Below are 283770 nucleotides of genomic sequence, written 5' to 3' on the forward strand. Positions count from 1 at the left end.
ATTAATTCATTAAAACAGTTATAAGAAACAGGCTGCCCACGGATCACTGGGAGTCTGCAGATTATTTTAAAAGGTTTACAAAATTTTACCAAGGAAAGCAAGATGGTCAAAAGGTTTTAAAGGCGCTGTAAAAGGATGGACCCTTATTTGCAAGTTCAAAATCCAGAGGAATAATTAGCACTACATTAGCACTTTCTATGTAATATAAGATAGGGGGATTCTAATTCCTTCAAACAATAGTGAGCAGTTTCTCCTGATTCCTTTGTTTCTGTGACATTTCAGTGACACGATGGATCTTGGGAGCAGAGGAAGGATCCACTGCAACATGAGACTCACGTGCTCTCTGCTGATCATGGGAGCGTTCTGTGTGGTGGCACCTTCCCTCTGCCAGAGCCACATCGATCCGCTGGCTCTTGGGCGAGCAGACCCTCAGTGCTGGGAATCCTCCTCATCTGTCTTGCTGGAAATGAGGAAGCCTCGCATTTCTGACTCTGTCAGTGGCTTTTGGGACTTCATGATTTTCCTGAAATCCTCAGAGAACTTGAAGCATGGGGCTCTGTTCTGGGACCTGGCTCAGCTCTTCTGGGATATCTATGTGGACTGTGTGCTCTCCAGAACCCACGGCCTGGGCAGAAGGCAGCTGGCAGAAGCTGAACAGAAGATCACTACTCTGCATTCTCAGTTCACACGGAAAAAACAAGGTTACTGCTCCTTTAATACACATCTCTTAGGCAATAACTAGAGGCTAACGGGAAAGAAAAGGGATCCAAGCTTGTTTTGACATGTGTTAATAGCATGGAGGCAATTGACAGGGCTGCATAAAGAAACACCATCTAGTAGAGAACTATGTTTATGTCCAAAATTATTTCAGGAAGAATTTAACCTCCAAATTACGTGACCTCCAGTGATAACTTTTAAGTTCACAAGGCATGGGGAAGTGTAGGGGCAGGGAAAGACAGTGCAGGACAGGAGGATGCAACCAAACAAATGGCAAGTGAGTAACTGAACATAAAGAGATGTTCTGCCAGAGCAGCGTTTTGCCACAGCTGTGCAGGGCTAGGCTAGATGAGCCCTTCTCATTCTGAGGAGCGCACAGCCCCACGAGCCGTCGCGCTGGTGCTGCTGGGGAGGACAGCAGTCTGGCAGCAGAGGGGTAAGAATGAGTTTACTTCTAGTAGTCGACTGCTAGATATTTCTTCCTATTTCCATACTGGTAACTAGGTCCAACGGATAATGGAAACAAGTCTAGGGCTCAGGAGCATGCAGGCTTTCAGATACCACTGTGGGGACAGCCACATGCCTTAACCACAAACCTTGCATTATGGGTTCAGTAGAAACATAAGGTTCAATACAAGGGATAGAGAGGTCCTTATCCCCATAACCTTATAGTGTGTCCTAGCTGGAAGGAGAGTTGTGCATTGGGGTCAGCCCCCTCAAACTCAAGAGGGAGAGCAACTCCCAAACAGGCCCAGTTTCAAACCTGTGAATGAAGCCACAACTACCTGCTTTTTAAAAGCAAGCAGTAGATCCTATTCTGTCCTTCGAAGAGCCTGAGTGAACCACACAGCTCTGAGGAGATCTCTGCTGTATTGAGCCATGCTGAGAGAAGGTAGCTCAGACCCCCTTTTGGGATCCAAAGTGGCCTTGGACATCACAAATTGCTCAGTCCTGGCAAGACTGCTGCACTTTGAAGCACAAGCAGAGCGCAGCTTAAACACCTGCGGCATCAGTAGTACCAAAACCTGACATACCCACCAGGCTAAAGCACCAGATTAATTACTGTTGTCAAGACTGCAGCTTTGAATGTCATTGCCTATCTTCCCTCTAAGCCTTTTGCTTACCTTTGGCTCTTCATACCTATGTCACACTGTGAGGTTTTCTTATATAATCAGCTTTTGGCTAAGACACTGATTAAGTCTGATATTTTCTGAAGAACAAGTTACATGTTTTGGGCAGAGTTGTTTACTCCCATACAGAGGGATGGGAGTAAACCACTACTCAATATGCACAATTTAAGAGCAACAAGGATTTTCCCCACTCTTCCCTATTCTTTTGTGAGCTGTAATCAGTTTATCAGGTTTCTCTGTACAATTGATTAACATTAGTTAGTAGTAGTCAGCTTACAGCAGTGACAGATTAAATTCCATTTTTTTGGACAAGCCATCTAACCTCTCATCCAAGCCTCCCAGTTTCTTAGCAAAACCAGTTGTTCTAATCTTTGTAACTTTGACCCTACTGCCTTGATTAGTCACTGGAAGCTGGCAAATCCATCATTAACAATTGCAGATAGAGATCTCAGGCTAGCAAACAATGAGGAATTGAATTACTGCTTCTACTCTGGGCGTGCTTTCTCAGCCCAAATAGCAGCACTGCTGGCATTGAAATGACCCTATGTACTTCCTCCCATGTCTACATGGGCAGATAAAACAGCCTGCTGAAACTGTTTGTAAAACAGTCAAACAACAATGGTAGTTTCCCTCCCTCCTCGTTCCTTACACTCCCATTTTTGCATCTGTTGAGAACACCTTTGTTGCTCTACACTGAGGTTTGGGGGTTTTATTCCTCCCAAATACTCACATCAATTCAATCTTGCGATACTATGTGCCATTAGGAAAAAAAAAAAAAAAAGAGCATTCTGTAAGTTGTGTTCATAGTAATACCTTAAACAGATCATTGAAAAGAAAAGGCATGACAGAGATCTCAACCTGATGCAGAAACATCCAGGTGTTATTCTTATAAACTCAGATTTCAGAATGAAAGTACTGACCACACAATATATGAAAGCAGTCTCTAGAACTGTGCTTTTCTAGCAAACACAAATAACAAAGAGTCAGGAAAAAAGAAAAAAAAAACACACTAGTGAAGTCCTTGGTGAAGCTTGGAGATGGTGCTAAACACAGCCCCACCATCACATCTAACAGGCACCTTCATGGTTTTTCACTTTATCCACCTGGGAAACGGGATCAAGAGACTGAGTTCACCAAGACAGTGGTAGAAGTAATCCGGATTTACAGCACCAGAAGCTGTTTTCTGAGTCACTCAAGTCCTGCTAGGCTTGAAGTTATGAACAGGTCTGAAGACACTCTTGAAGTTCTATCACAATCCATTAAAAACAAAACAAAACAAAAAAACAGAAGACTGAAGAAATACTGCTGATTTAATTATCTGAAAAAAAGTCTCCCTCCATTGAAGTCTTATTTAACCCAACAGCATTACAACTTGATATCTCCAAATATCTTGCAGAGAAGTGCTAGTCAGCTCCACACTGATTGCAAAGAGGCAGGTGAGGAGAGTCCCTTACAGTTATCTGACCAAGCTGTCTTTTACTCAAAGACAGCTTAACAAAATCCAGCCACTCATGAAAAAACAAATTTCACAAAAGCATTCCTCATATAATACAACACTGAAGCTAAATGTACTAGAACTATTATAACTCTTTACAAAGCCAAGACAAGGACTTGAAAATCACAAGGGAAAAGCAAAGCAAGCAAAAGCAAAAACAGCTTTGGTACTCACCACAAATCCTGAAGAGCAGCCGTACAAGAAGACCCTCCTCAGCCCCCAGTGCAGCACAACCTTGCAGTGAACCTTTAGGAATACAAATGCCTAAGGGTTTCTTGTCTGCCTTCTCCTCCTGGCCCTGCAGGGTGGTCACAGCTGTGCACCCTCCCCTCGCAGGTGCAAATCCCCTAGCAGGTCCTTGGGCTCAGATCAGTCCTCGTACAGGCCCCTCTTGCTGCCCTGACTCTGCAGGGTACCTGGCAGGGCACAGGGACGAAGGCTGCTGCATCGGGCATGTGAGCAGGGACTGGGTTAAACAGCTACTTTTTCAGAAAGCAAATGTGATTGAAAAAAACACAACCAATTAAGTGTTTTTTGGAGATCACTGCATATAAATTATCCTATAATCCTTGAAATATGCCACTGTTTTAAGATATCTGTTTTAAGATAATTCTCATCTGCTGTGGAAGGAGTTTGATGACAAGCCTGTGAGTTGATAAGACCATAACATGGCTCTGGGAGATGAGTGTCCTGGCTCTGCTGCTTACAAATAGAGAATGTTTATATGACAGAAAAGGTCTGTGCTGGGTGGGGAGTCAAAGTAATTCAAAGTAATTTGTCAATGATGGGCAACTTGCAAGTAGAGGGATATGGCTATTGCCAAAATAAAGAGTTTTTTAGACAATAACACTTAGTTACTGCTGATAAAACGAGGAAAGTAGAAGCTAAAAATAGAGAAAATATCACAATGGCAAAGTGAGCACTCAGCTGCTCTTTGTTGTTTGGAAATCGATAACTTATGTATTTTCATGTCACTTTTCAGGGACATTTTCTCATATTCAGCGAATGGCAATTCTGAAGAAGAAAGATGTATTTGAAGATTTAATAAGTATCCATGTGCAAAAGAGTAGATCTACATTACTTGGAAGAGTCACTGGGGATCTAGGCAAAAAGAGGAAATAACACACTTGCTTTAAGGTTTTTATCTGTATTTTTCTTAACTATTTGTTTAGTTTTTGCATTTTAATCCTCATGGATGTTACTTTATATGGTGGAAGAAAGCTTATAACTATGAGCACTGTATCTCTGATTAACTTTGTTTTCTTGGACCCGTGATTTATTTTTTTAACTGCCTATGAATTCAGTCTCTTTAATAAACTGCAAACAACAGCAGTTGGCCACTTTAATGCGTACATATGTGAAGCATTTTTGTAATGCTTACGAATTACTAAAACTCACTGTATTTTGGGTGCTGAAATGGAAACAACTGATTATTCAATAAGATGCAGACAAGCTGAGCAGGAAGTTGCTAAAAACCTTCACTGACTCCAGAATAGGATTAGAGTTGAGGTCAGGATGTGTTATTTTATCTACAGGTGCATGTTTGCACAAAGCAAATGTTGCTGGAAGACATTATCCTACCAAAGAAAGCTGGCACATATTTTTTATATTAAAAATATTTTCAGTCTTCCAGCAAAAATAAGAAAAAAAATCTTAACAAGTGTTATCAGACACTCTGATGTTTGCCTCCACATTCCATTTTTGTAGTAATTTGCAGCAAAGCTAACATTTCCCAAAACTTTTTAGTTTTGAAAAATGTTACAGTGTTACATGTTGTCATTGGAAGTGGTTAATCAAAAGAATCTTCTTGACATCACTTGAATTTCCTCTATTATTGTTTGCAAACTTTCTGTTTTTATTGTTTAAACTTCTATTGATAACTCTAAAAGGGAATTTGCTATTAATTCAGCAACGTACCTTTGGACAATCAATACTTGAGGCTTTGAAATAAAGTATTTCCAACTGCCTGACTGGATGAACACAACTATAAAACCAAACTGTTCAGGGAAAATACGTTTAGTTGCTCATTCCCATTATCCTTCCCTGAGCCCAGGGCAATATTTGGGTGTTCGTATATCCATATTCTTGTGACCTCAACACTAAGTGTTCTCTGGGCTCTTCATCCTTCCATTACTTTGGTTTTTTACTCTCTTCACCTTTCCTTTGCAAATTACTTGTTCACTTCCACTTCCATACAATTGTCTGTTATTTGTAGTTCTTGGATATTTGCATTATGCATAATTAAGGCTTCCTGTGACCAAAAATAGCAGAAAGAACCACGAACGTTCATTATCATCACTACCTGTGTAAGGCCTTTCAAAGAGGTGGATGAAGCGCTAATAGAAAAAAATATGTTTTCTAGTCATTTTAATACACATCAAAGAGTCCATTTATCTCAGTGATTATAATTAATTCTAAAAAAATACCAGGAAATTCTAAGTGGAAAACTGTTTTGCTGAACAGCTTTTCTTAAACACTGCATTTTCATTTGCCTTTTCAATCACATTGGCCTAACCCTGCTTCATTATAGATAAAGCTAAGTTTCAAAATACACAATTTACCTGACTACCGAAATATTTTGCTTTCACACATTTGGTTTTTTTTCTTAGTCGTTACAAACAAAATCATGTTATAAATAAGAGTCCCTTCTCTCTTAATAAACTGCTCTTTTTCGGTGCATTCAACTAAAACACTTAAGAGTATATAAAATGTTCTTGAACCAGGCTTGCTTTTGAGCCCACATCCGCATGCTCATTCACTATTTTTTGTGTACCTCCTCCAGAACAGCAATAGCAAGTAGCTGATCTATATTTTCATCACTGAAGTGGTACTGAATCATTTATATTTCTCAGATCTTTAAAACACTTTTGTGCACTACCAGAATAAATGTCTTGCTTGTTGCTGCCATCAGTAAGGGATACAGCACAATTCCTAGCAAAGATTACATCAAACTTCAGAACTGCTATCGTCAAAACAATGCCCATCCTATGATCCTCTCTATCATGGCATGTTATACCCGTGCATCTCACTGAAATCACTGAAGTGGTGATTGTTGTAAGGAATATGCAGTCAACAGGAAACGATAAAAGGAAATCAATGAGCGCATTATTTTTCTTCTAAGAATGTGCAAAATTCCCTCTAAGGCCTACTGGTATCCATTATCATAAGAAATGAAGCTAGGTTCTAGCAGGGATGGATCGAGGCCATATGTGATGGTGCTTTTGTCTCGTTTCCTTTCTCTTCAAATCTCAGACTAATTCTCTGCTGATGCCTAGTAGAAACTTTGCAGTTGACTTCCGCAAGAGTGTCTGTTAGCTAAAGCCAATCACCTATTTACAAACTTTCACACGGTTTGTGTTTACTTACATATACATACTGTATGTGAGTAAGCATTTTTGATACTCCTAGAGTTTTAGAAAACAGTGCTAGCAAGCAAAGATAAATATTCCAGTGATTTACATGCTGCAAGTAACTTTATATTCTTATCATAAATTCTGTACTTACAAATAGATTTATCGATAATGGAAGAGCCCTTTAAAGCAGTCAAATTCCTTCATCTGTTCAGAGCATATTTTCCTTTAAATATGAATTCAAATGTTTGCAAAAACGTGAACTTTTACATATTGAGAAGACTGACAGCTAAGAATTCATTCCTTCCATTCTGTCGATGAAAAGACATGACAGATGATACATCACTGAAACTAGTTCACTGAAGCGATCTCTTAAGTAAAAAATATATGTTCCTGAAACACCAAGCATTACCGGCTATAAAGCAGTCAGAGTTTAGGGGACAGGAAGTTGTGTAAACCGATGTAGCATTAGTGAAGACACCCTGAAATTTATCAGCTGACCCTACATCTTCTGCAAGTGAGCTGGAAACCACCAGTTAGAAAGGAAAATCCTGCTCTAACATCAGATTATAGTCCCTGGTGAAGTCACTAAAGGCAGAACTCTGCCATTACAGTGCAACATCTGAGAAACTTCAGAATCTGACATCAATTACCTTCAATATTTCTGGGAGACTGCAAGGTGAATGCCAATTTCCATCACTTCCAAACTGGCAAAGTTACTTGGTTGACAAAGTCAGCAAAGGCCTGCAAACATGTTCAGCTGTAGAGAAGAACACCTGCTTCAATGCAGAGTCTTGAGCTAAAGTGGAAAGGAGATTTTAGGACTCTCCTTTGGATTCCCCAGGAGCCTTGAAAACCTCTTTATAAAACTCCGAATTAAGATAGCTATACAGGAACTGCAGCTTTGTCTGTCATCTCATTATATCCTCATTATCAAAAGTGAGGCATCCAGAGTGCTGACCAAAGCTCTGCTGCTGTAAGAACATCGATTACAAACGGGTTTTGGTACTGCTGGGAGTCTGACTGGGACTAGTCATAGCTACAGGCCTTCGTGCGGCCCCCCGGGGCCTCCATGTGCATGGGGCCGGCGGGGCCCTACGGGCCTTTGTGCGACCCCCAGGCCCTCCGTGCACACGGGGCCAAGGGGGCGCCGTGGACCTTCGTGGGGTGCTCCTTGGTCTCTGAGTACACCGGGCTGAGGTGTCCAACGGGCCTTCCTGCGTCCCTCCGGGGCCACCGTGCGTGCATGGCTGTGAGGGCCCCAAGGCCTCTGTGAACACATGGGTTTCCATTTGGAAATCCTGTCTTTAATCTTATCTCATTGAATGATAAATCATAGTAACTTAAGGAAAGATTTCTTGACAGTGAGGGTGACGGAGCTCTGGAACAGGCTGCCCAGAGAGTTTGTGGAGTCTCCTTCTCTGGAGATCTTCAAACCCGCTTGGACGCAGTCCTGTGCCCCGTGCTCTAGGTGACCCTGTGTGTGCAGGGGGGTTGGACTAGATGACCTCTAAAGGTCCATTCCAGCCTTAAGGATTCTATGATTTTCAGAGTCATCTACCAAAGAGAGAGAGGAAATGGTGATAGTATTTTCTCCCTTCAAGGCTCCAAGAGGTTTCATAGCCTCAGTAAAAAAAAAAAATAAATAAACAACCTTTCCCTTTTTCCAACTGTTCTCTCCCAGTTGTTGTCTTTGTCCCTATGTGTGGTGGTGATAACAGCAGCTGCAGAGATTTGAAGCAGAGGAAAGGATCCAAAGCAGTATCCAAAGGGCCAGTTACAGAATGGGGATCATTCCCTGGGCTCTGGTGTTTTGATACTACAGAAGACACTTTAATTTCTAGAACATACCTTAGATGAGATAGCATTTAAACTCTAAAGTTACTGTATCACCCTGATGACTGCGGGCATTCCTTGCTAATTAAAATGTGACTGATGAATGCTGATCGCACACTTATAGAAGTTTCTGGGTTTTTTATGTGTGTTTTTTATTTTTGTGTTTTTTTTTCTAATATTTTTTTTTTTTAAGGAAGAAAGTGACTATGAGTGATCTTTTTGCAAATGGATCTGGACAACACCATTATGCCAGAAGAGGTCTATCTATTTGTATACCACATTTTTGCTGCCAGATCCTGGAATGAGCAGATGCTGGATAAAGCTTGCAGACTCATCCTTGAAGAAATTGCTCTTAGCTTAGCTTGGGGCGAGAAAGCCAACTATAAGAAAACTCTGATAGTCAGTTTCTTTTACAGATTTTTCCTGGAAGCATTTATGTCTTTGAAGATGATGGTAATGATGATGGTAAATGAGTTCTCCATGTTTGTTTTTTTGTGCAACCAAATGGTGCAAGGTTTTTGTTACATGTTGATGGTAGAGATTTGTTGAATGTACTTTGCTGTCTGACAAATGTTATCTTTAGGGTGCAGAAGTACAGAATGTGAGCACCTAACTCACATTCATAGAGGTTCAGATGCCCGTTTAACTTTTAGGTGTTCAAATATCTTTCCCTTTGACATTGATCTGTGTGGGGTTTTTTGTTTGTTTGTGTGTTTCTTTTTTAAAAAAGCTATGTTAATATAGTTATATATCAGTACTGATCTCTGAGGCTCAAGGGAAAACAGCCACGTCTGTCTCTTCAAATCCTAAATAGCCAGGATACAATAATGTTTTTGGTAACTTTGTGTTAAAGCAACCATCCTTCTAGTATGAGATGTTGACTAAGAGGGAAGAACTCAATGCAGTACACTGGTGCAGTATTTTCTGACTGTGACATTTATTTTTTTCCTCAAATCTGTTCTTCTGAGGAATAACATGCCTTTTGCCCTTCTCTCGTGTTTGTATATTAACTCTAGCTTTTTGCTTTGAATTACCATTACCAGGAGTGATTCTGTGTCAGTTTTGATCAGACTGCAGGGCAAAGCTCCTGGGACTCATACTGTTTCATGTTGTTTACTTAAGCATATTAGCTGAATGCAATACATTTTTAAAGATTATTTAGAAAAGTTCATAACTCCATTTTATAAATCTTGTTTTGGAGCCTTTCTGACTAGTAGAAGACCTGAAGGAATTTTCTACGTGAAAAGATCACATTTTGCCATTTTGATTGTTAGCTTTTTTAATTTGAATATGAGTTTTAATAGTAATTCAACTGCTTTTCAGGACCCTTGCCACTGTGCTGGCATGCCTATGGAAGACGGCAGTGTCCTACAAGATTTCCAAACCAAAACACCACAGAACATCCAAATATACCAGGCAAATGATGTTATTGTAAGATGGCTTTATACTTTATAAAACTTTTGGTAAAATTTCAGAATTCAAAGGGACCCTTACTTTGAAGCTCAGATACAAGTTTTTCAAAGGATTGAAGGCAACAGGCCACAATAAAACTATTTAATTCTTGATTTTTATCTGTATCTAAATCATAAAAATCTGTTCTGTAAAAAATACACTCATGGGTATATTAAAAAGTTATTCTAAAAAGTGTGAAAGGGGGAAATAAGCATAACAAATGCCATTTTAGCCTTCTTAAATTTGTTATATCTGAATTTTCAGCCCAACTGGAAAAATTTTACAAGTAAATTTTGAAGACTGAGAAGTCCAGCTCTATAGATATCACTGTAGTATTATTTCAAAAAATACTTTTCCTAGCCCTTAAGAGAGCGCTTAGCTCTTCATAGAGATTTAGGAATCAAGATAGAAGTGTTTGATGGATGCTTGTGCAAATTAACAAGAGTGCTAAGGAGAACTCAGCAGTAGAGGACAGCAGAGACCAAGTCTTGGATTTTCTCTTGGCAGTGCTATACCTTGTGAGTAGCTCTTAGTGGTAAGCATGTCCTGGGAGACTTTTTGATATCCTTAATAAAGACACAAAAATCTCAAGCTTATGAAAACTTGAATAAAATTCAGATGAAATCAAGGAAAATATTTTTTGTTTCAATTTTATTTTTAAAAATAATTTTTTGCTATAAACTATTTCAAATTTAAGTCATTATCCCCAACTTCCTTTAGAGTTACCTTCAAAGAAAAGATGCTGGACACTTGTAAAAGGGGCCAGCATGAAAGGAACTAGTTCTTTGTGACCGTGAACAATTGTTCAGATCAGCTGGCACTGAGCAAGAGAAATTATTAAAAATGCAGAAAATCAGTTTTGTCCCTTATCTTTTTCAAAACTTATTCCTCAATTTTTTACTCAGGCTGTTACTAAGCTTAGTAATCACTGTAAGTAGCTCAAAATGTAACACTGGACACTGTTAAAATACAGAGCTGCTTTGTAGTACTGCTGTATTTTGATGTACACTCTGTCACTCTGTCACTCTGTCATCAGGATAAGGAGGAGGTAAAAGTCTCTTATTTCCCTCTGAACAAAGTGCCATGTCCCACTAACGCAGGCATGAGAAAATCCCAATGGAATGCTGAGGATCCTCAATTCCCAATAGCTTCCATAAAAGTGGGAGCAATCAGCACCCTGCACAGTCTGTCTGCTGAGCGAAAGAGCAAACCTGATAGCTGCCGGGGAGACCTCTGCTCTAAGCAAAAATTGACAAACTCTGACATAGCTCTAGCCATGGTGCACAGAACTGACAGCATTTCAGAGCAAAAATCTAGAGGTTTGTGTTCAAAGCCTGTTGTTCAGTTCTTCTGTCATTTCCATTACTTTTACCACCGATAGCTGGGAAGCATGAAGAATTTTGTCTTTAAGAAAATGGTGAATAATGGAAATTTGAAACAAGAGCATTCCTGACACATGTAGATTAGATTATTGAAAACCAGATGGTCTTATTTTACTTTAAAAAATAATTAAAAGTAACTTCATGATTTTGTTAATTAATGGAAGTAATGGAAAGTATGTTTTAATACCTTTTACTTTTGTTCACTGCTTCTCACAGTGTTTATTTTTCACTATTGTCTCTGGCCCTTTCACATTCTCCATGGTTCTGATTTTGAAGGCAGACAGCACTGAGTGTTTGTTGTTATCTTTTGTTTTTAAACTTACATGAGGGGAAAAATTCTTTTAAGCTGAAAATCTTGCTAGCATCTATGGAACTCTCTTGCAAAAAGGTTCTTTTTGCAAAACCTAAATGTTACATCTAGTTTGAGCTGAGAAAGGGTCTTGGTAACAAAAAGAAGATAGAAATTGTTTTTACAGGAGATAGTAGCTGCAAGTTTAGGCGTTCCAACCAACAGGATCATGTGTCATGTCAAACGAGTTGGTGGAGGTTTTGGTGGGAAGCTCCTGGAAGGTGGATTACTGGCAACAGTTGCTACAGTGGCCATAAACAAGTAAGTATGTGTTTGGAAGTATTGGGCTACAAGGAGAAAACTGGGTGGCCAAGTTTTGCAGCTAAAATGCTTTCTCCTTTCCCCAAGTCACTAGCAAAATCCAGACTATTCACATTTGGTAAAGTTGTCCACTAGATTTTTTTGTTGTTGTTATTCATTTTATTTTGTTTTGCTACACTGTTTTAAGATGATCTAGACTCAGATTGATGAGACCAGAAGAAATTAAGATTAGTATAAGCCAGAAATAATCTTGAAATGGTTGACCATTATCAAACACCAACCTCTGAGACTGAAGCATTGTGTGTACATTGAAAATATTACTTTATTAATCGAAGGCTATATTTAAGTCTTTCGAATTTAGTCTAAATATATACTTACATGCATTGCTAGACCTGGATTCATGAGCAAACCCATTAATAACTTATCTAATTCTGTCTGAAATTGTCACTTTTGTTGATTTAGAACCAACAGAGCAGTTTGTCTTGTTCTGAGTTGAGGGGGTGATATATTAATCATTGGAGGCTGACATCCTTTTATTGGTAAATACGAAGTTAGTGCTACAAGTATTCACTGCAAAAATACCTGCCCATGGTCTACGAATGAGATTAATACTCATGGTTAATACTTGCTCTATTAGTGAAAATAATTATAATCAATTCAAATCTAAAATGAAACCAGTAGCCAGGAAACCAAGAGATAAAATTGCTGTACAAACTTTCTTTACACTTGTTTCTATCTCTGCACTTTTGGATTCCCCTTAGTGCAAATCCTTTTCCTTCTTTTTTTCTGGGAACTGGAAACCAAATGTTGTTACTAGTTCAAACATCTGCACAGATTTATTTTAAGCCCTCCATATGTTCACGTTCAACCAAAAGAGTTGGTAGCTTTTCTTGGAAACAGTGTCATACAGGAAAACTCATCCTATGGAGGAAGCTAATCTGTTTTCTGCTCATGTGCTGTTATCAGTCTTAACAGTTTATTACAGCAAGCTCTGTCTTTTTTTTCATCTACACTGTGTAGGTAAACAAAGAAGGGTTGTACAAGCTGCCTCCCTAGAGTTGCAAATAAACTGTATCTCTTGATAAATACTCAAGAACTATCATTAGTAGCAACAGGTGAAAAGAGAGATGTGAAATAGAAATAGCATTTCTTCATTTAAAAGAAAGAAATAAAGAAAATGTTATACTCTGTCTGCCAGACATCATTCTTACAGTCAGTGAGGCTTGACTTTGTCTACAGGGAACATTGCTAAGTGACCCCAAATGCTTCTCAGTCATCTGTTAGGCAGCACACAGGGACATGGGGCTTCCCATGGGGCTTCTTCATCTGACATGGGGCTCATGTTGCTTGTTGTACGCTGCACCTATACAGATCATAGATGGCAGATGGGGAAGCCCTTTACTCTCTTGCCTTTCTACAGTTTCAGTGAATTGTACTGGGAAATGAATAGCACAGGATAGCTCTGATTATGTGGCTCACATTCATTTGCAAAAAGTCCAAGCACTGAAAAATGAAGGGATAACAAAATCTAAGAAGGTTGTGTTGATCTGGTGTAGGTTGGCTTCATGAATGATGGTAGGATTGTAGCTGTGGCTGCCCAATTTTACATTAATGGAGGATGCACCCCTGATGAATCTGTCCTGGTAAGGACTTTCTAAACTCACAAATCTTACAATATGAAGGAATCAACTCTGTGCTTTCACTTTTCATCCATCATCTCCATACATTGTACATTTCTCACCAGTCCAATTATTAATTTTCTTTCCTTCTTTCTTTTTCTTTCTCTCTTTCTTTTTTCTTTTTTCTTCCCTTCCCTTCCCTTCCCTTCCCTTCCCTTCCCTTCCCTTCTCTTCTCTTTGCTGCTGCTCTAGTTCATGCTTATACTGATGGGTCTGTGCTTCTAATGCACAGTGGAATTGAAATGAGACAAGTGTATTCATACAAAAATGATACAGGTTCTAGAGAACAAATATTACCTTGTGCTTTATTTATCATGCAGATAAACAATGGGAAGGTTTTATTCTTGGTTACGGTGGCAGCTGAAGCAAAACACACAGAATAACTTCTTTAATCAGCACAGTTACTATTTTTTGCATCTATAGTGTTAGGAAGCAAAGGTGTTTTCATTAAGATTAAGAGACAACAGGAAAAGAAAACAGGTTATTTAACTTTTATTATTAAGCGGTTCATGGAGATGCTTTTTACAAATGAGGTCTTTTGTGTCTGACCCCTCATAACTCATAAAAAAGAGAGCTAATCTCCAGATTAGTATGCAAGCTAAAGAGAGCCCCTCTACTCAGCCCTGGTGAGGCCGCATCTGGAGTACTGTGTCCAGTTCTGGGCTCCACAGTACAAGAGGGATGTGGAGCTGCTGGAGAGAGTCCAGCGCAGGGCCACAAGGATGATCAGGGGCCTGGAACATCTGCCCTATGAGGAGAGGCTGAGGGAGCTGGGCCTGTTCAGCCTGGAGAAGAGAAGGCTGAGAGGGGATCTAATCAGTGTATGTAAGTACCTCAAGGGAGGGAGTGCAGAGGACGGGGATGGTCTCTTTTCAGTGGTGGCCACTGATAGGACTAGAGGAAATGGCCGGAAACTGAAACATCAAAAATTCCATAGGAACTTAAGGAAAAATTTCTTAACAGTGAGGGTGACAGAGCACTGGAACAGGCTGCCCAGAGAGGTTGTGGAGTCTCCTTCTCTGGAGATCTTCAAACCTGCTTGGATGCAGTCCTGTGCCACGTGCTCTAGGTGTCCCTGCGTATGCAGGGGGGTTGGACTAGATGATCTCTAGAGGTCCCTTCCAACCCTAAGCATTCTATGATTCTATGATTCTATGATGAGGTTATCGTCTTGGTTTAATGAATGATTGAGACATAGCTATAAAGAGATTTACCATTTCCATGAGCCCTTTGGATCTGGGCCTGCATGTTTTGCATTAAGTCTTACAAGAAGTTCTTACAGGAAGTCATCAACAAAATCAGGTACTTAACTCTGTACTGACAGACTCAGCAGAATGGTTACAGCTGGAGGTTGGTAAAGTACTTGGAGAAGCTACAGGGGAGCTGTTGGAGTGTTTGGAATATTCCTGGAACACACGAGGATGTTCTTCTTCCTGAAACAGGTTGCTAGCCTGGAGCTGAATATCCTCATGTTATGTATTCACTTTTGAGAAACAAGCACAACAACTATTCCTAATGCCTGTGCCTCAGCGGGATCTGCAGGGACAGATGTCAGTGGAACGGCTATGAAGGTAAAGAGCAGGATTTAGTTTAACACAACTCCTAATATCCTGTGGTAGTTAATGCCTGCCAAAATTTAAGAATTAGAGATCTCACAGAAAACACGTTTGGGATCAAAAATAATACCACTGGAGATTGCCAAGGAGAAACATCATTTTTTGACAGTTTCTCAGTAATGGTACTTGTAAGTGTTCAGATATAATCCAAACCTTCCTCAGAAGGCTTAGATGTTTGACTAAATCCTTGTTTCATCTAACAGAAATGATTAATTTGTCCTCTACTAATCCTATATCTTGTCCCTGTTCTAAATTTACTGATTCAGGCTGATTCCGGTCCTTACAATTTAAGTCTTAATAAGGTTTTTGTTTATGTAGTGAAAATAACACCTCCTACCATGCTCTTTCAAACTCAGAACACAGTGAGACACATATTACATTTTAAATACCACCTAAGACATATCAAATAAGTATTAAATAGTACCAAATATATATTTGTTAATGTTGTATTCTTTTCTTCCAATTTCTCTCCTGATCAGGATGCTTGCTAAACTCTTCTGAAATGCCTACAGCGTACCATCAACCATAACCCAAAGGCACCTGGAATGCCTGGGTAAGAGTTGTGAATCATATGGGATATGGTTGTGACCTGCAGCGACTGTGATATTGGTATTGTAGTCTGTTGCTTTTCTCAGTCTAATAAAACTAAGACCTGCAGGAACAGGCTGATTCAGCATGTAGATGCTTGATCTTGGTATGTGACAAACAACACTCAGGTCACTTCTGTTGGTGGGTTGTGATCTGTAAAATTACGTTTGAAATTGCTGAAGTTTTTATTATACAGAAAATAACTGCTCGTGTGACCCACTCTGGATTACCTGCAGACAAGCTGTTGTAAAATGTATGCCAGGTTTTATCTGTATAGTTAGTCTTCCTATCTGGCTATAGGTTCTTTATTTTTATTACCAAATCCATAATAATAATAAAAAAGCTTTCTCAGCCTTTTTCCTTCTATCTATCTTCTATATGCAGTGTATTATATAACTGCAAGAAGGTATTAGGAATCCTTGTTTCCATGGTTCTGGTCTATAGTTATATAATAATCACCTTTGGAATAGGATAATACAGAAATAGTGCTAAAACTGTTCATAGAAATAGATTTGCCCACTCAAAACTGCAATCGAGTTTTAGGACTAGTAACTGAGTGTTCTTAACTGTAAACTTTCTGCATATATCTGCCATTTTTAGCAACATGTGTTATCAAGGTATGGCATGGAATCCAGCTGTACGCGTTCAGATGTTGGAGAGCCTGTTCCTTATTCTGTTTAGTCAATACTCATTTACAGCTGAATGAAAATGATAATCTCTGCCAGGAGGCATTTACAGATCTAGTACATCCACAGTGGTGGTTCTCACAGTATTAAATACCATAACAACTGTGAAATTTTAAATTTGGAATTATTTATTCTCATCGATACACTTGATATTAGAATATGTGTGGTGTCTTGATAACTGACATCTATATATGCAAAGATACACATAAAATACACATCTACTCTAACAGGTAAAAATTAATTTGGATATTTCAGGCACACTCAAAATATTAGGAGCAATAGCTGACCAAAGAAATAACATTAATCCACATAAGGAGATAATCTTACATCTTGCAAAGTCAGCAAATAGCAATTAACTAAAAGTAATTTTAAAAGATGTCCTGATTTGTAATATAAGCAAATCTGACATGAGAGTCAATCAGGAGGGAATAGATTTGGATCCCCATACTATCATTTATAAGCCGCTGGCATAAGAACACTGCAAAGAGCATTTATCTTGTCAGCTGTGGTGTCTGCACATAAGGTCGTGCAGATCTCTCCCAGTGATTTATCAACCAGATCTGTTCAGCTGAGAGACACCCATTTCTTTTGAACTGAACAGGAAAATCAAGCAAGGCCTTTTCTGACTCCAGCAATAAAGATTTTGCAGGAATAATGTTATTGACAAGTCTATTCATTACTGCATTACCAAAAAGAATCCAGATTGCTCCTCCAAAGGTGGCTTAGTGCCCAAGTATTAGGCCCCATGTGCAGCTAAACATTGTGCCTCAGTTGGTCTACATATCTCTACCAGTTTGTTATGGTTTATTTTTTTTAATAAATACATTTCTACTGTGTAACTTTCTGAATCACTGACCTATTACAAACACTACTGTATTCAACAGATTAAAGAAGCTTTTGAACAGAGTGTGAGACTTTCAGCTACTGGCTACTTTAGGTAACATATTTTTGTCTCTTAAACATGCATGGGCTATAAAGGATAAACTGATTTCTGAAGATATCCCATGCAGTGCATAGGAGATCTTGTCCATTGGGGTGTGTTTTTGTTTTAATTGCTCATCTTATGTTTTATGTAATTGCTTAATATTTGGAGATTTGTAGTGCATAGTGTAGTGCTCATTCAAGTGCTCATTCATGGCTGGCCTGAATGTGTGGATTAAGTTTTTTTTTTTCCCACCAGAGGTTACAATGAAAATAAGAATTGGGAGAAAGAGAAAGGGCAGCCTTTCACATATTTTCTTTATGGAGCTGCCTGTCCAGAGGTTGAAATTAACTGCTTAACAGGAGATCACAAAGTAGAAATTAGTATCTCATAAGTTTTGGCAGTAAAATAAATGCAGTTTCACTGGACTTGCTTGCATTACTGATGCTTCAACAGCCGTAAATTCTGCATTAATAAATTACCTGTGTTCACACGACTGTAAAAATATCAGCAACATGAATGAAAATTGCAGGTAGAGCAGAATGAAAGCTGTGCACAATTAATCAGCTTCTTGTACTTCTGTGTTAATGCTGCATTGGTTCATCTTTCTGGTTATGGCAGACAGTTACAGCAGAGCTTCCTACTCTGTTTCCAGTCTCTTGACCATCTAGATAGCTACATATCATAATCCTCTGACTTTGCACACACCATCTGCTGGACATAGAACTGACTTCTGTGAGAGTTTTCTCTGGCTAAAAATCCGATGGAATTGACACAAGCCCATTTTACTTATAATGGACTATTGGAGATTACTTTAAATTGTGTATCTGGAGGGGCCTCTCTTTGTCAAATATTATCTCAGTGAACACCAGTAGTAGTCCATAGTGTGTTCTAATGCCTCTATTCCATGCATCTCTTCCTGTAATATACACTTGAGTTTTATTGACAGAATGGCAGAACAACCATTCTTACAGACTTGGGATGCAGCATAAATCCAGCTGTGGATATAGGACAGGTATGTGCCAAGAAGTTTGTGCTGTCTTATTTCTGTTAGGCAGATGAGGCTTTTATCTGAAGTGAATATTACTTTATATATTTAGAGAATACTAATTTCCTTACTAGATAATGTTATAGATCATATTATTAAGTCCTTGACTAGTAGTTTGGCCCCTTTTGAGTCAGTTTCAAAGTTCCTATAGATGTCAATGAAGCTTGAATTTTATCCATCTCTCTTGTCAATCTTAATATTTTATATATATATAAGTGTGTGTGTGTGTGTGTGTATATATCTATATCTGTAATTTATGTATGTGCCCATGATCTGCTACATTTAAATATTGCTTTTGATCTACAGTCTCCAATTTCTCCTATTACATGAGCTGCCTTCCCATCTGGAAGGAAACAGGTTCTTTTCATGCAAGTTGGTCTACAGATCTCACCACTTGATCAGGAATGCACTTTTCACTGCCTGGTGTAAGAGAGGAGAGGGAAACTTTTTTGCATCATGTTAGCATGACTAACCAAAAGGTTCAGGAATTCCACTAGTCAAACATGAAAGAAAACGGTCTTCTAATAGTTGATAATATGGATCAGTTCTTGCCTAAATTGTACCTGTTTTACCAAGTATGAGAAAATAAGTTATGTTTCTCCTCTTATAAAGATCAAAGGTGCCTTTGTCCAAGGCGTTGGATTTTACACAATGGAGGAATTAAAGTGCTCTCCAGAAGGAGTCCTCTATACACGGGGTCCAGATCAGCATAAAATCCCTGCTGTTTTTGTGATATTCCAGAACAGTTCAGTGTTTCCCTGCTGTCATCTTCCCAAAATCCTTATGCCATCTGTGCATCCAAGATAAGTAGACCATCACAGGGCAGGTTCTCTAATCTCAGGACAGTTTGGGAAGCTAGTTGAATGGTAATAAGCAGTTACTCTTCTTCTTTTTTTTTTTTTCTTTTAGATGACAAATGATGGATCTGCCTTCTGCAGTCCTTGGGCCATTTCTGTGTGAATGCCAAATGAAAGATTTCACAAAGATCTGAATGGAATACAGTGGAAACTACTGTACACACTGCCTCAATACACAATAATCAACACACAGATAAAATGGCATTTTTCTCATTTCCAGAAATATATGCTTCAGCTACAAAAAGAAAGTATATTTATATCTTCTATCATTTATCCTCATTCTGTCTCCACTGTATTCACTACAGTACTTTAAATGCACTACACTACTGCATTTAATTGCTACAAACATACCTGCACTTGAAGCATATGTACTCTACAAGAAGGATCTGCCAAATAGAATAGCTTTGTTGCACTGCAGCCCAGAAAAGACCAGCTCAAATGCAGCTGCAGGAGAATAAAGTGAAGATGAATTATGAAGGTATGTTAGATACCTGACTGATATTTGCTAAGCTTTAACAACTTGATATGTTTTTTTGTTTTTGTTTCTTTGGAAGATTTCAGCTAATTTACTAATACAGATCTGAGTCTTGCAGTGGAGTGTATGCGAAATCGTTTTGTCTGTTGAAGGATCAGAACCCTGCTCATTGGATTCAGTCCATTTTTCGTTACAAAGGTGACCAATTTGTAGTAAAACTGTTCTTGATTCCTCGCCACAGACATCTTTGTGATAATAACATACAAGAATCAGTTCTAATTATCTTTCCCTGTACCAGGAGTTAGCCCAGAGCCTCTGAACTTTAATGGAAAAATTTACATGGAGTTCAGTGTGCTTTGAATAGGAACCTGGACAAAACTGTCTCTGGAAGGGATTCTTGAGCAATGTTGTTAACAAAGACTACTTCCACTTCATTGTAAGTGTTACCTGATTACCTTGATAAAAATCTGTACATATACTAAACATATACTGTTGGGTTTTTTTAGACTGAGCCTCATTAGGCTGTCTTCTGCCTTTTAGGTACTGCATGGAAGCTAGAATTATCAGCAAATAAACATATATGACACTGTGACTTCATGAGCTATGAAATAAGGTTAGGAGTGACAAGTAGTGAAGACTTTTTGTTACTTTTAAAAATGTTAGAAATTTACCTACTCAAGGAGCTAGATAAACAAGAGGTTTAAGGCTCTATAGGCTCTAGCTATCCAGTGGTAGCTATCGACACATTCATGTTCACCACACAGAAATGCCCACACTTAGATGAACTTTGCCTCCTAGTTTTATTTCCAAGAGAAGTGTTTATGTAACTACTCACCCTCAGCACTTCTGCTCTAAGAGAAACTTAAACTCGTAATGTAAGAAGTATAAGAATCCCAGTGTGTAGATGGGTGCTGCCATGGGGAGCACAGCAGTGTCATGGCTGGTGGGACCTATTACAGTTTTTGCTTACAAAACCTGGTCGCTGAATAGTCCTAACTGCTTGCATTGTGGTAGGGCTCTGATGTGCGTTAGAGGCTAAAGTGCAAAAGAAGCAGCATACCTTTTAAGAATTGCTTCCTTTGATTCTAAGGAGGCACAATAAAAGATGCAGGATTGAATATTTGTCTTGCAAAGCCAGATGGGCTCACTTATTAAATGAAGTAAAAAGAGACATTTGTTGTAATGTATAAAAATGGTAAATGAAACAGACGTACAAAAGTACAAAAGTTTTAAATAACAATAAAGGCTAGCTGTGATAAAGCATTTTGGAACTAATGGCCTTGTTTCCTGGATCCAAATCAAGAATAATTGATAAGAATCTAGAATCCCAACCAGTATTTGAGATTCCAAGCTCTAAATATCTAGCATATCTGTAGTATGGTCATCTCCTGATAGCATCCAGAGCAGACAGGCTGGTAAGGTGGGAGGGCCTAGAGAGAGGCAGTAGGAAATGTTAAATGCGTGTGTAGTAGCAATCTTCATTCTGATAAAGTGTGGTCACTGAGCAGGAAAAAAATCTAGTTAGTTCAGGTTAGTAAAAGGCTAAATGAGAAGCATGGCTCCATACTTTGCCATTTGACACCCCCAAAAAAATGAGCATTGCTGCCCATTCTTGGTTCTAGCTTTAGACATTCTTACATATTCTACATTCATCAGTTACTGGATAACACAAAAATCATTTGAATTATTTGCTACATGAAGGGCACCGGGTGGTGTGGAAAGTTCTCCTGCTTCAATTAGTTCATTGCCTGGTATTTTGGGTACCCTATCAGCATGAAGGTGATTAGGGTTTTAATCCCTCCTCCATGAGGAGATTGAAGTGCCTGTTGGAGTAGGGTGAGGGAGTAGCTAGATTGCAGCGTTACTGCGTGAAAATCTACTAATTGTTCGGTAACTGCATAGCCCATGCTGGCTCCTCCCTACCTTCATTTGATGCTACGTCTGAAAATAAATTCTGCGGGATATTAAGCAACCTCAGCTGCCCTTAATGAGTGTATAGTGTTTCATTAATTTCCTAGTGCTGTGTACTGCTTTATTTCTTCAGATTTTAGTGCCACAGCATGGCTTCCCCCCAAGAATCAGATGAGCTTGTCTTTTTTGTGAATGGCAGGAAGGTAAGTTTTTAAAAGTGCATTTTTGGTAGGAACTGCTTCAGTGGTTTATTTTTATATAAAAAACAGGAAAGCTGTTAATTTGGAGCAGCAGTTCATTCACAGGTAATCAGCTCTTGTCTAGGATCTTCCTTACAGCATCCTTCCTTTCTGCCAAATTGGACTCATGGATTATTCCTAGCTTTGCCTTGTGCCTTTATTGTGAATATGAATACTGGATTGCTTTATAGTTTCAGTTCAAGTTAATTTTAAATTTGTCTTAAGACTTTTTATTGAAATTGAATCACAACTAAAATTTCCTTTGAAAACCTTAGGACTTTCAGTTAAATGAGGAGGAGTAATTTCTCTGAAATTTCAAAATCTTAGCTGTGTAACTTAACATTAAGGGGCTCACACTAGCTCAGTATTTTCTAGGAACAAATAAAGATCAAAAAATGTATGTAGCTTCAGTGACTTTATCATCCTTTATATCACAGAATTATTTTAGATTTATAGTTAGTTTAGCTATTTATTAAAACCTCATACTAACGTGTTTCTAAAATCAGTGTAGTGGGAGTAATTAGATCACCAGTAAAAGAATAAGATGCAAATAAAATTGACTTTTTCTCTGTTCTTGATGTCAAGACCTCATATTTCATTTTCTATGACATTTTGTCACCTTTTGCTTCTTTCCAGTTCAAATGAATAAGAATTCCTATTAAGAAACCAGCCAAATTTAATTAAAAAATCTGAAAAGGAGTTTTATCTCTCTCAAAAAAGCTTGATATGTAGTTTTCTAGAGCTTTTTTGTAGTTGTTCAGTCAATGTTTTTTTTACTATACAGACAGCATACTGCCTTTTTTTTAACATATCTGATTCTAGATGAATTAAGGAAAAAGTGGTTTTGTCTGTTGTATTTTACTTGCTATTACTTGATAAGCTGTGCTTAAAGGCAGAAAAAATAAGATTTTTAAGGCAAATGGTGCTATCTTATTTTTTGTATAGCAGTATTATGTATTATTGTTGTTGTTTAGCTGATAGCCAATATATTTGCTACTTCTTCATTGTAGGTGAAAATGCTCCAAAGACCTGAACTTTGCAATTAACCTTCCTTGTAGTTGCATTCCTTGTAATGCAATTTCCTCTGTTCTGTGGTAAACATTTTACTGCAGTTCTATTAATCCCTCAATGCCACAAAACAACCTGCGGTTATTTCACTTAGCAGTTCCAAACAAATTCCTGGGTTTTTCTCATGTGTTCTTATGTCTCAGTTATATGTCTATAAATAAGTTGGAGCACGCTGCTGGTGTAGCTGAACAGCCTTCCTTCTGCTGTGATGGGTTTTACCTGTTTACAAGCCTGTGGTATCTTGTCTCCAGCGTGTCCAGGCTTACTGATGGCAGAGCAACATTCCTGAGATAAGGTAAGGCTAAGGCAAACTCCACTCAGACACAGAAGAACTCCACTACATTGAAAACATATTTAATTAAACGTGTTCCTTGCTCTTTTCATATACTGCACTAAGATTTTCCTCTGTTTTTATGTTGCTTAGTCTATGCAAAGGAAAGGGTTAACAGGTTAAAGGGGAAAGGATTGAAGGGTTAAAGGGAAAGGGTTAGCTGAACTTCAAGAAAATAAAAATACACAGAGTTTTCTCACAGACAAGTCCATTGCTTTAAAATTAAGGGTCTGATTCTATTTTACAATCCCAAGAATTGCAACTAACACTATTATGAATCAATAAATAATCTAGCCCAATAAGTCTCTTCTTTCTTTCTTACCCTGTTTTTACTTTTTCTACAATGTTTTTACTAGTTTCTTTTTCAGTTCTCTGAATAAACCTTTATTTCTATTACTTTAAAAGGATATATTTGTCGATTACTGCCAAACGTGTTCAGATTGTGATCAAGAAACAGGATCCTGATGCTCTGGATTAAAAAGTGATATGCTTGTACAATCGCAGCATTTCAACACCATAATTAATCCTTGTGGGAAGATGCTAACTCTCTGTGCTGTAATCTCTCTTTTTAAAAGTATTTGTATATTTTTTTCCATACCATAGGTAACAGAGAAGCAGGCAGATCCTGAAGAATTGCTCCTGTTTTATCTAAGAAAGAGGCGTATCCGTTTTTTGAGCTTTGTCTTAGAGTTCTGTAATTCTAGTTAAATGCTATAGTACAATACTATAATTGGGGATTATTTGTTTCACTTTTCTTTGGAAATCAGTGTAAACAGAGCAGTAAGTAGTAGTAAGGCAACTCATCCTGTATTTATCCTTGGAAGAACAATACAGTGCTGTATGTGCATTTTTTGTGCTGCACGAGTGTAACTGTTCTAAGCCCTGCCTGAATGGTCCTTTACAGCTCTCCAAACCCACTTAAAAACTTTTCAGTGCATTTATGAGGACTATAGTATTAAAGAAATCAATATGGAACTACTCCCACGTTAAAACATTTTAGGCCCCCGTCCCTCAAAGAATTCTACATAAGCTTATCTTTATTTTTTGTCACTTGAGGCTGTTCAGGGGGCAGGTTCATAACTGGTGTCATAGCAATATTGACTTCAGTGGCAATTATCTGAGCTAAGAAACAGCCATGCAGGCTATAAAATTAAGCAAGTGGTTTAGCTTTATAGCTGAGAGCCTTCCATAATGGAAGCAAAACAGAATTAAAGGTGAGGATTAATTGAGGAAGTATTGTAATAGAAATACTTTATTAGCTGTAGTAAAAATATTTTATTAGTTGTAGTAATGGTTGCATTGCATTGTCCAAGCGTTCAGTAGAATAAGCAACTCTAATAGTAAAGCACCGGATGGTTAACTTACATATTGACACTAGCGGCAATGCACAAGTGGATAAAAATTTCTTTAACCGTATCCTTTCCAGTCTGTCTCTCAGGAACAAAATATGGCTGTGGAATAGGAGGTTGTGGTGCCTGCACTGTGATGATATCCACATACGACCCAGTTGCCAAGCAGATACGGTATCCTCACACTGATATTTGGAACCAGTAAATTACTCTTTCCAAAATGCTCAGATTCACTGGGAAATATACAGTTTATTTGCATTTAGATGAATTTCTAAGGCATGTAGTACATATTTAAAAGCCCTAACCTGTAGCCTTCCTCCATATAGGAGATTACAAAGCTGGCCTCATTATTATACAGTAACAAATCGTCATTTCCTCTCTTCAATCTTTGCAAAAATAAAACTCTAGAGAGCCAATATTTTAAAATTGGAATGTATGTAATTTGAGATTTCAGCAGCCCTTTTAGCATCTGCCTCTGTTTCTTGAGGAAAGCTGTGCAGTAAAGCTTTGTCAGGTCTGACCATAGGCTTTGAGTTTTAATGAAATACATGATACTATATATATTTTTTCTAATTAGTCCTATGCTTCTTTATTTAGGAAAGCTTTTTGCTTAAAGCCTATTTAAAAAAAAAATACCAGCTGTAGGAGCAGGATGCACACTGTCGCAGACAAAGTGCAGGATTCTGTGTGCCTGCAGCTCCTTTTCCCATTCTCCCTTTGTTCAATGTAAACATTTATAGATTAGATGGAGTATATACCCTCTGTATCCTCCTCCATGACCCCACACATGAATGCTATTTAACAGTACATTTCTCCTTTATACCTCAAAGGCATCATCCTACCAATTCCTGCCTGCGACCCATCTGCTCACTGCACAGGGCTGCTGTCACCACAGCGGAAGGGGTTGGAAGCACTAAAACCAGGATTCATCCAATTCAGGTGAGAGCACACCTGGACTGTGTAGAGCAGAGAGCTAATGGCATTTTTCCAATTTCTGTCTAATGAAGCTGGGATCTGTGAGAACACGCAGGGAGTCTGCACAATGAGGAGTCTCTGAAGGGATTCTAGGGAGTCTGGATTTTGTTTTCTTTTTAGATAAGTGTAGAACAGGTGTTTCTTATAGAGATATAGAAAGGGCAATATGGAATGTGGATGGAGTTTGTTCTAATATACTGCCATGCCGGGGCCATATCACAGTCTGCACAACACAAGAATATCCCTACCTCACCATATGGGATGCCAGCTTTCAGAGAGGGAAGGGAAAAAGCAACAGCATCAGTCTGTTCCATTTAGTGCACCAGAACGACATCTGGTCAGCTCATTAAGAACAGCCTGTTGCATGTGCTGCAGTAAGGGATGAGTGATTTCAGGTGGCAACTAGATTAACAGGTATTAAATTAGACACAAGTATTCCCTATGTGACAGAGATTTCCCTTGAATTAGATCAGCTCTGTATTTCTGCAAATGTAGGCTGTTCTTGAAAGCACAGTCTGACTACATAGATTTAAATATATTTTTTAAACATCCTCTCTTTTCCGAAAACTGTTTTCAAAGAGACTTGACTCTGGAAGTAGTCTCCTCTGAAGCTCTGACTGATGAGATATTCTGGATTTTGACCTTAATGGCTGGAAATATTTACAGTGTGGGTAGATATCTAAACAGAAAATAGGACATTATTCGCACAATAAGGGTTAAAGTTATGAGGGTATTATTATGAGGCAGTGTTGTCTTTCAGATGACAGCACTCATAGTGGTTTTTTCAGGAATGTTCATGATGGAATAGCCAAAATGCTGCTCCTGACCTATAGCCTGTAGGTGACATACCTGAAGATTCAGGCACCCAGTGAAGCTATACACTGGAATCAGGACTTCTTTCTTTTTTTCTTTTTTCCTTTTTTTTCTCCTCTTTCCTTCTAGGAAAGGCTGGCAAAATGCCACAGCTCCTAGTGTGGCTTCTGCACCCCGGGAATGGTGATGTCCATTTATTCTTTACTGAGAAATCATCCAAAACCTTCCATGGAACAGATCATTTCTGCTCTGGATGGTAAGTTTCAGATAGCAAGTTGCAAGAAGTATAATAAAGGGATAAAGCCTGATTGCTGAGGTCATGGTTTGACTCAAAGAACAGTAGATGATATTTCAAAATGGACTCTAAGGACATCTCAAATCCATAAAAAGGCAGTTCAGACTGGAGATTTCAGATGGTGTGCTTGGTAGCAATTAGCACTGGCTAAATATTTCTGAAAATCTCTGCATTTAGGCCAGGTTGCTTTCACATCTATCCTACAGCAGCCTCAATAGAATGCAATATGACATGAACGTTACCAGGAAAAAGTAGGCTCTTTCTACCTGCAGTGTAAGTACTCACCCATCAACAGTGTGAAGTGCCTAATACTGGTTTTAACAGACAGTGGCAGGGGAAATAGATTAGATGACATTTTAGCCCATTTAATTATTTAACTACTCTTCAAGAAAGATTGACCCCAATAAATGAAAGGTTTCAAATCACTTCTAGGCCCAAGTTTCCTATCATGCCAATACCTCCCAAAATAACTGATCCCTCCACCAAGTAATTTTTGACTTCATGGAAAAAAAAATGACAGAACCTCAAGTAGGGACTTTACTACTGCTGTTAACTGTACACAGAAACAAGGTAATGATGAATGGCAGTGGATTTTTGATTGTATTATAAAACCCAAGACTGTAGTACCTAGTGGTGGTCATGGTTTGAGTAGTAGTCACATGTACCCTTAGATGCTTTTCATAATTTTATTTCTGACACACATTCATGACATCATAAAAATAATTCATTATGCTATTAGAAATAGTCTTTTAAAATATATGTATTTTAACCATGCATTACAATCACTATTAAAAGAATGTTTCACGTTTTTACAGGTGTCATTTTGCCTACTGGAGATTTGAGAAATAAATTTCAGCATGTCTCATCTACAGGTTAATTCCAGACCATTTCCAGATTTGCTAGTGCTCTCAAACCTTATCTTTGTCTCTTATGACTCAATATTATGTTGTTTATTTCAGGTAATTTGTGCCGTTGTACAGGATACAGGCCAATTATACACAGCTATGCATCTTTTGCTGTGGTAAGTCAGTGTTTTCAAAATGTTTCTTATTTTGGGACAGTTGGTCATACCTGAAAACGCGGAGCCTCCAGGACATGCCTACCTGAAATCTGGCTTCACCTGAAAACTCTTTTTGGCTGAGGCTTTGGAAAAGCTGGTTCATCACTTCTTTTGGTTTTCACATGTGCTGAGCACTTAGAGCTGCCACTGACTTTAGGTTTACATGTCTTGCAATGCACTTATGAGTCCTTTGCATCAGCTCCAATGGTTTGATCCAGGCACCACTGAAGTCATTTCAAGTTTTTTAATTTTTAACTTTTCACTTTATTGATAAAGGTACAGGGATATACAAAAGGTACTCATTCCTGGGACCCCCATGATTTAACGGGTCTCCTGGACCAGCTGATCCAAAGAACAAATTTGTTCTTTCACTTGAAAAAGGAAAAGGAACAGAAGGCTTGGAAAAGGAAGAATAAAACAAAAGAAAATGTCATAAAGTGGCCCCACTGCTTTTGTAGAATAGTATATGGTTTCTTTAGGAGCCCAAGCCTTGCCAACTCAGAGGAACTGGACAGTGTTGCTTCGATTAGGAAGAACATGTGGAATCATCTTCTACAGGAGGTCAGGTAAGATGCTTTGGAATATTTTTCTTTTTTTCTTTCTTTTTTTTTTTCCATTATAAACTTTGTAGGAGAGGGCCATCTTGAACTATGGCAGAAGCTACTTTTCTCTTCTTGGGCTGTTAGCCCAGAGTGAACTCCATGCTCTTGGTGCTAGAAAAAACTAGCACAAGCATATCTGCCTTGCCATGTAATCAGAAGTAGGTCACATAGTGGCCCATTTAGTGACATTTTCCAGTGAGTGTGTGGACTTCCTTTAAGTCTTCTTTATTTTGAGAGAAAGGAAACTGTTGATCAAATCTACCTTGATGAAAAAGGCCGGTCCTGATCTAAAGCTGAATTCCACTATTAGAAGTTCTGCAGCCATCAGCATGGCTTGTTTTTTTGAGTGCTTGGGACACTAAATCTGAATTTCTAAAGGTGAAGCAAACCTATCAATGTGCACCATCAGTTTGTATTCATAGAGCTTTCCGTATGCTTTGCTGTGTGTTAATGGCTCGAGTATCTTCAGGAAAGAGGTGTCTCTTTTTTGCATTCTGCAATACTTGATATGTTGGCATTGCTTCAAAATAGTAAGAAAAATATACATTGTTTTATCGCATGCTGCATATGAAAGATATTGCACAGACTAAAAATCTCAAGTCACTGATATTTCCTCTTGCCAAGGTCCCCCAATTACTACGTATAAGGGTACAGATGAGGATTTCAGTACATATAAGGTCTTCAGAATCTGAAATGTCTGGCCTTCAGAGCAGTCCTCCAAACGCTATGGGTCTATCAGAACTTGTCTTTGCCCACTTTCAAGAGGCCATAGTGCCCTAAAATGACTCCGTATAGCTACATGATGGGAAGTGGAACTCCCTGAAAGAAAAGCTTTAAGGAGCCTTTAAAGCACACTTCTCGGAACTAGAAGGTCTTCAGTGATGGGAGGAGAACTTGTTTTGACAGCAGAAAAACCTCATAGACCTGAGGAGTGTAACAGGATGCATGTATATGTGTTTGTGCACATATATGTACTGTAATTTCTCATTTAAGAACCAAAAATTGTTGGCCAACTGTTGCCAAAGTTACTGTGAAACATAAATCTGGCAATGCAGCAATTGCTGGAGAATCTCGTCTGTTGACAGAGGCTTGTAAGTTCCTGTGAACATAAGAATTCTTTTTTTTTTTCCCCTATTTATTTGCAGATGTGTTCAGGTCTTTGCAATCCAAAAGAATTCCAGCCCATCGATCCAACACAAGAATTTATATTTCCTCCTGAACTAATGGTGAGTGAACTAAGCACTCTTCTTTCTTATCTTTATTTATCATCCAAGGATGGCTGAGTTGGTACAGATTTAGAAATTTTGTTGGATTTGTGAAATTGAATAATTTATCCGTGGATAACAGAAAGATCAGTTTGAGTAAAACATAATGAGGTATTTTGCTTTTGATAATTTTTATGTCATCATTATTATATTTCTTTTTTTTTAAACTCCACTCCTGTTTCATTGCCTTCTTTTGAAATTCCACATTTGCATGCTTAATGCAAACGTTCTCAGGCGATTCTTGCTGCTATTACACAGTCATTTCAAGGACACAAAAGTTCATTTGGGGCCTAAGAAAACATAAGCTGGTTCTTTGATTTGTTAGAACATTCCATAATGTTCTTTGTGTGAGGTAGCTGACTTTGCGAGCACGCAGAAATAGAGGACAACTTCCTTGTTTAGTGCTGGCCTTCCTGTGCAGAAAGTAAGGCATAAGCTCCTCTGTGAATCCTTGAAGTGGAAGGCAGTTTTGTCTTGACCTGCCTTTGACTGATCTTTGCTTTAAGGCTGTGTGTATTAAATGGGCCTTTTGCAACTGTTATCCTTGGATTAAAGATCTTTGTTAAACTGTTGCTGGCTCAAAAAGCAGCTCTGCCAGAAACAAAATGGTGCTGCCATCTATTCTGAATGTTCAGGAGAAGACGACTGTTTTTCCAGGCTACTAAAGCTCTATAAAAGTGATTTATTTGATTGATTCCATTACTGGAATACTGTGGGAGTTCCAAGCAGTCTGTTAATTTGGACAAGCTGGCCACTAAGTGTTGTGGTTTAGAAATTAAACCTGTATGGAGAATATGCTTTTAAAAAATAAAAAAATAAAAAATAATAATTAAAAAAAAGAATATGGAATGCAGCTGTGCAGGCACCTGTACAGTAATATTTAGTGACAGTAGCAGTAACTTTTGCATGTGCTTCAGGCAACTCCTTTACCTAGAAGTCCAGTCCATAGTGCAACCTTCCTCTGGTTTGTCTGCTGGCCAGTTTGTTCATTGCTTTGTTTGCAGAGACAGGTGTTTCTCAATGTTTATTTTTGCACATTCTGAAGGTCTGATTATATAAGACACCTGTTGAATATGTAAGCATACTGATATCTGATATTTTCAGGGAAAGAAAGGGATAAAGCATTACATAACAGGCTGGGCCTAAGACATCCTTTGATTAAAAAAAAATGTGTATACCCATCAACCAGTTCAGAGAGGCAGTTTTTCTGAACAGATTAGTCCTTACAGACAAATGGGATGGCAACTACAAAATTTTATGTATTGTAGAAATTGTTTGGAGATAGTATTGCAGATAAAAGGCTCTCAGCAAGTGGGGATGCAGTGATCCTGCTTGACTGGCTCCCACTTCATGTATTCTCTCACATATGCAGTGAGATTTTGGGATTCTAGTCTCCTCAGAATTGCTCTCCTGGTTACATTGGTTGCTCCAGTCACATTGCTCTGTTGCTTTTACTGTGTACAGAAGAGTCTTTCTGAGTGATTAGAGCAGGAGAAAGGAAAACATAAGACTAATCTTCCCCGCCTACTAATTTAGTGTTTCTCTTACCAAGTCATTTAGCTGTTTCCTGTCTCAGTTTCTCTAGCAATAATACAGGTATAATAAAAGCTCAGAATTGTGCAGCACAGCAGGAACCTCAGATGAAAAGCCCTATTAATGTCTCACTGTCTATCGTGACACTATTAAATATGGTGCTCCATATGGTGCTTTATATTGACATTAGTCAAAAGTACAAAATCTTTGTCATCTCTACCACAGAGAATGGCTCGAGAGCAGCAAAAAACCCCTCTGATTTTCTGTGGCAAGATAACAACGTGGATTTCTTCCTCTGGCCTGAAGGAGCTTCTGGAACTGAAAGCCAAGCATCCAAAGGCACTTTTGGTTCTGGGGAACACCAGTGTAGGTATAGAAGGACAAAAGACCTCTTGACATAGTAATTATATTATCCAGTGGGTATGTAATTCTGTATTTTATCCTATAGGAGTCCTAAATACACCCTAATGTTTGTGCTTCAGTATGTAGATCATTTCCCCCAATTTTTTTGCATCATGTCAGCAGCTAGACTAGTACCACCACCACCTGAGCCCAGGATATGGGCTGCCAGTCTTCTCCCAGTAGCTTCAGAGAGACTATTTTTGTGAATAAGGAAGGACTCACTGACACAGGTGCAAACCTAAGTTTCACATCCACTTTAGCTTGAGCATAACAGAAGAATGCCTATAAAAGGGCAGGATAATCACATATGTCATGATATCCACGCACTTAGTAGTTTCAGCGTGTTATGGGCAATTTTTTTTGTTTTAAATTATCACTAACCTTTTAGTTTGAGAGAGTAATCAGTTGGAGGTATTTGCTAAGAGCATTTCCTTCACTGCTGGGCAGCAAGGACACAAACCCAAAGAGAACCTTTGGGGGTTTATAGTTTCTGTGCATTGCCCAGCAAAGTATAAAAAGCACTGAGTAATGTCATTTTTCATTAAACAGATTTCTAATGATGTTATCTTACCTTTCAGGACTCAACAAAAATGTCAGTGCTGTCTCCCATCCACTCATTCTTCATCCTGTTAGGATTCCAGAAATGTATGTTGTGAGTAGGACAGATGATGGTAAGTCTCCTTACACTCAGATGGAAAGTTGCCTTTGCAGATGGTACAAACGGTGATAACTGGGTTTTGCTTTTAGACATCAGAAGCAGTAAAAACTGTTGATTATTACTGCAGTGAAATGTTAGTCATTTAACTGAATATGACAGCTCATCTATGGTCTAGAGACAATGGGTGCTGACAGACAAGTTATAAGACTGTTCTGCAAAAATACTTCCATTGAAATCTCAGATTTCTACAAACAGCAAATACAGATAAAAGCCTTAAATCAGCCTTACTATATTATTTTTGCAGGGGTGATATGCCCTTCTATCACAAACATGATTTGAAAAAGTCTGAAGTTCATGTAGAATTTTGATTAGGTTAGGGTTAAATTGTCAACCTAAAATATTTAGACATAAAGTTCAAATCCAAAATATCAAAAGATTTTATTTAGAATAGTTGGGCTGTTTTCTCAGCTAATAGAAATGACCACAGTCATTAGAAGGGATGTACTAATGTACATCAATTGAGAACCCAATCCAACAGGCACATCACTGAGTGAGTGGAGGCGTCTGTAGCAAAATTATGAAATGTAGCATCTCCTTCATGGAAAGTTAAGTTATTAAAATCAGATAAATTAACATTTTGTTATGAATTACTTTCTCTCATTACGTTTTCCTAGCTGTTTGATTTACATTTTAGGTGGCGTCAAATGAATTGTAAACATTTCCTAATTATTATGTATTAGTGCAATGCTGCATTTAAGGACACCTCAATAAAAGATTGCTTTAGGGTATGGCCTTTGTTCAGAAAAAGCTCTTTAGAGGCTTTTCTGCAGGCTTCCTCCAGGGTTCACTGACATGAACTGACATACACGTACGTATACAGACATGCATTTTACTCTCATTTCTCTTTGCTACCCTGCTATCCATCTGCGAAAATCTGTGTTCAAAAGCAAACGTTTAGAAGCCTTGTGAGTTGTATAGCTGTCGCATTTATAGTATGGTATTATGATCTCATTGTCTAAACTAATTTGATTTCAGGGCTAGTAATAGGAGCTGCCTGCAGCCTGGCCCAGCTTAGAGACATCCTGATGGAGACAATCCCAAAAGTACCAGAGGAGAAAACAAAGGTTTTTTAAGCTCTTTTGCAGCAGCTGAGAACTCTAGCTGGAGAACAGATCAGAAGCACAGCTGTATGTATTCAGCAATGACAGTGTATTAGCCAACACTACAGACACAGCTGTATGAATGCTACTTGCGAATCTGTGGCATCAGAGAGAAAAGCTGGGTGTGGCATATAAAAAGAACAAATACAGATCTTAAAAATGAACAAAGCAAAAATATACTTTTCCAGCAGGGCTTTTAAATAATTAACATGGGATTACGATAAAGATTCCTGTTATATGTAAGAAGGACAAACTTAAAAAACAACCTAATTGTTCATTATAGTCTTTAGGAGGACACATTGTAAGCAGGGGATCAGCTTGGGATTTGAACCCAATCTTATCTGTTGGCAAATCAGTCCTCAACTTGGAATCAGCAGGTAAGATGGGGACTCCCTGTCAAATATCCTTTCCAGGTGGGCAGAGCAGTGCAACAAAAATATGATTGTAGGTGACAATTTCCAGTCATATATTTCCATAAATTTTCTATCATAAGTTTCAGTCTTTGCACCCAAAGAATTTTGCAGTCTAAGATCAGCTCTGGAATAGAGCTGGCCATATGCTCAGTAAGACCATTGCACTGCAGAACTTTGGCTTTCCTGGTATTTTTCCACTGAGAATAGCACTCACTGAAAATTTGAGCTCTTCTTCTTGTCCCTTTGTATTCATTTAATTTTAATGATAGTATTTTTGGAGGGTTATTTTCACTCTAAGATTCTAACATCCTCGAATGTCGAGGTCACTTTCATGCTAAGCTTTGGCTTTCTTTTTTCCTTTGAGTATTCAATGGAATTTGAGTTTGCAAAGCATAAGTTTTTTCTTTCTTGCTCTGCATTCAATAATAGATTGCTGTTTTCTCCAACAGATGGCAAACGACAGATTCTTTTAAGTGGTGAGTTTCTTGCTGGCTATGAGCATGCAGACATTAAGCCAAAGGAGGTCATTGTCTCTGTTCTCATCCCATATTCTAAGAAGGTAAGGTCTCTGGTGCTTTTTTTTTTTCCCAGATTATTTTTAGTATTTTAGGTGTATGGAGGTATTGCATAGCCTCATCTCTTAAAGAAAACCCTGAAAAAGATTAAAAGCATTGTACATTTCAGTCTAAATATTGGATGAGAGAAGCATTCAATGCAGCTTTATACTAAGCTAATATTTGAGTGATATTTCACAGATTTCATTCAGGTCCCAGTGTAGTTACTGGGAATGTTTCCATTATCTTAGTGGACTTTGAATTTGGCCCCTAAACATACAGATGACTGCTGCAATGTAAACAGCTCAGAGGCTCTGTCCTCCCGGTGTCACCTCTCAGTTACAGCTCAGCCAGCCAGCCATGATCTTCTACTTCTTTGTGGCCCTCACGCAGAAATTTGGGCTGTCTGAATCCTCGCAAGAAAAAGCCCATGCTGTCATAGGGTGGTCAGAGCAAAAGTTTTTCTGGCCTCTTCTCACTAAATAATTAGTGATTTACGCTCGGAGCCGTCTTGGGACTCTCTCTGGGACTACTCACAATAAATGTGTTATGAGGAAGGGTGGCAGAACCTGGCTTTGAGAGGCAAAGGAGATTGTGTCATTGATAACTGTGTTCTTAGATATCCCTCTAGTGGGTGTGAGGAAAACTACTGGACAAGGAAGGAGTACAAGCAAGTATGTTGGGGATCCTAGTCAATGAGGGAGTGACCATAGGAATCTCTGACAGTCTTTCAATAGGAGAGTGAGCCAAAATAGCTGACCATTGCAATAAAGCAATTTGAACTCCTCTTATGCTGGAGGAGTGCTGTTGCCTCTTAGAGGCTGGCCATAGATTTCCTATGAAAAACTACACGATTCCATGAGCTTAAAGTTCTTAATAGCCTAATCTGTGCTGGTGCCAACAAGGGCGCTTCTGCTGCCAGAAACTCTGAGTCTTAGTGGCGATTTGAGAGACAAACAGGCTGGCAGATAAAATGACAGTAACACTGTAAGTGCTACTGGAATACATGAAAATGGGAGATAAGTGCATTACTCAAAAAGGCACTTCAAAGATGAGAATTAGCTGTCAACAGTCACATGCATAGCATGTGATACTCAGCAGCCTCACTACAGGAAATTAACTCGTCACGATTTCTTGGTAGGCTGTTTCTGTTATTCTCTTTCATTTGAATTGCCTCTTTGATTAGTTTTGCTGATAAATGAAAATGCACATGCACGCTTTCCCACCCCCCCCAAGATTTGTCAACAGTAAGCGAATGAACAGCAAAAAAACTAAAATTTAAATTTTGACATGTTTTGCTTACATATGGATGACCTCAAATACGGTTCAGCATGTATGTCTGTGATCAGCTTGGTACTTCAAAGTGATTAGAACAGTTAACTAGAACACTAATTCTAACAAATGTTCCTTTAAATGTTTAAAAGGAAATATTTGGTCAATGGGAACAAACGAAATATGAAGAGTGGGGTTTTTTGTTTTTAAACAAGGTCAGTTTCTGACATTGATGGAATCTTTCCTTTTTTTTTTTTTTTTTCCCATTAGGATGACTTTATTTCAGCCTTCAGACAGGCTGAATGTCGGAAAAATGCTTTTTCCGTAGTGAATTCTGGAATGCGTGTCCTCTTCAGTCCAGGCACAGACACCATTGAAGATCTGAGTATTTTATATGGAGGCATTAGCTCAACTACAATCAGTGCAAGAAAATCTTGTGAGAAACTTATAGGAAGGTATTGGGTGATTTAATGTATTTAAGCATGCACAAGGCATGCTGTGATGTGTGGGGTCTGTTGGATTCTGTCAGTGGAAGATCCCAGCGTCAGCTTCTCACAACCTCTACTTGTTAAGCCTTCACTAACAATAGGTTATTGCTTGCTATACCTTGTTTTACTTCACTCGCAACTTTCAACATATTTTACATTAGCTTTAGCTGCATGTTTATAGACACTTTATTCATGCTAGTCTATTCTTCTAACAGGCAATAGAATGATGAGTTCCTGAGCGAAGCTTGCAAGCTGGTGCTTGAGGAAATTTCTCCTTCTACATCACCTGTGGGTGGGAAAGTCAAATACAGATGGACTCTGGTTGTCAGCTTCCTTTTCAGATTTTACCTGGAAGTATTAAATGGTTTACATCAGATGGTAAGCACTGCACACCCCAGCAGCATCCAGGCTGCAGAAAATCTCAGTTTTTTTAATGATCTGGGCAAGGAAGGGTAAAAGTGCTAAGCTTTATTTCAATAGATGTGAAGGAAAGAACTTAATTGTAGAAATAAAGGTCTGACATCGCCTTTTTCTCAGTATCCCAGCAAGTATGCTAAACTCTCCGAGAAGCAGAGGAGTGCCTTGGGAGCGCTACAAAGCGATGTTCCTCAGGGGGTCCAAGTCTACCAGGTGAGGTGTGTTTGTAGCTAGGAGTGCCACAGACTCCCTGTCTTCATGACTATTGTCTCCTTTTACTTTTCATTTATAAGTCAGCAATAATCGTAATATGAAGCTGCTTGAACAGTTGACCCTGTGGGATTTTTTTTTAATAAATTTCCAGGTTTCTCAGGATGCAAATGAACTCAAGGGGTTTTGCAGCATCTCGCTGTATCTACCCTGACATAGCTGAAACAGGGCACAGTTTTCAGCCAAGCAAGACTTCAGCAAGATTTAGTAGTGATCTCAGTAAAGCTATCCAGTGGGCCTCAGTGAAAATAAATAAACCAAATGGAGCAACATGCAGTGATAGATCAAGCCTTAATGACTCATTTACAAAGGTACAATATGAAGGTGGAGAACTGACTGGCATGTGAAAAAGTTTCAGTGGAAGATTTCAATAAAAAAGCGGTGGTGATGCTAAACACTCTTTTTGAAGACTGCTATGAGAAGCAGTGTGCTCCCAGCAGACTGATTAGCTAACAGGCCACAGTTCCACTGTGTGGACAAGTCATTTTGTCCCTCATAACCTCTTTTTCTTGCTTTTTCCATTTACATGTCTGGTCTTTCTGGGGAAAAGACTGCCATTAACCACAGATGTGACTAGTATTTAATACAGTAGACTCTTCTGATCTCAGTCAGGCCCCACACATTGGTGCCAGTATGCCACAGTTCCTAAAAAACGAAATTGGCACTTTCAAATGTTGCCCATGAATATTGTCATAAAATCTAGATGTTCTCCACATGCATTTACTAATCGCAAAGGGATCTAAGAAAGTGTTCGTGAGTAAGACTTTGTATAATTATTATTCCAGCTTGAGGGTAACACCTTCCTATATTATGCAGGATGTTGACCCGGGACAGTCGCCACAGGATCCTGTGGGACATCCCGTCATGCACCAGTCTGGCGTTAAGCACGCCACTGGTGAAACACTTTACGTGGACGACATTCGTCACGTTGGTGGAGAACTTGCCCTGGCTGTGGTCACCAGGGCTAAAGCCCATGCAAAGATCACGTAAGTAAGAAAAAATCTCAGAGATATGTTATAATATGAGGTCATTTGCGTGCTTTGCCCCACATTTCCAGCACATTTCCATCGTTCTAATTAACCTCCATTCATTTCATCAAGCTGGGGTTGGAAAAAAGAAGAGGGTCTAGAGAAAATAATTCATAGAAAGGACATAAGGTATTTTTGTTTGCTTGTCTTTAATGCATGGCTTTCCTGAATGAAGCAAGGAAGCATGCATCTATTTGATACACGTCATATACAGGAGCTGCCTATTGTCACACACTCAGCAAACAGTGTCTCACTGCCCAGTTTCCCAGAAGGTCTGGTATCACACAATCTTCCTCATAGCCATCACCATTTGAAGTCAACTGAATTTGCTGGGTAGTTTCATTGTACTTACTGTGTTCTTCAGATGGTGTCAGATATGGACAGGGACTCCGTACTAATGCATTCACTCCTTTCAGTACAAAAAGTGTAGAAAGAAAATATATTCTTAAATCTTGAATGTTCCGGGACAAAAATTTAAGGAGCCATTTTTTGCTATTCATGGGCAGATGCTCATGCTTGCCACTTTTTTTGAATACGCTAATCAACACTTCTCCAATTTCTTCTCTGTGAAAAGATTGTCCTTTGCTCAGAATATTAAATGGAATGTGTTTCTGCCCTGAAGTGCATGAATTGCTGACACCATGTACTGTATTCGTTTATGTGTATGCTCTCCTTTGATGCATCAGAGGCCCTTCAGGTGCCAGGAGTAGTTGATGGGGTGACAGCAAAAGACATTCCAGGGAAAAACGGCAACGATGAGAAGGCATTTGCAGAAGACGAGGTATTTCTTGCTTCTAGTTGCGTGACTGGACAATTTGCTTCAGTTAACAACAACAACAACAACAAAAAATGCAACTACTGTTCTTGTTGCAATGAAAAGAGAATGACTGTAAGAGCTATTAGTGCAGTGCTGGGCAGGTTGGGCTGTAAAGAATTGCCATTTCCCAATGAGAGATACAGGAAAAAATCCTTTAAATTACTTGGGTTTTAAATGAATCATCAGTGATTCTTTAGCAATTACTGTGCCTTCTGAGAAAAGATGAAATAGGTCTGGCATATGAGACTTTTGAGGATGAGAAATGAGGTGAGAATTTTGCCAGATGGATTTGATATGAATTTGGTTGCCAGTTTGTACATGAGAATATGACAATAGGAGGCAACACTCTGACTCTTATTATTGCATATCAGCAGAACTAAGAAATGCAGCCTGCATGACTATACAGCTTGTTCCAGTCCTTATGTCTCCACCAAAAGTGACACTGTAGACTGGAATTGATAAAGGGCCAAGCGTAATTCCTAGTGTATTGCTCTTACCTCTGCTAGCAAACACAAGGAAAGTGGCCTGTGCCGCAGGATGTTTTACTTACTGCACTGCCTGGCTACCCCAGGACAGATACAGGGGAAATGTTCATGACTGCCGATGTCATCAACATTCATAATGCTGGAAAAATTGAAGCAGATGAAGGATGCCAGCAGCCTTTCTTATCCATTGATGATAGATCTGCATTGGGACTGTATTCACAGTGGAGTATAATTGAGTGTAACCTGCTCCCCCAAGACACACTTTTTTTGTACAGGAAAGTAACAACTCCTACACTTTTTCCTTGCGTAATACACTGGTCTCTTGCAGGTGATCTGTGTTGGTCAGATAATCTGTGCTGTGGTTGCAGAGTCACTGACTCAGACAAAGCAAGGTGCTGAAAAGGTGAAGATAGTGTATAAAGACCTGGAGCCAATTCTGTCCATTAAGGTAATTTTGTCCATTAATCTCCTCCTCCTTGCCTGGTATCACGCTTAAGTCATCTCCTCCATTATTTTCCTCCTTGTGCAGATCTCTACCAGGCTTTGGATTATCTTTCTTTGATATGAGATGTAACTTTATTTTTTTTTCATGATGATGACTGAGGAAAAGAGATGATGAGTTGAACTCAAAAACAAACAAACAAACAAAAAGCTCTTTGGAGAGGAAAGAATTGACCTGCATTTTCTAATACCGAACTACCACCATATGTGGTATCTAGTTGTACGGATGATTATTCTTTCTAAATTATAATTGACTTATTTTTCTTTCTGTAGGATGCAGTAGAACATAGTTCATAGATTACTGAAGAAAGAAAACTAGAAAAAGGAAATATTGAGAAAGGATTTAAATCTGCTGATGAAATCATAGAAGGTACATGCAGTGTACGAACATGCAGTGTGTGAGATCAGGGAGGGGAGCAGTTCTGCTAGTTCAGAATCTGACTCCTTCCAGATGGTGATTGAATTTTAATTTCTATTTTTTTCTCAACTAAAGTTACTCAAGATTGTGTATAGCATTAATACTGCAGAAGGAGATTAGGATTGATATGACAGCATTAATTTTTGATATACAGTCAAACTGAACTCCTGTGTAGTTAAACCCAGCTTAAATCTTGTTGCATCCTTTAAAGGCCTTGCAGCCTTTACCATTTTGATATTAATATATAATATCAATGTATACTTTAGTGGTTTGGCTAGCTTTAATTCTTTTCTAACACTTCTAATTCTGTTTTTAACACTTTCATGCAGCTCTAAAGTTTGCTAATGAACATTACAAATGCCTAGATAATGCTTGTGTAATTTTCTGATTGTTCTCTTTTAACATATATTACTGTGTCTACCTTCTGCTGTTATCCTCAAATTTCTGCAGATGAGGTTTTCTCTTACATGTAGAAACACCTACTGGATCATAAAAGGGAACTTAGCAAGCCATCAGTATCAATTCTATCTGTATCATCCTTGAGAGAATGATTAGTTTTATCTAATTATTATGTGGAGAGCTTCAGACATGAATACTCCACAGTATTCCCAGATTATTCCAGTGCTTCAGCATGCCTGTCATTAGAAGTTTTCCTCACAGCTAACTGAACTTTCTGCAAGTTAAATCCTAGTTTGCTTCTTGTTCTGCTTGCTGTGAACATGTGAACACGTAGCACAGATTGTTCTCTTCCTTTTAGCAGCAGTGTTCTATATATTTCAAAATTCGTATCTTCTCTCTCTTCTTATTAGGTTGGGCCACCTCAGTTTGGTCTGTCTCTCCATGTAGGACCATGACCTCTGATGATTTCTTGTTTTTTCTCTGCTATGCTGTGGACTTTTTCTAACTGTTCCTGATTAAAAGTCATGTCAGCCTCTAGTGGCTTCAAATCTGATCCCTACTGCTTCTGCACAATCATGTATTTCAGGAACAACTGCTAGGGAAATATTAGATCCAAGAATAGCATAAAGTTAAGATCATATAGAGAATTGACAGATTTTTTTTCTGAACTGTACTGTGTTAACTGATTTTCCTCAGAACGGTCCAGAAGGAAAGTGTCAAGACTGAGCTGAATAAAGTGCAGCAATAGAAGAGAATACTAGGAAAGAAAGGACAAGAAAAGCTGTGTTTTCACTCATGGAATGATTCAGAAGAGCATGGATTGTAGTTCTGTTATAGTAGATGAGATGTAGCCTTCTTAAGGGGGAAAAAAAAAATCCGATATTGAGGTTATCCAGGGGAGAAAACAAGTTATATAAGCATTAGCTGATATAACAGACTGATTTCCTTCTAATAAACGCATAGTGTCACCAGGCGTAAACGTGACATACAATCAGAAATAAATGAAACTGTCTTTCTTCTCTGTTATACATATATAGGCATATATAAACTCCCTCTCTGTTTATTTGATCATGAAACCCAGCTTAGATTTTCTTGTAACTGTAAATGTGCAGGTGAATTGCATATTGGAGGACAGGAATCTGGAGATGAACGGTGTGCTTGTTATTCCAAGACTGGAGGATAAAGAAATGGATGTGTATGTGGCAACTCAGCATTCAACAGATGTACAGGTAAAGCAAAGCATAAATCAGAGAATCACAGAATTGTTAAGGTTGGAAGGGACCTCTAGAGGCCATCTAGTTCAACCCCCCTGCACACGCAGGGTCACCTAGAGCACGTGGCACAGGACTGCGTCCAAGCAGGTTTGAAGATCTCCAGAGAAGGAGACTCCACAACCTCCCTGGGCAGCCTGTTCCAGTGCTCTGGAACCCTCACTGACAAGAAATTTTTCCTTAAGTTCCTGTGGAACTTTTGGTGCTTCAGGTTGTGACCGTTTCTTTCCTAAGTAATCTTAAAGCTGAACTACATGGCCTTGTGAAGAGTGTTGCTTTCAGGCTTCTGTGCTTCTCCTCAAACTCTCTAGTGGTGCTCCCAATTTAGCTGTATTGATTTGGATCTTGTTATAAAAGTAAGAGACCAAGCTGCACTAATGATGAGACTGAACGCAGAGGTGAGTCCTGTGAGTAGGTTGCTATTTGTGCTATCCAGACCAGTGTGGACATAATGAGCAGTATAACTATTGGATGGACAAAGAACGGATAATAGAGCTCTTTAGAGAGAATGTGAGAGATTTTTTTTTTTATTTTTTTTTAAGGCCTCAGTCTGTCTCTGTTTCAGATATACTGGGCAAAACCTACTAAAATCAGTGAAAATGCTGAATTCCAAGCATGAATCATGAATTGGATGCTCGCTTTTTGCAGGAATGAGCATTTTCAGCTTTAAAAAAAAAAAGAATTGCATTGTTAATATAAGTCGTTCTGTTAATGATGATGGTGTCGTGTGTAAATAATGGTAAAGTAATATATAAATAATGGAAATATATGAATTATATAAAATAATGTTGAAAAAGAAACGTTAACAGATCCTAGATGAAAACAGGATTGAATTCTGGGCCTGCAGAATAAACATTTTTAATGAATATATGTTAATTTCTACATGGTTAGGATTATCTTTTACAGCTGATCACTACATTGCATTTTTAAAGCTTTTCCTGACAGCTGTGCAAGTATAATCCTGAACTCCTTTTTCAGTCAAGCCTCTATTTGCATTTCTGGCATCTCTGTGTGAGGAGATCTTTTCAGAACGCACACTCCTCTGTGCTGTAAATGATCACTCCATTCCATCCAACTCAGTGAATGCTTTATATCTAGGTTGCAATGCAATGTGCAGTTCTAGACTGAGGATCTGATTCCAGATATAAAGTATGTCGTGGAGCTATTGTTCCATATCTACTTTCCATTAGATTGTGCTTTCATTATCTTCACTTGTTTGAAGTATTTTTTGTATCGATAGCAACTTGAATTTTCTGACTATGATTCCTTAGGCTTGTTAGGTTCTGTTATACAGTTAGCCAAGGAAAATACACATTTTTTTAATATACATTGGTAGACAAATGCTGGTCCTCAATAAAATCCTGGGTGTTAATCTCCACAGGAATTAGTGTCTTCAGCTATAAACCTCCAGTCCAACAAGATAATGTGCCACATGAAGCGTGTTGGTGGAGCCTTCGGGGGGAAGGTTACCAAACCTTCTTTCTTTGCTGTAATTGCAGCAGTGGCAGCCAACAAGTAAGTCCTTTTCTATGATTTAGCTAAAACAGATTAAAGCTGACAAGACAATTAAAAGCAATCCTGAAATCTACTGGAGTGCTGGTTTGAATACATTGTCCTTCTACTCTATTTGGCAGCAAATCTGTGATAGAGGTTTCAGAGTCTGGGCTTTTGGCAATCGAATTCACTCACGATGTGATAAGTAAAACAAAGGCCTTCAAGCATTTTCTCTTAAGACTGATGTGTACAAATCCCAACCATTCAGGCCTTTCCCAGACACAATGCTTGATTTTCTTCTAGATATTTAGTGAATGGGCTGTTCATCCTAAAGCGTGCCACTATGGTCATCACTAAGAGGTTAACCATGTAGCATTTTTGTGATGTGCGTGGATAGGTCGTAATAAGAGTGTTTTTGTTTTGTTTTTATGTTCAATTTAGGACTGGGCGTTCAATTCGTTTTGTCCTTGAAAGAGACATGAATATGTTAATCACTGGTGGATGGCACCCCTTCTTTGGAAAATATAAAGTGAGTGAGAGGAGAAGAATCTTTGCTGAATTGCTAGGTTTCATCTGAGGCAAATCATCATTTTATTGACCAGCACAGCAGAGCATAAAACCTATCGCCTCCTGTTATGAAATCCTAATCCTAGTCATAAATCCCTGCAGGTCTCTTTTACAGTTCAGTGCTAAAATCCCCATTCTGTTCTGTAGCCTGAACCTCATGCTGTGCTTGTAAGTGTGTTATCTTATTTACAAAAAAAAAAAAAAAAAAAGTTTGAAATAAATCAGATAAAAGACTACAAGTGTATTGGTTGCTCTCTTACAGGTTGGATTCATGAATGATGGTAGAATCATAGCAGCAGATTTTCAGTGTTATAAAAATGGTGGCTGTACAAAAGATGAATCTGAGTTGGTAAGTCCTCCTTCACTGATACCATTTATACTTAACTGGCCACAAAATGAAAATAGAAGCTCCTTCTCAGAAACTATTTCTATTAAGGATGTGTCTAGTCTTGTTAAGTACCTCTCACCTGTTTGAAGTGGAAATGAATCTGTAATCCAGATGCAGATTACAGAATCTCATTAAGGAGGTATAATATCTACTCTCCAGGAATATTGGAAATAGAAAATCCATATTTATAAATTCAGTGAAACATGCCCAAGACAGAAGTTTTATTAGGTAGCATATTATTATAAAGTTATTCTTTCAGTTCCCTCAGACTGAAGGTCTGATTCTTCCTTCAGTAACGCTTATTCATGCCGTTGTAATTTCACTGTTTTAAATGCAGTTTCTCTGTATTTACATTAGTGTAAACAGACCTTCTTAATACAATTCTGTTCCACCTTAAAGCATCTATGTCTCATTGGTCTCTTGAGTGTTTTGTTACCTTTTTTGGAAGGAAACGGAACCATCTGAACAACTGTAATCTTTTCTCTTATCACAGGTGATTGAGTATATTGTGATGAAAGTGGAAAATGCCTACAATATTGCCAATTTTCGCGTCAGAGGCCATGCCTGTAAGACTGATTTGCCTTCTAACACTGCTTTCCCGGGATTTGGGTTTCCCCAAGCAGGTCTGTTTGTGGAGACGTGCATTGTTGCTGTGGCAACCCAGACTGGCCTACCACATGAGAAGGTAAAAGATCTTAGATTACCAAATAAAACACATCAAAACAGGGAATTTAAGACCTAGACTGTCACAAACTCCTTCTTATATGTGTTCTTACAGAGCCAAATCTATCAATGTTACTTAGGCTGAGCAGACCTTTATTCAGAATTTTTGCCTCCATGGAGTAACACCTCATATAATACCAATGGTAGTAAAAACCTGGCCAAGAATCTATTCCAAGATGTCCGAGTGCCATTGTTGTGACAAACTCTAGTCAAAATAATGTAATCTCTTGTGCTGTGTGTCCAGTTCCATATGTCTCTGTATGTTCAGCTATCACCTGAATATCAGTTTCTCTGGACGTCCCGATTTTTCTTCTGTCCGTGGCTTTCCTCTTTTTTGTCTATGAACAGTTTAGTTAGCTGGCTCCTTCATCTCAGTATCAGCCTGACATTTCAAGTTTCCCCACTGTCTTTAGATCCAGTTTTTCAACAATTTTAATTGTTTCCATTCCTGGCCTGTTACCAAGTTCTATCCTTTCCCTAAACACATATCCGGTCCTTACTTCCTTGCATAGACAGTTCAGGGTAACCTTTTCCTGTTTTGTTTGAACCAATGTATATTTAAGTAATCTATTCTTAAATAATTTTCCCTTCCAAGGATACCAATCATCATTTTATTTCTTTATTTCTTGAATCTTTTCCCTCTCCCATTTACTTCCCTCCTCCTTACCATTTTTCAAGCAAGCTTTCAGTTATACCTCCAAAGCCCCAAAAATGTTTTTAACTTTTGCTCTCACTTACCTTCCTGATCAGACCTTGCTCCATCCCTTTGATAATTTCCTCAGGTCTTGGCCAGGCTTTGCAGCTTCCCTAGAGCTGCTCCAAGGTTTCCTAGACTGTTGGTCTTTTGACTTCCCTGGTTCCTTTGACTGTTGGTCTCCCCACTGTTCAAAGTCACCTTGAGATTTAAGAGTCCATTCTACTATTCTTTCATAACTGTTGAGCTTTTCACCTGGCTCCATGTTTGTGCTCTTTGATTCGTCTTATTGAGAACTGAGTTTACCAATCTTCTCTCCCTTGAGCAGTCCTTCCTCCTGTGAGGAATCCCACTGATAGAGCAATCCTACTGAGACCACCTAAGTTCATGGACATGTGATGGGTGCAAATCAGACCATCTGGGCAGCAATTTCTTTAGAGAAAGGAATATTTCATTATGCTTAATATAATTAAGAGTTAGTTATATTAATATGGCATTATATGATATGTCATTGTATAATATAAAATATGTCATAATAGAAGGCTGTGTTTCTATTCAACACTGTATAGATTTACTTGCTGTTTTAGGTTAGGGAACTAAATATGTACAAAGGAGTTAGCCTAACTACCTTCAAAGAAAAATTTGATGCAACAAATCTGTGGAAATGTTGGAAAGAATGTTTGGAGAAGTCTGAATACTTCATCAGGAAAGAAAAGGCGGAAGAATTTAATGAGAAAAATTATCGGAAAAAGAAAGGGATTGCCATCATTCCCATGAAGTTTTCTGTTGGGTTTAATGCCGCCTATTATCATCAGGTAATTTCTTTGAAAAGGTGCCTTTTCAACATAATATCTCTAATCCTTTCTCCAAAAAGAGAGGACATATATAATCGCCACAGGCAAGAATAAGAACTTGTCAGATTGGACAAACATAAAACATCATACACTAAACTATAGTTCCTTTCAGAAATAGTGGTACCATATCTATCTGATAAATGCTGTCTAAAGCTGTTAATTTGAATTTCTAATTCCCTGCCTTCATCCAGGAAAAAAAAATCGTCGTCAGAATATGGAACCTGGAACTTTCTGTTGTTTGGTCTGTAGTGAGAAAAAATGACCACTCCTATAAATTCACATAAACCCAGATATGTGATAGGTTAACATCTGATAGTAGATATACCTGTGGATGAAGATAGTGGTATCTCTGGGTAAATTTTCCATGTCTCTCTCCCTCTCTCTCTTTTTTTTTTTTTTTTTAATTAGTTTATTTGTGCCTTGAGCCCAAAGTTTGTTTGTTTGTTTTTGTTTGTTTAGTTGGTTATTTTTAATGAGTTTCAGAAAACAAACACAAAGTATAGCTTCTGTTTCAAGGTACAATGCAGAATAAACAAAATAGTTCACATCTTAGTTGTTTTTTCCATCACATTTTTTTTCTGGGCAAGTTTGTAGCTCAAGAAAGAATTCAGACATTCCTCTATGTCACCCAGCAATGTTCTTACGGTAATGAAACATTGAGGTCACAATTCATCTGATACAAATGGACAATTAGAGGTATAAATAGTAGTTACATTTCACCTAAACCTTCAAAATAAAGCTCAGGCAGTGTGTTGACTTTCCAAAAATACAGATCTAGTTCCTTGAGAATAGGTTTATTATTACTATGCTTTCAGTCAGCTGAGATTCTAATCGACATCAACAAAATATTATTCAATTGCAAGCATCACAGTTTGGCACAAAAAGATCATATGGCCGTTATCTCTCAATGTAGAATTAGTAGAATAAAAAGATGTCCTGCATGTGCTGTATTTCATAATACCTCCAGCTCCGTTGCTTACTATGAGTGTTGGGAACTGACTGTGCCCTGCAGAGAAATGTCTCTTCACAGAATTTCTAGTCCTCTTTCACATTTTCCTTTTCCTCTTTATTTGCTCTTGATTTTATCCATGCATGGAGAATCATTACTGACATTCTCATCCTCTTGCATTTTCCCTATTTACAATAGCTGTTTATTGGCAAAGGACTGCACCAAAAAAAGGATAGAGAGTGGATCAGGCTCTCTAAGCCATTCTCCTGGCAGCCTATGAGGAAGAGTGGAAGAGCAGCTGTGTCACTGTTCTGTCACAGTTATGCACTGTGGACATCAGTATGCATTGCTATCCCATATGGATATATGCAAACAGAAAGGAAGTATTTAGTAATTAATAAACCCCTTGATTTCAGAATTACAACTCCGCTATAGTTTGATCTAAAGGAAAAGTTCTACAGGTGTTCATGGGAGGAGATCCTTGAACCTGCTTTTGGATCAGACATCAATGCCTTGCCTGCTGTCCAAACTGCTTTGGAACGAGAATCAAAATCTTCTCTGTATTTCTTATTGTGCATGAGTAGGGAATAGTACATGAGGCTATACATGCATTATAACTAGAGCCAAATGTTCATACACCCAATTTCACAAGATAAAAAATGTGCTGTTCTGTTATTTGAACTAATTACTGCGATTCCTCCTGTCCCATGTCTAGGTCAGTTACAGACTACGTTTTCCCAGAAGAGTGAAATTTATTATTGTCATAATGCTAGAGAATTTCTTAATATACTGAATCCTGTGAATAAAATCAGTCTTTTCCTTGTTCTTTTTCTTAAGTAACTCTGTTTAATGCTGTTTAACTCTGTTTAAAGTTATCACCAAGTATCTGTGACTTTTCTTTAGGCTGGAGCTCTTGTTCATATCTATATAGATGGATCTGTACTAGTGACTCATGGTGGAATTGAACTGGGACAAGGAATTAACACTAAGATGGTACAGGTGAGTCAAATATCATCTGAGCATAAACAAAGCACGCTGAGAAAGGTAATGGAGTTAAAAGGATGAATGATGATAAGTCCAACAAATTCTACAAATATAACAAGATTAAGTTTAATGTTGGCTTGTTGCTTCTGAGTAACTGTTCAAGGAAAGTCTGTGGAAGATAAAAGCTGTAACAAAAGTGATCTCAAACCACGGGTAAGAGCTCACTTTTGTTACAGCTTTTATCTTCACAGGACTTTCACTTGAACAGATACTCAGAAGCAACAAGCAACATTAAACTTACATTCTTGATTATATTCTGTAGAATTAACTCTGTAGTGCATTTAGCACCAATGACGTCAGTCCATCGTTATCCGTTTCTGGTATAAAAAGTGATAAACAAAAGTTTGTGTCACATGGGTCATTTTGCAGCTACAAGGAGCTGAATGAACATTTGAATATCAGAGAAACAAGGAAGTGGAAAAACAAACTAACCAAATTGTTTCAAATGAGGTAGCAAGAAAAAAAAGATGAAATTTGAATCTCCACAAAGGGACAGTTATTTAAAATTCAATTCAAAATTTTACATATACAACTAAAACCTAATTAGAGGAAGCAATTCATTAGAGGCAAAACATATTGTATGATATTGCCTTATATTTATGTATAAAATATTTGTTTTACAGAATAAGGAAGACCAGTGATTTTCCTGGTTATAATGTTACTGTTGAATTTGCTAATATCCTTGTTTGTATAGAGAAAGATTAATGGCAATGCTCTATTTTTCCTGGCTGGAGGCTATTACTTCAAGTGGACTGGAGATTATATATATATTTCACTTATTTCACTTTTGTTGCAGGTTGTCAGTCGTGAACTGAAGATACCATTGTCATATATACACTTCTGTGAAACAAGCACAGCAGCTGTACCTAATAGCAAATACACAGCAGGTTCAATTGGAACGGAAATCAATGCAAGAGCAGTCCAGGTTACATTTATTTGCATTTTTTTCACATGATCATTGGTCCTGTTAAATAATCAGTACCCCTCTGTGGATTCATAACTTCATTTTTCTTTTGAATAGCTTTTATAAAACAAATCAATTATTTGTCTCAGAATGGCTCTTTCTGGTTCATTTTATATGCATAGTTTAAAGCAAATCAAATTAGTTAGCACTGTTCAAAGGGACTGCTTTCTTCTGCTTTTCTGTCTCAGATTTACAAATGTTTTATTTAGATTGCAGCAAGAGGAATGTATGGAGCTCTAGTTTATTCTGAGTATTTGAACACAGTGTAAAGGGGAATTTAGCAGAAGTTATTTCTGGTACATATTTTTATAGTGAATGAAATACCTTTATCCACTTAAATACTTTGCAATCAATTATGGTTTCATTTATTTTGCGGTAAGTCACTCAAGACAGTGATTTTCTAGTCAATCAAAACAGGAGGAGGATCATGTCCTTCGTCTTCTGTTTGTTGGTGATTTCAGTGATAGTCTGATACGGAAGATCTCATACATTAGAGCAGATGCCAGTGCCAGTCTTTACAAAGTACTGCATTTGTAGCTGGCAGGTAGCAGAGGAGAGAGGTTGTAACTAAATGAGCAGAATTACGGCCCTCAGAATGAAATTGCTAACACGGCCTTGCTTTGAGCCCTTACCAATGCTGGGGAACGCTTAGCAAATTAACCTAACCAGGCAAGAGCTTGCCTCTGCTGAACACAGCAGAAAGTTTTTGTTTACGTGTTGGTTAACAGAGCCCAACTCTTTATCCCTAGGATGCCTGTCAAATCCTTTGGAAGCGCCTAGAACCTATCCGAAGCAAAAATCCTAAAGGCAAATGGGAAGACTGGGTAAGTGCCTTTCTATATTTTATACTGTTATGATGAATCAGTGGCTGTAGGGTGAGACTTGCCAATGCAGGAGGAGTGAGAATTCCTCTGGAGGCAGAAGGAGAAGGGGGTGTCCCTGTCTGAAGTAACCTGAAAGAGAGGAAAGGAAGGAACAGTGGAAGAGCGAGTGGTGCAACCCATTGGCCTGGTTGGTATATCTGGCCAGCTTTTGCTATGTGTCCCTTGCTAAAGACCATTGTAGGACACAAGGAAGCATAAAGGTTTTACTTAGGGCTCCCTATTTCACTTTTCCTTAAACATAATAAAGTGTGTGGGTATACATACATATATGTAGTTTTAATTCTCTGTCTTTACTAATGAATATACTTTTTGCAGCTCAGTGAAGCTCACAAACAAAGCATCAATCTTTCAGCTACTGGCTATTTCAAGTAAGGAATGTTGTTAGTCTCTTTGTATATCTTGGCATAAAAAGGTGCAACTTTGTCAGGGTGTTTGCAGGAATGATGAAACTTTCCCATAAAATCTTAGTAAGCCCAAATCAGTCGCAGCACACAAACCACCAAACAGGTGCCTATATCAGACTGCAGGGTTTAAGCAGGAGGAGGCTTTCTTTTCAATGCCTATTGGTTTCAGTATCGCTTTATATCCTTGGTTTGCTAGTTTGCTAATGGAGCTATAATCCCCTCCAGTGCCAACTACAGTAGGACAGGGGGAGAGGAATTTTGCTGCATGACCATCACAGTTTGCCTTCATTCTATCCTCCTAAATCATTCAGTGCTACACATATTTATCTGTGGTGATAGACCTCAAGGCATCTTTGACTGTGGAGATCCTAAGAAAAGGGTTAGATCTGAGTATTTACTTCACGTGCTGTGTGATTCCTCTGACAGTCTCAGTAATGAGGATGATGGGGCAAGGGGTGTCTTGATTAAATTGATCTGTTCTTACTGAGTGTTCTTACTTCCTCCAGGGGTTATGTTACAAACATGAACTGGGTCACAAAGAAAGGCCATGCTTTCCCATATTTTCTTTTTGGAGCTGCTTGTTCTGAAGTAGAAGTCAACTGTTTAACAGGAGACCACAAGGTAATGGCAAAAATTACAATGAACTGAAAGAGAGCTGGGTGGATTTCCCATCATTGCATTCAAGTGACAATTGCTTTCTTCTGCTGCTTTTGGCTGAGAATAGAGACATAGTCTTTATTAAATATACTCCACAAAGTGCCAGCAGAACGGTAAATGACTATAAATGTCCTTTACAATATATTCTCTTAATCCTCTTTTAGAGATAAAATTCTCTAATCAAGTTGTTGATCAGAATAATAAGAGAGTCTGAGAAGAGCAGAAGGTAAATTTGTAATGCTTGTGATGACCACTCTTTAATGTGTGGGACTAATAGAAGGTCTAATAATGTATCTGTCATGTATGACAGCTTTGAAATTCTACCAGAACTCCTGGACATCTGCCTGTGAGCTGGCTCTTCAGCACCACAAGCCCAGACCATTAAAGACTGCTTGGTCACAGGGCTCCATTTAAAACAGAAGAAGCCACTTCGACATAGCACGCCTGCTGCAGAGGGGATTCAGTGCAGGGACGAATCTCAGAAGCAGTGTATGGAGACCAGCCTGGTGTCTTCATAGCCTCCTCGACGGGGGCCTCTGAGCCTCCTGGCCTTCGCTATGGGGGGCCCTGGTGCCTCCCGGTCTCCTCTTCGGGGGCCTCTGAGCCTCCTGGACTCCACTATGGGGAGCTGGGAGCCTCCCGGCCTCCTCTATGGGGGCCTCAGAGCCTCTCCTACGGGGGGCCTCTAAGCCTCCCAGCCTCTGATATGGGGGACTGGGGGCCTCCTGGCCTCTCATACAGGAGCCTATGAGCCTCCTGGCCTCCGCTATGGGGGCCCTGGGGCCTCCCGGCCTCCGCTATGGGGACTTAGAGCCTCTCCTATGGGCGTCTGGGAGCCTCCTGGCTTCCTTTGTGGGCGTTTCTGGGCCTCCTGGACTCCACTCCAGGGGTCTCTGAGCCTCCTGGACTCGGATATGGGGAGCTGGGAGCCCCGCAGCCTCCCCTATAGAGGCCTCTGAGCCTCCTGGCCTTCGCTATGGGGGGCCCTGGCGCCTCCCGGTCTCCTCTATGGGGGTCTCCTAGCCTCTCCTATGGGGGCCTGGAGACTCCTGGTCTCTGCTATGGGGAACTGGGAGCCTCCTGGCGTCTCATAGGGGGGCTTCTGAGCCTCCCAGCCTCTCGTATGGGAGGCCTCTAAGCCTCCCATCCTCTGATAGGGGGAGCTTGGAGCATCCTGGACTCCACTATCGCGAACTGGGAGTTTCCAGGCTTCTCATATGGGGGCCTCTGAGCTGCCTGGACTCCGCTATGGGGAGCTGGGAGCCTCCCGGCCTCCTCTATGGGGACTTCTGAGCCTCCTCTACAGGGGGCCTCTAAGCCTCCCAGCCTCTGATATGGGGGACTTGGAGCCTCCTGGCCTCTCATACAGGAGCCTCTGAGGCTCCTGGCCTCTGCTATGGGGGTCGGGGAGCCTCCAATATGGGGGCCTAGAGCCTCTCAACTTCCTCTGTGGGGGTCTCTGAGCCTCCTGGCCTCCGATATGGGGAGCCTCCCGGCCTCTGCTATGGGGGGCCTCTGCACGTCCCGGTCTCCAATTTCAGCGCCCCCATAGCAGAGGCTAAGAGGCTCCCAGTCCCCCATAGTGGAGTCCAGAAGGCTCAGAGGCCCCCACAGAGGAGGCCGGGAGGTTTCTAGACCCACATAGGAGAGGGTCAGAGGCCTCCATAGGGGAGGCCAGGAGGGTCCCAGCTCCCCCTATCGGAGTCAAGGAGGCTCAGAGGCCCCTATAGTGGAGGCCGGGAGGCTCCCAGCTCCCCATAGAGGAGGCTGGGACAATCAGAGGCCCTTATAGGAGAGGCTAGGAGGCTCAGAGACCCCCATAGCAGAGGCCGGGACACTCCCAGATCCCCTTATAGGAGGCCAGGAGGCTCTGAGCCCCCCATAGCAGAGGTTAGGAAGCTCCCAGCCCCCCATAGGAGAGGCTCTAGGTCCCCATATCGGAGGCCAGGAGGCCCTAGGGCCGCCATAACCGAGTCCAGGAGGCTCCAGGCTCCCCATAGGAGAGCCTCAGAGACCCCCATAGAGGAGGCTGGGAGGCTCCCAGTCCCCCATAGAGGAGGCTGAGAAGCTTAGAGCCCCCCACAGAGGAGGTCGAGAGGCTCTAGGTCCACATATGGGAGGCTCCCAGATGCCCATAGCGGAGGTCAGGAGTCTAAGAGGCTCCTGTATGAGAGGCCAGGAGGCTTCCAGTCCCCTCTATCAGAGGCTGGGAGGCTTAGAGGCCCCCATAGAGAAGGCTGTGAAAATCAGAGGCCCCCATATGAGAGGCCAGGAGGCTCAGAGGCCCCCATAATTGAGTCAAGGAGGCTCAGAGACCGCCATAGCAGACACCGGGACACTCCCAGATTCCCTTATAGGAGGCTGGGGGGCTCCCAGTCCCCCATAGCAGAGGCTAGGAGGCTCCCAGTCCCCCATAGCGGAGTCCAGGAGGCACAGAGACCCCCATAGTGGAGGCCGGGAGGCTCCCAGCTCCCCACAGCGGAGTCCAGGAGGCTCAGAGGCTCTAATATGAGACACCAGGAGGCTCCCAGTTCCCCATAGTGGAAGCAAGGAGGCCCCAGGGCGCCCCATATCGGACAACAGGAAACTCCCAGGCTCCTAGAGAGGAGGCTGCGGGGTTCAGAGGCCACGTAGAGGAGGCTCAGAAGCTCCCAGACCCTCAAAGTGAAGGTTGCGAGGCTCAGAGGACCCCATAGGAGAGTCCAGGAGGCTCAGAGGCCCCCATAGAGGAGGCCAGGACACTCCCCGATCCCCTTATAGGAGCTGAGGAGGCTCCGAGCCCCCCATAGCAGAGGCTAGGAGGCTCCCAGCCCCCCATAGGAGAGGCTCTAGGTCCTCATATCGGAGGCCAGGAGGCCCCAGGGCCCCCATAACCGAGTCCAGGAGGCTCCAGGCTCCCCATAGGAGAGGCTCAGAGACCCCCATAGAGGAGGCTGGGAGGCTCCCAGTCCCCCATAGAGGAGGCTGAGAAGCTTAGAGGCCCCCACAGAGGAGGTCGAGAGGCTCTAGGTCCACTTATGGGAGGCTCCCAGACGCCCATAGCGGAGGCCAGGGGTCTCAGAGGCTCCAGTATGAGAGGCCAGGAGGCTCCCAGTCCCCTCTATCAGAGGCTGGGAGGCTTAGAGGCCCCCATAGAGGAGGCTGTGAAAATCAGAGGCCCCCATATGAGAGGTCAGGAGACTCAGAAACCCCCATAATTGAGTCAAGGAGGCTCAGAGACCGCCATAGCAGACACCGGGACACTCCTAGATACCCTTATAGGAGGCCGGGAGGCTCTGAGTCCCCCATAGCAGAGGCTAGAAGGCTCGCCGGCCCCCATAGTGGAGTCCAGGAGGCCCAGAGACCCCCATAGTGGAGGCCAGGAGGCTCCCAGCTCCCTCTTATCAGAGGCCGGGAGGCTTAGAGGCCCGCATAGTGGAGGCTGGGATTATCAGAGGCCCCCCATATGAGAGGTCAGGAGGCTCAGAAACCCCCATAATTGAGTCCAGGAGGTTCAGAGACCCCCATAGCAGAGGCCGGGACACTCCCAAATCCCCTTATAGGACGCTGGGAGGCACTGAGCCCCCCATAGCAGAGGCTAGGAGGCTCCCAGTCCCCCATAGCGGAGTTCAGGAGGCACTGAGGCCCCCAAAGAGGAGGCCGGGAGGCTCCTAGACCCACATAGGAGAGGGTCAGAGGCCCTCATAGAGGAGGTGGAGAGGCTCACAGGTCCCCATATCGGAGGCCGGGAGGCTCCCAGTCCCCCATAGAGGAGGCCAGGTCACTCCTAGATCCCCTTATAGGAGGCTGGGAGGCTCTGAGCCCCCCATAGCAGAGGCTAGGAGGCTCCCAGCCCCCCATAGGAGAGGCTCTAGGTCCTCATATCGGAGGCCAGGGGGCTCAGAGTTCCCCATAGGAGAGACCACTAGGTTCCCAGCGCCCTATATTCTAGTTCAGGAGACTCAGAGAGCCCCAAAGGGGAGGCCAGGATGCTCCAGGGCTCCCTGTATTGGAGGCCGGGAGTCTCAGAGGCCTCCATATTGGAGGCCGGGAGGCTCCGAGCTCCCCATATCTGAGTCTAGGTAGCTCAGAGGCCCCCATAGAGAAAGCCGGGATACTCAGAGGCCCCTATATGAGACGCCAGGATGCTCAGATATCCCCATAGTGTAGTCCAGGAGGCTCGAAGGTCCGCATAGGATAGGCTCAGAGACCCCCCAGATTGGAGGCCGGGAGGCTCAGAGGCTCCCCATATTGGAGGCCGGGGGGCTCCCAGCCCCCCATTGGAGAGGCTCTAGGTCCCCTTATCAGAGCTTGGGAGGCCCCAGGGCCCCCATAGCAGAGTCCAGGAAGCTCAGAGGCCTCCATAGAGGAAATCCAGAGGCTCCAGGTCCCCATAGAGGAGGCCGGGGGGCTCCCAGCTCCCCATAGAGGAGGCTGGGTCAAACAGAGGCCCCCATATGAGAGGCCAGGAGGCTCAGAGACCCCCATAATTGAGTCCAGGAGGCTCAGAGACCGCCATAGCAGACACCGGGACACTCCCAGATACCCTTATAGGAGGCCGGGAGGCTCTGAGTCCCCCATAGCAGAGGCTAGAAGGCTCGCCGGCCCCCATAGTGGAGTCCAGGAGGCTCAGAGACCCCCATAGTGGAGGCCAGGAGGCTCCCAACTCCCTCCTATCAGAGGCCGGGAGGCTTAGAGGCCCGCATAGTGGAGGCTGGGATTATCAGAGGCCCCCATATGAGAGGTCAGGAGACTCAGAAACCCCCATAATTGAGTCCAGGAGGTTCAGAGACCCCCATAGCAGAGGCCGGGACACTCCCAAATCCCCTTATAGGACGCTGGGAGGCACTGAGCCCCCCATAGCAGAGGCTAGGAGGCTCCCAGTCCCCCATAGCGAAGTCCAGGAGGCACTGAGGCCCCCAAAGAGGAGGCCAGGAGGCTCCTTGACCCACATAGGAGAGGGTCAGAGGCCCTCATAGAGGAGGTGGAGAGGCTCACAGGTCCCCATATCGGAGGCCGGGAGACTCCCAGTCCCCCATAGAGGAGGCCAGGTCACTCCTAGATCCCCTTATAGGAGGCTGGGAGGCTCTGAGCCCCCCATGGCAGAGGCTAGGAGGCTCCCAGCCCCCCATAGGAGAGGCTCTAGGTCCTCATATCAGAGGCCAGGGGGCTCAGAGTTCCCCATAGAAGAGACCACTAGGTTCCCAGCACCCTATATTCTAGTTCAGGAGACTCAGAGAGCCCCAAAGGGGCGGCCAGGATAATCATGGCTACGCAGCACCGCAAGGTGACTGCACGTGCCGCACAGCAACACTGGACTACTGTCATTGCCTGGTTAGGTGTTCCACACACCATCAAGACAGACAACGGCTCTTGCTTCACGGCTCAGTCCACACAGGACTGGGCCGAGAAGTGGGGGATCCGTCTGGTACACGGAATCCCATATAACAGTCAGGGGCAGGCTATTGTTGAGAGAGCGAACCAAACACTCAAAGAGAAGATTAGGGTTCTAGGGGAGGGGGAAGGACATCCCCAAGGAATCCCCGTGGTGAAGCAACCAGAAATTTTAATGCGAGCGTTATACTCGCTAAACCACTTTGTCCGGGGTGACGAGAACAAGACGTCAATAGATAAACATTGGGCAGTCGCGGCTATGGAGGACGGACCTCCAGTTCTGGTCAGATTCCCGGAACAGGGGGTTTGGGAACCCGGCTGGGACCTGGTAACCCAGGGAAGGGGTTATGCAGCTGTGCGACGGCAGGGAATAATCAAATGGGTGCCGGCAAGATGGGTGAGGCCAGACCTTAAGACTAATAGTGGCTGCAAGTCTTCTCTTACAGGACCGAATTGTGGGACATCCTCGCAACCCGTACGCCCGTCTGGAGGAGACGAGGAAGCCAGAGGAGCGAAACCCTCGTAGACGCGATGGGAAAAGGCCACCGCACTTGTGTGTTATTCTGTTATTGTTCAATTGGGATTGGTTATGGAGGTTTGGATTAATAGCTATAATAGTGTTAGTAGGCATCTTTTGCGGCATGCCCGTTTTGTCGTGCCTAATTCGTTCAAAGTAGTGATGTTTAGGTTAACATGGGATGTTTACGTTAACATAGGATTTTTGGGTTAACATGGAACGTTTACGTTGACATAGGATGTCTAGGGGAGGGGGAGATGTAGGGTACGGCGGTCGGAAGATCTCGTGCTATGCGGAAAGAATAGGGGAGATGGGCACGTGCAGGGGAGATGGGCACGTGCCCGTATAAGGCGATGTTAATGCTATTGGCTACGGGAGCGCGCTTCCGCACACAGGCGCCCTATATAAGTTCGGATGTACCTGCAATAAACGCCATTTGCTGCATCCACCATATTGGTGTCTGTGCTCATTTGGCCCGGGTTCCCGGGTGGTGGCGCCTGTGCTCGCTCGAGGTAACGACGAGGCAATTGAAGCCGAAAGGCAGCAGTCCAGGAGGCTCCAGGCCCCCCATAGGAGAGGCTCAGAGACCCCCTTAGAGGAGGCCAGGAGGCTTTCAGTCCCCCATATGGGAGACTGAGAAGCTTACAGGCTCCCACACAGGGGGTCGAGGGGCTTTAGGTCCCCATATGGGAGGCTCCCAGACGCCCATAGCGGAGGCCAGGTGTCTCAGAGGCTCCTGTATGAGAGGCCAAGAGGCTGCCAGTACTCCCTATGAGAGGCTGGGAGGGTTAGAGACCCCCCGTAGGAGAGGCTCTGAGGTCCCCATAGTGGAGGCCAGGAGGCTCAGAGGGCTCCGTAGAGGAGGTCAAGAGGCTCCCGGTACCGATATTGGAGGCCGAGAGGCTCCCAGTCCCTCATAGAGGAGGCTGGGACAATCAGAGGGCCCCATATGAGAGGCCAGGAGGCTCAGAGACCCCCATAGTGGAGGCCGGGACACTCCCAGATCCCCTTATAGGAGGCTCTGAGCCCCCAATAGGAGAGGCCAGGAGGCTCCCAACCCCCCATAGGAGAGGCTCTAGGCCCCCTTATCGGAGGCCCCAGGGCCCCCATAGCAGAGTCCAGGAGGCTCAGAGGCCTCCATGGAGGAGGTCAGGAGGCTCCAGGTTTCTATAGAGGTGGCCGCAGGGCTCCCAGCTCCCCGTAGAGGATGCTGAGGACAATCAGAGACCCCCATAATTGAGACCAGGACGCTCAGAGACCCCCATAGCAGAGGCTGGGACACTCACAAATTCCATTATAGGAGTCCGGGAGGCTTTGAGACCCCCATAGCAGAGACTAGGAGGCTCCCAGCCCGCCATAGGACAGGTTCTAGGTCACCTTATCGGAGCCCAGGAGACCCCAGAGTCCAGGAGGCTCAAAGACCTCCATAGAGGAGGTCAAGACTTTCCAGGTCCCCATAGAGGAGGATCCTCTAGTAACCCTGAGGACTAATTGGTGACCTCAGTTGACCACAAGACCCTGCTTTAGGTCTCCCTTTGACATCTAGTGACCCTAAGGGCTAATTGGTGACCTCAGGTGACCTCAGAGGCCCTGTTTCATGGTTCCTTTTGACCTCTAGTGACCCCAAGGACTAATTGGTGACCTCAGATGACCCCAGAGGCCCTGTTTCATGCCTCCTTTTGACCTCGAGTGACCCTGAGGGCTATTTGGTGACCTTAGGTGACCCCGAGACCCTGTTTCATGGCTCCTTTTGACCTCTAGTGACCCCGAGGGCTGATTGGTGACCTCAGGTGACCCCAGAGGCCCTGTTTAATGCCTCGTTTTGACCTCTAGTGACCCTGAGGCCTAATTGGTGACCTCAGATGACTCCAAAGGCCCTGTATCATGGCTCTTTCTGACCCCTGGTAACCCCGAGGGCTAACTGGTGACCTCAGGTGACCCCAAGATCCTGCTTTAGGTCTCCCTTTGACCTCTAGTAACCCCAAGGGCTAACTGGTGACCTCAGGTGACCCCAGAGGCCCTGTTTCATGGCTTCTTTTGACCTCTAGTCACCCCGAGGGCTAATTCGTGATGTCAGGAAACCTCGAGGGCCCTTCTTTGGGGGCCTCCTTTGACCTCTAGTTACCTGGAGGGCTAATGGGTGAACTCCATGGACTCCCAGACCCTACTTTAGGTCTCCCTTTGACCTCTACGAACCCCGAGAGTCAATTGGTGACCTCAGGTGACCCCAGAGGCCCTGTTTCATGCCTCCTTTTGACCTCTAGTGACCCTGAGGCCTAATTGGTGACCTCGGGTGACCCCAAGACCCTGTTTCATGGCTCCTTTTGACCTCTAGTCACCTCGACGGCTAATTCGTGACGTCAGGAAACCTCGAGGGCCCTTCTTTAGGACCCCCCTTGGCCTCTAGTTACCAGGAGGGCTAATGGGTGAACTCCATGGACTCCAAGACCCTGCTTTAAGTTTCTCTTTGACCTCAAGTAACCCCGAAAGTTAATCGGTGACCTCAGGTGACCCCAAGGCCCTGCTTTAGGTCTCCCTTTGACCTCTACGAACCCTAAGGGCTAATTGGGGACCTCAAGTAACCCCAGAGGCCCTGTATCATGCCTCCTTTTGACCTCTAGTTACCCCGAGGCCTAATTGGTGACCTCAGGCGACTCCAGAGGCCCTCACCCCAGAGGACAGGGGATGGGGCGTTTCCTGGCGTCCGATATGGGGGGCTCTGGAGCCTCCTTGCCTCCACTATGGGGAACTGGAAGCCTCCTGGTCTCTCATATGAGGGCCTCTGAGCCTACTGGCCTCTGCTACAGGGAGCTGGGGCATCCTGGCCTCCGATATTGGGACCTAGAGCCTCTCCTATGGGGGGCTGGGAGCCTCCTAGCCTCTCCTATGGGGGGCTCAGAGCCTCCCGGCCTCCTCTATGGGGACTTCTGAGCCTCCTCTACAGGGGGCCTCTAAGCCTCCCAGCCTCTGATATGGGGGACTGGGAGCCTCCTGGCCTCTCATACAGGAGCCTCTGAGGCTCCTGGCCTCTGCTATGGGGGTCGGGGAGCCTCCAATATGGGGGCCTAGAGCCTCTCGACCTCCTCTGTGGGGGTCTCTGAGCCTCCTGGCCTCCGATATGGGGAGCCTCCCGGCCTCTGCTATGGGGGGCCTCTGCACGTCCCGGTCTCCAATTTCAGCGCCCCCATAGCAGAGGCTAAGAGGCTCCCAGTCCCCCATAGTGGAGTCCAGAAGGCTCAGAGGCCCCCACAGAGGAGGCCAGGAAGTTTCTAGACCCACATAGGAGAGGGTCAGAGGCCTCCATAGGGGAGGCCAGGAGGGTCCCAGCTCCCCCTATCGGAGTCAAGGAGGCTCAGAGGCCCCTATAGTGGAGGCCGGGAGGCTCCCAGCTCCCCATAGAGGAGGCTGGGACAATCAGAGGCCCTTATAGGAGGGGCAAGGAGGCTCAGAGACCCCCATAGCAGAGGCCGGGACACTCCCAGATCCCCTTATAGGAGGCCAGGAGGCTCTGAGCCCCCCATGGCAGAGGCTAGGAAGCTCCCAGCCCCCCATAGGAGAGGCTCTAGGTCCTCATATCGGAGGCCAGGGGGCTCAGAGTTCCCCATAGGAGAGACCACTAGGTTCCCAGCACCCTATATTCTAGTTCAGGAGACTCAGAGAGCCCCAAAGGGGAGGCCAGGAATGCTCCAGGGCTCCCCGTATTGGAGGCCGAGAGTCTCAGAGGCCACCATATTGGAGGCCGGGAGGCTCCCAGCTCCCCATATCTGAGTCTAGGTAGCTCAGAGGCCCCCATAGAGAAAGCCGGGATACTCAGAGGCCCCTATATGAGACGCCAGGATGCTCAGATATCCCCATAGTGTAGTCCAGGGGGCTCGAAGGTCCGCATAGGATAGGCACAGAGGCCCCCCAGATTGGAGGCCGGGAGGCTCAGAGGCTCCCCATATTGGAGGCCGGGGGGCTCCCAGCCCCCCATTGGAGAGGCTCTAGGTCCCCTTATCAGAGCTTGGGAGGCCCCAGGGCCCCCATAGCAGAGTCCAGGAAGCTCAGAGGCCTCCATAGAGGAAATCCAGAGGCTCCAGGTCCCCATAGAGGAGGCCGGGGGGCTCCCAGCTCCCCATAGAGGAGGCTGGGTCAAACAGAGGCCCCCATATGAGAGGCCAGAGAGGCTCAGAGACCCCCATAATTGAGTCCAGGAGGCTCAGAGACCCGTGTAGCACAGGCTGGGACACTCCCAGATCCCCTTATAGGAGGCCGGAAGGCTTTGAGATCCCCATACCAGAAGTTAGGAGGCTCCCAGCCCCCCCATAAGAGAGGCTCTAGGTCCCCATATCGGAGGCCAGGAGGCTCAGAGGCTCTCATAGAAGAGACTGGCAGGCTCCCAGCACCCCATATCGGAGTCCAGGAGACTCAGAGACCCTTGTATAGGAGGCCAGGATGCTCCAGAGCCCCCATATTGGAGGCCGGGAGTCTCAGAGGCCCCCGTATTGGAGACCTGGAGGCTCCCAGCTCCCCATATTCGAGTCCAGGAGGCTCAGAGGCCCCCATATGGGAAGCCGGGAGGCTCAGAGGCCCCCCCATATCGGAGGCCAGGAGGCCCCAGGGCCCCCATAGCAGAGTCCAGGAGGCTCAGACGCCTCCATAGAAGGGGTCAGGAGGCTTCAGGTCCTCATAGAGGAGGCCGGGGGGCTCCCAGCTCCCCCTAGAGGAGGCTGGGACAATCAGAGGTCTCCATTGAGTCCATGAGGCTCAGAGACCCCCATAGCAGAGGCCAGGAGGCTCCCAGCCCGCCATAGGAGAGGCTCTAGGTCCCCATATCGGAGGCCAGGAGGCCCCAGGGCCCCCATAGCGGAGTCCAGGAGGCTCCAGGCCCCCCATAGGAGAGGCTCAGAGACCCCCTTAGAGGAGGCCAGGAGGCTTTCAGTCCCCCATATGGGAGACTGAGAAGCTTAGAGGCCCCCACACAGGGGGTCGAGGGGCTTTAGGTCCCCATATGGGAGGCTCCCAGACGCCCATAGCGGAGGCCAGGTGTCTCAGAGGCTCCTGTATGAGAGGCCAAGAGGCTGCCAGTACTCCCTATGAGAGGCTGGGAGGGTTAGAGACCCCCCGTAGGAGAGGCTCTGAGGTCCCCATAGTGGAGGCCAGGAGGCTCAGAGGGCTCCGTAGAGGAGGTCAAGAGGCTCCCGGTACCGATATTGGAGGCCGAGAGGCTCCCAGTCCCTCATAGAGGAGGCTGGGACAATCAGAGGGCCCCATATGAGAGGCCAGGAGGCTCAGAGACCCCCATAGTGGAGGCCGGGACACTCCCAGATCCCCTTATAGGAGGTTCTGAGCCCCCAATAGGAGAGGCCAGGAGGCTCCCAACCCCCCATAGGAGAGGCTCTAGGCCCCCTTATCGGAGGCCCCAGGGCCCCCATAGCAGAGTCCAGGAGGCTCAGAGGCCTCCATGGAGGAGGTCAGGAGGCTCCAGGTTTCTATAGAGGTGGCCGCAGGGCTCCCAGCTCCCCGTAGAGGATGCTGAGACAATCAGAGACCCCCATAATTGAGACCAGGACGCTCAGAGACCCCCATAGCAGAGGCTGGGACACTCACAAATTCCATTATAGGAGTCTGGGAGGCTTTGAGACCCCCATAGCAGAGACTAGGAGGCTCCCAGCCCGCCATAGGACAGGTTCTAGGTCACCTTATCGGAGCCCAGGAGACCCCAGAGTCCAGGAGGCTCAAAGACCTCCATAGAGGAGGTCAAGACTTTCCAGGTCCCCATAGAGGAGGATCCTCTAGTAACCCTGAGGACTAATTGGTGACCTCAGTTGACCACAAGACCCTGCTTTAGGTCTCCCTTTGACATCTAGTGACCCCAAGGGCTAATTGGTGACCTCAGGTGACCTCAGAGGCCCTGTTTCATGGTTCCTTTTGACCTCTAGTGACCCCAAGGACTAATTGGTGACCTCAGATGACCCCAGAGGCCCTGTTTCATGCCTCCTTTTGACCTCGAGTGACCCTGAGGGCTATTTGGTGACCTTAGGTGACCCCGAGACCCTGTTTCATGGCTCCTTTTGACCTCTAGTGACCCCGAGGGCTGATTGGTGACCTCAGGTGACCCCAGAGGCCCTGTTTAATGCCTCGTTTTGACCTCTAGTGACCCTGAGGCCTAATTGGTGACCTCAGATGACTCCAAAGGCCCTGTATCATGGCTCTTTCTGACCTCTGGTAACCCCGAGGGCTAACTGGTGACCTCAGGTGACCCCAAGATCCTGCTTTAGGTCTCCCTTTGACCTCTAGTAACTCCGAGGGCTAACTGGTGACCTCAGGTGACCCCAGAGGCCCTGTTTCATGGCTTCTTTTGACCTCTAGTCACCCCGAGGGCTAATTCGTGATGTCAGGAAACCTCGAGGGCCCTTCTTTGGGGGCCTCCTTTGACCTCTAGTTACCTGGAGGGCTAATGGGTGAACTCCATGGACTCCCAGACCCTACTTTAGGTCTCCCTTTGACCTCTACGAACCCCGAGAGTCAATTGGTGACCTCAAGTAACCCCAGAGGCCCTGTTTCATGCCTCCTTTTGACCTCTAGTGACCCCGAGGCCTAATTGGTGACCTCAGGTGACCCCGAGACCCTGCTTTGGGCCTCCTTCTGACCTCCAGTAAACCTGAGGGCTAATTGGTGACCTCAGGTGACCCCAGAGGCCCTGTTTCATGCCTCCTTTTGACCTCTAGTGACCCTGAGGCCTAATTGGTGACCTCGGGTGACCCCAAGACCCTGTTTCATGGCTCCTTTTGACCTCTAGTCACCTCGACGGCTAATTCGTGACGTCAGGAAACCTCGAGGGCCCTTCTTTAGGACCCCCCTTGGCCTCTAGTTACCAGGAGGGCTAATGGGTGAACTCCATGGACTCCAAGACCCTGCTTTAAGTTTCTCTTTGACCTCAAGTAACCCCGAGAGTTAATCGGTGACCTCAGGTGACCCCAAGGCCCTGCTTTAGGTCTCCCTTTGACCTCTACGAACCCTAAGGGCTAATTGGGGACCTCAAGTAACCCCAGAGGCCCTGTATCATGCCTCCTTTTGACCTCTAGTTACCCCGAGGCCTAATTGGTGACCTCAGGCGACCCCAGAGGCCCTCACCCCAGAGGACAGGGGATGGGGCGTTTCCTGGCGTCCGATATGGGGGGCCCTGGAGCCTCCTTGCCTCCACTATGGGGAACTGGAAGCCTCCTGGTCTCTCATATGAGGGCCTCTGAGCCTACTGGCCTCTGCTACAGGGAGCTGGGGCATCCTGGCCTCCGATATTGGGAACTAGAGCCTCTCCTATGGGGGGCTGGGAGCCTCCTAGCCTCTGCCATGGGGGGCTCAGAGCCTCCCAGCCTCCTATAAGGGGATCTAGGAGTGACCTGGCCTCCTCTATGGGGGACTGGGAGTCTCCCGGGCTCCGATATGGGGACCTGTGAGCCTCTCCACCTCCTCTATGAGGGCCTCTGACCCTCTCCTATGGGGGTCTATGAGCCTCCCACCCTCCTCTCTGGGGATCTCTGAGCCTCCTGGACTCCGCTATAGGGGACTGGGAGCCTCCTAGCCTCTGCTATGGGGGGCCTTATAGGCTCCTGGCCTCCTCAAAGGGGATCTGGGAGTGTCCCGGCCTGGGCTATGGGGGTCTCTGAGCATTGTGGACTCAATTTTGGGGGCCTCTGATTGCCCCAGCCTCCTCTATGGGGAGCTGAGAGCCCCCCGGCCTCCTCTATGGGGACCTGGAGCCTCCTTACTTCTTCTATGAAGTCTCTGAGCCTCCTGGACTCTGCTTTGAGGGCCCTGGGTCCTCCCGGCTTCCGACAAGGCGACCTAGAGCCTCTCCTTTGGGGGCTGGGAGCCTCCCAGCCTCCAATATGGGGGGCCTCTGAGCCTCCCGGCTTCCCATATGGCGGCCTCTGAGCCTCTCCTGTGGGGGCCTCTGAGCCTCCTGGACTGAGATATGGGGAGCTGGAAGCCTCCCAGCCTCCAATACGGGGATCTCTGAGACTCCCGGCCTCCAATATGGGGGGCCCTGGAGCACCCTGGCCTCCAATACAGGGGGTCTCTGAGTCTCCTGGACGTGGACATGGGGTGCTGGGAGCCTCCCGGTCTCTTCTGTGGGGGCTTCTCAGCCTCCTGGACTCTGCTATGGGGGCTCTGAGCCTCCCAACCTTCACTATGGGGGTCTGGGAGCTTTCTAGCCTCCTCTACGGCAGCCTCTGAGCCCCGTGGCCTCCTCTATAGCGGACTGGGAGTTTACTGGCCTTCAATATGGGGGGCCCTGGAGACTCCTCGCCTCCACTATGGGGAACTGGGAGCCCCCTGGTGTCTCATATGAGGGCCTCTGACCCTCCTGGACTCCGCCATGGGGAGCTGGGGCATCCTGGCCTCTGATATTGGGACCTAGAGCCTCTCCTATGGGGGACTGGGAGCCTCCTAGCCTCTGCTATGGGGAGCTCAGAGCCTCCTTGCCTCCTATATTGGCATTTGGGATTGTCCTGGCCTCCGCGATGGGGGTCTCTGAGCCTCTACTATCGGGGGCCTGGGGCCTCCTGGACTCCAATATGGGGGACCTAGAGCCTCTCCTATGGGGGGCTGGGAGCCTCTCGGCCTCCTGTAAGGGGATCTGGGAGCGGCCTCCTCTGGGGGCTGGCTGTCCCCCAGCCTTTGATACGGGGACCTGGAGCCTCTCGACCTCCTCTATGGGGGCCTATGACCCTCTCCTATGAGGGTCTAGGAGCCTCTTGGCCTCCTCTATGGGGGTCTCTGAGCCTCCTGGACTCTGCTATGGGGGACTGGGAGCCTCCTAGCCTCTGCTATGGGGGACTCAGAGCCACCCAGCCTCCTATAAGGGGATTTGGGAGTGTTCCGGCCGCTGCTATGGGGGTCTCTGAGCCTCCTAGACTCAATTATGGGGGCCTCTGATTGTCCCAGCCTCCTCTATGGGGAGCTGGGAGCCCCCCAGCCTCCTCTATGGGGACCTGGAGCCTCCTGACCTCCTCTATGAAGGCCTCTGAGCCTCCTGGGCTCTGCTATGGAGGACCTGGGGCCTCCGGGCCTCCGACAAGGGGATCTAGAGCCTCTGCTATGGGGGGCTGGGAGCCTCCCGTCCTCCACCATGGGGGCCTCTGAGCCTCCCGGACTCCGATATGGGGATCTGGGAGCCCCCTGGTCTCCTCTATGGGGAACTCTGAGCCTCCTGGACTCCGCTATAGGGGACTGGGAGCCTCCTAGCCTCTGCTATGGGGGGCTCTGAGCCTCCCGGCCTCCTATAAGCACATCTGAGAATGTCCCAGCCTCTGCTATGGGGGTCTCTGAGCATCCTGGACTCAGTTATGGGGGTCTCTGAGCCTCCTAGACTCTCATATTGGGGACTGTGATTGTCCTAGCCTCTTCTATGGGGAGCTGGGAGCCTTCTGGCCTCCACTATGGGGGCCTCGGTGCCTCCTGGACTCCGATATGGGGGCCTCTGAGCCTCCCAGACTCCTCTACGGGGGCCTCTGAGCCTCCTGGCCTCCTCTATGTGGGTCTCTGAGCCTCTCCTATGGGAGGCCTGGGGCCTCCTGGATTCCGCTATGGGGACCTAAAGCCTCTCCTATGGGGGGCTGGGAGCCTCCTAGTCTCTGCTACGGGGGGCTCTGAGCCTCCAGACCTCCTATAAGGGATCTGGGATTGTCCGGGCCTCCTCTATTGGAGACTGGGCGTCTCCCGGCCTCCGATATGGGGACCTGGAGCCTCCTGACCTCCTCTATGGAGGCCTCTGAGCCTCCTGGACTCTGCTATGGGGGACCTGGAGCCTCCTAACCTCTGCTATGGGGGGCTCAGAGCCTCCCAGCCTCCTCTATAAGGAGATCTAGGAGTGTCCCAGCATCTACTATGAGGGTCTCTGAGCCTCCTGGACTCAATTATGGGGGCCTCTGATTGTCCCAGCCTCATCTATGGGGAGCTGGGAGCTCGCCAGCCTCCTCTATGGGGACCTGGAGCCTCCTGACCTCCTCTATGGAGGCCTCTGAGCCTCCTGGACTCTGCTATGGGGGCCCTTGGGCCTCCTGAGCTCCGATAAGGGGACCTAGAGCCTCTCCTATGGGGGGCCGGGAGCCTCCCGGCCTCCAATATGGGGGGCCTCTAAGCCTCTCGGCTTCCGATATGGTGGCCTCTGAGCCTCCTGGCCTCGGATACGGGGAGCTGGTTGCCTCCCGGCCTCCAATACAGGGGCCTCTGAGACTCCCGGCCTCCAATATGGAGACCCTAGAGCATCCTGGCCTCTGATATGGGGGTCTCTGAGAGCCTGTACGTCCCCATATGGGAGGCTCCCAGACACCCATAGGGGAGGCCGGGAGTCTCAGAGGCTCCTGTATGAGAGGCCAGGAGGCTCCCAGTCCCTCCTATCAGAGGCTGGGAGGCTTAGAGGCCCCTATAGAAGAGGCTGAGAAGTTCGGAGGCCCCCATATGAGAAGCCAGGAGGCTCAGAGGCCCCCATAGTGGAGGCCGGGAGGCTCTCGGCTCCCAGTAGAGGAGTCCAGGAGGCTCCAGGGTCCCTCATATCAGATGCCAGGAAACTCCCAGTCCCCTATAGAGGAGGCTGTGAGGCTCAGACGTCCCCGTAGAGGAGGCTAGGAAGCTCCCAGACCCCCATAGCGAAGGGTGGGAGGCTCAGAGGCCCCCATAGAAAAGTCCAGGAGGCTCAGAGGCCCCCACAGAGGAGGCTGGCAGGCAAAGAGATCCCATAGAGGAGGCCGGGAGTCTCCCAGTCCCCCATAGAGGAGGCTGGGAGGCTCAGAGGCTCCCATATGACAGGCCAGGAGGCTGAGAGACCCCAAAGTGGAGTTCAGGAGGCTCAGAGGACCCTCAGAGGAGGCCTGGAGGCTCAGAGACCCTCAAAGAGGAAGGGGAACTGGGAGCCTCCTGGCTTCTCATATGGGGGCCTCTGAGCCTCCTGGCCTCCGATATGGGGACCTAGAGTCTCTCCTATGGGGGGCTGGGATACTCCTAACCTTGCTATGGGGGGCTCTGAGCCTCCCGGCCTCCTATTAGGGGATCTCAGAGTGTTCTGGCAGCCTCTACGGGGGGACTGGGAGTCTCCTGGCATCCGATATGGGGACCTGTGAGCCTCTCGACCTCCTCTATGGGGGCCTCTGACCCTCTCCTATGGGGGTCTAGGATCCTCCTGGCCTCCTCTGTGGGGGCTTCTGAGCCTCCTGGACTCCGCTATGGGGGACTGGGAGCCTCCTAGCCTCTGTTATGGGAGGCTCAGAGCCTCCCAGCCACCTATAAGGGGATCTGGGAGTATCCCAGCCTCTGCTATGGGGGTCTCTGAGCCTCCTGGCCTCTCATATGGGGGCCTCTGATTGACCCAGCCTCCTCTATGGGGAGCTGGGAGCCCGCCGGCCTCCTCTATGAGGACCTGGAGCCTCTCGACCTCCTCTATGGGGGCCTATGACCCTCTCCTATGGGGGTCTAGGAGCCTCACGGCCTCCTCTGTGGGGGCTCCGAGCCTCCTGGACTCCACTATAGGGGACTGGGAGCCTCCTAGCCTCTGCTATGGGGGGCTCTGAGCCTCCTGGACTCAATTAGGGGGGTCTTTGAGCCTCCTGGCCTCTCATATGGGGGTCTCTGATTGTCCCAGGCTCCTCTATGGGGAGCTGGGAGCCTCCCAGCCTCCGATATGGGGGCCTCTGAGCCTCCTGGACTCGGCTATGGGGGCCTCTGACCCTCTCCTATGGGAGGCCTGGGGCCTCCTGGACTCTGCTAGGGGAACCTAGAGCCTCTCCTATGGGGGGCTGAGAGCCTCCCAGCCCCCTATAAGGGGATCTGGGAGTGTCTCGGCCTCTGCTATGGGGGTCTCTGAGCCTCCTGGCCTCTGTTATGAGGGCCTCTGATTGTCCCAGCCTCCTCTATGGGGAGCTGGGTGATCCCGGCCTCCTCTATGGGGACCTGGAGCCTCCTGACCTCCTCTATGGAGGCCTCTCAGCTTCCTGGACTCTGCTATGGGGGCCCTGGGGCCTCCTGCATTCCGATAAGGGGACCTAGAGCCTCTCCTGTGGGGGACTGGGAGCCTCCTAACCTCTGCTATGGGGGGCTCTGAGCCTCCCGGCCTCCTATAAGGGGATCTAGGAGTGTCCTGGCCTCCTCTATGGGGGACTGGGTGTCTCCCAGCATCCGATATGGGGACCTGGAGCCTCTTGACCTCCTCTATGGGGGCCTCTGACCCTCTCCTGTGGGGGTCTAGGAGCCTCCCGGCCTCCTCTGTGGGGGCTTCTGAGCCTCCTGGACTCTGATGTGGGGCACTGGGAGCCTCCTAGCCTCTGCTATGGGGGGTTCAGAGCCTCCCGGCCTCCTATAAGGGGATCTGGCAGTGTCACGGCCTCCTCTATGCGGGTCTCTGAGCCTCTCCTATGGCGGGCCTGGGGCCTCCTGGACTCCTCTATGAGGACCTAGAGCCTCTCCTATGCGGGGCTAGGAGCCTCCTGGCCTCTGCTCCCAGCCCCCTCTATAGGTGACTGGGAGTTTCCTGGCATCCGATATGGGGGGCCCTGGAGCCTCCTTGCCTCTCCTATGGGGAGCTGGGAGCCTCCCGGCCTCCACTATGGGGGCCTATGAGCCACCTGGCTTCTCATATGGGGGCCTCTGAACCTCCCAGCCTCATCTATCGGGGCCTCTGGGCCTCCCATCCTCTGATAGGGGGGACTGGGAGCCTCCTGGCCTCTCATACAGGAGCCTCTGAGACTCCTGGCCTCCGCTATGGGCATCTGGGAGCCTCCCATATGTGGACCTAGAGCCTCTCGACCTCCTCTGTGGGGGCCTCTAAGCTTCTCAGCCTCCTCTATGGGGGACTGGGAGCCTCCTGGCCTGCTCTATAGGGGTCTCTGAGCCTCTCCTATGGGGGGCCTGGAGCCTCCTGGACTCGGTTATGGGGGCCCTGGGGCCTCCTGGCCTCCGATATGGGGACCTACAGCCTCTCCTACGGGGGGCTTGGAGCCTCCTAGCCTCTGCTATGGGGGGCTCTGAGCCTCCCGGTCTCCTATAAGGGGATCTTGGAGTGTCCTGGACTCCTCTATGGGGGACTGGGAGTCTCCCAGCCTCCGATATGGGGACCTGGAGCCTCTCGGCCTCCTCTACGGGGACCTCTGACCCTCTCCTATGGGGGCCTAGGAGCCTCCCAGCATCCTCTGTGGGGGCCTCTGAGCCTCCTGGACTCCACTATTCGGGTCTGGGAGTCTCCCAGGCTCCTCTATGGGAGTCTCCCAGCCTCTCCTATGGGGGCCTGGAGACTCCTGGTCCCCAGGGAAATGCATATTGTGGCAGCAACTGCCATACATCTGTAGCCCATGTGGAGCTATGGTCCGAAGTCACAGGATTCTGTTAACCCCATCAGACTACATCCACTTGGGATTTAGGAGGAGAAGCCATGGGACCTTATATAGTAACAGCATAGTCATTCTTTGCTATTCTGTCCAGGGAATATTACATATGAGGAACTTTGGGTCTTCTGGACTTCAGGTTACTTCTTCCACACTTAGAAGAAACCATAGGAGGTAGCTAAGCATAATATGAAACAATTCAGTTTCCATAAGAAAAAAAGCAATGAAGCCATTCTTGAACTTAAGATCACCCTGTTCCTCCCTCCATGTTCATGTCACATGATCAGACAACCAAAAGGCATCATTAGAATGAAAAATCTGTTTCAAGTTGCTTTCATTTGTCAGAATCAATTTGTAATACATGTGATGACTGATCTTTAATGGGTGGGGCTGCATATTGCTTAGCATCTCTTTGTTGGGTATTTTAAATATAACTTCATAACATCTATTTGTTTAACAGAACATCAGAACAGACACTGTCATGGATGCCTGTTTTAGCATAAATCCAGCTATAGATATAGGACAGGTATGTAACTTCATAGTTGTGCTGTATATTATATGTTAGTGACTGACGGTTCTTTGTGTCTAAATAATTGCTAAATAATTTTCAATTTAATTCCACCAAAGCCTATAAGAGACTATTCAGTAAGGCTGAAGGAAGTTGGACTGGCAGATGGCAAACATTTCTTTATTTGCAGCTACAGAAAATATCAGATTAAGTTTACACTTCTTGATCATCTTTTGAGAAGTGATGAGTAAGAGCAGGTCCAATAGACTGTTTTAGGATTAGCACCCTGAATTTCCTTTGCAGAGTCAAAGGAAATGTCTCTAAAAATATAACCTAAATTAAAAACCCTTTCTTCTCCTATATATTTATCCTGTTACAAGCTCTTCCCCACACACTTGCCCTTTGCCTAGTGGATTATGATCATTACGTATATCCAGGAATTGCCAGGTTTACCCAAGTTATTCCGCCTTAGCACTTTGGTTCAGCCATCTTGTGTCAGTGTTTACACCATCACTGTCACAGCCCAGGGGTCTCCTCAGCAGTTGTTCCTATGTTAGGTTGGCCTGTTATTTTCTCCTCATATCCCATCTCTTAGATATTTGTGCCTGACAGGTTCTTTAGAAGATTTTGCTTGAATCCATAATTCTTTTAAAATAGCTATCAGATTGAGCAGACTATTTGTGTCATAGATTGTGGGCAAATATCTCCTTACTAAGGTTCTTTTGATCAATACCCCTGAATCCAATGGATTTAACTCAGCTCTCAGTTCAGCCAAATCAAATCAGAAGTAACTGACTTATTCCTGGCTAAACTCACTGAAACTAAGGGAGAGTGGAACTTGAGCCAGTGAAAATATTTGTGCAAGTCAGATGAGGACACTTTGGCCCTGTTTTAGTCCATGTTGATTTAACTTTTACTTGTGGAAGGAAAGGTGCCAGTTAATGTGTAATATTAAAAAGTCTAATTTTATGTATGTTTTTATCTTTTAAAATGACCGAATCAAAATTTAAAAATGTACTTTTTTTTTTCTCTCCTTCAGTCAGATTGAAGGGGCCTTTGTTCAGGGAGTTGGTCTTTATACAATGGCAGAAATCTACTTTTCCCCAAAAGGAGAGCAACTCACCCTTGGCCCCGATACATATAGGATCCCTGCCACCTGTGACATTCCTGAGCAGCTCTGCGTGTATTTGCTGCCAAATTCACGCAACTCAATTGCCATCTATTCCTCTAAGGTAAGCTGGCCATGTTTATTGTACACAATATAAGCAAGCACACTGTGTGATTCTATGTTTGTGGTATATAGGAGGTGCGTTTTTTTTTTTTTTCCAAAATAAATTCCAATGCATGTATTTAAACGATGTAGCACTGCTGTTCTGAGGTTTTAGACTCTTGCTTCCTGTGACCTATGGACATTACAGCAGCACTTGGAAGCTCTAACCAAAACTGGAGCCTTTTTGTCCCAGTGGAACCTAGCTGTTGTGTTACAGATAGGAAAGGAAAGAGTCAGCCTTAAGAGCTTAAACTGCCTAACAGGAAAAAGGATGGAAGAAGGAAATACTATGATCCTTTTTAAAGACGGAGAAGTCATGTGGAGAGAGAGAGAGAATTTTCTAGAATCTCACAGGAAGCTGTGAGATAGGTGTGGGAATGTAATCCAGTTCTAAGAGAGGCTGAAGAAGGGCTTTCTTCTCTATTTGATCGTGAAGAATAAAGTCCACTACGATATGGAGGAAAAAAAAAAAAAAAAGGAAATTTATATGAGGAGTCATGAGTTATTTCATGGCTTTATCATGTGACCATTGAAGTCACAGAATAAAACTTTTCTGATAGTGTATCTGTGCTGTAATTTTTAAAATTATCTCCATTAACCAAATCTTGGGCCTTGATGTTTTTCTGAAGATTCTCATAGATCCAAGGAAGTTTGTTGAACCCAAGCTTGCTGCTGTTAGCCAGATATTGAGCTGCTGATTCAGAGCAGTAGATGTGCTGGTTTAGCTCTGCGGTGTGTGTTTGTAACTCATCAGACAGTTCTAAACTCACCAAGCATTTCTGCTGCCCCTTTTCTTGTCAGGGTGTAGGTGAGGCCGGGTTCTTCCTGGGCAGCTCAGTTTTCTTTGCGATAAGAGAGGCAGAAGCTGCTGCGCGGAAGGAAAGGGGATTGTCCCTGGACTTCACGCTGGACAGCCCGTTGACTGTGGAGCGCATTCGCATGGCTTGTGCTGATGACTTCATTAAGATGGTAGGGAATGGTATTTTTATTTTTTCATGAACAAGCCACCTCCTCAATACTCTGTAATCGCTATGGGGTGTCCACACAAATGATCAGTGAACCACATCTCTCTTCTGTAACGTTCTGTGCTTGGCATTTTGTTTAATCAGTGGCACTTCGCTTAGCTATGTTGGCAGAGTGGTATAAACTGACAGCCAGATTATCACCTGTCCAGACCTGAGGAATCTGCCCACTTTCCTCAGTGATAATGGTTTCAACTTGTATATTGCCCTTATTCTCAAAGCCCCTGAAAGCATTTTTGAGTAGTCTGACTTTATCTTAAGTGTTACTTAATTTGCATCTCTATTAGGAATTATTCCTTTTTCTTGACACAAAGTGCAGGTGCTCTATCACTTGGCCTGTGGTCCTGGCCCGTGCTGATTCCACTTTGTCCCATGCACCCGTTTCCTTCCTCTCTTCCTTGAAAACCAGGGAAGTAGATAGCTGCTGCACACGCTGGTCTCAGCACACCAAGGAGAACACAGGCTGTGTGCACAAGAGCACCCGCCAGGCCCACGCTTCACATCTAGCCAGCATGGATGCATGCAAGCATCACCACTCACAGTGGCTTCCATGGAATCTGAGTGCAAATTCAGGATATTCACTGTAAAGACCAAACTGTCTAGGTCCCAGTTACTTCAGTATCGGCTCATTCTCTGTGTGATGAACCAGGCAGAGGTTCAGATGATTATTCCCACTGTACAACCCATTCACAGCTGGGTTTACCAGGACCCTCAACTGTACAGTTTTCCTATCTGAAACAGCAGCACAGGGCCAACTCCAGCTCTTTTGGACCAACCACTGTCTTCCAGTATCTTATATCTTGCACAGATGGAACAGGCACCCACAATTGGTGGAGTTTTACTGAACTTTCCCCCACGTGCACCAAAATTATTTGGATAACTACTTACGTGGTTTGCCTCTGCTTTCTTCAGAATGAGAATGGCAAAAAAAAAAAAAAAAGTGTGTGTATATATGTGTGTGTATATGTACATATATATGCATATATATATATATATACACACCGTTGTCTCTGTAGTGCCCTGTGTCTATCTTTCCAGAGCAATGCCTTCACTCTGCTGCTCTTGCATCTTGCTCTTCCCTCACTAGTAGCTTTTGCTGGGACAGAGCAGTAGCCAGCTGGAGAACACTTACTCTGTGAGTCTGAGGCAGGAGCCAGCTTCCCTTCCCCTGCCTTTGCACGCCAAGGATGATCACACAGAAGTGCTTCTTCAGAAAGGAGGCCAGGAAGGGATATGATGACATTGTTTACTGTAACAAGTTCCTCTAATAAAAGCTTTAACCTTAAATCATTCTGCTGCTGAGAACATATTTACAGTTGTCCTCTTTTGAGCCAGGTTATGTTTGGTGTAGCTGATGAGCCACAAGGCTGTAGCCTCTGCAAAACACCAGCAGCACCTTCCTGGTATAAAGATTTTCACATGGCTGCACAGAAACTCATTTCACGTGTTCTCCGGATACTTGCAGATCTCCTGGTACTGTGAAAAACAGAATATTTCCAATATAATTTTCAAGTTATAAAGAGATAGCACCCAGTAAGAGAATATTTCACTTCTATCAACCAAATAATCACATCCTTTTTGTCATGGCAGCCTAACCAAAAGCTGCACTGAGCAATTGTGCTCTGCCATAGGCTGCAAATTTCTCTATGAATGAGACAAAAAGCTGACTCTGGCAAACCTGCAGCCCTAGTTATTTCAAAGGCAGCCAGCAAGAGACATCCTGACTTCAAACCTTTCTTGAGGTTGGAAGTGTGAGTTCCTCATTCATCCACCTTTGCTTCCTCCCATGCAGAGCAGCGAGTGATTAGGTTTTTCAAAGTGATACAATTTCTCACATTAGCAGGAGTCACAATCAAGATAAAGGACTTTTGTAGGCTAGGTACCTATTAGAGGTATCTTATTTAACTGTTTGATGACAAACATCTTACAGTCCCCTAGAGGCAAGCTGGTTGGCTTCATAAGCCTTTATAGTATGAGAAAGCGGGGCTTAGTGCTCATAGTGACATATAAGTGCTTGAAAAGAAATGTGCATTTGTGAATTATGGTAATTTGTCTTTTCTTTTAGCAAAATTGCCTTGTTTTCTTTATATTTTCTTTCAGGTTCCAAAAGATAAACCCGGAACCCATAAGCCGTGAGCCATCAGCATAGAGTAATAGTGTGTTTTTAAGTATGGCATAACCAGGTAATTCCTTCAGGCACCTACTGACAGCATTCCAGCAAGGAAAAAGTTAAACTATAACACATACACACACATATCCCTATTTCTAGTACACACTGTATGGTCCCACCAAATAAGAAATGTTTCCTTTTAAAACATAAATTTCTTTCTAAACCAGATTTTGCTTCATGTTACACTGGAGCTGATGGTGTTACCTATGGACTCCAAGAAAATCCCTGTGCTGCACACATCAGGCAGACTGTATGAAACAGCTGGTCCCCTGTGAAACCGGAACATCTAACCCCTGCGGAATTAGGATTATGGTCGGGGCTAGCAGCGTTTCTGCCGGTTTCGCTGGAATTTGTTGAAGCAGGGGGCGCCCAGGCCCGCGCTCTACCCGAGGCCGTTTTGTCGGTTGCTTTAACGGCCACGAGCGCCACCGCCTCGCGCACATGCGCAGAGCCGCCTCGGGGGGGGGGGGGGGGGAGCGGTCCCGCCCTCCGCGTAGCCCCTCCCACCTCGGCGGCTGCACCCAACCCCTCTCGCCCTCCCGCCGCCGGACGAGTCCATTGCGCCGCGGCGGGGGGGGCCGCGGAGCCGCTCGCTGCTGCGGGGCGGCGGAGGGCGGGGGCGCCCCGCGTCGGGGCGGGGGAGCAACCGGGCGGCCCCGGGGCCGGCGAGGGGGGTCGCGCCGCGGGCTGGGCCGCGCCGGTGCCGCCGCCGTCCCCTCCGCACCCCCCACGCGCGATGGGCCGGCCGGGCGCGGCGCGCGCCGCCCCCTCTCGCGTCGGTTCCGCCCGCAGGGTGCTCGCTACCGCTGTCGCTCCCGTCGCTGCTCTCCGCTCCGGGTCGCTCGGGCGTTTTCTCTCTGCCTTAAAGTCGGTGAGCGCCGCGCTGCGCTGGGGGGTACGGGGGAGCGGAGCGGCTGCGCTGCCGGGGTCCGCATGGCGCCGGGCGAGGCCGCCCGTAACGGCCGCTGCGGCGGAGGGGGGGAGGGGATTCGCGAGGGCCTCGTCCCTTCGCAGCGCTGCGGGAGCTGCGGGGCGGGGGCGCCGGGCCCGGGGGCGCCGGGGGGACCGTGCGGGGCCGCCCCCCGCGCGGTGGCCGCCATGTGCTGCGCGCGGCGCGGCCGGACCCGCCGCCCGGAAAATGGAGGCCGGGGAGGCGGCGCGGGGCAGGCCGGGAGCGGGCGCGCCGAGCCGGGCCGAGCCGTGCCGGGCCGTGCGGGCGCGTCCTGAGGCGCGTGCCCGTGTGCTGCGCTTCCCCGCAGGGTGTCTTTTATGAATAATCAAAAGCAGCAGAAGCCAACGCTATCGGGACAGCGTTTCAAAACCAGGAAGAGAGGTAAGAGTCCGCGCCCGGGAAGCGCGCGGTCAGGGAAAGGTGACGCTGGGCAGGAAAGCGAAAGGGCTGCTGCCTGCAGCTGCTTTCCACGAATGTTTTAAACTAGGCTGTGCAGAACGCAGTGTCTGCGCTAACTCTGGACACTCCTGAATGTTCATGCCCTCCCCCCCCCCAAAAAAAAAGGGGATATGTAACCATATTTCTAGTGACAATCTTGAACTGCGAGACCCTCTTTCCACAGCTGTACCGAGTGTCTGAAAGCAGAAGTGCCCAGTGCTGTGGCAGTGCAGGGCTCCAGCGGTGTGTTGGACAGATTTTGGTGTTAGCTGCTGAGTAAGGCCTGCATGGTCACTTTAGCGCTCTAAGACTGACTATTTTTAAAATAAAACTATTCTGAGCTCTGGGATGTGCAAGTGTGCATCCTCACTGTACCTGCACGTTCACTGGTGCAGGAATGACCGAAGAGATGCGATAAGGTTAAACGGTTTCCTTCAAGAGGAGAGGTTTTACGTTGCCTCGCTGAAAGGCAAGCAGTGTCCCTACCCAAACAGACAGTGTTAGGGATGCTCTGCGTGCAGATGCAGTAATATACTACTGCAGGGATACACCCTGTCTCGCAACCTATTTTGGCATCAAAGTAAAAATACCGTGAGACATTATAGACCTGAGAGTTGGATCTAGTCTGTCCTGCAGATCCAGGTTTTTGAGGCCATGTGGGTTGATTGGGTATGCGCTTTGGGTTTTCTGTTTTCTGTTTTGGAAGTATTTAACTGTAGATTAGCTTCCAAGCAGCTGTGTGGTTGCCATCAGCTTCATAGATCTTTCCCGGAAAATAACTGACTCAGAATTTCTGGGCTTCTTCCCAGCTGTTATGCGCATGTTAAAACTTGCGTTGATCATGAGGACACTCTCATGCCTCCTGTAAAGGGCTCATGCAGGTGTTAATGGAGCTGGCTAAGCTGTGTTGCAGGTAGCTCTATAGACACTACTGCGGGCGCATGAGAAAAGCCACTAGAGACTCTTAACCTCCCACCAGAGGAGGGGGTTGCCCTTTGTAGCCAAACGAGCCAGTTGGCTCAAACGTAATGTTGCAGTCAGAATATTTCATCCCAAACAGAGAGGCCTACGTGGCTAAAATGGGCCTGCAGTAACTGGGTCAAGTGTACAAAGCTGCAGAGTGCATGTGTGGATCAGCATCCAGCAGGTAGATAAACCTCCAGTTTGAAAGTCTGCGATCTGCCACAGGAGCAGGATGTAAGAAGGGAACCTGGAAGCCAGCTCAGCTTTCTGAGGTCTAACTAAGGACCCTCACAAGCGGTTGCTCTTCTAAGTGCCAGAGCTCTAAGCTTTCTGTTAGAGGTAGCTAAGGAATGTTTTAGCTTATGGCAGTCTCTTCCCCCTTCACTGAGGAGAGAAAGCAGGAAAACGCCTCACTGATGTGATGTAGCAGTGATTTCCTAGCTGAGGAAACTGCTGCAGGGGAAAAAATAATTAATCGGAATTGTTCATGTGGAGCCTATACTTACGAGAAGCTAATTGTCCTGGCAAAAAAATAACTGTCTCACTGATCAGAGTTTGCTATAGTGGCTGTCAATTCATTTTAGGCTGTACTGTTAAGTCCCTATTTGTACTAGAGATCCTAGTTTGGGTTTCTGACTTGACACTGCATAGATTTTGTTTGTTTATTTGCTTTCTTTCCAAGTTCGCTGCTTTAATTAAAAAAAAAAAAAAAAGCCTCAACTGCATGTGACAACTTGAGTTTAATAAATTCTTTATTTTTACAGATGAAAAAGAGAGGTTTGAGCCTGCTCAGTTCCAGGACTGTATCATTCAAGGTTTAAGTGAAACAGGCACTGACTTGGAAGCAGTAGCAAAGTTTCTTGATGCCTCTGGAGCGAAACTTGACTATCGCCGCTATGCAGAAACGCTCTTCGATATCCTGGTGGCCGGTGGTATGCTGGGTAGGTGCCTGTGCTGGGGCTGCTCTTAACTCAAGAGATCATTTTATTTCTGTAAAAATGTGGCTAAGGAGCTGGCTGAACACGTGGAGTGGGGTGTAGTCATCTAGCATAGCGAGTAGCTAAGCAATCAAATTACTGGGGAAATAGTCTATATGCATCACACTTTTGCTTGGGTTGGTCTGCATTCTTCAAAGCTTACATAGCCCCTTGTACAGGCTTGGCTTAAAGGAAAACATATTGGAGACTTTATTTATTCACCAAGTCATGTTGCTTTTGGAAGAACCTGATGTGCTTTTGGTCTATTGGTCTGATGTGTCCTTCTTGGCCTATTATGAGCTGTTGGTCATAGTGGTAGTGAGGGGGTGGGCTCTAACAGAAGCCTGGGCTGAGAAATGAGGTGGTGGCCAAGTAGCGGACAGCAGGGAGGGAGGAAGTGAAAGGAGATGGCGAGAGGCTTTGTCCACCCAAAGCCCCTGTCTGTCAAGCGAGTGGAGGAGATCTTGTCCACCAGGTGAGAAGTACGTAGAACTACAGGAGGTTGAAAAGTTGCAGGAGAGCTGTTGTACTTCTAGATTTAGACTTCACATTTCCTACCTGAGTGACTAGCATGAGAAGGGCTTCAAGTAAGGGACCCTTTTAAAGTAGTGTCCTGGTCACTGCCTCTGCCTGGTCTGTCTACACCAGAAGATCCTGTTTGTTATGCTGTAGTTGGGGGCAGGGGTGTGTGGAATAAAGACTTAAATGAGAAATTTGGCAGCTGCAGAAAGCTTTTTTTCTTTTTCTTTTTCTTTTTTTCCCTCTCTCTGTAAGGCAGCAGAAATAGAATTGAAGTGACCTGAATGTTTAGCGGAAGGAGAGGAAGTCTCTGATTCAGGGCCTAGCCGGGCGGGAGGCAGTTCTGCAGTGGATGTGTGTGGTTGAGAGATGTCCCTGGCACATTCAAGTGGTCTCCACACTGCTACTGTGCAAGCATCAGGCAATTTATAGGAACAAATTATGGATAAAAGACATGCAAAGCAGTTCAATTCTGTTAAGTATGTCTGCTGATCTAAAAGCTGCGTATTGGAACAGTGTTCATATTGTCGTGTTCCTCTTGATAAGCGATGCTTCTGCTGATGCTGGTGGTGTGAGCAAAGGTAACTGCCTGCCACACAGGGCACCACAGGTAGAATTTCTTACTGTAAGAAATGTAACAATCTCTTCATTTAGGTTTAAGAGTTTAAGCCAATGCACGCAGGTGCCTTTGAGGACCAGTGGTGAGGTGGAAGGGAGCACTGCAATGCAGATGGGCACTGCTGACCAGTTTAGTCAGTTTAAGTTCCTGCTCAGAAATGCAGCTTTTGAGAAGTTGTTGATGGTAACACAGGAGTCCTGTGCTCAACTCCCTCTCCGTAACAAGTAGCCAAGTAGACGAGCTTTGATCTCTGACTGGACAAGGCTAAATAAAAACTGGCGTCCTTCTGCCTTACTGAAGGCAGAGTTCACCTCGGTCTTTAAGTTCTGCTTCTGCCTAGCGTGTAAAAAACGTCTCCCTTGTGTATGGATGGCCTAGAAATGAGTAATGAGGTACCCTGAGGTACGGGAATTTGTGACCTGAATTCACCCTAGTATTGAGCAGCCTTGGTGCAGTGATCAAATGCCTGTATTAAAGGGAAGAGGAGTGGTGCAGAAGCACTCTTTTATGGACTCTAAACGTTATGAGAGACCCCAAAAGACCTGTGCTAGCAGCAGCTTTAGGGGTTTCCTTTAAGGGCAGAACCACAGGGAGTCTAAACACTTAGATATTCCTGTCTAAGCTACTGACTGAGAATGTGGAGCACCAACAGCTGTGAAATAGGCAGGATGCAGATGTCTGTGCAGTGATTTGGACACTCCTTCCTTATGTTGTGAGCAGCCATCTTGTCCTTATCTTGTGTGTTTCGGTGCTGGGATTCTTGCTGTGGAGATGAATCTGTCTCTTTGTTGGAGAGTAACACCACTAACACTGAAACCCTTCTCTAGCCCCAGGTGGTACCCTGGCAGATGACATGATGCGCACAGATGTCTGTGTATTTGCAGCACAGGAAGACCTGGAAACCATGCAAGCATTTGCTCAGGTTAGTTCTGAGACAGGTACAGTTGAACCTCTGCTTAGCAGTCAAGAAAGGAAATGTTTGCATAGCTGGATGTTTAGGTAAAATCCCACTTTACAGCATGGCTTTAGGATGCCTCCTAAAGATGACTTTAGGTGTGGGACACTTAGCTAAAAGAACTCTGAAAGAGTTCACACCAGCTTTACTAAACTTGATTTCTGTACTTCAGAACAAAACATCATGCGCTCAATCTCTTCCCAGGTTTTTAACAAGCTCATCAGGCGTTACAAGTACCTAGAGAAAGGCTTTGAAGATGAAGTCAAAAAGGTATGAAGTTGGCTTATCTCTTCTGATAAAAACCTTCAAATTCTACCAGTTAATCTCTATCCAGAAGAGATAGGATGTTAAATAGATTATTCAAACAAGGCAGAAAATGCTTTAAACTTCCCAATTGAAGAGCTATTCTGTGACTCGTGGAAAAGACTGGCAGGGTACCAGTGCTGCTGCTGCAGTAGCTTGACTGAAACAAAAGCGAGTATCTAGGATGGAGACAGTAGTCAGAGTAGCTGATGTCCATGAAAGATGGCTGTTTCATGGCAGTTTTCACTTCCTCTTGTAGCTGCTGCTGTTCCTGAAAGGTTTCTCAGAGTCTGAGCGGAACAAACTGGCCATGTTGACGGGAATCCTGCTGGCCAATGGGACACTTAATGCATCAGTTCTCAACAGTCTGTATAATGAGAACTTGGTTAAAGAAGGTAACTACAGCCCAGCTTCCCTGTTAAGGAAAGAGTGATGGGAGACAGACCCTGAAGCTTCACTGTGATGGTGGCTGGGGATGGTAGGTGGTGAGTGTGAGGGGGCTGCCTTCCTGCAGCTCGCCAGCCGTGTGTGGCGAGAGGCTTTCTCCTGAATTGGCAAAGATGACTGTGAAGTGAGTTACCTGCGGGTCTTGGTGAGACTTCGGGAGAACAGCAGATCCGCATGACGCTTGGGGCTGCAGTTGCCTGTGCAACCAAGCAGGATCCTGGTGCAGTTTCACTTGGGGCCTTCCCGACTGGAGAAGGTGGTCCCTGCCCCTGGACTGCTTCCCAGACTGCAGCAGGGAGATGCAGGGTTCGGCACAGGAAGCCTTCCTGGTGCCCAGCGGCAAGGAGGGTCTGCATGGCCGTGCACCAGCACTTGCCTGGGACACTGGCCCACAGCCACCCTGCTCTGGGAGCAGGGTGACAAACTAGGTGCTGGGTGTTATGGGGCCTTGTGATTCGCTTTGTGGGGCACTTCGGTAACGACACTGCTCTTGTTGCACAGGTGTCTCTGCAGCTTTTGCAGTCAAGCTGTTCAAATCGTGGATAAATGAGAAGGACATCAACGCAGTGGCTGTCAGTCTTCGTAAAGTGAACATGGATAACAGGCTGATGGTGAGTTGCACTGAAATTACCAATTTGATTCTTAAGCCAGCTTGGTAAATTGACCAACATGTAAATTTACTCAGCACATGTTTCTGTGGTGAAAAAATTGCTGCAAACTTTGCTTTCAGGAACTCTTCCCAGCCAACAAGCAAAGTGTTGAACACTTCTCCAAGTACTTCACTGAAGCAGGACTGAAAGAACTTTCCGAGTATGTTCGGAACCAGCAAAGCATAGGTGCTCGGAAGGAGCTGCAGAAAGAACTTCAGGAGCAGATGTCACGGGGAGATCCATTTAAGGATGTAAGTGTGTCTGTCTGAAGCAAAACTGTTTGGACAACACTTTTTAAAAAAATCTTCCTTTGAAGAGGATTTATGCCTAGATAGATACTGAACACCACAGGTCCCTTAAGGGATTAGAAGGACAAGTGTGTTTTGGTGTTAGCTTCATAGGCTTTCCTTACTGTCCTGCATCCTGGTGCATAGCCAAGGAGTCTGTGGTTCTGAAGGCTTCTGGTTTGCCTTAAATTTGGAGAAGTTGAAGAAGTTGAGTACTGTGTGACTTGAGCAGCATTATTTCTGTGCAGCTCAACTTTTGTCTTTAATGAGTGTTGGGAACAAAAGCTTGATTTGCGTTACTGCCATATATGGCTATGTGCTGACTCTTTCTTCCTCTGACTGGCAGATAATCTTGTACGTGAAGGAGGAGATGAAGAAGAACAACATCTCAGAACAGACTGTCATAGCCATAATCTGGTCAAGCGTAATGAGCACTGTGGAATGGAACAAAAAGGAGGAGCTGGTAGCAGAGCAAGCCATCAAGCACTTGAAGGTACCGTACCTAGGCATGGGCTCCAGCCACTGCTGCGTGGGGCTTGCGCCTTCCCGCTGTCCCTGTGAGCTGCTGTACACAGGAGCTCATGTGGGCACACAGCACAGAGGACTTTGTGGTGTGCTGTAGTGCCTTGAGCACTCTAGTCGCTGGTAGACTAGAGCTACACTGAGGCAAACGCATCAGCGTGACTGGGCTGCCGAGCCTCCCTAGGGTGTGGGTTGCAACTCTGTAAGCAAGTGGCTGGTACAAACTGCTGGCAGCGGAGTCGGGTGGGAGAGAAAGCGGGGTGTGTGCGGCTGTGAGTGCCAAGTTGCCATTCCCGTTACAGCAATACAGCCCTCTACTTGCTGCCTTTACTACCCAAGGTCAGTCAGAGCTGACTCTTCTACTGAAGATTCAGGAGTACTGTTATGACAACATCCACTTCATGAAGGCCTTCCAGAAAATAGTGGTGCTCTTCTACAAAGGTAACTCCCTCGGCGTGGGCTTGTTTGGGTTTTTTTAAGCCTCAACAAACAGGCTTGTTTTGAGCCTCAGAAGCTAGAGGCTGAGGCCCATTATGGTGTTGGGACAGTTCAGGCTGTTCAAAATACTTCTGGTTACTCTAAACATGTTTGTGCATCTGTAGCTACACAAGAACATTAGAAACATGCTATTAAATTGAAATTATGTGTAAATACATATGGGGAGGAGCAAAGGCTGCCAGGAAGGGATGACTTTAGCAGCTGGTATTCAATTGATTGCTGACTTAACATTGCTTTTACACATTTCAATCAGCTGAAGTTCTGAGTGAAGAACCCATCCTCAAGTGGTATAAAGATGCCCATCTTGCAAAAGGCAAGAGTGTTTTTCTGGAGCAAATGAAAAAATTTGTGGAATGGCTCAAGAATGCTGAAGAAGGTAGGGGAGCTGCCAGGTTGGGGCTGAAACACGGTATGGGGCGGTTGGTTACCTGAGGACCTCTCTGACCTGTGACAACCTCCCTTTCTTGCAGAGTCTGAGTCCGATGCTGAAGAGGGCGATTGACCTGGAAATTCTGTCCTCAGTAAAACAAACAGGAGCTGTAGATAAGTGTCAAGTCTCACATGTCCTTCTGATTCTTACATCCTACCTCCCTGTATCAAGCATGATATAAGGGCTTTCATGGCAAATTTATTTTAACTGTTTTCTATAGTCACGGAAATACTGGGTTTAGTTTTTAAAACCATGTTTTAAGTAGCTTACAGGAGCTATAGATTTGATTCTAACCTACATTAGTCCTTTCAGTTATTCTACCTCCTGTATTTTCTACTGTAATGATGTAATTTAAGGCCTTCCAGAATGAAATCCGTGTTACCCCTTGAGTTTTCTATCTCCATATGAGTAGTAGACATGCTTCGGTAAATGAGATTTATGGCAGTTCTGTTTGCAAATTAAAATGTTAAGTCTCCAAAGTGAAGAGGCCATGGCTTTTGTGGTAACTTAGTGTGACACTTTAATCCCATTCTGCTTGCTCCAAGTAACCCCATTCATAGATGTGGTTGTCCACCCCCCCCCACCAGCCTCTCTTGTCATCTCTGCCCACGCTTCCAGCAGGAAGTAATCCTGGTGCAGCGCAGCTGCCCTGTGGGGAGCCAGTGTCTGCTGTGGCCATGGCCCCACGGCGGGGCATGAGGAGGTGCTGAGCCACCACTGCCGGGGGGGCCTGTGTTCCTGGGCGCTTCAACAGAGCTGTGAGGCCCCCGCAGCAGGGGCGGTACTGCGGGGTCCTGGTGCTTCAGCCGCCCTTGTCGCTTGTGCGCCAGCAGGTACAGCCAGCCTCGCAGTGCGACAGCCCTCACCTGCACCCCAAGCAGCACCAGGTGTCCCAGGTGGGTGGCTCCTGCTGTTCTCCCCTTGCACAAGCCAAAGTTGGCTCTGGCAGTAGGTGGGTGGCTGCTGCAAGGGAAGTGGGACAAAATGCTACAGCCACAGGGCACTGACAACTGTGATTATGGTGGTAGTTGGTCTGGTAATTAGCTACTCAACAAAATTTTGTCTGAATTCTTACTAGCAATTCTCAGGACAGCTCCTGATTAAAGACAGCTTGAGGGAAGTTTGGGTCAACAGTGCTGTGAGCTAACAATGAGCATTAATGGAAACACTCATGACCAGTGCACTTCTAAACAGGCAAAACCTTGGTGACCACAATGCAATCTATTCAATACTACCGTGATCTTCCTTCCTTTGTATTTTTTAAACAAATAAAGGCCATCCTTACACTCAAACGTGTTCTGGGGTTGTCTTTCATTCAATTTAAAGCTTCTGTCAATTGAGGGATTGAAGAGGCACTCTAATGATTTTGCCCCTTCAATTTTATATAATTTCACTGACCTAGTTAATTAACATACATCCCTCATAACAGTACTTTTCCACCAGGACTACACTCCGTGGTAGAGGAGGCAGAGTCTGCACTTACCCTGCTAAAGTAGGCCGACATTTTATTTAAGTAAAAACAGTTATCAGTATATCATTATCTTTTTCTTAAATAGAAAGTTTTATTTCAGCATCTGGAACAATAAATTTAAGTATCCAAACAGGGTCATAATACAAAATAGGTATTTATAAAGCTACCTTTACACAATAAATAACTTTTAAAACTTTATTATGCTTCCGTTGTTGACTGACAGTCCGTAACACCTTGCTCAGCTGTAAGATGGAGCTTACTTGTTTTCTTGCTTCAATGGTAAAAAGAAAGGATGTTTCAGAGCCTCTTCAAGGGTAATGCGCTTGGTTGGGTCGTATTCCAGCATCTTTTGAATGAGGTCGAAGAGGTTCTCATGGTCAGAATCTTGGCAAGTCATAAACTCCTTTTTAGGGAAACCCACAGTCTATTACTTTCACTTCCAGCATTAGTGTCACAGCTCTCCCCCACAGGGTGTTTTCCCCTCTCTTACCTTCAGTGGCTTACAGCGCCTCGACACGTATCTGCCAGCTGAGCTGTGTTCATCCCAATCCAGGTGGTCATGATGGAAGTATTTGCGTTTCCTTTAACAGAGCACACAGCTCATTATGTGCCCTAGAAGCAAAGCCTGCATGCGTAGTTCTTGGCAGCACGTTTAACACAACCCCAGGAACCAATACAAGACCACTTCACACAAAAAAGGCCAATTTGATAAAGCAGAGATGAATCTGCATTTACTGAACTTGTTTGCCATCATTTAATTGCTATTAAATCGGAAACTACTCTAAATTTATAAGTTAGGCAATCTCGGTTCAGAAAAAAAAAATGTACTTACCTTGTTTTTTGTATCATGTGATTTGGCAAAGGTCCCAATATTCGCTCCATCATTGCCAGATGTTCTTTGCTATCATGAGTCTAGAAGAAAATTTATAAAGTTGTAATTAACCACATAATTTTGGCCATCCCCCTTACAAACAATAGTATTTCCCATTTATTAAGACTATATTTAATACTGCATTTAACAGTATTTCTCATAATAACAAAAAAGGGGTCCATGGCCTTCTACTTCCCAAAATAAATTAATTTATATCAAGTTTGTCTGTTGCTGGGCATTGTTTTTTGTTAGTAAATTCCGATTTTCAGCACTATTGTCACCACGACACACACAGTATTTGATGGTGGTGGTGGCTGAGGCCACCTTTAATACCAGCAGTCCTGTACTGGGTGCTGACAATGAACTGCTGCTATATCACTGCTGAAAACAACTCTGTTCTCTGCCACTGGCTGCTGCAGAAAATACAAGGTGATCTCCAGCACGCCCCATTCCTGCTCCCCATGGGAGCACGTTTTTCCCATGTGCTGCAGGCGCCTCGCAGCAGCTCTTCTACCTACCGGAAATACGGTGAATCCGAGGTAGTACTCGATGAGGATACAGCCTATGCTCCACACGTCACAGGGCTGCGCCCACCCCAGTGCTGTGGAAATTGAGATGGTTCATGTTTATACAGAACTAAGAACCATTTAAACAGAAGCCACAGTACTACCCTAGCACAGTTCAGTGTTTGTTACAGACAAAATGAGGTAAGAGCTTAACTTAGACTGTATAAGCTCACATCAGCTCTGGGAAGCACAAAGTGTTCCCAAGGTTCAGGCTTATGTAGAGCACATTGTTAACTCGGCCCTTTCCATCACAGTGTATTTTCCATGTCTCCAGTGCTTAGTCTAACCACAAGTTGACTTCTAAAGCCCTTGGACAGAAATCAAGTCTACTAACCTAGAATAACTTCAGGTGCTCGGTAATGTCTTGTAGACACCAAAGTACTGTGATGTTCGTCGTCATATGTTGCACTCCCGAAGTCCACAACTTTGATGTCTGGATTTTTTAGTGTGCGCTCGTCACGTTTCTGAAAAAGTGAAGCACACAAATGCAGATGATGAAGTGCAGATGATGAACCCAGCTGGCTGCTGAGAGGTGGGTAGAGGAAGACAGTGGAGTCTTACCAGTTTGGGATTATATTCTTCCACATAATCAGATTTCACAAATAAAATATTTTCAGGTTTCAGATCTGTGTGTGTCAACTTGTTCAAATGCAAGACTGCAAGATAACATGCGTAGTTAACACGCTATTCCAAGAAAACTTAACAGCGAATCCAGCAAGACCCAGACTTACAGTTCACAGATTTGCAGATCTGATAGGCCATCTGCCTGATGTGGTCCAGGCGAAATGGCAAAAAGCCGTTCTCTTTAATAAAGTCATAGGTACTGAGGCCCAACAGCTCAAAGACGATGCAGACGTGTCCATGGTGCTCAAACCATTCTAACATTTGGACACAGCGACTGCAAAAACAGGAAAACCACATCAGCTACCACACTCAGTTAGAGGTACATGGCTATATAATCTTGTCAATTACGAAGTTAAGAGACTTTTGGAGATCTAAGGGTTTTTTGTGTCAATAACCTGATCTAATATAAACAGAAGAGCTCACAAGAACAAACCAGTGTGCCTGGTTCAGGTGAGGCACCCAGCACAGCTGCCTGGCAGTAACTTTTCCTCACCTCATAAATTCGGGATAGCAAGTACCACTGAAGCACCACCACCAGACACTCTCCTCAAGTGCCCATTGGAGGCACTTCAAGAGGCTGGCTGTAAATTCAGCTAGTGAGGCCCTGCACAAGCTAATTAGTCATTTATTTGCACAGGCTTCCTTTTTTTTTGGGGGGGGGCGGGAAGGAAGAGTGAGGGAATATTTTTAAAAATTCCAACAACCACATGATAGCGAAGGTAGCGTTCCTATACTGCATAGCCGATCAATACTATGGCTGCACTGACTAAAGCCAGGTGACCTTCACAGCTCTGAACGGGCTACGACTCCATGGAGGAGAAAGCACTGCAAGAGGCCTAGTGAAAGCTCACTGAGCTAGAGAGCGACTTGTGTGCAGCTGCACAGGCGTGTGCAGAGGCAAACAGCACAGCTGCTCTGCAACTATCAGAGATACCAAACAGGAGTAACCTTAGCTGATTTAGAAAGCAAAGTACTCAAAAGTTACTAATTAGCAATTCTGGGCTTGTAATATAACTGTTTTCCATTATAAAAATGCAGCGAAAACAAGGTACAATCTTCTTTGCATACTTACTATGTACTGCTGGGATCCGAGGCATTTAAATGTTCCAGTACTTGTATTTCCGAACGAGCTGCTTCAGAATACCTATCAACATTTTTTACTATTTTCACAGCCACATGCCTACCTCCCCTGAAAAAAGAAGCGTTTTTTATGGTGAGTTATAAGTATGGATAGTTATAACTAAGAAAATTTGGCAATTATCCCCATAAACACCGTTTATAACAAAATTCAATATTGAACCTTAGCAGAAAATATATTTTTAAGAATATGTGCTGACTTAAACATACCTAAGTTTCACATGTTCCCACATACAACCGAATAAATACTTAAGAATTATTTACTTTGAAAATATACTCAATACCTTCTATCAGTATTACTCCTAAAGGTTAAAAAAAAATGATTTGCCTCCAATTGTTTATTTATGTGTACTGGGCTAATATGAGAGGGAAGTTGATGCTTTGCAGCCTTACGCAGCTGTCAGTCAGAAACATTAAGTTGTTTTCAGTGATTTGAGCAGTTAAATTAACTGAGCTGTCAAATATATTCTACGGTGACTAGAAAAGATAATTTTATTCCAAAAACATACAAAACCCCTGACACTGAACAAAAATATGTTCCCAATCTGTAATACAGTAACTGCTAGAACCCAAATGGTATTGCATCATCACAGGTTATACACTCTGAAGTACAATGTGAGGTTTTACACCTACATTTGGGAACAGCAATAGCCTCAAGTAACCCAACTCTTAACCGGTCACCCAAATACACCATAAGGTAAAGATAGGAAACTTCGTTCCCCTCCTCAAAAAACGGAAACTGAGTAAATAACTGGAATAATTTAATCCTCCAGTTGTCGCCCTAGAACATTTGTTATTCCCATACTAATCCCATTTATGAATAACCACTACCCTCGATTTTGTTATGTCTACATTTAAAGGAATACACAGATCAGCATATTAGCAAGTGATTTGATCCAATCAATCTGAAACCACTTCATTACTACGTACACCCTGATGGCATCACTAAGAAAACCCTCAAGCAGCAACTGAAACACACTTACGCCTTGTGATCGATGCATTCCACCACTTTTCCAAAAGCGCCTTCACCCAAAGTAGCAACAATCTCATCTAAAAAGAAAACAACTCTCAGTCACAGAAGTTGTGAATTTATTCAACCATTCAAAACAACAACAACAAAAACAATCAAGTACTATCATTGAAGATTATTCTAGACTGTGCTTCTATAAAAACATAAGTACAATTTGAGAGATGTTACTGGACAACTCTCATCAAGACATATTTACAGATATTTCATTCTAGGTTCATTAACTTCATTTACTATTTTGGAAAAAAAAAGAAAAAAAGGAAAAAAAAAGAAAAAAGGAAAATATTTAAAGTTCTACAGAAAAAAAGAACAATATCCCCCCAACAACAGACAGAAAAAAAAGACTTTCAAAGCCCCCTCACATCTTACGCTAAAAGAAATTATTCTATCTGAAAGGTTAATAAGTTTTGAAAAATATTCTATACATCTTGCACTTAGTACGTCTCCACTCTGACAGATCAGGTGACCCTCCTCATCATCCTCTACACTCCTGGATCTTTTCCTTCGATGACTCTTCTGGAACGGCACCAAGATCGTCCAGCCAATCAATAAACCCGAGTGAATTCAGGGTAGAATACGAAATTCATTCAGCGGGGAGATATTCGGGCATTCAGATACACGCCAGGCCACAAACGGCAGGAGCAATTTCAAATTCAGTCCCCAGAAATTCACAGGGCACATAGTTTATGTTACAGGAGAAAAACATGGCAAGGAACAGATTTTCAGATAAGATACTCAAAGTGGAAAGGCAACAAAAAATTACAACACATTTTTTTTCTTTTAAATTATAGATTCACTGAATTTTACTTTAGAATTTCAGTGCCTTTATTTGAAAATAAAGAATGTAATAAATTACCATCTACATAAAACAGCCTTTAGGCCAAATTAAAATACATAAGTTAAGCAACTTATAATAAATCACTTGTCTAAATATTTAATAACTTAAAAATTATAAAAATAGCATATACATTTACTTTAGGCTGTCTCAGCTGAAGAGCTTCAATTGTAAAACCTATCTATGGCTTTTTTAACAGTTAAATTCATAACAAAGGTCAGAAAGCATGCCCTGCTACTGGACAGACATCACACATATTTGATTCTACAGGCTATTTCATCAAAGCTTAAAATATCTTAGCCAATAAATAAATAACTAAATACTGTAAAAATTTGGCAGTATATCCTTGCTATTCAGTGATACTAAGTTTAGCCAAAAAACGAATTTCAGCGCTTATATTTGGATTTTTAGCTATGACTGAATTAAATACTTGTCATAATAAAAAAAAAATGAAGGCATTAAGGTGATGTCTGCATTTCAAATACTTCAGTTGATGTTATTGTCCGTTAATCAGCTCAAATATATCCAGTGAACAAGCAGCAGAACTATGTCTTCCATGTAGTATCATAAGTATACCTACGAACTATGAAAATTCCTTACCGAAGAGAAAAAAAAATCCTAGCAAAAAGCAATATATCAGTAATAGTCATTAAGATATCCCCAAACCCCAATACTCAATTATTACTGCCTAGATGAGAATTTATCTTCTTAAAATAGAAATTCCTAAGTTAAAAATTGGTCATACCACCTGTGAATGATGATGGTGAGAGGCACTGTGATGTGTCTTGTATTTCCTTTTGTAACTACTCCTCCCGCTATGGCCTGATGACTTGCTACTATGATTGTGATAACCATTTTCATGGTCTCTGTGATGGTGCCCATTATCATATCCTTGACTGTACTCGTTTCTGTATTCTTCGACATAGCGCCGCTCATGATGGTCTCTTTCATTTATGGATTTGGTTTCTGAATAGTTACTACAAACAAAGCATTAAGTAAACTTTATTTAAACAATTCCAGAACCCCTAGCAAGGCAGGATTTTGCTTTAAACTGTAAGACATCCCTGTTGAAATATCTGCAACTTAAAAATTAATACATTTAATACATCAACAGAAACTTATCAGAAATATTAACCTTATCAGAACAGTAAAATCTTAAAACAGATGCTTGCTATTGTCAGAAGTCAGAAAGTTTTTTACCTCTCCGGAAGTTTAGAAAGATCGTGTTTGAAATGCTTGTTCTCCCGTGCATTACTGAGTGATCTCCTTTTTCTCTTATGACCACTGCTGCACCTCCTGCGATCCCAACTTTCTTTTTCATCCCACTCAGGATAATTAGTTCGTCTGGAATGCCGCATCTGTGAAAGAAAAGGCATTTCGCTCTTAAGACTATATCCTAGAAACAAACAACTAATTTTAAGAACAATTAATACTGAACTCTCTAACAGGACAATAAAGACTTTTTTTAGTTCTCCCTTCTATCACCCAGTTGTAATTTCCCCCATTCCATTTTATTCCATGTTAATTTTACATTCAAGCATTTTCCCCAAATAACCTTTTTTGATAACGGAACTTAAACCAATGATTTTACACCTACTGATAAACTTTTTTTTTTTTTTTTTAAAGGCCTTGGCTCAGACACTAAACACTCTGAATTCTGCAAAGCTGGTCAGCAGGGTAGGGTTCCTTCAGACACTTTAATATATGGTAAGCTGTGCATATACTTGGAAAAAAAGGAAAACTTATATGTGGAACAAAAAAGGAAGGCACACACATACTACCCTGTGTGCTTTTTAAGACTTGAAAAAATTATTTAGCTTTTTATGTTATGTTTCTATAAACATCTGGAAAATTCACAATGCTAACTTAAAAAGCCAACAGATGGAAATAAAATACAGGCACCTCCCGGTTATTTATCCCCCAAAAGAAAAGCTGAAAGATCTCACTGCAGATTTAACTTTCCAACCGCAAAAATTGACTCCAGCTCACGTGACATACAAGTCCGAACACCGCGACACTACAAAGCGAGACGCGTCATAAGGCGGTCTCCGGACCGGGCTCCTTCACGGGGGCCACATTCCCGCTGGGGGACAGGTCTCTCCCTCGCAGCTGCCCCAACTCCGGCTCTCCCGCCCGAGAGCGGAGACAGTCCCGGCCTCCCCTTCGGCCCCGCCGGCCGCAGCCATTTTCTCTGCGCCCGAGCAAGACTCCCGCACACAACATGGCGGCCGCTTGAAGAGGCGAGCGGCGGCAGAGAAGCGCCCCGATCGCCCTAGACCGCTTGTCCGGACCGCGCGGCCCCCTAAGCCGTTCCCTCCCGCCACCATCACAGTAGGGGCAGCATCCCCGGCAGCGCAGCGGCACCTGCCTGCCCATCCCCCGGCAGCGGCCAAGTCCCCGCCACAGCCCGTCCCGCCTTCTAACCGCGTCCTTCAGTTCTCCCCCCGCCGCCGCGGCAGTTCAGCGCGTGGAGCCGGCAGTGAGCACCAGGGGCCCCGCTGCCGCCATCGCCTCACCTCAGCGGTTGGGGATCCTGCCGCTCTCGGCGAGCCGCAGATGTTGGCACCACAACGGCCGCCGCCCCTCAGCCCAAAGCTCGCCACAAAATGGTGGCGCCACGAACCTTCTGGAGGGCGGCGACGCGTCACAGCGTCACCGCGCGGGCGGGGCGGGACGGTTGTTTTAAATGGCGCAAGCGACAAAGCGGCAGTGCCGCTTCCCTCGCCTCCTCGGCGCTCCCAAAAAATCTGACCGCCTCCAAATGAACGGAGAAACACCACGTATTACTAATGATTTTCCGAAGACTTTTTAAACCCCTAACATTTAAAACATGCGGAAATCATTTGTCATTGGGTGATCTTACAGTACCTTTCACTAGCTTTTAGTAACATTTTCAGGTCTCAACCCAACTACTTCTTACCAAAGAAACAAAGCCCCGGGAAAAAAAAAAAAAAAAGCGTCTCCTATGCCCAGAGAACAGAAAAGCCCACCCAGGAAACCTCTGCCCTGTCTGGGCAGTTGAAGCCAGCAGATAACGGCCTGCCTCGTGAAAGGGCACCTTGGACCACCATTTCTCTCTCAATAGGAGTTGTAGAAACAGACTGTAGTATCATGTACTGCTTCAGCAAAGCTAACCAGGCCTCATGTCTGAAATGTGGCTCTCCTAAAAAAGCATTCAGTAAAAAGCAGTCAGCCATTTCATTTGGCATTCAAAATATAGGGCAGAGAGTGAAAGGATCTACGGGTAAAACAAACAGGAAGCACAAGTGTGCACTCATCAACATTTTTTTTTTAATCATTCTTTTAATTTGGGCATGACTAAAATTCTGAAACTCTTCCATCTTTGAGAGACAACTCTAGCTTTTTACCTCGTCGTATTCTTTTGATTTCGCCAATTGACCCTGTGATCAACATGCAGCAGGTGCATTACTCATGGCAATCTACCCTGGTAACATACTGTTCTTTTTCTGTGTTGCCGCCCAGTACTTACACTCCACTAATACAGCTACAGTACTTAAACTAGTAATCCAAGTACCGTTCCTGACATACTTCTAACACTGTCTTTTCCTATCATTTTTCTAATGGCTTAAATGTCAGAGATTATCTAGAATATACATGATGATACCCTCCATCACAGACATAAGGCAAGATCATAGTGTTGCCACACACCAGCATATTTTTCCTTTGCACAGATGGATTTATCTTGACAAAACTCACCTTGTAGCTTGTAGAGCATTTGTCAAACAGCACTAGATTGATGGATTTAAACATAGCACTTAATAAAGCACAAATGAAGAATAATATTTTCGTTAGCATTTTTGCTATTTAAGGGCTTGTACATGTTACAGAGCTCCGAACAGCTGCTAACAGAACAGCTGCCCGCATGCAAGAACCAAATAGCAGTGACACTCTACACAGCAACTCACACAGACACACAGAATGGTTGAGGTTGGAAGTGACCTCTAGGGATCACCTAGTCCAACCCCCCTGCTCCAGCAGGGACTGCCCATATCATGCACTTCCACAACAGGGCTACTTGTACTTGCTCTCTCTGTCTTCATTACTTTCTGTCTGGTTCTCTAATTGAGTGGGAACAACCCCACCAGTATTTTTTTCTGTTGTATTCTGTTCACTTGGGGAGAGGTTCAGAGCCACGAACAGGAAGACATAGACATCATATGATTTGTAACAGTTAGGATATAACTCCATCCTATGAGATCCCTCTACTTTCAAAACAGAGCTTATATTAAAAAAAAATGCATCATGCAGAGAGCAAAGCTCTTGAAGTACTTTTATTTCATACTTTTTTTTTTTTGGTGGAGAAAGCTAGACCTGCAATTGTTTGAGTTCAGTGATGCATTTCAAATTACTGGTTGCTTTGCAGTGTAGGAAGATTCTCACTATACATTTCCTTCTGCATATGAGTGAAGTATGCAATTGTCTGCATTTTGCCTATCCCCCATTACCATTGGTTACAAGGAAAGGAGCTAGAAAGACCACAGAGCTACAGTAATTGAGCTCTTCACCTGACTGTAGTAGTAGAGGGAAAAAAATATTTTAACTCTGGAACAAGGATTAGTAGCTTTTATCAACACTACATACAAACTAGGTATAACACAACCTCATCTCTTAAGTACTCAAAATTGTGGTTCTCTCCAATATCTATCTGAACATCAGAACAATATTAAAAGAAGTGCCAAAAAAATCAGTGATATGTAAGGATGGGGTTTGCTAAGTGAGACTGAAGGAGTCCAAAAGGGACATGAGGGGAAGAAGCCCAGGAGGGCAGAAGCTGCATGCAGGAACCATGGGTGCTCTGTCCTAGCCAGTGTTCCCATGCAGCTTATTTATTTATTTATTTCCCTCCATCTGAAACTGAAAGAAACATCCTCTGACTTCTGCAATATGTAGAGTCAGAAAATGCACCTCAGTGGAAACAAGCTGATTTTTTTCTTTCTTCATAGTAAACATGCTGAAATACATTTTTTTAATACCCACAAACAGGGATTTTTAAATAAACGGATGAAATCAGAATGTTGTTTTTCTCAACATGCCCAACATGAAGAATTGCTTTTATTAAGTGTAAAAATGGCTTTCTTGTGCCTGCTCAAGTCTGTTAATTTTATGCTAAGTACACTAAAATATTTTTAAAACACCCTTCCTTCACCTTTTTTTTGTTTGTTTGTTTGTTTGGTGCTGGATCCAAACGAGTAGAGACTGATGAATGCCAAATCGTTTTCAATGCAAAATGAATGCCAAAGTGTTTTCTTTTGGGATTCATCAAAGGGACTTGAGCATAGGATGAGCATCATATAGGCACATTTCTGTATCTCTGTATATAAGTAACCATGTATATATCCCTTTACTACTCCAACCAGTCAATATTGACGCATCTCTATAACTTTTTGCAGATAATCTCATTTGAAGTCAACAGCTTGGTCACCAGTTATTTTTAGTATTTCCATTGTTACTTTGCTGTGCCAACCACCACTTCTCACAGGCACTGCCCTCTTCTTTCTGTCATACAGTACCAGGAGGGGTTCTAACCATCTCACCACTAACATGCAAGACAGTCTTTAACAACATCTTGTTTGTACTATGTTTTATTTTAAGGAAATCAGGATATTCTTGGTAAGAAGCCTGATTACAACCTTCATCACTACTCTTTTTTTGTTTAATCCTGTTTATGCAACAACGGGATGAAAACGAAATTGCACTAAATCCATAGTTACCTCTTTTCAAAGAGCTGCTATGTAAAGATGAAAACACTTAACAAAAACATTGTGCCAGAGGCAGAAATAATTATTTCTGATCTACCTTCTGGGGAAGCTGAAGAGTTTCAGTCCCACACATCAGTACAAGAGAAAGCACTCATTTAAACATGGTCTTTAATCCACTAGCAGGGAAATGATTCTTCTATCTATTACACCACTCTCACCTAGAAGAAAACAAAAGTACGTATTTTTCTCAGTTTAAAAAAAAACATTAAGTAAGAAATGTTGGCGCTTACCTGGGAAAGTTTCAAAATTGCTAAAATGTAATTCTATCTAAATTTGTTTCTGAATAATTCCCCTTAGAAAGACAAGACAGAAATCAAAGATTTGTAAAAAAATATATATATATTTAAAAGTCTTCCCTCATTTTACATATACAAAAAGCTATGTTTTGAAGCCAAAATCCTAGAAGGTATTCTGGAAAAACTGGCTGCTGAAGCATTAAGACTTCCATGTGACAACTCCCAATGTCACAGCTCCTGAAGGCCCTGTATTCAAGGACCAAAGGTATCATCCAATTTGAGTAATTCTTTCTGATGACTTTTTAAACGCCATAATCCAGCAGTCTTTCTGACTAGTAAAGAGGCATTTTTTTTTTGGCTACAGAGCAAAAGGGTTGGCATGAATTGTGATGTCTTTAATGCGAACATCATTAAGAGGTCGGTAGGTTTTTTCATTCACAGGCAGTTTCTCCAGCTCATCCAGGGTCTCCAAGCCATCAATAACTCTGCAAGAAAAGCAGAACTTTAGGAAGCTCCTTCTAACAAACAATTTAACTTTCACATTTGAGGTTATCTTAAAGCACTTTACAGCAAGTTAAGTACCACCGTGTAAGCACTTGGCAAGCAAATGATAAAAATAAGGAAGACAAAACCTTGCATATAGTATTATAACCTATACTGAAAGAGAATTTTAGGCATCCATGAGAGATTCTGATAAGCCATAAAAGTAATTCCCACCAACAGTATCATGTTTTATACAAAACACAGCGATAAAGACCACCTCCTGGCAGGCATGACTGAATGCTCACAGTATATGTTTAACTAGAAGCAAGATATTGGTTATACCAGACTTCACAGTGAACTACTGAAATCTCAGAGCTGGAAAATCAGTTTCCAAATGTAAGATTATAATTACTAACCTTCTACTCAAAGGCAAGATTAGATTGACCACTAGTAACTGTGTACATCTAATGGAACAAATGCACTTACACTTTCTGACTCCTGTTCAGGCTGAAGAAGTGGCAAGAGAAATTATTCTAATAAATTCCTTAAATTTTCCATTTAAATAATTAGTTCTGCTAAATTTTAACAGTTTAGTAACCCGGTAACAGACTTGGCAGAACACATGTCATTACCATTCAATTCACTCTCACATTCATCAATTTTTTTGAATCTCGGATGCTGGACTATGGCTGAAACATGAATGAGCGTTCTGCTCAGCTGATTTTGCAACTACAACAAGTTATCTTCAACTGCCACAAAAAAATCTAGCAGAGTTCACGTATCAGAGCCCCTGCTATTTTGTGGGAAGAGAGACATACAAAAAAACTGCTTCAAATCACACTTAAACAGAGATGAAAGAACACTATGCTTGCATGCTCATAAACAATACAAATTGGTAAAAATGCAATTTTTAATTTTCACTAGTTACTTTGAACTTTCAACTCTATTTGATGAACAAAAACTGCCTTCATCAGATTCACTTGTACACAAGAGGCCTTTCAGCAACAAGCAAAAGAAAAGCCATTACCATGACTTCAAGATAGAAAAACAGAATCAAGCATGGTGTTGGTTTTTTTGTTTTGTTTTTTTTTTTGTACCAGCTATTTCAGCTTGCTTTCCTGTCCATGCCCAAATGGACAGCAAGCTGGAATGGCTAGTACAGAGAAAAAAAAAAAAAAAAAAAACACAGCTCCATCTTTGATACTATTTTTAAATGCCTATTTCCACTAAATTTCCTATGCCTAATTAAAAGAAATGGAGCAGTACTTTGGGTCAACTAATTCTGGTGACAGTGCAAGACCATACATCTATATATACAGTCACAATTTTCAAGACTTTTGCCATAAAAGTTTCTAAATTTGCATTGCATGTGCCCCGAAATATTCAGATCCTTCCCATGCTCTGAAAGAGGCAACATTTGGATCTCACTCACTTCCCAAACACAGTGTACTTCATATCCAGGTGTGGTTGCTTGGCATAAGTGATGAAGAACTGTGATCCATTGGTATTCGGACCATTGTTTGCCATTGAAACAACTCCACGGACACTGTGCTAAAAGAAGGAAAACAAAACCCCTGAGCATTGAATATTTATCTGTGAAAGCAGGATTTCAAACGTACAAAATGATTAATGACTTAGTACTCCAATATCATTAGTAAAAACAAATCTTTGCTGCTATCACCACCCATAATTCTCTCCTCAAATCTGCTCTTATAATTCAAAATGACCTTTTTATCCTCGGTGAATTAAAAAAAAAATCTTACGTTCTTACTTCTGTTCTCAGTGCTGAGAACCCTCAAATCTAACTTGTAAAGTACAGAAATGCCTGTTCCTATTTCAACAGCAAGCTTTAATAACATATCTAACTGTGGGCTTATGCCTTATTTCACAGTCACAAGACAGGTATTTAATCTAGTGCAACACAACATTGGTCATTTTCCCACCTTTAAGGAAACTGTATGTGAAACATAACAGTATACTGAAAACACACCAATACCTTCAGGTATTCACTGAATTCATCTTCAAACTTCCTGCCCCAGATGCTGGTACCTCCCTTTCCAGTGCCTGCCAAAGGAGGACCACAACAGATGATTGGATTCTCACGACTGAAAAATTCAGAAATGATGTATTGTTCTAACATGTTACGGCAAACACACTATAGAAGGACTAATAGATTGCTTAAAGCAGGGATAAATTTCTCATGTTTCATTACTGAGTAGAACACTAGCTCAATAATATAAATGACTATTAAGCAGCACAAAGTGCTGAGATATTTGCACTCGTTCTGAATTGTATATGGGAATAAGTGCACAGGTGAATCATCTATTTCTCCCAAATAGCTGACACTGTCTAGGCATTTCCCAAAACACTAAAGAGAATTTTTAGAAGCACTGGAAGCTTTCAGGAAGAAACCAGAGTAGCAACTATTGCCTGTGCAAGTACTGGTAAGTCAGCAGAACCATTATATTCAGTGAAAACAGCTGGAAAAATTAAAGTCTGTACAATACTTTTCCACTGCATGGTTATTTAGAGCTAAGATAATGGCTGCTCTTCCGTAAACTCATGACAGAAAACTAGGTACATCACACAACCCTGTCAACAATAATGTTTGTTTCATCTCATCCCTGTATATTTCTCTATATACAGACCCTGACAGAAGGATTTACCTAATGGATCCCCTGTCTGAACCATGAAGCCCTTTATATTCCGGTGAAATACGCAGCCACTGTAGTAGTTACTAGCACAAAGCGCCAGGAAATTCTAAGGAAATGAAACACAGCATATTAACAAGCAACTCTGAAATAATATCCTATGTAGCTAAAATCACAGCACTGGCAAGACTAGCTCTGAGTCTGCTTTGCACTGTGAGCATGTCACAGCATTAGTCAACTGTCCCAGACTATTGTTGGCTATTAAAAGATACAAATAACCCTCAGGCATTTTCCATCCATTTTCAGGGTCATTACTACAGTTTTGCTGTTTTGTTGTTCTTGTTTTCTTTTAAATACCAAATCCAGAATGTTCCAGAAAAATCAACAAAGCAACACAGAAGCTGCCTACACAGAGCACCATAGGGAAGATGGCTCTGATGAGGGGTGGGTCATAAATATTCTCTTTCGATTCAGTACAAGAACATTCGTCTTTTTTGAAGGACCTCTATACCATAGATAACTGATGGTGCACTACTTGGATAAGGGCAAGTATTGTTCAGCATTTTGCAAGGAAAACTCCCTTTGAGATAAATTTCAGTGAAATAGTGAATGTAAGTTTGGGCTGCTCAGAATGTGCAAGATGAAAGTTTTGCAGCTGAAACTAGGGATTTTGAACTAAAATACTCTTTAACTTACTTTAGTCTCCTGAAACTATAATTAAAACATCATGTGTGGCATCTATAACCAAAACAGAAACGGCTGTAAAAAAAAAAAAATAGAAAAGTCTTGTATAGCCTGCTGTTTCAAGAGATCACAGTTTGTGTTTACAGCTCCTGTTTTCTTGGTTTCCTACACATGGTGACTCTGATAGTTTGAAGAATCAGTATTCAGTGAATCCCATTGACACACAGGATAGTCATTCTCAGATTTAGGTTAAGATGCTCCTTTGACACAGTCACAGATGCAAAGGATATTATACAGAACTTACTGCAGAAGATTCTCTGACTTGAAGAACAAACACAAGGATTCTTAAGACATACTCAGAAGTATCACTTGCATTCACAATGCACTCAGCACAATTAGTTAAAAATTGACTTCAATTTAAGCTTTATTGCACAAAGCAGAACTGGCGTCTCTAACAGACTAGGAGTTCTTTTCAAAAAGCTAAGTGGTATGAGTATGGGCAAACCAAAGGAAGTTTGGGAATCCCAGGACAAAGTCCCATGTTTCCTGCTAAGGACAAAGGACATTTTGGGCGATAACTCAGAGAGAAGAGGCCGTTAGCTAAACCTTATCTGAAATAAATAGGCAGCAAAACTGTGGACAGTACAATGCAGCATGCAACAAATCCCTCAAGTTGATGAGGCACTATAGCAGCTTAAAATGCAAATATTCCATGATATGAAACAATGAATTGCAACATACATTTTACCTCCTCTATGATCTTCACTACTCCTACTGCTCTGCTTCAACACTAATAATCCTACTTGTTACATGACTTACCTCACAAGTTTTTGGTGTTCGCTCACAGAATAGTTCTATTTTAATATCTCCTACATCAGTGTGCAGCGTGACAGCCTGAGCAAGAGCAGAATATAATATCTTTATTGTAATATCTTTTATCTTTATTTCCTTATTGTTAAACTTTTCAAAGCCTTTTCAAAGCCTACAGCTGTAGAAGCTTACATACATTCAGAGCTATGCGCTCACAACCTGAGCAATGCACCTGTAGTAGAAAGCAAACTAGATGACCCGATATTAGTCAAATTAGGATTCAAGTTTAATGTCTTAAGACACCATGAAAAGGAGAATATGTTGGTGCTAGTAGTTCATTGATCTAAAAACACAATAAGACTTTTATATTTGTGTAGAAATCTTTGAAATGGAAAGCAGAGCTTTTCATTGCAAAGCCTTCACAATTTCAGAGTAAAACACATAATCACTGAGATGCAGAACAGCTATTCACTTTCAAAAGATGATTTTCAAAAATCAGTATATAAAAATTACTACTGATCTCACCATGTTTGCTCATCAAAAAGCTGAGGTAGATTTGTCTATAGCTGGTTCCTGGAGGAAGAAAAAAAAGGGGGGGGGCAAAAAAATCTGTTATTTCTTTCCATAGTCCCAAGTACTTTACAATCCTAAGATATATGCACGGTTAATGAAATTACGAGCTTCTTAGTAAGGTTTTGCAGCATTATTCAAGCCACACTCTGTGGATAAACAGTTTATTTGCATTACATAGCTAGCCAGCATATAAAGAAATAGAGGTAGGTAGAATAAACAGTTCAGAAAATGACATGGGCAAAAAACCCAGTCTATCCTGAAATAAGAGCTTTTACTAAGCAATAATATTTTTTCTAGAGCTTATGGTTACACGCATCACACAGGTTAACTGATTAAAAAAAAAAAAAAAAAAAAAAAAAAAAAAAAAAAAAAAACACATGCCAGTACCTGTACACAAGTTCAACTCAGCGTCACCTCCTGGTGGCTCTGGGCGCCTGCGACCGCCAAGTACCTGCACCCAAGCACCGCAGCAAACGCTGTTTTTAAACAAAGCGCCTGGAGTTAGTTCAGGAAAAGGGCCGCGAGGGCGCACGGCGGCCGCGAGCCCGGCCCGGGCGCACGGCGGCCTCGCACCAGCCCGCCCGCCCGGCCGCCCCTCGCGGCGCCGCTCCCAAGGCCGCGCGCAGCGCTCGCCGGCCCCGCTCACCGGCGGCCCCGCTCACCGGCAGCCCGCGGAGAGGCCGCCCCCGCCGGCTCACACGGCGGAAGCGGCGGGGCCGGGCCAGGCACCACCCCGCGGGCCTGCGGGGGCGCGAGGGGAGGGCGGCGGCAGCGCGGCGCCGTTAACGGTCGCGGGGGGCGGTTACGGGTCGCGGTGCAAAAGGTAAACGCTGCTCGCGGCGCGTGAAAACGAAGGGCATTGCAACGGTTTCCGTGCTTTTCAGTAATTATTTACCCCGTTTCCTTCCCTCTCCCGCCCCGGAGGGCGCCGCATGCTGCTGTGGGGCACACAGCTCCTTTGCCGCGCCATCCCCCTGGGCCGCCGGTCCTCCCGCTCCGTCATGAACCTCGGGGAGCTCGTGTCCGCCCTCAACGCCTTCGCGTCGCCCTCTCTGGCTGAAAGCTGGGACAACGTGGGGCTGCTGGTGGAGCCGAGCCCTCCCCATGTTGTCAACACCCTTTTCCTCACGAACGACCTCACGGAGGAGGTGATGGAGGAGGCCGTGCAGAGGAAGGCAGAGCTCATCCTCTCCTACCACCCTCCCATATTCACGCCACTCAAGCGGGTAACGTGGGGGACCTGGAAGGAACGGCTGGTGGTGCGCGCTCTGGAGCACCGCATCGGGATTTACTCCCCGCACACCGCGTACGACGCCATACCTCACGGGGTCAACGACTGGCTGGCAAAGGGACTTGGTGAGAGTAATGGTATCTCCAGGACTTCTGAGCACCCTCCGCTTAGTTTAGGGAATTGATCTTGGTGAGACACACCAGATACAAACAGCTGTAGACGTTTTGAGATGCATGTTTCTGCTACAGGATGTAGTCAGAACTGGTACAGTTCTGTTACATGCATATTTACTGCATATTTTGGTTGAAAAGTTTAAACTGCTGACTTTAAATCACTGACATTGATTTATAAAGTGCAAAGTCTAGTAGTTCCTACAGCACTTTAGATATCTGAAATTCTTTTAGATTTTTATTCTGTGTTGTAGCTCATAATTGAAATCAGCTACGTCTTTTCCAGACTGATTTCCAAATCAGAAACTTAATATTTGTTTGTGCAGTTTTTAGGTTAGAACTTGAATGGCTTGAATGGCATATCATCTTGTCTGCAAATTCCAGTTCTGGTCATGGAAAATGAATTCAAATGCAAAATTTGTTCAAAAATGCATATCTTTTGCATAAGTAAGCATTTTCCATTTGTCACTTTTCTGTCTGTTAAAATCAGCATAAGGAATCTCATCCAACGTTATAATGCAGCTAAGCTGTGTGCTGTGTTCTCAGGTGCCTGTACCTCTGTCCCACTACATCCCTCAACTGCTCCACACTATCCAACGGAGGGCCCTCACCGGGTAGAACTCTGCGCAGACAGCACGGAGCTAGAGACGCTGCTGTCCAAAATCAAAGACATTCAAGACATCTCCTCCATCACTACTCTCCCTGTCAGGTACCTGCTTCACTCCCTCATTTGGCTTTCTGGTGCTTGAAAGAACACATTGCCAGAAGTATATTTTACTATTGTAATGACTTTCTGTATGCTTTGTTGCTGTTGTTTTGTTTTTGTTTTTCCTCCCAGAAAAGATCTATTAACTTACAGGATAATCATTTTTTTCTGACTAATCCATGTGAGATTAAATGGTAACTAGCAACTCAGTGTGGCTTCACGTGGCCTAAGTGAGGATGGTGAGGAAGAGTTTTTACAGGAAGCTCAGTGAGGACAGTTGAGTTTTATATATATATATACACACACATATATGTATTTCCATAACAGTAGACTAGACTACTGCCAGTCCTCCTTTTTCCCTTTCTCTATGATAGACTGGCTTTATATTCTGTTAACAAGATGCTGAAAATTTAACTACTTTCCTAGCAATCGCCAAATACATCTTTCCTCAGGGTAGAAGGTGAAGAACAAACACGAGTGAGTCTAAACTGCTCTCAGAAAGCACTGTTGGAGGTGGTGGCACTATTGTCCAAGAACAGCTCTCTCTATCACAGGACTGAGATTCTGTTACTACAAAAGGTAATGCATGTTTTACTTCTATGAGCTGACTGCCCGAAAGACTGAAATCTAACAGTTGCTGGCATCACAGGTTTCCTGTGTGACCTGTCAGTGCTCCGAAATGCTGGCCTATCGGAGAGCTGAAACCACATACATTTTTCAAAACAGTGAACACACTTGTGGCCTATATCAATTCTTAAAACAGTTCTAATAGCTAGTGCACTTCTTGTGTTACATTTTAGAACATCACATATGTGTTTCTTCTGCAAAGTTCAGAGAAATTCATTCTTAACACCCAATACGATCACTTTCGTATAGTATGGAAAGCAATGTGAGCTTTTGGAATCAGCTTTCTCAGAGTAATCTTAATTTCTCTTCTCTTCAGCCACTTCTTCCACATACTGGAATGGGACGTCTCTGCACACTGAGTGAGCCAGTCTCCTTGTTAACCATGATCGAGCGCATTAAAAGCCACCTAAAATTACCCCACATCCGCCTAGCCGTGGGAAAGGGCAAAACACTAGGTAAATAAGCTTGCAACTACAACTGTCCACCAAAATTCATATTCCATAAATACGAGGAGAGCAAATGCATGTGTGGGTGTGTGAAACTGCTGCTTTGAACAGGTTTGCTTCCAAGTAATAGGAAGCAATATTAAAAATACAGCTTTGTGTGATTCAGTCATACAAAAGGATATTATATGTACTTCTCACTAGAAGTTCTGCATTATGGTGGTTGTCATTGTGGAGAAAGGGAACGAAAGCTGCACAAGACATCCTTTTCACAAATTACATAACGTTACCAAAACTTTTTTCCTCGAGAGTTCAGACACAAATGTATATAACTTTACACTCACTTTTGTAATTGAATGCTAAATTTCAAAGCACCTTAAGATAACAAGATGCTTTATAGTATTCTTAAAAACATGTAACCATCCACGTTTCAGTAAAAAAAAAAAAAAAAAAAGAATAGGGGAAGAGAAGGTGACATACCCTAGGTCAAATGGTGGGTCTGCAAAAAAGGTCCTCTTATCCCAGTTACTTATCCTAAACTCCTGGGAACACAGATACTAGAATTTGAGAGAGCAAACTTTTCAAAACTTCATATGCAGAGGATTTTGCTCTATTATCAAAGATATTTTTGCCTGTGACACTTTTAAACTGACAGATTTGCACTGATTCTAAAATTAGAATGTTACTTCAATTAATAGTAATACTGGCATGAAGGCTGAACAGAGGAAAGGGAATTTAACTGTGGCACCTTACATCCTGCAGAATCACCGGTGAAGAAAGTTGCTCTGTGTGCTGGTTCTGGAAGCAGTGTCCTGAAGGGAGTGAAAGCTGATCTCTATCTCACAGGTAGGAGATTATATTGCTGGTTCCTTATCTTTGTAAAAATAGCCACTAGGAGAAAAAAAAGGGTTGACCATCTGTTTAAAGATTTGGCCAGACAGTATTACTTCATACAATTGAGGAAGTAATAGGAGTGACACAGATCAGATAGCTTTGTGGCACAGGGAAGATTTTTTTGAAGTAAAACATTGTGCTACATACACATAATATTTCAACCCCAAATCAGTGTATGATGCCAAAGTCCATCTCTACCTGTGTTTCAAGTGCGCTTCTCTACTGGCCTATTGTAAATATCTATAAAAGGTATTTCTCCAGTTCCCTACAGAGTTCCCTGAAGGAAAATGGAATGTAAGGTAGTAAGGTACACAATCTTACAAAGTAAAATACGTAACAGTTGCCTTTCTCTATTTGGCCAAAAGGTCCCTTAGACAATTATCCTATTTCTGGCCGTGTGACAGTACTCCTCACAGTTTGTTTCATGATGTGAGGGGGTGGCCAGTATTCTGCATAATTTTTTTGAGTGATTTCTTTGGCAAGGCCTGTCACCCCCTTACTCTGAAGAGATGACCCTCAGCCCTCTTTTGCATGAGGTTTTCACAGTACTGTGCTCCATCCCAGAGATCCACTTGAGCAGATGTGTAACTACCAGACAGGCCACTTCCTAACTACTTTGCACACTCTGATTCCCTGCCCGAAGTGGCAGAATCTATCACTATTTAAAGAGGGCAAGGAATTTTTGTGTCTTTGTGTCAACAGTACACCAGGGACATAGGCTACAAGTCCTTAATGGGACACTAGACACCGTAAGTTTGCAATATTCTGTGCAAATTCTGACATTGCTTTCCTAAAATGTGGAGTATGCCATACTCTTAACAGAACCAATGATATTGCAGTCTCCCTTATGGGCTTCTGGCTAGTTCCCCTGTTAAACCCTTCACAGCTTCCAAGAAAGATTATGAATACGCTGCAAATAACTGGTTACCTAAATCCGTACTGTTTGTAACCTGCATGCAATTTCTTTTTCAAAATGGCAGGAGAGATGTCCCACCATGCCGTTCTGGATGCTGTTGCCGACGGGAGCAGCGTTGTTCTGTGTGAGCACAGTAACACTGAGCGAGGCTTCTTGTCAGAGCTGCGTGACACACTAGCTACCCATCTACAGAACAAGATCAACATAATCGTGTCAGAAAAAGACAGAGATCCCCTCCAAGTGGCATAGAGGAAACAAATCACTCAGTTAAACTTTCACAGTATTTTGCACAGACCTTTCCAAATGTAAACTTAATTAAGAGGCTCTAAATTTGTCCAGTTTAGAATAATTGTATTATATGCTCCATATTTGGGGATATGTAGTCCTATGTCAGAAAAATCATAAATGCAAATTTTGGACTAATGAAGGCTAGTCTACTCAATTATCAGGCTGTTCTCAAATAAAGTTACTGTTACTAATCAATTCCATATACTTGAATAACAACCAAAGCTTTGGTTTGGGTTAACTATAAAAACCTGACTTATGTTTCCATTTTCAAATTTACACAGCAATTCTGTCCTACTGCAGCTACAATTTTGAAAAGGAAAATCTACCAGTTAAGTCAGTCCTTTTAAGTTGTGTTAATGAAACTGGATCATATAACAAGTCTTTAGCTTGCTGAGTTGCATGCAGCAACTTAGTGTATTAGACTCCTATGCAAACCCAATTTAGGGCTTTATTTCTTTAACTGTAAGTGCATGTCTTGTTCCATTTGTGTTTAACTAGAAAGAGGTGAGTAACTCCAGGATTATCAATACCATGAGCACTTCTAAGTAAACTGAGAAACAGGAATGGTAAAATGGTTCAGCAGCATAAAACATTTCTTCTTGCTCCTATAAAGGACTGTGGAACAGATCTCCCCAAGTTCAGCAGTTCTGTATTGCTATAGAAGACACTGAAATGCTACTGGACTCAAATACCTCATACAGAATGCAAGAGGCAGAAAATTAATGCACAGCTGGGGCCGTCATTCCAAAGTGGAACAAAATTAAGCTGAAATATTTTAACACAAAATCCAAGGAATTATTTCACAGTAATTGTCTTGAGTCTGCATGATTTCACAGTCAGGAACAGCCAAGAACTATATCAATTAACTTTCTCTTAGCAGCTCTGTGATAACGCCTGCAGCCCTGTTCCTGGCCTGCTTAGGCATTTGATAGTCTACCAGAACTGTTAGCTAAAAAAATCTAAAGTCAGGCTGATTAGATCAGTTTGTCCAACTAAATTTCACGTCTAGAAAACTTGATGGAAAACGGAAAATAGACAATGTCATCACTATCTGTAAGCACCTTAGACAGAGTTTTCCATAGGTATTCAAATTATAAATTAAAACTCCGAGTTTTACAGGAACTTGGAGAGAGTCACAGGACTGCAAAGTAGGAAGTGGCTGCTTCTTATCTACGATACTTTTCAACTTCTCCAACAACACATCGCTTTCAGTGGCAGAATACTGGTTCCTTAAATCTGAACCTAACTTCCATCTGCCCAGATGGTTCTGAGGGTAGTGTAAGTGGTGGTTGGCAGCATCTGTTGCACTTTGTAAAGCTTTCATTTGGCAGCCTATAAGAAAAAAATGCAAGTGCCATCAAAGATAATGTGAGCTACAGTATATTTTAGGGTCATGAAAGTGGAGGGTCCTGCTGAGATGGTTGCTGGCATGGACCACCTTTTCTCACCAGATCCTCCAGCAAGGCTAATTAGGGCTTATATTAGAAGAATCAATTTGACATTTGTGTTTTCAATGCAAACAAAACCCAAGTTCTTGCTTATGTCAGTGAGGGATAGGCCAGGTAACACTGGAAATACAGTTAACAGTATTATAGGTAATGTTTTGTTTCTTTTCAAAAGCCATATATTGGTATTAAAAGTCAGGCAAACGATTTTTAATTTTCATGCCTTAGAAGAAACAGCATAAAATATCTCTGCTAGTGAGTTTGAAATCATCTGTGCATGATTTGCAGACTTTTGACAAAATGGTAGTAACAGTGAAAACGGGACTTTCACATGCACACAACTGACAAAAGACCATTTGTCTTCCTACAAAATAAAAAGATTTGTGAAAGACAACACAAGCTAGTGAAAATTAATAAAGTACTTTATTTGATTGATTTGACCCATTACAACATTAAGCTGTAACACAGCTACCATATATTAGACACACAGAGTTCAAGTGTCCCTGAAGTCTGGCTGGCAGACTATAGTTGATGAAACTGTAGGGTTTATTCCCACATACCTGAGAAACACAGTGAAGAAAAGCTGTGAAACTACAGCAGTCTCCCAGCCTCTAGGGGCTACAAAAAGGAAATTCTTGTAACAGGCACTTAAAGCCTCCTCCAGAATCAATGAACATTCCTGATGTAAAAAATACACATCTGCAAGCAAGTTTTTTAAAAATAAACAAATCAACTCCACAGCCTCTTTACGTTCCTGGATATCAAGTTGTAAAGCAGATGAAACAAAATGGATCCTCCCACTCTCACTCAGAGGCAATGATTCAAGACCATCACAATTTCTATTATCTAAGTCCTCCTGTAAAAGGAACAGATTTGGAGAGTGACCTTCAGTTCTCTTACCAAAATTTAATAATTACTCACAACAGCCCAAACCCACTGCTAGGTTCCTTTCCTTGTGCAGTCAAGACAGATCTCTCAGCATTGTAAACCTTGGCTTCTTCACATACGGGAAGCCAGTCTTGTCTAATTGATACTGGGAGTCCTGGAAAGCACTCAGCCACGAAAAGCTGTATCACTGGTATAAAATAAAGCTCTAACCATCTGGTGGTTTGCATTTAACAAGTGAACTGCTCTAACTAAACCCTCATGTCTGGTGAGGTAATAACCAGAAGGCACAATCTTACTGAGCAGGTTTTCCTTACTGTAAGTTTGGCTGCATAGCTATGAAAAAGACCTCATCTGAGCAAACAGACAAAGTAGACAAATCAAAGTCAGAGCAAGAGATGCCTTGCTTGTAGAAATCATCATTCCAAACTACCTGAAGTAGCTGAACAATGAGCATCAGAAAAATACTACATTGTAGTAGTCCAGCAGCTTTGGGCTTGGAGGGAGAGAGATCTGAGTACAGGCCCCTCTCCAGCAACCCTTGAAAGCAGTTGCCATAGTTGCTTTGGGAACACAGAGACGTTACACATCTTCATCTTCTTTCTCCAAGAAGTCAGTCAAGGTACTGTCATCTACAGGAATCAGTAAGTATTCCACACCATCAGCTCCCTGAGAACACACACACGTACACATTCTGTTAACACGGGTAGGTAGCCACTAGGTAGCACTGCAACACTAATTCATTTGCAATGTGAGTGAGAGCCAGCCAGCATTCAGAACAACTACAATGCTAAAACCAGGAATATTTCACTAGAGCAATGCTGTAAATGCACAAGCACAGGGAAGAGTCAAAGTTTTTGGCAAGCTATGCTATTTTGCCACTACACAGCTCCTCCACAGCATGTTTCCAGATTCAGTGCTGATACAATGCCTCTTTATTAGGGCTAGCCCACACTCTTTAACCCTGCAAATGAAGGTAACTATAGGAAGAAGACTGACAAGACTCCAGAGCTTGTCACTTCCGAAGCTCTTCATGAAGCTACATTCCACAAAGCCCTGCAGGCTGCCAGGTACCTGAACCATGTTGTGCTTTCATTTAAAGAAAGTTCACAGACTGGGGTAAGAGCTGCCATTACAGAATTTCATCCCTTTGCTGGTGCTCAGGTGCTTCAAGCAATGAAACCTCACTTGGGGCTGCAGACTTATGCCTCAGGGATACTTAGTAGCACGCAAATAGATTTCTGGTTAACATAGCTAACGTAGAGAGGTAACATTTCTTCTTCCTGCAACTCACCCGTTTGGTCCGGATGAGCTTGTGGTCCCTGAATTCTGTCAGCTGTGCCCTGAGTGTCAGGTCACTGTTCACGAGGAACGCCTCCCGACACTGCTGGTAGAAGTCTTGGAAAGAGAGCCCTAGGGACAGAAAAAGGTGAAAACAAGAAGCTGAAGTGGTCAGACTCTGAACATTCACTGCTTTCCTCCCAGGACTATTCAAAAAGCATCCATCTTCTCCCATCTCTTGCATCAGGAAAGCACTGTCTGGCAAGTGTTCAGCAGGATAGGAGGGAATGCAGATTTAGAAAAATCAAGTGAGATACAGAAAAACTGCTGCATTTCAAGTTGATCACAAATTCAAAACAAAGTTCTGATCTGTACTTCATGCGCAAGTACAGTGGCCTTATTTCAAAGATACACAAAACTTCGCTGAGGTCTGAGTGCTTGCAGACCCTAACAGCTTTCCACATCTAACAATGGATATGACCTTTACCTGCAAATCCTGCTTTGGCTTAAGACCATAATGGATGCAACAACATCACCGCTTCCTTCAAGTACACAACTAAGCCAGTATTTCAGAAATTCACATAAAAGTTGATTAAAGTTACTGCCACCCTATTTGCCTAATAGAACATTTAAGTCTCTTCTAAACATGGCGATTCTCTCTCAATTTCCAGCCTGTTTTACTTTCATCTTTCTTTACAATTAAATGTTGCTTATGTCACCTGCAAAAACTGCTTACAGCTATTGCTCATAGCAGTGATATAACTGTTTGCATATCCTAGATTTCTCAGACACACAAAAAAAGAAATCACTTAGGAGCAGAACGGGAACAGAAATTCCTGTCTTTTCCTGGTCCTGTAAGTACTAGAGCTATGCAAATTCAGATTCTTCCTATATTTTTATTTTGTGACTGAGCCAGCAGTCACAGCACTTCTGTTGCTGATGATGCAACCCAGGTAACAGAAACCAGTGTCCACTATGACTGGGCTGGCAGTGAGGCCGCCCCAAGCGGAAAAGAAAAGCTGCTTAGGTACCTGGATAAGATGGGTTGTCCTTGTTCTCCAGCTGGTACTGTGCAAGCAATCTGAATATCCCCCTAAGTGTGAGGAAGAAAGAGGGAATCAAAAGAAAAAGGTACATTAGAATATATTAACTGATTTTTCCCTCTCGGGGAAGGGACTTTGTACATGCAGCTAGTGACTTCAAGTCAGCTATCCAAACTCTGCTCCTTTAAAGTAATCCATTACCTAGAACACAACTCATATTGTTTTATCTTAAAGACTGTTTTCCAAAGACAAGGCCTACCTCCTGCTGTGTGTATGCCTAAGAGCTAATACAGACCTGACGACCAGAGTAATCCAGCAAGGACTGGAGGCTCACAGGTGCTGCTGTTAAGTATAACAGCGTCTTACCTGGCATTGGGAGTGAGACTGCGCAGGACATGTGTTAAGGAGCTCAAAGCCAAAGATCCAGACTGCTGCACTAAAAGTGAGTTCTCGTAAGATGTTTCTTCCACATAAGGACTAAATGTGGTTGTTTCATACCAAAGCCAGTTGTAGAGGCTTAGCTTTGCCTGATCCCACACTAAACAGAGAGAGGAAGAAAAGAAACACAAAAAATTGGGAGATTTAGCTTTTCTCAGGTATTAAATAATATTAAAATGTACTTGGTTCGACTGCAGGAGCTGAAGAAGCAATATATTCTTGAGGAATATAAATTAATCAGACTGTTGGAACCCTGAAGTGTTCAGTTTTCAGTGTCTTTATACACTTTTGATTCAACAGGGTCCCTACATTTAATCACTGTTTCTAGCTGCTTCAGCCAGCATTACTCTATTTCACACATCAAGTGTTAACACTTGTGAAACATGCTCAGCAGCCCCAGAGTAGAATGTAAAGTCTTTTGTTTTTGCTACAAAGAACATCAGGCCAAAAGGAACTCACTGAGAGGCGCATTGATGTGATCGATAGAGGCAATGAGGTAAATGCTAGGCAGAGAAGATAACTGTGCAAGGATCTGCTGACTTCTTTCTCCTCTCAACATTTGGCTGTCCAGGTTATGAATGAGGACATAGAGCTCTAGAGATGAATCTGCAAGGTCAGGAAAAAAAAATAAAAGATCAAAGGAACTGTGCACAAAGTGGTTTTCAACACTCAGTGCAGCCTAGGACAAGTATATTTCATCAGGCTCACCTCTATTTTCATCATTCCAATATCAAATGACTTTGCTTACACAGCCTGAAAGGCTTTCTCTCAATTCACTGTACTACAGCTCTCGTCACAACTACTGTTCTTTCTGCAGCTCAAGACTTTGTCTCATAATCCACTTTTCACTTGCTCCATGTTTTACCAGGAATTACCTTGGTCACCCTTTTAGTCTTGGGATTCAAGGTCACTTGACTGTATTTTAAAATGGAAGTCTAAGCACAGTTTGTTTAGCAGTTTTTGAGGTACATGACTAGAATCTCTAAATTCCTCCTCACACCCTGAAAACATACTTCCTATTCGGGATTTGATCCAAAGTATATTGACTTCATTAATTTTTTTTTCCCAGTGAGCCCTCAGAGGAAGTTAAAAAGATTTTTAACATGGATAACATAAACTGTACTCCTAAAAAGTGCCCATGTAGCTTGCTCCTGCTCTTAGTTATCCCCAGGGAAGCGCTGCTTGCTGAGCCCTGAAGCAACCCTGGAGGAGTGGCCAGTTTTTTGCAGAAAGCAAATACGTATTTGACTACCAATGGAAACTGAAGGTTTCAGAGACTCCCATCAAATCAGCTGTAGTACAGTACACATGAGACTGACTTACACAGATTCAAGTGGGGAATGTCATTCATCAGCTTTTCCACCTACTTCCATCAGAAATACACAAAATATAATGATGGAGAATGGAGTGCAAATCTTTGAACACAATCCCCTGCACAATTAAGGTTCCCAAGTGAATTTGTGTATGTACACACACACACAAGCAGTACAATCCATGCACAGAGAATTCAGCAAGCACTCTGTATGCTGGTTATCGTTTATTTCTGAACTCTTTTCTAACCTGCCTGTTCATTACGCATGTCCTCTATTTCCAGAAAGCTCTGTAGGTGAAACACTGACAGAGGTAACAGCTGGCCGACATATATACATGTATTCCGGGTGCATATTTTTTAAGAAGCAGCATAAACTTCAAGAAAGCAAATATTTGTCAAAATAGACTAAGAGGTTGTAACTGTCCATATAAAAACTGCGAGGTAAGAACTAATTGTAAGTGGATTCTACTGTTTTAATATATAAGGTCAGTCATTTTACCTTCTTTAAACCTCTTCATGATGAATTCAAGTTGATCAAGGGGACTACGGAACGTCCCAGTATGCTCCAGTACTTCCTCTGTGACGGAGTTCAAAATCTGGAGTAGAAAATTGCAGAGTCACCGGTGTTTCTCTGGAAGGGCTCTGGTACTTATTGACCTGTTGCAGAAAATCTGAAACAGCCTTTGGCTATCATGAGGAAGATAATCTGGTTTTTAATATCAATTCTTGAAATCTGTCCACATAAGCCTAAAATTGCTACCCTTTTTCAAAACAGTGGCATAAAATAAGACTTTAGACTGATAAGTAAATATCAATGACAGGAATCATGACTCCCTGGAAAACGCACGGGCTAATTTCTTTCAACTCTTAAAAGAGATGGGAACTTCTCTTCATTTAAGAGTCTGTTAGTTCTAGGCTGCAGGGAGCTTTTCCTAGAATTGGTACTTATTTGGTATATTGTTATTGATTTTTTGGTACTTATAACATAGGAAGATTAGAAAACCCATGAGCTTTTACCATACTTACTGATCTTATAGTGATGCTGGGGAAATATCCATTAACCACAAGGTGAACAGAATCCTGGAGCAGGGAGGTACGAAACTTCTCTAACAAATCCCGCTTTGAGCCCAGTCCATAGAGCACGATATTGAAACCCAAGCTGCAGAAAGTGAGCAAATACACTAAATCAAAGTGTACAATCCCTCTTAGGTTCATACATTCCTGTTTTCATTAAGCAAAATGATTCTATCTAATCCTACCTCTTAAAATGTCATGTTTCTAGAGAATTCATCAACTCCAGGCTTCCTTTCACCTCACAGCTGACAAATAAGGTCAGCTTCAAGGAATCAAGTATGTGTCATCCTAGCAAATGAAGTGTTCTGACAGGCTAGAAGCCTGCAATTTAACAAAATGTCTATGGAACAAAAATGGTATGAACCAAGAATTCTCTAAGACTGTATAGAGCTATATCTTCAAATAATGATGACTAGACTAGCATTTGAATTTCCCCCTTCTCCATATGACTACATTGAATATTTACCATGAGTCACCGCAAATAAAAGAAGAAAAAAAAAAAGCAAGTGTATACTACCCATTTACAAGGTGGGTTTCAAATCCCATCCACAGTCTGAGTTTCAAAGCAAATTGCCACTGTTCTTACACTTCCTCTTTATTCTAGGAGTGTAAAAGCACCATCTTGACCAGAAAGACTGTCAGGCTACTCCAAGAACCAGAACTGGACATGATACCAAGGTAAGGCATCACTGACTTCAGCAGCACCTCTAGATTTGTTCCTTTCATCCTGTCACATAGCCACAAACCATTTTCTCAGGTATCTGAGTCGCAGAGAACTCCTCCAACAAGGCTCTGACTTTTGAGGTTACCATCTTTTTCATACGCTCCATCACTCCCCGTGGAGTGCAAATTCCTCTTTGTACTCTCTTGTAAAGCTCCCAAGGGGCTTTCTGCTCATCAACATCTGCTCCTATCTCAAAATTTAACTTCAAAGCTGAAGCCTTCTCTTCTCCAAGGTACTTCAGTGTCTAACAGCTCTATTCAACTCCACTAATTTCCTAGAAGACTATTCTTTCTCCTTCCATTTCACTATTTCATTTCTTAGAAGACTATTTTTTTCTCCTTCCCACTAACAAACACACAAACTCAGACAACAAAGGGTTTCCTGCTAAGGTGTCCAACAGCATTGAAATTTCTACTTCCTATATCATTTAGTACCATAGACACTCAAAGCAAACTTCTTTTTTTTTTTTTTTAAAAAAAAAAACAGCATTTTTCTCACCTTCAAGTTCTCTCTTTTGCGATCTTGCTTTGATCACCTGGTGTACAGGAAATATTGGACTAAATTAATGGCACCTAACTTTAAACATGAGCACTAAATTAAGGAAAAGATCATTCCTTAACTCATCCTTAACTCTAAATGATTCTTGACAGGAGGGGAAGTTTACTGGCAGTATCTGTTTACTTGGCTTCTTCATTGATTCTCACTTCATACTTACTGTAACTGCAGCATCCACTTGGAAAACAGGGACTCATGCTGTTGATTTAGCTCTTTAATTTCAGCAGCAAAGGGAAGAGGAGCTTTTTTCAAAAGGTCACGCAATGTTTCCTGTATTAAGAGATAAGACGACTGTTTCTAAATCTGGGAAAGACAGGACAGATGTCTGAAGTCCTTACAAATACTCCTTTAATATACTCTCTAGCTATGGATCAGAACAAGTTTCACTGACAACTCATGTTTCATGTTTTTGAAGAAACAAAGCAAAGAGCAAGTAAACTTCCTAGGGGAAATGCTATCCAGACTAGGACTAGAACCAAGATTTATGCCAGTATCACACCATATTTTACCTCTTTCTGCTGAGTCTGGGAATACTAATTCTAAAGAAACAGACATATTCAGAGCCTTTAACAGTACCGAATATTCCACCAGGAAGACATCAAGACCACAACCCTGTTCAAAGGAGCAAGGATTCTAGTCAACATGCTTAGCAATGGTTCATGTGGTTGTCACTACAAGAGTATGCTCACGGACATCACCTTTGAAGAGAGGTACAGCAGAAAGGAAATAATTTACAGCCTTCAAAACCATTGAGAAGCAAAGGATTAATTCAGCTTTACAGATGTGCTGGAATGTTGATATTTCAAGCTGCAATGTGGCATGACAAATGGCATCAGTCTACACTGTCCTTTCTCTCTCTCTCTCCCCCCTATTTTAACAGCTTTGCTTTCTACTCCCCTGCGGAAGAAAACAGTTTATCCTCGAAAGAACAGAAAAGGCAGTTGCAATGTTTCAGACAAACATTGAGACAGAACTGCCAAGCCTGCAGCTCCTCTGGTGCCAGTAGTAGATTTAATACTGAAAACCCCAATTTCCCTCCAGAGCTGTTGTGCAAAAACTTGTTAGGAGTCCAAATGTTTCTCTGTGCAGTAATTCCACACAGCAGCAGGCACCAGGCAATCTGTATATATGCCGTCTTTTAAAACACAAACAGGTTCAAAAACAAAGTCACAGATCGGAGGGCACTATGTGTATTTTATGTGATTCCCAGGCACCAATCCCAGCGGTTCTCCGTGGTGCACCCACTTGCTTGGAACTAGCTGTGAAGGAGGCATATGGGAAAAAAAAGCAGTCCAGAAATTTAACCACCAGAAATACACAGCTCCTGTTTCCCAGGAACTGAAATGAAGTGCATTTCAGAAACAAGGTGACAGTATATAGAGCTGTCCTCTCCTGCATGGGGCTTTACCCAGTAACCCGCAGATGAAAATGGATGTCTCCATCTTCTCTACAAATGTTCTACTAAAACAATCAAGATGTCTTGTAATCCCCTTACTCATTTCGTTTACAAAAATGCTGGTTTGATGTTATTTTTAAATGCAGGGCTCTCCAACTCTGCTTCTTCTTCTTTTCCTTCTTCAAAAGCCAGCCTTAATCTCTTCTGGCAGTTGCAACTTTCAGCTACTTACTCTAGCAGTGCTTTGTCCCTGCATTTTCCCTACTGTTTCAGGGACTACCAATTAGCAACAGCCCACTCTCACTGTCCATGCTCAGGAGCAGCAGGAGACATGATACTTAAACTCCTTGCCACCAACCCCCTGCCTAACCCGGAGTTAGCACCACCAATGTCTCCAGCAAAGATAAACTGAAAAGAGCAACACCGGGAAGTTTCGGAGGGGAAAACCTATACCCATAAAACTAAAAGCTCTGAGAGCAGTCTGGTTCACCATGAAGCGTACCTGATTCAACCTTCTTTTCTGCAGTTTCTGCAGTGTTCGGTCTGAGGTGAGCACTTTGGAACTACTGTGGGCTTCGAAGTATTCCTCCACCAGGTTGCTCTGAAAAAAGTGACAGCAAGATCAGCCACTCTCCCCTGTTATCAAGTTACCTTGTCTCTCTGCATCTACAATCATGTGTGCAAATGGCAATTAAGATATGCAGAGCAAGGCTGAATAGACAGCCAGATGTTATTTACAAAAAAATGGTATTTTTTCTATAGTAATGCTCTATAGTAATGCTCTGCCAAAGCTAACCCAGCCTGACAGCTGCCCTCTGGAGAGAGAAAGAGGGAAGAGGTTCTAAGAGAAGAGAATAAGGCAACAGTTCTGCAGGGTATGGTGATCCCTGGTGCTGAAGAAAGTCTGACGCAAAGTAAACACTAAAAGAGAAAGTAGGGTGAGTGTACTTCTTCTGGTACAATAGGAGCATAGTTCTTCATCACTTCTCAGTGCAATGACTCCTGTCTCACAGACATCCTAGAATTTCTCCTTCTGGAGTGGCTGAGGATACAGACTGGTTTAGCTCCCAGACTCTTGCTCCATGGAGGTACAGCAAGGACTGCTGGAAGGCACAGCAACAGCTAATCCAGCTGGTCTGGTTTGAAATAAATTTAGTAGTTCTTCCCTTATTTAGGCCTGGCCACTGACAGTTTACTGTCATTAAGTTATTCTTGCAAGCTCAGGAGTGTAATTTCTGCACACTCACCATCTTGTCCTCCTTCACTTTTTTGGATAATGACTTTTTGGGAAGAGGTGTAGATGCAGCCTTCGTTTTTGCTGGTGTCTTTCGGCCTGCTACAACAGTACTAGATTCTTTCTGTTCTTCTTCCTCCTCCTCCTCCTCTGAGCAGGAAGCAGAATATTCACTCTCACTCTCTACAGGAGTGTCCGGAGCTAGAGGATAAATTTAAGGTTAAGAGCTACCAATGACTTCTTACAAAGAATACTGTGTTTTGCACAGTCCCTCTCTCTCACATATGTTCTCTATGGAGGTTTTCCAAGAATACAATTCCTAAACCTACTTAACAAAAAAGTAAAGTCTATGCTTACGAGGACTGCAAACACTCAAGGCCATTTCTTTCCCATTTTTGAATTCAAAACCATGTTAAGCTCTGTCCATTGATACCAACTGAGAAACACAAATCCATTCTGAAACGTGGCTAATCAAGGACTGCAAAATTCCCTGCTTCTCCTAGTATGTCTACAATAGAGTTTTCCCAAATGCCAGTCCTGCAAACTGTGTGCTGTCTGGGTCACACTCTGCAAAAAGGTTTTGTAAAAGATCTCTGTTAACAATGTTGACTGAAGAGCACAGAATCTGGCTCAGTCATGCTCTCACAACACAAAACAAGACACAAAACATGAAATATCATGCATAGAACTCTCCTCTACATTCATTCTGAACACATGTAACCAGCCAGTCTTTGGAAATAATTTATCAGGAATACTGCAACCATCAATACAAAGTTTTAGAACTTGACTAGGTTCAAGTAATTTGCTGATCCATCATAACCATATAACCTTCACTCCTAGACTGCAGCCTGAAGAGTATCAGAGATCCCAAAGGCTAAAAGCTATAGCTACTGAGTGTCAGCATATGTAGGATTATTCACAATTTTGCCTCATGATCATTTTTAGTAATCCAGCTTCTATTGCCTCCACACCTTTCCTCAACAGTAATTCTTATAGAGGGGAAAAAAAAAGGTATATATCTTGAGGAATGAGTTAATAAACTTCCTTAGAATGTTTCTACAGTCTCTGTAGGATGAAGCAGTCACAGTCAAACAGAAACTTATGGGCAGGAGAAACATTCTTAAACACAGCTCCCCAGTGACAGTGGGACCTGACTACCAAGATTGATCTTTACCTGCTAGCCTCCTCCTGAGTCTGTAAGGAGTGGTGGACACAAATTCATTCTTTTTACTCTGTAACAGCAAAAAACACTCCCATATATTAGAAAGAGTCACATTTGATAGTAAACAGCCTTTAGATAATAATCTTCATTAACCTTGCTTCATCAAGGGGTAAATGTGGCATTCAAAATCAATGTGTCTAACAGGCCTCTTTCATACTAAAGCCCCACACTGGAAAAAGCCTTATCCACCTCCAGTATGATGCTATGCCACTTTAGAGAACCAGCTGTTTCACTGTACTTTGTTCAGAGCCACCATAACCGAAACCTCTAGAATATCTCCCCATTTCACTTTGCCTTTTTTTTTTTTAAACAATACTGAAATAAGAAACTAAACAGCAGCATGACTGCAGAATTTATGTTATAACAGCACTGCTACCTTTAAGATTAAGCTTCCTTTGATGAGAAACTGGAAAACTCTGAATTTAACTGCATATTAAGGGACTGGTAACCACTTACATTTGAGTGAGGCAAGGGTATAGTCTTCAACTATGGTAATTAGGCTGTCAAACCTGCTGATTTGCATATTGACTCTAAATCCCATAATCCTGATTCAGGATAGCTCTGGTGGCTCAGTTGAATTACTCCCTGCCTGCCTTGATTAAGAGAGCCTCACTGTGGGTGAGGCTCTTCAAGGTCCTTCCTCTCCAGTACTGTAGTAACTAGTAAGTTCAAGTTTTGAAAATTAAAAAGAAAAAAAAAGAGAAAACCAAGAGTCACTCACCTTCTGCTGCGCTTTGTTTGAATTCAAATGTTCTGCAAGACAAGAACCAGCATTGTTCAGAATATCACATATTTCTAACAGTGGCACGGGATCCTCTACTAGGAATACAGGCAACAACTACCCAAAGATACACTGCTCCTGATTATCAGCTCACTAGCCGATTAGTCCTATGGCAGAAACCCTTACCTTCCCAGAAATAAGCAAGGAAAAAAATGAAGATAGCCAATGCTATCACTGTAGAAAACAGACTTGCTTCTAGTCACAGTTCTGTGGGAAGCCACCAGCAGGAGTGGAGATGAAAAAGCTTTAGCTGAATGTTCTTCTGTCCATGAGACAGAACTCCCTTTCTGAGCACCAGGTGAGATACCTTTGCCAAGGCTGATCTGCACTGTCTTCTTCCACTTGTACCTCTCCTTACAGCAGTGGGTACTTGAATACTACATAATAAAGTATAAAGTTACACACAAACACCCACACAGTCCTACCCATTTTGATGCTCACTCAGCAGCCTGCCTCATAACTCTCTCAAGGGTAAACATTTGGGTTTAGGGTACAGGAAATCAGTTAAGGGACACAGCAAAAGATGAGACCAAAGTTCCCAGAATAGTAAAAGATGTACCACCCAGGTGAAGCAGAGGCTATGTACACAAAGCAGCTTACTACAAAGTTACACTGACTGGAACATACAGGCGTAACAGAAGCTGACACCCAAGCGTTTGCTTCACCGCCCAAGCATGAACATAACCCCCAGCCACTCAGCTTCACTTCCCCAAAGCACTTACTGCTGCTTTGGGGGGTTTTGACAGTCTTCTCAGGACACTCAGCGCGATCAAGTACCTCACTTTGTCCTGGTGTCCGGGCTAATTCAGAGGCTGTAAAAAATGAGATGAAGGGAAGAAGTCCCATGCATCAGGCACAAAACTCCCAGCTCTGGCTAGTCAGCCATGGAATCATACAGTTGAAACAGTTTTTTTTCAGTATTCATTTCCCAGCTAGTTCAGGTACTGCACCAGATACTTCTTTTTCCTAAACCTGAGGATGAACATTGAACTTGAAAATAATTCTCAGAAGCCAAACTCTTCATTCATTCCACAGGCATAGCTGAGGAGGTGGCAGAGTAGCTTTGCTTCTGTAGCTATCATCTGTCTTCAAATTAGAACAATCTTTGGATGTGCCCACCTAGGTTCTAATAAATGTTTGACTGGACATGGTAGAGCAGCACATATAGCAAACACATCAATCCCTCAGAAACTTAATTCTCATATTCAGTTCACCTTTTTCTACTACTTATTAGCACAAGCTGAAGTTGGACATGATGTCAGTCCCTCAAGAAAACGCACTGTATGACTTGCCTGATGAGTTGCAATCTATTATTTTTCAAACCTGCTGGGCTCAGTTTCCATATTGTTTATCCATCTCCAAACCATAATCACAGCCTAGACTGTCAGGGCATAAAGTTTGGCGCTATTCAACTTCTTAACTGCTATTCAGCTTCTGTTCCATCAACAGGTCTCCTCTGTGATTAGGTCAACTAATAACTTTCTTCTTTATGAGTATTTTGCCCTAATACATAACAAAATTCCACTACTGCATAGCTATACTCTTTTGCTGATAAACTTAAGCTTTCCAAAGGGCTTTCCATACTGCCTAATAGGATACTGTTAACATTGCACTGGCTAAGTCTGTAGCTATTTCAAGTTTTACTTTCCAGATGAGGAATGTTTCACATAGCAGTCCAGCTTCTAGACAGAAGTACTCTAGACTGTAAGTCAGGTGTACCCATCTCACTAACAACACAAACCTGAAGGACCTCATTCTGCATGCGCAAATTAATGGCTTTGTTCAAATTAATACCCAACTTTTCAATATTCACTAGGATAAGCAAGCCACCATTTTCTTGGCGTTTTTATTTGCATGCAAGTTCACCAAAGTATGGTGAAAAGGCCTTACTATATAGAAAATAAGACCAGGACCCCCCAGATCAAACTGTTTAAGCAACATCAAGTTAGAACACCAGTCATAAGGTCCTGATAGGCACAAAAGAACATCAACCTGAGTCACAACCCCCAAAACGATTCTATGTCCTAACCTTGGTCTTGTTTTTCTAAAATAACCCAAATATATCTTCTCAATGCACAAATGAATGCACAAATTATGTTAACAGGGCTACTCAAGAAAACAGCAGCTAGAGCAACAATAAAAGCAGAAAGGGGAAAACATACCCAGCTCTGCCATTTTGCCAGAGCGTTTTGGAGTCTGGAATGTGTAAACTTCACCACCACCCACACCTGAGCCATTTCCCATCGATTCTGTGAAAAGAAATGTTACTTACAGTTATTTAAAAAACACTGGTTTATTCCCAGTCCAAGGGAAAACGAATACTTTTACTATTGAGCTTAAAGGAGCCTTTATATAACAGATATTATAAAATATATATAGTTTAAAACCGGCTTGTTATTGTCTACCTCTACCTTCCACCAGAAGCACAGTCAGATCAGGCCAGCCCTCAGTATCCCTCTCCATCCTCTCAACAATAGCAACTTTATCAAAATTGCAGAGCTTGTACAACGCGGGAATCTCCCAAAGTCACTGCTGTGTTAGGTTCTTCCCTACCTTCACCTTGGGCACGTATTCCAAGAACAGCAACATAGGACTTCTCTTCCAGGATCTCCTGAGCTTCATTGTCTGAGATATTTTCAAGTGTCTTCACAAATCCCTTCACACTAACTGCCAGCGGAGGCTTATCCTTCCGAACTTTGGAAGCTAGAATTTCAAACAAGAGTTATTAATGCATGCTGTTTCCTTACTTCTATCGTCGACGATAACTTTTTGACGCGGGTTGTGGAGGAGCCGACGAGAGGTGGGCTACTGGACCTCGTGCTATCAAATAGGGAGGGCCTAGTAGGAGATGTGAAGGTGGGGGGTAGCCTCGGCTGCAGTGACCATGAGTTGGTGGAGTTCAGGATTCAACGAGGAGGAGGCAGGGCTGTAAGTAGCCTTGCGACGATGGACTTCAGGAGGGCCAACTTTAGCCTCTTCAGAGACCTCCTCGGTAGAATCCCATGGGCTAGAGCTCTAGAAGGCAGAGGGGCCCAAGAGAGCTGGTTAGTTTTCAAGCGGCACTTCCTCCACGCCCAGCAGCAGTGCATCCCTGCGTGTAGGAAGGGAGGCAGAGGGGGCAGGCGACCTGCGTGGATGAGCAAGGAGCTTGTGGCTCAAGCAGAAGGCAGCGGTATACAGAATGTGGAAAAAAGGACAGGTCCCATGGGAGAAATACAGGAACGTAGTCAGGGAATGCAGAGATGAGACAAGGAAAGCTAAGACACGTCTGGAAGGCAAGCTGGCAAGGGACGTTAAAAATAACAAAAAAAAATTCTTCAAATACATTAACAGCAAAAGGAAGATCAGGGAAAACGTGGGTCCGCTGGTGGACGGGATGGGCACCCTGGTTACAAATAACACAGAAAAAGCAGAGTTGCTCAATGCCTTCTTTGCTTCGGTGTTTACCAAGGGCAGCCCTTTAGAGCCCCAGGCCCTAGAGACAAGAGAAGAAGCTGGTGGAGAGGAAGACTTGCCCTGGCTAGAGGAAGATTGGGTCAGAGAGCACCTAAGGAACCTCGATACCCACAAATCCATGGGCCCTGATGGGATGCACCCCAGAGTGCTGCGGGAGCTGGCAGATGCCATAGCTAAGCCGCTCTCCATCATCTTTGAAAGATCCTGGAGAACGGGGGAGGTGCCGGAAGACTGGAAGAAGGCCAATGTCACGCCAGTCTTCAAAAAAGGCAAGAAGGAGGACCCAGGCAACTACAGGCCAGTCAGCCTCACCTCCGTCCCCGGAAAAGTGATGGAACGGCTCATACTGGCTGTTGTCTCCAGGCACATGGAGGACAAGAAGGTGCTCAAGAGTAGTCAGCATGGATTCACCAAGGGGAAATCTTGCCTGACTAACCTGATAGCCTTCTGTGATGAAATGACCGGCTGGATAGACGAGGGGAGAGCGGTGGATGTCGTCTATCTCGACTTCACCAAGGCTTTTGACACCGTCCCTCACAACATCCTCCTGGGCAAGCTCCAGAAATGTGAGATAGATGAGTGGACAGTGAGGTGGATTAGGAACTGGCTGGATGGCAGGGCCCAGAGAGTGGTGATCAGCGGTGCAGAGTCTAGTTGGAGGCCTGTAGCTAGCGGGGTCTCCCAGGGGTCAGTCCTTGGTCCAGTCCTGTTCAATTTATTCATCAATGACCTGGATGAAGGCACAGAGTGCTCCCTCAGCAGGTTTGCTGATGATACCAAACTGGGAGGAGTAGCCGATACCCCAGAGGGCTGCGCTGCCATCCAGAGGGACCTGGACAGACTGGACAACTGGGCGGTGAAAAACCTCATGCAATTCAACAAGGCCAAGTGCAAGGTCCTGCATCTGGGGAGGAATAACCCCAGACACCAGGACAGGCTGGGAACCGACCTTCTGGAGAGCAGCTCTGCGGAGAAAGACCTGGGTGTCATGGTGGACGACAAGTTGACCATGAGGCAGCAGGGTGCCCTCGTGGCCAAGAAGGCCAATGGGATCCTGGGCTGCATTAAGAAGAGCATCTCCAGCAGGTCGAGGGAGGTGATCCTGCCCCTCTACTCAGCCCTGGTGAGGCCGCATCTGGAGTACTGTGTCCAGTTCTGGGCTCCACAGTACAAGAGGGATGTGGAGCTGCTGGAGAGAGTCCAGCGCAGGGCTACAAGGATGATCAGGGGCCTGGAACATCTGCCCTATGAGGAGAGGCTGAGGGAGCTGGGCCTGTTCAGCCTGGAGAAGAGAAGGCTGAGAGGGGATCTAATCAGTGTATATAAATACCTCAAGGGAGGGAGTGCAGAGGACGGGGATGGTCTCTTTTCAGTGGTGGCCACTGATAGGACTAGAGGAAATGGCCGGAAACTGAAACATCAAAAATTCCATAGGAACTTAAGGAAAAATTTCTTAACAGTCAGGGTGACAGAGCACTGGAACAGGCTGCCCAGAGAGGTTGTAGAGTCTCCTTCTCTGGAGATCTTCAAAACCCGCTTGGACGCAGTCCTGTGCCACGTGCTCTAGGTGTCCCTGCCTATGCAGGGGGTTGGACTAGATGATCTCTAGAGGCCCCTTCCAACCCTAAGCATTCTATGATTCTATGATTCTATTGTAGTAATAGCAGCTACCCATTTAGAGACCAGGGTCCTGCTGTCCTAAACTCTACATAAACACAACCCAAAATGTGTCCAGCTAAAAGAAGAGCTAAAGCTGTTCTGGGCCACAGCAGTCATCTGACTGTAGGCCTGCGAGACCCTCCTGTAACAGCCCCATCCCTGGCACACCAAAAGCTGGCTGCGAGGCCCAGATCCTTCTGTCACCACATGTCAGCACTGGTATTGGTACACATATGTAAATTGTTGTCATTTTTAAGTGCCAAATTATGGGCAGAAGGGACAACTTTTTATTTCCTCTATCTTCCTCTGGAAAGTGGAGAGGGTCCAAAAGATCTGGAGACTTTCAGCCGACTCAAAAATAATTGAGGGTGGAAGAGAAACCACCCAGGGGACTACCCATTCCGATCTGTGCTCAAAAGTAGCACCCACAGCCAGCTCGAGTGGATCAGGATGCTGTGGGCCTTGCACGGACGAGTTTTCAGCATCTCTGCAGCGGGTTCTACTTTTAAAACAAATGAAACCTGCGGCAACGTGGTGCGAGGGTCTTCGGGGCTCGGGAAGCTGCCAGGGCGCCCCCCTCCTCCGTCAGGCCGTTACACACGTGCCTTTCCGCTCAGGAGGCCGGCGTGGGGACACATCGCACCACCTCCATCTGCGGGCACCTGCCACGGCGGAACGGCCGCCGCTCTGTCTGCACGGGAGACGGGCGGGAAAACGCGCCGAGGCAGAGGCGAGCTCAGCGGCCCGGGGGTTGCAAGGGGAGCGAGCGGCAGTACCTGAGTCCTCCGCGATGTGCTTCAGGACGTCCTCGTCGGGCACGAACCTCACCTCCAACGCGGCGCCGCCCCTCGCCCCGTGGTGGCTCATGGCGGGCGCGCGGGCCCCGTCCTGCCCCGCCGCCACGGGGCGGCGCCAACCGCCGTAACGGACGCGCCGCAATCCGCCCGCTGCCGCGGCAACCCGAGGCGGAAGCGGCCTCACGTGCTCGAGGGCGTGCGCAGGGACGGGCGGGTCGGGCGCGCCGCTGCGCCAACGAGCGCCGCCGACGGGGCCTGACTGACTTGGGGCTCGGCCAATCGGCGACCGCCTCAGCGCCTGCCGGCGGGAGTTCCACCGCCCGCCAGCGGGAGCGCGCGCCCGGCGTTGCCGGGGCGACGCAGCGGCGCTGCCGTTAGCGCCCCCCGCCCGGGGGAGAGCGCGCGCGCTCCGGGCCAGCGCCAGCCGGTGTGGGGGAAAGCTCGAGAGGGCGACGGGGGGGGATTCCCGTGGGAGAGCGGGGGCGGATGCACCCAAGGAGAGGCGGAGCGGAGGGCTCGACCTCCCCCCCACACCTGCGAGCTAGCCTAGCCCAAGAAAATCAGCGTAAAAACACACACTTGACAAAGTACGTATCTGTTCAGAAACAGCACGATATTTATTTAACATCTTTATATATTTATATATATTTATATATATATAATTCTTTTCTGCATTGCAGATTGTTTAGTTTTATACATCTCTATTTACAATGATTTAAAATAATTATATTTCATCTCTGGCAGGTATTTACAAAGTCAAAAGTAACTACATTTCACATTTCAACAACAGTCAACAGCATTAACCAGTTCAGTAAGACAGTTAAGATAATGGCTTACATGCACCAATAACATGATCTTCAATACGTGCCATCTTCAGGTCTAACAATGAAGATTTTCCCTGGTCCCAGGTTAAAGGACACCAAACAGCAGAGGTTGGGGTTACTAAAAACCCATTTGCTTTAGTCCTTCACCAGTAACCAAACCCTGATGTCTGGGGCTCACACCCCGACACAGGGTTTTCCTGGTGAAAAGGGATTCAACACCACTAATCCATGTTCTGTCACCTATTTATTTGTCCACAAGAAGTGGGCTACTTGCTGCTTATGCTCGCTCTATGACAGAGATAAGATTACATAATGCTAAAGTAGTAAAAATCCTCAGTTACGAGAAAAAAACTTTGTATGACAGAAAAAGTAAGAAAATAACCTTTAATCCTTGCAGATTTTTTTTCCGCCAGTAAAACTGACTGCATATCCTGTATTGTTACAAGGACAATACAAATCAAAAGATTCACTGTCAAGTAGAGGAAATACAAATTTAAAAAATGCAGCATGGGGTATACATTGGTTTAGCTTTTTTTTTTTTTTTTTTCCTTAAATAACAGATAAAAGCTACCATAGGAAATCTAAAATGTATTAAGATTATCTAATTTAATTATTCAAAATCTTTATTAGCTTTTTCCTGGAATCCTTGATATGGAAAAAAGTGACTCAATTTAATTTGATCACATGGAATCTTTCCATAAATAACCAGCTATTAATATCCTTCCCCAAAAGTATGCACTTTCTGCAAGAAAACAGTAAGAAGTCTTGTTTCAAAGTAATCGTTGAACACTGACACACAAACACACATACACACTCCAGCACTAACAAACTATTAATAGTTTGAAGAGTGGTTTATCCTGAGTGATTGCTAACTCACATCTACTGTACATTTGAAGCCACAAAGTTTCTAACACTTGAATTTTTTTTTCCCATAAACTAATAACATTGAAGTCTATCACTGCTATAGAAACTGCCTGAATAAAAGGAACAGTGTCAATAACTACATTAGTATCATTTCCAAGTCCTACTTAATTTAGGGGAAAGGTAGTTTCTCTTTGAACAGGTTGCTTCATTCCTACCAATTTCTCCTTTTTGTGGTCAGTTCTGGGGAGGACAGCAGATCCATCATCCTCCTTGTGAGAAACATTCCATGACGAAGCACCAAAATAACACTTTTCCAAAGAATATTCTTCAACTATCCAAAATCTTGCCCCTGACAACCTGTTTTTCCCCCTCTGAAGAAGCAAAAAACCTACATGAATTTGGTACTACGGTTTTCATGGGTGATTAATCATCTTTTCTAGAGCTTAACTTATTTTAAAGTTCTGCCAGAATTCAAACATATTCTCCGCTAAATTTCATCTTACTCACTGCTAGGCATAAAGCAAGAGCTCACAACAAAGTAATTAACTAATTAGTTAATAAAACTTGGCCTAATCACTTTGTGCATCACGCACAAGTTAAAAGATAAGCCAGTTTTATTGTACAAAGTTTCATACCCTATCTCTTCCTATGAACAGCTCCTCAGAGTAATATTTTAGCAAACCATTATGATAGAAAGGACAATTTATGGACTTTTAAAAATTAAATCAATCCCACAAATCAATCTTTGGTAAAATTGGGATGTAAAACATAGTTGAAAGATTATTTTGCCTCATTCACTCTTTTTTTAAATTCAAGAGCAAATAAATAATGAAAACAGAAGCTGTTTACCATCATCTTTAATTAAATTTAGAATATAATGACTTAGCCTCTGACAATTTTTCACCAAATCTATTTCTGGAAGCTGTGAGGTGCTTTTAGACTTCTGCAGCTTGCTCCTAAACTTTTAATTTATTTTATGCAAGCCTTAGTGCTTGCCAAATTTACCAGGCAAGTTTACTCGAAATGGCTACCATAAGATGGTTTGCAAGCATGTTCATAGACTTCATTTTAAATTAACTATGTGGAAATCACCAACTCTACCAGATTTTCAAAACATATTCACTGCTTGGTTTCCTAACCTGGCAATGGACCAAACTGCACACAGCTTCCCACTGTCCTCTATCACTGGGCAAGAGACAGGGGAGTACTTTGGCTCTTCAGATGGTCGTGACATGAAAATTTTGACTGACATACATATTGACTAGTAACACCCACACATGACCTCGCCCCACTCCCCAAATCGCCTCTAGAAAAGCTTTCTACAGCCAAGTTTACCCAATTGCCAATGGAAACACAAACTAAATAATTAAGGGAGATTAAGGCCCATGTGCTAGAAATAAACTGCATTTAACACACTGAAAAATTGAAATAAACCCAAAAATGCAATCCATGTACAGCTAAAATGTCCTTTCTTTTTACTATACTTAGAAAGGGCTGATGTTTTGCAAATTTAGTTCTGTGATCACCCTAAACAACCAAAACAAAAAGCATATTTACTGCTCTTATGTAAACTGTTCCTATACTGTAAATGGATGTTCTCACAAACAATTCCTATATTGTAAAAAGCTAATGGATTTAATATTATATTAAACAAGCCAAGGTAGCAAATCTTTGGCCATGAAAGAATTGCAGAATTTAAGGATGAGAGTACAAGTTTTAAGAACATCTGGAACATCTTTTTGTTCTGTGTGCCACATACATTTCATTCAAATATATATCTTTGCATTTTCCACACCTCCTCCAGGATTATGACTGCGGTACCCAGTTTTAAGACCTTTCTCGAAAACCTCTTGGTTCCCACTTGCTCTTCAAACTAATTTAAATTTGTAAGCCAAAACAAACAAAATTTTCCACTTTGTGACAAAATTAAAGTACCCAAACACTTAAAACAGGTAGCCATCAGTTCATGAAAAAATAAGTTTAAATTCTTAGATTAAAATATAGCTGTAGCATACGTTTATCTACTCCAAAATTAAATTCTTCAGAAAATTGTATTTTTAAAAATGTTATATATTAAATATTGAGGAATTTTCCATTTTATTTTTTTTTCCATGAACAGTAACAATCTTTGTGAAAGAAGTGGAAACAAACCTCATAGTATCTGGAGACAAAAAGGGTTAGACACAGTCTCAACCCTTACTATGGAATAGCTTTACCATCATTATTAAGGTGTGGATTCCCCCCTTAAACTGGAAAAATATGTCTATATTTACATACAGTACACACACAGTTGAGGCAATTGATTGTCAACACGTGACAAATGTATGTACCTATCCACACACAAGTAAACCTCACATGGTGAGAAAAAACCCTGTCCCAGTAAACTCCACTATTCACAAAAGTAGTGCAAATAAATACTTTGTCAGAAAACAAAATATTTCTCACTATTTTGTTGCCAAAACAGCTGAATTTAATTACCTTAAAGCTAGCAAGAGTATGCTGGAAATGTTAAATTTAAGTACTTAAGGCCAACATACTTGCAAACTATAAATACCAGCTCTGATGCTTTCTGGTGGCAACACGTTCAGCATTACAGAACAAAATGTGCCATTAAAAAGCTTTTCCAAATTCACATCAAAAAGGGTGTATATTCAAGTCATACAGTGACGTACGAAATCTCCATATGCCGAAATCTAAACTGAAAGGATTATACTGCAATTTGTCACCTTGCAACATTCATTAATAGGTATTTTTACTTCATCACTTTGCTGCCTGCAAGATGAAAAAATGGCTCCTTTTTCCACCAAAAGACTGCTCATAATAAACATCTGCAGAAAGCTAAACAAAGCTTGAGTTAGCAAGCCCAACATTTTATATTTTCCTAAAATCATAAAGACCAAGAAAAAGAATGAGTAACAAAATGGCAGCAATCATAATGTGATAAAAACTGTATAAAGGGATAATTCAGTTATCCTTACTTAAATGTGTATACACACTTACCTATAGTACCCACATTTTCTCACCGAAGACATGTATGTGCATGCAGACACACACACACACACACAAAAATGCAGTGTTTTGCTTTTTAACCTTCTCTTGTCATGCTGCAGCTGTACTGAATTACTGCAGAGCTCTAAAACTAGCACCTTCTGTCAACTGCCAAAGGTTCTAAAAACCAGTTACAGCAGAATTAATTCAGAATAGACAGATTTAAATCTAAATATTTGCCACGGGTGTCAGAAAATCTAAGTATGTTTTGTACGTCATTCAGTACTTAACATGCATAATCAGAAAGGCATCATGTCAGCCAGTATTCTAGACATTTCTAGCTTTATTACTGCCACACTAAAGTGTACTGAACTTCAGCACCTGAAGTTTTGGTACAGTCTTAACACACCTCGGCATAGTTTGAGACACATCTAAAAGCATTAGTGATCCATGTGATACAGAGCACTGCCAAGGCCTGATGTTACAGCTGGTTTGTAGATACTACTACTGACTCACTTCTGAGATAGGCATTGATCAGTGCACATTTGCAAAACAACAAAGCAAGCTCCCACAAATAAAACATTGCCCTCAAAGGGTAATTTTGGTAGGTTATAAATGTACCACATCAGCACATAGGAAAAAAAATGTAGGGATAAATTTTAAATTATTCAAAATCTTTATAGGGGAAATAAAAGACACAAGAACAAAACAAAATACAATGCATTATTAAGCCATAACAAAAAGGCACCCCATCAAAATGAGAACTGCAAAAATATCTTAAAATATAGTTTGACTAAAGTTTTAACCAATTCAAACTTATACATGCACATTTTCTGTCTCACTTTCCTGAAAAACGTTAATAGCACAATGTACAGGAACCACCCCACACACATAAAGATATATTTTTATATATATAATCCACTCCCAAATATATATATATTCCAAATACATGTGTTATATTTGTCATATATATATATATAGTTTGACAATTTTTTAAAAAAACATTGTCAAAAACCTCAACAGACACTTACAATGTTAAACACAAAACAAAAACCTTACTAACAAACAGCCACATTTAAAAGAAATACTTATTAAAATAATTCTTCAAAAACTAGCTGACACTTCTGACATTTCCTTTCCCAAAGATTCAAACAAATAATTTGGTCCTTATCAATCTAAAGCGATGGCTCTTTCATATAATTCCCTTTGGATGGTCTCTACAAAATACAGATTTTGTAAACTTTCAATCGACAAACTAGCAAGCAAGCTTTTGTACACCCATGGCTGTTATCACGTAATTCTGCTACTGCCATTAAAATTTTACAAAATAAGAGTAGCCCCTCTAACCTGTACAGCTTTTGACATTATTACAGAAAATATCTCAGTTTGATTTTCACAGAGGTTTCATCTTGTACCTGAATCTTGACTTTGCCTTACAGTTCCAGCTATGTGCCACAAAAGATGAACTTCGAAAGGGAAAACAGTAACATTTTCTTTCTTTTTAATAATTCAATTTACTCATTTTCTTGCTATATTTTGGCATTAACCTGGATGCCATTTAATTCTGTAACTTCTCTGTTAATTAAATATATAAAGACTAGATTGCCAAAGTGATTTGTCAAACCACAAAAACTCCTTTGAATATTGAAATGAGTTTTAATGTAAATTTGAAAGCTCGTTTTGTTTGAAATAGAGGTTCAGAAGTAAAATACCAGAAGCTACATTAAAACAACCATCAGCACTGTAACACCATGTTATTGTCCTGAATTTTTTTAAAGAGTATCATCCAAAAATAACCTGTTATTTTAACTGCTTATCTTTTTCTTCACAGTGACAGTGAAAGCAAAGTGCCCACATAAAGACTGTAACTCTCTCCTGTGGTTTTACAATTTGTAAACTTCCAGCATATTATACATTACCTAAGAAAATAGGATGAGCCTTCCTCTTTTCTCTCCAAAAAGAATACAGCAAGACAGAGAGAAAGAAGGAAAGAAAGAGAATGTCAAGCATTTCCTGTGCAGCCAGGAACATGTGCTTCTAAGCAGTGTCCTCTAGCGTAAGTACAAGCCCGTGTCCATACACCGGTCACACACATTCAAGGTCTGGCTCAATGGCATGAGTTCTGAATTTTCTGGAGTAAGGGCCAATCAACTAAAATAGCAGGACAGTTAAAGACAAAACAAAACAAGACAACCCACAACACCTTAACAGATTATAAATACCAAGGCAGCAAAGTGTGGTCCTTCTGGGAAAAACGGACTGTCAGTACCACTTGGTACAAACGATGTTTCTAGAAAAGTGTTTCACATTGAAGCTTCAGTGTTTCAGATCATTGCCTCGATCCCTGAGACAGCCCCTTAGAGGATGGCCTGTCTGGACTGCAGGATTCTTAAAATCTCTCCATGATTGAATTTAGGGACACTGAGAAAGCAGCTGAGGGGTGGGAGTGTCCACTAGCCATGATACCATAGAAAGCAGCCTGAGAAATATTCTTTACCCGAATACACCTTTCAATTCAGTGATCATCACCTCACAAGAACAACAACAACAACAGTAACAACAACAAAAATTGGAGCAGAGCTAGCTATTAGTTCCTAGGAAAGTAGTGTTTCCCTCCCACTTATGAACCAAACTGCTTTACCAGCATGGTCTTGTCTAAATTTTAGTCTATATGCAGAATAACCCTGTGTCCTGGAGGGGAAGACATGTAACATTACATATGGCTACAACGCCATTAGAAGTGCATTGTAACCTACATTATCTACTTACAACCCTCTCTGAGGGACAACAACTTGGTAATATGCATGTCTCAGTGGCTGAACATCAAAAGCTTCTCAGATGAGAGACTGGGGGCAGGCAAGAAAATAAACTACCCTCATTTAATGAAAAGGTGCTGTAGGCAGCCAGGAGCAGCAATGACAATCCCCTCCCCAGAATTGATTGCACAGACTCAGAGAGGTCCAAAGTCACGTTAGAATCTCTGAGGCACTCCTGGTTCTGAGAAAGAAAAGTCATGATCCAGTAGTCTTTGTAGTACTGTAGACCGAGAAAACAAACCCGTTTCTATTTCTTAACAAAGCCAAAGCATTATCTCATAGGGATCACATTCACCATTTCCGCCGGTGTCTCCAGTCTCACAGTGTTGAAATGGGACTGATCAGCCTACGATGGATTGCACATCACCCAAGGAGAAAGAAAGGCATGGAAAAAGGCATACAGTACGTTATATACTGCTTCACAACCATGTTTACAAGGGGCGAGAGTGAAGGTGAGGGAAGAATTATTGCTGTTTCAGTACAAGATACAGTATTATATCTAAACCAAATTAAACAAGATCACGACAGTATTTTCACACTGTGGCATGATGGTTCTTGTTTTGCCCAAGGATGAACTTGCCTGGGGATTAAGGGGGAAAAGGGAGTCCTAAGAAGGGGGACAGCTACACTTGGGATATCAGCTGCATATTGAAACTTGGAGATCGAGACTGCTTGGTTAGGGGAGCTCCTGGGGGAAGGAGATCTTTACCTTCCCCAGCTTGGCCTAGTCGATCCTCCTGTAGGCTGATAGTCGAAAACCGATTGGTGTTGCCAGCTGCTAGATTGGTGACACCCTCTGAGCCAACACCGACACTGGAGCCTGCTTGACTGCCATTCACGTAGTCAAATGATTTGCTGGAGGAAGCACTGGCGGTCCTAATCAGACTCAAACTGTTGGCTTTTGGCACCACCTGCCCAGCAGGCAGGCTGAGGTGTTTCTTCGTAGGTGTCATTTCAATCATATCTGCACCAAGGTCAGTGGATTGATACATGTACTGCTTCCGAGCTACTGAATCTCGAGGGCTCTCACTGGATTTTGCTGCAGAAGAGCTTTCTTTATCCTTAGCAGAACGCCCACTTGCTGCTTTCCTTAAGCTACCCTTCTGGGATACAGATGATGGAAGTTTGGTCCCAACTGGTTGGCTGCTGAGGGAAGCGCCTGATGAAAATCCTTCGTCAGCATCATTAAGGTTCACAGATTCCTCTCGTCCATTTACACCCTCAGCATCTATTGAGGAAAAAAAAAAAAAGAAAAAAAAACAACCCAAACCCCCAAACCAATCAGAACATATAGTAATCATTTCAGTTACATACAGATGCACACAGAATGCCAGAACAAACTTTGTTTGCTGATTCAGATGATTCCTGCTCAAATCATCCTGCTTAAAAATTCCTAATTCTTTCACAGTAATTTTCCTATTATAAGCAATATAGGAAGGGGTAATTAAGTACTGTCTGATCTTGATTTGGCTTTCCTCCATATCATTTTTTAAGTCAGGAGTACCAGTGACCATTAGAGAGGCCTCATTTGATTAATTTGTTTTAGCTCTGTCTGCATTAACTGGTCCCACTTTCCCATACAACCAAAAAAGACAAAAATCTTTTCAGACTATTTCCATCCTGGTTGGGAGCAAGATGTGAGTATGTTTAAGATCTCTGTCGGTCAGAGCAGGTTTTTACCAAGTGAGCAAAATTAGGTCACTTCCCAGGGCAGCAATTGCAATATTCCAACAAAAGTAGAAGGCTTCTGCTGGGTGTAGCTGATAGTTCAAACGTGACCAAGTTTGCTGTTGGAAAGCAACCTAATTTCTTGTTCTCCCTCCACAGAGCTCAATCCACCCTACATTTCTAGCTATCCCACCGACATGCTCCCATCACATTTGCGTTAATCTGGGCATCTAGATTTTTCAGAGAAAGATTTCATGTATCAACACAAGTTTAGGCTGTGAAATACTTCCATGTTGTAAAAGTCTTTTTTTCTGCTTCTAAATAAGGCCTGTAAAGGCAGGGGGAAAATGGCAGAAATGGCCCAGAAAAAAATCCTTATTAAATTCTTGCTTTCAGTCTTATGATGTGATTATGGTTGTACTTTTTTTTTTTTTTTTTTTTTTTTTAAATCTTATCCCAGTTCTTGTTTTAAGCTCCAAATACTCAAAACAAAGTAACAGCTATTGCTTCACTAGAAAACTGAATAGCATTTGAAATTCAAAACTGAAAACAGAGCTTGAGAGTCTTTGCTCCAGGTATCTTGTTTTCATAGTTAAAACCCATGAAGTTTAGCTATGTTTGCAAAAGAGGAGACATTCAGGCTACACAAATTTTGCTCTTCTTTATGAAAGATGTGGAGTTTGACTATTTGTGAGAAATCCACAAAGTCTATGCTTCTGTCACAGCTGCAATCACTGTGTTACTTCACTGGTAATTTGCTCAGCCCGCATGCCACTGAGCAAACACATTTCTCTCTGTGGAATGAGGAAGCAGCAGTGGCAAGGATCTTAGAAGTTTCTACCATGTGAGTAGAACCTCATCCTTTCATACTGATTGTTAGCAATGCACTATGGAGCATTGAAGTATGGCAAACAGAAAAGGCACAAAGCCTTGACTGTTGCTGCTTTGGTATCAAAAGCAAGATCCAATGTCAAATTTCTGAAGCATAAAGTGCTTCAATGTAGTTTTGTTATTGTTCGACTATTTTGTTATTGTTCAGTTTAAATCAATTTTTCTTTTTAGGAAAATTTGCTTTGGAATTACTAGTAAAGTGAATCAGCCTACAAAAGATGTTCAGCCTTCTCCAAATCAGCCTGTTCTCAGGCCTCTCTCAGAACAACGCAATAAGAGGATATTCCCTCATTCCATATGCTTCTGTTTGACTCATTAGCCTCCCAGAAGCATTAAGACAGTTCATGTTACTGCAGTCTTCCTCCCTGGATAAAGCTTTAATCTTAAATTAGAAAGCTTTTTAATTTTCAAAGGATATCATGAAAATGAAATGTGTTACACTTGTTTTAACTTCTTGTATCCATATTTAAAATATATATATCAAACTAGGCTTTCATCTTTTCATTAAGACATGCATCTATTTTCTTACAGAGGTCAATAAAATATTTTACTCACAATCCACATCTCCATTCCCCCCAAACCTTCCCACACCTAATTATCAATGGTAGTAATAAAAGGATGATGTAACTGGAACACAGTGAAAACATTTTTTCAATAAACCATCAGTTTATGTTCCTTTATATCATCATGCAAAGCTGGATGAAAGTGTATTTGGCCACAAGCAGCAACAGCAGCAGCTGAACTGCCCTCTCAATCCTTTCTTACTGAAGCACAAGATGAGTAGCTTGAAAGGAGGTATCTCCAAACAATACTTGTGAGGTTTCTATTTTTACAGGAACATGAGCCCTTCTTCACCGTTTGTCTCACAGCATTTCTGAGTAACAGGATGTACAAAACAGACATCCCCTATTCAGAGTCAGTGAAGCAAAGTCACGCACAAAAAGTGGCATTTTGTCCACAGAATTTACAGGAAAGACTGAGAGGGCTGCTGCAAGCTTTTGGATGCTGCAACTGTACAGAGGCCCAAGCAGCTCAGCAGTGCTCAGAAGTGAAGAAAATAGAGAAGACAACATGCGAGAGAATTTCTGTTTAGTCTGATCCCACGTGTCTACGAAAAATCTCACGGGGACTTGAGTAATTCAGCAAACACATACACTTTTCTCAATGCAAGTTATTTTTCGTCTAAAAGCTGCTCTCAAAAAAAAATCCTCCAATAGACCACTAGGACACTAGAAAGAATAAAATAAAAAATAAAAAATAAAAATAAAAAAATAAAAAATAAAAAATAAAAATAAAAATAAATAAATAAATAAAAATAAAATAAATAAATAAAAATAAAATAAAATAGCTAAACCCCTCCTCCCTCTTGTACTATAATGCCAGAATTAAAAGAGCTAGCGCAGTGTGACAGAAAGCAGGTTGACTGCACTATGTTGTCTCTTCAGGATCAGTCCCTTTCCAAAGAATAACCTATTAAGGCCAACATATAGTTAATACTGCAGAAGTAGATGCAGCATTCTCCACAGATCCAAGATAATACACAGACCTACTACTAATGCAGGAAAGCACCTTTCTAAGGCATTCCCGAGATATTCTTGAGATCTTCTGTCATTCTGCTTTAATTAGATCAAAATTTAATCTGAAAAGGGGTTCTGTATATTTCAAGTGACATTTATTCTGTCTATCCTTTCCATATCTGAAAGTTGGAAGAGTCACTAAAAGTGATGGCACTCATATGATACTGTTTAGTATCATATTGATTTTTATCAGAAGCTACCCCACACTCTCTGTGAAATCAGCATCTGAGACAATAGAGCACTATATATATATATATATATATATATATACACACACATACACACACACATACACAGGGCTATACTGATAATCAAACCAAACTCCATTCCTTGGCCTCCTCACAGATGTTATCAATTGGCAGAATTCAGTTTGCTCATGTACATATACTGCTAATACTTAAAAAAGCAAAGGATATTCAATCCACTTCTATTTGGGTAAAACATGTGGAATGATGCACTCTTCAAGAACATGTAAATAACAAATATTTCTTAAAAAAAATTAGAAAGTTGGATCTTTAGGCAGTCTCTTTCCTACTTCCCTTCTTTCTCAGAAGGTTCTCTGCAAAACTGAAGACTTCTCCATATCCTTCAGGACATGCACATGCAAAGGTTAGTGAAACAGAGTTAGATCAATTCAACAAATGAATTTAGGAGAGGACAGGACTCATTTACTGAGCATGCTCAAACTCACTATGCACCAAGGAATAGGCTATAAACCCACACTAAACATTTTTATGCAACTGCCCTCTTCAGAAGAATGGTATTTTAATTACCATTTGATAGCAACTCTGATTAATAGTAAGGATTCTGTGACAAAGTTTCATTAAATCTTTAATTTTTCCATATTATTTTCCAGAAGAACAAATCTAAAACCCATGTAGCTTACCCTCAAATCTGCAAATAAGTCTGAGTTTTGATAAACTGATATGCTTATAGATGTTGGAAATACCAAAAGAATGTTCAAATAGCAAAGAAGACTTAAGATTGGAGAACTCTTGAAAATATATTCATCTAAATTCACAAGAAATTAATCAGAATGTTCATCATTTCTGAAGATTCATGACTCAAATTCAATGCTCAAAAGCATGCCCCTAACAGAGTAAAGACAAGAAAATTAATAGATGAGCTTAAGTTAAATGAATCTCTTCCAGCTACTCTATCTGAATAGTGCAACTGCAGAAGAAAGCAACCATTGGGTCTGAAGCTTTTAGAAACATGACAACTTGATTTAATCTGTAAGACTGAATTTTGTTTTTGTTTTAAACTTTTTGTTTTTAAAACAGCTAGTTCATTCATGTGAACTAGCTGTAAGCACGTGAATCTGCATTTAAAGGAAGAACTGGCAAATAAATCCATTGGATAGGCTTGACTTAATGGAAACAGGAATCTTGGAAAATTCAAAACCACACACTAACAAGACACAATTGGAATTAACTTGTAGCCAGTTCATTTACACTCTATACTGACTGCTATTCAGGACTAGATTTATGTTCACCTGGTGCATCTTTTCCTTCTGAATATTAAACATGCTCAGTAATAGAAAGTTTCCAAGCAATCCCAATGCTCTTGGCTATTATCCTTGTGTTTTATAAGCCATGCCAAGCAGTCTTTCACCACACAGATGCAAGCCCCAGGCCAGCCCATGTGATAACAAAAGGTAGTACCTGACCTGATGTTAGGTATATAGGGGATGCGTGTATTGCAAAGAGAAGCTAATACACCCTGGGATAGCGGAAACACACACTAGAATGGAAAGAAGTTCTGCTTGGGGATAGGGAGCCGGGATCCTCCTCCAGCAACTGCCTCACTGACTTCTGCCTCCTCATCTCTGTCCTACCCTCTGTTGTGGCTGCTGTCAAGGTGGGCTCCGGGAAGCCATGCTCAGGGGTCCTGCGCATCAGCACCTCCCCCTCTTGCTCACGTTTGATCCCTAGGTCTGTGCAGCCGTGTTGGATCGGTGAGCCAGGAATGCTTGAGTCAGCCTCGTTTGAGAAGTCAAAGCCATCTGGGATTCAACATATAACATTTTAGTGCGTTTCCGTTCCTTCCTTGATATTCCAACCCAGGTAGGGAAAATATAAGATTTATGTGGACACGGAACAAACATATAACACTACCCATGCTTAGCTGAAAATTGTGAGAACATCCACAGAAAGGGACAGGTGGGCTATACTGTAGACCAGAGACTAGCAAATGAATATAATGGCAACTACAGCAAAGACAAACATGACTCAGAGTCCTCAAGATAGACATTTGCTTCTTGTCCTGGACATCCTGATTCAGCTGAGAACCAGAGGTCATTAAAACCCTTGGGCACATGATACAAAATAGAAAAAAAAAAAGAAGTATCAAAGTGCAATATTTGTTTTCAGACTTCTCTACCCTCAGTTTATTTTCAGGTTACTCTACTTTTTACCTTCAGCCATTTATGCCTTTTTTTTTTTTTTTGATGTTTTATACATGCAGCATCAAAGCTGTTTAAGTATGACAAAGTGATTTCAAAGCAAACTCTTTGCTACACCTACACTGAAAATATATCAAGGTAAATATTACTACATATTTTTCTTTTTCATAAGGTCAAGCACACTTCCACATGGAGAAATGCTCTCTCATGAAAAACAGAATTTTCTTTAGCTATCCTAAACCAGTTCATGACGTATCCCTTTTGTAAACTGGACCCTGTGATGGTATAAATGATGTTCAGCTCTTCCATCTTCCACTGTGTTCAGTGGGTCTGGTCAGCTGGAACCCTACCGAGTTTTGGATACCATTGCTTGAGCTATTTATGGTGGGAGGCAGTTGAGTTTTAGTACGGATTAAGGGAAGAACTCAAATTCTAAACTGAACTCTACCACTGCAGTTTTAGGCTGTGTAACTGGGAGAAAGAAAGTCTTGTTTAACATTTTCCAATTTCTCTACTTACTTACCTACCTCAAGAGCTATCATCAAGTAAAGAACAAAACAGACACTAAATGTTCATGTAGTGCTCTGAAGATGTAAAATACTACACACTGTTACAGAGCATAGCCTTTCAAAAGAAATAGTTATTATTCTGCAAACATTCAAACTCAGAAGCCAGGTTACACTGATGGAGATGAATACAGTATGCTACAGTGTTTACTGCTGGCAGAGTAAGGTCACCTTCTCTCCTCCAGCGATGACGGCGAATAGAAGCTGTTGTAATGGCAGTGCGAGAAATCCTCGGCACCGTGGGAGTAACTTCAACTTTCAGGACCTTCTGGCCTTCTTGTGATGCATCAGGAGCATCAAAGGGCAGTGAGTTCTTCATGGCATTTGCAACCTAAGATAACAGTAAAACACCTTATTACTGTCATCCTTGATAGCACTAACAGGAATATTACTTAGATCTCTTTGCTGCATCAAAAATAGGGGAAAACTAAGAATAAGTCAGATAAGGCACCATCTTGAAGATTCACAGTTGATAACCAAGTTGGAAAGTTTATTACGAATCCATGCTCCCATAGACAACTGGATTTTCCCCATTTCTTTTTTCTCCTTTTTGAGAGAATCCATTTTGTTCCAAATTTGCTATCTCTACTGGCAAGAGGACAGGAGATTTTCCAACTGAGTGCAAAATAAGAAGGAAAATAACCCCAGCACCATTCCTGTCAGAGAAGTTGATCACAGGCCAAGTAGATGGAAGCAGTGCAAGACCACAGACAGGGCACCAGCTTCCCCAAAATGCAAGGATTTTGAGCTGCAGCTTCTTGCAAGATTTTGAAAGAACTGCAACTTGCGCAATGAGCATCAAATCATTAAAATACATGCATCTTCATTAGACCTCACCTTTTATTATAATAACCTATAATAAAGCAATAAGTCTTGTTTTGCAGACTTTGAGAGAACAAGTGATCTCTTTTGGCTTTAGCTGTCCCTTTTCGATTTAGCCATCCCTTTAAAATTTATCGTAATATGGCTTTGGGGAATTAGTGATTTAGTTTTTTTATTTATAAAGAAAACTTTCAGTTTATGTTTCCTAATTTACAAGTAAATTGTTCTAAAAGCAAGCTCACACACTAGCTCATGAAACACATCTGGGCCTGAGTGGTGTGTTCTCTGTGTTTAGCAACACAGAGCTGCTACACACTTCAAGCTCACATTAATAAGTGATCTCACCTTGATTTTTCAAAAGCTTATTGATTTTATAAAACCCACTAGTAAGACAAAGATTAGCCAGTTTATACATAATATCACAACTTCACTCATATGTCTTACATGTTTCATATACATTTGACGTCCTCCTCCACACTTTTACTCCCCTTCCAAAAGGGAAATTAGCTAAAAATAAAAGGCTACAGATGTTTGGATTTAAAATAAAACTGTAGAAAATATATCTAGCTAATCTTGATAAAAATCCTATCCAACAACAGTTCCCACCAGAATTTGTGCACACAATTCTCTTCACTACAGCTTACAAGATGCATTATGAAAAGCAATAGTTGCCACCTGTATCAGAGACAGCGAAAAAAAACAAAAACAACTCCAAAACCCACATATGTCATGCATCAAAATTCACTGTACGACAAGAGAAGCAAATCTCTTAATCCATGTAATCTGCTTGTTAGCTCAAGGCAAAACATGCAATCTTTAAGATTCGGATAAAATAAGTTTGGCAGTTCTACCCAATCAAATGAAACACAGGACTGCTTTGGAATACATTTTTTACTAGATACTCCACATTTCTGACAATGTGTAAAAGTTTTCTTCCTTTCAGACTATGTTCATTTTCTGCAAATAAAACAAGGCTTTATACAATAAACAAAATGCCAATGCCTTAGCTAATACAATCATTTCAAATGTTTAAGACACTACTAAAATTAAACATTTCCTGGTTTTGTGATAAAAGCAACATTTTCAGATGTTACCCTAAACCTAATGGCAAAATTAAGGCACTTTTTAATCTCATCATTACTGTCCCAATATTACACCATTAACAGAGACCTTGGAAATATAAGGAACGGACAACAAACTCCTTAAGCTTCCAAAACCCACATACGTGAATTTGCTTAGCTAACAAAGAAATCTTTGGTTAGCAGCCTGACATCTAGCCAGCACAAAGAGTGCTGGCACTGCTGCAGAAATGCTCCTTATCATTCTCCTTTCCAGTTGTCCAGCTGTGGTTTGCCCTTCGCTAGGCTCCATTCGCACACAGGCCCTTTTCCACGCTGTCCTCCTGAAACAATACAAGCCTCGCTCATTCATGTTCTCTCCGATCATAACTAAGACCCCAGAAATTCATTTCTGCTGTATTGAATCAAACGGGATCGAGCTCAGCAGTACATGGGTGTTTGTCTTCCTGCCTTCTATCTACTGGAGTTGCAGGCTCTTTTGTGTGGAGACTTTTCTCAGTAAACAGACTTAAAATCTAAAAATTAGTAGCAGAAAGCTTCTAGAAAAGTGACAGAGCACTTGTTGGGCCTTGTTAACAGTTAACTCTTAAAAGTACAATTTGTACCTTGGGGACAGAAAACAACCATATGGCAATAAAATTAATCTAAAAAAAAAATCTAATGCAACAATAAAACTTTGAAACACCCAAACAACTGGTTTGCATGAGTCACAGCCCTTCTCGGTCAGGAAGAAAAGCTCAACATAGCAAATTCCACCCCCCCAAAAACAATTCTTCCGGATCCCAACCCTAGGATCAGCAAGCACCAACCCAAATGCAATAAAGTACATCAATAAAAATAAAAGATAACTATACTGTTACAGTACAGTTAGTCAGACCTATGTTTCTTGACTAGCAAGCCAGCAAAGTCTGGCTGCCTCTGCACTCAAGACAGAGACAAGTTGCATTCTGAAACTTAGCCCAGGACGCTTGTGCCGAGAGTAAGAGAGGGGCTGGACGGACCTGAGCTACCTCCCGAGTCCAGGGTAGCTTGGCAGAAATACTGAATCTGTTGATTAGCTTCCCCCTGTTGAAATCCCCAACTTTTGTGGCTATGAATCTGATAGCCAGTATTTATTTACAGATACGTTTCTCCCAGAAAAAGCTTTTTCCTTGCATTACTTCCTGCTGTCTCCTGCTGTACAGTGCCTCTGAACAACTGTGGATTGGCAAAATACATCTATATTTAAGCTGCTTTGTAGCTTCCCGATTCATTTTAAGACTGTGCAGACAATAGAAAGCTGTTTAAATAAGAGCACTGAGCTACCTATCACATCGTCAAAAATATTTCTCCAAGGAATGTATCCAAATACAGGGACTGTGCTTTGATGATCATTGGCAACCTTAATTACAAAAATGACCCAAGTACAGAGACCTAAATATAATCCTACTGTAGAAAACTGCCTGCCTAACTCGTAAGTGGACCTCAAAGAACTCACTGCTGTTAGGCAGTCCTAGGCAGTGGCTCATGATGGAACCTATGTGGGAGGATGCACAGATGGTATTTTATTCAGTGCCACTTGTTTTAAGCACTTAAAATACAAAATTTTATAATGCCACTAAATTATACTTTCTCCTGGAGAAATTAACTAGGTGAATGGAGTCCAACCCTTTTGAAAAGGTCAAATCACTTGAATATACAGCATGAGGCCAGGGATACAAAAGTCTCTGTTTTAGAAATTTAACACTGTCATAAAGCTGCTCTTTACCAGGAAAACACTGATGACTGAAATACTAAGAAAAGACTGCACAGATATACCCTCATACACACAAAAGAATGTTACCATCATCAAAAGAATTGGTCTGAGTGGCAAAAATAGCTTTCAAAAATTGAAGACATTCTAGAAGATTCTCTCAGTTGGAAGCCATCTCAAAAAGCTGATTAAAAATGAACACTTAGGACTAAAAATTGCCATATAATCAATTGAATTTAATTCCAGATCCTCCCACATACCTCCTAAATGTAGTATATTCCGATAGAATGGCTCAATTCCACAGGTTCAATATTCAATTTAAAACTTTCAATCTGATGGAGCAATGAGTCATTTCCAAAAGGAAACATCTATTATAACAATTCAATGGATAAGATGTATTTAAAATGCAGCACTCACAGAAAGCCGCCAAACAAATTTTTCAGCCAATATTAATTCATCAAGAGAACAATTTTACCTCGGTGGAGAAGAAAGGGATGTTCGAGTGCCACGTAAAAAGATTTTTCCCAATCCGCTTCTCTGCTACGCAGCAAACAGTAAAAACTTACTGCTCTTAGTTCCAAGGAGGACCAAGCCTTAGAGCAACAACTCTGATAGAAAGTTATCTCAATTTCTCTATTCTACTTAATTCAGTCTCCTTGTTTTTCGTCTTTGATCTCTCATTCCTTTATCTAACAACACCAAAATCCTTCCATTCCTCCTTTCCATCTGTCAGTCTTTAGCTCAGTTTCATAACTCTCCCCATCTCATTTTTATTTGTCTCTTTTTATGATCATGACAGTAATTAATGTCATGGTAAACTGGGGTAAAAAAATTCAGAACACCACCATTCTGGTGCTGCTGTTCTAAAGGAGAAGGTTAACACTTGTGTGACTTTAGTCAGTCAAAACTGACTGACTCTGGATGCAAAACTACTTTTCACTTTTTACCTCTATCCCGTTGGTGATAGAATATGTTGTATGTTTTAGCTAAGTCCTACAGAAGTCTAGAAGCAATGAAACCATTTCCCCCCCACCCCAGTTGATGCCCTATGACATACAATCATTAAGTTAAACTTTGAATCGCTCATAGGTAACCTGGACTGGAAACAGCATAAGCATTTTGACCCAACTGTAAAACATTAGAAAATCCTGGCTATCAACACCAATGTTCCCTAAACAATCCTAGCACCCTCTCTTAATACTCAAGCAGAAAAAGCAAGATATAAATAGCTACATTGAAAACAGCAGCTGTTGACAACCACTTGCAATTGGTAGTGCAGTAAATGCCCACAAATGCTTTCATTAAATGCAGTGTATTTCAGAAACACTTCTGTACTCTTCTCCAACTCCATACATTTCAGTGGATTGTTTCTTACCAGCAGAGGCTGTGAGTAGAGTTCAAGCTGTGCTCTGTAAATTATGTCCTCCAGCACCTCCTGGCCAAGATCCCACTGACCATTATATCTAGAAAGAAAAGTATTTCTCTTTCAGTATTTTATACACACAAAATCATCCTTTTGTTCTGCCTAAATCCAAGCCTTCACTTTTGTGTTTGTGTGTGGAATATTTATTTGGGCATTTATGCCCAAACCTCTCTATTTCTTTCAAAAACAGTGACAGATCATCTTTGTATTAATTTTGTAGGCCTAACAAAAATGCTCCCTCTCATCTCTGAGGATGATAAAGCTGATGCCAAGATCAAAATGTACATAGTAGGGAAAAAAAAAAAAAAGAGGGAGAGAGAGAGAGAGAGATATGTAAAGGTTAACACTCCTTGCAGACCTAAATTTCTATTAGAAATAGATTTAGGCTAACCCAGTAGCTACTGGCATTCAATAGGACACTTCGTCATGAATTCTGGCATCCAAGCTCACTGTGTTTGTAAACAAAAGGTATCTCACAGTAATAGCAACTTTGGAAAAGATGAAGCCATGAGCCTCCCACTTCAAGCACCTGCTGCTGATCGTTCATTCCCCACTTACACGCTGACAGAGATATTACCAGATTATCAGATAGAGGAACAGGCAAGTAAGGACTCTTGTGTTGTACACAAGTTTCACTAGAGGCTTTCAATCATAAACCAGGAAACACTGATATTTTAATTCTTTAAACCCAGCCATGATCTACCAAAAATAACTACCTACTTACATAGCATAATAGACACCTGTCAGCAGCTGCACCATAAAGTCAGGGTCTAACACCACTCTTCCACAGTGTTCCTTCCAGTGTTTCTCATGCTGCCGTGGAAAGCCACTTACACACAGCCTTGGGAAAAAAAGAAAAAATTGTAGCAAAGCATTAGCCCCCAAAACAATTTCTTTTCATTGCAGATTTTGTTCCGTTTTCAAAATTAACTGTCAAAACACAATTACTCAACATAGAACATTTCCTATGCTGCTCTTCCAACTGTTAAGGTGATTTCAAAACAGGGCAATGTGGTCAACAATTCCATGAGTGCTTCACCTATACAGCCATTACCAACATCTGTTTTCCTCCAGTCATAACCAGCATCTGCAGAATGAAGGTGGCAAGATGTTCTCTGCTGCTAGACGGCAAATCTGAGACTTGCCCACAAAAATCTGTAACCCAAGCCAATTTTCCTTAAAGGAAACATTTAAGTCATATAGAACAAAGCGCTTATCTCCCATATCATACAGTCAAATTTTACTAAACTTGAGTAATACAGACACTGATCCTGAAAACTACTTTTCGGTGTCTCTACAAACTTTTCTGGCCTTTGAAAAAGACTTGACTTCTTATATACTGCAGTGCACTGAGGCCACTGCAAGTAACACGGGAGAAAAAAAAAGAAAAAAAAAAAAGAGAAAAAAATACACACACACACCCCTAAGGCATTTACAAAGGCCAGTCAAACATCTTCCACTGAAAGAACACTGAATAATTTCAGCTTACAGGTGCACTTGCATCCAAGCAAGTGGATGGATATATTTGTTCAGATATATTTATTCAGAATTCACAAGAACTTTGACATTTCATTTTGTTAAATTATTTTGTAAAGTTTGTATTTTAACACAATATTTTTAACAATGTGCAGCACAACATGGAAGGAACATCCTACAAACTAGTTATTGATCAACTTGTTCTTTGGTTCAAGACATCTAATAGCAGGGGCTCTCACCTAAACACACTATGAAAAATATAATATCTGCTAGGAAACCGAAAGAAAATGATGCACAGTGACATGAACCTTCACTGTTCACCTTCTTAAGGTATTTTAAAGTTCAATTTTACATATTCTATATTGAAGCACTTTGTAGCGAGCATTAGGATGCTGATAAAAGACAGCAAGTTATAGAACAAGAGCTGCATAAAGGTACACAGAGTCTGAAAACAACAAGAAGATAAATGCTGACAATGAAATTCATCAGATAACACTGTTTTCCCCAAGTACTGTTCTGTTTCTGATGGTGAGCTGCTATTCAAAGTTATATAGCTCCAGTTTCAGAATGGACTGCAGAGCCTGCTGAGTCAAATTACCTGGAACATCCCCACCCGCCACTTTTTCAACTAAATACGCGCTGAGAAAGAACACTCATGGTTAAAACATGAGAAACAGGAGAACATTTAGGGCAGACAGAAATCCTTCCTCCCTGCTGTCTCCAAATTACCTTCTTCACCAGACAATCCTAAAGCCAGATGGATAAAGATCAAGAAAGTCCAAGGACTCCTGATAATTACTAAGCACAACTGCCAAGACTGTCCACAGGAAGAAATGGTTTCTTCATCAAGAGAGGCACACTACCCTTCTGAAATAATAATAATAATATCTCCATCTAAAGCGGAATTATATCCCTTTAGATTTCAGCCACCAAAAAGGAGGAAAAAGAAAAGTTTAAAAGTGCACAGGCAACATCACCCATATAATCTGCTATATTGGTTAATTTTCACTCCATTAAGGGCTGTTACAGAAAAATAATGTTTGGGTACCTGCAAAGCATGTATTCATCATCCAAGAGCTTCTTAAGAGTTTCTCAAGAAAAGAAACTGGTGCTTAAAGGACAATTTAAAGTTTGACATTAAATGTCTTATTTAAGGCACTCTTGGCTACTAGGTTAGTAATTTCTAACTTAGAATTTGGTAGGAAAAAGTTAGTAGATTTACAAATTGAAATCAGGGTTGAAAAGAATGTCCATTACCTGTGTTTTAGATCAAAAGAACTCCCACTATAAATGTTTGTTATCTGGATTACACACAATTACAGAATCAATAGGTAAAAAGACCAAAAAAAAAAAAGGTTTAAAATAAAGATCATTATAAGGTTATATTAAATGCATGCTCAAATGAGGAACAGTAGATTAATTGTTTTAGCTAAATGAATACAGTCCTGTAGAATCTGTATTTCTAAGACTACAAGGGCTGAGGTCCAGAATATCACACAAGCATTTCATCTACGCCATCCAAAAAGCAAGCCAGGCTAATAATTGGAAGCGTAGGAAACTGATGGCATTCTTGACAAGACTTTAAAGCTGACCATACTGGAAAAAAATAAGCAAAACATGTAAGACCAGTAAATGCAAATAAGCCAGAGCAGCTTCAATAGACTAATTTTCCCTAAAACTCATTGTTTCAGATAATGAAGTGTTACATAACTAGAACTAAAGCAAATGCAGTAGGAAAATAGTCCATGTGTTTTTCTGCATCCAAGCACATCATTGGGCTTCCAATTAAGTTGCAGGGTTGACCGAAAGTTATATCTTTCAAGCTATCAAACACAGCAAGTAAATCCATTTTCTTTTGCAGGATGAATACTTAGAAACTAGATGTGCTCTGCAGGGCTATTTCGAAGACAAGTGTCTCACCTGGAACCCATCCTACAGAGCGATTGGTAAGAAGAGGCAGGCATATAGACAATAGCAGAATTGTAGCACAGCATGAGAAAGCTCAGCACCTCAAACCTGAAAAGAGACAAAAGCAAAACGTTGCATGGCTTATATTCTTAATATTCCCCTAGAATTTTAAACAAAATTCCATAACCCAGACCCAAAAAATAACCCCCAAGGAAAAGTGTCAGATGTAAACACACAAATCGGACATCTTTGATCAAACTAACTTGAAATAGGCTGCCACATATTTGTTATTAAACATCTCAAATAAATGATTACTACTGAGAATCAGTAGCATATGAAGGCATTATAGCATTATACTTTGGCATAATACTTGAACATAGATTGTAATGGAGCTGAGTGGATAGACACCAGCAAGCCTTGAAATCTCTCACACTTATTTCTGTCTATCCACTCAGCTCCATTACAGTTTCAGCTTCATAGGCAAAACTGAGATTTGTTACACTTTCCAGACAAATCGAATTGACACGCATAAACCCAAAGATAGCCCTGACAACCATAAAGATGACAGAGAAGTTACTTTATCTAAATTAACAAGTGGGAGAAGAACACACCAAGTTGGAAGCAATAACAAAAATATTGTATCACAAAGTTATTGAGTTGCTTTGCTAGCTTTATTTCTATGCACTTAATGTTCAGAAAGGATTAATGCTTCACGATTTGTTATGAAGCATCTAAAATATTTCATGCATCACATCTGCCTAGTGAAACATCCAAAATGTTAGAACACATCCACTCACCGGTTCTGTGCTGTGAAGGTTTCTCTTTGAGGATGAAGATCACTATAAACTACCCTGATAAGATCATGCTGACACAGAGCTCCCTCAGTCAAAGCCATAGATCCAATTGTAGAGGGCTAGAAGTAGATGGGAGAAAAAAAAAACATTAAAAAATGAAACTGTAAGTAAAAGACCAGAAGCATAAATACTTCTAACACATCAAATGAAAAAAAAAATGTGCTTGCATAGTAATCTATAAAACTGAGAATAATTCCAGAATACAGTAAAATTAAAACAACCAAAATTCATTACTACAAAGAGCTTCTAGATTCACCGGCAATAGAGCAGATGAAAGTTCAAACTGTATTAACTAGGAGCTGGAAGAAGAAATAGGCTCTCTCTCCTATCATTCAAAAGACAAAAGAAAAACAAAACAATAACAAGTAAAAAATAGTTGCAATTACATCAAACAAGCCTCCAATCTCAACCTGTAGTGTAAGCAAGTATTTTTCAATGTTTACTTGGCTGTTCTTCTATTACTGCTATTGAATTAATTACACTAATTGCACTAAAGTTTCAGTGTCAGTATCTTGCAATGAGATGACTTGGAAATGTACTCTTGCACCAAATGCATCCCGTTTTCATTCCGCTAATAGGTCCATTTCTACCTTACCACAGCAGCACTCTTACCTCATGATATATTGAGGGTTTAGATAATGAAGGGATGGTGAAAGACAAAACTTTGTTGTTTCCATCTTTGTCAGCAATTTCCTGTAGTTTAAAACAAAACAAAACAAAAACAAAGACAAAAACACACCGCAGAAGTAATGAGATGGGATTTGGGATCTTCTACAGCCTTAAAGGACGCTTGACAGCAGTAAGAAATCTAATATCTTGACCTGGTAAGACAGTTCTCACCCAAAGGGCTTCATGTGTACGCAGAGTATTGCCAAATTTATACACACAAGATTTATATATACAGAAGTTTATATAAACACGAGGAAAGACCTGTAGTATGGACACAAAACAGCATTGACTGTCTTGATCAGCGTGCCTTCTAGGGGAAAAAAAAAAAAAAAAAAAAAAGGGAATTAAAAGCTTTTCTAGCCTCCCTTTAATCTATAGATTTGATAGAATTGCATAGTGGTGCAAGGCAAAACTTTAAGGCCATGAGATAAAGACACGTGAGGGCTGATGAGTCACTTGCTGTACTTCATAATGAATCTACCACAGAGAAAGGTGAAATCAAGGGGACTGGTGATGTTTCTGCAGGCGTGATATCAGTAAGATATAACACTGAAAGCCTTTTGAAAAAACACTCTAACCGATCAGATTTTATAGTTGCTAGGCTACGATATAAGCAAAACAGCAGTTTTTAAAGCGAATATAATTTAGTATGGGCAATTATATAGAACTACATCAAAAGGGGTCTAAAATCCTCACATTGTACTGTAAATTTCAACGCAATGAGCTCCAGTTATTCCAATTTATGTAAAAATTTAGTCCAAGGCAGCACAGTACTTGCAGTTGGCTTTAAGGATCACAATGGGAAGAGTTTTCTTGGAGTTTAGTAGACTGCAAGAGATTTATTCTGGACTTTCTAAATAAGAAAGACGTACAGAAAAATGTCAACAACTGGGTAATATAATTTAAAAGGATAATATGTTTTAGAACCCTTTTAAGGGGAAGATTCTCACTAGAGAATGCCTTTATTGGCAGTACTGTTGATTTAATAAACAGCCTCATAATGATGGAATATAAAAAATTACCTTTGCATTTAACTGCCAAATCTAGTCACTTTCGATTAATTTTATTTATTCTTAAAGTTAGTCCCACTCAAAACAAGTATGAAGCCTGAAGTGCAAGTGCTAGCCGATCTCACTTACCAAGTTATAAATGCCAAGCAGCAATGCTTCAATGCAACCGTTACTCTGCCTATCCCTGCTGGCAGTCAGGCGCAGGTAAACCCAGATCAACTCCGGCAAGAACTGCAAGGTGAATCTCTTGAGCCGAACTTCAGAACTACGATAAAGTTCAAAGAGCTGGTGACAAACAGGCTCCAGAAGCTGTGGAAAAAAAAAAAAAAAGAAAAAAGGCTAATGAATTACTATTAGGATTCCTTCAAAGGACTGAACACAACCAATGCAGAAGCTACACTATAGAGCCACTGCAGCAGCCAGTAAAGATGAAATTCCTGATGGCATTCAAGTGAATGAACCAAAATGATACCCATGTTCCTTCTAGGAAGTCTGTAAGGACAGATTTCAGGGGGAATTGTTATGCAGTAGGGGGAAGTGTGGCATTACTACAGTCAGAATGTTATTCTTGAGGTCTGCAACAGACAAATGGCTTCAACTATGTGCACCAGAAAATTGTAATGGTGTAGCTGCAAGGTTCAATAAAGTACAAAGGTTAAAGATTAGTAGCAGCTACTAATTAAAAGTCAGCAGATAGAGGTATGAATTTATTTCTTAGCTAGTTTTTTAGACACAAGCCTAACAAATATGCATTTGTTTAATACAATGCTAACTGACTTTTCATTTCTGAGATACCTTTCAGGTTTCACTGCAAGAATCTAAAAAGCCTTTATCAAACAAACAAAAATTAATATCAGAAAATCCTGTCATTAAGAGTCTCCAAGTCCAAGCTGTCCAAATCACAAAACTGATACAGAACCAAAAATAACAAAAAATGTGTGTCTCCTTCTTCTTATGACTAATGAAGTCCTTCATACCAGAGTTCAAAATCACTGGAAATTAATATTCAGAATGGAATTTTTGTGAGGTCGTTGACCAATAGCTAGCTACAAACACATTTTTTCCCCCCAGGTTGTGAGAAAGGGGATGTTTTGACTTAAGGAAAGTAACCATAGGGCTCAATCGCCAATCCATGCAACCTAAGTAGTCATACAGAAAAGTTACACATAATCTGAAAAATGAGGCAGGAATCTCAAATTAATCTTCTTTCTAACTAGTCATGACTTCTACTCCTTTCATATACACAAATGAAAATATTAAACATTAAAATATACGTATCATTCTTAGAGAAATAGAAGCCCTACAGTTTACTGATACTACAGTAAATAAAAAAATTAAATAAAATTAAATAAAAAAAAATAAAAAGCCCTACAGTTCACTGACAATAGCAATTGTACTCATGGGACAAAAAAGGCTTAATTAGGCAATACCTGGTACAGGGCTGAAGCCTAGAGAAGGTGTATATGATACCTCCTCCAGCATGCACTCTTATTTCCAGGACTTGCAGCTTATGACTTTTCAAAGCATTAGCTGCTTGTTTGAAGATAGTAATGCATTCTTCTTCCATTGATTTGTCTAATCATGAAATTCTCAGTATGCCAAATGCCCTGCAGAATTCACTGCCAGTGTTCAGCTATGCTGTATGAGCAAGTACTTCTGTGGTTTGCTGTGACCCATAATCTTGAAAACTTTGAGCAAATCCCTTGCTGTCAGCAGAGAAAGAGCGGTTTCTACAAGTGCTTAGCTTGAATGTCTGATAAGCGTGCAAGTCAATACAACTGTTGACTGTACAACTTTACACACATGTGCTGAGACTAGGATATTTTACTGCAGTGCATCACAGACACTAAATGTAAATTGGTCAGAATTTCTACCGAGATATCTGGCTTAAGATAGCATCCACTTTAAAGTGGTCAAGGAAATGTGAAAATATTTATTACTGTAATTTCTAACCAGAAATTTCTAACAGGATCCTGGTCAGTGAAGCATGCCATTTTTAAGCTGCTAATTACGTAAGCAGTAATATCACATCTATAAAATTAAACTTTGCTGTCAGTCAAATCTCTTCTTATACAAGGCTCCAGTATAAGTACCTTGTGTAACAAGGCTTCTGCTTGACAGCTTAGTTACGCTAGGCTAAAAGGATGTTTTTACAACAGAAGCAAAGAAAAACTCGCAAGAGAGGGAGGGAGGAAAGCTGGCACTCAGAACACTCATAGAATGGGAGGAGACCAGAAGTTTGGAACACACGGGCCTTTACAAGTAAAATGCTCAAAAATTATTTTTGATAATGAAGCTAGAAGCCAGTAAAGCTTCTCTTGGCAGAAAAAGCCCCAGCATTGTTGTATACAAAATAAAACAAGACACATTCAACTTCATAACTACACCAGCATTTCACAGATATAGCATTTTGTATGTTCAGAAGATGCACATATGAAGTAACAAACCCTTTTGTAATTAATATTTATTTTGTGCAAACTCCCATCTAAAAACAACATTAATTATCAAAACCATCTGTTACAGTAAGTGTCCAAATCCTCAGAGACAGAACCATATCCTCGGGTCATGAAAAGCCAAGCACATTTCAGACGTTCATATAATAAAAGGTGGTTAATATATAAGACAACCAAATGGATTTGTAGGTTTTCTTTAAAACAGAAAATACTGAACAACAGGCTAATGTACAGAGGAGGAAAAAAATCTAGACATCTCTAGGGAATAACAAATACAAGGACACCTGCAAGTAAAGAACAGGTACAAGAAGAGCTAAGCAAATATTAACAGAAACCTAAAAGATACAGCAGCATTATTATAAACAGTACTTCTACTACGTTAGAGATGTCAGGAGCCCAAGTTTTTTTCACTTGAAAACTGTGCAGGTCTAATTTAAGTCCTATTAAAGATAGTAAAAAAGAACCATATATTTTATCTGAAGAGATGATCAGACCCAACAGAGCAGTTATTGTGTTTATTCTACTTTCTTTCAAATGGAAGTTATGTAAAATTAGTCTTAGAAGAAATAGCACACTCCCCAGAAAGACACAGTAATACCTAGCCCCTGGTACTGCCTGCAAGTGCTCCCTCCTTTCTATCAGTTGTTCTTAGTTTCATAAAAAAGTTTAACAAGTGCTAATTACTTAGTTTAAAATCTGAAAGTTGTTTGCAGTAACTACTATAGTGCTTTGGTGTGTTCAGAGCTGTTTAACTCCACAAGAAAGAGCCACAAAGACACACAAAAAGCTTCTGTAGACATGGATACCACATTTTTTCCTGTCACACTATAGCATTATTTTCTTCTACCTAGAAAATTCATTATCTGGAAACACAAAACTCAACATTGTAATGAAGATCAAATGTCTCCTGCATCCCAGATATTTGGCTTTTCAGAGGACCAGTCTATTTGCTTCAATTCTCTGTAAATATTCAGAGGACACTGGATAAACAGAGGACATGAAGTTTGTGTACACAAATGAGCACACACTTTAATACCAAAGAACCTTCGTTTCAGCAGCAAACTAAGCAGCACAGCAATCAGTCGAAACATACATGTAACAAATCAACTATAACCATATCTTCTCAGACAAATTAATAAAAAGCTCTTTAACGCAATGCTTTAACATATATCTTAATTATATATACAACATATACAACAAATAAAAATGAAGTTTTCACCATCTTAGATGCAATAAATGACAGAGGTAGAATTTTCAAAGTTCATTTTTATACCTCACAGACATGCAGACTAGTCATGATTCAAGGAAGCCAGTTAACAGGTTTAAACCTTGTCATATTTTGCAAGGTTTGTCAAATCTGAAGACCTACACCATGGCTTGAAGCTAAATATAACCTACTATAAAATGCACAGCAATATTGGAAACTCTCATCTATTTAAAGTATTTAATCGTAGCAGAAAATATGAGTTCATTTTCAGCTTAAGTATAACGCAATGGACAAAACTAGTTACTCTTTGAGGATGGTTGGGTCTGAGAAGTGCGTCGGTCGGGCATTGCGAAGAGGATCTCATTTTGTTTCAGGACTGAGCTTTACAACATAAATCTAAATAGTTGCACACTCAGTATTTAAATTTTATTACTGCATTAATGGTGATTAAAAGTCCACAGAGCAGTTATGTCTACAACTATTAACCAACTCCAAAACAATTGTGAAACTACCAAAAAAGCCTCAGCACTTTACAAGTGTTTTACTTCAAAAGTAACAATATTATGCAGAGATTAATACATTAATTGAATAAATTGCTTATAAGTCAGGTCACTCTCTTTATCTAACTTTCTGGTCTAGTCATTATCGTCACTATGTTCTCGTCATCACCTTCACTCTACAAAGCAACTCAGGGAATTTCCAAGAAGTAGCCAATAAATGTATTCTAACTGGAAAGCACATCTGCTCTCTTCTTATAGGTGCACTGAAATTGATAGATAACTAACTGCCAAAAATTGAAGCATCTCAGTTGTTTGTTTTTTAAATATGCTAGTTCAATCTAAACTCAACAATCTTTATCTTATCAAGACAGAAGGATGCACACTAAAAATTCACTTCCCACTAAACAGCTGCCCCTTTCAGAAAATATAAAAAAACAGGGCAACTTTATGATTAGACTGTACTAAAAAATTACTTGCCCATCCTGTTTAAGATGCAAACACATTTTTATAATATTCTACTATATAAACTTTATCTTCATAAGCAATCAGTTACCCTTGTAACCAATAATGCCATATAAGGCATGCAAAAAAAACCCCAAAACATAAGAGTCAAACATTACCTTAGAATTGTCCAAAGCAAAGATGAATTTACTGTTATAGTATGGTTATAGTCCTCATACATTAAATAAATTAGGGGGAAATGCAATAAAGAAATACATGTTGCCTTAAAAAGCAAATCCTGAGGTAAGTCTTTGAGTTTGGTACTGCATATCTTATACCTGAGAACAGAATCAGACCTGAGCAGTTCCAAAGGGTCAAGGCTGACAAGGGTCAGTTTGCAGTAACACAAGATGACAGCCAGACTCTTAGGAAAACAAGCAGTTTGCAAATCTGTCTCTCTGCATAATATTCTTATTCTCTCTTGCAAAGCAATTTTAAAAATATATATAGAAGCATATAAACACACAAAAACATACATGTGCACATGCCAAAAGACAGACAACAAAAGCAATGGTGGCTTCTGTGCTGTAACAGCGACAGAGAAAAAGGTCATGATGCAAGCTGCTAGTTGCAAAACTGAAATGAAGTTCACTCCCGTGTGAAGTATTTTGTTGTCAGAAAGTTATGCAATCTCCTTCAAGCTCTACAAAGCATTCAATTCAAAAGCAGCTGAGTTATATCTACGAAAATATAAAGCTTCCTTGCTGCGCATGCTTCTAATTTATAAATATACAAGAGATCACAGAAGATAAAATGTTTCAAAGTAACAGATTTATCCAAAGCAGTTTACACAGCAGAGTGTTGTCTGGGTAATTTATCCAGAAGTTACATTTCACACACTTTTCCAAAATTCTCATGGCAGAAGCCAGGGTAATGGAAAGCTGAGTTTTACATTATTTGCAACATGAATTATGTATGGGAGGTAAGCTGGATTTTCGTTGTATATGTTTATATTTTGGAGCCCTGGTTCTGCTTTTGCTTACAACATTGTAAGCCACACAATGCTGGTATGAGTAAAGAGAACGTGTGGTTAAGCAAAAACAATATGTGGTTATTTTAACTGCTTATAGGGTTTGATAAAAATGATTTCATTTCCCACTGTAATAAGACAGTAGTGAATAGCACATTGGTCTTACTGAGCTTAACCCAAGGGAATACTTCGCCTCTATTGTGACTGAAAGCTGTTTTCTTGGGGGAGAAAAAACAGGTAGAGAAATACTCGAGAGCAACTTAGAAGATGCTTCCATTATCACTTCTAAATTATTCTAGTTTTAAATGTGAAGTTGTAAGATAAAGATATTCACAAAAATTCTTTACAAGGATCCTACCTCATTATTTGGGTCTTGAATCACTTTATAAAGAGCTGGTACCAGCGTTTTTTTTCGGTGCAATGTAGCTGCATAACTGGAAATTTGTGTTTCAGGTAACGCCTAAAGAAAGAAAGAAAAAAAGTTATTAGAAGTATTAAAGATCCCCGGGAAAGCACATCCCTACATGAAAAACAATCTTGAAGTAAGTTTTCAGAATTCATGCAGTACCAATGCTTCTGTTGGAATAGCATTTGAGGGCCTACAGCAACTATTAGGGCTAAATCCAAAAGCACTTTCAGATTTGCCTTTTTTAAAAAAGGTCATTTGCTCCATATCTTGCAGTGAGGATTCCCGTCTTTATTTGACATTCTTTACCAGGCACTTTTCAAGGTTAATTGATCAACTTACATTTTATTTAGGAGATGTAGATAATCTAAAATGAGTATGCACAGTCTCAAATGCCCTCAGGCATACATGTCTTTACATCATTGACTGCTCTACACATTTTTATTAACAGTCAGTAATTTAATTTTGTATATTGTCAACATGTGAGGAATAACTAATTCTTAACTAAAATAACAGATTAACTTCATTTCCATCATGAAATCCAGTTTTCCTCTTCACACATTATTCTGCACTTCATTCAACATAATTATGAACACTAAAACTCAAAAAGGTTTTCAGGTACTTCATGCTAAATAAAAACTGTATATTATAGAGAAAAGCTTAATTGGCCAACTCCAAACATCTCTACTATTTTTTAAATATAAATGTTGATGAATGCAAATTTTATCTAGAATTATCCACCTGCCAGTTACATTCTATCAACTTGTTTTACACTACAAGATATGCTTCAAGGTTACATTTGTGTAGCAGGCAGTACTAGAGATATGCACTGTATTTTATGTATTAATCACCTCCTCTAATGCATAAAGCCTGCAAAAGTCTGTGGAAAAAAAAAAGTGAATGACAGTTATATTGTGGCTTTATGACACATAATATTTTATCTCCAACAATTAGCATTTTAATGCAACTATTTGATATTTCAAATGATTCTTCTCGGCTCACCTTGAATTCTGACAGCCATTCTTCCACCACACCTCGTTCCGATCCCAGCATTTTCTTACTTCTTTTCCTTCTCTCTTACCTTTAGAGGACAGAGAACAAGAAGAAAAAAAAAAAGAAAAAAAAAGTTCTAGGAGCAAAACTTAAGTTTTGTAAAACCTACACCAACAAAAAGCTCTTAACAAACTTCCAATATATGTATGCAAACAATAGCAAAATCTGTATTTCTGACAAACAATCCCACTTTCTAGCCTTCTAAACGATTCTCTTCAGACCTTTGTAGTCAAAGGCACTGCACATTAATGGGGGAGGAGGAAAAAGGAGGATTCAGAGCTTCAGGCCAAACAGTACATTATTTAAGACAAACACATCATCCCATTCTTGCTCTCTTACCAAATATAGTACAAAGAAAAGACAAGTGGAACAAAGTAAAGAACATCATGGAAGAAACCATGTAATACATTGTAATGACAGTTCTGGATAGAGCTCAAAGTAAAGCAGTTTCATAAAACCAGTTATGGAAAATCATAACAACAGAATTTTACTCCTTAAAATTTGTCTTGGAGGCCTTTACAAAAAGAAATTGAAACAGTTACGAACAAAAGAGCTGAAAACATTAAGGTTAACTGCAAAAGAAGATACGTTATAATTTAGGTCAGGCATAATCTCTGTATCATGAAAGATGGAGAGAACTATTGCCTGTGTACATGTAACAAAATGATGACTTTGTTAGCTTAAATGCAACTTAGAATGAAAGTAATGAACTTTTTTAAACACTGTGTGTGTGCATTCCCAAACACACAGGTTAAAACCATTAGAGAGCTATACAGAGGCAGTTTTAATGCACACCGATGGAATTACTGACACACAAATATTTTAATAGGGTTTTGCACTCACCCTGTGCATTAAATAGCCTTCTTTCAACAGTTGTTTATGGTTCACAATAAAGAGATTGAGCTAAAGCTCTTACCCTGAGCATAAGCTGACTAAAAAAAAAAAAAATAATAATCATAAGGAGATTTAAGCTGTTAGGACTCAGATGGATTTAGCTTAGGCCTCTAAGCTACTGCAGACTTCTCACTGCCCCACACTGTTCGGCATGGGAGAGGACAGGGAGGGATGGACACAAAAACTAGCATTATTACGGTTATTTTCCCTGTTTACAATAATTTATTGTCTTATTGTCATGAGTTTTCCTCTGCTAGCCAATAGGTAAAAGAGTTGGCAAAACTTATTAAAGCTATTCAAAGATATCTGGCAACACATATTTTTTAGGTAAACTTCCACACAGGAAAATTCACAGAAAACTAGTTTTACATGTCTGTTTAGAAGTTGCCTTCCAACACCCCTCCAGAATGACATGAGTAGCAAAAGTGCCACTTACAAGCTCTAAACAAGTTCTTTACTATTTTTTCCTGAAAAAGTACAAATACCTACTATCTACTATTTCTTCCTCTGTTATTCTCCTTCAACACAGTCATTTTTTAAAAATTCTTTTAGTCTGGGTTATTGACAGGAGAGAAAAACTTCCACAAGAAGATGATAACAAAATGAAGACTATTACTATTATGTTTAACCACATAAACACTATGTTAACTTCTTAGAAGCATTTTCAAAAACATCCAAAGTGTTGCTCTTTGCCTTTTTTCTTTTAATAAAAATTGCAGGAAAAAAAAATCAGGCAAGATGATGTGAAAATATGAAAAGAAAAAAAAAAGTTGGGAAGCTGTAAGTTCAAGGTTACAAGATTTTGAACAGTACTAGATGCAGCACTTATTTCAGCAAACAAAAGTGAACAAAACTTTACAGACACAGGCTTCCAAAGACATCCTTTCCATTAGATATTGTAAGTTAGTGATCATCAGCCAATGGAACAAGACAGATGTAAGCTAGTTCAAAACATCACAGGACATGCTACAGCAGAAGTTCGTATTTACTTCTCCTTCCTGGAATAAATATCTGCAGCAAGTGCAACATTCATCTTTACCTCTCTTTAAAGAAGTCAGTTTTCTAAAGGAGGAAGAGGAGGAGGAATGCAGCAGTTTTTCAGCCTGGGATGCATCTGTCAAGGCTTCAAAAATTGCCACCTTTTCTGAAAGAAGAAAACAAAATGATGATCACAAAGTAAGGGGTAATATGATAAAGTTATGCTAAATGATAAATAATATATTAATATGATATTATAATAATACAATTATAGTAACCATTAAATAATACGATAGTAATGAGATAAAAGTTATGCTAACTGTGCAAGTATATAAGGTTTTAACTTTATAAACTGAAGTTTATTGAATTACTAAAAGCATATCTAGGCCCTCATGTTACAAAACAGTTGGCTATAAAAATGCCTCAACATTTTTAGAAGGGAGAAAGAAGGGAGACACTGGCTTCATGAAGTCCCAAAGCAAGCTTTGTCATCGATTTGGAAAAATCTTATGTATTAGTTTTGAACACTATTACAAAAATACTAGAAAGGAACAGTGAAGCACTATTTCTTAACAAAGAACAGTGAGGAAAAAAATGCAAGATGAATGAAAACAGTAATATTATATAAAAGTGCAAGCTGAATCCATATCGTGACTTTAGAGATCAGGTACCAAGAGGCTCCTCTTATCTCTATGCTAATTAGATACAGGTTAGCAGGAGGTACCATTCTTTTCATTCTAAACTACAACTGAAAGGTTTTAAAACAAAATGGCATATGCAAAATGATGCTCCTTATGAATTCTATAAAATCAACTAATTTGCAAAAAGAGCAATTTCTTGGAAGAATCATTAGGACGCTTTTGAATGAATACAATTCGTATCCTTTGACTCTTTCCCTAACAACCCTGACAGTAATTTTTTTTTTTAAGTATACAGACGTGATGCAGATGCTGATACAGATGTGACATACATTTCTGTATTATTTTCATTCTAAACAAAAAGACTCAGCAGAAACAGATCTGCACAGAGGGCAGAAACATGCTGTACCTATTTAGAATTTTTCATTCACTCATCTGCTCATCCATGAACAAAATCTGCAGGTTTTCTGGAATTAAATTTAAGGAGAAGATATTACTAAATCATTACATAACCTCATGATGCAGGGAGGGGAGGATCTGAACCATTCTACACACTGAATGCAGTAACTGTCCTTAAGCCCTAGGCAAAAACTCCCTGTTTCCCCCAGCACGATTACTTCAGCTTGGAAGATCCTGCTAAAATTTGGAAGCCAGCAGCTGCTCTCCTCCAATATTACGTAAGCCACCAAAAGACTATCAGCCCCATATGAAGTTGGCTACAGATAAATCTTTCAGGAGGGAATTAAGATCATGCTTTTTTATAAAAGACTCTTTACACAGCAATGATGAGCAGCACATATGAAGCAACAGCACAGCTCAATAGGATAGCATTCATGAAATGCACATTTTGCTTCACTGAGCACCAAATTGTATTGTGTATTTTAGGTAATAACATCTGCTCTTTGCCCTATAGCTCTAAAAGTTGACATAATGAGAACACTAAAGGAAATAACTTGCAAAAAAGTTATTGCAAAAATGCAGAAAATTCACAAGGCTATCAAGAATCACATGCATCAAGATGATCATTAGTTGTCTGATCTACAAAAGAGATCCGGAATGAGGAGAACACAAGTAAGGGAAATCAGTGCATATGAAGAACCAGCAATTCTCCCAAGTCAGGATTTAGTCTGGCATATCTGAAGAAACTGCACAGACTTCAAGAATGTCCTGGAGACATTCTTGCAAGAATGATTCAAAAATCTTTACAGCAAAGGTTAAAAAGGTTCCAATGTAAGGCAAAACCATCAAGTATCTTAATGACACAATATCTAGGCTACCTCAAAAATTCACTCCTAACCTTTGGAGCAGAAAGGTATGTTGCAAAGCACAGCAAATGGTTGCACATGCTAATCTTTGCAAAGTCTGTAAATAATCTTTGGCTGGTACACACCCAGGGAAAACACTTTTAATTGCAGCATTACACTTGATACATGCTGCTTAAATACTCCTATGAAAGTCTATTCAGCCTAACATGAAGTCCACTTACAGCTGTTTGTTAAATAAGTAAACTTACATAAAATTAGAGACTTAACCTGAGCTGGTATCAAAACTTGGGCACAATTTAATGTAACAGTTAAGTGCATATAACAACTAGCTAACATGAGAAAGGTGATGTCCCCCTTCCTTTCCAGTATCCCACATATTTCTGTCCCCATGCATCAGATCTTCAAGCAAGGTCTATTTAGGGTCCTTGATCCTCTCCCGCATTTCTCCAGACTAGATAAATATTCCTATAAGATTTGTTTTCTGCTGGTTTCTGAACTGGTTTCCAACGAGTCTGATAAGAACGTAGGGTGCAAGAGAGGGAACGCACAACTACATTTATCACTTCCAGTGCAAGTCAGCTACAGAGCCAAAGCCATAGCTGCTGCCTTGGCAAAAACACCACCTTGAAAACAACCACTAAAACACATACCTTTGTCCTTTAAGAACAAAATGGGATACAAAAACCACTACATACTATTTATTACATGTAATAAACTGAGGTTTTAACAGCTTTACTTTAAAATTGCAGGACATGAAAACAGAATAATTTTTGTGTGTTCTGTTTGTGTGACATACTCTCCAAAAATGCAAAAGATTAGAGAGCAGGGCATCGCACCACAGCCATCTTATGCTCATGCATCCCTGAAGAGAACACCATTTGTGTGACTGACCTCAGACGAATAAGAACACTGAATGCTGGAAGATCTACATATTTTCATTCAACAAAAACTCCACATCTGCCTTGTATGGTTGCTTATATAAATACAGCTAGTTTTTCCTGTCATTTTCATAACACTTTTGACACGTTATACATTGAAGACTAGTAATATGAATGGTACCCCAGAAGGAAAAGCCTCTTATACAGCAGGAGGTTGTGGTGAGGCAGGGGTCAATCTCTTCTCCAGAATAAATACTGAGAGGACAATGGGAAATGGCCTCGAGTTGTGCCAGGGGGCATGAGGGAGGCGGTTCAGGTTAGACATTAGGAAGAATTTTGACTTTTCAGCTTGAAAAGAGCAGTCAAGCGTTGGAACAGGCTGCCCAGGGATGCGGTGGAGTCACCGTCTCTGGCAGTGTTCAAGAAACGCTCGGATGAGGTGCTTAGGGACATGGTTTAGCAGCCACGGTGTTGAAGGGTTTACGATTGGACTTGATGATCTGGAAGGTATTTCCCAACCATAATGATTCTATGATTCTAAGAAAGGTGCCTGGCTTGCATACCATTTATAGAAGAATATAAACACAACCTTTGTATTCATCCAATGCTTCATTTACATTCTTCACGTAGCACTTTTTCAGATGTTAATGCTTGTATTGCCCATATGATTTGGGAAGGAGGTAGCTAAGGAGCTCTGCTGTCACAGAACTGAGCTAGCTCACACCTACTTGGGCTGGGATTACTCTACTAGTCCATTCATGTAGGCATAGCACAAAGCAACCCTTCCCTTCAAATTATCTGGACAGATCTTACAACTTGTAATACCAGGCAAGTTACCCAAGAGATGGGTTCACAGCACCGTAAACCCGCACTAACGGGATGTGTGAACACTTAATAAAAGCAGTGAGGGTCTTCGCTCGGGTGCCGGGGACTGCACCCACCTCAAGCCAGTCGGGGCCAGTGGGACTTTGCCACCAGCTGGAAGGCAGCAGGAACGCCACAGGAAACGGGATTCTCTAGCTCACCCACGCTGGGATTTCCACGTGAGCATCAGTAACATCTCCTGCTCACTCCCCTGCTTTGCCACGCACTAAACCAACCTTTGCAACATGCAGCGGCCTTAAGGGTGCGTCTCTAAATAAACTGGTTCAGCAGCATTGAATCCTGTGCAGATTTATTCAAAGCTAAAGTGGCTTCACCAAAAAGTATCAAGTTTCATTTCAAGACTGTTCGTGCCTCTTCCAAAGCAAAGAGAATGCAGGCAACAAGGCAGGCTTCTTATTTTTAAAAGTGCTGGATTTTTTTCTGCAGGTTCACAAGTTGTAATATTATGCAGTGGCCATAACAACTAAACAGTAATACAGTTATTAGTAACAGTAATAACTATACTCAATTATTTTGACATATAGACTGATTTCTAAGATTCCTTAAACTCTGCACAAACCAAAGTGATGAAGATGAACAGATAGACTACATTCACATTAAAATATGGAACAGAAAAGTTCTGGTTTGAAACACTGTCACTCGATGTTAAAATCAAATATAAAAACAATGACTGAAATGCTTCCAAAAAAGCACTTATAATAATAAAAAGCAAACACCCTAAGCTCAAGTTACATTTGGCACACAATCACAGAATTTATGAAAGAAGCTATTCAATCAGTAGTCTGAAATCTTCACTTTTAAAATCAAAGCTATGACATTCTGTTCCCTAAAGAAGAGACAGTCTCACACTTCTCCTGCCAATTAAAAACTGACATAATATACTGACATAGTATACAAATATACTGACAAAAATCAGCATGAACAGATGTACCCATTACCTGCATATTCTACCAACTTGCTCATCATAAATGCATTTTTATTTACCTGCCTGCATTTAAACCACTAACCCAAAACAATCTGTTGTTCCTGCAGCAAAAGTGACCCAAATAATCAGAGGCAACAGCACTCGCTATACCAAAATATCAAGCTATTACTATTGGGAAAGCAAAACTATTAATCATTGTTAACATCTAAAGACATCTAAAAAGATGACTATAGCACTTTTCTTAGATAAAAGAATTTTTTGCTGGCTTCAGAAGAAATGGGTGCAGTTACATAAAAGGGACGTGCATTTCAAGAACAATTCCATTTTTGCCATCATTATAGTAGACGTCACGATGCATATAATGTAATTGCGCTCTAGGTGCATGCTGAGTAACCAATATTTGACCTCCAAAGATACAGCAAAAATATCTTGCAATTATTATCTGTACAGAGGAGAAATTGGAAAGAGATGAGCAAAGTCTTAAGCTGCACGATCTCTCTCTAGTGCCACTTACTCAAGAGAACACTACCGAGAGCAGGCCTAAAACAACAGAAGACTCAATTATCGATACTGCTCATTGTTCCAGGCTACACATACAGATATGAGGAGCCTAATTCATTACTGAATAGGGACAGAAGTTTATTTAAAGGAAGATTTTTTTGATGCTACTTCTATAATCAAGAAACCATCTTCATTCTGAACTAAATCTACATTCAGTTCCCTTGATGCAGAAAGTCAATAGCTTCACAATGAGAATCGTGCCTTAACAGAATTAATAATCTGAGAAGAACACAAATAAAACAACATGGACCAGGTGGTTGGAAATACTTTTCACATGTTTGACTTTTCACTCACCTAAACAAGACTGTAATAAGCTCTGCAAAAGACACCTGGGCAACATGTTGTACATGTGACATAATAAATGCATATTAAAAAAAAAAAAAAAACACAACTTGAACTTCTTGCACTGTCTTTTATTCCTAAATGCAGAAGTGTAAATGAATGTATGGACAAAGACTGGACAATACATCCAACAACTTAATGACAACTTATTCTCATGAATATATTAGCAGCCAGAAAAGAAATGAAGACATTCACACAGAGGTAGTACAAAGCAATTCTGAAAATAAGGAATTAGAGCACACAAAAACAACAGTGTGATCTCATTTGAAATACTCGCCTAAGTTTGATTCAAGATAAAAACAACCCTTCAGTCACAAAAGTGAAAAAAAAAAAAGGAGTGAAACATAATAGATTTTTTTTTTAAATCAGAGATGGACTTTGCTGTGTTGATTTTGTAACAAGGCAGAAGTTTTAAAGACTAGTAACAGTATGTTGTTTCTCATGCTGCAAGAGTGGGATTCACTATCATAAAGTATCACAAAGGCAGTCACGAAGAGATTTTACATAAATATTGCAAATACTCATGTTACATAATTTATTTTTTAGAACAAGAAAACACTTTGTGGTATAAGCTAGCACTTAATTGATAGGCTTTAGGGGAACTCCTGCCCTAGTTGCTCAGGACATAGCTGTATACAACTTCATCCAGCTGCTGTCAGGTTGCATGGTGGACAGTATCATACAGCCATGGGTTTGGGAAAAGGTAGCAGCTCTTAGGCTAATCAGCCCCTAGCCTAATACAAAACTAGCCCAGACTGGCTGAGCTGCAAAACTGGGAACATTCAAGCCTCATGGAAATGGGCCCCATAATCTGATTACTTCTCGTACTTATTGAAAAGTACATATATTATTAAAACAAGCCTATCACAAATACCATTGTGCTTTCTTTATATCCTTCTACACAAATACAATTTTCTATATCAAGCACATTTAATATATACTTATATAGCCTATCTTCTTGATAAAGACATCAGAAATAAATTCAAAAGCTACTGCCAACAAATTAGCACAACTTGGCTTTAGAAATAACTACAGCCTGCCAGAATTGGTTGCAACAGCTCTGTAGCATGGGGAAAGAGATTTCTACAGGTGAAAGGACTGACGAGACAGAAAGAAATAAAATATTCCCTGGAGAACTACTAATTTAAATTATTAGCTTCTCTTTAATAGAAAGCAAGCCCTCTTCCAAATCCACTTTTTAGTTAATTTAATTGCAAGATAAAGCAGTAACATATTCCAAGTAAAAAAGTAAATGCTGAAGTGTTTAGGATTCAGCTTGCCAGTCTTAATTGACAATCTTCAGTCATGCAAAACACCTGGATAAGACACCATTATTTCCATTTCTGCTTTGACTTGTTAACTTTATTACTAGATCTAGGGCCAAAGAAAGCTATCTGGAAGTGATGGGATAAAGCAGTGAGGGCGAGGGCTACTGTCAATACTCTTGTAAATGTTCATGCTACCATACTTTGTTACAGTGAATCCTGTTTCTCATCAAAAAGGTCCCATCAGCTTCAGTTGCTGCCAGAAACAGGAGAGAGAAAAGATACTGTTCATTTCCTGTCCCAAAAAGCCTCCTCTGAATCTCTTGAGCTCTAAACCAGCTACTAAGGCTTTTCGCACGCCAGAAAGCTCTGCTGCCAAACCTTCTATCTTTCTACAGTTGTCACAATAAATGATTACAAGGCTGTGCTTTGCAGATAGAAAATTCTGGCGGCATGCTGCAAGCTAAATAAATTAGTGTGGTGCACAAAAAAAACAAAACTGAAAATAGATGCATTATTATAAATAAACCAACTATAAAAAGTGTTTTCATTTTGTTTCACAACACAGTTGTAGAAAGCTACAGAAGTCAGGTGGTTTAGCAGTAACTCAATCTCACAGAGTCTAAGGACCTGAAAGAAAGGGAGCCAAACCTTGTACACTTGCAGTCAGCTCTCTTTAAGAGGTTCATGCAAAGAATAAAGCAGAAAAGAGTTAAGATGATCTACAAGGATAGGCCAGGAGTCATTTATCTTGGTACAGCCTTCCATAAGACAAAAATACTCCTCTACTTTACTTACAGGATTCTGGAATCGACAATATAATAAAGAAATTGCCCTGCAGTCTTAAGTACAGCAGCATACACAATAATTATTCTGTTATAAAGACCTGACGTATTAAAAGAAAAGGACAAAAAACATACATGCAGATTAGCCATAGAAACGTTACCTTATATATTCTCTTAGCACCAGTTCCCTTAGAAACAACTTCATGCAGCCATCCTACACTAAACCCGAAACACTCCCTTGCAAAGATTCTGCGTGATAGCCCACACCAAACAACCCAGGCTCCCCCTCCCTTTGCATCAGTTCGTATGTCATAACTCTTCCTATGGCAGTTTATCTGCAACTCATGAATTTCTTCACTTATCAAAACATTTCCATGCAAATTACTTTCCATGTAACCCTATCACTCCCAAACAACTTATTGGCTCACGGTTTTGGTTCATGAAGTAAATTACGTCTACAAAGATTTAACTGAATATAGAAAGTGTGTAGCAAAACGTAGCCTTAAAAAAAGCTAATAGCAAACTAATACTTGCAAAACCACAATTAAAAGACACTTGGTGCTAAGTACTTAAAAAAAAAAAAAAAAAGGAACAGACATTAACTATAAGATATCTTGAAACAGAATTTTTGTAAGAAAAAAATTGGAAGAGGATTGCAAATATCTATGCTGAGAAAAGTCACAATTTCTCCTGCAAAAGAAACGCATGCAGGAACAAATAGTTCAAGAAACATGAACTCTACATTCCAAGTAGCTTCCCCTTATCAAGCTTTAACATCCTCACTTGATAATGTCTATTTTATGGTTAATTTCATGATATAATTGATCTATTTCAGATAATTAAAATATGAATATGTAGTTCTCCATTCCGTATCTGCTACCCACTGCAATTCGCACAACTAGAATTTAGTTTACAGATTCAGGAATCAATTTACCTTTTCTTTCCTCTATCCTGCCCGAGTACCACCAAAGAGACCTGACCTAAAGCATCCTCTGCCATTTTCTAAGCTGGAAGAAATGAAATCCCCTATTCTGATCTTTCCAGCTAGTAAAGCCCTCAGCACCAGGAAGTAGATGGTAAATAAACAAAGCTGATGTGTCAAATTCCTCCTCCCTTGCACTTGCATATACCTATAAGCTCCTAAATAGCAGGACATTTCATATTTATTTCAATTATAGCTAATATTATCCCAAATTACTATTTTAATGCTTCATTAAGAACACAAATTTCAACACTCAGTTTCAAAATGGAGAGTGGGAGTGTTAGTGTATTTTTCTTTTATCACAAAGTATTTAATACAGGTGACTCAAATGCATCATTCATGTTTATGAGGTATGACTTTCAATGATAAAAGTCAATGCTGCTTAACATTCTGGCCTTGCTTTTCCAATACAATTTTGCCTCAAAAGGCAAACTGATCAACAAATATAAGCACAGGAAACATCACCGATCTGGCCATCACTGGCCATCAAGGCAGCAGAAACTTTAGAACAGCGCTGATCTCTTCCACTTGAGTCAAGTGAAAATACGAGGCAATCAAGCCTTGCACACACACAAACACCAAGAACAAGCTACCCATGGACATGTCTTCACTGCAGAAGAGCAACAAGAGTCCAAAACGTCAGACCTGCTGCAGGTTGCAGAGCAAAAGCTGCTCAGAGTGTAGCCGCCTGTGTTGCTTCCAACTGCAACTTTCAAGAAACAAACCACCTTCCTCATGCATCACAGTGTTATTTGAATGTCCAATCTTAAAGTTATTTTCTCAAAATCTGAGTGACAGGGTTTAAGAACTGGAAAAAAATATTCTCAAGATGAAAACAAAAACACTATTTTTATATCCAGCTATTTTATATTGAAACTAGACAGACCTCATTTTAGGAGTCAGAATCTCCACGTATGAGGAATAAAACATTTTTCTATCTTACTTCTGTACAGCATACAGGTCCATCCAAACCCACCTTAAAATTTACTATCCATGTAATCAAATATAAGCTGGCTGTCCTGCACAAATTTACGCTCAAGAGCAAGCCTATTAACTTCAGTAGGATTCCTCCAGAGGAAGAAATTACCTGTATATTCAGTGGGTTCTCTCTCCTCCACAGAAAAGAGACAAAGAAACAGTGCATCTACAAAAAGTGCAACCAATTCTAATTACTATATTAGAAGTTCTCACGGATTTCTGAACTTAAGCTTACTAAAATTGGCATTCTGTGGCCTACCACATGGAATTATCCATTATTTCTCTGTGAAATAACTTTATCGGAACTAAAACATCAGTAAAAGTAAACTAATGTAGGGATCTACATCAGTTTCCCCTTTGGGTTTAATTATTAACCTTCACTGTTGAATAGTTAAACACAATGCATATTATTTACACAGACATCCTACTGCGAAACCAATATTAGAACAGGACAGAGACTGACCAGTTGTAAACATGAAGAACTAGTTAATATTTTAGTGAAAATTTTTTTCCTTTTTTTTTTTTAAATATACTGAGGGGCACTAATTAAATTATTATCAGCATTTGTTTTTAAATTGCTGAAACTGAAACCTTTCCCCATGGGAAAAATTCTACATACAACATTTTTAGGAATGCAACTTAAATCCAGTACAAATAATTTGTCTAAAAATCTATCAAACAGATCTTTTATGCACCCTCCAAGCAAAGTTTTCCACAGCGGTTTTTATTTATTGCTCTAAGCCTATTTCATCATCTATATGACCGAGAGAAAAGGAAAAAAAAAAAAAAAATGAAATGCAGAGCGGGTGTACCCTCAGTGATTTCTACTAAAATGTACTCTTCTGCATATCAGCCACTGAAATTTCACTTAAGAGTTGGGAGACAGGAGAAAGAAGGAAATAAATAGATAAATAAATAAAGGCCTATTTTTCGTGCATGTTTTTCTAATCATCAGCTGAACAAATTAGAAGGTTTTGTTAGATACTTAAAAATAGAACATCTTCTTTTAGAGTTCATATTTTGATGGAAGTCTTTCAAGATTATGAGAAATTATAGCTTTAACAGGCAGCACTGAAATTTCATGCTGCTAGCTTCATGGGTGCCCTTCCTTCAGTTTATGTTTTGCATGGAGAGAAGAATGGAATTTATTTACATGCAGTCAGTTTACAATATTCTAGGTTTACAAATGTATTTTCTCATACCCCAAAAAACAAAAGCAGAAATTCTCCCCAAGAACACAATGTTCCAAACTTCAACCATTTTTACATAACCTCATCCATAAACAGAGAAACTCTAGGGTTTTGTTTGTAACACTAAATAGTTCTCCTGCTTAAAAAAAAAAAAATCTTCAAAAGCAGTTGAAAAAAATTTATTTTTCCTTCCCTCAAGTCTCCTGAGGGAAACCTACCTTTGGACAGACACCAAAGATAACAAGTATGTCTAAGAGTTATACTACTACATTTTGCAACCTTAATCAGATGGGGTCTCTTTAGTAAATTCTATACATTACCTCTGCTGAAATAGAAATAAACGCATGTGAAAGACTGAGCAATTGTGGTTTCCTTATTCTTTCCAGATAAGCCACATTGCCCAGTCTTACACTTTTTTTTTTTCTTAATTAAGGCTGAAAGAGCTGGGCCTCTTCTCTGAAGAGAAGGCCGAGAAGGGACCTGCTCAGTGTCTATAAATACCTTAAGGGAGGGAGCGAGGAGGATGGGGCAGCCTCTTTTCAGTGGTGGCCAGCAATAGGACAGGAAACGGCCACAAATGGAAGCACCAGAAGTTCCATAGGATCTTAAGGAAAAATTTCTTAACAGTGAGGGTGACAGAGCACTGGAACAGGCTGCCCAGAGAGGTTGTGGAGTCTCCTTCTCTGGAGATCTTCAAACCCGCTTGGACACAGTCCTGTGCCACGTGCTCTAGGTGACCCTGCGTGTGCAGGGGGGTTGGACTAGATGATCTCTAGAGGTCCCTTCCAACCTTGAGCATTCTATGATTCTATGAATTATTAATTATATTGGGACTGTAGTAAGTTCAGTTCATCTTCTTCAAACTCATTAGAAAAAAAGTTTTTATCAAAGCCCCAGCAGCTTTGTTAATGTGGCATTGTTCAGTTTCTCAAGGCATTTGTTGTGATAGGCAGGAGCAGTGCAGGTGTCAGGCATCCCTGAGACCCATATGCCACACAGACAACTGAAATGTGACCATGTATATATGTGGAAAAAAAGTTTTCTGAATAAAAAACAAATGCAGACCTAACAGCCTTGTACTTGGAATTATATGCAAGATTTGCACTCAAGATAATTCTAAAAATAATTATTTCCAGTTATCAGAGAGCAAAAAACCTAAACTCCAGGCTGTACATCTTACCTGGCAGGTATCCAAATGGTCTATTAGACAAACTTTTATATTTTTATGATTCTTTTTTCCTTGATCAGTTCCATCTGTTCTATTTGAATAATTTAAAATAAGAAATAAAATCCTAACTTCAAACATGCTTATACAGTAATTAAGAAAAGAACAAGAGCTATAAATATCTTTTTGTTCTTCACAGATGTAAGGCATATTCATAAACATACAGAATTGACTAATAGCAGCAGTTAGCATTTCAGAAGGCTACAAAGTCTGCACTTACGAAAACAAACATCACAGCCTTATGAGTCTATTCAAAGTTAAGGCATATTAGTAACGCAAAACGCCACAGTATTTCACAAAAATGGCAATAAAGTAACTATTACCACAAAACTTTTCACAAAGCCTGTAGAAGCAGAAAAAGTATTTTACCCATCAAAATCTACCTGTTGGAATGTGAATTTGAAATACAAAAAAAAAAAAAAAAAAAAAAGTTTAAAACTTTCCGGAGCTGAATATTCCTTAAAAATCGCATTTAATCTCATCTAATTAAGATGAGAAAGCTGTTCACTTGAAGTCTGTTCCTTCCTAACTTAGGAGACCAAAACCATCAACACCAGACGCAGTCTCCACCAACCAAATGTGGTAAAGTTCCTCCAAAAACTTTCAGTAAAATGCTAAGCAGAAGCGCTAAAGAAGCTCTTTCCCTGCAGCTGGCACAAATTGGCACAGCACCCTCACTGACCAATAGATCATTTTAAAGCTTTCCACAATACTCTTGAAACCCTCATGTATTAAATGAAATTAACAACCAGAGGCACCATTTCCAGTTAAGCTTCCCTAACAACTTTATTCTTCATTCATGCTTCTCTCCCCCTTCAAATATTGCTCACTCACATCAAACCCGTGTCTTTAGAACATACCAATATCCACAAGGCTGAGAAAACAGGGACAGAGGGGACAGACAAACAGAACACAACCTTTGCACATCTGGTTAATTATACCTTGCCCAATAAAGACAAGTAGGAAAAACAAATAATAATCCTAAAAAACACCCACTTCCTCATCGATCATGAGCACAATACTTGGTTACTCAACTAGTATCAGTTACCGACCCCTCACTAGGTTTGGAAACCATACACAGACCTTAACCCCATTTGGAATTTGCATGCAACGAATGTGCAATTGCACAGTTGCACATTTTGTTCTGCTATAGCAACATGAGTTTTGCTCAAACCAAGTCGCCAGAAAATGGGCAAAATTACAAAGAAACATGTAAATCTCAACAGGGAATTTATTGGAGGATCGCCAACTGTTCCTCTAAAAATTCCAGAGTTTAAATTTGGTGAAATAAACCCAGTGAATAAAAAACTAGTTACAAGATATTAACATTTTCAGCTAAATAGGTAAATTAGTGCAGTAGTTTTAGCTTTTCCAGGTAAGCTGCAAAACAGCTAAAAATTATAGAACTGAAGTAAACTAGAAAGACTTAACCTTTACAACAGGGAAAAGAATGAAGTATCATCTGCCTCAAAGAGCCTCGTGCAGTGACTCGAACAACACAAGACACATGCACATAATGCAGCCTCTGGTGAATGAATCAAACACATAAATGTCTCAGAAATAGCTTCTCCCTTCTGCTGGCTGAGGTGACTGCAACCATACAAGAGTTTTGCTTTTATAAGTACCAAGAATGACTGCAAAAGTATTTTTACCATTGACGTAGATGCAATAAAAGGTAGAGATTCTGTGACAGCAACAGTTACTGTCACTAGGACTGTCATACCTCTTAAAGAGCTAGTATTCACAACCATGGTTAACTAAACACCTGCAAGTGCATATCAACTCTCCAATGCCTTCTTTGGACTTGCAGGGACAATAATCCCAGATGGATGGCTGAAATATTTACATTCCAGCCAGCTGGACACCATGGATGAACATTCAGGGCCAATTATTTTAAAATTCTGTACATGCTATCTCAAGTTCTACCAGTGGTTATGGTGAGGAGATAAAGAAAATCTAGTTCTCTCCTTCTCCCATGAATGGAAACCCCACACAAAAGCAAACAAAAACCCTTTTCTTATCCCACAGGAAAATCAGAGGCTTCTCAATCTCTCCTGGTGTTTACAGTCACCTGGGTGAACACAAAGCTGAAGAGTCACTGCAGAACAAATAAGCTTCAGCAGGGGTGCAGATCTAAACACACAGAAAAGGTAGCACTGCTTTAGCCATCCAGCTCACTGGGGAACTGTGAAGTGCACGCGGACAGTTCCAATAATGGCAGGGTGACTGTCACAGAAGAGCCAAGAAATTAAACAGCACAGAAGTATATCTTATGAATGCTTAATACTAGAATACTGAACTATTTTACATTATTTTCTTCCATTTTTCCATTTACCTTCCACCCCAGGATGCACATCTCTACTTGTATTTCCACAGGTAATAGCTGACTGCTTAAGAGTTTTTCACCAAGTTCTTACTGCTCTAACATGTCAAAATTTGTGTTGCCATCTGTTTTGAGCAACATGAATTCTCATAAAGATGTAATCTCATTCTGTGATACTCTCAAACTACAACAAATGTAGTGTAATCACTTCCAAAACTTTGTAGCATCAGTATCTGAAATTATGGTTACGCAGACGTACATTAGCAAGAGCAAGTCCACACCATGGTTTATCAGCTACATAATCTTCAAATACAATGGATGAACAATCAACAATCTAGAACCTTGTGACATCCCAGCAATTTTATCCAAAACTTGATCTAGACCAAGAAAAAGGAAAACAAAGAAATAAGCAAGCAACTTAAAAGAAGAAAAAAAAAAAAAAAAAAAAGAGAGAGAGAGAAAATGGGTGGGGGGAGGAAAAAAAAAAGGGGGGGGGGAGAAAACTGCTCATGAGGAATTAGTCATTTTTCCATTCTGTATATCTAAAGTCCCCTTGCTCTCCATGTCTGTACTTAGCTCACATCTGTACACTGTTCCAGCTCGGTGGAGCAACATCTTAAAAAAAGCAATGGAAAGTTTTCCAGTGTCATATACAGAGAAATATGAGCTTTTCCAAGGATAAATCTTTCAACAAGCCTTACATTTCTATGTCAAAGGGCTCAGTATTATTAACTAATTCCTCAATCTAAAATTCCTTTTCATGTAATTTCACTGAATTGACCTTTACCAACCATTTGCCTAGGTGGTTATCAGTATTTTAAGAGTTTAAAAAAGAAAATACTTGCACACCCTTACTATTATACATCTACTGTTCTACAAAGAAAGACTAGTGCTAGACCATACTCAAACCACAAACACAGGCATTAACTTTGCATGCTGAAGTTCAGTTTCACATCCGTTCAGCAAGGCAATATGCTTAGAACAGAAGGCTGGAGGTTTAGAGGGAAGCCTTAATCCCACAGAAGTCAATTGTAAGACTACATCAACTTGACTACATGACTTCAACAGTGCCAGAAGCATGAGGAATTTTCATCTGCAAAATCTGGGCAACAGATAACGACACCTATCAAGTGATTTAATATCTCTCAATGTATATGTAAGGTATTCAGAGCAGTACAAGAGCAGCATGCAACAGAATTCATAGCTTATAGACTCACCCTTGCACAGACTGTCTTCAAAGGAATCACTTCTCATAGAAACCAGAAGACAGCAAAGGTAAAGAAAACAACAACAAAAAAACAGGAGGTTTTTAAAAAAAAAAAAAAAAAAACCTCAAACACCAGAAATAATAATCTTTGTAGCAACTAATATACTCACACATAACAGTGCCCAGTACGCTACTCCCCACAGAATAAACCATTTTACTCAGATGCTGCTTCTGTAATTACAACAGTTGATTGAAAGCACAACAAATATCTGACAAATGAACAGTCCACTAAATTTTCATTTCTTTGCCTGCAGGAATAAGTGATTTTAAATTACTGTTTTCACACACACACACAGAGCTCCCAAGATTAGACCAAAACTTTCCCAGACACCAGAAATCCTTACTACCTATCTGCATTAAATACACAATGCCCGTGTTTTTGTGCACTTTATTGGCTTGCCTGTCCGAAAGCAAGCAGGAAAAAGAGGAAATCACCATGAGCATACCTGTTGTGCAATGATTCCTTAATGAAAAGATACCTGGTGGATCAGCAAGCCATAACATTTATTTACTAAAGGCATTGATAGTTCTTCCAGTAGGGTTATTTTTTTTTCCTTAATATACATGGCTGTCTCCTTACGGATATCGACTTGCAATTTTAATCCAAAGTCCACATTCTTTTCTTAATATCAAATTGTTATTTGGTCTTAATTTCAAGAAGGTTATTGCCAAGGCAAAATACTCTTTAAATGTAGTAGTAGTTGAAGGATTCAAAACAAAACAGAGAAGCAGATCTGCAAATCAAATCACACTATATTAGTATCTCAAAGCGAGTTTTCATTCTTTGCTAAACATGAGAAAGTTTTTCTAAAGTCCTATTTTGACAGCATGCACTAGGATGTTTGATGACTTGTTTGCTCCTGCCCCCTCTATAACTAAATTTATATTAAAAAAACCCTGCTTTCTAAAACATGTCTCAGCTAGAAGGTCATAGACCGCCTATGTTCAGCATCATGATGCTGTTAAGATAATGTCTAAAGCAGATGGTGGACTTAGTACATACAGGACAGACAGACCACAGGACATCAGATCCTCAACAAAGACCTTTTTTTTTTTTTTTTTTTTTTAAAAAAAGGCAACCAAAAAAGCAAAAGACCCCCAAACATAACAGTTTTTAATTTGTTTCACATGCAAAATCAAAAAAAATAGAAAAATGAATAAAATAGCTCAAGCTATTTCCAACACAAAATCTATTACACTTACACGTATATGTCTCCAAAACATAATGTTTAGGATATTTGGGAAGGTTGAATAACTACTCTAAGCTTCTTCAAGAATTCTTTTTTTAAACCAAGTTTTCTTCCTCATGATTCTCTTTCAAATCAGAAAAAAGATAGGGATGCAGAGGGTCTGCTCTCCGGCCTTTCCTAACACTCAACATTCTCAAAGTTACAGGAGGCAGAAAGGAAAAAGTAGAAAATAATATCAGGAAACAGAAAGAAGAAACAGATTTCAGAACTGCAGAAATATCAAGGTATTTATCAACCCATTTGAAGAAAATGGAAATAAACAAAGCAAGAAAGGAAATATATATATTATATACAACTCAAAAGAAACAATGCAAACAACTTGATTCAATAACAGGTCAACATACTGTTGGATTAATTTAACTGGCACTTGTCAGTTAACATATTCAACTGCTCTGTGATTGCAAAAATATGCAGAGGATTATTCAGCAAATCTCAGCAAAACAGCTGAACAGCAATGAAGGTTATCCAGTGATTTAAGTGATCTGAAGTCTCTTGTATCTTGTCATACTATCCTACAAAATGTACACAGAGAAAAATTAAACCAGTGTGCTGGTCTCTGACAAGCATAAATTCAGAACAATTTCTTCTCTCAAAAAACTTTGGACAAACTGAAACACAAGGAATTAATTTAAACATAAAAAAACACTTTTTACAGTGTTAATCTTTTCCAAATATTGGAAAAGATTGCCCAAAGATGATGTGGTGTCTACATCTTTAGAGCTATTCAAAACACAACAGTCCTGGGCACCCTGTTCAAGCTGACTGTGCTTTGAGCAGGGGTTTGGACTAAATGATCCCCAGAAGTCCCTTCTTAACTCAACCATCTCTGATTTGGCTTTTGTTATTTCTCTGCTTCTGCCGAAGATGACAGTAAAAAGATTCACAAAAAAATAACAGATCCTTCAGACAACGCATCCTTTCCTAAAATCTTCCTGAAAGTCATCATTGCTATTTTATAGTTATCTGTACGGCTTACATGAAATGCCTTCACAGTTCAAAAGTATTTCTTTAAGCACAGTTCTGTATGAACTTACATTTACTACAAGCAAAAAACTGCAAAGAAAAGAAAAGAAAAGAAAAAAGAGATAGATATTAAATAAATCAAAAAGAATTACTTGTTGTAACTACCCCATTTGTAAATGAAAATAACTGACTGAAGGAGCGAGCCACCCTGTGTTATGGAAAACAATTCCTGCTCAGATCAATTTATGTCCAGAAGAGACACAGAACTTGGTCTTAAATGACCATTCCTATGGCATAAGATATCCTTCACTAGGAATCAGCTGGGCAAGTCTCCACCTTCACTACCTGATAATACTTAATAAGTTGACATAAGGGAACAGGCATAAAGATTTAAAATTATTCCTCCTGCCCAGACAAGTGTTCGACTGAACATATTAGCCTCATCTGTAAAGATTTTAAACTTGTATCAAGCTGCTTGGGAAAGGGCCAAACAGTGTTGTGTCTCCTCACATGGAAAACAGGGAGTTTTCCCTTTCAAATGAAGTTCTCCAATTACAGGTTCGAAGCAGAACAGAAAACTTACACAATACCTGAATCATGGTATTTGTCACCAGAAATGATAGCAGATGCAAAACCCATTCATGGACTCAAGAATTTAAAAATAAATAAATAAATAAATATGCCCACAAAAGGAAAGGCCATACACAACATCATCCACACTCAGAGCCGGTGAGAGCTTACCTAAGAAGTAACACTATAGAAAAGAACATAAGAATGGAGCATCTGCTCTCAGTTGCTGCCCCGTTGGGGGAAGGCAAGCAGGACTTGAATTGATGGATCCTGTCATCCACACCAGGATCCCCAGGCTTCAGATTTAGAGACAAAATAGTAGGTTATGCTGGTACAGCTGTTCCTGTGAAGAATGGTCTATCATATACCAAAAAAATACAGAAGGAACTTAAGATTACTGCCACAGAACATCACTTTTTTAAAGACCTGGAAGAGCTATTTGAGATTGTGATACTATCCATAAAATATTTAGCTATAATAATGCCCAAAATTTCCTTCCCCATGTTTCATAGCCTTTTTAAAAATCCACAAGAGAAGTAAAATAAGATCCTTCCCCTGCTTATTGTAATTACAAAAGCATTGATCTTTTCATTCAAACAACAGGCTTCCATTAAGTACAAACGATCTCTAATAGTCTTAGAAAGCATCATATAATTCCAGGAGGAAAAAAGAATGCAATATGTAATTTTAAGTAGTTCACATATACATTAAGGTATGAATCAACCCCTCTCTTCCCCCCACCCCCCCCCCAAAAAAAAACACTGTCATTCATCTCAAAATAGAGAATACTTTATTCCTCAAGGCCCTGTCAGCCCTACAGTGCTCTTTTCCAGAAAACAAAAACACAGCCATGTAGTGGCAAGGAGAATACCACTATGCAAAGATGGAAAAAGAGCAGTAAGATCCAGGTATTCCACAACCTGCTAACCTAGGACATGTATCAACACAAGTATTGACAAACAAGGGTTTTCAAAAACTATCAAGAAAGCCTTTCCACCTTCCCCAACCTTAGTAACATAATCAGGAATTGCAGATAAACACAGTTTGCAAGGCTGGATAAATGTAAACATACCCACCTCATAGGACATTTAATCATTCCCATAATTACCATCATAATCAGGAAAAAGCAAAAGGCTACTGAACCATTAAAAAGTACTGATTATTTGCATATGGAGTCTCAGTGACTTTACTTCCCAATGGGCATCCCTTATGCTCTAAAACAGGTGAAAATGTCAAGCAACTGTGGTGAAGTCTGCTTCTAAAAAACAGGCTGTACAGCAAGACTGTAAGCCCCCTTGACATTATCCAGACTCATTTATTTGGTGAATAGCTTTAAAATGCTTCCAATATCCCTAAAAATCACATCCTTCATACTTAAGGTCTTTTATTTGGGAAAAAAGGCACAAAAAAAAAAAAAAAAAAAAAAAAAACGCATAGGGTTCACAATGAAGAAAAAGGTAAGTTATGAAGCCAAACAATTGAGCATTTGCTCAGTAGAGCAAACCTATCAATAATACCCAGCTTTTTAGTACCTAGGTGAGGGGGAAGAGCTACCCAAAAACCTCGTTGAATTAAGAAATTGATAGAATGTTTGAAGATGAGCAATTGCCAAGTACAATCCTCCACTGTAATTCTGTCTGATTACACTAGGTCACACAAAGTCAAAATTATCTGATCACTACTGAATATTACTAACTGAGAACACAATCATGGAAATATAGCTTCGAGCATAGATCATCAAGCCACACTTTTAAGAAGTTTACCATGAATAAAAATAAATAAATACAAAACAGGTCCCATATTTCTCCCTTCTCCCATAAAAGACGACAAAAATGTCTAGTATCCAACATGCTTTATCCTTGGGGGGAAAAAAAAAAAAAAAAAAGTCTGAGGAAAATAAATGCAAACATTCCTTAACATCACTGCACTCTAAACTAGCACTCCATAACTTTCAGCCACAAGAAGCAATAAATATTTTACAGGTATCTGATACTTAACTCCCTGGGAGTTATCACATAAAGAAGGCCTTCCACCCCACACAAATTATAGTAAAGTCAACATTTGTCTCCCTACGCCCTGACACTGCATCCACAGAGCATAAGAGACTGATCTGTATCTTGCAGATCTCAGAGGGAAAGACATTTAATGCTGAAACCAGACAGAAGCAGCCTAGATTAAACAGATGGCTCTCTATTTAGAACAGTTTCACTGTTAATAACATGATAATAGCATTCCTCCTGGAAGTCTTCTCATGCTATCTGAACATACCCAATAAAAAAACCTGAAATACAGAAGCAGCTTTGCATCAGGATTTAAAAATGCATTAAAAACTGCTCCAGGCTTCTACCAGAATCATGCTATAAACCAGTATTTATTCTCCCTCTAAGAAGGCAACAGAAACGACCACTCCAGAAGGGTGAGGCTGTAAGGACAAAGCACTAGGGTAGTTTCTACAAATAGGGAGCAATTTAAGTGTTTGTTAGTCACCGAGTTAGCGGTTAAAATTTACCGGTTTCTTTCCAAGCGGAGGGGACTCAACCTTGAGCAGGACAACTGCCGGGCTACTAATGCCACCAACACCCGCAGTTACAAACAAACCCGCGGCGCGCGCGACGCTGCCGAGCTCCCCGGCGACAGGCGCGCAGCAGCCGCCCGCAGGACCGTGCCCGAGCGCCGGGACCGCTCCGCTCCCACTCACCGCCCGGACAGCTCCAGGGTGCCAGGCTGCTCCGTGCGCTCCCTGCGGAGACAAAGCGGCGGGGCCCTCTGGAGACCCCTCGCTCCGAAACGAGCCCTTCCTTCGCGCCGGGGCAGCGGGGCGGGCGGCCCGGGGGCGCGCGCGACGCGGCCGTTACATAAGCGGCGGCCGCGAGGCTGCTCCGTGCCGCCCGCGCAGCCCCTCGGCGGCGCCCGGGGGGCCGGGACGGGGCCGGGACGACGACGGCGCCCCGCGCTGCGGCGGGCGAAGAGCGGCGCCGGCGCTGCCGTGTGCTCGGCTGGGGGCGCCAACGGCTCGCGGAGCCTGCGGGCTTCGTCCGCGCTCGCGCACCCGCCAACGGTCGGCGGGCAACGGGCACCGACGCGCGCACTGCGCTGGAGGGAGGGATCCCTGCTCTGTTACTGCTGCTGCTGCTGCTGCTGCTGCTGCTGCCGCCGCCGCCGCCGCCGCCGCAGCCCCGGCCCGAGCGCCGCGCGCCGCCACCCCGCGGCTCCGGCTCCGGCAGCGGCCGCTCGTGCCACCCCCGCCGCCCCCTCACCAGCTTCGCCTCCGCCGCCGCCAGCCCCGCAGCTCAACAACGCGCCCGCTGATTGGGCCGCTCCTTCCCCCAACAAGCGCCGCGCCGATTGGCTGTTGCTCCTCCTATCTCCCCCCCGCCCCATCCAGACAGTCTCCGCCGGGGTCGCCAGCTCCGTTCCAGGCTCGCGACCCCTCCCGCCAAACCGCGGCGACACCGGCACGGCAGGGAAGGGTAGGGAAAGGAAGGGCTCCAGCGGCGCAGGAGGGAAGGAGGCAGGGAGGGCTCGGGGCCTCTACAGTGGAAAGGAGCAGGAGGAGGCGGAACGGGAGCTGCCCGGAACCTTCGTGCCGCGCTGTGCTTCCCGCGGAGGCTTTTGCGCGCCTGGCTTCCGCTTCCGGGCGGCGGCGTCCTGAAGGAGGGTCACGGAGAGGGCAGGTAGCGGCGGCTCCGGCCTCGTCCCGGCCCTTTTGCTCTTCCCTTGATCTGAGTGACCTTAATGATTCCTGAGCGCTCCTGTAAGCGCTTCTGGGTGAAGCGCGAGTTTCTGCGCCCTGAGAGACCCAGCGAGGTGCGCGGCTTCCCCTGCCGTCTTGCCCTGCGCATTAATCGCCACGGCTGCGTCTGGCTTGGGCGGCTGCGACCCGCAAGGAGCTGAGGAGCCGCCGCTAATAAACACTCGCTTGTCCTCGCAGCTTGCTCATCGTGCTCCTTTCAGTGAATTAGGTGGTCACGTAGGCTATGGCTCTGGGGAAATTAGTGTCTCTAATGAAAAAAAACGTTTAGTTAATCAAACCTTACAGGTTTTATTAATCATAAGTATCTTCTAATAAGCATCATTTTAAAAGGTAATTTATCTAAATTGGAGGTTTTTCAAACTGATCTCAGAGCTCTTGATGTGCTCTGGAGAGCTTGAAAATTATGGGCCCTGGCGCTGCTGAAGTGCGTTTATAGATATTGGAAAAAAATCCTAATATTAATAAGAAAACTTACACAGATGCTTCATGAATGTTAATGGTGACTACAAGGCAACAACACTTGGATCTAAAATGTGTCTGTTTAGATTATCAAATAGATTACTTATATCCTGAAAAGTCAATTAAGCTGTCATTTGAATCAGGGTTTGGAAATACTTTCAGTATGACATCATTAACCTCTACCTATGAACAATTCATTATTTCTCTGAGATTACTGGCACAGAAAGGTATTTTGCACATTTTTATGTTTCTCATAACACAAGACAAATGTAGCTGATGTTTCTCATGCACGAGAACCAATCCATGCAGGTAAAACTTTTAAATTAAATGCCTTCTCTTTCACAGTCATTAACTAACAGTTTTTCTCCTCCTTGAAAATCGAATTTTAGAAAGAAGGAAGTATGTATGACACTGTAAAGGTCAACAGACTTCAGTAAAAAAAATACTCAGTGGCTATAGTATTGTCCAGTTGTTCTAAGTCACATAGTAATGCTAACTTTTTTTTATTCCAAGATTTTAGCTGATCTCACCAGTTAACTTTTTTTTATTATTGTAGACTGTGATAGACTCCAGTAGCGCTGAAGAATCACTGTATTGTGTCACAAAACAGGTACTGCTGCAGTAACAATAAATACTGATTTGTGTTAATCACAGTATTTATTATTATTTGGTAGTAAGCTTCAGCATCTTAAGTCTGTGTCTTTTGTGTGTATCTCAACAATGGAGAGTCAGGATCTCTGAGAGAAGTTAAATAGTTTTTGTGTCGCTCACTTTGGTCATCCCTACTTCTGCTAGGCAAAAATTAAAATAAGTCTAGACAGCTCCCAGACTTACCAAAATGAACACTGAGCCATTTTAACTAGTATGCTTAAGATCTGCACCACATTTTTTTTAACTGTTACCTTTAAATTAGAAATGCCTGCATTTGTATTTTTTAGGTAGATCTGATCAAGTTTTTATCACTAAAGAAATTGTGGCAAGAATATTAAGCAGCTGTTTGCTATCTTCGTGTGAAAATCTTCTCAGTGTTTAATACATTTGGTTTGAAAGGCTAGTAGTCTTACCTAGTTTTACCTGATTTTAGTATTTGTCATAATATTTTTTTTAATTTGAAATTTAACCATGACCAGCTAGCATACATTCAATTAAAATTTATTGAGTAATTCCAGTTATATAAATAAGTTGTGATAAATTGTAGTACAACAATAGTCCTTAATTGTGAAGCTAGAACATTAGCTTTAGAACATGTGGATTTTGTATTCTAAGTAGTGAACTGTAGTTATGAAATCAGTTTGATATTTTTCTAGTCACAGGCTAGAAAATATTTTTACTGACCTAGACACAGGAAAAAAATGGTAGTGCTGTACTTAACTGACATTAAAAAATAAAAAAATCCACTATGGATTCTTTAAGCCATACATCAGAAAGGCTTATACAATCTAGTATGTCTTCAAAATCAGTCATCTGTGAGAAGCATTAAAAGACACTATAATACCAAGCTATTATCATAGTGTCCCGAGATGTTTGCTTTTGTTGAAATTGTACGTGTATTGTTCATGTTCCTGAGCAATGTCTGTATTATATTCAGCTGTGTATTTTAAAGTATAAAGTGATTGTTTTTATTAGCCAAAAAAACCCACCCACTGTTCTTTAAATGACATAATGCTGTTAATCTTTTTGCAATAATTGTCTATTGAGGCAGTCACCTTAGGACAAATTGTTGTTGCTGCTATTAAACCAGACATGTAGGAATTCAAAAGAATCAGCTAACTGTTGTTTAGATGAAATAATTCATAGAGTCTAGCACAGTTTGTCTTGTGCTTAATCACCAACTTCTGAAATGTAGCATCAAGTGTCCTATTTTTTTATTTTCTGCTCTAAGGTACACAGTTCATATTGCAGAAGATGCTTCACATGGCAGTGTTACTATTTTAGAATATTGCCTCTAACCTCCCGCTTCTTCCTAAATAGGATATTGGTCTTTGTAAATGTGTGAGAATAAACTGATACGGTCTAAGAAATAAAAATGCTCTCTCTTTTCTTGTAGGTATGGGGCATGGAAATGAACATGGCCACGGCCCCAGCAAAATGGAGCTCCCTGACTATAGGATTTGGAAGGTAGAGGGAACGCCGCTCGAACAAGTCCAGGAGAGGCTGGCTAGACGGGGTCTGAGGGATCCATGGGCTCGGTAGGTGCATGAGCCTTAGAAACAATCCTGACAGTAGCATCAGCCTAAACTTGTCGCTGCAGAGGACATTTTCTTTCTTTCTTTATTTTTTTTTAAAGGGAAAAAGGGAAAATGCATCTAGAATAAATTAGTTAAGTTTTTGTTTACTTTTTTTGTGTGTGCGAAGGTTACTACCACTGCATTACTTTGGCCAGCTTCCTCATTTTACAAAGCACCCTTGAACTTTGTGATGCTCTGGTGGATCCCGATCAGGCACAGTGGCCACCCAAAACACTACAGTAACATCAGGTCTTGTACATGAGTAACCCAGTCTATTTTCAGCAAAGAGACTGTGTGCTCAGATCTTGCTGAAGTCAGTGGAACTTTATATTTATGTTCTGAGTAGACATAGGAGCATTCACATACAGTGGAGGCCTTCATTGAAATGAAGAAATGTGCTAGTTTATAATGCATAATTTAACTTGGCATTTCTTTTTGCTAAGCAGTACAAACAGGGTGAACTAAGGCACAGAAGATTAGGGTTTTTACCTGTAAGTTGTCCTGATCTACACAAAATACCTCCTTTTTCCCACGAGTTTCTGTAGACTATTTAGGCAGCTGTTAAAACAGCGCTTAACATACTTACTGCCAGTATGAATCTTGCTCAAGTACTCTTTAACCTTGGACACTAAGAACATTAAATGCCTTGTGCTGTATTGTATAGTCCTTCTGCAAGACAAAAGCTGCACCAGCAGCTATTCCAGGAGCTTTCACAAAAGTAACAGCTTCACCTGTTTGCTCTTGTATCAAATCACTACAAGAATAGAAAAATGTAATCTGTTTAAGAAGTTGTTGCTATGTTAGATGCTATAACCCCTGGAGGGGTTTGGAATTGAAAGCCTTTTTTTTTTTTTTCTTCCTTCCTTTGAAAGAGTTTAAGACTGCAGAGTAAAACATACAGTTCTAATGATGCTAAGAGTAATTGGAGGTACAAGTCCTTAGGCTTATCAGCTACCACCAAATTTTCCTGGCACCTTTCAGGTGTGTTGCCTCAGTTTGTAGAACGCAAGCAGCCTTAGATTGTTTGTTTGTTGTGTTTTTATGTTTTTCCCCCATGCTTTAAATAAAATTGTCTTCAGCAAACATTAGGCTTATTCCAGAAAAAAAATGGACACAGTTCAATATCATAAGTTAAGTGTAAATTAGTATACAAGTTTTAGTGCATACATTTCCAAGTACAATGTTCAGAAAGTGCTGCAAAATAGCGAACTGGAAAAGGGTTTATGTACTGCTTGTTCCCCCTCCTAGATGAAAAATTGAGAAGGAAAGGAATTGAGCCAAAGCTCATGAGAAGTTGAAATAGGGAATAAAGTGCAAAGCATGAGATAATTCCTCCTAAGGAATCCTGCCTAATGCAAATTTTATGTAAAGTAATATTTCAGTTGCAGAGAAAGATAAGCTATTATCCTTTATAAAGCATATATAAAGCTATAAAAAACTATATTCCTTCATAAAGGAAAAATTCAAGTATCAAGTTATTTGTTTCAATAATATGAGGAAAAAAAAAATTTAAACGTTTCACACTAAAAATCCTGAAATAGTAATCCTCATTAGGGCAACCTCCTCTAGTAAATATTAAGTTCCTTCTAACAAGGTATCAACATTACTTTTGTAGCAATGCACGTATTCCATACAGAATAATCTGTGTGAAAGATGATGTATTTGAAAACCTAAGACTTACCAACAAATATCCTTCACTAGCAACGACAAGATGCTCTTCTGTGCTAATATGACTTCATCTTGAGTCACAGAAACATAACAGCTACATAACACACTTGGGGGGGAAGATGCTGTAAGTGTTACATGTAGTTAATGTGAAAGGCACCTAAAGGGTTAGAGGTCAGATCATTCACCTGTGGTAACTCCTGTTCCTTTAATGCTTGAACTAGAGAAATGTTACACACTCAAAAGTAGATTTGCTGGAAATCTCTCAAGCATCTTCCTTCCCCTCCATATTTAATCACAGTGGTTGCACTGATCTTGTTTTATTCTTTGGTTGTCTTTCTCCTAGTAATGAAGCCTGGAGATTTATGGGTGGCTATGCAAAGCCTGTCACCTTAACAGAAGTCGTTACTAAGGGATTCAAGTGGGGATTTGCAGCTTTCGTCATAGCTCTTGGCATTGAATATGCAATGTTTCCTCCAAAGAAGAATGGAGGTCATCACTGAATACCAAGTATGAGAATTTATTGTTTCTAAATGAAAGTGTACAATAATCTGCTGCTCATTCTGTATCTGTAAAATACATATTAAAATCTAACACAGACAAAAGCATGTTTCTTCGACTTCATTATGTTTGTGCAAGAATTAAAAATCTTACCAAGAGTAATTCCTAAATTCAAACCTAACTTCAGACTAGAAGGAAGAAAAATTGTATGCTATCAGACACGTATGTTTGCTCTTCATACTACAGGAAGTCCCAGCAGTGCTCTTTCAAGCACAGCAATATGTTGCATCAGATTTTCACTTTTTTTCAATACTGCATTAGTTACGGTTTTAATGACAGTTACTTGTTGGTAAGTGGCAATTAACTGTTTGGCATTTCTTAAGGTCTTAACTTCTAGAGACATGCAAGAGTGGGTAAGAGTAAATAAACATATACATTATAATAAAGCTTTAAAAAATGCCTTAAAGTATATGAAAATACTAAAGTTGACAATTAACCCTATTACAGTGTCTACTAATTTGATAGACTCCATGCAACAAAATCTGCTGTCAGTGTATTATCCAGAAATTAAACTTCTCATTGTTGTCACATTTACTAAACAAAGTAGCATGCTTCACTAAACAATAACTGTACCTCATGTTAATACAATTTCCAATTCTTAACAAAAAGTGGAAAAAAAAGCATTTTTCTTTGCCTAGTGTAGAACTTAACTGAATTTGTAATAGTATATAGTATTTTCATAGCTAATATCTTTATAATTTGGGCTTTGAATTTCATATATTTCCTTAAATTATCTGCTTCTAGCATGCCTGAGGCACGCCATGAAGCAGAAGTAGCTGAACATCATATTCTAAATCTTTACGCCATTACTAACATAAGGAGGCTACTATATCTCAGTCTTTAATCCAGACAACGGGATATTTGCGTGACCTAAAAAGCAAAATCTGACCAAAAGAAAACTTCAAATACCATTGGACAGTTATGTAGTGTATTTTCAGCTTGAAAGAACTATAGAGTATCCTGAAGGCAATAATTGCAGGTTTACCCACCCCTCAAAAAACAAAAAACTTTAAGCTCTTAACAAGTAATGGGTAAAATGCCTATATATATATATATATACACACACACACACACATATATATATATATAATCACATCACTATTTCAGTGAGGCTATACCAGAGTTTTAGTTTTTGAGCTAGTACATAACACTGTCAAACAGAATAGCTGCAATTCTACCCAATTTTACATCTCTGCATGACATTGCCTAAGGCCTTGTTCACTGGTCAAATAGCTGCTTTACTGAATTTGTTTTCTTGCTTAATTATTTCTCAAGTATCCCTATGCTATTGCATCATTTCATGAAAAACAAATCAAGAACATATGGTGTGAACTCTGTTGCAACCAAACATTTTCACACTGTCCCTTAGGCAGTCCTACCCAGAATACACATTTGCAAAGGCTGGTATTACTGCTTGTTCTAACTGGATCTAATATTAAACTGCTCCAGAAAGCTGAATTTTAGATGGCTGTTCAGAAGCACACGATTAACATTACACATGGGTTGATGAATCTTGCACTTCAGGTATGTGCTGCTCACTTTTGCTCTTTTGTAGTTACAGTTTGGTATCCACAACTGATCTATATGCAGACCGACTGATTTGTTCTCTGCCCTCTAACTCTGTAGTTCCTTGCTTTTCCAGAAGCATAGGCCTTAATAAAAGGTTATTCAATAGTTGCCATTTCATTTGGTTTTCTGTTGGAAACTGTTTACATGTTCTTCTACATGTATTCTCTTTAGAGGTTTTTGAAAACTTAAATGTGTGGGTTTTTTTTTTTTTTTAATCCAGATTTTGGCTTGTTGTGAATTGTGGTACATGGAGAAAGTTAAGAATTAGTAAGCTGGAATCTTATTTGTCTTCATTAACTTCAGCTAAAGTTTCCAGAAAGCTTAAAAGCAAGTCATCCCAATTTAATATAGTTGTTCCATAAATTCATGTTTAAGTTAAGAAAAATCTTAAGAATCAGCCTTACAAGCAATCTAAATTAAAAACTATGCCCAATCTACATCTTTAACTGTTAATTAAAATTATACTAATTTAAGTGAAACTAATTTATAGATTAAGAAGGTGCAATTCAGTGATTTAATAGCCAGAAAGCATTCCAGACACTGCCACCAATGGCTGCCTACATTTATCATGAATTTACCATACCAATATTCTGGAGTATAAAAATGTCTTTTCCTGTATTTTCTAAAACAGATGTAGCGTGTAGCACTACTTATGCATGCAATACTCTAAGGTTTTTATTTCACATTTAGTACAATAATTCTTCCTGGAAATAGAATATTTCCTATGTGATAATAAGTACCAGACCTGTCTTAACAGTAATCATAGCAACGATGTCCTAAAATTAAAGCAGCCCTCCTACCAGCACACCTGAGATGATTTTACAGAGTAAAGAAAAGGGTCACAAACAGCAGGGCCACCTGCAGGTGAAAAAAAAAAAAAAAAAACACATGATGATAATGAGGTATAAGAAAGCTTATTCTGTTCCTAAGTTTTGAAAAAGAGAACTGGTGATGGTTACAGCTTTGTCAGCTTTGTGAGGCACAGATGGAAATTCTATCAGTAGTCAGGGAGCTATTTCTGCTCATCTCATTCATGGTTTGTTATTTTTGCTGATGCCGATTGTAAAATTTCACATTATTCAGCATAAACCTCTGAATTACTTCATACTCCAGAATAGTTTTCTCTATATTTCTAAGTTTTCTACCCTTAATAGGCCAATCAACAGAAAATAATTTTCAGATAATATTTTTATTGTTGTTCCTATGGCAAAGAAATGCTTTGAGGGAAGAAAAAAGGAAAGAAGAAGAAAGAAAAACTCCTTCCTTACAGTGTTTGTTTAAAAATATATATATATGAAAGAATATTATCAACATGACACATGAATAGATATACTGCACTCACACCAAACAAAATCCAACTTATATATAATTTTAGGAGGAATAACTTCTTACATAATTTTCTCTTGTTTTACTTAGCTAGGAGAATCTAGAAAACAAATCAGAACAATGCTGTTATTAGATTGACAGAAATATATCCAAGGCAAAACCCCCAAATCTCTCTAAATCAAAACAAATAGGACTATCTCTTCTCAATCACATCTAATCTTACTAGAATCCTTTATGTAAAATCTGACCAGCTTCTACTTTGAGTAGCAAGTTTTCCTTGCTCTTACAAGGGGAACATTTCACTTTTTTAACTAATGTTATTCCAGAGAAAACTCAGCTTCAACTGCTCCATTTTTTGCAGGGCATAGAATGTTTTGTTGTGTTGTAAGTACTTCTAAGACCTTTGGACTTGAAGATTTTTTTAATATACTGTGTCCAAATTCACCACATAAGGATGAGGTTTCTGTCTAGTTTTGCCAACAAAATAGTCCAGAATTTTATATTTAGAGAGAGCAGTTCCAGCTGTGACACTAATGCCTGAGAGTAAGTAGCTTGACGGGACTTGCCATATCATAGAATCATAGAATGCTTAGGGTTGGAAGGGACCTCTAGAGATCATCTAGTCCAACTCCCCTGCATACGCAGGGACACCTAAAGCACGTGGCACAGGACTGCATCCAAGCGGGTTTGAAGATCTCCAGAGAAGGAGACTCCACAACCTCTCTGGGCAGCCTGTTCCAGTGCTCTGTCACCCTCACTGTTAAGAAATTTTTCCTTAAGTTCCTATGGAATTTTTGGTGTTTCAGTTTCCGGCCATTTCCTCTAGTCCTATCAGTGGCCACCACTGAAAAGAGACCATCACCGTCCTCTGCACTCCCTCCCTTGAGGTACTTATATACACTGATCAGATCCCCTCTCAGCCTTCTCTTCTCCAGGCTGAACAGGCCCAGCTCCCTCAGCCTCTCCTCACAGGGCAGATCTTTCAGGCCCCTGATCATCCTTGTGGCCCTGCGCTGGACTCTCTCCAGAAGCTCCACATCCCTCTTGTACTGTGGAGCCCAGAACTGGACACAATACTCCAGATGCGGCCTCACCAGGGCTGAGTAGAGGGGCAGGATCACCTCCCTGGCAATACCCACTTTGGAGGAGTGAAATATTGAAACGAAAGCTCAAAATTGCCACATAGCTGTACAGCAAATTAGTTCAGAAAGATACACCAAGACCTGTACACAGATTTCTTTTTGTACACCACCCTCACTGAAATGCCCTGCTATACGGAATATTTGCTCACCAGAGTCTACATTTCGTTACTGAAAACGACTGCAGGATCCACCACTGAAAGGCTCCTGAGTCTAATCGTCCTGAAAGCTCTGCAGCTTATACATATATAGATCACGCACTCGTGTCTATCCGCACACACATCTACCGAAACAACTTTCATCCTTCCCTTCCTGGGCTGTAGTCAGAAACTCCGACAAGTCCCTCCCAACACACAGAGAAACGCGCCCAATCCACTGCCGGGCGCCATCTTAGCCCCCTCCCACACGGACCTAACGGCCACTCTTCCCGCCCTTTCCCCCGCGCCTCCTTCCTCTCAGCGCCGGCCGCCATTTTGTGCGCAAGCTTCGCCAGCAGGTGGCGCCGCGCGCGGCTGAGCGGGCGCCTCGCTGCCATTTTGCGAGTGTACTGCGGTCGAGGCAGCGCGGTAGGGGGTGGTGTGAGCGTTCCCTATACTGAGGCGGGTTAAAGTCCCACCTGCGCAACGGAAAGAGAGTGGCTGATGTCCGTAAAACACCTAATGGCCACAGGCAGTAGCGGAAAGGGCTGGCTACTGCAGTTGCGTAAGGAGGGGGAGGCAGCTGTACCGAGTCCCCTCGCCCCTCAGCGAGGGCAGCTCTCCGACCTGAGCGGCGGCCGTTGCCGGCCGCGCGCGGAGGCGGCTTCAGTCCCAGTAGCGTCCCCAGCCACAGGAAGCTCTCCGGGTGCCTCATCCCGGAGCTCGCGTTAGAGAGAAAAAGCGCCCCGGCCGTTGCGTCTGCCCCGTGCCTAAAAACCACGCCCGGTGCCGGTCTCGACACCGCCCCTTCCCTCCCCTCGCAGCACCGCTCCCAGCTGCGGACCTGGCCCCGGCGCGGTGGACGAGACGTCCTGGGCGTGTGTGGGTGCGTTATTCCTCCCCTCTTCTTCTTCTCCCTCCCCGAGCCCTTAGGTTAGCGTCCCCGCACGCCTCGCTCCAGGATGGGGCCCTGATCCCGCCGCGACCCGCTCCCGAGGGGCTCCGAGCCGGGCTGGGGACAGCGACGGGGTGGGCGGCCTGGCGCCAGCGAGGCCCGAGCCCGCCCGCGCTCGCGAGGAGAAACGAAACCCAGCCCTTCGTCATGCAGAGCCGAGTTTTCTTGCTGCTTTTTTTTCAGGTTGAAGTGACGTAGTTAAAATGAGGCGGAAATCCTTGAAATTCCCCAGGGTAAAGCTAGTTTATTGGAATTTTTTTTTGTTTAGGAAGACTGGAATGTTGAATTAGCTCACTTTTAAAGGGAAACTAGTGTAGTCTCTACGGGTTTACACCGAGAGCAAAGCATTTAGGCCTAATACAAGGATGAGCAAGCTGGAAGTTACTGCGGGCTTTCCCTAAGAGCCTCGTACCAGATAATCTGTTTTTACAGGTAAATTTGAAACTTGTGGAAAATGCCCTGAAAAAAAAGTTTAAATCACTTAAAAAAGATGATATGTGATGAAATGAGCACTGTGTGGTCTGACCGCCTCTATCAAAGTGGCATGGAGGGGCCTTGTAGCTAGTTAACCTACTCTCCTCGCCTGGTGAGGCGCTTCTGTTGAGCCCATGCTGTGAAACGGAGGGCTTTTCAACCAGGAATGCAACACCGATGGTAGATTCTATTTTTGCTGCTGCGGAGGCACTTACTAGGCTTACAGAACACCCAAGAAAGAAATGCCGTCTCAACTTGAAGGTTGTAATTGTAGATGATCATTGAAGTGCGAAAGGTTTCCCTGCTTCTCCTGAAAGATTTCTGCTTCTTAATGTGAGGCCTGGTAGATTTTTTTGCAATTGATGCAGGACACTGCTTTTTGCCTTGCTAATTCTGGTAATAATGTGCAGCATTTTTATTCTTTTTTTGCAAGCGTAGGTCCTTTTTTATTTTTGTGAAGGGAGTTTAACAGCAAAAAGTAAAATTGCTTGAGCCTTATACATGCACAGAGCAGGTTATGTATGTTAATGGTGTCTTGCAGATCTTTGTGAAGTTCTAGTATATTGTTACTTCTCACACCTTAAAAAATACTGGCCCTTGGTTTTGAATGCGTTCTGCATGGACTACAGGCAATGTAGAACTGTACATAAAACAGAATTATAATTAATTTTAATATTTGCATAGAAGCCAAATAATATACTGATGTTTTCCTAGCTACTTTCCTAGTATGGAATGAAAATGACTAGAATGGTCTGAAAAGTAAATACACTTTTCTCAAGTGTTTATCTTAAATTCTTACTTATAGTGCAATATTCCTAGTCAAAAGTCAATGCAAGTTTAGAGTAAGTTTGCCTTTGACAAGGGTGCTTTCCCATAGCTGTAGGTGAGAAATTCATCATGGGAATGTCCGATCAGCTTTAAAAACTTCCACTTTGTTAAGGAAAGCCTGAAAATATAATAAAAGCAGACACTTGCATTTAAGTGTGCTTTGGTAGTAATCCCCTTGAGACATAGTTTTCTATCAGTCCTCTTTTTGGGGTCACAGGATGACTGATGAGTCATTTTTTTCAGAGACCTCATGACTTTTTTTTTTTTTTTTTTTTCCCCTGCAAAAGCCTGTGATAATTTGGGGTGATTGTGAACTAAAATAGCCAGACTTACAGAAATCTGTCTCCTCTGCAGTCATCCTCCCTCGCTGTATCTGGGGCTTTCCTGATTCTTTGATTACTGAAAGAAAAGTGGGATTCTTTGTTGTGTGTGTAGGCCTGCCCCCTTTACTCACTGTCCCTAATATTGCTGAGACAGTCTCACAGTACCCTCAAATACATCAATGCCAGTGGTTGTGTTAAGAAGACTTCTGCTATTTGCAGTGATTTTGGATCTCTTTTAAATTGAGAATGTAATTAAAGTAAGTGCAGTACCTAAGCAAGGCACAGGTGGGGTTTGTTTGTTTTTGTTTCCAAGACATGGAGCTCTGTCCGTATTAACCATCTTCCTGCTCTGTAACATTTGTGCTGAAGTCTTTGGTCAGTGCACTGAACTGAACAAAAGAGGAGAGTCTTAAAAAGTATTTTCTTGCAGCAATAATGGCAAATTACATGCACACATGAACACACAAATTACAGAGGCAACTTTCTGTGCACACTATGAACTTTTTTATTATCTCCTGGAAAGGTATGCTGTTTTTCTCTCATTTCTTTTTGTAAAGAATTAACATTCAAAAGTTGTGCTACAGGGCCCAGGTGATCTACATAATTGAAGGCTAGACTGCTTTGTTAAGAATTCTGCTATGGCTTTTCTCTTCTTCTTCAGCTATCTATCTTGCAGCTATGATAACTTTACCAATGATGTTTGCAAAAACTGTCATACCAGATGGGTGAAACATGATGCCCTTTACCTCTCATGGTCAAGTGGGTCTGGCTCAGACACATGCAGAAGAAATGCCTCACATTTGCCCAAATGATGTAACATTCTTGCTATCAAAATGTTGCCATCACGCCAGCATGATTTTTGGATTCAAAGTCACAAGCATGGTTTCAGATACTGGAATACTTATTTCATGCTACTCGTTCTCCAAACTCTGCAAGAGTGCACTCTTGGCTACTGACTATATCGGCTCAGGTATTTTTTCCTGATATACCTGTTTCTCAGGGGACCATGTGAAATCAAGGAAAAGAATGTGTGATCCTAACTAATTTTTCCTTTGTTTCCCTCATTAATCTTAGGAATTAACCCGCAGCTTATAATGTTGATATTTTTCCAACAGCAAATGAGCTGAGGTCATTAATTCTGTATATGGACTATCCATGGAATATACTGGATGAAAAGCAATATGTGCTAGATCTGGATGTGTGAATCAGTAAGACAGCCATGATCACATGTCTGTCTGTCTGCGTTCTTTGGGGTAGAATTGCATACAGGTAAGAGATTCAGTACTGGAAGTACTGTTCAGCGTTTTTCTACATGACATGTAATCTATCTTACATGATGGGAGTTAATGAAAATAAGTAGTTCTGGTGGTGGCAGCAGAAATTGAAGCTAATACTCTAGTTATTTATTCAATTCCAAGGGTTATTCTTTTTTTTCCTTGTGTTTAATTTTATTTCAGTTTATTTATGTTTCCCAATATTAAAAATGTCACAGTGGAAAAAAAAAAAAGGCAGCCACTGGCCTGTCTGTGCCTTCAGAGATAATAAAACAGCATAATGAAGATAGGAATTTTTGTTGTTGTTGTTTTGCATGGTTTAATCACTTGAGAAGATTTTAGTAAATAAGACATCCCATCTTGCACTCTAGAATTCAAGATAATTGCTGAAAAATATTATGTTGTGAATACTTCCTCTATTTTGATTTAATTTAGGGCAAAGCACATCACAAATACCTGGTAGTATTTATATATGTGTTTTAAGTACTTCTGTCTATAACATGGCATTACACTACATCATGGCACTCAAAAACACTTCCTGAAAAATGCCTTGAAACTTCTGGATCAGAACAGGGGATGGTGGGTTGGTGGAAAGAGGTTGGAAATTGAGATTTAAAATGCTGTATAACTTAACTTAAAATGTGACTTCTTATCAGTAGGCTGATGACTTTTTTGGTTGGTTGTTTCACTTCCTATGGAATTTACAGACTTATGCTAAGGTAGTTTTGCTTACTACCCCCCAAAAATTGAAGTTCTTATGATCTACCAACTACTTTTTGTTCTGTAATGAACAGCTGGGAGAACCCCTTACAGAACAGTAGGTCTTTATAGTCTAAGCTGACGTTTTAGTTGTTAGTGGATATTTCTAGAAAGAAGTTTTAGCTTAAACAGTAGATCACTGATTAGAACCTTTCAATTCTCTCCTTCAGAGCTACTTTTTTAGAAGATCTAGTTAAGATTGAACACCGGAGAAGCACTCCTGTAGAAATGGGCTTTGGGTCATGTTGGCTTCCTGTTTAAAAAAAAAAAAAAAAGAAGATCAATTTTAAAGAGACAACAACAAAGTGATGACAAAGTGCCAAGTGCCATCTGCCCTAATTCACCAGATTGAACAAGAATTGGATAAAGAAGAAGATGAGCTAATGATTTTCCTGTGCCGGGACCTTGCTCCTGACTTAGCTACTGCAGACCTTAGAGAGCTGCTGGTGACTTTGAATGAGAGGGAGAAACTGTCTCTGTATGGCTTGTCTGAGTTGTTGTACAGAGTTAAGAGGTTTGACATGCTGAGGAGGATCTTGAAGACTGAGAAGGCAACAGTGGAAGCTAACCTTGCCAGATGTCCCAGACTTATTTCCGATTACAGGTAATGTATGTTTTTCAGATTTCATGGCTACTCTTGTATTCAAAATGCTGCTTTTTTTGCCCCTTCCCCCCCACACCTTTTTTTTTTTTTTTTTTTTTTTTTGGTAGAAATTGTCAGGTCATGATGAAAGAAGGGTAGAAAAGGGCATCATTATATACAAGTTGTAATGAAAAGAGTATTTAAAGTTTAGTTCCTAAAGCAAGCTTTGGTACGTTCTCTTAGTCATGGCATTACAAGCATCAGGATGATTGTTAATTGATGGCAACAATTATGCTTGCTCAGTTCTGGATGAGCAGGTAGAAATGATATTTAGCAGAATGTTATTAGTGATTTTTTTTAAAAAAGTTTGTTCAGGGTTTTTAATGTGATACAGCGTTTCTCAGGTAGCCTGTCTCTAAACACATTCTTGTCTTCAGTCTTAAGAGCCTCTTCACTTTTAAGAAACTCCAGTGATTTTCTTTCAGAGACTTCAGAAAGAAATAAATGTACCCATAAGGAGGATTTTCTTGTGTTGACTTGTGAAAGAAAATCCTGAATCAGATTTTTTAAAAGTTGAGAGAAAACAGAATAGCAGAACAAATCTTTACTTCATCTGTGTTGAAATGTGAAGGAGAACTCTGTTTCACCAGCAATGGCTGTTACATAGGCAATCTGACATTATCTGCTCTTTTGTTCGGCGATACTTTTCACCATTTAATCCTTCCTATATATTTTAAAGTGTTTGTGAAGGTCTGTCATATGGCCAGGTAACTCTATGGAAATGTATTTCATGATGTCCTAGTGTGCCAGAAAAGAGTCTGCATATCACTGTCTTCTGAAAGAAGATGAAATTGGTATTTGTATAATTCGGATTTCATTTGGTAAATTGTGTTCTGGTTGCTGCTCTGATTACAATTCTGTTGTATAGTAATTGGCATTAAGGGTGTTAGAACTGAATGATGGTATGCAAAACAGTTCAAAATAATAGGAAATCATTGTATGAGATACAAAATCCATATTTATTTTCAAATATATCTAGAAAATGAATCTGCCTTTTTTTTCTTTTTTTCTTGATATGCAACAATCATAGTTGCAGTATTCCTAAGAGTTGCCTCAGCCATCTGCATAGAATACAGACTGAGCTGACCTTGGCTGATGAGTTCCCTTACATTAGTATCTGTTTACTAGGCTGTAGTTACTGTGATGGCCACAGTTCTATCTTGAGATGTAAGCAGAGACAGGAACAGAAATTATGTATCTTAATTTTCAGCATTGAACCCTCTTGTTTAAAAATAGCTATTATAGAAAGATGCAGGAGCAGATGACCAAGAGTAGGTGTTTTGTAGATGGATTGTGGGACAGAGTACAGTTGGTTCCTGTGTTTAATTAGGAATGGTGCATTGAGGCAAACATGGGAGAAGATGGGGAGATGGGCAAAGATGGGATCTTGCTGGAAGCTCATATTTTAGAAATGTTTCAACTTTATTTCAGGGTGTTAATGGCAGAGATTAATGAGAATCTGGAAAAAGAAGAAGTCGATTCACTTGCTTTCCTACTCAGAGATTATGTACCTCGTATGAAAATGGGAAAAGATAAGGTAACTTCCCTCTCCTAGCCTTCTACTCTAGAGCAATGAGAGATTAAAGAGGAATATGATTAGATTTTTTTTTTTAAGTAGTAGTAGTAGTAAAAGAAGCTAGAGAAACAGTAAGGCAGAGCAGGGAAGTGTTGCAACAGTGAATGGTATTACCATGAATCTCACGAATGTCACAGGTGGAAGGCATAAAATAAAGTGTTTCTTCAGTATTTATGATGTGCGTGTTCACATATGTAGGACCTCAAATATACCTTGACTTACTCCTTTTCGTTTATGCTCTGTTTCATTTAGAAAAATATAGTTTTAACTAAGTCATTCTCAGACTACTTGCATTCTAAATCTCGAGAAAAAATCAGTTCAGTAGAGAGGATTCAGAAAACTTGTCCATTGGGCAGAGGAGAGAGAGAGGCAAAATTCCTCCTTTTAAAGCTATTATTTTTGGCATCTTAGCTGATGCTCCAAGTGGTTTGCTTTGTACAAAATGCTTCCTCAAAAACTTTTTTTTTGAGATTATTTGCCCCTCATTTCCGGTCACAATTATGATATAATACTGAGGGCTGTTTTCCAGAGTATGAGCTAATGACTAAGAAAGGGTTATATGTATAATTCCTGAATATACAATCCTTACTACCTCATCGAATTATTTCCTGGGTTGCTTTGTTTCCCTAGTGGACTTACTTTTCCCAGAGTTATTGCTAGAGAACAAATTATTAGTAGGACAGTTTGTAGTATTTTTTTTCCCTTTTGTTGCTCTAGAGTTTTATAGGTCTTGTGATTGACCTAGAAAAACTAAATTTAGTGGCTTCTAATCAACTGGATTTGTTAGAAGACTGTTTTCAAAACATTCACAGAATGGACCTGATTAGGAAGATTCAGAAGTACAAACAAGAAGGTAAAATACTTCTCAAAAAACTTTTAATTATTTGTCTTGTTTGTTTGTTTGTTTGTTTGTTAACTGCATAGTCCTTGTAGTAAGGATTAGGTGTTTTTTTTACTAAAAATAAACTTTTGAGTTACATGTCAGAGTACTTTCATGCTTCAAGGATTAGGCTTTAAAATGGTTAATAAATCAGTGTATTTTTCAGTGTGTTTCTGTTAAATTTTCAGCTATAATGCCCTCCGTTCATTCTCAGCCAGTATATGTAAATGCACTTCAGGCATCTCTCCCTAATCTCAGTCTGATTGATCCCCCTTACAATTCTGGGGTAAGTATAAAATAAATGAACAGATCCTTTATTTGTCTGTAAATATTGCCCAACATTAAAAGGAGCTACATCTTCCTGGGACCTAAGGAATGAGAGATTCCTAGCAACTAGAATGTTACTTGGTTCTCTACTTCTTGTTATTTGCTGATTTTAGGACCTGATATAAATCTTATGACACTGAGAAAACTCTGTTTTTTCATGTCAGTTGGGAGTATGAAATCTTGGTTTTTAATTTTATTTATTTTTTTTTCTATATATATACACACTTCTCTGGGAAATGAAAAGTCTTGACTGCTTTTTGGAAAATGCTTTTTTCTCGTGAACTTCGCAAAACTCAGGAAAGCAGCATTTCAGCTTTGGAAGTTGAAAGTTATGGTTTCTATTTTTTTTTAGGAAATCTTTTTTTCAGGTTTTGTTTTAATCTCATTTTAACAATAATTTCTGAATATGTCAAAAGTCATCCACCATATTATTTTGAATCAAATTTTACTGCATGCAAAACTTCCTGTGTTTGGGCTAGGTCTGATGTTGTGATAATGTGACCTTTCTTTAGCCTTGCAGAGAAATGTTTTCTGCATGTTTTCGGTAGATACACAAGTGCAAAGCTTGCATACAAGCCCCATTGCTCAATTTGTCTCCACTAGCACAGCCATAACAGCTTTGTTTTTCAAACTGGTAATGGGAAAGTTTATATTGGCTTTCCGTAGGGTTCTAATATTGTTATAACTTCCTCTTGAATTCATGCAAATTTGTCCTTAGTAATATGTATGAAACAATATGTAATCTTTTTATTAATGAATAAAAATACTATTTTGTTGTATATTGCAACATATACTAGTTTCCAAAAGTTTTTTTCTTTATTTTAGATCCAAGATGTGAACCAGGAGAGAACACAAAACAGGCCAGGCCTTATTCAGGGTAAGAGCAACGCTCTGAGTTGTGATTATCAAAAAGAACCAAATAGTGTATTCCAGTGTGTTGAGTTAGTTAATAGCTGTGTTTACAGGTTTTAACAGGAGTTTCTAAGTATTTGGAATATCTAATCCCTGTCTTGTAGTTTCTCTTCTATTTGTTTTGTGGGGGGGTGTCATATCTTAAAAAATAATTGAAATAGCTAGGACTTCCACTTTCATAATCTATTAAATAGCTATATAGTTTATTTGTGAGAAGAGTTATTGAAGACACAGACTAGTCAGCCCTGGTGACCAGTACAGTGCAGCTGTGTTCTCCCCAGCAGAACACAGACAAAATGTGTGTCTATTTTGCCTGCCATACGACTGTCTGTACTAGGAAGTTTTTGTGTCAGTTTGTTTATGGACATCTCCACCAGGCCAAACAGCATGTTGTCAAGTTATCCTGAGTATTGTGTTCTTTCTGGAAACAAATTATAGTTCTCAAATACGGTGATTTTTAGAAAGTAATTAGCTGAATTTTCTCAGCATAAGGGAGAGGTGGTGGTTTTCACAACTAATGTAGACTGTGTTCCAAGTAACATCTTTCTAAATGATTTGGTCTCAAAGAGGTGTGATTGATGCCTGCATGTTGAGATTAAATACATATGTTTTAACCACAGCAGAACCAGTCCATATATCAATTCAGGAATCAGAACCAATGTCACACAAGGTATGTGCATGTGCTTATGTATATTTATAAATCTCCCTATATATTTCCATTAGTTTTCATTGAGTTTTAGGTTTCCTTTAGTTGCATGCAAACAGAATGCGTACATCTCTGTTTTCCTGTGCCATGAGCAGGTTCTGTGAATTCTCTTAGAAAATAACTTTACTATGAAATACTAGCTGCTAATATGCAATCAACAGTGTGCAAAAAGCATGCATAAATGATATGAATGCAGAACACTTATATTCATGAGTAGAAGCTAAGTCAAAACTCATTAGAAGTCAGACCTCTTTCATCTGTTAGAAATGGCAAGGCTTCTTTGTGTGCAAAAATAAAGATTTATGCAAGAAGCAAGTCTGTGAGTTGAAGGAGCGTCACCAACTTTATATTTGCCCTTTCACTTTCTTTAGGTGTTCGATGATCAATACAGAATGCAAAGTCAGCCTTTAGGAATATGCCTGATCATAGACTGTATTGGCAATGACTCTGGTAGGTATCTGGAAATTGAAGTTCTTTTTATTGTTAATCTCAGATAGTTAAAATGACTTCATAAAAAGAATATGATGTAAATCTACCAGTCAGACTGCAGTCATGTCGTTTTAATCAGCCAGTCTGTTATTTATAGTAAGTCTTCTAAAGTAGAGAATTGAAAGGCCCAATCTGAAGCTCCTAACTACTGCCAAAAAAAAAAAAAAAAGAGTTTGCTTTTGAGGTTCAGAGACTCTGACCAAAATAATTTTGGTGGGGAATTGATATTTAGAGAAGGGGAAATAAATGGTTTTCAGACAGACCAGTGAAGTAGTTCAGCTATATTCATACAGCAGGTTATTGCAAGGTATGGTAAACAAGATGTTTCACACCATTTAAAAATAAATGTAGTTGCACTTGAAGTATAACCATATTGGTTACCACAGATTTTGCGTAGCTGATGATACATAATCATAATGCAACTAGGCCAGTTTAATCGAAACTATCATCACAGTTTTAGAGGGTAAGGAAAAGATTAGTTTCTTTCTCTTGATTAAGTTGAAAATTGCACAAAGAATTAAAGGTGTTTTGGTTAAGGTTTAAATTTTTCTGTTTGCAGTTTTAGAATTGAAAGCTCTTGCCTAAGCTGAAACCTCTTTAGTCAGTGGAGCACTTGGGGCTAAAAATAAATATGGAGAGAATGAGAATGCTTGCAGTCAGTTCCGTAATACACTGGGTGACGTGAGGGAAGAGGGTTTTGTGGGCATGTCTTTTATGTTTCTTGCAACTAATGGCCCACACAGACCAACCTACAGTTCTTAGTACCATAGGAGAGTAGATGCAGACCACATACACAGCAAGGAAGCTTTTGCCATTTGTTTAACAATATATTTTACAACAGTGTATTTTAGAACAATATATAAAACAAGATACTTAATTTTCTAGTAGGGTACCAGCAACCAGAAAGATTCACAGTCCTGCTGTGAGTAGGGAAGTAGAACAGAAGAAAGCACTGAGCTCAGCTACGTGTAACTGGGCAGCATTCTCTGGGATTTCTTTTCCTCTCTCCTATCAGGCTCATGAATTCTCTCTGGCAAAAATAAAACAAAAATACAGGGGAAAAAATATACAAAGTAAATTATTCATGTTAAAACATGACTCTACTTCTACTCTTAATAAAATTATGCCTGATTTTTCTTTTCCTCCTGAGACTGAACCTCTCCTCTGATGTGTTGCCTTCTGTTTTACCTCCCAGCTCTTTTCTCTTTCGTGAAAGAGTTAGAGCACAACTGTTTTTTTGATGTAAGAAACTAACTATATAGCCTTTATCTGGAAGGCAGCATGATAGGGTCTGGTCCAGTACCACAATACTTGCTGTCACAGAATGAGTGGTGTTGGGGATGACAGGGTTTAACACCTGAATAGGGCTGCATGTGAAAGATCAGGTCCCATCACACTTGCTACAAGTTGTGGTCTGCTACTGAGGAGGGAAAAAAAAAAAAAAAAGGCATTGCTAGAGAAAATGCAGTTGTGGAAAGTAGAAGAGAACCCAAGGTTTGAAAATGACTTGGTCTTTAATGGGATGTGAGCATGTGCTCATCAGCCTTACTGAGCAGCAATGTTTAGTTGAGCCAAGCCTGAGTGCTTAAATGAAGCAGTAAGTATGAAAAGTAAGCAGAGTGCATAGGCTTGCGTAGACAGGAAGAAGAAATTGCCAAGTCAGGTCAGTCACAGCTGCATAAATTTAGATCTGCGCTTCCTTAGAAGGCACAGGCTTCTTTGCACAAGCAATGCAGTGTGTACACTGCTTTGTAATAGTAATTGCTACTAAACTTGAACATGAATACATTATTTAAAAATCAGTAGATGTGCTCTTTATGTGCTCATGTGGTGATTCAGTATTTGCAAAAGAACAGGAAGAACAAGTGTAATGGAGGAAGATTCTGTTGACTGGAAAGGGCAAAAATGGGTTTAAAAATCAGCATCTGGCATATCAGATGCACCTAAAAATCGTGGCCTAGCTACTGGTGTGCTCACTTGAACTCAAAGCAGGTCTTATTGTTTCTCATTCTCTGTGCATGTCTGCATTGCGTGAAGAGCCAATTACAGCATATGTCTCTGGTTTTTAATGTCACCAGGGCATTGTCAACATTTTAATCTTCTGATAGAAAGCCAGACTTTCACTGAAATTCATTCCTCTTCTGGTGAGACTGAAGAAGCATATCATATTCTTTAAAGGAGTCTTTAGAAAGTCATTGACTATTTTAGAGTTGTTCCATGCTACTTTTGAGGTCTGAAAATATAAAAGATAAAGAAGAGAGCAGGGCGAATACATTAGGAATCATGTCTGCAATATGCAGATGGGTAATTGGTAATATGCACTGAGTCTGTAGTTGTCCCAAGATTTAACTGGAGGAAGCAGAACCAGCATTGTAGGATGATGTAGGATTAGGGACTTCAACCTTTGACAATGATGCCCACTACAAACAATGCAAATTCATTAGATGCTGAAAAAGTTCAAACTGAAATACTGCTTGCTATTTTATAATGATGGTTTTAAGATGATGCAGGAGTTTGTATCTTCCTGGTACATACTATATGCACCAGTGATGTAAGTTACAGAAAAAGCACTAGTTTCTGTAACTCTTGCTTTCTGAATGCACGGCTGCCCTCTAATGGATGAAGTACCTCAGCCAGTAGGTATTTACTAAATGGTACTAATACTAAATCGCTTTTGGGCAAAAATATGTCAGTACCAGATCCTGTCTTCCACGTTAATTTCGAAGGCATATTTTATTTTTGTAGATAGAGCAGATTTTCCTGTATAAGTACAAAAAAAAAAAAAAAAAGGTCAGGAAAGTCTTCTGAAGAATTTTATCAGACTTAACAAAACAGGAAGAAAATTCTGCAATTGTTGTTCATTACCTAACTGTAGTGATAGATTTTGTAGAATTCCTGTCTTTTGTTTTTGCTGAGCAAGTTTGAGCTCTGTTCTCCGTTTTCACTGTCTGTGTCTCTCAAAGAGAACACCATGGTAGCAGAGCTGTTATTTTGCTACCAGTTACCTCTGTAGTAGCACAGTCCTTCGCCTCTGCTAATTAGGCTAAAATTCTGGAGTCAAGGAAAAAGTCTTCTTCTTATGTCTATACAGCACTTATTTTCTCCTGTCATTGTTTGGACTATATATATAGTATAGTATATATATATATACACACACACACACACACACACACACACACACACAGAGTTTATCATAAAGATGTGTGATGCTGAAGCTCTAAGTCAGAGTGGTAGCTTGTGGTTCACAGAACACTTAAATGTGTGTTGTTTCAACCATCATGAATTTTGTTTCAATCCCACATTAATGAACATTCAAAGTAATTATTGAGATATATATATATATATATAGTGTTTCCCTGCAGTGCATGTTAATACAAATGCAACTATGTTAAATTTTGATTTCGGCTATCTACAATTTTATTTTCTAACATATTTGAAATGGATCATCAACAGTGTTCAGCTTTTCATTGCTAAAAAATTCATTCTGTCACTAGGCTTGCCACAGTTTAGGGTGCATTCTTCATTTAGAACTCTTAAAGTCCGTTTTATTCAAAAGCAAATGTGAATGACTGCTGCAGGTTCCTTTTTGACTGAAAGCCTCTATTTTGTTTTGTTTTTCTATTCATTCTGTGATAGTAAGCATTCAGATTAATTGTGACTCCTACACTGCCCATTTCTCTCCTTTACAAACCTGTTCTCTGTGAAGAATTTTCTAGTGTCTTCTCTTGCCTGATATTTTAAGTCCTAAAATTAGTTTCCTAGGATACTGTTACTAAACAAAAATGTGCAAAAATTGGTGGAATTAGATTGTGTGACATATTAGTGTGTCATGTTGCCATGAAGTATATAACTCTTATGAAAGATAAAATGCATATAGTACCATAAGTATGTACTGTGAGATTAATGTGAAGAGTCTTGGGTTTTCAGGTGTTGTGATGAAATGAATGTCTTATTTCCAGTAGTGATCTACTGTAAATACTGTTTTCCTTCAGGAGCGTTGAGATTGAGTCATTATTTAATTATATCTTTCTTTTCTTCCAGATGTGTTGGAAGAGACCTTCAGAGACTTAGGCTATGATGTTCATTGTTTCAGATATTTAAATATGGATACCATGAATCAAAAGTTGCGTGAATTTGCAAGATTGCAAAAGCACAGAAATTGTGACAGTTTCATCTGCATATTGGTCAGCCGGGGTAGCCCTCAGAGTGTGTTCTGTACAGACCAGACCTTTCCTGGATTCCCATTGGAACGAGTAAAGAAATACTTCACAGCAGATTCCTGTCCTGAACTCCTAGGAAAACCGAAGCTCTTCTTCATTCAGAGTTACGTTGTGCCAGAAAATGAGCAAGGATGTACTAGTCTGTTGGAAATAGATGGGAATGATGATAACATCATTTCTAATGCAAAAATACCATGGAAAGTTACTATACCCCAAGTAGCAGACATCTTTTGGAGTCAGTGTAAGGTGGATGTGTCTACACTAGAAAGGTCTCCAGGTTCATCCTCATATTACCTACATTGTCTGGCTGGGCTACTCCGCAATCCCCATAAAAGGTAAATTATAAAATAACCCTTTTTCTAGAACATACTATAGAGGAGGAGCTGTGTTAACTTATTAACTTTTATCCCATCTGGTCCTGAAGTGTCCTTATGGCTGTGTCATTGGATAAAAGACAAATGTACCTCATTCAGGAATGATGACACAGGAAGGTACTGTAGAGTAGGAGTGAATCTTCTCATTCTGGATGGTAAAAAGAAAGCGTGATATGAGACTGTGACATGCAGAATGTGAAAAGAAGGACCTGACCTGGACAATGTATGTCAGTTCTTTAGATTTCAGTGCTTCAGGCAAGCACTCAAAATCCTTCTTCTCCAAAATAACAAGGTGCATATAGGGCAGTTGTCAAATTGAGGGCTGGCTCTTAAGCAATTAAGAAGGGATCATCTTGCAAATACAAAAAGCCTGAATCTGTGGGAGAATGACTGCTGAAACAGAAGGATTTTTTTTTATTATTTTCTTGAGATATAATTCACCCTCCCTTCAGGATCCACAAGATTGATAGTTTGAGTCTTGAGCTGAAACTATAAAAAGTGATTATCCAAAGATATTGTCAAAAGAGATTTGAGTAAAAATCAGATGTATTTGCATATGTAACTTTACCAGCAAAGGTTTTCATTGTCCATTTGGTCTACCAGTCAGCTAGCTGCTGCGTTCCAACGTAGCTGCAGGTCAGCAGTTAGTACCTTTCCACAATCTTAATCAGGAATGGAGAGCATAACAAGTATCATAGTGATTTGGGATATAACATACTCTCAAAAATGCATATTCAACCTTGGGTTTTAAAAATGTAGCATCTGTGGGAAAGACTAAAACTCAACTTTCTTATTGTTGAGTTTGAAAGTATCTTTGAACTCGTGGGTTCTTACCAAATGTTCTGTTTCATTCTTTAAAGAAAAGTTGTGTTTTCTCTTGCTGCAGGAAACTCTCTATTTTAGACATCCATACAGAACTGAACAGAGAAGTCTATGAGTGGAACAAGACCATTGACCCAAGCCAGCAATACTCACTTCTGCTCCAACACACATTGAGGAAGAAACTTTTTCTTTCTCCTGCTTAACCGTTGTTGGAAAGTACTGTCTGAAATACCTTAAAAACTATATCCACACACCTTCATTCATACTTCAAGCAGTGTTACTGCCTTTGTACCTGCAAGTACATGTCAATTCTGAACATGGGGGTTTAGAAGTGTTTTGAGGGGTGTAAGGCACTAAATTCAGTATTTTAATAGACAAGTCTCAGAAAACATGGATAAGAATGGCAGCTAAGAATGCAGTATTAAACTGCAACAGATCTTGTGACCAAATGCAACAGCTGAATAGTATGGAAGAACTCTAAACCATCGCTATTGGAAATCCAAGCTATTGCATTTTTCAAGGTTCTGTTTTTTGTTGCCACCCTTCTCCCCTCTTTTTTTTAAGGATACCTATTAGCTGTGCACTGATGAGTACTCTTTCGATGTTTAAAGCAAAGACTACCATGCAAACCACTAATACATGCTCGGCACCTACTGTGCCTTCCCAACAACCCCATTCCCCTATAATAAAGTAGTTCTGGTCTGCATGCCTCCACAGACTGCAGCAAAAGAGAAACAAGGAGAAAAATTATCTTTTAAATGATTCAGATCCCATTTGCCTGCTGCATTAGAGCTTTTGATTCATCTGTATCCTCAGTATCCTACAGGATACTGAGTACTCAGTACTCTCCACAGCACCTAAGTGCTGCATGTTTCTAAATTGGACTTTTTTTTTTTTTTTGCAGTTGCCTCTGTCCTGAAAAAGACATGATAGAAAATTGCCTACAATGTAGCAGTCTTTTATCAAGTGACATTCAAATTCTCAAATGTGAGCATCCAGAGTTCAGTTGATCTGAACACTATATAACACTACAGCCTAGATGAGATGTTTTGAGATGTATTGTTGCTGAATTTATGGCATATTTCTCCTTCCTAAAACAAGCCACTTACAGAATTTCAATACTCTTACAATCTTCCTGGACAGGAAGAAATTTCAAGACCTTGGCTTGCCTTCCTTCATTTCTGGTGTAGTTATGCCAAGCTTGTGGTGCAGATGTATTTCATGTGTGCAAAAAGAAAAGTATTTTTTTGATTGTATGCTATATGCTAGTTTCTTGAGTTTAAAAAAAATGCAAAAAAAAAGTTTTACTATATAGCCGCATTGAATTTGAGCTCAGATGTCCTTATCTCTGTAATTTTACCAACAATGCATTCCATTGCCCACCAAGTCTCACAGGCAGCTAGCAGTAGTATATTGTTGCTAATTATGATGGCATGGCAATTAAATTTAGTCTGGTAGCAGTGGAAACCATATTTCTCAAGTTTCATTCAGAGAAAAAAAAAGATTTTTTTGAGTAGCTTTCAAAATTGAGACTAACATTCACTTTTATTTGGCAAAGAACAGATAGCTATATCTGGTAGGCATCATCTGATATATATGTTTGGTAAGTATCTGATAAAAAGAAAACTCTTATGTAAAGTAAATCCAGTCTCTTCCTGGTATAAGAGGTTCCCAAGCTGCTGATTCTATCATAGAATCATGGACTCATAGAATGCTTAAGGTTGGTCTAGAGGTCATGTAGTCCAACCCCCTGCACACGCAGGGTCACCTAGAGCACGTGGCACAGGACTGCGTCCAAGCGGGTTTGAAGATCTCCAGAGAAGGAGACTCCACAACCTCTCTGGGCAGCCTGTTCCAGTGCTCCATCACCCTCACTGTTAAGAAATTTTTCCTCAAGTTCCTGTGGAACTTTTGATGCTTCAGTTTGTGGCCGTTTCCTCTAGATTGAGGACTGTTAGAGTGTACTGAGAGGAGAAACCAGTAAACAAGTTTTACCATACATTCTTTCTTTAAGCCTTTTTATACAGTCTTAAGATTGAGTGCATATATATATATTTATTTATGTTAAAATATCATTTTTATAATACATTCACTGAGCATTTTATATCATTAAATTTAATTTTTCACTCATTGCGCCTTTTTAAAATTTTATTTGCATGTTAAATACAGAAAGTGAAATACATAGTTGTGATTAGAAATTTTTGCACAGTTTAGACAAGTACTTCCCCTGTATTATAAGCCTATGCATACTGTACTTTTTTGGTATCTTTCAACTTCACAAGCTGGTGTGTCTCTAATAAAAGTATATAGAAACTTAGAATTGGAGAATGTAACACAATTTTATGTTAAATCATGGCTACAGGTGCTATTCATTTTGGTGTAATTCTGTGTAGGCACAGGCTTAATAAGAAAAAAAAATAGAAAAATGGCTTTTGCAAAATCTGGACATTCTTTAAAAGCTTGATCTCCATAAATGTTAAAATGCTAACTAAATCCTGTTTCATGGTTATTGATCTAATATACAGATGTATCATAGTGGTGGTGTGGAGGAATTTAGTTCTTCCATTGTATTGCTTACTTTGTAAAAAAAAAAAAAAAAAAAAAAAAAAAGCCTTTTAAACTGGTGGTTCTTCTAAACTAGCACCATATTATTATTTCTGTCTTTAAAAATATTTTGTAAGTATTCCACAGATTCAACTAAAGAACTTGGTGCTTTGCAGCACCAGAAGGGTCTGTATTTTATGTTATAAGTAATAAAAATGGCATTCATTTTTAACCACTAGTATTGAAATATACAACCTAGCCTGGAATAAAATATAGTAAAAAAATACAGAAGAAAAATACAGAAGAAAATACAGAAAATGTAAGAAAAAAAAAATGATTTGAAAATTTACCATGCTTAGATTCCGTGGTTTAAGAGGAAAATTTTAACATGACTGAAAAGTTGGTTCCTATAGTTTGGTAAATAATGCAGATTATATAAAACAAATAGTGTCTATTCTGTGGCTATAGAAATAAGATTTATTTCCTAATTATTGTACACATACATGATAATAAATATGATTTCACTTCATAGATTAATTTTTCTCTCCTTTCCCCTATTAGCCTTTACATATGATGAGCACTTTGCTGCTTTGTGGACACCAAAAGCAGGGAGAATGGAACCAAGAGGAGGCAGAGAGGTGAGGGAAAAGGATACTGAAAGCAGGAACAAGAAGGGGCATGGTAGGAAGAACCAAGAGAAGAAAAGGTAGGGGACAGAAGATCTGTAGGAGAAATAGGACAACAAAAATGGAAGGAGAGAGAAGACAGGAAAAAAAAAAAAGAGAAAGGAAGTAAGAATAATCGTGGATATTCTTACAGGATCCAACAACTTTGTGTGTGTGATAAATAACTATTTCCTAAATATCAGTGATAGGATGATAGTTTTATGACAGTGTAAGTTGGAGAGGGGGATTCAAGAAGTCTTCCTATTCTTCAATTTATGACAGTGTAAGGAACGTGTGTGTCTTATTCCTTAAGAAATGAAGGGAAAAACCTGAAAAGACTATTCTAAATAATTTTGGCAGTAAAAGAGTAAAAAGTTGCATCTGGCTGCTTAGATGTATTGCTGATTATAGTTCCCCAAATTTGTGAGGACATTCCATGTATCATGCAGCATTCATCCATGTCATATACTGAATTTCAACATGGGTGTCTCAGTCCTCAGTAGATTCTTAGCCCAGTAGATTATAGTACTTACTCTGTAATCATACAAGTCCTAGGCAGTGTTTATTGTCTTGATGCTTTTTTCAGGAGTGGTATATCAATTAACTGTATTGTAAAAACTAACAGTGAAGAAGCTGGTATTTGCTCGCATACAGAAATTTTGTGATGCCAGTTGTTGTCTGTTATTCCCCCCATTGCTTTCTGTGCCCATCGCTATATGTGGTAGGGACTGTCTGGTTTTGTTATAGTGTGCACCTGAACTTTGAGTTTGGAAACTGGCTGGGTGCAGGGCCTGGGTGGTAACAAGCTGTACCCACAGCACAGATCTGTTACTGCTGCAATTAATTACTACCAAACTCCCTTTCAGTAGCCAAAAGAAAAGGAAAAAAACTCTCCATGATACATCCAAAATTAAACCTAAGGCGTTAGACTGCAACATAAGCAAAAGATAGTGGAGGGTTTTCATGGTTGTGAGCCAAAACGTGTAGTTTTCTGAACCTGCTGTTGAACAAAATAAAGTAAGCCCCACTTTTCTGCCCCGAAGTGTCAGTGCGTGGAGCAGGAGGCTCTGCGGCACTGCTTCATGCAGCAGTGTGCACACGTGCGCATGCAGCCACGTGGATCCGCTGCACAGGCCCCTTGCAGCCCTTCCTTAGGAGTAGCAGTGACTGTTGCACACACCCGGGTCACTACCAGCTTTATGTGACGCGGCATATGCATTAGTTTCCGATATATGTTTCTGACACGCAATGTGGTGGCGTTCCTAAAAAAAACTCCTCAGTAGATGGCCAATGTGTGGTCTTGCCTGTTGTATTTCTAATTATGTTCCTTCAAGCTTTATCTCCCATACAAAATTATTTGATAGTTTCTCTCTGTGCCTCTATCAAATAACTTCACCTCTTTTGTTGGGGGGTTGATTAAAATATGGCAACAAGACAAAAGAAACGCTGTTGCTCCTAAATTACAGCCGCGGGGCTTTCAGGCTGATGTCCTCCCTCTCCCTCCCGCTCGCAGCGCTCCCCGCTGGCGCCGGGCCCCGGCTGCCGCCGCCTGGGCCTGCCCCGGCCGGCGCGATGCCGCCGCCCCGCGGGGCGCCGCGCGCCGTGACTCAGCACGGGCCGGAGCGCGCGCGCAGCGGGAGCGGGCGCGGGCAGCGGCGGGGCGCGCTGCGCAGGTAAGGGCCCGGGGGCCGGCGCCGCAGCCCCTTCCTTTCTTCTCTCCCTTCCTCCCTCCCGCCTTCCTTCCTTTCCTCCTTCCCGCCGGCGGGCTGGGGCCCGGCGCCCCTGGCCTTGCGCCTGCGGAGCTGCCGCGCCGCCCCCAGGCCCCGCGCTTTTGCTTTGTTAAACGTTAAAAGGAAAAACTAGTGATTTGATGATCCTTAGCTCTTACGTTACGTGATTTTTTTTTTTCTTTTCTCCACGGAGGAATTGGATATGTTGCAAAACATGCATTAGAAGCATTGATCTGTGACCTTCCTGGGTGTTGGTGTTGTACCTGGTAACTGTAAATGGGGGAGTCAGGGGAGCAGGGAGGTCCTGCCCACTATGTGTTTTGGTGTTGGGTGGATAGATAGCGTTTGTCTTAGCTTTTAATAAATAATTTTACAGGAATAGGGAGAGGTTGTTGTTTTTTCCTCTTCTGCTTTAGGAGTCTTTCACCACGATGTTTTTGAAAGTGCCTCTGAAATGCATAAAGTGGCAGAGTGTTCTAGAAACACAGCAACAATAAGATGAGCTCTGCCTTGGAGTGTAAATCTGCACTATCTCCTCTCGCAGCAGTGCTAGGAGGCAGTAACAGCCCTGCCGCCATCAGTGCAAAGGAGAAGGAAGAGAGGTCAGAGCTGCCAAACACAGCACAGGTTCAGTGTCTGCAAGGGTGTTGGGAACCTGGGAGGGGTTTTGAGCGAAAGGCTTTCCACGGGGTTGGGCTAGATGATCTTTAGAGATCGCTTCCAACCCCAACCATTCTGTGAAAGGCAGCTGGAAGGGATATTATAGATTTTTTTTTTAAGGTAGATGAAGAAAATGATGTTGGATCTTGTTTCATTTAGTTGTGCTGATGAAATGACTGTTTACACCTGACTTACACACAACTTGTCCCTGTTGTTCTGCAGTTATGATTGAGACTGGCTTGATCAAAGTTATTTTCTCTGAATTCCAAATAGAAATAAATTCAATTTGAACATGATTTATTAGACAGGAATCAATTTAACCTACATTAATCTGCTAAATTTACGTGATTAGTGCATCTAGAAGGGGTTTGAAACTAACTTAGCTATATTAATTTAAAGCCTGATCTAATGTGAAGTTATACAATTTATGTGTGCAGATAGATGACTGAGATCTGAACCTTTTTGATCGTAGCCATAAGTGAATAAGCTGTCACGATACACAGGATTTCATTTGATGGGTGAAAAAAAAACATGAGTTAGTAACCTGTGGAAGAGTAAGCTTGAATACAGGCCAAAAAAAAATGACTGTTTTTGCTTAAACAGTCTGTAACTAATGATTAAGGGGCAGTAGAGGTTTCAGGATTCCTCGGTTCTATCAATCCAGTTGTTTGAAATAAGAATTGCTGCTTGCATCCTTAGCTGAATGTCGGGACTTGGGATTATATTTCCTATGTGCCCCTAAACACAAAACTGGTCTCTTCCTGGCAAACACAAAACTGGTCTCTTCCTGGCACCATCCAAATGTTAGAATGTTCTTTGTGATTTTTTTGCTGATCTGTCTTTGCAGATGTTTCGTAGGCTTTGAATTGAGAGCTTGTCCATGCCTTCACATCACTTTTTTTTTTCTGCTGCTTCTCATGTAGAGAGCTTTGCTACTTCCAGCTACACTAAATGATCCACCTGGCTCTTTGGGCAGAAGGCATCTTTCTTACAAACAAGCACTTTCTTACAAATCAAAACAGGTTTGCCTGCATAGCCTCTCTCAGGTAGAAGAAAGCTGCCTCAGCTGCATGGAGGAAGTTGGTTTAGCAGCAGGATGGTTAATCTGTAATGCATTTCAGTAGCGTTGAGTTGCCTGTACAGTCCCCCTTAAATTGATTTCTTGTCGCATCTTATTAGGCACTCCTCTAAGGGCAGTGTTAGGGTTTTCCTGTGCCAAATAGGAGACGCAGTGTGGTTGCAGGATTTAACTGGCAGTGTATGGAAGTATTTGCGGCTTCAGGCTGGATATCAGAGTTGAAACAGAGGAACATCTCCTCACTGCACTAGCAGAGCTCTCAGACTGCAGATCAAGAAACACTTGTGATTTTTACCACTGTGCTTTTTCTACTGAGAGCTGTAATAGCATTAAATGCAGGGACTCTTCCCAGCCACAGTGTATAGGAACAGAGGTGCAGTTGTGAGGGAGAAGGTAGTGGTGGTCTCCTTCTTGTGAACATGAAAGTAGATGACAGTGTATAGAGTAATTTAGGTTGGGAGAAGAGGTCTCCTGAGGTCTTCTAGTTCAGCTTTCTGCTCAGAAGAGGGTTAACTTCAAGAGTACACTGGGTTGTCCAGAGCTGCTGCCAAATAAGATCTCGGTTACTTTTTTTTTTTTTTTTTTCTTGGAGAAGGAAGTAAATTTTGAATGGATTCAAATGAAAATTCCTCTTCTACAGAGTATTCAGAGCTTTCAATTAGCTATTGTATGAAATCCTATTTCAAGGATTTTTGTATTGAAAGCTACAGTGTTATCAATGTTTGTTTGGTTGTTTTTTTTTGCTTCCAGGCAGAAAGGTTCTCTGTCTCATCAACATGGGGGATGACATCACCTTGAAGTTTCGTCAGAAGCTTCTTCTCATTGATGATAACTTGGGGACCGAAGATGTAGCAGCTTTAAAATTTCTCTGTCTTGACCTGATCCCCTTCAAAAAATTGGAAAGTGCACAGTCAGCACTGGACATTTTTCAGCTTCTTATGGCTGAAGAGTATCTGAACGAGGAAGATACTTTTCTATTAGCTGAACTTTTATATAGAATTAAATGTCACTTTTTGCTCCAAAAACTTAACTATACAAAGGAGAGAGTGCAAGAATATCTACCAGAGAAGGGAAGAGTATCTCCTTACAGGTGAGCTTTTAGGATTCTGCTAGCCCTGTTGTCTATTACCTGCTGCATCCCTTTCCATATATTTTTTTTTAATTCTCAGATCACCTTGTGTTTCTACACCGTTTTCTGTTTTGATTTCATTGGGTCTCTGTTACAGGCAGATGCTGTATGAATTGGCAGAAAACATTACCAGCGAGATGTTGAAGGAAATCATTTTCCTCCTGAGGGACTACCTGCCGAAACGACAGCCAATTGTTGTATGTAGGGAGAAAGACAATTGTATAAATAAAAGGGAGGGAAGAATGGAGGCGAGGAAGAACATGGAGAAGAAGATCCTCATGGCAGAATTAGAGTGGAATTTGGTGCTGCTTTGTGTGAAGGACAGTCATGGGTGCTCCACTGTCTTACATTAGATCATAACAGGATGACATATGGATCTTTCTTTTTCTTGCTTGGCCCATGAACAAAGAACATTCATACCCACGTATATTTGTAATATTTCACAGCAATAAAGCCTTCTCAAGGCCAAGATTCATTAATATGGTTTGGGTAAATCTGTTGAAGTAAGAACATACCAAGTTATAATTCTGTCAGTGGCTTTCTGTGGTGCAACATTTCCCCTTCACCTGGTGATGAAAATAGACTATTCGGAACTCATTGGCAAGAAACAAACCAGATGATAATGTAATTATGTGAGGGAGAGAAGGCTGAGGCCATTGGTTTAAGTTCTGAGAAATAATAAGTGCATTTTGTTTTCTCTCTATTTTTCTGTCAGTCTGCTCTGGAGTTGCTCATTTTATTGGAAAAACAGGGCCTTTTAACTGCAAGCAATGTGAAAATGCTGGAGAAAATCTGTACGAGTGTTTCACCTGATCTCCTGGAAACAATAAACAGTTACAAAAGGGAAAAAGGTAAGAATTCCAGTCAGAGCTTTCTGCTAAAATGCAGGAAGCTCAGGGAGTGTCTGGGCAACTGGAATTGGCACCTGGTGGTCCTGTGATGCACTGCTGCAGCAGAAGGTAGAGTAGGCTCACTCAGAACAAGTTTAAACACAGTTTTAGCAGAGGACTCTTTAGTTTGCATTGCCTCCTAGCTGATTTCCCCTAAGGATGTACAACTATACTGTAAAAGTCGCTTTGTGATTTACAGATGCACACTGCTGTATATTAAGCTTCTAAGGGGAATTGTATCTGCAAATAAGCTAGCAGTGCAAGTTGTGTGTGCATATGTATGTGGTAAGCTTTGTTGTTAAATAAGTGGTTCGGTTTCTAGGGGGTTAGCTGTAATTTGTAAACTAACTTCACTTAATATCCTGTGGACAAATTATAAGCATACTGGGGAAAAGTTTCAGTTTCATTTATTTAATCACTGGGAAATCAATTCTGGGAAGTGCAATGCTACTTTTTTTTTTTTTCCAGCCAGGACAAAGGGCTCACTTCCTGAGTATGTTTGAAAGTGGCTTCCTTTTTTTAATGCCTTTCTAAGTATAGAGGCACGTTTGCCTTAATGTGTAAATTCATACATCTTTAACTTAAAGACACTTGGTTTCTCTCATTTATTATCTCTTTCTGCTTTTAGTATCTCTACCTCAGCAAGAGAACACTCTGCCAATCAAGGAATCTGCATGGCCTGGAAGTACCAAAGTGTTCAGTTCCCCCCAGGTACGATGGAGTGCCTGCTGCCTTCTTGGGTTTTAGTGGTTTGGTTTTGTTTTTATTTTATTTTATTTTATTTTATTTTATTTTATTTTATTTTATTTTATTTTATTTTATTTTATTTTATTTTATTTTATTTTATTTTATTTTTTGATGCCTTTATTTTGAAACTACACTCTGAGATCTTTTGCTAAATCTTCCGATCTGATTTAGGAAGACAGCAAACATATTCCTTCAGCTTGTATGAAATGCAGCAACATTTAATAATGAAAGTCAAAAATAGCACTGCTAGTTATGTGCAATTGGCAAAAGAAATTACGTTAGGAAGAGAAGAGAGAAGACTACAAAGGTGTATTCTAGAGAATGAGTCATCAGCTGGTGCTGAGTTTTTAAGTTTCAGATGATCTAAACCATAGTTTAAAGGTCAATTCAAACTGCTGCTGCTAAAGGAAGTGATCTCACTTTGCCCAACCCTTGATCATGGGTCTTCCTTCAGCTGCATGATGAGTCGGACTGGGGAATTTATGTAGTCTATAACTAACCTCTTTTTTTTTTGAGGGAAAAGGAGAGAAAGGGAGGGAGTTTAAATCTATTTCAGCTCTAAATGAGTAAAGCCAATGATCTGCCTGAAGATAGTTCTCAGAAGTACAGTCCCAGTAGACAAGAGCTGAGGAAAATGGACTCTTTAGTGTCAGAATTATTGTATTATTGTTGCTTAAGCTATATTCGCTCTATATGTGTAGAGGATTTGGCACTTGACATGGTAGAAAATGAATGCAGTTGTATTAAGAAAATATAGATTGTTTCTTAAAAAAAAACAAAACCCTGTACCCATACCTGTTCTACAATTCTGTTTGATTTTCTTGAGAGGCTCCTACAAAAATGATGTAATGAAAAGTTTCACACTTTTTGCATGCTATAGAATAAACCATTGACACTTAGTGCTGCCAGAGGTCACTTAGGCAGGACTAGATAGGTACAGTGAGTTAGAATTAAATAATTGATCATCCAAATGAACTGATACAGGACTATATTGCACTTTTGTTTATAGTGACTCCCCACCTCTTGTACTGAAAGGATCATTGGAAGTGTAAGAAAATTCTTTGTTATTTTCATTTCTCCTTAAGAGAAAGTGTAGTTGTTTCTAGCTCCATGAGATACACTTCAAGCGAGGAAGTGTTTTGTAGTTCGTTGTTATATGCTTTGCTGCACTAAAAACTCAGTGCTTTTCCTCCCACTATTCCAGCAGCTTTGTGTTTATTAACCTTGTTTTGCTTATTGCTATGAAAAAAAAAATATTACAATGATTTTTAGCATGGATTTTTTCCCCCCACCCCAAAAATAGGAGACATCTATCAAATCTGTGAGTTCTAAAATCAATGGTAAGGCTTTCTGGAAAGTGTGTTTTTGTTTTTTATAGACCTTTATAGTTCATGCTACCTCTTACTAACTATCTTGACTTACTTTGTGAAATCTCTAACATTTTCTTTAATGCAACAAAGTTACCTTGCAGTCTTCTTGGAAGAGTCTTTCGCTTTCTGTACAAATTGATTTCAAAGATGCTTGTTTCTATATCAAAGAGACAAAATACAATTGGCAAATCCTGTGTACTTCGTCAGTGGTTACCTGGAAACTGTTTTTTTGGGAACTGAAATGAGGGCTGATCTGATTAGAAGCAAAAAAACTGTTTTCTGTGAATGAAAAATGCTTTTTCTCTTTGAATACCTGTGGCAGAGGGGTAAGAGAATGGGGCACAGTGACTATTTCAAAACCTCAACTGTCATTTTTGTGTATGCAGAAAAGCATTTTACCTCTGACTTGTTTTGCCGTGTGGGTGATTATGGTGAAGAGCCTGGGAGTCTACAGGAGCATGTTGGGAATGTGCACTCCTTACCTACTAGACAAGGTTTGTTTTCTCTGAAGATTTTAGTATTAAGCTGTTTTTATTTATAGCTGCTTTAAATCTAACATGTAACTTAAGGGACCAAGTCAGTTCCTGGAGACCTTTTTTGCAAGGGACCACTAAAGAGGAAATGAGAAAAGGCTCTGGAAGCAGGAAAACTTCCCTGTCTCTTTATCTAAGGGTGGACATCATGAAGACCTGTATCTGATCTTCCAAGGCAAACCCAGAATGACTGTTCAAATAAGCAGAATAGATCTGAGGACATAAAGAGGCAAATGTTCTGTTCCTAGCACCTTTATCTACTAGAAAGAACATAATATATTAAAATTATTGTTTGCACATCTTCCAGAAGCCTACTGGAGTAAGTGAAATTACTGAGATTACCATATAAGAGAGTTTTCAGATGTTGGTGTTTTGAATACATTAAATAGTGAATGATTTTTACAGAAGAAAGCAAAAGTTTTAGGGTGTCAGAAGGCAAAATGTTTCCTTCACTAAAGAAAAAAAATATGTTTGGATCATTTCTCAGCCACAAAACAAGTGCTGGCAGATGTTTTGCATCCGTCTTTGTGAATCTGCATCAGATTGGACAGCTGCAAAGTGCAGCCACACAGCATCAGCTCTGTTCAGCTTTAGAGATCTATCATTGCCATATTTTGAAAGTTTGTCTGAGACCTTTTGTAAATGATTCAGAATCAAAAGAAGATTCCGTAATGGGTCCTTCAGTATTAACATCACAGATCCTTCTTAGAGTACAGTTGATTTCTGTGCTCATTTCCAATTGAAAAATGCATTTGACCATCTCGGGTAGAATCTGTCCTGGTACCATAGATATCTGTTCCATGAAACCCATATGAACAGAAACCTTACTTTTGTCACAGAAGTACATACCAAAAATTATTGGAAGCATGGCCTGAATAGATCCTTTGAACAGGACAGTGCTATCTCATACAGAAGAGTTATGCTTTTCATGTAACAGCATTTAAAATAAAAGAAGTGCTGTACTGTAGCTGAACTCTTTGCTGCATCCACCAGTACTAGTTTCTCATCATGAATACCCATGCTGTCTTTTTCATAGATGACAAAGCAGGTAATGTTATACAAGGCATCTCTGAAGTGAACCTGAACCTGGAGCTGCCTGCAGAGTCCATCAATGCAAAAAATGAATCCAAGGTTAGAGACAATCTCATCCTTTTTGACTAACCAAGAGTGTGAAATGTTCATCCCTTTAATGACATTTATCATGCAAGGACTTGTGAGATGTTTGTACTTCTCATTTGTTTTTTTGAGTGGTCGGATCAATTGGGACATTTCAGAGTGTATTTTAATCTTGCAGTCCAGAAACTTACCAATATTGTAAGACAGGGAGGGGGTGAAATGGGCATTACACCTATCATATTATTCTCATGTCAGTGCATCTGCTTATCTTCCTGAAGCAGGCAAAGCATTTGGCGTTATCTTAAGTTGCATGTTTTGGCGATGGCAGCAGAATGTGCAGGTGGGCACAATAGCTTAGCAGTTTTTGCTCTCTGTATCTGGCTTAAAAAAAAAACTTAAGTATAACCTTATCTAAAATAATATATTTTTTTAAAAGTTAAGCGGTAGCATCAAAAGAGCTTGTAAGGAAGATGCAAGAAGGCAAGCGTGTTCAGTAAGATATTGCAGACATGTGAATATCATAATAATCCAGAGGTCTAGGTTCAGAAGAAGCTCCCTTTTGTGTGGTTGCTTCTTTCAAGCCTAGTCTGCACTTTTTTACTGATGTCTAGGCTGGTGTAGCAAAAGTATTGTTTGCTGCTACTGAAGGAACTTGGAAAGTTTTGGTTCCACTAAAATGCACAAATTCCTTGGTCGCTCTTTGTAGTAACAAGCAAGGAACTTGAGTGTCTGGTATCTGAATGGACTTGATGTGTTAAACCTAAGATTGGATTTGAAAATATGGTACTTGAAGTTTGGGTGACTTCCCAGATTTTAAAACATCTTTACCAAAGCATGGGAGGGACCTTTAGGTCTTAACAAACTTTTGCTCTGCATTTGATAGTATGGTGACATAGTATACTTGAAGCTTTACTTGTGTCTTTTCATGCAAGGAGACCCCACTGAGTTACAGCTTTTCAAAAGTAACCCCAATTTTAGGTCCTTCTAATCTTGAATACCTGTTTTAAGACATGTTAAGGCACTATGAGTGCTGGAAATCAGACATTTATCACTTCTTGAAACTATAAGCCTTTTTCCTCTTCCATTTCTACAGAAGTTGACAAGCTACAAAATGGACGGACCAAAGAGAGGATTTTGTCTTGTTATTAATAATGTTAAATTTGATGGGGATCTTGGGGAGAGGAGGGGTTCTTGCAAAGACGCAGGTAAGTTTCTACGGAAAGATTTTTTTTAGTTAGTCTATTTTCCTTTCATGAGTTCATTCTCTCCTTGCCTTATTGTCCATATTTTAGTTAATATTCTTAAATAGTCAAGTTTTTGTTCTTTGTTAAATGATATCACTTGTATATCCTAGAAGGGGAAGGACTAAAAGGCTTCAACTTGCCATGCAGTAGGATCATTTTTGAATCGTTTTAAGAATCTCTTTATTTATGCAGTGTATATCTATAGCTATAATAAATAAAACTACATGATGTAATCCAGAATTGCCTGTGCAATTGCCAATTGCAATTCTGTGTATACTTTTTCATTCATTAGTTTTGTTCTTTCTGTTTTGCTTATGAAACCCTGTAAGAATCATAACTGCAACTGGAAAATAATGATCTCAGGAAGGATTATGATACTGATGGATCTGCAGAGGCACAAGCGTGGGAGGTTCTTTTACACTTCAGACTTGCTTACATGGTAACTTCATAAATTTTTTTTTTCACTGCTCAATTTCTCTTTTTATCTTTCTTTATAGAGGAGCTGGAGCGGGTATTCACATGGCTTGGTCTAGAGGTGAAGATTTACAAAGATCGAACATCTAAGGAAATTAAAGATCTCATGGAGACTTGGCAGGATTCAAAAAAACAGATAAACAGGGACTGTTTTATCTGCTGTATTCTATCTCATGGAGATTCGGGAGCAATCTATGGGAAAGATGGGGAGCTTATATCAATCCGCACAATCATGTCCTACTTCACTGCCAAACAATGTCCAGCGCTTGCTGAAAAACCCAAACTCTTCTTTATTCAGGCATGCCAAGGCAAAAAGATACAGTGTCCTGTCTCTGTTGAAGCTGATGCACAGGTTCCTGAATTGCCTTCTGTGCAACAGAGAATTTCTCCTTCTGACAGTATTCCTGAAGAAGCTGATTTCCTCCTGGGTATGGCCACAATTGATGGTTATGCCTCATTCAGGCATGTTGACCAGGGCACTTGGTATATTCAGGCTCTATGCAGCAAGCTACAGCTGTTGGTACCCAGGTAACTTGACTAGTTTATTTAGCTGATCATTGAAGAAATGGGAAGAATTTCCTTTCCCTCCACTTTTTTTTTTTTTTTTAATTCAAAGTCAAATTCAAATAAGAAAGTTAGTGCATGCTTTGAGTTGGACAAACTTAGTTAAACAAATGATTTGCTTGCCTGACTCTTGTAAATTTATGTTAACACTGCTAGCACCATTTAGGGATAGTCTGGAGAACGTAAAGTTTAATTTAAAAACTCTAAATCTCTAAATCTCCCCTCTGTCTATTAGACCCATCTGTTTCTTGAGTGAGTTTAGGTAAAAAAAACACTTCCTATCACTTTCCCTGCTGATGGAATCAAGCAATGCAAAGTAAGAAAAGACCTCTCATTTTTAATATGATCTAAATAAGAACATAAGAGAATTTCTGAGCAAAGTGCTTGTTTTCTTTCTTTCGTTTTTTAAATGTCTAGGCTGTATCTCCTAAACGTTGTAGGTGTTATGGAGAAGCAGTGCCACCTGCTTATTAATAAATCGTTTTTCTGTTTGCTCGCTTTCTGTCTGCAGGGGTGAAGATATTTTGTCCATTCTTACAGAAGTTAATGAAGATGTGAGCAGGCGTGCTGACAGCTTGGGGAGAAAGAAGCAGATGCCCCAACCAGCTTACACTTTAAGAAAAAAATTTATATTCCCAGTGCCTAGAGATCCTCCTCCCTCACAGCAACATTGAGGCTTCCTGAATACCTTCATGAGCACATTTCATTTAACCAGCTAATGTGGAGAACTGCATTTAAGTCAATTACTCAGACTCCTGAGGCCATTGTGCCTTGAGGCAACAACTTAGAATTTTTGATGATGAAAATGTGAAGCCTAAGGAGGCATAGTTAACACCATCTGTGTGCCAGCTGTTCAAATAGTATTTTTCAAATGATTAGGGTTGGGATGGCTACGTGCAGAAGTGTGCTTCTTTTGTGTTAAATGTTCTTTGTACTTGCGCAGGCTATAGGTATGTAAGTATTTTCGTGCTAGCCTAAGGATTGCATGTAGCCTTCTGTATCTAAACCAGAATGTTAATATTCTGGTTTAACCTCATCCTGTTGTATTTTGCATGCTAAAAATCTTGAATCCTGCCTCTGAAACACTACCTCTATGGAAGAATCTTGCAGGCTAAAAGACAAAAGTAGGGAAGAAAGCTTAAGTATTAAGTGAAGAAAGATTTCTTCCATCTGTAACTTAACTTATTTTTAATTGTATGAGGAATCAGCTGACTACTGAAATTACTACTTATTTCCACAGTGCTCACTGATGTCTTCTGTCAGCTTTCATGTACCTCATTTGTAATTAGATTCTTTCCAAAATTGGAAAAAAAAATGCACTGCAAGAGTGCAGTGTAATATTCCTTCTGTGAAACCGCTCTGCTGGTTATCATTTCCTCATCACTTTTGGGAAGAAAAGGTAGAAGGGTTTTTCGCTGTGAAACACAGTACTCAGTGTATCTGCTTAGATTATCAGATTGATTACTTTAGTAAGCATTAAATGTCATGATAAATCAATTCTTGTTTTAAGGTGTAAAATAAGGGAGAAAATAATATGGGAGAAAAGGGTCCTTGTTGATCAAGGTTCTGATAAATTCATGTTTGAGTTCAACTGAAATTATGCCATGTTTTGTTATGAATATTTGCCTATACTGTGTGTGTCTGTGTCCTTCATGTAGCATTAATTAATTCAGTAACAACTGAATTAAATTTATACTTCTTTTATAAAGTCTGGGATATAAAAATGATGCACTGGGCTAAGTTTTATCCTTGTTTGCTGTCCCCTGTCAGTGTTGGGCTGGGTGAATCAGTGGGATTTTAAATGAAAAAAGGAGTTTAAACAAAAGTGAAAGTTTGGTTATTCAGCAGAACACAGGCTGTTATCTGTGCTTGCTAGTCCTAAAACAGCTCCAAACTCAAGGTTAGGATTTGAGAGAGAATAATGTCTAATGCTGGTGAAAACAATTCTTAGTTTTCACTATCCAAGATCTTTAGGAGGAAGCTTTTGCATCATCTGAAGCATCATATTGGAACTAATCTGCCAAAGCAGTAGCAGTCACTTTTGACCATGGTAAATTGACAGTTGTGTGACCCTCTTGAATCTTCTGAGTTAAGCACGGCCGCCATATCTGAAATCACATTTGTGCCACAAGTAGAAATTCTGTTGGGTTTGTTAGCAGAACACATTCCATATTGGAATTGTCAATGCAGATACATATAGGTAACAGTTATAGTTTGAGCGCGGAGTAAACACAGGCAAGAATTTTGGCGCTCTTTCTGGGGGTGGGGGGCATGCTGCCTTCATTTCTAAGTAAGTGCCTGGGTGGTCTCCAGTTAAATGGTAAAGATCGATAATAGCAGGAGAGTCTGCACTGATTTCTGCCATGAGTTCCTTAGGAGAGGGGCCGTGCCCTGGAACAGTGAGATCTCACTCATTTCTAAACGCCCTGCTCAAACAAAGGTTGCACTGCTGTGATTTATACTCTTCTATGTGAATATTTTTCTTGAGTCATCTCGAGCTTCGTTTTCCTTAACACTTGTGTGCTCTGTGGTGCTGTGCGTCAGGGCATTGGCTGTGCTGAAGTGGCCGTGTGACCTCCTGTGGTGTATGGAAGGATAGCAGTCGGTCGTGAGGGAACGCGGGTGGGTTTTACCCAGCTTGAATATTTATCGCTGCTTGCTGCACTCCTTACAAGTAACTAGTAATAACGAGCTCTGGCAGAAAGAAATCAGCCTACAGTCAAAAAAATTACGGTTGGTTTCTGTCAAGTTTTACTGGTGGCATACAGAGGCACATGTGCATATGTATGTGCTCTAGCTGCACTGCTAAGGAAGGATTAGCACTTGTACAACTCCTGTTTAGACAGAGTTAAGTGCAAACAGCTAAAAAGTGTCTTCCTGTTATGGAGGTTTTCTCTAGGGTAGACTGTGATCTTAAGGCAGGATTTGCATTGTTCCCAAGGTGTCTGATGCCCCTCCTGCCTGCCAATATTTTTTGTGCATCCTGACTGAAACACAGTCACGCCGGTGGCTGAATAGTAACCAGCGTCAGGATTTTTCCCTTTTCAGAGCACACCCTTTCTGCATGAGAACTATTCACAGGCTGCTCACAAGGAATTGAGTGGGTGACTGAGACGGTTCTAGGGGAAGCCAGAGGAAGCCAGAACAAAACCCGGGTGAAGGAGAATAAGAACTGGAGATACCCAAATTAACAAACAGGAACATTTCAGAGAAGGCCAAAAGAGGAAGAAAGGAGAAGGTTAACAGAGAAGAGGAAGAACTGGGCTGGGAGGGCTGGTCTTTGGAGCTGTGTGTGTTGAGGGAAGCCGGCATCCTTAAAGGGTCATCCCGAGGTCCTTGTCTGTAAGTAGTTTTCAGACCGTACTGAAACACCCACTTGCGTGTTTCCTCTTCCAGGTTGCCACTGGAATCTTGATTTTGGTTGAGACACAGAGGAACTGGTACAGGGAGAGAGATGCTGAGGTATGGGCTGACAAGAAGAATTGTTCTGTTTCTGGAGATTAGATAGGGGTGCTTGCAGTGTCTCTCTGCGCTGTTTGTTGCCTTTGGATAACAGGACTCGTATCGGTGAGCTAAAGTCAAATGTCGCTTCTGAAGTGTTACTATGAAGAGGGAGCGTGTGTCTTTTGGGAGGCATTTGCAAGCTTTATAGTATATGCCTCATTGTATCAGAGGGTGTGTTATAATTTTGAGCTTAAAAACGTAGGTTGTGGTCAGTGAATGATTTCTTCTATTGCAAGTTTTCAGTAAGATTGCCATTCTCCTAACTGTCTCTTCATAATACTGATTTCATGAGCTTCAGACACATAGAGGTCTCCTAGGTATACTGATAATTTCATATGTTTCCTGCTGCAAGAAGAGTGTCAGTGACAAGCAGACCGTACTGGGTATCTTCCCATGGAATGCAGAGTTCTGTGCTTCAAAGTGGGTAAAAACATCAACTGTTAAATATTGCTTAAATTCTTTTGTAAAAAGGGAAGTATATGAAGTAAATAATTACAACGCAAGGTTTAAACTCTCAGTTCCTTATATGTATGGCTACTGCTACTGATAATTCACTTTTTTCCATTTAGGAAAAAGTCTTCCATTAAAATGGCATGTTAGAAATGGGTTGGGCGAGTTGGAGCACGATTTCAGAGAAAGGAGGAGGTGGAAGAGCTCGTGAAATCATGGGACAGTGGGTTGTTTAGCCCTTTTTATCCTAAGTGCGGTATTAATTCATTTCCTGAAACTGGAGCAACAACTTGCAGGGAACTCTGACCTTACGATCTCCACTTATTGCTTGGCATATATATTTTTGAAGTCATGTGACAGGCAGGCAGGCGGGGCAGGAAAACCCAGAACTTTTCCTGAACTTTAGAGCTCCAGGTTGTGCATTCCTTCACAGGAACTTCAGCAGTCCTTCAGCTTGTCTTTCCTTGTAAGTAAACGAAAATGAATTATTTTTACTGTGGTATTGTTTACGGCTTTTATATTTTCACTGACTGAATCTTTATTTGAGTGAAGATGAAGTAGTTAAATTTTGTTTTAGTATACTCCCTATATTAACAGAGAGGCTTAAATACAGTGTGTTCATGGCACATCTGTTTTATTAACTTTGTGTTTTTGAAAATGAGGGCTTTTGAGAAGTAAAGAAAATTTCTCATACTAGCAAGTTTTACTATCATGGGTACATGCTTTTTATCCTTAGTTGAAGTCATGGTATATGTGGGAAAGATGGTAACTTCATAATCAGCTACAAAGAAAGTATGCTTTGGCTGGATATAAAAACATACATCCAGATAACTGAGATCGTTGAATTATGAGGCTAAGTGGATATGTTTTGTTACGATATTCAGTTTTGTGTTATTCTCAGCTGAACCATACAGATGATTATCAGTTGAAAGTTAATTTTTAGTGGATTTACAGGAAGCAATATTGGGGCAGAACTTGAGTCATAGCTGCTGCATCACAACGGCGGTTTTGCTGTTTGGATTTTTTCTGGCTAGAGCAGGGTTTAGGTTTCTGTTCACTCTTGCTTGCTAAGAGCGCTGACCAGAAGCAAGTCCTCCAAGGGACTCACGTGTTTCTGCTGCCATGTGTTTCTGGGACGGGGTGCCTTCAGCTGTCTGGAGTATTTCCTGTAATACTGTTTTATTCAGCAATCTGCTGGGCTGCTTTGGAGTTATTATCTCTAGTATTAATACACTTGCAACATCAATAACAGTAAAACAGATCATCTAATATTGTGCTAATGTAGGATTAGGAAGTTTTACTTCCATGACTTCATTTGTTGTTAACTTTTCAGACCTACAGTGAATTAAGTGAGACAGAAGGCCTACACCAACTACATCCCTATGCAGTTTCATTTCAGGGATTCCTGGGCACCTTTGCTTTGAGGCAGAAGGATCAAAACACCAACTGGGTCTCCTAAAGTGGAGGTAGGCTGAGTGTTGGGGGGTGTTAACATGGGAGGCTTGCACTTCATGTTTTCAAACTGAGTTCATATGCCAAAATTAAGATTTAAAGTGCTGATGGAGGGTGTGGTGAAAAGCGGTGTATATGATGCTCAGTGAAAAGGAAGTGGCATGAGAAGAATGCTGGCATTTTTTTTAAAGAGTTGGCACAATCTGTGTCTGGCAACTGGTTTGTACTTGATGCAACAAACCAAAAGAAAAAGAGGTGCTTTGGTTACATTGACTTGTGTCAGAAGCATGGCCTGTGGAAAGCAGAAGCCATGTAGTTTAGAAAAGGCTTACTAATGCAGGTCCTTATGTTTGATATGCAAAACCTGGGCGTCTTTATACAGCCAGTATAAAACATTGCAGACTATAGGTGTCTCCTGCTTGCAAATTGGATCAAAATTCAAAAAATGGTGCTAGGGAAGAGAGGCCAGGTAGTTGGAGCCACCTGCAGCCTGCCAGGACTGTACACCCTGTGCCTCTTGACACCCTGCTGTCTGCACACACCATAGAAAGCAAGAAGAATCTGAGACTTCCTCTGTCGCTTACTTTCTTTACACTTGTGTGAAGACTTTCTTGTAGTCACCATGAGTCTGATAAACTGAAGGAACTAAGCATCAAAACTATCATAGCAGAATATTTTCTTTATCTATTGAAGTATTTTTGATTGCATATATTTATTTTGGGCAATTCAACATGATATCATGTAGTATAAAATCATACTTCTTCCCTAGCGAATGACAAGTTGCATCAACTTCTGTCTGTTTAGATCTAAGTCCTGATGTAAAATGAGTACATATATCCACAAGCTCCTCTTTGACATTTCCGAGTCACTGGGCACGGATGACCTGGCGGCTCTCAAGTTCCTCAGCCTGGAGCACATCCCCTTGAAGAAGCAGGAAGCCATTCAGGACCCCAAGGCCTTCTTCCAAGCGCTGCAGGAGAAAGCCCTGGTCAGCGACGGTGATCAGGCCTTCCTGAAGGAGCTGCTCTACCGGATCAATCGCGTGGACATCCTGGTTTCCCACCTGGGCTCCAGCCGGGAGGAGATGGAGAGGGAGCTTCGGATCCCAGGCAGGGCGAAGGTGTCTCCGTTCAGGTAAGCACAGCAGCAGTTAAGCATTTGCATGGAAAAGGTATAAGCAGAACCATTCTGCTGTGTGCTGTCCTTCCTGCTTTCATCTCTGGCCTCTGCTGTCATCTTAGGTGTATCCCAGTATAACTGTGTTACTGCACAACTATCTACCGTTGTGAGTTTTAAGACCAGATTCTACATTTCTTCAGTTCAAGCTGTGCTGTTTCTGAGGCAGATTTCCTTGGTTTCCTTGTTTTGGGGGAAAGTTTTCCCCTCTTCCCCTGAGTTTATTAGTATTAGAAAGGTTGTCTGTATTTGGCTTACATCACAGCTGGAACCGCAGAGTGAAGCTCAGTTTTTCCTTAAAGTTTCTGCAAAACTGTGATGATGTGAGCCAGACTGAATCGTATTTTAGGAAGAATACTTTGAAATACAGTGCCTCCACTGTTACTTTTAACTACACTTGCTGCTGATGCTCTTCTTGGATGACCTCAGTATATTAATGGGTGCTCTACATAATGATTGGAGCTGTTATAAGATGGATTTTAGATACTTGTGGGTGTTTGGGAGGGGGAGTTGAGAAGGGCTTGTCTCATATCCTTTAGTTAATTGTCATAACTTTCTTAAAAAGTCTTTATCTGTATTTTTTCTTGCCAGACAACTGCTATATGAGATTGCAGAAGACTTAACTCCAGAAGATGTCACCAGTGTGAAATTCCTGCTGCAAGAACAATTACCCAAGGGCAAGCTCCGGGATAATGCTGTAGGCATAGTGGTCTTTGTAATTTCCATGCAAGGCTAGTTCAGAATCTGCCCCTTGTAAGGAGGGAGGAATGAGAAAGTAATTTGTTCTTGCAAAAAAAAAATCTGTTTTTCAAAGAATTATGATGTTAGTTGACAACTGTTCTGTGACAGAGTGAAACCTTTTTTCTTTGTCTTGTCTTTTCTCTCCCCTCTCCTGTTCTTATTTTCTCTGTACCCCACCTCTGTCTCGTGGCGTTTTCCTCTTTTGTCTTTGATTGCCATTTTTAGAAGCATTTGTGCATATGCTGTATCCAGGAGGAGTGGTGGATACTGGAGTAAAAAAAACAAGAGTCTAGAGTTTTAGAGTCTAACCTGAGCTCCATCACATTTTTTTCTCTGTGTTCATTGGTATATTTCTTTATTGTAATTTAGAATAGCAGCATGTTTGTTAAGTTCTCCTCAGAAGTACTAAGAGGCTTGACAAGCTAGCTGAATAGCTGCATTGTAAATAATGAACGGTGTTATAAAAATGCTAGATATTGTTAAGAAGCTTCCGAATTTGTCAGTCCTATTTGTGTTGTGGTACCTGTAGGAAAATTGGCAGATTTGCTTCCAATTTCATGGTCTAACCAGGTTTATTTTTTTTCCTGAAGGCCTCTTCTGTATTAGAAAATACGTAATATTTCAGCCAAATGGCTTGTAATAATTAATCTGAATGTAGTGGCACTTAACAGGATTGCCACATTAGTGTCCACATAACTGTTTTGCACCGTTGAAACAAATCAGGATAACTCAGGTAAAGGCAGTTTCTAAAGGTCCTTTCTTAACTTACTGGTACGTTTCTTCAGTCACATTGCATCCTGATCCATTTCTAATGAGGGCTGAAGGAAGAAGAAATCAGTCCTTACCTGACCAGTCTCTGAGAATGAGGATGTTGTCTTCTGCTCTGTCCAGAGGTGTCAGATATTTTGAGGCTTGATTACTCAAAATTACTTGATCACTTGATGCAGTCACTGAAGGTCACGTATGAGTTTGTATTGTTTGTTTTTCTTTTACCAGTCAATGTTGATGGTCTTACTGGAAATGGAAAGAAATGACCTAATTGCAGAAGATGATGTGACAAAACTGAAGGATATATTAAAGGGATTTCGTGCTGACCTAAAGAAAAAAATTGATACCTATGAACTAAAAACAAAAGGTAAATTACATAATCAGCTAATTTAGCATAGGCCTGAGTTTTATCATTTCCTGGCTCAGTTCTTGGGATCTGAGTAGTCCAGAATTAAGAGATATACTGTATAGTATCCTAGGATAGGCATCATGGCTTTTGGTACCTGTGATGTTCTAAGTTTTCTGCTGCTTCGCCATCCCATCATATCTTGTTGTACCTCTCCCTGAATTATATTCTGTGCTGTGTAAATAATTTGGATCTTCCTCTTTGCCTTTAAAGCAGTCTTCCTCCTCAACAAAGAGTGCAGTGCTGTTTTTGGACCAGTTCAGCTTTTCAGTCACTAAAAGAGAACAGAAGTGACAGACAAAGCCTTGGGAAGCTAGTTTTGTACTGGGAGGTTGTCTGTTATTTTCTGTTAGCCAGACTGCTTGCTTTTGCAGAAGGAAGAGTTACCGGAGACAAGACTTTGGCTCTTTGAAAAGAGGCGATGGCCTCAGAAGTGGGTGGGCTCAGGGTAGTAATCACTGTACAAAAATGGGGCTTCTCTGTCACTTCTCCATCCCACAGTGGAGATGCTAGTGAATGGCCTGCCTGGCGTGAGCACTTGTATCCAGACTCAGATTACCTGCATCTTGCTGCCAGCCAAAGGGCAGGGAAGGGCTGGAGTGAGGTAGGATACTGTGGGAATGCAGGGCATGTCTTCCAGTTTCAAGCTTCTGGTTGTGCCTGAGGGCAAAAATTCACTTCTTCGTAATTAGGGACTGCAATTTTGGTGGTTTTTGCTTAGGGGTGTAGTAGTCTAGCACAAACATATTTTTTGTTGCAAGGATCATTCTGCAATTTCTCTCTGCAGCAAGATGTCTGCAAAACTGGAACCCTGCTTGATACAACCTCTCCAAAATGGTGGTGTTTTGACACTAGCTCACTCCTTGGTTGTTCTTTTGGTGCTGAAATATGCTAAGTGGAAGATTTGTTGTTTATTCCTAAAGTGGTTTGTTTATCCTCCTCTTAGGGAATCATTCTGAGGAAAAATTCTTCCCTCCAACATGCACATCTGTGTATCCAGCAGAACAAGGAGCAGTGGGGGGAACACGAGCATGCCGGGTGAGAAATAATGAAGACTGCCTTTAAAGTGTTCAGACAGCTCCTGGGAGCATGGGTACCTAAAACTGAGGGGGAAAAGGGTAAAGGGGAGGAGGCATGGCTTTATATATAGGCTTTAAAAGAATTCCCATTTTCAAAAGAAGGCCAAGCGTTGTCCCCTGGTGAGGACCTGGCTGTTGCAACCTTGCAGACAAGAAATAAAGTAGTATCTATCATGGGAAAAAAATCAGTCTTAAAAATGATCGAAACTGGGACAGGCAAAGGTAGTAGTAGTACATCCTCTTCCAACTCAAGCTGAACAGATGGAGAGGGGCCAGCAACATCTGCTGCCTCACAGCAAATCCAACAAGACTATCAATGGGAATGATACAGTGCAGAAATCTTTCCTCTGCACATGTTTCGGGATATTTGCTTTTCATTCCAAAATCATATCCCAGCCACGGAGATAGGAGAATGGATTTCAGGGAGAGGAAGCAGCATGCTTTCCCCTGTACCTAGGACAGGTTTGTATTTGGGAGTTTTCCTTTCTTGTATCTTGGCTCTCTTTTTTATTTTTTTTTTTTTTCATGTTGAGCATGGTGAAGAAAAGATCTCTGTGTAGTGTATGTCTCTTGGACAGTTTGGCACTACTTTTTTACCTGCTTTCTGTGTTACTGCAGTTTGTGGAAGCATATAAGATGGAAAATAACCCCCACGGTTACTGCGTGATTCTTAACAACTACATTTTTAAAAATCCCAGTTTAAACAGGGAAGGAACAGTGAAAGATGGAGGTAAGTACTATTTTAATCCAACTTACTCATTTTTGTGTTTCCCTCTGAGAGAACTACCTAATCTTCTCTGTGAAGAATGACTGCTTTGACAAAGCACTTTTGCTTCCTGAATGAGTCTCCAGAATGACTGGAATGAGTCACTGCAAAAATCGGAAATATGCCACTTTCAACAATTTTGGTGATAAGGCAGGTTGAAAGACAAAGCATCCTGTTAATTGTTGGTGTATAACATGTATTCCCTGTATACAGTGAGGGAGACAAAGTTTTCTAAGTATACAGTGAATATTTTATTTTTCTTTTTACTTTTTAACTATCATAAAGGAACACTTTACAGGTCCTTAAATTCTCTTCAGTGATTTCTTTGCTTAATTTGCAAATGAAAGGAATATCTTTGACATGCTGTCAGCTGAGAAAGCATTCTGAGTTAGTATGTGCATCTGTTTGCACCAATGCTCCAGTAAATGCAAGTATTTTACTGTGTTATCATTTTCCTTAAAGTCTTTCTTCTTGCAAGAGTAATTCCTTTATCTGGCTAAACTAAAATCTAATTAACACATCAGTAATATTTTAACCTTGTCCTCTTTACAGGTTTCTGTTTCTCTCCGCCAAGCACCAACTCAGCAGCTGCTGAGAAGTCTGCACAGCACTTGCCTTTGCTTGTGGCTTTTTCTTTTCTCTGCACTGATCATTCTCACAGAATGAGGAAGCTGCAAAGTTGCATCATTTAAGAGGGACAGAATTTCTCATGCTAAAGGAATACCTCTTCTTTATCTAAGGGGCTGTTCTTAACCATCTGGGATTGCTATGCTGATCTTTAGCTGCATTTGCTATGCAGTGTACAGTTAAATGCATTGCATAAGACACTTAGCTTCACTAGATTGAACATTGTGTTTAAAAAAAAAAAAAAAAAGCATCTGAGCTTTTCTTAAGACTCGTCACGCTGAGAGTCAGGCTAGGATCGGACTGCTTCTGAGAATATCCACTGTACCACACAGAGCTTGGAGTTTCCTCTTCTTCCTTAGCACTGTTAATAAGTGTCTTCTGGCTTTTTTTTTCCAGAGACAGTGAAGAGGGTCTTTAAGAGGCTTCAGTTTGAGACAATTGAGCACATGGATCTAGATGCAAAACAACTGTATGCAAAAGTTGAAGAATACAGCAAGAAAGATCATAGCAATATGGACTGTTTTGTTTGCTTCATCCTTTCTCATGGTGAAAAAGACAAAATAAAAGGCATTGATGAGGAATGTATTAATATTAAAGATATACTCTTACGCTTTAGTGGATTAAACTGTCCTTCTCTTGCTGGAAAACCCAAGCTGTTTTTCATCCAGGCTTGTCAAGGGTCTGTAGGTCATCAAGCTGTCATGTTAAAAGAAGACTTGTCTGTCTATTTGGAGACAGATGCTATCCCTCTGCCTTCCATACCTGATCAGGCTGATATTTTACTTGGCTTGGCTACCGTGGAAGACTTCGAGTGTTACCGCTCCATGACGTCTGGCAGTGTTTACATCCAGTGCCTCTGTGAAAAGCTGGAGCAGCTTTGCCCACTGTAAGTACAATTTTTAACTCAGGTACGACTGATGTATTTGTGATGTACACACTTAAGCATGCTGAGCTGGAATATGGCTGCTTTGCATTTGCTCTTTATAATGCTTTTCACCTGCCAAAGCAGTGTCTTATCGGTAATTATTCCAGAAGTGGGCACTGTTATTTTTCTAAGTTCAAGTAATTTACCCTACTTTGTCTGTTGCAGAACCAGGGTTGTAATGTTGGAATACTGCATATAAACAACTGTGTGTTTATGTAATTGCATATGAACAAGTTTGTAGAATACAAAAAACATGTAAAACAATTTTATAAACAAGCATGTAGCGCACAGAAACAAGTGTATACATGCTTTTTACCTTTTTTTAAAAAATGACAAAGGATCTTTCAGTGACACCTGGTGGCGGGCAAATTTGTTGGTTGAGCTCACAGGCAAAAAGTAGTATTTTTATTTGTAAAATTCCCTGTTGCCTCACCCATGTTAATCCTCCCTTCCTAAAATTGTTTTAGAAAATAAGATTTCTTTCCAGACACCACTTTCTCATCAAGTCCAGAGAAGGGCTTGGAAAATGCATACATTGGATCCTGTGTCATTCTAGTGCTGTCTCCTGACCATAGCCAAGGCAGAGGGCTGTGTGTGTTTGTAAGTGATTTTACAGAGGTTGCTTTTATTCCACAATACTTTCTGCATGTTATAGTTACACAATGGGCTGCACAATTTCAGTTATAGGAAGATACCAGCTTTCCCTGAGATCTCAAGTTATTGGAGCAAACATAGGTCAGTGTCTTGACTTTGTTGAAAGTACTGTGTATTTTAATGTACTTTTCATTTTTGTTCAAGCCGCATGGATATCGTAACCATCCTGACAGAAGTGAACAGGAGAGTGGCAAGCAAAGAATTAAATGGATATAAACAGATGCCAAAAATATCATCAACCCTAAGGAAGCAACTGATCTTCCAATTTCCATAGTCCCAGTCAACTGAGAAGTACAAAAAAGTAAGGACATCACCAATTAGGATTCCTTCTGGAATGGGCCTCAGTGTGGATGGAATTCAGGAGAATTTGCAAGAGAAATTGTCTGAATCCATGCAATTAATTGAGAGACCTGCAAGGGCCCACATATCCTCAATTTTCTGATTCCCATGATTACTCAGTCCCCTGATACCTGGATCTGTAGTAGTGCCATAGGGCAGGGGAGAAGTACAGAGCTGCCTTCCTGTCCTGCAGAAGTTGTGGGGATTGAACAGTCCTTGTTTCAAGTGAGGAAGCATTTTAAAACACTGTTATTCCCTAGCATCGTTAGAAATGCTGGTGGAAATAGTTAAGAGAACTCATCTGTGAAATCCAAAAAAAACAGCCATTAGATGCAGGATGCAAGAATCCCTTCCCAGGGATTGTGTGTGAGATTTTAACAGATTTACCAGAAGTGAATAATCATGAGCCACCTGGAAGCTGAATTCTCCTCAAAAAATAATATCCCTGCTAAGAAGAACCAGCAAGAGTTGGTGGTAATGATGGTGATGATGGTGATGCATATCTGCATTTCTCTGATTCTTCTGTAGTTCTCTGATGGGAACTACAAGTCTCATGGGCTCTTTGTAATAAATACTCCTGGTTTCCATGTCATCCTTGTTTGTGGTATATCTCTCTCTCAGATGAGTGGACTGGGGCATGTTCAGAAGGACAGCAGGACCTTTGTTTTGTCTTTTCTCTCACTGAAGTGTTCTGTGACAGTCATGCTGGGAGATGGCATATTCGTATGGCCTCTTTAGCAGGTGGAGAATTAGCAGAAAAGAGTAAGCTGAAGTTCAGACTTGCATGATAAGATCAGCTGCTGCCAGTGGTTTTTTTTTCTTTTTTTTTCCCTTTTGTATCTTCAGCAACACATAGATGGGAGCTGTGAGCCATTCTAAAGGGGTTCTTCACTTGATCATGCTTGTGTTCCTGGTGTAAGGCTACTTTTCTCCCTAATTCCGGGCAGTGTGTTGAAAGTTGTGTTTTCCTCCACTTTTTCACCTCCCAAGTAAAAGAGAGGTTGTCCATTCTTAAAATTACAGCTTTATTCACATAGGTTTCCTACATAGTAAATAAAAGTTAAAACCACTGTGTAAATGAGCATGCTATTTGTGGCCCATTAGGTAAAGGTGTTGTTAACATTTGTGGTTGACATTTATTTAACCATGTAATGAAACATCTGGCATCAATTTATTTACCTTTTAATAGTGTTTTCATAAATGAGGTCCTGCTGTGAAGTTATTAGTTAGATTTGTGAATGTTGCTTTATGATACAGAAATATATCTTAAAGTAACTGCATGATGACATGCTAGAAGATGACAGCTACTGCATTAAGCTTAGGAGAAAATGTCATTGGTAGTAGTGAACTTGTGCATCTGCAGTATTTCTTTTTCCTCATGCTACTGTCTCCATCATCAAACTTCCATGGCAATTTGTTCTACCTATTAAACTGTGGTCACTCATCTGCACAGTGAATGTTATTGCCTGCTCATGAAGAGCTGCTAAAAGCGAGAAAGCCCAGTTAAAATACTCTAATGCAATATTCCTCTTGTACCCATGAGCTGTTGTCTCACAGGAAAGCTTCTAAGTTGCTATCATAGAATCATAGAATTTTGGCCGTTGCCGCTGAGGGACGCGCAGAGCCGCTGTGCTGATCCTGGGATTGATGCATCTTGCTGCTTATTCATAGCTGTTGCCACCACCCTTGGCCCAGCAATGGCAGCTTCCAGCAGCAGCAGTGAGGCGGAGCGTAGCCTTCGAGAATGTGAACTCTATGTCCAAAAACACAACATCCAGCAACTTCTGAAGGACTGCATTGTGCAGCTGTGCACCGTGCGGCCTGAACGACCCATGGGATTCCTCAGGGAATACTTTGAAAGGCTGGAGAAGGAGGAAACAAAACCGTTGTTGAATCAACAGAAGTCTGGGTCGCGCTCGGACTCGCGGGAGGGTGAAATGTCCCCTCCTCCTCCTATGAACCTGGTGGTGAAGGGCCGAAGAAGGCACGAGGCCATCAGTGCTGAAGTCTACATGGAAGAGGATGCCGCATCCTATGTCAGAAAGGTTATTCCAAGGGATTATAAAACTATGGCTGCTTTGGCAAAAGCTATTGAGAAGAACGTGCTGTTTGCCCATCTCGATGATAATGAGAGGAGTGACATCTTTGACACAATGTTCCCTGTCACCTGCATTGCAGGCGAGACTCTGATACAGCAAGGTGATGAAGGTGATAACTTCTGTGTTGTTGATCAAGGATGTTTATGTGAACAACGAGTGGGCAATTGGTGTTGGTGAAGGTGGCAGCTTCGGGGAGCTCGCCCTGATTTATGGAACTCCCCGAGCTGCCACCGCCAAAGCAAAGACCGATGTGAAGCTGTGGGGCATTGACAGAAACAACTACAGAAGGATCCTGATGGGAAGTACTTTAAGAAAGAGAAAAATGTATGAGGAATTCCTTAGTAAAGTATCTATACTGGAATCTTTGGACAAGTGGGAGCATCTCACTGTAGCTGATGCATTGGAACCAGTGCAGTTTGAGGATTAACATAAGATTGTGGTCCAGGAAGGGCCAGGGGATGAGTTCTTGGATGAGATCATCCTGGAGGGCACAGCTGCAGTGTTACAGCGTTGATCAGAAAATGAAGCATTTGTTGAAGTGGGCAGACTGGCACCTTCTGATTATTTTGGTGAAATAGCTCTGCTGATGAACCATCCTCATGCTGCCACCGTTGTCGCTCAAGGGCTCTTGAAGTGCGTCAAGCTCGACCGACCCTGCTTTGAGCGTGTCCTGGGCCCCTGCTCCGATATCCTCAAACGGAACATCCAGCAGTACAACAGTTTTGTATCGCTGTCTGTCTGAAATCCTCCTCATTCTTGAAAACCTGCTTCACAAACGCGGACTGCTTTATTACCCTTGTGCAGAGCCACATTGCCACTGGCATTTGCAGCTTCCTGTCCATTTTAAAAAGAAAAAAAAAGAGAAAAGCTTTTCATGGCACTATTTTAATTTCAAACATATTAGCTCTGTGCTCTCTGTCCCATTATCAACAGGTAAGCAAGTCCAAACGAGCATAGTAGTAGAGTGGTTTATCTCTGAAAGTGTCCAGGCTAATATTTGCATTAATTTTATTAATGTCTTGGAAGGCATTTCTAGATTGTACAGAAGGCATTCTTGCAAGGAAAACTTCAGTGTAAGCATTATCCTTAACATTGGCTTGTGCCACTGCAGTGTTTTTCTAATGACAGAGAAAGATCAAGAAAAGTGAGGGTGGACGAAGGGGGAGAATGTTTTAGGAGCTACTGTATATTGGAAGGAGATTGAGAAAAGATGGTGATACAGACATGGTCATACAGGCAAGAAGTGGTGGCAGAGAAGGAGTCCTCTACTCTGAATTCAGTTGTTAGACACAGCAACAAAAATTAGGAGCTTTGATTCTGACAAGCTTTAAACTGTGCTACTAATAAAATCTATATGTCACCTTTACTACATGCATGTTGAAACTGTCCATCAAGGATATGTTCTGGTGGTTACAAGCAGGGGCAGGAAGTAGCCGTACTAGGAATTCATATGTCCACTGTGTTGCACATACTTGTGGCCCTCTGGAGAGGCAAGGACGCTGGTTCTACAGCTTTATGATTCTCTTTTTCCTAGGGTTATTCAGCCTGTCTATGTTTTCTTTGGCTCCTGGCTGGAAGACCAGATGCTGTGGTAAGACGATGCTGGCGCTCAAGGCTGTGTGTGTTTGCAGCCAGTGGCAGAACCACCACTAGAAAGTGGATTCAGAAAGCTGGTAGGACTGGTGAGTTAAAGAACTGCAGACTAGCTGAAAATCAGACAAGATGAAAGTGAAGCCGTTAGAAAGGGGAAGATGACTTCAAGAGTTTTAGGGAGGACCGCTGCAAAGGCAGAAGCAAGTTTCCGGGGGTGGTGTGTGGGTGGCCCTCACATTTGCAGTTTAACATCCGTTTCCTGGAGAACTGTTTTCCTTCCCTGGTGAGTTTGTCTCTCTCTCTCCACTGGAAAGGTCTTTTGAGACCTGCTGTTCATCAGCTGCTGGCGGGATGGCACCCTGGCACGTGTGAGGAGCCTGCTTGTGTTGTGGACGCTGCCCGCTTCCCCTCAGGGCCCTGGCTACTGAAATACGTAAGTTTTTTTTTTTTTTCCCACTGTTTCTCACTGCCTGTTCACTCTCAAATTGGTGAAGAGTTTAGCTAAAACTTCAGAATTTTGGTTAAAATGTTGCTTATGTCTGTGGTCTAAGATCTCCTGCAGGAAATCTTGGAGCCCAGAGAGGGAGTTGAAACAAAACACTCTCAGTTTAGGAGATCTAGCTGTTGAACAGAAAACTAGATTTTCTTGAGAAATGTTCCATGCTCCGTCCTTGCATATGACTTTTCTGTTTGTTTTTGACTTAACTAACATGGTGACCTGCTCTCAGAAATTATTAGGGTCTATCTTTTTCTAGATAGAAATGTATCAAAATCTGAACAGAGACCTCAGTCTAAAATGACTTCTCTGCAGTGCGTTAAAACACTATGTTTTAGGTCTTTGGGAAGTCCCACATAGTCATTTCTGTGTTTTCTCTCTGTACTTGTGCCTTTATTTATCACTGTATCCGTTCTGTTATTGACAGCCATAGGAATTTCCCCAGCCCCTGGGGTGACAGGCAGTTGTGGGTGCAAAATGTAGTGCGGTGTAACTAGGTGGAAAGTGACTCTGCATGTTGCTTCTGAGCTTGATTTGTGCCTTGCACACTGGTTTTGCGTTTATATAACTGCTTCATGTTCAGGCCTGATTTATACAGTCAGTGTCAGATCCATACCCTCTTCAGATTATTTACTAGAAAAAAAACTTGTTTTAACTACATTTCTGGGAGCCAGTTAAATCATGAGCTGTTTTAAAATGTCTTCTCAGGTTATTTCTGCTGATAATATTTTTAAAAAATAATTTTTGCTGATAGCAATATAAATATGTCCTCTTGATATACTGCTATACTAAGCTGTTTTTCTTGGGGAACTGAGTCTGTTTTTAACAGCATTCAGTGACAACACTGTTAATTTGGGGAGTGTGGATAATGTCAGAGTGACTCTCCTGCTCATCCTGAGTGCTGATGTTTTGATGTTTGGTTTCAGAAGGCTGAAACTCCTTGTGAGTAGGATTATCATCTCCTCCCTCCCATAGTGAAATCCCATGGGTGGCGTGACAGAGGTGAAACACTGTGCCAAGGGCGCACGCTGCTGCCCTGCTCAGGAGGTCGATCCCGCTCCTGATGCTAAAAGGTCCTTGATCAGATCTTGAGGGTTGGGAAGGAGCTGACACAACAGTCGGTGCCTACTAGGGGACAGGATCAAACACCTGGTATAAATGTGCAGCATTTCCTGCCAACAGCCTGCAAACTGCTCACAATAACGAAGTCAAAAAAAATTTGCTTTCTGACAAGTCTCATGCTGGAGCATGTCCAAAGAAGGGCAACGAAGCTGGTGAAGTGGCTGGAGCACAGACCTTAGGAGGAACGGCCGAGAGAGCTGCGGTTATTTAGTGTGGAGGAGGCCCAGGGGAGACCTTATTGCTCTCTACAAGTACCTGAAAGGAGGTTGTAGCGAGGTAGGGGTCGATCTCTTCTCCAGAATAACTACTCGTAAGCCAAGAGGAATGGCCTCAAGTTGCATCAGAGAAGGTTCAGGTTAGACATTAAGAAGAATTTCTATATGGAAAGAGTGATGAAGCCTTGGAACAGGCTATCCAGGAAAGCGGTGGAGTTGCCGTCCCTGGCAGTGTCCAAGAAACGTGTAGCTGAGGCACGTAGGGACACAGTGGTGATAGGTTTACAGAGGAATTCGATGATATTGAAGGTCTTTCCAACCATAATGATTGTATGATTTTTATTTTATATTAAAATGGGCTAATTAATTGTTAGTGCTTGTAAACTAAAGAGAGGCAGTTGCAGTAGAAGCCAAGCCGAAAAGCCAAGCAGAATAATGACTTCGTACCTACAAAAGTAAATTCAGTTTACACGAAAGTGGACTTGTAATTCTTTTGGTCCTGTCAAAGATATCCTTGGGATGCACGTGTAAATAATGGTGTGGCCAGGAAAAGCCTTTATTTTAAAAAAAAAAAAAAAAAAAAAAAAAAAAGCTTGATTGGAGATGAAGATTTGAGATAATTTATTTAGTCTGCTCAAACCTTAAAATGCCACACTAACGATTAGTTTTTGAAATGGTCTCAGCACTTTTTTTTTTTTTCCCTTTTTTATGAAATGTATCAAAATACAGTCAGAAGGCCTTCATTTGCCTCCCCCACTAGTTTCCGCTTGCGGATCTCAGTGAAAGGTTGTGTGAATTACTCGAAACAAAAAGATAAGAGTTCAGAAATCAAGGTGCTGTTCTTATGTTAAAAAACCTGCAGCACATCATGGTTTGCATGTGGTACGAAGTCAACAATAGTACTTAAGCATCACTTCTGCTAGTATCCCACTTATTTTTGAAGCTGTATGAGAAATCCTTCCACCTTAAAAAAAAAAAATCTGTCTGATAGACTTTTTGCAGCAAAAAGTGGGGTGTAATATTATTTCGTGGTAATTGGGTAAGAGTTTTGGAAAAAACAGTAGCTTCCTCGGCAAAATGGATGAAAGTGGCTTGTGGTTACACCGGTATTTTTTCCTCAGAAGGAATGGACTCTGTCGCGATCACCACTGGAGGTGGTTGCTCTCTGGTCTCTGATCAGCGGCAGCCACAGAACCACATTCTTCACAGTGTTGTGTGACCTTAGCAGTAAGATTTTTCTACCTTTTCAACTTTACAGTAATTCATAACAGCAAACTGGGAGGGCCTAAAACATCCTGGGGGAAGTGATGTGTGGCCGCCGCTCAGTTTTTAGTTGGTTGCTTGTTTTGGTTTGTGTTTGTCCTGACCGTGGGGAGTCTGGGGCAGGGCTGGAGACTTGAGCTGGCAGGAGCCACGGGAATGCTGCGTAGCTGGAGGACGGAACGGGGGGGTCGTGGAGACCGGACAGCCCCAGGGAGAGCCCCAAGTGTTGGCCCCGTGGCTTGGCCTGCCCTGTCCGTCGCCGTCCTCCTCCTGGGGCTGGCGTGTCCCTCAGGCCGGCACCACTTGTGCGGCAGCGCGCGGAACTGCCGCTCCCGGCACCCGGGCACCGCCTCCTGAGCGCGGAAGTGCAGAGGTAGCCGGAAAAACGTTGCCTGTCGCTCGTTCTACAGGCCTGAAAACTTCCCCGTGGGCAGCGGGGGACAATGGAGTTCTCCAGGCACCTCTTCAGTATCAGCGAGGCGCTGGCCACTGATGACCTGGCTGCTCTCAAGTTCCTCAGCCTGGAGCACATCCCCTTGAGGAAGCAGGAAGCCATTCAGGACCCCAAGGCCTTCTTTCAAGCGCTGCAGGAGAAAGCCCTGATCAGCGATGGTGATCAGGCCTTCCTGAAGGAGCTGCTCTACCGGATCAATCGTGTGGACATCCTGGTTTCCCACCTGGGCTCCAGCCGGGAGGAGATGGAGAGGGAGCTTCGGATCCCAGGCAGGGCGAAGGTGTCTCCGTTCAGGTGAGTGCCTGGGGCCACAGCTTCCCCGCGCAGGCGTGTGAGTGCTGCAAACTGCCTCTTACCCAGGAGGTTTTTCTCTCTCAGAACAGTTTCTTTTTTCGTATGTGTTTGTTAGTGTAAGTTTTATCAAAGACCTGAACTCCAGGCTAAGTTTGGAAGCACACAGGTTTCCACACCTTCCCGAGGGAAAGCAGATACAACCTGTGAAGAATCATTCTAGTAAAATTTCTGTAAAGGGAAGAAAAGCAAGCTGCACCTTGGTGAAACACTTTTTCAGCTCTACCTTGGTTCTGCACAGTGGCTTGGAAACAGCGGTCCAAGCAAGTTCAGACATGTACTCCCCCAGTGTAGTTGCAGTCTAGCTCTACCTGTGCATCTCACTGCAGTGACTCTGTAGCTGGCAGAAATTTCTGTGCTCCTAAGGAACTGCGTAGTGAGAGTAGGTACCAGTCATGGCAGTTCGCCTGTTCTTAGTTCCGGAAAGATTCAATGTAGTTCTAAGAAAAATGCATGTCTTAACAATCACAGCTGGAAAACATTTGGCTCTACAGTGTCCTGGGTCATAAGTTCCATGGGTTAAAAAGGAAAAAGTGTGTATGCATAGGATGGGGGGGGACAGAGCGCAGTTCAATAGTATACTGTTAAATTGTACTAAAGGAAATTGTGTCCTCTACTTGCTTTCTAGGTACCTGCTCTTTCAGTTGTCTGAAAACATCACCACTGAGGAGCTGAAGTGTTTCAAATTTCTTTTGGGAAAAGAACTACCAAAATCCAAGCTGAACACTGAGAATGTAAGAATGACTTCTTTAATCCCGTTTTTGTAGTTATTTTTAAATCTACAGATGTATTTATCATTATTTTAATCTATAGATGTATTTTGGTGTTACTCCTAGGAGTGAGTGCCACTGATATTGAAGAGTATCAGGAAAGGGTGCACGGAACTGGCCTCCCATGAGTGGGGGACTCAGTCTGTGGCAGTGTTGCTTGTAGCCCCTGTAACAGTGCTACAGGCCAGGGAGGTTGGGCCACTCCTGTGACAGGCGCTGAGGCCTTAATGATCAAGCTTAATACAGGGCTGAGGGGACTCAGTGGCTTTTCATAAAAAGTAGAAATCAGTGGTGATTAGCACATGGACTCATCTTTCCCAACTTTCTTTTGGCTGCTTTCTAGACCATTATCAAATGCACAGCTCACCCACTTTATGTTTTTGTTCTACTTCCAAAATCAGAAAATATAGAACTAAGAAGCAGATTCTTAACAGAACTAAGGCAGAAGAGCATGGGTTTCATTTATGGCCCACAGAAATCCAGCTGCCCTTACACTATCTCAGCTATGGTTCTGACTGCTAGGTACTTGTCCTTCTTTCTCAGAGGAGACTGGACATTTGGTAGCCATACTAGTAAAGGCTGGGGGGGTGACCAGAAACTTTGCCCCCTGCTCTTTGGTGTGAGCATTGGGTCCTCTCTCCCTTTAGAGGCTAATCTCTGCGCCATGCTTGCATGGTTAGATTCAGTTTATCCACTGCCAGAGGCAATCCCTGAAATGATTCTTTTTAGTTAAGTGCATGAAACTGCCACTGGAAAGCAGCTGACTGAAAGCAGGAGTCAAGTGTAAAAATGAGTTTAAAAAAAATAGAGCAAAAGATATGGCATGTTCTTGTGTGATCTAGATAGAATGGTGATCAGCATCTCTGAATAACAGGAGGGACACGAGCATGTCTTGAAGAAGTTGCTTAACACCTGAATTAGTTGAGATATCAACCAGCAAGACTAACTCTTGGGGAGGGTCATGTGTGCTGTCAGTACATTTAAAGCTGGCTTAGGTACAGCTGTACATGCTGCAGCCTCCCTCCCCTTGGCAGCATGAATGTGCCCTAAGGAGAAACTGCCTTTCTGATTGCCCAGACAATGATCGACGTTTTCACTGAGATGGAGAAGAAGGGGATTTTGAGAGAAGACAACCTAAAGGTCTTGAAGAGTCTTTGTGAAAAAGTTGACAAGAGCCTTGTGAAGAAAATTGAAGAGTATGAATTAAGCCTATGTGGTAAAAACAAAAACAAAAAAAATACAAAAAGACCTCTTTCATATCAGTTACTTTTGAAGTGAAAAATAGGTGTCATGCGAGACTAATGATGAATGCTTTTCAGGTGAGGAAGAGATGCTCTGCACAGAGGGACAGAGTAGCTCTGTGATCCTAGGAGTCACTGCAGGTAACATCTGCAACTTTTCTTTTTTAGGCTTTTTATTTTTCTCAAATTTTTGGACTCTGTATGCCACTCGCATCTCACTTTACAAAGTTGACTGTGTAAATAATGACCAAGTACCCACATATTAGCTATCAAAATACTTTTACTCTCTTTTAACTTTTTTAATGATTTATAACTAACAGAAACGGCTGTAAAAAATCACAATTTAGTATTTTCAAAGAGTAGTTATCTCTGGAAATACTTGCTGAGAAGGAGTATAGGAGCAAAGCCTCTCTCCTTTCTCTAGTGCTACGTACGTTACTTACACATATCTTCTTGTGTGTGTATTCAGGCCATACCAGACAGCTGGCCTCATTTCTGGCACCTGATTCTCCTGCCAGACATTGTGCATCTTCCCAGGTAAGTCAATTTGTTTCCTAGAAACATCTTCATGGTCTTGTGTGGGAAGCAGTCCCCTCCCTGAGGTGAACAGTTACTACAAGCACAACTGTTAAAGGCTGTGTCTAGAATAAAGGAAAAAACAGACACCACTTGTGTAATAAGCTTATTCTGGAGCTGAAACGGAGGCAGCAGCTGCTGCACTCTTAAAGCTTTAGAAAGGTTTGAAAGAGAAGCAAGATAGGTCGTTTCTTATTCCAGGAATTTTGCAGTTTGCTGGGCATATCAGCAGCATCCCTGATGGGCTGAGCATGGTGATGGGCCAGGTCATGCTGTGCAGAGACTTCCTAACTTGGGCAGTGCCTTGCCATGACCATGGAGCAAAGTCATGTGGGGAAGGCTGGCCAGAGAAGTCCAGGGCTGAGAAGCACCTGGGGGAGACTGCAGGGGTTTCACCAGTGTGCTTTGGTCCAACAGCTCGAAGTTTACAAAATGACCAGCCGACCTCGGGGAGTGTGCCTCATCCTGAATAACCACAATTTTGAAAGAAACGGGGCAGAAGTGGCTGGACATAAGCTGAAGGATCGGAAGGGGACAGATGTGGATGCAGGTACTGTGAACATTAAAGATGAATTTGTATAGTCTCCATTCATGGAAAGAGGGCTTCTCTGGCTCACTAAGAGCAACTCACTAGCATTTTACTTAGGTTTCTGCAACCTTCAGCAGCAAAGCCAGCCTGGGCTTTAAGAGCAAGGCTAGCTGTGTAGTGGATTAGGAAATAAGGCTTTCTTAATAACTCTGCACACTTTCCAGACAGAGGAAATAATAAACAGCAGCATGCCACGGAAACCTTGTAATGAGAACTAGAAGGGGACTTAATGATATGACTAGCAGTCAGAGTGCTAGATGATTTTTCAGAGCAAGAATGTAACTCTGTACAGAAGTCAAATAGGATTAAGAAACAGACAGGTTATCTATATTCATATAATTTTTGGGGAAAAAAAAAAAAAGCTTTATGAAACTAGTCCAGTTCCCTTTCTTTTTTACTTTATAGCGGCTCTAAGCAAGGTCTTCAGCAAGCTTCACTTTAAAATAGCAGAACATAAAGATCTGACTGCAAAGGAAATCCATAACGTTGTGAAAAAGTACCAGAATGAAGACCACAAGGACAAGGACTGCTTTGTTTGCTGCATCCTCTCTCATGGAAAAAAAGGCATTATATATGGTGTTGATGGTCAGGAAGTACCTATCCAGGAACTAACCACTTATTTCACTGGGCAGAATTGCCACTCGCTTGCAGGAAAACCAAAAGTCTTCTTTGTTCAGGCTTGCCAAGGTGATGCTCGCCAGCAAGGTGTAGTCATTGAAGTGGATTCTACAGGGCAAGATTCTTCTGTAGAAACAGATGGGAGATTGCAGCCTGACTTCATCCCCTCCGAAGCAGATTTCCTCTTGGGCATGGCTACTCTGCAGGACTATGTTTCCTACAGAAGTCCAAGCCATGGGAGCTGGTATATACAGTCACTGTGTCAGCACTTGGAGAACAGCTGTCCTCGGTAACTATATTTCCATAGACTACACCTGGGTTTTCCTTCTGAGTGATGGGAATTTGATTTGGATGCAGAGACAGATGATTTTTGGTGGGGAGTGCTTGCTCAGACTGAAAACAGTAATTTTGGACAGAGCAACAAGTTAAAACACATCATTATAAACAATCTACCTAACTGCTGAAGCCTTTAAAACAGGATTGATTAGGGCTGGTATACCTCAAATTCATGAGAATACATTAAGTTTTCTGGTATTAACCACTTTTCTAATACAAAACATACCTGTATTTTTGCAGAGGAGAAGATATTCTCACCATCCTGACAGCAGTGAATGAAGAGGTGAGCAGAAAGCTTGACAAGCAGAATGCAGGGAAGCAGATGCCACAGCCCAGTTTCACACTGAGGAAAAAACTCATCTTTCCTGTCAACTGAACGTGAGGGAACTGCAGAGCAGCAATTTGGAAATTGCTGGTAGAAGTTCAGGCTTTGGTAAAACATTGCTGACAACTTGCACTGTCTGCTTTTAGCACAAGAGCAGCTGCTTTATTGCTCCTCAGCTATATCTTCAGACAATTATATTTTATATGACATTTTATACTTGAGACTATTTCTGAGCTGGTTTCTGTTTTGTAGTTTGCTGGCTAAAATACAATCATTGTTCTATCAGCTGTACTACATTGTTGTTTCCTTAGTAAGATATTTTTCCTAAAGTGATGGAACACATTGCCAAATTTAAGAGACAGCTGTTACAGAGCCTTGTGTATTTTATGCTTAGCTTTTGTAAAATAAAAGGGGAAGGGTTGCAAATTTTATTTAAAATTTGTAAAAGTTGTAGTCAGAGAATACCCTCGGGTTAGTGATAGGATACACAGACCACTCTTCCTCATCACAGCCTGACATCACCACAAACCTGAACAGATGATCTTAGCAACAGAGGTGCTAGAGTAGCATCAGAGGCAAAGCACAGGATGCACAGCCTCACACCAGTGTTCTTTAACTCATTCTTCAGCTCAGCTTTAGAGACTCAGTACATCTCAAGGCAAATTCAAAACTTTTCCTCCATCATCTTTAACAGGATGTAGAGGTGCTCGATATTTCAGAGCATCCTCCTCCTCTAGCAGTCCTAACAATGAAATCCACTGTCCAGGTGTGGCCTCGTGTCTGAATATGGCCTGTAGCCCTGTTTCACTTACCTTGCTGGTCTTCAGATCTCAGTTACAGGCATAACAAAAGAAGAATTTGTTAGACCACCTCCTCAGAAACATTTATGTAGTACCTCCTGAGATCAGAGAACTGGGAATGGAGCAAGCTGTGAGTAGAAGGTAAAGCTTTGTTAGGCTCCAATTTGCTATTTTTTTTTTTTTATTGACATGTTCATTCCGTTACAATCACATTACAGATTTCAGCACTAGCAATGATGCCCACGTAGGTGATGACCTTGCTGAACAGATTATATCTTCACTACAGTTATGTTTGTTAGGAGCCTAAATCCTTCTCTGGACTCTTTTGCTGAATACTTCTTCATTCTTTTTCACTAGTTTCTGCCTGTGAAAATAAAGGCAAAGACAATTTTGACTGTGAAAGTGTTTAAAACCTTAGTAGATGGCAGATGCAGCAGGCAGTTACAGAAGCAGTCCAATCTGTGCTTCCACGTTATCTGGATAATTTTCCTAGATACTGGTTGATATTTGCTTAGAGATTCAGCTTGAAAGCAATGGGAGCTGAGCTGAAGCAAGGACAGAGAAACTTCTGTGTATCAGCTATTTCTTGGGCACTGCCAGAAATGGCCAATCCTGGTGAAACCAACACATTTTTACTTTACTTGAGTACTGAATAGAAGCCATAAGCAAAGAAGCATAATATTCCTCATGCAAAATAATTGGTGCAATCTGGTTTTCTGTGGATTTATTCCCTAGATACTGAACTCAGAGATCCCTTTCCACTCCGAATGAGACTGTTTTGTTTTCTTAAGTCTGCATTTCTGACAAATGTAAGAGCACATATTGCTTCCCAAGTCAAGAGTGTGACAGCATGCTTCCATCAACAGTGTTTTCCTTAGAAATGCAAACAAAACAGAATACAGTACATACAATTGGCTACAATAAGTACTGTTGGCTACTCTGAAGGAACTACTTTCCTCCAGGGTTCATGGTATGGAAATTTGGATAACTTCATGACTTTTTTTCCCCCTGGATAAATGCATGCCATAGTCAAGGAATCTCCTTGTGTAATTAATTATGAGTCTGGTTAGGAGTATTGCATCAGTTAGGAATGTAATCTCTGCCATATTAAGTCTCCTCATACAAAGCACCTGACGTCTGCTCTGGTCTGATTGCAGTGACTTCTAACAACTCCACAGAGCAGCTCTTCTCATGGCCGCAATCGCAATGAGCTCTTCCTATTCACATGAAGGAAGCAGGCAGCTTTGGCCCCCACTGAATTACACCCTACCTCTTCAGTACTTGAACAGAAAGGATGGGGCCTCACTGCTGAAAAGCATCAGGCAGAAGATACTCGCAATAGGACAGGCTAGGGGGAAATACTGGTTATGAAATAATTTTTTTAAATAGGGAAAAACATTAAAATCATTTAAGCAAAGTACTAAATAGCAAATATTATGAACAAGCCTGGCCATAACAGACTCATTGAGGACCTGTGTTCCTCACTGCAGCTGGTCAGATGGCAAAGGCATAAGAGCTACATGTCAGTCATCGGTCTCCAAAGGGGCTGTGTGTGCTCCCAGAGCGCTGTATCCTACAGTCGCAGCTACAGACACACCTCGTGTGTGTGTGTGACAGACAGGCTGACAGGCCCCAAGCAACAGGGAGCAGCATAGAGATGTAAATGAGACAGAACACACACAGGAAGATTAAGAACCGCTAATCTTGCAACACATATACTTTATACTGGCTCTAGTTATGCCCAGTTACTTCTCTGTGCGCTAATGACCTACCTCAGGTTAAGATTTTCATCATGCAGAGAAGCTTCGGTTATCTGGTGTTTTTCTTCAACTGATGCAATTCTCTGCTTGATATTTCTCTCCAGGAGTAGATTTTTTGTTTTCTTGGTAGGAAAAGGGAAACACAGTTAGTTTTTTACTTTGCAAAGAAGAATTTTCCCAGCTAGAAAATATGAGATAGCAGTGACAAATAGCAGATCTTGGCTGGTGACAGACAAGTTTTGTCAAATACAACTTGCCCTCCTCAGCCTCCACCAGTCCTCTTTTTCTGATTTTAGAGAAGCAGATTGTTAGAACTGACAAATCAGAATAGCCTAAATTGCACAGCAAGTTAAGGCATCTCTTTTTCCATACATACTTAATCACAGTTAACATCATGGTAATTCAGCACCAGGTAGAGTACTACAATCTCTATCCCAACATACAGCTTTATAATAGATAGTGGGAGGACCAAGTGCTACTGCACTCTGACAGCTTTTCCTCTTTGTGACAGACTTCTCGGAGGAAATCAACTTACTGGAAATATGATAAATATGCTTCACATGGAAATGGAAAAAGTGATATACAGGGAAAGCAGAGCCTGTCCCACACATGCAGAATGGAGTCAGTCTTAAGGAAGTGGATGTTTGCATTTCAACAATGTCCAGGACTTCCAGGAACAGGATAAATGTGCTTATGCGATAGCATCTGCAGAGTCCACAGGAGGAGGAGGAGGCGGCAGATATTTTTCCAAGTGTACTGACCTGCAGGTAAAGCCTTAAAATATAGTGCAGACATCCGAAGTAGCAACCTACCCAGTTCTCCCCTAAAAGTAACACGGGTGATTGTTCAACTCACATTTTCAGCCTTTTTAGTGCTGCAGATTTCTGTCTGTGGCCCTCTACACTGGCCTGCCTTGATCCTCCGCTAAGCAAGGAGTCAGGCACATCCCTTCCCAGCCTGACCATGAACAGTGACCATGAAGCCAGACACTGCCTTAAGCTAAAGAGCAGCAACATTAACATATCAAATGAAGGGAGCACTGATAAGAGCTCAGGTGCCAGTATGCAACTTGCCTTCAATAGGAGAGGTATTTTGCACTAAAATTTAAAAGTATGAGCATCACAGCAGCTTCCCTCACAGTCCAAGACAGGAGGGGAGCCTCCGTAAATGCCCGTGTGCCTTTGACAAGTGCCACAGGGTGATCTCCATGCTATCCCCACCTGTCTTTGAAGCTCACTCTGGGCATCCTGCAGACTGGTCGTAACAGCTTCAAGTTTCTCTTCTTTCTCCTTGAGCTCGGCCTCCAGCTGCTGCAGCGTCACACAGACAGCCACGGGTGACAGTGTCACCCCGGCCCCTCGCCAGCCTCCTCCCATCCCGCCCGCAGGCGCTGCAGGACCCAGCAGCACATGCTCAGCCCCACAAGTCTGGATTAGCTCCTGGACTGAACAGCCTACGTTGTCTCTTTCACTAACTTGGCCAGGTAGGACTACAAGGTAGCTTCCAGCATCAGCGTTTAGTTACTCCCACACAGCGCAGGAAGTGCTGAAAATCTCAGCTCAGGGCGGAAGGGAAGGCAGGAGGCTGCTCTTCCTCGTACTGACCGAGGTAGTCCAGCTTCAGGTTACAGGCAGGGCTCTGGCCCGTCCACTGCAGGCATCAAGCTGCTGGGTTCTGCAGGAAACCCAACTGCTGCTCCTGCCTCAGCCTGGCAGATACAGCTGGCCAGAATGATGCCCTTTCAGCCTCCCTGGTTTAGGTTCTCTAACTTATTCCTATGCTGCTGGATGTTATTTTGGCCCCATAGTAAAACTTTGTTTTTGAAGAGACGTTATATACCAAGTAGCACCAAATTATTTTATTACAGCAGCACATAAGCTGGTGCCTTACCAGTATTGCTTACCCAGTATCACATCACGCACAGGCTTCAAGCCAGCTGAGCCCCACTCACACCCACACCACACACGTCCCTTCTGCAGCCAAACTTGCCTCTCTGCGTTTCTGCAACTCGGCTATTTTCTCCAAGTTTTCTTCATTCTGTTTCATAAAAAGCTAGAAAGAAATAGTGTGGCAAAGGTTGTGTTCAGTCTTGTCACATCAAGTCATCTGCTATCAACCACACAAAATTCAAGGCACTTGAGCAGACTGACTGCTCCGAGCTGCATGGCCAAGGGGACACAGCCTGCAGCAGCCACTTGTCTGTACTCAGCCCCAGGGCTCAACTTCTACGTTTAGCCTGTTAGCAGCAGGAGCCTGTGGATCATAAGCCAAGAAACATTGTCTGCCAGGGACCCCTTCCCTCTTGAATGCTTAAATTGAAGTCCCAGATCCACACTGCTACTGGGAATGTGGGGCCCTGCAAGCAAGCACATTGCAGACCACTGACTTGCAATGCGCTGAGCACCGCTGCGCTTCTGGCCACAGCAAACAGCTTATGCTGCATTTAAATGCTGACTTGTTTCTCCAGATCTAGTCACCTCTTTCTCTTGCTGGAAACATTTCTCCATTGTAGAGTTTTTGTCTTGAAGAAGCTTCGTTAATTCCTGAAGTTCCTTCTTAAATTTATTTGTCAGCACTTGCTCTGTGGAAAGACACACACTGAGGTCTCGCAAGCCCTTCCAGTTCTGTGCAAGGAATTAAGACATGTGGGACAATGTGGCATTTTATCCCAGGTATTCTACCATAACTCCCTACTACCAATAGTTGCTACCAATGTAGCATCAAGTGGCAGGAAATGAAGATCTAATGATTGCTAAGTCCAGCCTATAAGCAGTTGTCCCCCATGCCTTCACACAGTCTGTATTACTGCCTCCCAAAACACATTCCTCTTCTTCCTCTGGGATTTCTCCTTTGGGTGGTGACTCTGGTGTAGTCACTGCAAACCTTGCGATCGTGGTGTGTACAGAAACGTGGCACATCTCACTGCTGGGCCACGAGACTAGCAGGAACATGATGAAGGTACCACTCTGGTTACTGGCTCTTAAATATGGTTATTCTAGGGATGTTTCGAGCCCCAGAAAGCTTGCTTTTTTAAAAGAATTGTTTCATTTCACTAAATTTCAAAGAACAATTGTTCTTTGATATCAGTTTACTGTCCTGAGTCAGTATCAGCATGAGATCCCATCAGGCAACCTGCGCCTGCACATACAAGCTCCCTCTTTACTCACTTTGCTGTAGCAGGGCTCTCTCCCACTCAGTCTTCTCACTTTTCTTCCAGTCTGCCTCTCTTTTAAGCCACTTTTCCTCCATCTCATCAGCAACGCTGCTCTGCACACAGAACAAGACTGAAAGAAAACATCCATGCATAGAGACCAAGAGACTCTCAAACCTCCCACACTAAGCTACAAATACAGCCCATAGCTCTTGCCATTCACACATTGGAAAACTTTGGTAAGACAGTCCTTCGGAGCAAGAGCAGAAGCAGTTGTCTTCATGGAAGAGCCTCTATTACTCCTCTGCAGAGGTGAAAGAAAACTATTAAATGTCAGCTGGCTTAGGACAAGCTCTGCTGTGTTGTTCGGAGGGGTTTGTATCCCTCTCCCAGATTTCACTTGAACCAGAAAAAAAAGTCCTCTGTGCCCAAGGCTCCCTACCTACAAATGGAGTCTATTCAACCACTGCTTTGCCATTAAGCAAAACATGGAACTGAGTGTCACCCAGTTTCAAAGCGGACCACAGGAGAGAGAACACCCTTACCTTATATAACTGGAATGCATTCTTCAGCAGCCTATACTCTTTTTGTTGCCCCTCTGAGAAAGGAGGTCAGAAATACTTAGTTAATAGCAACATGCTAATGTTTAGAACTTCAGTAACAACTTACTCCACACCTTGCAGGCAGATCTATGCTATTTGACTTCATGTTAGTGGTAGAATCTAGAGTGGTAAAAATCAGGTCAGTTTACATGAGAATCAGGACTTTGATTAAAGGCAGTATGAACTCTACTGGAACAGGTATTCTGTCTGGACATATCACCTAAATACATCCATTTCACAAGGAAAGGCAGTTCCATCTCAAACAGCTAAGTAGTCCTGCTGTTCTCATTGATCAGGAAGCTTCCTTGACAGCCAATGATTAAAAAAATACTTAATTAAAATAAGAAACACTGCTGATCATACCAGCCTTCCCCAGAAACCAGTATCTTTCTAAAGGTAGCTCACTGCACAAGAAATCTGATGAATCTGTAAGAGCTTCTGATTCCAACATACTTAACTCTGCCTCATTCCTAGATACTACTTCAAGCCACAGCTGTGGCCCTAATCAAGTATAACAATTTGAATGCACTGACTCCTCAAAGGAATGCCTTTCTAGAATGGCCAGATCTTTCTCCTTAACAATTTTGCCTCTTCCCACAGTGACTGTTTTGACAGTTTCTTCTGAAGTTTTCCTCAATTTCTAAGTAGAAGAAAGGTAAAATGTTGCAAGTATGTTAAAAGATGAGGAACCTTCGCAGCCCCTTCTAAAAGTAGCTGGTTTCAGATTGGCACTATATTTTTCAGTCCAGAGTGAGGATTGTAGGAATAAATTCTCAGATAACAATCTAAACTCTTAATGATAAACACAATTACACAGCATATTGCACAAAGGCTGCCAATACCCAGTTTTTCTTCTGCAGCTGCTCTCTCAAGCTCCAGTAGCTTCTGGAAATTTTCTTGCAATTCAGCAATTTCTGCCCTGTGAGCTTCTTGAAGTGAGCTGTGGAAGCAATGCGTAAGGAAAACACGTGTGGATGGCGCTCTCCACGGCACAGCGCTTGTCTCTCAGCTCATGCTACCATCAAGGGCTGACAAGACAAAGAACTCATGATGGGGACACAGCCCAGGGCTGCACTTCGATATTTCCAGGAATTTGCTGTTTTGTCTAATGACTCATTTGGGATAAACACTATTTGGCAATCCCATAAGTACAAGGATGTTTTCTTTGTTAGTTTGAAATGCATAAGAACTCGTGAGCTGCCCCTGGCTACCAGCAGGGATGTTATAGACAGCATTGCAGAATTACTTTACTAGCACATCCTCAGAACCACCCTACATTTCTGAAACTAGTGACACACAGAGAATCTTTAACAAATTCTTCTAATACCACTTCAGGGAGAGAAGATGAGGGGAGAGCACCAGCTTATGGGTCAGTGTTTCATGAGCACAGCCCTGCTCCGAGAAGCCCGTCCTGACTCCCTCACGGGACGAGGCCTCCTGTTGTGCAGAGCTGCCGAGTTTCATTTTCTCATCACCTGTTTAACAGGCCAGGGCCTAACCTGGTTTTTCTCCTCAAACATCAAAGTGGCCTCCTGAACAACTGTGTTAAAATAAGGACAAACAAAAGTATCACATTGCTTTATGTTACATTAATGCCTCTAGCCTTCCCCACAAAAAAACACCATACCACATACATAAATCATTCAAAACCACCAGAGCCTGAGATTGAGGTGCTGTTCATCCTTGCAAACCACAGGATTTGTACCTGATCATACGCTCATACTCCTCTCGTATCTCCTCGCATTTTTCTTGCATCTCCTTTTCCATCTGCAAAGAGATGTTCATGAGCCATGAGTGAAATAAAAGAGAAAGGGGATTTTCATCTTTCCCATTCATTTAAAAATTTCTGTTGTAAGCACAAATTCATTTTGGTTATCCAAAGCTACTCACTGGGAGCTCAACTGCAAGAGTTACAGAAACCTTCAAGTGGATACATGAACCAAAAATCATCACAAAAAGGTTTTGAATTTACTTCTCCATTGTACAAAATGCTTTTACTCTTGAGAGACTGGCAAAAAAAAATCTTTCATTTATCAGCGTCAGCATCTAAAAAGCAAGCAACAAAATAGCTCAAGGCACTTCCAAGTCTGATCTGTGCAGAAGAATCACTCTGGAATTCTTCAGGATGGCCCTTTGATTGGGGTGCTCCGTTAGGGCTCCTCTCCAGGATACAGTTTTTCCCCATGTGCATTCGGAGCACCAAGGCAACAGCTGTCCAGGTTCACCGGCTTCCAGCTCTCTGCACCAGGCTCCAGAAAGGGTCCAGCTAGCGTCTGAAGCCAAAACAATCTTTTCCCTCCTGCCTGTCTCGGTTCAAAGTAACTTTTTTAACTAAGGCATGGGAAAACAAAGGACTTGCCTGGTTCTGTGAGACCTTATAATCCCTTTGCAATTGCTCCATCATGTCTGTCATCTCAGTGATCTCTTCCTGCAAGTCGGTGACAATATCGTTCCTGCAAAGACCGACCATCCCTCATCACACACAGGCCTCTGCACCCATTAGCTGGGGCTTCCTCCTCACCCCTTCTCCCAAAGGGCTATTTTCATGCAGAGCACATTTGTGCTGACACTAGGAAAGCAGAGAGCAACTTTCCAAGCAAAATATTAAACTAGATGCCTAAAGAAAGGAGAGAATGAATAAATGAAGACAACACAGACTGTATCAATAAAAAGAGGAGGAGTAAAGCAGATACTTTTTTTGTCTCTGACCCCAGAACCTATAGCTAATACTCACATCTCATTCTCCTCTGCAGAACTGCAAAAGAATAACAGAAGCAGTCAACACGACAGGCTGCAGACGTGCGTCACATACAAGCAGCGAGCTCCTCATGGACACGCTTTCACACCTTCTTTCGTTTCACCCCCATGTGGCAGGCCCATGCATTGACCTTTTGGCATAGCTCACACGCAGAGCAGATGTTAGAAAGGCGACACGGAGCCATCAGGAAGATGACATCCCCCACCGTGACTTTTAGGCCCTCGGCCTTCGGAAGGGCTTGGGAAGGGAGCCCGTCGTGGTGGGAGGTGCTGGCGGCCGCTGCGCAGGCCCAGTCCCACCACGGGCCCGGCCTCTCCGCGCTGGCGGCGGCGGGGACGCGGCCCAGGCCAGCGCGCGGCCACGCTTCGCTCGGGTGAGCCGAGGATCGAGCTGGGAGACGAGGGGGATCCTGGCTTTGTTGTAGGAATGTGGTGGGATGACTCCTAGCACACCAAGGGAAAGGGAGAAAGGCAAAAAGGGCAAGTCCGGATGTCAGGTTTCCCCTAACTCATACCAGAACCCGATCTTACCTCTGCTCTGCAGTGGCAAAGTCAGTGGGACAGGAGAAGTCCCACTACATTCACCAGGGGAATGGCCCCTGGCTCAAACCCGCCCAATTTCACAGCGTTTGGTTTTATGCATGGCCATGGCAGGGACAAGTAGGGGTGCAAGCAGATGGCAGCCGACTCTCAAAACAATCCTGCTAGACACACGTTTCAATGTTACCAGGCAGGGACAGGTGAAGGTTGTTGATCCACAGTTGATTTTCTGGCAAAAAATTTATCCTCTAGGAATACGGAGAGATGGTCTTTTGCCCGTATGAACTTGTAGCCGGGTGCAATTTCCACAGCCTTTACCTCAGCCTGGGAAATGAAGAAAGAGAAAGCAGCAGCTAGGCCTCTCGAATCCTATGTGCTAGACTTTAGTTATTAATCTTTCTTTCAGCAATGGGGAATGGGAGTTAATAGTGGTAAACATGACATTCAACCTTTAAGCTGGAAATCACATCTAAACCCTCAGGAGGAATAAATAAATAAACAGACAAAAGGAAACTCACCTCTCAGAAATTTTTCCTCTCAGAAATTATTCAGCTGCACCTGGGTGACACTGCAAAGCTTTCTATGTCCTGATGTTAGGCCCAAAGACGGGGCCAGCAACATGTCCACAAGAGGGAGCATTTTGTACTAGATTCAGCCTCTTCCACAGACCGAATTTCTATATACCACAAATATATTAGACTAATTTTTCTGCTTCTCTCTCATGCTTTGTTAGGAAAGAGTGTGGCAGAGTCCCAGCTAAACCAGAACAAGTCAGGAGCTGGGGGATATCACCAGACACCACTCAAATGGGAAACAGAACAGGGCACAATTTCAACCTACACCCCAGGAACTGCAGCTGGAGCCACAACCTGCACAAGGCAGAGCGCTCTTCCAGGTAACAGCACTCGCCTGCCCCGGGCCGCTTTGTGCTCTGTACTCACATGTGGGGCCTTGCTGCTTCTCTGCCCGTGGCTCTGCCTCCCGACGGGTGCCGCTCTGCAAAGGAAGAGCTCAGGGTTGCAGACAGGCAGGAGCAGCTCCACGACTGCTGGCGGCACCGCGGGCCGGTTGCTGGAATAAACCCCTCTGCGGTGCCAGCTGGTGCGACCAGCTGCAGCACAGGAGCTTTGCAAGGTACTAGGGGCATGATTTGTTTTATTTTAATAATTCGATCTATGGAGTTTTGGTCATCAGCAATTGTAAGCAAAGATCACTTAGTACTCAGGACTTGAAGATAAGTAGGAAAAACAAGTGGCAACAAGAAAATTCGATGTCTGGAATGAGGGAAGTGCCCCATTTCCCCCTGTCACCAGCTGGATGCCAGTACAGAGATTATTTGGGAAAAAAGAATTTAGAGGAGGCTGCCAGAGGAGGGGACTGATCATCAGGCAGCAGATGATCACGAGGTCGTCAGCACCGCGGCACGCCTGGACACGCTGCCAGCACTCAGCGCTCAGCTATGGCTCTCAGCTCCACAACAAAAACCTCCATTAGGCTGCAGTACAAAATAACTTTGCCAAAGGCATTTTTCTATTGGATATTTTCTAAGGCAGAGACATGAAAGAAAGAGATTTCAGGAGTCTTGACTAATTATGGAGAGCCACCTAGGAGAACAGAGCGGTTCCCGCCAGCCTCACTGCACGTCCCTCTCGTGCCAGAGCGTTCCTGCTTAGTTGGAGCCTTTTCCCTGGAGCTTCACAGAGGTTACAGCCATTAACAGGTATCAAGGGAGGTGCCATAGGGTGACAAGAGGCAGCACTTCCACAAGGCACTTCCATTTTAAGCAGGTTTCCAGGTCTTAAAAGCAACTGCTTTTTTTTTTTTTTTTTTTTTTTTTTTTTTTTTAAGGAGGCTCTGGGGAGGTGCAAAATTCCCATTATTTTCAGTCTAGGGAAAGGTTTTGTCTTTTTTACTGAAATGTCTCTCTTTTAAGCAGATACTTACTTGGACATCCTGGAAGGTTTTGCACCAAAGTTATTTTGGCTTTCTAAAGTTCTTAGCGAAGGGTACCTGATTTTAAAACAAGCAATAATTGAGTTATTTGTGTTATGGAGAGGTCACAATTCCTCATTTTATAGTGACAATCTTTTAGCCAGTTTCTTTCAAATGATGCAAGTTTTCTTTATCTTTAAAACCTGAACACAATAGCTACAATACAGATACTCGACCTGACGTGATGATACCAAAAATGCTTAGGTCATCACCTAGCATAGAGCTTATGGGGCAATCCCATAACAATCATAAGGTGAAATTACTCAAGCTTTTTACATTTTCTATACAGAATACATCAACATGAATGGTATAGAGCTATACGAAGTGGCTGAAACAACACACCCAGGCACATCATTACTCTTTTAATTTTATGCCACTATATACACAAACCTCAAACCAGAAACTGAGAAGAGCTGAAAGACAAGATGTTGAGAATAGCATATGTTAAGAACTTAAAAGTCCTCTTTCTTCTCATTTAGATCTGTGTTCCTTACCTTGCTCTGCAGTTCTTTGTATCTACCAGAGATTGAATAAATCTCTTACCACTTTTGTTGCAAGGATCCTGGTAAAGCACAGAATGCAAAGGGAGTCATGACCACACACCAGAAACACTGTTCAAAGTGCTGAAAGGCAAGCGTGGAAGAGTCAGTCAGGTTTACATATCTGGCTATTTTCTTATGAAGACACGGTAAGTGTGGTACTGAGGGTCATAAAACAGCCTAGCCACCACCATGAGGCATTGCATATACATCTACAACTTTTATTGGAGTTCCCCAAGTGCTATACATGCAACATCTCAAAAACTTCTTCACACACACATAGCAAAGGGTCTAATATGATGTTTCCTTAGGCACAAAGTAATAGAGACTCATCCTGTCTGTACCATATAGACAACTGTATTATCATCTACTGTACAGCTACGCCTGTTGTGGTGTAGATGTTTTGGTATAGACACATAGACAAGAGCATGCAGGAGCCCACCAAGCGTTTAGAGGTTCTGCAAGCAGGAGTCATAAAAATGAGCTACCTCCCATTTACCAATGCAGATGATGAATCAAGAGCACAGATTGTGATGATAGCCCAGATAACAATAACGAGAATACGCTGCTTTAGCTGAATATGCTGCCTTAAACATGTCCTTCAACTGACTTCAAAAAAGCAAGCTGGAAAGGCAGCAGCAGAGCTTGCTCAGTCCTCCCTTCCCCGCACTCCCCAACACACAGACACACTAACCTTGAAAGGTTAGTGAGAGCTGCAGGTGTCAAATAAGTAGAAGAAAAGTCTTATCTTGCAGTTTTACTGTAATGCTAGAAGGAGCAGGTGTGACCACGGCAGGAGGCCCACAAGGTCCTTACCCTTCAGGCCTGCCTTGTTGAATCGAAGCTGCTTTTATAACTGATCTCTTCAACTTCTTCCATTCCCAGAAGAAGAATCCCCCAAGCACCCAACCTCTTCCCTTATTACAGCCAGGAGAAGAGGCTGAAACAAATCCCCGGATTCTTACGCTGATGCACGACGCGGCGCCGGCCGCCCTGCCGGGCGCTTCGGGAGAGCCGGGATATCCCGGGCTGCTCCCGGGGGTCTCTCCTCCCGCAGGTTCTCGTCACCGCGGCAGCCGGCCGGCAACACGGGATGAGCCCCTGGCCATTCCGCACCAGGCGGAATCCGGCAGCTCCGCACGGGGGACGGGAGCGAGGCCTCCCGCAGGGGCCGCAGGGCCCGGGGACACCAGCCGCAACAGCCGCGGCACAGGAACAGCGCGGGGGGCCCACGGCGCCCGCCCTTGCACAGGAAACGGTGCGAGGGCCTCCAAGCAGGCAGAAATCACACCTGTGCCTCCATGAAAAAGACACAGAGCAGCCCTGATACTTAGATCTAGCACACGGAAAAAAAATAGAATAGGACTAGAAAACATGAACTATTTCTATATATTCAAAGTGAGGCTCAATTTCAAATAATCTCTTCAGAGCTGATGAGCTCATCGTCTTTTGTGTTCTTCTCATTCCAAAATAATGAACTTCTCGAACTGCAGCAGAAACTAATCTTTAAATGTTGTTTTCCAGTTCAATCATCACACATTTATGCTGGAATTGAAGCCTGACTGCATCTTATATTGTGCCTTTAATTGCTTGGGCCTGGCACAGCCTGATGAAAGTTTTAATCCATTCCTCAGACAGATTTTACAACTTGTACACAGTCTACCAGTCGCTAAATTTATAGCTAATTTTTAAACATGACTAATAAAATTAAAGAACACAGACATATAGAAAATGACACCTAGAACAAACCACACAAGATGACCAGTATAATGAAAAAGGGCATGTTATACATGTTTATTATCAAATTTACATTCCACCATGAAACAACAGTAGGTGCAAAAAGCAGATGAAAAAAAATACCAGGTTCCCAGATCATTTAAATGTTGTGTGTTATCCCCTTGTGCAACGGCCAAAGGAGGCTTGAACCCAATTTTCTTCCTTTTGTTCTGCTTTTTGTGTACAGAAGACTTTCCACTTTACTGACCACGGGTATTTTGAGCGTGCAGGTATCACTGAATTTATCAAAGTCAGTGAAACTCTTACAGCTTTCTAGCTCTGTAGGCATAAAGTTAAATTTGTACCTAGTTTAAGCCATCTCAGAATCTGAGTGAAGAAGTTCCGCAAATATTTCCAAGTCTCTTGGAAGTTCTGCATGCACGGATAATTCCTTTCCTTGTATCACCTGCTTTTATTTTTTGGTTCTGTCCCAAACCTGCCAGTTAACAGAAACTTTCCCAAACCTCCCAGGCCTCCTTCCCCTCAACCAAGTCGCACCGATCTGCATCCAAGGACCTGGTGCTGGATCCCGGGCACGCAGGGCCGTTTCCCCTCTGCTGGGAGGCAGCAGAAGCCCCGCTGGCTCCTGTATCACGACAGCCTTCAGATGCTGCAGAAACACTGCGTTTTTCTCCCGTTTTGGCACAAGCCCGTGCAGTGCCGCGGCCGGGCCCGCGCGCCGCAAACCCGTCCCCTTCGCCCTGCCCCGTGCCAAGCACCTGACCACGCACCCATCGACGGCAGCTTCAGGCCCAGCCACAGCACAGGCTGAACCGAACCAGATCATGCTGTCAGGCCGTGGCATGTGGAAGTGTCCCAACACAGTCGTGCATTTCCCTAACGTGCTGCTTGTAGCCAGAGCCTGGTCTGCCAGGGGAATTCCGATTCAGTCGATTTGTTGTTTCTGCTGCTAACACACAGTGATGCGATGGCTGGAGTTATTTAATGAAGCTGTTAGGAACACAGTGAACCGCCTTGGGAAGTTTAACCATAGCCTACATGGTTCCTCTGTAAGAAGTGTGTATAAAATGGACATATGTTTGAGACATTATATACTTCTCTGTCTAATCTTCTGTTCATTCATACCTGTTGTTTCCTGGGGAGCTGCAAATACCCCGCAAATACCCAGCCCTTAGTCTACTGGGGAACAAAATACCACCCTCCCTCCATTATTATACTTAGCTCAGTAAAACCCTGTGTACAGCATAAATACTTACACGAAATTAAAGTTTTCATTTAAAACAAAATTAACCCGTACATAGTATTTTAAATAAAATTCACCTTTTATGAGTGTAACATTTTGCTTAGAGAGCAAAAGGCAACTCCAGGAGCTCCTGGATACTCTGTGCGCTGCTGACAGACAAGCTTCTGCTGAGAATCCCTGTGCAAGTTGGAAGTGATTGCTCCTTTTCTTTTAGAAAATACTACTATATCACAAAGAGTTACCATAAGATCTATAGGGCTGTAAAAGTAGAAAGGCCACATTATAAGATACCTATAAACTGCTTTATGAGACTGTCCTCTCCTGCACTGCTCCACACAACCCTGTGGCAACAACGGCCCTGATGATGGTGGACGTGGCTCCTGCCAGGTTCAAATCTGTGTCTTTACCCCGATGCTCTACCCCACGATCCCACAGAGATATCAGCTGTGTTCCACATACATTGTAACAGGCAGGATAAACTTTGACCGTTTTATCTAGTCGTACAGAAGTGAACCTTAAAAATTACTTTAGAATGCTGAAAAGTACAATGAAAAATTATATGAAAAGTAAAAATCTGTTTCTATTCTCACCATTAGCACAGACCCTCTTGGGGATTCTAATCCTCTTAGGAATTTCAGGCAAATCTATTATTTTTCCTGTAAGTTAACTACAAATTATGTGATTATGTGTGTTTATGTGATTATTTAATTATGGCTAGGACCTTGGATGAGATGATTTTTCCCGCCTGAATCCAAAAGGCAAAGTGGTTGTAATATTCTGCAAAATGCCACTCAGGCAAATCGGATTTTTCCAACAGAATTGGGATTTTTTTGAGGCAGAAAGCCTGCCTCAGCTTTGTTCAGACACAGATTCAGAATCATTCTGCATCATCAAAACACAAGATTCCAACGCAGACAAAACCGATTAAATCCATAAAGTGCTACGAGGAACACCAGCTTTCATTTTCCTTGCTGTTTCAGAGTGCAGAATACTGCATTTTGCTCTGACCACAGATCTAAAACAATCCCCAAAGATTTTCTTAATGAGATGTTTTAAACAGAATCCTGTATGAAACTAGAACTATCTGAACGACATGCACGAAATGCAACACGTAGCTGTCTACCTGTCGAGAGAACATCTGATCGCAGAACTTCCAACACTTGTGTTTAAGTGAACGCTCTCTGCTCAGGTCAAGCAAAAGCAAACCCTGAATCAAGCACCTAGGTTTTACTTCCCTTTGTAACACTGACAAGTGCCTGAGTTTTTTGTATGTGCAAAACTACCCTCATTAAAAAAAAAGATGCACAGCACAATTTGGAAAGTTACCTTAGCGCAAAATAAAACACTTTTGCATTTTTTTTGTAGCTACTAAATACTTTCCTGCTTGTTAATTCTTAACTCATTGCACCTTCCTGTGTGCTTCAGAGCCTCTGGAAAGAAAGAAACTTCTGTTAACATTTCACTAGCACAACTGCACCTCAAAATACAAACCCTGACCACCAATTTCCGTTCTCATAAACAGAAGCAGCCTTTCCTCACAGAGAAAGGCTCTCTCCCCTGCTTCTTAAAATGGATAGAAGTCAGAAAAGGACATCAGTCTCTGACCTGGAGAATACCGCAATCGAAAGAAAAGGACATCAGTCTCTGACCTGGAGAATACCGCAATCGAAAGAAAAGGACATCAGTCTCTGACCTGGAGAATACCACAATCGAAAGGCTCCAGCTTCCTGTGCTTGTTTACTAGAGAGAGAAACCTGAACCAATGATGCTAGTCAGACTGCTGGATTTTCATACTGCGTCTAAGTGGCAAGGTCTGACTGCCAACAGCTGTAAAACACTCTGATCAGACGGCGGAAAAATAGAACAGCACCTGCAAGACAGTTCTAATGTACAGTTTAAAAGACTAAAATACTGAGAATATCTACTATGGTCTCTTATTTTTTCTTAAGCTAAGACAGATCCTGGAAAGAGCCTCAAAGGAAGCTTTGGTTTCTTCTTTCTCATGTTCCATGGCGCCCTTTTTCCTCAAACCCAAACCTTGTCCTTTTCTCTTTGATCCTGACACGTGTCTCTCCCACATATTTTAACATGCACATGCCTTCTCCTACACTTCTGTAACGCATCCAACCACGCCTGTGCTAAGTATTTAGCCCTCATTTGTTATTCACCTTGCTACGAATCAGCTGTTTTTCAAACCAGTCAGTTTTCCTTTAGGATATCCATTTTTGATGACTGTGTGCCAACCGGAGCTCCCAGGGCACCAATCATGACTGGAAGGCTCTGGTTTCTTCTCAGCCCTGCCATTAAGTTGTTACCTGCATTTAAAAATACAGCTGAGTCCTGTCTCTGCAGGCCAACCTCCATCCCTTGGTTTTTCCTTTGGTCCTGGGCCTCAGGGGGCTTGACCACCCGGGCAATTCCCAGCCTCTTCAGCCTGTCCACCAGGTTCATCTTCAGCTGGCCCACGTCCGCAGCGTTGCGAGAGGGCTTCAGGCCATACATTTCTTGCAGGAAAGTCTCCACGGGCCGTGAGGCCAGGAAGTTTTCTGAGAGATGTGCTCGAGGCTCGAACGGTGGAGGGGAAGGACAAGGCGAACGTGAGGGAGAGTTTGGTGGGGTAGAAGGAATGGTGACAGTCTGAGAGGGCTGCAGCAGAGGCAGTTTTTCTAAGATGGGGCTATCATAAACCTTGGCCGAGATGCCTCGTTCCTGCAGAAGCCTGGCCAGGCTGCGGGTGCTGCTCAAGGTGGTGGTTGAGTCTCCTCTGTTGGTGAGGACCTCCCCCACACTGAGCCGGTAGGACATGGCCAGGGAGCTCCCCGCTGCGCTGCTCCCGAGGGAGAAGGGAGCACACATGGAGCTGAAACAAAGCACACGACACGGAGGACACGTGCGTTAAACACCAACTCCCTGCGTGGCACCTGCCCTGCACTACGCGGGGGATCTGAGAGGAAGCGAGCGGCTGGCACGAGCTTCGCTAGGTCCAGCTTAACGGTGTCAGTATTTCTGCTCTGCAAGGTATTTAGGAGATACTATGCTGACAGAGAAGTTCCTGCCATTACTCTATTTTGCGGAACAGTAAGGATAAAATTTTATCTTTTGTATACAATTTCTAGTATATGGCCATGGTGGAGAAAAAAAAATCCCCATTTTAAAATTTATTAGTCCATACAGTCAAACTCACTGTTTTGTTACACCTCTATTTAACTTAAAAAATATATATATATATCTATTTTCTATTATTGAACAAGAGAGACTAAAACTTTCCAAGACCAGCTGCCACGCAGGAGTTTTTAATTGCATATATCACAAAACAATGCTAAGACCTATAATATAAGGTGATGAAATATGAGGGAAAAAAAAAAGAAAAAAAAAAGAATTCTGTTGAAGAAAACATTAATTAGTGAAGGTTTGCTAAGCTTCCAGACAACTGAAACATGAGTTCCCAAAACTACCTACAATACAACCTTGACAGGCTGCTTATCAGCTGCAAACTATCCAAACTATCCTACTACCCACACACACACACACACACACACAAACTGGAAAATTCAAGCCGGTCAACAGCTGGTGAACCAGACAACTGGTGCACACTGTTCCAAAGAGGATATAACCAACTAACTACGCCAGTATGTAATGACAGCCAAGTGTAATGAAAACTTTCATAATAAAGACTTTTAAAAAAATCTTATAGAATATGAAATATGAACTATGATCATCTGTATTCTATTGAATCAAATATACACAGAAATAACCAGTAATAATGTAGTTTAAAAAAATAGTGAGGCAGCATGTAGGATATTACTAATGCTAAAGGCTGTAATTATAAAGGGGATAGTTGAATTTTCCCACAGTGAGAGTAGGGAATAGGTCAGGGTAATTTAGAAAAAAGTAAATTTAAATGCTTAAATAGGAAATTTCTTTCATCATATATCTGTTCTAAGAAGCAATTAATGCCTATTCTGCCTATTTTTTTTAAAGCTGGTCTGTATGTTGCCAGAAAGCAACTGTTTAATCCCGTGCAGCAGCTCCTAGAACGTCAGACGTCATCGTACCTGGGAGTCACCTGGGTGACATCGGATGGGTGAAGGATCCTACAGGTAGTGAAGGTAAACGTGGAGTTTGTGGAAGACAGACATTTCCCTGGATTTGAGGCTGCAGTGGAACATTTACAACCAGCGAGAGCAAAAATAAAAACAGAAAAGGACTCATCAAGCAAAGCTTAAGACAGTATTATTATCACTACTATATATAAATATTTTAACAGAGAACAACAGCAGTGAAAACAGTATGGTCTACTACTTTGTTCCAATGCTAATCATCTCGAAAACAGCGAACACCAACTTTGAGACACCCAAACTGAACTAAGCCCCAGGGTGATTCTGCACGGGCTGCCAGCGTTCACCAGCTGCTCCGAGACGACAGCTGGAAGCGACTGCGTCTCCTATTCTTGGTTGTATTGGAAGCAGCTCATCTAAAAGCACCTTGGAACTCTGCAGGAAACAAAGTTCTTGGAGGTAGATTCTTAAAGCAAAAGAAAACTTAATAAAAGCTAGAATCCTGGAAAGAAGTTTAAGTCTGATATCCCCAACTGCAGTAACAGAGAACTCAGCATGTGAACAGTGAAGGAGTCCTTGTAACAAGGAAAACAAAGCAGGAGTGTTTATCCCTTTCTGCAAACTCAACCTCACCTCTGCATTTGTGCTTTGAAACACCCAATAAGATCAACGTTCACAATACAGCATGTTCCCCCCAAAATTTTAACGTAAAATGATTCTTCCTCTCTTAGGCTACTCACTCTCATCTTCTATCAGGGCACCATTTTCCACAGAATATAAGTTTAACACTTTCTACTAACGAAACAGGACACTTTTAAAATGAAGCTGAAGAAGCCAGTCATCTTCAGCTGTTTTAATTTGACAACTGCTTAGCATGTAGTATATAATTCAGATTTTGATCCTATCCCAGAAAAGCGCCAAGCATCCTAACTGCAAGCAGACTCGGAAGAGCAGCATCTGGTTTAATGCTACTTGATTTTAATGACTTGAGATTTGGGGGGAGTGGAGTGCGGGGGCCAAAACCCACAGAAGCACCAGGAATGGATTAAAACTTCAAAAATCAGCATGCAAAAGGAGGAAAAACTCTAACCATGCTCTTACCAGTGAGTGGTACAGTTGCTGAAGTAATAGGTGGCAGGAAAATCCCTGCCACTGGCTTTTTCGCTGCATGTTTCCTTTTCTCCAGGAAGGAAGGCTGCACTTGAAATGTTATACCTCCTTCCCCCTCTTCCTCATCATCCTCCTCCAAGTCAGAGATGTGGTACACAGCATCATCAGGCAGAGGGGTGAAACCTTTTGTAACAACTCCTGGTCTTGGGTCGAGAATGGTGCCTAGATTTGGTCGAGCAAGCTGCTGCCAGTGAAAAAGGGTCTGAGATCCTGGGGTGACAAAAGAGAACTGCTGAGAAAGGCCTCCCGGCCATTAATGCAGAATTACACAGTACATGCTCAAAACAACTCAGCCAACCGGTGCTGCCACTGTGGTACTTGTAGCGCACTTGCGTGGCAACACCAAGAATAACAAGTCTAACCCTTGGTGCCATGCAGGAAAACCAAACAGGACCTACAGAATATTATTTTTCCGTCTTACTGCATATCATACCTATCTGCACACAGAGCAACAACAATTTATCTAACAAATTAATCTAGAATACTCTTCTGCTGAGGAAGGAAGGAAGATCATCCTCTTACCTTCAATGGGCTTGACAATTTGTAATTTTTCTGGTAGGAGGACACGGAAGTTACCAGAGCTGGCAGAAAGATCTGTGAATTCGGAGCTGGTGCCCAGGGAAGAGGAGCTTTCTGAGGGGGTGCTGCAGCCACTGGCCTCCTCCTTCTGCTCAGCCAGCAAGCGCATTCTGCGCTCCCACTCCTCCTCGAGGAACTGCTTCTCGCTCAGGTAGTTCTGCCGACGGAGGGTCAGCCTGTGCAGCGCCGTGGCCAGGTCACTGTCTCCAGGGTCTCCGGGCTGACCTGGCTTTTCCGTGTCCCTAGGATAAAAGGAATTACATTACAGTAGATATTCAGACCATTAAAGTAAGTATTTTGCCCCCACACAGCAGAGATCCAGCTCGGGCCTAGTTTTGAGTCACTTAATTGAGCAAGCCAGTGACAAGCTGTGTGCCCTACCTCGGACTCTTCTCGGAGCCACTGCTCTGCGTCGCCTGCCCGCGGCGCCCGGGCTGCTGCAGCCCGGACTGAAAGGGCTTGGCTGTCATGACCACGCTGGTCCGATTGGAGCCGGGGATCGGCAGCGGGGCAGGAAAAGAGGACGACCGACCACGGGTGATGTTAGCAACCCTGACGGTGTCAAATACTCGTTTCTGTTGAACCCTAGAGCCAAGCAGAAAAAAAAAAAAAAAAAAAAAAAAGATATTTTCAGAAGCATTCTGGAAAGGATAAAATGAAGACAAAACTTTGAGTAACAGACTTCCCCAAGGCTGCAGAGACATGGTTAAAAAGGGATTGCCTAAGAAACTCATGTTGTAAGAAATACTGTTCTAACAAAATATCAGAATTACCGCTCACTTTGACTTGAAAGAACAAAATACTCCATTGATAATCAGTGCTAAACTGTCAAGGATGTCTATTTAACCCTTACTTAGAATTAAGGGCTCCAAGAGAAGGCTTTCAGGGCCTTGGACAAATTCAAAAAGGAAATAAAATCCTTCTAGTAATTTCCCAACTTTCAGAATTGTATAAGAATGGTAGGTTTCAATGCTGAGAAAACTATCAAATACACTAAAGACTTTTTTTTTTTTTTAGTAACGAAGACGACATATTGGCGGGAACATTCAGGCTTACATATTTCCAGAATTCAGTTTCACCTCATTCATTGGAGGCATCTGGAAGAATGCCCAAATCGTATATACATGAGGCTGATAAACGTACTTTTGCTTAGAGGGAGCAGGTTGTTCACCCTGACACAACTCCTTCCGCATTGTCCCTTCAATTTCTGCTGCAAGGGAATCCTAAAGAAAAACACAAACCAAAAGAACTGATCAACTGGATTCCAGTATTCTTCCTAACAATTTTAGCAAAAAACATTTTAAAAACTCTAAAGTCTGCACTCGCCTCCCCCATACCAGCAGCTGCAGCAGTGTGCTATAGTCTAAGTCTCCAGGGGGAAGGCAGGGATTTTCCATCCCAGTTCCACCTATGTGTAACTAGTTTGGGTTCAGTTCACATTAGCAATAGCTACACTTCTTGGGGATACTTTATGTTGCGTTCTTAAATTAAGTGACAATTGCAAGAGCATCTCCTGCAAAGCCAAGATATACATGGTGGATACATGGCGGATACTATATAAAACAGCCACACAAAACCTGAAAAATTGCCAAGAATTGCCCAGAAACTTGTAAGAATACAGTAATCAGAACCTGAACCTGAATAGACGACCTAAGTGGAGGAAAATAAAAGTTTCAAAAACTTCTTCCGTTGAGTTGGTCATCTCTTGCAATCCAATTAAAGTCATGCATTTCTGATGATGCTTTAAATTTCATCACATAAGGAGGTAAAGACATAAAACTACTTCATAAACCACATTAAAATCCTCTTGGAACTCTTGAAAAAAAATCTTTTTGTTTCGTTTCTTAGAGAAATTCTGTCAAGGTATAAAATTCACATCAACATGGAATGACATACTAGCACAACTGAGCATTGGCTGTAGAACATGCCAATTCCTGTAACTAACAGAACAGTCATTTAAAAAGGAAACTGTATTAACATCACAATATGGCAAGTGAATAACTGTTTTCCTGAAGCACAAAATTCTCAGAAGTGAATACATCAAAGAATTGAGAGACTGTAAGATCAGCCCCTTCGCCTCTTGCACAATAGTCCTCTCTGTGGCTCCAGCAGTAGCTGTTTTTTCCTCTTAGTTTTCTGCTACTCTGGGCCGTATTTACCAGTGGTTATACACCAAGCTAGTGGCACTTATTACCCCAGGGAATGCTCCACGTGCCTGGGGACGGCAGAGAACAGCAGCAGAGCTGGCTCTGCTGCGCAGCATCTTCACTTCTTCCTGCGATTCCTGCAGCATCCCCAGACACTCCATGTTCCGATCCTGCAGCTCATGTAGCTGAAAGAGGAAAGAGGACATCATGCTGCCTGTAAGCTTCAGCAGAAGGAAAAGACAAAATGAAACGTAGAGAGCTTTGTACTGAAGATACTGATTCAACACTACTGTATTCCTCTGCACGCACTGCACATGTCAGCATCTGGAAAAGGAAGCAGCAGAAGATGGTGCTCCCCATGGCAGCCACATGATTTTAGGGATAAGGCATGAAGTGCCACGTAAAACTCCAAGGAGGAAAAGGTACAGTAGAATCCAAAGCATGACACATCAATACCACTCTAAACACAGTAACCAGAGATGCAAAAGAAGCATAGAAGAGCACTTCAAAATCTAGTGAGCTACCGTATTGTTGATATAACCAGTCAGGGTCACATTAAGCCAATATTCTTTCACGACAAATGAAAACAATAAGATCTACCTGCTTGCACACCACCCTCATCTTTCCGACTCCTGTGAACTACAAAAATTTTTTAATTGATTTATCTAAGAAATTATTCTTAGATAAATTATTTATTATTATAAATTATTATTAGAAATTATTCTCCAAACATTTGGCTAGAAGCGTATAGAAAAATCAAACAAACAAACAAAACACCAACCAAACCCACTTTCTATTTTCTTTTATTTTTCCCTCTCATGTTCTACTCCAAACATACACAGAGAAGCCTTAAGTACCTCTGCTGTCAGTTGCCTCTGAGCATCTTTGGAAGCTTGCAGGTGAAGCTTCAGCTCCTCTTTTTCAATCACATGCTGAAAACACAAAAAGATGCCAATTATTTTCTCAGCCAATTCCCTGGAGGGAGTGGACAGGGCTGCTCTCTTGTGCTGTGGCCCCGTGGCTCACAAGTCTGTTCTCCCCTGCCAGAAACATGTGCACACGCATACACACACACACACACACACACACACACACGTCCCTGCTCCTTTACCTCTTTGAGTTTATGTTGGAGATCAACAATCTGAGACAAGAGGGATGAGATCTCTTCCTGGTAGCGAAGCACCTCCTCGCTCTTTTCTGACAGCTCCTCTGTTATTCTGGAAATTTGAGCATTCGATTGCCCTACAAAATAGAAGAACTTAGGCAGCAGAGATCTTTTGCCACCACACGATGAAAATTATAGGGGGCCTGTGAGTCTCAGCAATCTGTAAATGACTTGATTTCCTAAGACATCAGGAAATTAAGTCACATTTTGTAAAAGCAGGAGCCCTGGAACATCCACAAAATACAAAATAAAGGAAAGCAGAGGGGAGCAGGAGAAAGGAAGAGACTTGATTTTAAAGGTAAAGGTAACATATTAGGAAAAAAAAAAGAGCGAGAAAAAGGTAAGAAAAGCTAACAAAAAACACACCCCCAAACACTGTAAATATAGTGACATATGTCAGTGATATATGAAAAGACAGAAGTTCTTCAAAACATACAGCTATTTAGCTTTTTATTCGGGTGACTATATTCCCCAAAGACCCAATATATACAATTTCCTGTTTCCTCTTTCTTTTTGTTTGGTCCTTTAAGTAAGATGACAAAGCACCTCAAAGACTGAAATATTTTAATACAACGACATTTAAGAAACTGTTTATCTGCCCTGAAAGCATAAAAAAGTCACAATAATGTCTGGTCAAGCATAAAGAATAGATTACAAACTTACAAACACGGCCTTTAAACATCTCAGTTATCTACCTTATTTATTTTTAAAAACTAAGATTTTCCATCAATCATAACAGGTTTTGAGTTAGAAAAGGGAGTCTCTTTGATGGCAATAAATAATTATTTTCAGAAATACTGTAAATTTGCTAGATACACATTTAATTGACAGAAGTCACAATTTTGCTGTAGGAAGGAGCCTGCCATGAGCCTGCTGACAATTAGCCTCACAGTTAGATACTTTTTTTTTTCCTGAAGGCATAAATTCTAAAACCATAGTCTAGAAATCCTTTGGGGGAATATTATTTCTGTCTATAGTGTTTTTATATGTGCTATATGGTTAGGCAAAACAGGAGTTACTGAACTTCGCAATATAGGAAAATAGAAGTTAAACGAAATAACTTTATTTGCCAAGGATTTTGCACAGGAACCACAGTAACTCACGGCTAGGAGTTCATTCACAATGTTTTATCATTGTCTGGAAAAAATAAAAAGCAAATAACAACCTTACGGTTGTGGTATGCTTCTAAAGCAATCTTAGAAGATAAGCCTAAGGTTATTTATATGCTGCAAAGAAGGTGGCACATACAAAATAACTGCAGATAAAATAATGTATCCCAGGTTACAGAGCCACCACAGAAAACAAGGACTGTTCTTTAGTATTTCAGAATGCTTCTTGACTTATATATTAGTAACTGCAGTTCTTTGCAAATAAGATCACAGTTCTGGACAGAACACTTACCAATTTAAACGCTTTTGAGTATAATTTTTAATTTAAAAATAAACCTGTATTTTTGGAGAGAAACAGCAATTTAGAACGAGCATTTCAGAGTCTATGCACTGATAATTAAGAGAATTGCAGGCACTGGATGCTCAGATACCTTTCTATCATTACTAAGTACATGCTAGATACTCACGCAGCTCTTTAACACAGTCATTAACCAGTTGCTGCTCCTTTTCTTCATATGTAATGGTTTCTGTCTTCAGATGGCAAGCCTTCAAGAAAAGTATAGGTTTTGCAACTTACATTTATACTTGCATGTATATTCATCTTAACATTATATATTTTCTTAAATTTATTTCCCTTTATCTTTGCAATTTCTTTGCATCTATCTTCCTGTCCATTTTTCCCCACCACAACTTGAGCTGCCTAAGTCTGTTGAATGAAAGATGCCCACACACAGAAAATGTGTTCTCCCTCCTGTCTCTAATAATAATAATAATGAAAAAAAAAGTTGCAAAATATGTGATTTGGTAAGGAAACGTAAACTGTAAGTACCTGAATTTGCTTCAAAGTTTCTTAAGGCAAAGAAATCTTGAAAAGTAAATGATACCGGCCAAATCCACAATGGCAGGGAAGTCTCTCAACAGAACAGCAATTTTTACATCTTTCCCCGTCTTGTCCTTTTATACTGCAAGTTTTCTGGGCCAGAAACTGAGTCTCACCACAAGTTTAAGCAACATCAGAAATACTGGATTTCCACCTTCATTTGGATTGCCAGTTTGATTCTAACCTTTGCCCACAACAGTCTTTGTATTCAGGATTATTTGCCATTAAATTACTCAGAAAACGTAAGGGTAGGTTTTAAAGACCATTCAAGTGAAGCATAGATAACGCAATTGCAGATAAACACACTTCACTTAACACTGTCATAAATAGTTCAAGGCTGTTCAAGGCAGGTGGTGACATACCACAGAATGACAGTGACCTCTTTTTAACTCTAACTCTCCCTAGTAAGGTGGACTACGTTCACTCCTGGTCTGCTAAGTTTCATAATCACAAGCAGGGTTGACAGCATAAAAGCAGCCTGACACTCCCTTGTTCTTGTGACACAGAACTACCAACGCAGCCAATTGATCTTCAGAGTTTTAGGGAGAACATGCTTCTTGGGCTGAGTATTTCGGAAAAAAACAAAGAGGAAAATATATTTTTTGCAGACAAAACAAGGCGGAAGAATATGTTTTGTTCACATTAACAAATTCTGGTCCCTGAACTGTAAGCACTAGATAACACATGAGAAGGTTTGTAACAAATCAGAAAGAGCAACTTAACCATTTCTCAGCAATATAGATCTTTACATACTTTCAATTCCTTTCTCCACCATCATTATTAAATTAAAGATTTTTGACTTTAGAAATGAAGGTTTGAGAAAACAAATGGAGATGGAAGAAAAGAGAAAGGAGGATACCACAGAGAACTGGAACTACAAACAGCAAGACTTTTGTTCCCCCTCTCCTTTATTCTGATGTTTGCAGTCCAGACCAACATTTTGTTAACAAAAGTGTTGTAACATGCAACCTTCAAGCTCGTATTGTAAAAGGCTTACTTAAAAGCAAAACAACTCTTTCTTTAAAAAAAAAGTCTCTTTACTATTTTACAAATTTTTCCAATTCCAGAGAAGGGATAATTAGCATCTGAAGATTGCAATTCTTGTAACCTTTACATTTAGTTCCCTGTCTTTTTATTTTGTCTAGGCATTTGGTCACTAACCTTGACCTTGTAAAGGCACAAAGCCTCTGCTCATATTTTGCACGTAAGAGATATCAATTAAAATACAGAAACTAATCACATACTCAATAAACTGCAATCAGATTTACCCCACACAACAGGTAGCAGGTCACACAGACCTGAAGGCCTCGGAGGTCCAAGAAATAGTGCTGGGTGCTCACACACATGCCTATATTCTTTCACATATCTTAGGGAATGTGGAAAGGAACACTAGTGAGCTCTGAGGAGAACTAGGTGCATGGCAGTACTCTAAAAGAAACAGAAGGATGAGGATGGGTGGAGACAAAGTATTTGGCTGTGGTATCCTGATGTAACTCAGGTGCATACCTTTGATCGGAGAGCAAGGTTCTCCTCTTCCAATTCCCTGAGTTTATCCTGCAGGATATCCAGCTGCAAGAGACTGTGTGACACATTGAAAGACTCGTTGGAACGAAGTGGTGTGGAACAGCTGGAATCTGTTTCACTCTCCTCAGAAGCAATTGAAACAACACGAAGCAGGTCATCCTTTTTGGACAGTTCATGCTGCAGCTGGTTAACCTATGACAAAAAAGATCACCAGCTTCAGATATACCCTTTAGTTACACAACAGTACAGCAAATTATTTGTGCAGCCTCAAAATTCTGGAAATATCACAGGTCCAAATTTATATAAATACATAAGCCTATTCTGGCTTATAGCAAATTGTAAGTATATTACTTGCATACTTTATATTTTATATAAACTAACATATTTTATATGTTGTCAACTTCTTTTTTTAAGCAAGAATAACCAGGAAAAGATTACAAAAACAGATTCCTAGCAGTAAAAGGTGAGGTAAGGATCTTGAAAAGAATTCTGTTTTCATGTCATTTATTTAAATGTATTTTTAATGTAAACACCCCACCAAGCTCATTCTCTAGTTGTTTCCTCACTTGTGATGTTATGTGAAAGGTTCTGTCAGATGCCTACCACATAGTTTATTTTGTCGATATTATTAGGTTCATAAGTAAAAACCAAAACATCAGAGTGATGCTCAAAACAAATGCTTCTAAAATACAGTTCTGCTATAGGTATATTATAAAAATATCTATCGTGCTTGTAACTTCTTAGTAAATACAATTTTCAGTCTTCACAGTCAATTCTTAGACAAAGAAAGCTGACTGAAAAATGACGAATAGAGCAGTGACCTCTAAATTTACTTCTGTAGTTTGAGAACAGCAAAATAACCTACTTTCACAGTGAAATAATATGTCTCTGTTAATCCTTCTCACCTTAAGAAGGAAAGGAAAAGAAAAATGAAAGAAATCGCTCACTTGGTCTAGAGTTTGTCCTAGCTGCTCTTCTAGTGCTTCATTCTGTTCTGTCAGAAGATGGTTTCGCTTAAGAAGGGCTTGTCCAATTCGAGCTGCCAGTTCCAGGTCCCGATCTCTCTGCTCACAAAATGAGAACAAATGTCTGCTTGATCAGGCACATTTTAAATTCAGTGTAACTTTAGATTTTCCTGGCTATTCGTCAACATATTACAGCTTTGAGATCCCCCCTCACTCTCAGATGGATTGCTGCGCTGGTTAGAACAACGGTTAAATGTTTTCATTGCTTGGATCCAAAACACATCCATTACTGTGTTTCCTGACACAGCTCATTCTCTTTCACAGACATTTGCAGTAATAGGGCAGGAAAAAGAAACAGCAGCTACCTAGAGTGCAGTTTAGTTTTTTGTGCTAAATACTGGAAAACTAATATGGGTTCTTTCGTATCATTCCAAGAAGCAACATACACTTAGGTCTGCAGTCCTTGAAGCATCACCTTCTCCAGGACAGACTATGTGACTGCAACAGTGATGGCAGGCTAGAAGCTGAGGAGCAGTATGAAAGGAGGTGGCTGTTCCTTTCTGTCTTTCCTCACTACCTCCTGTGAGGCATCCACAGTTTTGCTAAACTTGGCTCCTGAGATGCTGCAGCCCATCAGGCAGCTTTTCATGACCTCAATATTTGATAAGTTACTAAAGGTAAAGCAGAATTCCCAATCACTGAATAAAACCTGTCCTCAAACACACTATCAAAGACTTAGAGAGAGGAGCCTACCTCAGCTAGCAAATGTTTGACCATGTCAGCATCACTGTAACTTTTCGTTATTTGCTCCACATTATCTGCACCAAGAACTGAGAAGAGAAAAAAGAAAATAATTACTGAAGCAGTTTAAGTAGAAGAATAACACTGGAGAGAGCTGAAACTCAGAGGATGAACTCTCTCCTCATCTTTTGATAAGCACAAATACAGCAGTTAGTTGGGGGAAAGACTGGAGGCTATGAAAATGCACTTCACAACTTCAGAAATATGAAATAATATTCCAAAAGGGTATTTGAGAGATTGATTGGTTGATTAGGTGTTCAACATGGATAGCTTTGAGCAAGATTAGCTAAAAGTTGAGGTGCACACACTTCCTTCAAATTTATGAAGGTAGAAAATCTCTTAAGATCAGCGTTTTGAATACAGGTAAACTACTGAGTCATCCAGGCTGCTGCTGAGAGAGGAGGAGCACCACTGCATGCCCAAACATAGCTGAAAACATTTGCAAACTTCACCCTTGGAACAAAACCCATATTAACATATGTGACAGTTATAAACAGGAAGCATGGAAACCTCAGGGACTGATCACGGAAAGTTATTTATGGAGTGCTTGGTCATCTCAGAAACAGTTAAAGACACAGGCAAAAAAGCATTATGTTTCCAATTTATATGCAATAGTAAATCCTATCTTACTGATAGGATGACTGAAAAGTTCGAAGAGTTGGCAAAACTAAAACTAAAGAGATCAATCAGGACTTCAAAAAAAAAAAAACTTGAAAAATATGATTGAGTTGGGAAGAAGCAAAGAGCTCAGAGAATTTATGGCAACTCTGGAAAAAAAAAATCAGTGCTAAAACAAAGCACTGGCCCTACTAGTTCTTGCCCTAAGAACTAAAATATTCTGGTAAAAAAGAAACATTAATTACCTTGTGCAAATTTGTGAGATTCAGCCAAGGAAGAGGGAGGAAGTTCGATAAAAGCTAGAATGACAGAAAGTGAAAGGTAGGAAAAAGAACAGAAGGTAGAAAGAATTAAAATTTAAGGGCACAGACAACTGATCTGCATGCACCTGCCACCACCAAAACATCAATTTTGTATTACTGAAAGTTTCTTACAAGTTTTAAAGAGCCATTTAAATACGATAGCCTTCAGGAGTGGAATTACACATTTTATTTACAGGTGACAGAGAGTTTGTGCTGAGTGGATGTTTGTTCTATTGAATTCATTAGAACTTCCTCATCTTATGGAATCAGGATCATGAAAGCAAAGGTGGCAACAATATAAATGTAAAAAATAATGAAATATCTGCTTCAGCAGAACTTCTAAGTTATGCTGTTTTGAAACTAATTCCATAAGCACCACATAGCAAGGTGAGACTGTTACCAGAGTTGGTCTAAATTTACTTCTGAGAAATTGTTTTCCTCCCATGTTTAAACCTGCTTCGTACTCTGGATAGAGGCACTGGTATTGACTCTGGGACTTTTTTTGTTTGTTCTCATTGAGGGCTGCACATGTCACAGCAGTGAAGCATTAACTTGAAGTGCACACCATTTTATTTACATGCTGCATAAGCTGCAGGTGCCCTTTACTTAGATAACTTCCACACATAACCTTACATAATATAACACTAGGGCTATACTAAAGGGGAAAAAAAAAGTGCATTTTAGTTTGAGCAGAAAGTTAGTAGCCATGAAAAGCAGGTGAAGAGAAAGAACGATGTAGAAGAATGAGGGGTACTTGGCTGTTTCCCTAAAATAATTTGCAACAGAAAAAAATAAATCAAACTAACAAATTAAACACTATCTCCAGGTGAATCAGGAGGCACAAAAAACCAAAACCCAACACATGATATTTGGATAATTAGAATCTTTGAACTTAGAGCAGTGCCATTTACTAATTATATTTCCAAGCAGGAGGAAAAAATAAATAAAAACTTCACAAAATACACAGTACCTCGGCACTAGCTCTATCTGTGGCAAGACGGGCCCTTTACACGTCCACTTTACTGCACTACTTTGACAACGTTTGCCAATATGCGACGACAGCCAACTGCAGACTCACCCACGGACACAAGTGTCAGCCCTCACGGGCAGAAGGTACAGCCAGATCTCCTGTGGTAACTGTTCCCATCAGATGATTCAACATCTATCCAGGGCTAAGTCACCTTAATGAAATAATTTATGCTAATTTCATACCTGGCTATTCAGGTAGGTTTTTGATGCCTCCTTTCCTTAATGCAAAAATAACAAAAAGTTTGTCCCCAAAAATATTTGCTCCGGTAAATGAAATCCCAGAATTAACAGCTTTAAAACTTAGCTCCATACACCTTTGTTATTTTCACCCAATACAGATTACAATCACATTCAGTTTGCTGTAATTCTGTCTCGTAAACACATACATGTGTCACCTTCCCTCACTCACCTTGCAAAGTGAAAGCTGCCAACAACTCTTCATTTTGATTAATGTTCTTGTTATCCACTGCCATGTCCTTTTGGTCACTTTTACAAAGGAGCTCTAATGATAGAGGTTTTGTAATGCAGGTTCTTTAACTACGCTACCACAGTCGAAGCATAGGATATTCTTCCACCTCACAGAAAATACTGCCAGGGAGACTTGACTGCTCGTTGGATAAATCTCCAAAGAGCAGCAACAGCCATAAAAAGAGGAGGAGCCCAAGTGCAATAAACTGGGTTTTCCCTTAGATGCTGTACAGGCTACACATTGACTCACATCATGAACCTACCATACTCTGTTGGAAAAACTTCTAACAATTTTTCTACAGATATACACACATACACACGCACTCTCACTGGAAACAAACTCAGAGATAACTCAACTTATGCCTCATCAGGATGATTTTAATAAATTGTCGTATTTGTTTGCAATTAAAGTCATTATTGAGAGAGATATAAACTTCATCTAATAGTGCAATGTTTATAGACTATAACTAAATCCTGATTCACGGTTTTATCTGTCTTCCTACAAATTGCTAGCCTCAAAAAAACTAATATGAAGATGACTATGGTCAAACTCATTGGACAATTTCTAGGAGAAATGGAAACTTTATTTATTGTGAATTTATTTGACTTGGCAGTTACAGGAGTGTTCTTAAATGATGGGATTAGTTGTCTGTTATTCCCACCAGTGATCTTTCACATTAACATGAAGTGTTTCGCATCCCAGTAGCGTGTTTAAAATTTCATCTCACATGGAGAAGTATTGAGGCTATCACAAAATGCAAAGCTGCAGGACCGACTCGTTCCGAAGATTCACTTCCATCACTGTAAGAGGGCACTTTTTGAGAGTGTCAAGAAAACAGCTATAGCAAACATTCAAAAAATCTCTTTCAAATGCAAAAACAGGACATTTCTTCCTGCAGTGAAAAGGTATTTTTCAGTGGGTGAAAGAGGAAGGCCCCACCTTCTGCAGTCCCTGAACAATTAAATAATAAATAGAAGACCTTGTGTTTTAAACCTCTGCCCCTCTCACCAGGGCTGGGTAGTACAAGGTCACACTGCCAGAAGGGCCTTCTCTTAATAGGGAGAGCTCTCAGAGAGCTCTGCTCTTAATCACACTGGCAGCAGCCTCAGCAGAGCTGCGTTTTCTGTAGACTTGTTTCCAACAACAACAGACTCTGATCCCTTCTCTTTAAAATTAAACGTAGCAGCAGGTACACACCCCAGTGACGGCACAAGTGCTTTAAGGGAACTATAAAAATGTTCAATCAACTCAAAAATGTTTAGCCTTGCGATATTATTATCATAATTAGAGCAATAAACATTAAATGGCTTTTTAAATACTTTCCATACTTAAAAAGAATTCCAAGGTTATAAGTTCAATAAAGATCTCCTTCAACTGTGGGACACTGCCTGCTTAGAAGATAATATTTTATTTACTCTTTTGCTATCTTCCCTGGGCGGAGCACCAGCAAGAAACTTTCAGTGGTGGAACATGCAAGGAAAAGGCAATCATTACTGAGAAATAGTAAGCTGTATCTAAACACCAAGCTCACTCTCCTAAGTGGCTCTTCCCAATATATGAAGGGAAACAGGACTCTCCTGTTTTTCTGAAAGCATTACAAAATGAAATTGCAGTAGGAAAATACTTAAAAGTACAAGCGAATAAGTGTTCAGTTCTTCACTGGCCTTCTAAAACATTTGATTTTAATATAGTCAACAGAAGAGTTTTCTTCAGATTGCCCAAAGTTGACATTTTCTTTGCAAAGACCAACTAGCTGTTTTGTTTATAACTGCTGTAATCATAATAACTGATAGCCATAAGGCACTTTTTCTTGTAAAAACAAGAAGGCAGTGATCAATGTTGATGTAGTACCAAGATACTTGGCATTCCCAAATTTTTTTATCTCCAAAAGAAAACATTAACAGCATTTCAGAAGAAACACTGTCACAAAACAAATGGCAAACATCTACGAAAGCACCACAGCATCATTAATGTTCCTGAAAACAGAGCTGCTGCTCACTCTGTGTCTTTCATGTCACATCCAATCTAGTTATGGGTTCCTGCCTCTTTTTCCTTACCACGGGTCTCCATTCTTACCTCTGTGTCAAATCAAATGATCGTGCAGCCATGGGACACGCTAGGGCAGCTCTTAGAATAGCAGAGCTGAGCTACAAGCATTTCCTCTGAATTCAGCTTATTGCTCCTCCTGTGCAGGATTTTGTAGATTCGAATGTTACATTTTAATATTAACCACTTGGTATTTACTTTTTTTCTCTTCAGTAAGTGCAAAAAAATCCTTAGGCTCAAAACACTCACTCATGTAACGGAAGGTCTCCTCATCATGAATTGGGGAAGTGGTCTCAGGAAGATGACCACGGCACGTAGGGGACTGGATCCAGTCTTGATTCTCATACAGGTAGAGAGAATCCACTCGTAACTTGTACTCTGGTAACTGCTCTTCCAGCATGCTCACCAGCTCTACCTCAGGAAGATCTTCACTGGAGCAGACATCTAGAAGCAAGCAAATGCCACATCACCAAAACTAAGGATGCTACTATTAAATATGCTACACAGGTGCCACAGTGGTGTAAATTCTACATGACAATAAATATTTTATGAACCTTCAGCAGATATTTTTTCTCTGTACAAATTATCAGAATTTTTCCTAAATCAGTACTTGACTGATACTCCAATATTTGCAATTTTCATCCTCAACTGATTCTATAACTTCCCAGAGGGTAGTCTAGCCTCACACTTCTTGAATATGGCATATTTAATGAGCTTCAATTTCTGTTTTTCCTCCTTATTCTCAAAGCTAAAAAACAAACATAACAGCTATGGATTTTGTAAGGGTCCACTGGTTTTAGCATGGTATAGTTTTCTTTTCTGAAGGAAAATCCTTTCCCCTTTTTTTGCTGTTTCTCCTTTTGTTTGGTATCGAGCATAGGTTGGAAAAACTAATCTTACAGTAACTACAAGAAATCAACAGAATACTGTCTCAAAATCAAGCAGGGGAAATATAAATTCCATTATCATCCCTACTGAATCACACTTCATGTGAACCTGGTACCCAAAATAGTGAAAAGGAAGTTTAGCTCTTCCTATTTTTCCTAATCTTTTCATGATTACTTGGGGGAGGGGTGGCTGAGAAGGAGAAAAAAAAAATCAGTTTGAGATGCTAAAATACTCTGGATACACCTATCCAGGGCATGCAGTGATTATCTATTATTTCTGCTGCAGATGAAAATTATCTTCAATACTTTCCCAGAGAAAAACTTCAACGTTGTTACCCATCTCCAGGTAGCTGTTCTAAAACACATTAGACTTATTTGGGATGTGTAATGAAGTTGTTCTTCCAGCTTACCAGAGATGCTCTCCAATCCTCCGCGATCGAAATTCATGAGTCCCTTCTTCACAACTCACTTCCTTGGAAACAGCATTCCGCAGTCAGCCTGTGCTCTCCCTGTTTTTTGCTTTGGTAGAAGGATGGCTTTTGTTTGGAGTCAGTGAGCGCCATCAAGCTACCTAGACACTAACTAAATGCATGTCAGCTCTCTCAAGAAATCTCTCTTGAATACTTCACATAAGGTCCACACGGTTCTCAGCTCAGCCATGACCTACAATAAAACAAACAGAGGATGCTGCTGCCATGAATTTTGCCCATAACTATATCTGTAGCATTACTCCTTGCCTATATAATATTTAGTAAGATTTGGTATGCCAGCTTCATTATCTAACACTGGGCATTTGCATTTTACTGCAGAGGACACTGGCTCCCACTAAACAGAATTTTTCTTCAGGCTAATAAAGTTATTTAAAATGCTGTGTTCTAAAGGCAGGATTTCAAATCCAATACAATTAGCATTACGACTGTTCTGAAGAAACGGTATTGGTCTGCTTTCTTTAACCTCTTCTCCTTTAAAACTCTGTCAACAAAGAACTGGATCCATCAGAAAAGTTACTTTGTGGATGATCACAGAATTTGCAGTTCCTCTTCTGCCCAGCCTCAGTAAAAACAATTCAACAGCTTAAAACATAAACGAAGCTATAATGTGCAACTGAGATTATTACCAGAACTGTTTAAGAAAGTGAAAATTGTGCTGTTCTCTTGCCAAGACTAACTGATCATCCTTCACATAATACACAAAGGAAGTCCTAAATAATGGAAAAACCCCAAATGCGAGAAAACAAAGCCTCATTTTCGCTCTTCCTACAGTCAGCAAACACAAAGCTTTCTTAAAACCTCAGAATGGTTCCAAATTTGCTCTTAACGGTTTCCGCAGAGCTTCCCACCACCAAGCACAGCAGTCGCAGCTCTGTCCTGCTGTCTCAGTAACCTCTCCTTTGGCAAGATCAGAGAGGAGGAACTCTGTAAGGAAAGCCTGAGG

The 283770-nt window shown here is 41.4% G+C and overlaps 14 protein-coding genes, 2 long non-coding RNA genes and 2 pseudogenes across 22 annotated transcripts; 11 read left to right on the forward strand and 7 right to left on the reverse strand.

The window, feature by feature from the left end:
* Nucleotides 1-289: 289 nt before the first annotated feature.
* FAM237A (family with sequence similarity 237 member A) lies at nucleotides 290-4464 on the forward strand. The gene is made up of 2 exons (XM_010211882.2): nucleotides 290-701; nucleotides 4325-4464. The coding sequence occupies exons 1-2, from the start codon at nucleotides 290-292 to the stop codon at nucleotides 4462-4464; spliced, it is 552 nt and encodes a 183-aa protein (XP_010210184.2).
* Nucleotides 4465-15793: 11329 nt separating this feature from the next.
* Nucleotides 15794-17933, forward strand: LOC148594810 (uncharacterized). The gene is made up of 3 exons (XR_015913308.1): nucleotides 15794-15820; nucleotides 17426-17478; nucleotides 17722-17933. It is a non-coding gene; the product is annotated as an uncharacterized LOC148594810 (long non-coding RNA).
* A 3970-nt stretch (nucleotides 17934-21903) lies between these two features.
* Nucleotides 21904-75661, forward strand: LOC104565871 (aldehyde oxidase 2-like; annotated as a pseudogene). Its single transcript, XR_015913309.1, has 35 exons — nucleotides 21904-21957; nucleotides 23996-24053; nucleotides 24819-24915; nucleotides 25572-25680; nucleotides 26659-26785; nucleotides 27784-27845; nucleotides 28364-28450; nucleotides 29632-29712; nucleotides 31510-31654; nucleotides 32265-32357; nucleotides 33380-33531; nucleotides 33788-33881; nucleotides 34367-34476; nucleotides 36014-36205; nucleotides 36454-36609; nucleotides 36769-36861; nucleotides 37735-37904; nucleotides 38616-38727; nucleotides 39577-39696; nucleotides 40023-40119; nucleotides 41679-41795; nucleotides 43219-43352; nucleotides 43773-43860; nucleotides 44161-44247; nucleotides 44780-44971; nucleotides 46291-46518; nucleotides 48410-48505; nucleotides 49347-49475; nucleotides 50264-50338; nucleotides 50714-50766; nucleotides 51309-51423; nucleotides 71168-71233; nucleotides 72259-72447; nucleotides 73287-73454; nucleotides 75608-75661. The product of XR_015913309.1 is annotated as an aldehyde oxidase 2-like (transcript).
* A 777-nt stretch (nucleotides 75662-76438) lies between these two features.
* BZW1 (basic leucine zipper and W2 domains 1) lies at nucleotides 76439-84732 on the forward strand. Its single transcript, XM_088523729.1, has 12 exons — nucleotides 76439-76548; nucleotides 76937-77010; nucleotides 78795-78971; nucleotides 80973-81067; nucleotides 81305-81370; nucleotides 81663-81798; nucleotides 82352-82461; nucleotides 82581-82751; nucleotides 83134-83280; nucleotides 83612-83750; nucleotides 84061-84183; nucleotides 84278-84732. Exons 2-12 carry the CDS (start codon nucleotides 76947-76949, stop codon nucleotides 84307-84309), a joined length of 1260 nt encoding a protein of 419 aa, XP_088379855.1. The 5' UTR covers nucleotides 76439-76548; nucleotides 76937-76946; the 3' UTR covers nucleotides 84310-84732.
* Nucleotides 84733-85780: 1048 nt separating this feature from the next.
* CLK1 (CDC like kinase 1) lies at nucleotides 85781-93396 on the reverse strand. Of its 2 annotated transcripts, none has more exons than XM_088523742.1 (13): nucleotides 93285-93396; nucleotides 91969-92126; nucleotides 91517-91745; nucleotides 90359-90449; nucleotides 89890-89956; nucleotides 88842-88958; nucleotides 87877-88043; nucleotides 87707-87801; nucleotides 87480-87609; nucleotides 87098-87180; nucleotides 86541-86620; nucleotides 86199-86289; nucleotides 85781-86111 (listed from the first exon to the last, which is right to left on the reverse strand). In XM_088523742.1, the coding sequence occupies exons 2-13, from the start codon at nucleotides 92124-92126 to the stop codon at nucleotides 85965-85967; spliced, it is 1455 nt and encodes a 484-aa protein (XP_088379868.1). In that variant the 5' UTR covers nucleotides 93285-93396; the 3' UTR covers nucleotides 85781-85964. The 2 variants fall into 2 exon arrangements, with proteins under 2 accessions (XP_088379868.1, XP_088379867.1); XM_088523741.1 differs by having other exon boundaries at nucleotides 91514-91745.
* Nucleotides 93397-97009: 3613 nt separating this feature from the next.
* PPIL3 (peptidylprolyl isomerase like 3) lies at nucleotides 97010-101982 on the reverse strand. Its single transcript, XM_010224562.2, has 6 exons — nucleotides 101938-101982; nucleotides 101422-101496; nucleotides 99934-100027; nucleotides 99264-99331; nucleotides 98700-98818; nucleotides 97010-97269 (listed from the first exon to the last, which is right to left on the reverse strand). The coding sequence occupies exons 1-6, from the start codon at nucleotides 101938-101940 to the stop codon at nucleotides 97143-97145; spliced, it is 486 nt and encodes a 161-aa protein (XP_010222864.1). The 5' UTR covers nucleotides 101941-101982; the 3' UTR covers nucleotides 97010-97142.
* An 897-nt stretch (nucleotides 101983-102879) lies between these two features.
* NIF3L1 (NGG1 interacting factor 3 like 1) lies at nucleotides 102880-107638 on the forward strand. The gene is made up of 6 exons (XM_010224561.2): nucleotides 102880-103341; nucleotides 103933-104095; nucleotides 104545-104671; nucleotides 105036-105174; nucleotides 105925-106008; nucleotides 107037-107638. The coding sequence occupies exons 1-6, from the start codon at nucleotides 102918-102920 to the stop codon at nucleotides 107219-107221; spliced, it is 1122 nt and encodes a 373-aa protein (XP_010222863.2). The 5' UTR covers nucleotides 102880-102917; the 3' UTR covers nucleotides 107222-107638.
* Nucleotides 107639-109109: 1471 nt separating this feature from the next.
* ORC2 (origin recognition complex subunit 2) lies at nucleotides 109110-127414 on the reverse strand. Its single transcript, XM_088523803.1, has 17 exons — nucleotides 127400-127414; nucleotides 126542-127103; nucleotides 123210-123353; nucleotides 122813-122899; nucleotides 121373-121462; nucleotides 120591-120622; nucleotides 119822-119879; nucleotides 118661-118848; nucleotides 117916-118014; nucleotides 116178-116287; nucleotides 114691-114823; nucleotides 114164-114260; nucleotides 112812-112958; nucleotides 112281-112452; nucleotides 111903-111964; nucleotides 110885-111003; nucleotides 109110-110259 (listed from the first exon to the last, which is right to left on the reverse strand). Exons 1-17 carry the CDS (start codon nucleotides 127412-127414, stop codon nucleotides 110173-110175), a joined length of 2202 nt encoding a protein of 733 aa, XP_088379929.1. The 3' UTR covers nucleotides 109110-110172.
* A 3251-nt stretch (nucleotides 127415-130665) lies between these two features.
* LOC148594811 (uncharacterized) lies at nucleotides 130666-131545 on the reverse strand. The gene is made up of 2 exons (XR_015913306.1): nucleotides 131119-131545; nucleotides 130666-130962 (listed from the first exon to the last, which is right to left on the reverse strand). It is a non-coding gene; the product is annotated as an uncharacterized LOC148594811 (long non-coding RNA).
* Nucleotides 131546-133349: 1804 nt separating this feature from the next.
* Nucleotides 133350-182150, reverse strand: HYCC2 (hyccin PI4KA lipid kinase complex subunit 2). 2 transcript variants are annotated; one of them, XM_088523739.1, is made up of 13 exons: nucleotides 182086-182150; nucleotides 161157-161261; nucleotides 159173-159251; nucleotides 158123-158224; nucleotides 152263-152442; nucleotides 151067-151147; nucleotides 150398-150513; nucleotides 149613-149708; nucleotides 146941-147057; nucleotides 146169-146256; nucleotides 141332-141491; nucleotides 140028-140195; nucleotides 133350-135282 (listed from the first exon to the last, which is right to left on the reverse strand). In XM_088523739.1, the coding sequence occupies exons 3-13, from the start codon at nucleotides 159221-159223 to the stop codon at nucleotides 134678-134680; spliced, it is 1764 nt and encodes a 587-aa protein (XP_088379865.1). In that variant the 5' UTR covers nucleotides 159224-159251; nucleotides 161157-161261; nucleotides 182086-182150; the 3' UTR covers nucleotides 133350-134677. The 2 variants fall into 2 exon arrangements, with proteins under 2 accessions (XP_088379865.1, XP_088379866.1); XM_088523740.1 differs by lacking the exons at nucleotides 161157-161261; nucleotides 182086-182150 and adding an exon at nucleotides 160067-160161.
* Nucleotides 182151-184155: 2005 nt separating this feature from the next.
* Nucleotides 184156-188098, forward strand: NDUFB3 (NADH:ubiquinone oxidoreductase subunit B3). Its single transcript, XM_010224567.2, has 3 exons — nucleotides 184156-184210; nucleotides 185648-185789; nucleotides 187840-188098. Exons 2-3 carry the CDS (start codon nucleotides 185650-185652, stop codon nucleotides 187994-187996), a joined length of 297 nt encoding a protein of 98 aa, XP_010222869.2. The 5' UTR covers nucleotides 184156-184210; nucleotides 185648-185649; the 3' UTR covers nucleotides 187997-188098.
* A 7829-nt stretch (nucleotides 188099-195927) lies between these two features.
* Nucleotides 195928-208005, forward strand: CFLAR (CASP8 and FADD like apoptosis regulator). 4 transcript variants are annotated; one of them, XM_088523745.1, is made up of 10 exons: nucleotides 195928-196074; nucleotides 197009-197442; nucleotides 198913-199018; nucleotides 199775-199910; nucleotides 200126-200223; nucleotides 201090-201141; nucleotides 201797-201846; nucleotides 202254-202332; nucleotides 206413-206926; nucleotides 207852-208005. In XM_088523745.1, exons 2-10 carry the CDS (start codon nucleotides 197147-197149, stop codon nucleotides 207988-207990), a joined length of 1470 nt encoding a protein of 489 aa, XP_088379871.1. In that variant the 5' UTR covers nucleotides 195928-196074; nucleotides 197009-197146; the 3' UTR covers nucleotides 207991-208005. The 4 variants fall into 4 exon arrangements, with proteins under 4 accessions (XP_088379871.1, XP_088379872.1, XP_088379873.1 ...); XM_088523746.1 differs by having other exon boundaries at nucleotides 201800-201846; XM_088523747.1 differs by lacking the exon at nucleotides 206413-206926 and having other exon boundaries at nucleotides 207852-207897.
* Nucleotides 208006-212652: 4647 nt separating this feature from the next.
* Nucleotides 212653-223236, forward strand: CASP10 (caspase 10). The gene is made up of 11 exons (XM_088523748.1): nucleotides 212653-212669; nucleotides 215215-215554; nucleotides 215691-215790; nucleotides 216309-216444; nucleotides 217112-217194; nucleotides 218534-218570; nucleotides 218987-219094; nucleotides 220170-220264; nucleotides 221343-221454; nucleotides 221991-222495; nucleotides 223043-223236. The coding sequence occupies exons 2-11, from the start codon at nucleotides 215241-215243 to the stop codon at nucleotides 223203-223205; spliced, it is 1653 nt and encodes a 550-aa protein (XP_088379874.1). The 5' UTR covers nucleotides 212653-212669; nucleotides 215215-215240; the 3' UTR covers nucleotides 223206-223236.
* A 5510-nt stretch (nucleotides 223237-228746) lies between these two features.
* LOC104577131 (caspase-8-like) lies at nucleotides 228747-236010 on the forward strand. Its single transcript, XM_088523749.1, has 7 exons — nucleotides 228747-229071; nucleotides 229705-229810; nucleotides 230851-230989; nucleotides 231975-232066; nucleotides 232726-232837; nucleotides 233897-234386; nucleotides 235224-236010. The coding sequence occupies exons 1-7, from the start codon at nucleotides 228761-228763 to the stop codon at nucleotides 235351-235353; spliced, it is 1380 nt and encodes a 459-aa protein (XP_088379875.1). The 5' UTR covers nucleotides 228747-228760; the 3' UTR covers nucleotides 235354-236010.
* Nucleotides 236011-237033: 1023 nt separating this feature from the next.
* Nucleotides 237034-238440, forward strand: LOC104577126 (cAMP-dependent protein kinase type I-alpha regulatory subunit pseudogene; annotated as a pseudogene).
* Nucleotides 238441-242634: 4194 nt separating this feature from the next.
* On the forward strand, nucleotides 242635-247753 carry LOC104577132 (caspase-8-like). Its single transcript, XM_010224575.2, has 8 exons — nucleotides 242635-242954; nucleotides 243640-243745; nucleotides 244859-244997; nucleotides 245101-245163; nucleotides 245492-245559; nucleotides 246016-246148; nucleotides 246593-247094; nucleotides 247382-247753. Exons 1-8 carry the CDS (start codon nucleotides 242650-242652, stop codon nucleotides 247515-247517), a joined length of 1452 nt encoding a protein of 483 aa, XP_010222877.2. The 5' UTR covers nucleotides 242635-242649; the 3' UTR covers nucleotides 247518-247753.
* Nucleotides 247754-251973: 4220 nt separating this feature from the next.
* Nucleotides 251974-256249, reverse strand: FLACC1 (flagellum associated containing coiled-coil domains 1). Its single transcript, XM_088523804.1, has 7 exons — nucleotides 256139-256249; nucleotides 255485-255546; nucleotides 254622-254719; nucleotides 253723-253775; nucleotides 253194-253293; nucleotides 252504-252607; nucleotides 251974-252078 (listed from the first exon to the last, which is right to left on the reverse strand). The coding sequence occupies exons 1-7, from the start codon at nucleotides 256247-256249 to the stop codon at nucleotides 251974-251976; spliced, it is 633 nt and encodes a 210-aa protein (XP_088379930.1).
* An 8166-nt stretch (nucleotides 256250-264415) lies between these two features.
* TRAK2 (trafficking kinesin protein 2) lies at nucleotides 264416-282999 on the reverse strand. Its single transcript, XM_088523750.1, has 16 exons — nucleotides 282747-282999; nucleotides 281699-281893; nucleotides 277849-277902; nucleotides 276938-277014; nucleotides 276167-276283; nucleotides 275202-275411; nucleotides 273283-273361; nucleotides 271653-271783; nucleotides 271399-271473; nucleotides 270589-270726; nucleotides 269538-269617; nucleotides 268776-268979; nucleotides 268338-268636; nucleotides 267747-268025; nucleotides 266643-266742; nucleotides 264416-265447 (listed from the first exon to the last, which is right to left on the reverse strand). Exons 1-16 carry the CDS (start codon nucleotides 282781-282783, stop codon nucleotides 264787-264789), a joined length of 2736 nt encoding a protein of 911 aa, XP_088379876.1. The 5' UTR covers nucleotides 282784-282999; the 3' UTR covers nucleotides 264416-264786.
* Between the last annotated feature and the right edge of the window lie 771 nt (nucleotides 283000-283770).

This window comes from Tinamus guttatus, unplaced genomic scaffold (assembly GCF_059628265.1).
Source record: "Tinamus guttatus ecotype Peru unplaced genomic scaffold, ASM5962826v1 Tinamus_guttatus_pri_ptg000197l, whole genome shotgun sequence".
Classification (NCBI taxonomy): Eukaryota; Metazoa; Chordata; class Aves; order Tinamiformes; family Tinamidae; genus Tinamus; species Tinamus guttatus.

Bases quoted from the DNA above. Each gene is read 5' to 3' on its own strand.
- FAM237A (XM_010211882.2), top strand. From the start codon at position 290: ATGGATCTTGGGAGCAGAGGAAGGATCCACTGCAACATGAGACTCACG. The intron at 702-4,324 runs GTTACTGCTCCT...GTCACTTTTCAG, and splicing joins GTTCACACGGAAAAAACAAG to GGACATTTTCTCATATTCAG.
- BZW1 (XM_088523729.1), top strand. From the start codon at position 76,947: ATGAATAATCAAAAGCAGCAGAAGCCAACGCTATCGGGACAGCGTTTC. The intron at 81,799-82,351 runs GTAACTACAGCC...CTTGTTGCACAG, and splicing joins TGAGAACTTGGTTAAAGAAG to GTGTCTCTGCAGCTTTTGCA. The intron at 83,751-84,060 runs GTAACTCCCTCG...CATTTCAATCAG, and splicing joins AGTGGTGCTCTTCTACAAAG to CTGAAGTTCTGAGTGAAGAA.
- CLK1 (XM_088523741.1), bottom strand. From the start codon at position 92,126: ATGCGGCATTCCAGACGAACTAATTATCCTGAGTGGGATGAAAAAGAA. The intron at 88,959-89,889 runs GTAAGTGTGTTT...TTCTTTTTTCAG, and splicing joins GAATGCATCGATCACAAGGC to GGGAGGTAGGCATGTGGCTG. The intron at 88,044-88,841 runs GTAAGTATGCAA...CTGTTTTTGCAG, and splicing joins TCGGATCCCAGCAGTACATA to TCGCTGTGTCCAAATGTTAG.
- PPIL3 (XM_010224562.2), bottom strand. The intron at 100,028-101,421 runs GTAAGTCATGTA...TCATTTCCTTAG, and splicing joins GAACACCAAAAACTTGTGAG to AATTTCCTGGCGCTTTGTGC. The intron at 97,270-98,699 runs GTGAGTGAGATC...CTTTTCTTGCAG, and splicing joins AAGTACACTGTGTTTGGGAA to AGTTATTGATGGCTTGGAGA.
- NIF3L1 (XM_010224561.2), top strand. From the start codon at position 102,918: ATGCTGCTGTGGGGCACACAGCTCCTTTGCCGCGCCATCCCCCTGGGC. The intron at 103,342-103,932 runs GTGAGAGTAATG...CTGTGTTCTCAG, and splicing joins CTGGCTGGCAAAGGGACTTG to GTGCCTGTACCTCTGTCCCA. The intron at 104,096-104,544 runs GTACCTGCTTCA...ATCTTTCCTCAG, and splicing joins ATCACTACTCTCCCTGTCAG to GGTAGAAGGTGAAGAACAAA.
- ORC2 (XM_088523803.1), bottom strand. The intron at 118,015-118,660 runs GTGAGTGTGCAG...CACTTTTTTCAG, and splicing joins AAGTGAAGGAGGACAAGATG to AGCAACCTGGTGGAGGAATA. The intron at 112,453-112,811 runs GTGAGTTCCTTT...CTCTCTGTTTAG, and splicing joins TCACATCAATGCGCCTCTCA to TGTGGGATCAGGCAAAGCTA.
- HYCC2 (XM_088523739.1), bottom strand. From the start codon at position 159,223: ATGCTGGGATCGGAACGAGGTGTGGTGGAAGAATGGCTGTCAGAATTC. The intron at 158,225-159,172 runs GTGAGCCGAGAA...TTCTTTCTTTAG, and splicing joins AATGGCTGTCAGAATTCAAG to GCGTTACCTGAAACACAAAT. The intron at 149,709-150,397 runs GTGAGTGGATGT...GTCTCTTTTCAG, and splicing joins ACCTTCACAGCACAGAACCG to GTTTGAGGTGCTGAGCTTTC.
- NDUFB3 (XM_010224567.2), top strand. From the start codon at position 185,650: ATGGGGCATGGAAATGAACATGGCCACGGCCCCAGCAAAATGGAGCTC. The intron at 185,790-187,839 runs GTAGGTGCATGA...TCTTTCTCCTAG, and splicing joins CTGAGGGATCCATGGGCTCG to TAATGAAGCCTGGAGATTTA.
- CFLAR (XM_088523745.1), top strand. From the start codon at position 197,147: ATGACAAAGTGCCAAGTGCCATCTGCCCTAATTCACCAGATTGAACAA. The intron at 199,019-199,774 runs GTAACTTCCCTC...TTGTTGCTCTAG, and splicing joins TGAAAATGGGAAAAGATAAG to AGTTTTATAGGTCTTGTGAT. The intron at 201,847-202,253 runs GTATGTGCATGT...CACTTTCTTTAG, and splicing joins CAGAACCAATGTCACACAAG to GTGTTCGATGATCAATACAG.
- CASP10 (XM_088523748.1), top strand. From the start codon at position 215,241: ATGGGGGATGACATCACCTTGAAGTTTCGTCAGAAGCTTCTTCTCATT. The intron at 216,445-217,111 runs GTAAGAATTCCA...TTCTGCTTTTAG, and splicing joins CAGTTACAAAAGGGAAAAAG to TATCTCTACCTCAGCAAGAG. The intron at 222,496-223,042 runs GTAACTTGACTA...TTCTGTCTGCAG, and splicing joins CTACAGCTGTTGGTACCCAG to GGGTGAAGATATTTTGTCCA.
- LOC104577131 (XM_088523749.1), top strand. From the start codon at position 228,761: ATGAGTACATATATCCACAAGCTCCTCTTTGACATTTCCGAGTCACTG. The intron at 230,990-231,974 runs GTAAATTACATA...TCCTCCTCTTAG, and splicing joins CTATGAACTAAAAACAAAAG to GGAATCATTCTGAGGAAAAA. The intron at 234,387-235,223 runs GTAAGTACAATT...TTTTTGTTCAAG, and splicing joins CTGGAGCAGCTTTGCCCACT to CCGCATGGATATCGTAACCA.
- LOC104577132 (XM_010224575.2), top strand. From the start codon at position 242,650: ATGGAGTTCTCCAGGCACCTCTTCAGTATCAGCGAGGCGCTGGCCACT. The intron at 242,955-243,639 runs GTGAGTGCCTGG...CTTGCTTTCTAG, and splicing joins GCGAAGGTGTCTCCGTTCAG to GTACCTGCTCTTTCAGTTGT. The intron at 245,560-246,015 runs GTAAGTCAATTT...TTGGTCCAACAG, and splicing joins GACATTGTGCATCTTCCCAG to CTCGAAGTTTACAAAATGAC.
- FLACC1 (XM_088523804.1), bottom strand. From the start codon at position 256,249: ATGGTCGGTCTTTGCAGGAACGATATTGTCACCGACTTGCAGGAAGAG. The intron at 255,547-256,138 runs GCAAGTCCTTTG...ATCTCTTTGCAG, and splicing joins ATAAGGTCTCACAGAACCAG to ATGGAAAAGGAGATGCAAGA. The intron at 253,294-253,722 runs GTAAGGGTGTTC...TTCTGTGTGCAG, and splicing joins ATGCATTCCAGTTATATAAG to AGCAGCGTTGCTGATGAGAT.
- TRAK2 (XM_088523750.1), bottom strand. From the start codon at position 282,783: ATGAATTTCGATCGCGGAGGATTGGAGAGCATCTCTG. The intron at 277,015-277,848 runs GTAATTAATGTT...TTCTCTTCTCAG, and splicing joins ATCTCACAAATTTGCACAAG to TTCTTGGTGCAGATAATGTG. The intron at 265,448-266,642 runs GTACGATGACGT...GCTTTGTTTCAG, and splicing joins GTCACCCAGGTGACTCCCAG to CTCCATGTGTGCTCCCTTCT.